The sequence below is a fragment of the Pelophylax lessonae genome, assembly GCF_965119305.1.
Source record: "Pelophylax lessonae genome assembly, chromosome: 2".
Lineage (NCBI taxonomy): Eukaryota > Metazoa > Chordata > Amphibia > Anura > Ranidae > Pelophylax > Pelophylax lessonae.
The window spans coordinates 112,443,490-112,731,847 of NC_138769.1; the positions used below are offsets into that span (position 1 = coordinate 112,443,490).

Consider the following 288,358-nt stretch of genomic DNA (forward strand, 5'->3'; position numbering starts at 1 on the left):
ATTCTATTTCTCAAATTGATCTGCAAAGCTTGGATGATGCAGTAACAGCAAAGACATTTTCTGTGTTTTTCCATCATGTCTGAAGGGTAATTTAATTAGGTAGAAAATGAGATGGCTCATTTTATATAATGGGGAATACGTTTTCACAGCATGCCTCTCCTATAGGTGAAAATGGATATTCTTAAAATGTATTTGCTAATAACACTTGTGAGTTACTGTCGTATTGGGGGCTGTGACATTCTTGAAAGTGAAATGTTATTCCTAGAGAATTATTTTTCAATTTGATAATGTTGTGTTGATAAATGAGATGTAGGCTTCATAAAATATATTTATTAAGATATATGGGTACTTATGAGGGTCACATTGTCAATTTCATTATAGACAGACTCCAATCAACACAGGAAATACAACTGAGAAAAGGATATGGAGAATACAGCTTTTCTGCCCAGGGCTGTGCAAGGGAATTTGCTTCAGAGCCTTATAAAAGAGGTTAATCTCTTCTGACTTTCACCATCCAATCATGTGCTAGATAAAAAAAGCTGTTTTTATATATTTTTTTATTTTGCTTTCATGTGATTGGGTATTCTTTGCAAAGTGAAACTTCATCGCATTCACTAAACTGTGGGACAAATCCCCATGCAAAGTAAGCAGCCTATTGTCCTTAAGTAAATCAACCCCAATGAGCTTTTAGATCCGTATTCGAGAATCTAGTGTTTTGGGGACTTTTTTTGTGTATTTTTTGCTGTACAAAAATAAACGTTTATGCTAAAGTTTAAATATGTATAGTATACAGTGGAAATGCACTCTATTAGAGCTGTCGGCCTCCTAGCGACGAAGGACGCATGGCAGCAGGTGACCCAAGCTGCCTAGCATTCTTTGTTGCTACGAGGCAGACGGCACTATTGGCCACAGCTGCTGCACTGGGCCATAAATAATAATGTGTAATTAGCAGTTTCCACTGATTATACACTATAATATAGTGTTTTATATGTCTGTATATGTCTTTTATAGGGTTTATATGTCTGACCTGAATGAATAAATCATTTATGTTGGGAGCACACATGTGCAAAATGACCAGTCTTCAGTCATTTCTGAAATCATGAATGAGTGAAGGCGGGTCATTCTGTGCACGTGTGGCCACCATTGAATGACTCATTCAATGACAGGTTACAAAGAAAAGATCTTCTCCCATTGCAAAGAAGTTCATAGATCGGCTCATACCAAAAAAAAAAAAAAAAAGTCTGAACTCCGGTGTGCAATACAAAGAAATGACACACTATTTGTAACAAAGTTAAAGGGTTTGTAAAGGCATTTTTTAAAAATATCAAACATGTTATACCTACCTGCTGTGCAATGGTTTTGCACAGAGCAGCCCCAATCCCCCTTTTCTTGGATCTCTTCCCCCCTGCCATTTCCCACAATGCAAGCTGCTTGGTTTGGGGGCATCCATGCGTTGCGCTCCTTACACCCACTCTTTATGTCCATAAGACACAGAGAGCACAGCTCAGCCCTGCCCCCCTTTCTCTCCTCACTGGCAGTGATTTACCGCAGCGGGAGCCAATGGCTCCTACTGCTGCATTTTAGCCAATAAGGAGAGAATGGGGGGCAGGGCTGAGCTGTGCTCTCTGTGCCTTATGGGAGAGAGAGACCCAGGAGAGCCACTGCTCTTATGCACATCACTGGATCGAAATCCGGGTTAAGCAAGTATTAGGGGGGCTGTGGAGGGAGCTTCACACTGAAGGTTTTTACATGCAAAGAATGCATAAAGATAAAAAAAAAAAAAAAAAAAAAAAAAAAAAACTTCAGCCTTTAAAACCACGTTAAGGCAAAGAAATAACTATAAATCATAAGGCCCTATAGCCAAAATTTGATGGACGCCTCTCACTCACCTCTCCCCAGAGTGAGATCTTATTGCATTATCCTGTGTTCCATCCTCAGAAACTGCCCTTGACTGCACGCCTAACCACATTAAATTGGTGGCCACTGGTGCCGTTTATGCCCCTCACATTGGTGGCCAATAGTTTTCTTATTCCTCCCTCTAAAAGTCTCTTTGATTACATTGCTGGTAACAGATCTCCCTATGTGTAAAGTTACCTGTGTACATTTCCCATCAAATAGCATTTTTACTTTAAAGTAGACAATGCTCAGAATGGCCTAATTGAAAAGACTACAGGAACTTTAAATTAATTGTGGGAGATGCAATTTGCAAATTCTTTTCTCTTTGATAAATTACATTATCAAGCAGGTGTGACGCTCAAAACCAATCTTAGTTTAAATGTGGAATGTATAGATTATGGCAGCACTTCAGTGATCTCTAATTGTATAAGCTATTGTATAGTCTTCCCCAGAAGCTATGTTCTATTCCTATAATGAGTAGTCACTGTTCTTTAAGCAGATCTGTTAGTACAACTTCCTCCCTCAGTATTAGCGAGTCCTTGAATCCCTTTGCTGTATGCACAAGAGACTTCCAGTTAGAGAGAGATTTTACAGCATAATACTGCATAAGGGTCAAGGAGACATAATTCTTTGAGAGCACAAAAATATTTTTGCCATACAGAAATGTACACAATTGTAATAAGAGGAGACTTGCTTACAGTGTTTTCTGTTTTTTTTTTTTTTTTTTTAATTGCACACAGAGCAGTTCCAGTTCAGCAGGTTCAATCGGCTGCAACAATCAAACCAAACGTTCTTTTGAGACTTTTAAAGAATATGTAAATCCAACATTTCATATTCCTAATATGTTCCTGCTGTACCATGAACTTGTGTTAAACAGTATCCTGTTCTCTTTGTATTGCTTCCTTTGTGTGAAATCCCTGGTGCTCCTGTCAGTCCCTTGGCTTTCCTATTGAAAACTGACCATGCTAAGCAGAAGAGCACAGCGTGGTCAGTTCTCTAGCTGTGCTGGAACTCAGCTTGCTCACCTCCAATGATCGGACATGTGCTGACACCCCACCCCCCCCCCCCCCCATTTTTACACACAGGCATTTACTTGGAAGGCCAGTGTACAGCTGTTTCTGCTCCCCCTATTCTCTAAAATGCTTATGCTGCTGAGAATAGACATTATGAGATCACTAATAAAAAAGGAAAGGGTGGGGGGGGGGGGGATTTACTAAAGCTGGTCCACACAGAATGATACATAGAAACCAATCAGCTCCCAGGTTTTGATGTCAAAGATTAACCCTTTCGCTGCCAGGTCCTGACAGCGGGGTATTTCACACACAATCTAATGGCTGCAGCTACCTAAAACTGCAAAAACTAAAACTGACAAGCAGACTCCTACCTGTTAGGTGGATGCATTTGGGCGGTTGCTCTGCTGTTGTCCAATTGCCTCCACACACCCCCAGTACCGCCCCCCCCACATGTCTCTGCTTGCTCATCTGCAGGCCCAGGACTGACATAGAGGGTGCTGGCGGGTGGAGGGGAAGGAGAAGAGCAAACACACATTAACTCTACTCCCCTTCTTGCTGTGATCTCCTGGAAAGCGACGTGTATGACGTCACTTCTGGGTCAGGCTCTCACTGTCCCCGGCTAGCATAGCTGGGAGGTGCTGTATTACAATGTAATCTGCATTGCAATACATTCAGTGGAGTACAGAGGAGACATGCAGGGTGTTTTAGACCCTGCATGTCTCATTAAAGATAACCTGCCACCTAAAAATCATCACATAGGGGACTTTTTGTCCCCTATGTGATGCAAAAAAAAAGTTAGGCAAAAAATATATACTGTATATATATATATTTTTTTTTAATTTTGCAAAAAAAAAAAATAAAGTTACACCTAAGCACATAAAATCTCCCCCCAAAATTTTGAGGCCACCCACCCCAACATATACACATTTATGAACATAAGTGCATGTGTTGGGGGCGCCTACGCATGAAAACGCCCGATTGTGATACACTTGTTACATATCACTGCACGCGACGGAGTATGAGCAATAATTCTAGCTCAAGACCTGCTCCATAATACTAAACTGATGACCTATAGGGGGATTTTGAAGCTTTGCCCTATAGAAAATATAAGTTACCAAAGTTTGTCGCTATTTCATGGGCGCACGCAAATTTAGGGTTTGATATGTTGGTAATCTATTTACTTGGTGCAACCTCATCTTTTATATATTACCAAAAATGTGGGTCGGTTATTGCGTTTGTTTGCCCTAAGATTCACTTTAGTGTGTTTCTTTTTTACCTTTGCGGTAGTATCAAGTCACCTAAAAAATTGGAACTACCACTATCTTTTTCTCTAGGGCAGGGGTCTCCAGACTGTGGCCCAAGAGCCAGATGTGTCACTTTGCTAGTCTTTATCTGGCCCTTAGGGCGCTTTTCCTCTCACTTATATGAAGTACTCTTCCTCCCACTGACACCAACAATGGAGCACTATTTCTTCCATTGATAACAATGATGGGATACTATTCCTCCTACTAATAAAGGGCACTGCTCCTCCTCCTATTGACCACCAACCCTGAGGCCATTTTTATTCTCACTGATGCCGGGCCCCAGGACACTTTCTACTCCGCTGGGCCCAATCCGTTCCTCCTAAAATCTGAAGGACAATAAACTTGCCCTTTGTTTTTAAAAGTTTGGAAACTCCAACTCTAGGGTGTCTCCTTTTAGAAAATATATAATAATTTGGGATTTTATGTAATCTTCAGGCCTAAAATAATTTTTTAAGATGTGCAAAAAGTGCAAAAATGGCCTTGGTAGCAAAAAGGATAATTGAACAAGCTGATGTTAGAAGCTGACTGGTTACTATGCACAGATGCACCAGATTATGTGTGCATCAGTTTTAGTAATTCTCCCCGGGTGTTCTTTTGTTCTTTATCAAGCACCGCTTTATGCATTGACATACCTCCTTTAGACCTTGGTCCATCCGGCTGATATGGTAACCTGCTAAATAAGAACCCTCCACTAAATCTCCAGTAAGTGCTTTGTGCTAGGAGAAAAATTATTTTTGGAGGAGTATTTGTGCTAGTAGGGATGATTGGTGGGGCGTCTGTGCTAGGAGGAGAAATTTGTAGGGGGGGGGGGGTGTTGTGCTACGATGGGGGATTGAGGAAGCATAATTTGTTCTGGGAGGGGCATTTTGAGTGGGGGGAGAGAATTTGTGCTCAGAGGGGAAATTTGAGGGGTAGAGAATTTGTGCTTTGAAGATCATTTTTTTTTTGGGGGGGGGGGGGGGATTGTGCTGGGAGCATATGTATCAGAGGGTTTGAGCTTGAAAATGAATGCTCAATATTTTTTGGGGAGGGGGATTTTTGCTATTAGGGATGATTGAGTTGCATTTGTGCTAGGAGGGAAAATTGTGGGGGAGGGGGGGATTTTGCTAGTATGGGGTATTGGGGGAGGGGGATCTGTGCTAGTAGGAATGGTTGGGGGGCATTTGTGCTAGTAGGGGGAAACTTGAGGGGTAGAGGATTTGTGCTAGGAAAAGGAATCATTTTTCTTTATATTTAATTTCTTTTTTTTTTTGAGGGGGGGGGGGTTGTACTGGGAGCATATGTGGAATGAGAAGATTAGAGCTAAGCATGCAGATTAATGCTTGAGTTTTTGGGAGAGGTTTTTGTGCCAGTAGGGATGATTTGGGGGCATTTGTGCTAGGAGGAGAAATTTGTAGGGGGGGGGGTTGTGCTAGGATGGGGGATTGGGGGAAGGTAATTTGTTCTGGGAAGGGGCATTTGAGTGGGGGGGGGGAGAGAATTTGTGCACAGAGGAGAAATTTGAGGGGTAGAGAATTTGTGCTTTGAAGATCATTTTTGTTTGGGGGGGGGGGGGGGATTGTGCTGGGAGCATATGTATCAGAGGGTTTGAGCTCGAAAATGAATGCTCAATATTTTTTTGGGGGGGGGGGATCTGTGCTAGTAGGGATGGTTGGTGGGCATTTGTATGGTAGGGGGAAACTTGAGGGGTAGAGGATTTGTGCTAGGAAGAGGATTTTTTTTTTTTTTATATTTCATTTCTTTTGGGGGGGGGGGGTTGTACTGGGAGCATATGTGGAATGAGAGAATTTGAGCTTAAAAATGAATGCTTAATTTTCTATTGAAGGGGGATTTGTGCTAGTAGGGGTAATTTTGGTGCATTTGTGCTAGGAGGGAAAATGGGGGGGGGGGGTGCTAGGATGATTGGGCAACTGGGGAGGGGGATTTGTGCTAGTGGGGATGATTGGGGGACATTTGTGGGGAATTTGAGGGGTGGAGGATTTGTGCTAGGAAATGGGATTTTTTTTTGTTGGGGGGGGGGGGGGGTTTGCTATGGAATGGGAGAATTTGAGCTAAGCATGCAGATCAAGGAGGGGGATTTGTGCTAGGAGGGGAAATTTTGGGGTAAGGGATCTGTGCTAGGGTGGTGAATTGGGGGAGGGGAATTTGTGCTCAGAGGGGACATTTGAATGATAAATGATTTGTCCTAAGAAGGGGATTTTTCTTTTGGGGGGGGGTAATTGTGCTGGGAGCATATGTGGAATGAGAGGATTTTAGCTAAACATACAGAATAATGCTCAATATTTTTTTGGGGGGAGGGAATTTTTGCTGACACATAATGCTCCTAGATCTTGGGGGGAGGCGCAATTTGGCATGTTCGCCCTGGGCTCTAGGTAACTTTGTCCTGGCACTGATGCCCAGTAATTCCCACAACAGGACACACTCTATTGTGCCTTTTCTGCCAAATTCAGATGGACTGTCAGCGACAGGTCATGGACACTGTAACTGGATTCCTGACATGGATTTGATATATACTCAGGTGGTCTTTTTATCAATGTTTTTACACAAATTTTACTCAACATTTACACATTTTGCATGCAAGATTCAATTAAAAAAGTGTAAATATTGGATGCAAGTTTTGGAAATATCTTGGGTGAAAACACTTTTTTTAGCCTTCCAAGTAAGCAGTTTGGCTAATGCATAGGCATTTAATTTGTAGCATAAGTCTCAGACCTTATTATAGTATTTCTCAAAATGAAAATTATAAAAGAGGCTTAGCTTTGCTGCCCAGTAGCAAAGAATATGGCCTCTGTCTCTTCTGAGAGCATTTTAGCAAATAAAAAGAAAACCCTTATAATAACCACTGCAGACCCACACAGATATCTCCTCAATAGAATCTCTGAAGAATGCAAGAAAATCCTTGATAAAGGTCTGGTATGGATGTAAAAAAAATAAAATGACACAAATACCCCCGAATTCCATAGCAGACCTCTCAGGTCTGGTATGATATTTATTACCAAAGGGGCGAGGTCTCCAAAATGACCTCATGGAATGAATATTTGATCAGTGTCATTGTCCGAATATGGCCAAGTGGCCATATTTGGTTTGTGATGTCATGCTAGCCCTGTCCCTTTATTAACCAATTTGATTTGAATACGCAGTGCTTATTTAAAAGTGTTGGAAGGTTTTGTATGTAAATGTGAAATTTGTTAACTCATATCTATTTTATATGAAGGAGTTTACTATCTGCAGAGTGGATGGGGCAAAGCATAAAAATCAGCACAAGTGACACAACAGGTAGTAGACTGCTTTGTGTCGTCACTTCCAGATTTTCATGATGTCACATCCAGATTGCAACTGAGGCTTAGAACACACGCTGATCCGAGCGAGCCATGCAGGGACTGGATAGGGCCTCTTAAGCTGGTGCCAGTTCTGAGGCACTGTAAAATGTGAGTTGCATTTTTTACTTTGTTATCATTTTATGAGTAAATAAATACTAAACTATGAGCTACTCTGGCATTTTTAATATTATTTTATTAGCTTAAGGACATCATAAGAACTGGGGTGCAGTTATAAGGAGAACCTGCCCTGGATAAACCAAAATTGCAGATTGGCCCACTGTAAGGTAGGGGGGGGGGGTGTAGGGGGGATATGAGTTTGGTGAGTGTGCATTGTAGCCTTACAGAGCACAAGTGGTGAATAAATGTAAAAATGTGGATATAGTTACCAAGGACAAGTTATTCTTTATATCATCTAGTGGTGCTGGGGTCTGCACACCCTTAAGACTATTCCTACTTCTCTATCTTGTTGGGCACAATTCACCATATAATTGCATGATGGAACTTTAGTTCATGTATTTGCAAGTGCCATACCTTTTGTTATATGATGTTTTGAGTAACAAGTATGGGTTTACCCCATTTAAAAGGGGCAGCTGCACTAATTTTAAAATTACCTTCTAAGCTTAACATAAATTCTGTATATTCTTCACTTTGTATCCTTTTAGGATTTCACTTAAGTGTAAGCGCCACATCTTTATCACTTAATGCATAAATTTGGAAGAATGTGTCCCGTGTGCTGATCCTTTGTACTAACCCCCTATAATCAATGCACCTGAAGCAGGAATTTCCTGTAAACAATATCAGTAATTTCTGCTCTCTCTCTGCTTGTCCATTATTCTGTATTTTAATTATTGTGTAATATTATAGTGTATTACAATTATTCTGCATTATTTTTTTTGATCGTGTGTTATTTTAGTGTATTATTATGATTACTTTTGTGCAGTGAAGCTATTGATAGGTTTCTGTAAAATAAAGGTTTTTGTGCTTGGAGTTCTGCCTTTGGGATTGTTTATATATATATATATATATATATATATATATATATATATATATATATATACATATATTGTATTATTGGGTCGTATAAGTATTACTGTTATTGTGTATCAGTATTGTATATTGTAATTATTATTATATTGTGTATTATTAGTTATAATGATTATGTATTATTATTCATATCATTGTCATGCATGTTTTATTATAGTACATTATGACTGTGTATGATAGACTGTGTTGGTCCTCTGACAATTGCTGCATGTGCAGAGTGCAGACCATCCATCCTCCGGAGATCGGGAAGCTCTCCTCGCCTGCAGTGCACACATTGTCCAGTAGGGGTCTTGTGTCTCGTAGTATTGCTCTCCCTCATGTCGGACTCCTGTAGCTGAGCGGAGCGGTAAGGCCGCTGTACTCAGGACTTTGCTGTATCATTGATCAGGTGGGACATGGAAGACCCGGGACTCCGCACACCCGCCCCACTCTCTCCATTATCTGCCTAACACTCGGAGAGAGCGATGAGAAGAGGAGCTGGGCTCTGTGCTCCATACATTGTCTGATGCTGGATTTGGGGGGTCCCCCGGCTGTCCTGGACCGGAGAAGTGGCCGGTATGTGATCAGGAGAGGGGTTACAGTAGGTGACTTCAGGGATCGGTGCTGGGCTTGCTGAGCCCACCATGAGCCCGGACAGCTGTGTGCTGCTGGACTTTGAAGGAGAGAACTTTGCTCTATCCGGCTCCTGCTTCAACCACAGTGCCAACCACTCCACCGAGGACTTCTTCTACCCCGGGGTCACCTATGCCATCGTCCCCATCTATGGACTCATCATCCTCATTGGCCTCATCGGCAATGTCACTCTCATCAAGATCTTCTGTACTGTCAAATCCATGAGGAATGTCCCCAACCTGTTCATCTCCAGCCTGGCCCTGGGGGACCTGCTCCTGCTGGTCACCTGTGCCCCTGTGGATGCCAGCAGGTACCTGGCCGATGACTGGCTCTTTGGTAGGGTGGGCTGCAAGCTGATCCCCTTCATACAACTGACATCAGTGGGGGTCTCTGTGTTCACCCTGACTGCACTGTCTGCTGACAGGTAGGTGCCAGGACACCATGGCCACTTCTACAGCATACACATCACATCATGTGCAAAATCTATCTATCTATCTATCTATCTATCTATCTATCTATCTATCTATCTATCTATCTATCTATCTATCTATCGATCTATCTATCTATCTATCTATCTATCTATCTATCTATCTATCTATCTATCTATCTATCTATCTATCTATCTATCTATCTATCTATCTATCTATCTATCTATCCATCTTTCCCCATGCAGCAACTGAGCAAATGCCAATTTCACTGTCACTTTTACATCATGCTGAAGTTCTTTCTTTCTTTCTTTCTTTTTTTCTTTTCATCTATGTGTCCATGCTGCTGCTGATAAAATATGAATTTCAGCGTGACTTTTTCATGTTGTAGAAGTTGGGCAATAGCATTCTATCTATCTATCTCTTATCTATACAGGTACCCATGCAGCAGCTAAACAAATGTCATATTCAATGTGATTTTTGCATAATGCAAGAGTTGGGTAATATCTATCTATCTATCTATCTATCTATCTATCTATCTATCTATCTATCTATCTGTCTGTCTGTCTGTCTGTCTGTCTGTCTGTCTGTCTGTCTGTCTGTCTGTCTGTCTGTCTGTCTATCTATCTATCTATCTATCTATCTATCTATCTATCTATCTATCATCTTTCTTTCTTTCTTTCTTTCTTTCTTTCTTTCTTTCTTTCTTTCTTTCTTTCTTTCTTTCTTTCTTTCTTTCTTTCTTTCTTTCTATTTATTTATCCATATCTATCTATCTATCTATCTATCTATCTATCTATCTATCTATCTATCTATCTATCTATCTATCTATCTATCTATCTATCTATCATCTATCTGTCTGTCTGTCTATCTATCTAACTATCTATCTATCTATTATCTATCTATTATCTATCTATTTATCTCTCTGTACAGTATATTATCTTTCTAGATAGCCAGTAATCTATCTATCTATCTATCTATCTATCTATCTATCTATCTATCTATCTATCTATCTATCTATCTATCTATCTATCTATCTATCTATCTATCTATCTATCTTATGAGATGTACATACTGTAGTGTTTAATTAATTACAGTCCATTTTAATTCATACATTTTCTCACTAATAACAATGATATTTAAATAAAATTGATAAGTAAATAAATTACTAAATTACTTTATTTCCAGCTAATGGCATAGTATTTATTTATTTATTTATTTATATATTAACAGTAAACATTTTACACATAGAGTACAGAATGAAGTGTTGTAAAGTTCTTCCTCCTGGTAATAAAGCAGATGTTGCCTAATGCATACTGATATGGATATTATAGCGTTGGGATTAGGACATATGGTAATTATAGATGGCCTTTGTGCTATTTAGTATTGAATATTAATGGTGATTTACGAAGAAGACGTAATCTAGTGATTTCTAGTGAGCGCTTTGATTGCTGCATATGTTAAATAGTTTTATGATTGCCCGGTATTAACATGTCACTTTTTATAATGCTGAAGATCTGCTTGGATTGGGGTTATTACACAGTTGCTCCTAAATGACTCTAAATGGGTTTTGATATTTACAGAACTACACGTTTCATGGTCATGTATCATTTTTAATATATTACAGCAGTTACTGTAATTATAGTGAAACATTGGAGAGTAATGAGAATGTTTAAAATGTCAAAAATGTTTTTAGACAGACTTTTGGAAAGTGTTTTACAGAACTACAGATTTTTTTTTGGCATGTGGCTAGTTATTTGTATTGTTATGCATAACTATTTGCTGAGCATACTAAAAGCATCTAGATATGTCTTTTGCCTTTAGGTTGTAATGTTCACTTAATATATAGCATGATTAAATTATGTATACACAGCTTTACATTGGTTGCCTTAAAAATCATCCTTAGAATCTCTCTCTCTCTCTCTCCATATATATATATATATATATATGTGATGCCTTTCTATGTTATAGAGTGAAAGCAAGTTGCTTGTGAGCCAAATGTAGCTTGTAGCTCCTTTTGATATTGCTTACCATGATTTCTCAGCAGGTGCTCAGTATCTGTCTGTCTGCTTAATGCCTAATAATTTGGCTAAAATATATGCCATTAGTATTAGGAAATAACAGGGTTAGACATATTTACTAAGGCACCAAAAATTCTAAAGGCATTCAGTCATAGTTACCACTTAGAATAAATCCCTTATTGACCTGGCTACAAAAAACTGTAATCAGGTTTTATATGTATGCATACAGTGTATATATATATATATATATATATATATATATATATATATATATATATATATATATTTCATGTGATTGAAGACTTTTTATTTATACTGTGTATATAATAAACCAATGACAGTAGTGATTAAAATCTGTTCCTCATCACTGGGACCATTATATTTTGCTTAATCTTCATACCCATTTGAAATGTATTTATGAATGGCAGTGATGTCATATACACCGGTCTATTTACATACATAACTATATAATCCTCCCAGTAGGAGTCCATCATGTAATATACAGTTGTGCTGCAGATCTCTGCACAGCAGGAACTAATTATTCAGGCAGGCTAATGCTCTTTATGGTTCCAAGATTCCTGGTATAGAACGATTTCTTCCAGCAGAGTACCAGTCAAGATATGGTGTTGAGAAATGTAAGAAGTCACTTTCTTTGTTCTTGGTCACAGAGGAAGGTGAAGAGATCACCTGCAGCCAATTCTATCCACCCTCAGCAGTTTCTTGTGATTATATGAAGAGAGATGGGCTTTATTCCAGTTCAGTAAGATGATGTACGAGCTGTATAACATTTAGTGAGAACCTGAGGGATTAGACAAGAGAAATGTTTAGCTTAGGTGCTCATTTTTACATTTGACAGCCAACATAAAACACCCAATTGCACCCTATATTAAATATTAGCCTGTGCAGTAGACTACAGCAGTGATGAAGTACGCTAAACATGGTAGAAATTTGTTTTCCAATGAGAATCCTACCAGTGAAGATAATCAAGAAGAGAAGACAAATTCTGCTGATGTTTTCAAGACACTGTCACTGTAAAGTTTATACAGTTGTTGATACTTCAGATAATGTAGAATTAAATGCTTCAAGTTTCTTGCGTGGCTGCATTCTAACAAACGAGGGGAAACATTCCCCAGTACATTATATAGAGCAGCCTTTCTCAATGTCTATATGCCAGAGGAACCATTGAAATATTTTTCAAGTCTCAGGAAACCCTTGCTAAAATTAAGTTATCGGGAGTCAGTGGAAAAATGCCCCTACATTAGTGGCTAGTGAGAAAAATGTCCCTTAACAGACAGCTAAAAAGAACAATGGTGTCACGATGATGGTTCTGCCAAGTGGTGGCATTGGCCCTGGAACTATGCAGGCACCATCAGATGGAAGGTCTACCAGCCACAGCTTAAGAAACCCCTGGCAACCTCTGGAGGAACCCTAGTTTATACTTCACAACTTTTTGAGATGGGAACTAGGGACACTTAATAACAAAAGTATATAGGCATAGGACACACCCCCGTAAAGGAGAATTATACAAAAAAAATTATTGGTTAAACCCACAAGTGATTTTTTTTTTTTTACTAATATTCCTTTATTCCTTTACACTGGCTTGTGAACTTTTACAAATGCAGCAATTAAGAAACTGTATGAAAGGTTTAGCACTGGGAAGCACTTTTTGAAAGATAAAAAGTGCATTTTATATACAACTATATGATCAGACCAAAATTAAGGACAAATGAGTAGGAAAGAGGGACTTTGTTCCAAATCAGGGACAGTCCCTCCAAATCAGGGACAGTTGGGAGTTTTGCTGGTTGAGAATGGCTGATATAGAGCAAATGTGTTTATAAACACAATTTGTGCTCCCTAAAGGGGTCGTAAAGGCTGAAGGTTTTTTTTTTTTTTATCTTAATGCATTCTATTTATGTAAATGCATTCTATGCATTAAGATAAAAAGCCTTCTGTGTGCACACCCTCTAATACTCACCTGAGGTCCCTCTAGCTCCAGCAATGTCATAGGAATGTCTCAGCTGTCCAGGCCCTCCATTCTCATTGGCTAAGACAGCAGTGCGGCGCCATTGGCACCTGCTGCTGTCGTTTAAAGTCAGTTAGCCAATAGAAAGGGGGGGGGGGACCAGGCTGCATCTCTGAGTCTGAATAGACACAGGGAGCTGTGACTCCCCTCGGGTGCCCCCATAGTGAGCTGCTTGCTGTGGGGCACCCAACAGGAGAGAGAGGCCAGGAGAGACGAAGAAGGACCTGAGAAGAGGAGGATCCAGGCTGCTCTGTGTAAATCCACTGCAACACAACAGAATAGGTAAGTATAACATGTTTGGTATTTTCAATTAAAAAAAAAAAAAACAAGACTTTACAATCACTTTAATGCCTCCGGCTTCAGATACAGGGTGTCGCTTCCCACAAACTTTTGAATCAGGGAATGCTCACTGTAGAGACAGGTGTTCTCATGTACCTAAGCACACATCCTTCCTACAAGGGGACTGGTTATCCCATTATCACTTACACCAGCCCATAAAGTGTAAGGCATGCACAAACCTTTTTAGTCTTGAATGGACTAAAAATTGTGGACACTTCCACCATCTCCCCGCCAGACAGGCTGTGATCTTAAGGATTGTATAAGCACCCTCACAAGCTGGAACTCTGCAATAGGAAGGGAATATATGCAATGAAAGTTCCAGCTGGAACAACTCCATTGCTTTTTGCAACTTTGCAGCGCCTTCTCAGGAGACTCTGTGGTGCCCTTTGTTCTTGCCTTTCTTAACTCCAATGGAATCTCCTGAAGAAGCTGCATAGCGAAACTTACTTGGATATACATGCATCTAAGAACCCTATTGCTTCAGGTACAGGAGGTTGACCATAATTCTGGTCCCTAGATATAGACCCTGTGTATTGTTGGACCACACATGGGTTCTTTTGGTATAGGAGTATATAGTCGTACTGCAGTGTTTTCATCATCACATTACTAATAATTTCGTATGTATTTACATTATCTAAGATTTTACGTTTTTGTGAGATTAATCAGTGGTTGCCAATAAAGTCCTACTATTTTTGGGGGTTATTGTCTCTTCTTCCCCCTTTCTTTTTGTTCAGTCCCGGATGGAAGTACATACTTCAGGGTGGCTTCAGGGAGACAATGCAAGGCAGCAGGGCCACCCTAGAGCAGGATACAGTTGTATTCAAAATTATTCAACCCCCACTGAAATTGATTGTTTTGGCCAGTTTGACATTGATTTTGATCATTCAGTCATCCTGCTTACAATTAAATCAAAGAGGCACGTGTAGGTCAGACAAATATAACATAACATTTATAATGAAATAACCACAAATGTATTTTCTGTGCTCACATCATTATTAGTTTTATTCAACCCCAAGTGACATTCAATCTTAGTACTTAGTACAACATCCTTTTACAGTTATAAAAGATTTTAAACGTGAAGCATAGCTTGACACAAGTGTCTTGCAGCGATCTATGGGTATCTTCGCCCATTCGTCATAGGCAAAAGCCTCCAGTTCAGTCACATTCTTAGGCTTGTGCACTGCAACTGCTTTCTTTAAGTCCCACCAGAGGTTCTCAATCAGATTTAAGTCTGGTGACTGTGATGGCCACTCCAAAATGTTCCAGCCTTTAATCTGCAACCATGCTCTAGTGGACTTGGAGGTATGCTTGGGATCATTGTCCTTTTGAAAGGTCCAACGTCTCCCAAGCCTCAGATTTGTGACGGACTGCATCACATTGTCATCCAATATCTCCTGGTACTGAAGAGAATTCATGGTACCTTGCACACGCTGAAGCTTCCCTGTATCTGCAGAAGCAAAACAGCCCCAAAGCATGATTGACCCCCCGCCATGCTTCACAGTAGGCAAGGTGTTCTTTACTTCATAGGCCTTGTTCTTCCTCCTCCAATCATATCGTTGATTCATGGGCCCAAACAGTTCTAATTTTGTTTCATCAGTCCACAGAACACTATCCCAAAACTTCTGTGGTTTGTCCACATGACTTTTGGCATACTGCAGTCGACTCTTCTTACTCTTTGGAGACAGCAAGGGGGTGCGCCTGGGAGTTCTGGCATGGAGGCCTTCATTACGCAGTTAGCGCTGTATTGTCTGAGCAGAAACTTCAGTACCCACATCTGACAAATCTTTTCTCAGTTCCACAGCAGTCACACGGGGATTTTTCTCCACTCTACGCTTCAGGTAGCGCACAGCAGTCGAAGTCAGCATCTTCTTTCTGCCACAACCAGGTAGCGTTTCAACAGTGCCCTTTGCTTTGAATTTGCGAATGATGCTTCCTATGGTGTCTCTTGGTATGTTTAACATCTTTGCAATCTTCTTATAGCCATTGCCCTTCCTGTGAAGAGTAATCACCTCTTCTCTTGTCTTCCTGGACCATTCTCTTGACTTCACCATGTTTGTAACCACACCAGTAAATGTCTAGAAGGAGCTGAGTATCACAGTCATTTTAAAGCTGCCTAATTGGTGCTTATTATGCTTTATTGCTGCTCCCTGACATCCACAGGTGTTTTCAATACCTGATTGAAAACACTTCAATGAACCTCTGTTCTTCAGAGTGGTAGTCTTTAAGGGGTTGAATAATTGTGTCAACGAAGAATTCACAAAAGAAACATTTACTACTGTATTACAAAACCAATTGATGTCATTTTAGTTGCATATGGTTCTTTAAGATGTCCTTGTAGGATTTCATTCTGAATACAATTACAAATGTACACTAAATTCCCTAAAACCCTTTACAGAATTGGGGGGTTGAATAATTTTGAATACAACTGTATATCAGGGGCACATACTTTGTTTGAAGATTGTGCTGTGGACAAAGCTGACAGCATCAATAGCAGGGCAGGGGGTATATAACTGCATATTAGATTTATTAACAAGGATTTAATAACATTTTAAACATTTAACAGAAATTGTTAACAAAAGCTGCTAACCTAACCAGTCATAAATATACCTGGGATAAGGAAATGCTCCTATTGATTTATTGGGAAGCCATTCTATTTACCAGAATCCCTACTATTGCAACATTTATGAAAAAAAAAAAAAAAAACCACCACAGGTCTACATATTGGCTTCGTCTTTTATAAGAAGAGTGTGTAGAGCAAGTTTCTACAAAGCATTTCAAAAGCTTTTAGCTAACTTTAGGCGGCTTTGTTAAAGCCTTTTAGCAGCCTTTTTTAAGTGGCAGTCAGCACTTCCATTAAAAATGTTTTTAACATCCTCCTACTGGAACTGGAGATTGCTTTAAAGGCTGCAACAAATGATTGTTATGTGCATTGTTCTATAACATACAGAACCCTGTATGTTCAATGTCTTAGTTATGAACACATGACTGGAAAGTGGTTGAAGGCAGTGGTACTTGCCGTTTAGTGTTAGTCATACTCCAAAGACTTTTCCACTTTTTGTTGCTCAAAGAAAAAAAAAAATCCTTTTTAAAGTTCCTAGTAATGGCATACCTGTACATAAATGTGGCGGTATTATGAGCCTGTGTGATCATCTATGCTGCAGTGCAACCTAAAGCTGAACTCCAGGATAGGCAGATAATATCTAAATACAAGAGACCCGTTTATTCCTATTTGAATCTTGGTGTATTTCTTGGTGTGAAATTTCGCTTCTCTGCAGAGATCCTGTTATAAAGAACGCTCACTGCTGCTCTTGCTCCTTATGCAAGGTGACTGGTCTTGTATCCACCCCCTCTTGTAGTTCTCTGCAGGTAGATTATGTAAATGTAGCTTAATGGGTTCCACCCACAGCTCTGTGATGTAGGACCTTATGGGGAAGCATTATAATGCAATGTGGGGGGGGGGGGGTAAGGGTCCTTGAGACTGCTCACCAGCAACTGTGGGGTCTTGCTGGATCCCAAGAGGAGTTTACTAAAGTTTTGAAAGGCTGAGAGTGCCACATCACCTTGCATATTCCTTTAAAAGATTTTTATTTTGCAACAGCCAATGCGTTTTGGGGGCTTAGTACCCCCTCTTTTTCTTCCAGAGAGTGGAATGGAAGAAGCAGCTTTTTCTAATCCAGGCACCTACATTATGAAACGCCTGATGAAGGGGGAGTTCTGAGCTCCCAAAACGCACTGGCTGTTGCAAAATAAAAATATTTTAACCACTTAAGGACCGGAAGGTTTTACCCCCTTAATAACCACTGTGTTATTTTAACTGACAATTGCGCAGTCGTGCGATGCTGTACGCAAATAAAATTGATTTCCTTTTCTTCCCCACAAATAGAGGATTCTTTTGGTGGTATTTGAACACCTCTGCGATTTTTATTTTTTGCGCTATAAACAAAAAAAGCGACAATTCTGAAAAAACCTATAAAACCTTCCTAATAAAAAATAAAAAAATCAAATTTTTTTATAAATTTTAAGTGGGACTGCGACATTGTGTCGGACAGATTGGACACCTAGCTGACACTTTTGACACTTTTAAGGGGACCAGTGACATTACTACAGTAATCAGTGCTAAAAATTTGTACTGTTACTGTACTAATGACACTAGCAGGGAAGGGGTTAACACCAGGGGCAATCTAAGGGTTATTTGTGTGCCTAGGGGAGGCTTTCTAACTGTGTGGGGGATGTACTCACTGGATGAACAGAGACCTGTGTTCCTAACTAGGAGGAACACAGGATCCCTGTGTTTATTACTGACAGAACAGCGGTCTGCCTTGTTTACATTGGCACACCGCCGTTCTGTCTCCATGGGGAGTGATCACGGGTGCCCAGGGGACATTGCATCTGCCTAGCCCACTGATTGGCCCCCCTCTATCCAATCGGCACGTGTGCGCACCTCTGGCAGCGCACAAGCGCCCCCACTAGCTGCTACACGAAGCAACGTACAGGTAGGTTGTTTTGCGTAACAGAGCCGACCTGCCGCAGTAAAACTAGGGCAGCTTGTCGGCAAATGGTTAAAGGACTATACAAGCTGGTGCGGTGCCCCCATTCTTTAAAAACTTTAGTACAACTCTGTATTAGGGTTTGGGGAATGGTTTGACCCGAGCATTAGTTCATTAGTTCAAACATTAGCTGATCGCCGTTCAACGAACACCGGAATTGTCAGGGAGTTCGACCATTTGTTCAGCCCACGGAACGACCACAGTGCACTGCACCGTCGCACAGTTAATCGGAAGCCCTGATTGGCTGAAGCAATGAAAGCTTTGCCCGATCAGGGCAGATAGCACTGTCAGCGCCATTATTGGACGCTGTCATGAGAACTCTATCCAATCATGGCTCATTGCTCCTGGTCCCACCCCACACTATAAAAGTATTCTTTCAATAATAGCGGCTATTTGCAGTGTGATATTGGTGTGGAGAGAAATAGAATAGGGCTCTGTTCAGTGGCGCTAGTGAGTTAGTGTGCTATAGTGTGCTATTGTGCTTCTATTGTCAGTGTAGAATATCATTTTAGTGTGAATCTAATGATAGTTCTGTGTGAGTGTAGCATGACCATTCATTTTTACTTTAGCGTCAGTTTAGTGTGATACTAGTGATAGTTCAGTGTGAGTGTAGTGTGACCATTTATTTTTCCTTTAGTGTCAGTTTATTTTGGCAGGGCAGGTTTACTGTAGTATATTTCAGTGTGTTAGTGCATGTTTAAGTGCCAGTTCACATTCTTGCGGCTGCGGCGATCGCATGTAATATCGGAGCGCACCTCTCCTTCATTACATGCGATTGGCTGTGCGGTGCGAATTCAGTCATACACTTTGTATGGCTAAATTCGCACTGCACCCGCAGCAAAGACGCACAGGACCCTTTTTTTCAGCTGCATCAGGATCGGATCGCACAGTGGTTCACACTTGTGCGATCCGATCCTGTGCGAACTGTAAAGATCGCACTGCGATATGCGATCAAACTGGGGGTGTCATTAACATTTCATTGACACCCCCAGCGTATCACATATGGCAGTGTGAACTGCCAGGGGTGCGTTTGCGATGCGGGAACAGGCTGCGAATTCGCAGCCTTCCCGCATCGCATAAGTGTGACCCGGACCTAACGCAGTATATATTTCAGTGCGTTACTGCGTGTTTAATGCAGTATATTTCAGTGCATTACTGCACGTTTAATGCAGTATATTTCAGTGTGCTACTACACATTTAATTCAGTATATTTCAGTGCGTTAGTGCACGTTTAATGCAGTACAAATCAGTGCATTACTGAAGGTATAATGCAATATATTTCAGTGCGTTACTGCACGTTTAATGCCGTACATTTCAGTGTGTTACTACACGTTTAATGCAATACATTTCAGTGCGTTAGTGCACGTTTAATGCAGTACAAATCAGTGCGTTACTGAAGGTTTAATGCAATATATTTCAGTGCAGTATTGCACGTTTAACGCAGTAAACTTTAGAGAGTTACTGCATGTTTAATGCAGTATATTTCAGTGTAGTATCTTTCAGTGCGTTACTACACATTTAACACACTATAGTTCAGTGCGTTAGTGCACTTTTCTTGAAGTATATTGCAGTGCGTCAGTGCCGTTTTACTGCAGTATATTGTAGTGTGTCAGTGTGGTGTGTCTGTGTAGTAATTACTCAGGTTAAAGTGCACCAAACACCACTTTCCATTGATTCAAGTGCATTCACCTACACATTTCCACATCTTTATTACATTTTGTTAATACGCGGCCCCCCATTATGTCTTGGAGGCCAAAAAGGAGAGGCAGATGTTCCCATGGCACTGTGAGGGGGCCAGCAACATATGTGTCCACAGGCTATAGTAGACATGGTCAGTCCTCATGCAGAGCATCATTTCTTCTTTTTAGTGATGTTGCCCATGCAATCCAGCCACAGCATGCCGAGTAGGTAGTGGACTGGCTTACTAAACCATCCTCATCCTCCTTGACCTCTGTCACCCAAGCAGAGACTAGTGCGCAGTCCACTGCAGCTGCCAGATTGGCTTATTCTGCCTTCTTGTCCACAGCTATTCCTACCATAGCCCCAGCATCAGGCATGAAGGAGTCAGCTGAGTTACTTGAACACAGCGTCAGCTACCTACTCCTTGATGATGCACAGTCATTACCTGATTCATCAAGAGTATCTATAGGGTTACAGTGTGAAGGTACCACGACACCCAAAGTACAATTTTTCTGCACCTGTTTCTTCTTTGCAAAGTCTGCGAAAGAGACACCAGAATTTATGCAATAATCGCTTATCTTGTTCCGAGTGCACTCAATTGTGGCCTCATCATACAGACTGGCTCCCCAAGCTGTTGTTTACAAAATTAAGAAAGCTTGCAGGAAAATGTCATTTTTTTGGCTTTATAAATGTCATTATTTCTGCAGCAGGTTCTATACACGGTACAGATGTGCCACTTTACAGGCAGACTAACGGGACCCCCCAGGCACTATATTTAAAGGAATTTTCATGTTTATTGTTATTTCTTATTTTGATAGTTTCACTTTAAGCATCAGTAAATCACCGCTCATTCAAAAAAAATAATGTTTTTTATAAACTTTTTTTTTTATTGATACATGTCCCTCACCACGACCATTTGCTCAGCCCACAGAACGACCACAGTGCATTGCACTGTCGCACAGTTAATCGGAAGCCCTGATTGGCTGAAGCAATGAAAGCTTTGCCCGATCAGGGCAGATAGCACTGTCAGCGCCATGATTGGACGCTGTCATGTGAACTCTATCCAATCATGGCTCATTGCTCCTGGTCCCACCCCACACTATAAAAGTATTCTTTTAATAATAGTGGCTATTTGCAGTGTGATATTGGTGTGGAGAGAAATGTCACACTGCAGACTGGCTCCCCAAGCTGTTGTTTACAAAATTAAGAAAGCTTTGGCTTTATAAATGTCATTATTTCTGCAGCAGGTTCTATACATGGTACAGATGTGCCACTTTACAGGCAGACTAACGGGACCCCCCAGGCACTATATTTAAAGGAATTTTCATGTTTATTGTTATTTCTTATTTTGATAGTTTCACTTTAAGCATCAGTAAATCACTGCTCATTTAAAAAAAAAATGTTTTTTATAAACATTTTTTTTTTATTGGTACATGTCCCTCAGGGCAGTACCAGGACCCCCATACCCATTGTATGCCCAGTTACTTGCATATAAGCCTTCAAAATGGGCACTTTTGATTTTTCCACTTTGGGTCTCAAAGACTTTATTGGGGTTAGTTATTTGGTTCCGAACTTTTGTGATGTTCAAAAGTCCTGCCTCAAACCTGAACAGGGGGTCATTTGGCCGGTCCCTACTCTGTATACAGAAGAAGAGACTTTCATTTAATTGGAAGTGGAAGATTGCTCCACTTTCACCTGAAAATGACTATATTGAATAGCCCTCTCTCTGCAATTTTTCAAAGATGTCTCCATCCCCTGCTGTAGTTTTCTGAAGGCAGTTTTTAGTGCACAGAGCTCTCTGCACAACCTCTGTACAGCACAGTGATGATGTCTACTTTTACAAGGTAATATCTGCGTTTGTATGCCATTTGGTGCACACAAAGACAAATTATATCCTTTGTGTCTATTGAGGAATATACAGTCAGGTCCATAAATATTGGGACATCAACACAATTCTAATCTTTTTGGCTCTATACACCACCACAATGCATATGAAATTAAACAAACAAGATGTGCTTTAACTGCAGACTTTCAGGTTTAAGTTGAGGGTATTTACATCCAAATCAGGTGAAAGGTGTAGGAATTACAACAGTTTGTATATGTGCCTCCCAATTTTTAAGGGACCAAAAGTAATGGGACAATTGGCTGCTCAGCTGTTCCATGGCCAGGTGTGTGTTATTCCCTCATTATTACATTTACAAGGAGCAGATAAAAGGTCCGGAGTTCATTTCAAGTGTGCTATTTGCATTTGGAATTTGTTGCTGTCAACTCTCAATATGAGATCCAAAGAGCTGTCACTATCAGTGAAGCAAACCATCATTAGGCTGAAAAAACAAAACAAACCCATCAGAGATAGCAAAAACATTAGGTGTGGCCAAATCAACAGTTTGGAACATCATTCAAAAGAAAGAACACACCGGTGAGCTCAGCAACACCAAAGACCTGGAAGACCACAGAAAACAACTGTGGTGGATGACTGAAGAATTCTTTCCCTGGTGAAGAAAACACCCTTCACACCAGTTGACCAGATCAAGGACACTCTCTAGGAGGTAGGTGTATGTGTGTCAAAGTCAACAATCAAGAGAAGACTTCACCAGAGTGAATACAGAGGGTTCACCACAAGATGTAAACCATTGGTGAGTCTCAAAAACAGGAAGGCCAGATTAGAGTTTGCCAAGCAACATCTAAAAAAGCCTTCACAGTTCTGGAACAACATCCTATGGACAAATGAGACCAAGATCAACTTGTACCAGAGTGATGGGAAGAGAAGAGTATGGAGAAGGAAAGGAACTGCTCATGATCCAAAGCATACCACCTCATCAGTGAAGCATGGTGGTGGTAGTGTCATGGTGTGGGCATATATGGCTGCCAATGGAACTGATTCTCTTGTATTTATTGATGATGTGACTGCTGACAAAAGCAGCAGGATGAATTCTTAAGTGTTTTGGGCAATATTATCTGCTCTTATTCAGCCAAATGCTTCAGAACTCATTGGACGACGCTTCACAGTGCAGATGGACAATAACCCGAAGCATACTGCGAAAGCAACCAAATAGTTTTTTAAGGGAAAGAAGTGGAATGTTATGCAATGGCCAAGTCAATCACCTGACCTGAATCCGATTGAGCATGCATTTCACTTGCTGAAGATGAAAATGAAAGGGAAAATGCCCCAAGAACAAGCAGGAACTGAAGACAGTTTCAGTAGAGGCCTGGCAGAGCATCCCCAGGGATGAAACCCAGCGTCTAAAAAACAATAAGGTGTGACCACCCTCCTCCTGCGCTTGGTATCCAGGCCCCTCGACCACACTCCTCCCGGGAATCACAACTGGCTTCTTAGATGGCTTAGGTCTTGCTGCCCATAACGGACTGGGGTAGTCCACCGGTACTGAAAGCAAAGAAACAAAAAAGGGCGCACCGACCTAGCGCATTATCCTCAATAGAAGGCTTTATTAAAGTAACATTAAAAAATGGCTACTCACAGACGTAGATAAAATAAATCATATCAAGCTCAATTGCTCAAACGTCCGGGTGTAGTCCATACAATCGTTCATAACTGATGAGTTGACGGCTGACGCGTTTCGAGGCCCAGCCTCTTCCTCAGAGCCACTGTGTCATGGCTTTCTCCTTGGTTTATGTAGTGATGTACTGATCCAGTCCCTACCCCTAAGTGGGAGTGTCTCTTCCCCCGGGGGAGTGGCTAGAGTACTACAGCTCTTCCTCTCATGACCTCACTTATTAGTGGTATATAGTGACATAAATCAATCATGCTGATACAAAACAATGCTAAACATATATGCTAAAAATGTATATGTATACATATAGTTAAAATCATGTGCATGAAACCCAGCGTCTAGTGATGTCTATGCATTCCCGACTTCAGGCTGTAATTGACTGCAAAGGATTTGCAACCAAGTATTAAAAAATGAAAGTTTGATTTATGATTGTTAATCTGACCCATTACTTTTGGTCCCTTAAAAAGTGGGAGGCACATATACAAACTGTTGTAATTCCTACACCATTCACCTGATTTGAATGTAAATACCCTCAAATTAAAACTGAAAGTCTGCAGTTGAAGCACATCTTGTTTGTTTCATTTCAAATCCAATGTGGTGGTGTATAGAGCCAAAAAGATTAGAATTGAATCAATGTCCCAATATTTATGGACCTGACTGTATAAATTAACATATTTGTGTCTATTGTTCAGCTTTAAAGAGACGACTTTCTACAATGTATACGGATAGACCCAGAGCATGATCCCTCCATAGTTGCCCTTCCCCACTCATCCAACATAGGCTGGTAAGAGGAAGCACAAGTAGTGAGGAGTTAAAAACACCCATTTATTCTTCCACACCAATGATACTGTAAACAATGTACAATGATATATTAGTACTGTATTGTAGATGTTGCTTGTAATAGATCTGTTTAGCTGATTTAGCAAACTGAAGAGAGAGGAAAATGAGACCAAATGGAGTTAAAGCCAAAGGAAAACAGTTTTCAACTATCATGTAATAGGGGACAATATACAAGTATATTGTGTGTCATGGGCAGTAACATGGCATTTTGCTCATTTGTATTTTGAAGGTTTTATTGAATGACCCGGTATCAAATTACCTCTACCAGAGTGCTGCAACATGTGGACTACAAAGTATAGAAATGTTAATTGGAGATCAATCATCTTCATTCCTAATGCAAGTTCAATGACATATTGACATTTATCTGAAAGCAATGAAATGAGGTCACGCGGCACCATTCAGTTATGTGTCATGGAGTAAAGACTTCTCAGTTCACTTTAGGAATAAATTATCAAAGCACTGATTGTTTTTTTGTTTGCAATGGGAGTGGGGAAAAAGTTTTTCTTGCCAAAAAGATTGATGCTTGTAGAATGCCTTCTTTTTGAGGTGAATTGATTCTAATGAAGAATGATTGGTCCCAAAATAAGGGTTGAGTTTATTTACAAAGGGATATACATAGATTCTTATTGCAAATAGGGATAATAATACGCTATAATTACAAATTGGGAAATGGAAACATGGATAAGGTGACATGGAGATGGAGAAGGCCTCTTCACTAGGCCAAACATGGATTCATTCTGTCTCCAGATCTTTCACACCTGGGCTCTGTATCCAGTCTTGGGACACACCCTCAGGAGGGTATCAGTGAATTGCATCCTTGATCCACCATTAAATAAGTCTTGCACCAGAGGTCTTGAATGGTAATTCCTATCCTAGGATCAGAGTTTAATTTTTGAACAGCTGATTACACAGGATGGACATATTTGTTCCACCCCCAGCAAGCATTCTACAACACTGAACATATGTCGGTGGTAAATACCTCCAGGGTCCTACTGCTCAATGAGCTGCTGATCTCAGGCATTTATGCAGTCCTTTCCTTGGTGATGGGTTTTACAATTATTATTTACCTTAATAAAAACCTATTGCAATTTGCTCTTTCAGGAGGCATATTTAAGTTAGCTCCGTGAATATAACTTTTTATTAAGTCTTAACAGTGCTGAAAGGTTCCATTATGCTCCTCACATCACCCTATATAATGCCAAGTACTACAATAAGGGCACTTATTTAAATGTTATATTATGGTACTGCCATTGCCACAATTCTAAAATGGAGGGAGGAGAGGCTTTGCTACTGTGAATCTCAGCCAATTATATATGATTCTGTATTATCTCAGAAGATCATGTAACAATGGATTCAGCTTAAATTTACGGTCTGAACTAATGTATAAAATACTTGTTGCATTTAGGCACTAGTCATGAACAAATATAACAATGAAACCTTCAGGATATTAAAATAATATAGAATGTATCTAACATGCACAAAATAAGGGAGCACTCTGTCCGCTCTGCCTAACAGATAATGCATCCCTGTTTTGACATTAGTACTTACAGTCAATAATGCATGTTCAGAGGCATAAGTTCCAACAGTATGCTGCTAATTAACTTTGCATTACTGATTGCAACCTTAACAGTGAAAGGTTACAGCAAGGTGGTGTGTGGGTATAATTAATTGACTGTGGTTTCTGAACTCTCAGTGGGTGTTAAACCTCAGTGCGGTGGGGTAGTAGTCTACAATGTTGTTGAGAAATCAGTGTACAGTACTTGGAATCTTTTCTGTAGGCATCCTGCGTGTGGTGGAAAGTCATAATTAGGTCTCTAGGTGAACTGAGGAAGTGGAGATAACATGCTCTTCACTGAGATGAAAGGGAATAACATTTAGAGGAATTACCAAGATGAAGAGAGCAGAAAAAAGAGAACAAAGAATTAAATGTAGATGGATGGATTTATGGTGAATGTTATTATATTCATACTCACTGCTCTCACTTAAACAGTCCATGTGACAGAATAAGGAATATATTTAGAAAGGTGCTTCAGGTGTATGCAAGGGCATAATTACAATTTAACCATAGTATGCCTGGTGCTTGTGATGTGGCCCATCAGCACAGGGGCCTGGTGCTGCCTGACTGCATAATTGTGTGTTCAGGCAATGTCCCTACTTGGCAAATACATTTAGATAAAATACACCATTTAGGCACCTCTCTCAAATCACTATAAAATGAATTAGCATGCTGGCGTGTTGTTCATTGTTTCAGAATAGTGCAAGCAACGCTAGACTTATTGAACCCCTATGCCCAACTGTCTTTTGTCTTCCTACTTTAATTGGTTGGCTAGCCTTGGTATCACACAAAGACAATCAGACATCATAGCCATACAAGGCACATCAGGACTAAAATGTTGAGAAAGACAGCTTGACCATTCTGTGTTGTATTTAACAAGCATTCATGCTTAGAAGGTTTTAAAGTGAAGTACCACTCGGTACAGCTCTCAGCCCTTTCCATCTGCAGCTTATTTCAGCCTGCCAAAGACTTTTGGCAAGGCAAGCCTAACAGATAAGAAAGGTAGAATGCCACTCCTCTGGATCATTCAGCTGAGTGTAATTTGAGCTTTAGCTATTTAGGTTTACAACACAAGCTGTTCATAGACTAGCAAAAATGTGATTAGAGAGCTCAAAGTGTTGGCTAAAGGCAACAAAGATTCATATGGTCCAATTAAGAATTGCATTCCTGTAATAATTATTTAGTTCCAGACTGAACAATGTTGAGAAACTAACTTAATTCATAAAACGTAGGGATAGTTAAAATTGTTTTAAAATTGTACACATTTTTAAAGAAAATGTTAACATAATTACATATAGTTACATAGTTGGTAAGATTGAAAAAAGACACTAGTCCATCCAATTCTACCTGTGTAATAAATAAATGACACAAAAAACTATAGAATATCTCTTATGAAATAACTACCTCGCTATCTAGGCAAAGCTTCTCCATTAATTGTATTTATGGCTTCATAGCTGCTGAAATATCTTTTCCGCTGTACATGATGCTTCAAATCCCCCTGCTGGGATTGACCAAATGTGGCCAAATAAAAGGGCATTGCTGGAATGTGACCAAAGAGTGTGACCTTTATTGAAGGAGCTTAGTGAAGTAATGTTCAGGCACAGCCACTATTTGGTTTTGCCTGAATGTCATCCAAAGCCATTCATCAGCGACACATCGTGATCTGGAATTTGTCAATATGACCAGCAATAGATTAAAGCCAGAGCACTATTACCTGCAGAAAGGGTCAATGCTTCTGCCCTTATCCATGTAGTTATATTAAATCCCAACTCTAACCCAAGCCTTTGTCTACTCTTTCATGGAGTGAGGAAAGGATAGAACCTTTGTCATATTTCGGCTGCAGGTTTGTGTTCCCATTGAGGATATTTCCCTTCACTTGTGGTCACAACACAAAATGATGGGAAGTATCTCCAGTGGGAGACACAGATTGCAACAAAGCACCTTTTGTCAGTAAAATGGGGTAAGTTAGAAGATCTGTCAGGTTGCTTTTACTGTTTGTCTTCATGTTCCAGTGAAAATCACTTTACTTATTTCTTGTTCTTTTATCATGTGCTGTGACAAGGAAAGAAAGTGAGGGAAAATCTCCCCAACAGTGTACAAAATATTAAGGAAGAATAGGGGCCTAGGCAGGGAAATAGCTTTGGCCAAACTTTCCCTTTGATTACCAATAATAAGGCTTCCAATAGGCACAGAGCAGCTACTTTATTTATATATTTGTGTCTGGCATGGCCCCGTCACCTCAACTGCCTAAACATACATCCTCCCTTGTGAAGCGCACAATTTTGACCACTAGTTATATCCTCCTGTTTCACTTTAAGAGAATGAAGGATCTAGCTGGGCCCCCTGGGCATCCATGGGCCCAAGGGTTTTGCGTATGTGGTCGTATGGATCAGTCATCTCTACAACAAGGTTACAGACACCAGTAACAGCTTTACAGAAGCATTTACACTTCCCAGGTCTATCCACGCTGGATTCAGGCTTCTTTCATACTAGTGCGATATCAGATGTGACACAAAATCCTATGACAATGGAAATCACATTGTCTTCAATGGTGCCTGTTAACATGAATGCAACTCAGCACAATTCGATTTTGTAAAAGGTTCCTGTACTACAACCCCAATTCCAAAAAAGTTGGAATGCTGGTAATATCCAGATAAATACTGATACAATGATTGGCAAATCTCATAAACCCATATTTTCTTCACAAAAGAAAATAGAATACATATCAAGTATTTAAACTAAGGAACTGTGCCATTAAAAAAAAAAAATATTTGATGGCAGCAACATGTCTCGAAAAAGTTGGGACATGGCAGCAAAAAGATGGAAAAGTACAACCCCAACTCCAAAAAAGTTTGGACAGGGCCATGGTTACCAGGGTTACCATGCTGAAGCATTCCCCTTCTTCTTTTAACAACACTCTGTAAACATTTGGGAACTGAGGAGACCGGTTGCTGGAGGCAGCAACTGATGGCATCAACACGTCTCAAAAAAGTTGGGACAGAGCAACAGAAAGCTGGCAAAGTAAGTGGTACTAAGTCAAGGAAGAGCTTAAAGGACATTTTGCATATAATTTGGTTAATTGGCAACAGGTCAGTAACATGAATGTGTAAAAAATACACATTTAAAAAAATAACATCGGAAGCTAAGTAGGGCAGAGGTTCACTAGTCTGTAAAAATCTGCATCCAAAAATTGTCAAATCATTTCATAATATTGTTTCTCAAAGTAAAATTGCAAAGACTAAACATATCATCTACAGTATATATTCTAAAAAGATTCAGAGAATCTGAATAAATCTCTGTGTGCAAGGGACAAGGCAGAAATGCAACATTGGATGCCCACGATCTTGGGCCCTCAGATGGCACTGCAAGGAAAATAAGCATGATTCTGTGCTGAACATCACTGTATGAGCTCAGAAATACTTCCAAAAATCTGTGAAAACAGTTTGCCGTGTCACCCAAAAATATAAGCTAAAGCTCTATCATGCAAAGAAAAAGCCAAATCTGAACATGATCCAGAAATGCCACCCTCTTCTCTGGGCCAAAGCTAATTTAAAATGGTCTGTGCAAAGTGGAAAACTGTTCTATGGTCAGACTAATCAAAATTTGGCATTCTTTTTGTCAACCATGGGCGACGTGTTCTCTGGACTAAAGAGGAGAGGGACCTTCTGGCTTGTTATCAGTGCTCAGTTCAAAAGCCTGTATCTCTGATGGTATGGGGGTACATTAGTGCATATGGAATTGACACCTTGCATATCTGAAAAGGCACCATCAATGCTGGAAGAGATATCCAGGTTTTAGAGCAGCATATGCTGAGGCAAGAATGGGACAACAATGGTTCCTCTAGAGCCGTCTTTATCTTAGAGGCTGTGTTCAGTTTCATGAGGTTAAAAAAAAGGCCAAAAAGGCACTAAAAAGGATTGTTTTTTTGTATCCAGCTATAAGTGAATGATATTACGATTATTCATTTATTGCTATTTTTCCATAAAATATACATTCTCCTGCAATCTTCCTTAAATTGTAGTTTCAGAAAAGGCAATAGATCCGATTGCAGCAATGTTCACCATCAGCAAGCTCTTGAGTAGGTTAATGAAGCAGGAATAGAGGTACAGACTTTAGTCTGGGAGGATGGTAGAATAATCCATTTACCAGTAAATTAAACCTGCAATTTGGGTAAATGGTCTAATGAATAGAGCCCTTGTTAATAGCTCTAATGGCCTTTGTGGCGTAACTTTATGTGAGCAGCGTTTTCTCAGTGATAATTATTACACCTAATCAGAATGTGTTTATATTATATGTACAGTATATGTATTAAGTATGACAAGAATTCATATGCTGCATATTTGTGAGACTGGAATATCATTATTATTAAAATATATTATTTCCTAATATTTTTTTTATATTATATTTACAAGACTAATGTAAAGCAAATGCCTTTGTTCCCTATAGCAATCAATGTTTGGCAGATGCTCTATACTAAAATAACTGCTAGAATATGATTGATTGTCAAAGGCTTTATCTCAGCCTTACTTTGTTTTTTTCTCCTTTCTGTATGTACAAAAGATTTTAAAAAATGCACAATAGTTTAAAAAACAGAAGATTGTGTACAACTCTAATACAAGTCTGTAAAACTGCAGTGGCTTAGCCTGAAACACATGGGCCCCATTGCAGGAAATATCAAAGACCTCAAACTCTAATCTCCTACCCATTGCTGAAAGCCTAAAGCCCAACTCCTTGTCTACTTTAACCACTTCAATACCCAACACTTTTACCCCCTTCCTGGCCAGGTCAATTTTCAGCTTTGAGAACTGTCATTTTTTGAATGGCAATTGCGCGGTCATGCAACACTGTACTTTTATGAACATTTTTTCCTTTTTTTTTTTTTACACACAAAGAGCTTTCTTTCAGGTGGTATTTATTCACTGCTAAGTTTTTTATTTTTTGCTGAATAAACATAAAAAGACAGACATTTTTGAAAAAAAAAAAATGTTTTTTTTTTCTTTGTTTCTGTTATAACATTTTGCAAATAATCAATCTTTCATTATTAATTTAGAACAAAATGTATACTGCTACATTTGTTTGTAAAAATAACCCAAATCATTGTATATACAGTACTTTAGTCTGTAGGAAAGTTATAGAGTTGTCAAACTATGGTATATACGTAGATATCTGAAAGTTGATCAATCTTGATGTAATGACGGTCTATCTCATTTTTTGAAGCCTGAAAATGCCAGGACAGTACAAATATCCACCAAAATACTTTTTTGGAAAGGAGGCAGTCCACGGTATTTAGTAAAAGGCTTTGTGGGTTTTTTGAAGTTGTAATTTTTTGTCTGGTGTGACGGTGATCAGGGACACTGACTGTTGATAGTATTAAAAAAAAAATGTTTTTTTTCGATTTTTCATAACATTTAGTTCCTTTTTTTTTTACATACCATACCATAGTAACACTGTACTACTCTGGGGAGCGGATCAGGATTTTTCTGAACCTTTTTACACACTATGATTGCTTATAACTGTGAAGTTTACAGTTATAGGCAGCCATTTTTTGGCCACAGCTAATTACATGGTACAGATGGGCTTCAATTGGCCCTGTCTGTACCATGTGATCACTGTGACCAATCAGAGCTCATCATAATAGTACACAATGAAAGGCATGACTCAAAGCCTTTCATTGTGTACAATTGTCATGCGATATTCGTGATTGGCGTGAAAGGGGGGAGATTTTGTCATAGAGGTGGCCAGTAGCAGAATAGAGAAGTAAAGGGTTAAAGTGGCGAAGATTTCTATGCGTAAAAATGTTATGCTTGTAGGGATAGCTGATTGAAGACAAGGACACTGTGAAACTGATGAGGTTGTGATCAAAGAGAAGAAAGGGGGTGTTAATGAGGTTGCCAGGAGTGCAGAGATGGGAGAATACAAGGTCAAGGGTGTTTCCATCAGAGTGAATGGAAGTGTGCGTCCATTGTGATAAGTCAAAAAATGAGGTTATGTCACCAAGAATAATAGTGGGTATTTCAGAGTTGAAATAAATAAATAAAGCTAAATGGCCATCCCATTACATCCTGTACCTTAAACTCTAACCCTCCTCTCCACCTAGCTCCCCATATCCCATATCATACTATCCACGTTCCAACTCCACTTTATCTCAGAGGTTAAATAGAATGAAAAACATAGCACACAAAAACATTGATTAGTAGGTTGAAGATGTTTCCTCCTTACAGCATAGAGAATGTAATTGGTAAAAAAAAAGTTTTCTTTTTGTTTATACTCTGTAAAACTGAAGTGCCAATTATTTGTTGGCCAGAAGGGGAAAATTCAATTTTGAACTGTGAGAAGTGAACAGAAAGTGAAAGGAGTTTTAAAAGAGAATAAAAGGAAGTTAATGGGAAAGGAAATACAAGAAAGAGACAAGAAACACATGAGAAGATGAAGGACATGAAGAAGTCCATGTCATGTAGTTTTCAGTTTTGGTGCAAAATGTAATAGTGAAATGTTGAAAATGAATATAGGTTAAAATAAAAATGATTTATACAGTACTATCAAGCTGCACATAGCACTAGCCCAGCCCAACCCAAATCTGTCCTCAAGTCCCATCATTAGTCTATGCTTTGTGAATATTGTGCAGGTAGTTGATAAGATGCTGGTTGGATGCTGGTTTTCCAGCATGCCCGCTCGAGTTTTGACAGAAGCCAGTTTTAAGACTGGTTTCTATAGAATTAGACAGCTGTATGCACAGGCCAAAAGTCAGCCTGTATCCTGCCGAACCGACCGTCTTCGACCGATTTTCAGCCCGTGAATACCCAGCCCGTGAGTACCCAGATTAATATAGCACAAACATTCTGTCTGCTGTGGGACAAATAGAATTTGTAGTGTAAATGCATAAGAAATCTAGTGTATTTAAAGTACGTTTAACGATAAAACTGTTTTTATATGAATTGGAAATGTTAGATCAGTCTTTTTGTTCCTCCAGAGTTTTCTAGTGTTCCTAAGGCAACAAAGAATTTCTGACTATCAGATACTAACCCCTAGCACTAATTTTGTTTAGCTATCTGTAGGTATGGGGGGCTCTTCCTATTGACCACAAATTTAATTAGTGTTCTTCCCATTGATCATTACACTATCATGAGCTGTAGAAATAATAATTATTAGAAGTTCCCTGAAACCTTTAAGGTATTTCAAGGGTTCCTCCGTGTTAAAAAGGTGGCAAAAGGCTGGTTTAGAAAATCTGTAATTTCTGCGTCTTGTTGAGTAGATTTTGCTTCATTTTCTATACCACAGATGGGGCTTCCTTGTTCTTGTTTTAACAGGGTCACGTAATCCTGCTATGCAATTTTTGAAGCCAATCTAAAAGTACATGGGATTCATTAGTATATAGAAAATAGAACCCAAGTGTACCTTGCTTTTTATTTGTATTTTAAGTAATCTTTACTGCCAGAAATAAGGATTTCATTCATGCAGTAAATTGTCAGCATTTTAGGTTGTTTTTATATACTGTGCAGAAAATTGCAGCTTATTTCCAAGTGACTTATGTTTTGGACATTTCCGGAATTTGCTTCCCATGAGCACCTCAATTGTGTTAATTTATATAGTACAGGTGCAGCACAGCATGTGGGTGAACAGACACCAACTTTGCAAAGACTGCCAAGAGTACCAATGAAAATTATAAAATTGTACTGGATATCTAACCACCTTGGGACAAGATTTTATAATGTGAAACAGATTAAAAAATCAAACAGGACAGATTAAAACATCTGTTATCTGATGTTTCTTGTGGAAGACATGGGAACCTTAACCCATCTCATTGCTAGAGTCCCTGACATAAATACGCTTCCAGATGATTAAACCTGATTTATCACAGAAAAAAACGACTACTTTTCGTGGCTCACTAGGTACCACTTCTTACCGGTCATGCCATATCTCATCAGATGCCACTTCTTACAGGTGATGTCATTTCTTATTAACTACACCTACACAGGGGACATGTGAGCTATGAGCAGCTTCAATATGTTACTCAAGATGTTACGTCTTATTCACTCTCAGTTTGAATAAACCATGTGATTTTTCTTTATTTCTCACTTCTAAGGGGTCATATGATATTTCATAAATGGCTACTCATGCTTAAACATTTTAAAATGGTTTGCTTCATTTCATTACCAAGGGTCCACCATAGTACATTCGGTCATTAAGCTTTCTGTATACTCACCAGTGCCTCCAAGTGGCACCTATCCTGAGCACTAATCATCAGAGGGTAATATTAACAACCCCCAGATCTTAAAGCCCAAATCCAGGAAAAATACCGAAATTTAAATAGTGAATTGTGCATCAATTACTTTGCTTCTAAAAATGTCAAATGAGGTGCTATTAGAATTTAGAAAAAGTACCCTCGTCCTAATTAAAAATACAGAAAGAAAAAATTATTTTGAGGCACATATGGACTTTTATGGTACAGTAAGGACATTGACAATGTGTGTAGATTTTTTTTTTGTTTTTTACATAATTTTATTAAATACAGTTATAGTTTAAAAATACATACACAATTGTATATGCAATTCTAAATGTACAGGCAATTCATACTGACATCATAATATCTTGATTTTTCCAACAATATGAACAACCACCTCAAGCCTTCCCTCAAGTGTTCCAGCTAATAGACTTTCACTGGGAACATACCTGGCATATTACCTCCAATTTGGAAACAAAGTTAATCCAATTTGTGCTTCTCTACAAAACAGAATAGGTTAGTGATCATATGTATTAGATCACTGTTAAACTTGTCGATACCCCCTGTTTTGAGTTCGATAGATGATCTATGAATTATATCTCTATTGACAGTAATTGAACAATGGATAAGGTACACATATATTTGGTTAAACCACATGAATACTTGGCCTAACCTACACCACCACCATCTATGCACTATTAGACTTCTATCTGAGGTATGCATATACAAGTTACCTATGTATATATATATATATATATATATATAATTCTAAACCACCTTTTTTATTGTTGCCATTATAAACAATAGGGACATGTAGTGACATGTGTGTACGATATATCACCCGATTCTATCATTCTACCCTAGCCTGCTGCCCGCACTCGCCTGTAAGACTGCCAAGTGGTAACGCCACAATTCCATCTGACTAGTCTTCGTGCATTACTGTTGCCCTCGTTGCCTCCCTTGGGGTGATTAATCCTGGGTTTTAAGATAATTACACTAGACTCCCCAAATATTGTCTTATGGAGTAATAATGGTCACTATGTTGCAATAAGCATTGCATAATTGAATTAATTGATTAAATATGTATGTTTTCTGTTTCTTATCTATGACAAATTATATTTTTCCATTTTACACTCCTGATGAAGCGGTACTTATCTGCGAAACATGTTGAGTGTGTATGACTTCACCCTCTAAACTTGACCCCTTACTTGGGGAAGGTTTGAGGTGGTTGTCCATATGGTTGGAAAATCAATATATTATGATGTCAGTATGAATTGTCTGTAAATCTTAGAATTGCATATACAATTGTGTATGTATTTTTAAACTAATTGTATTTAATAAAATTATGTAAAAAATGTTTCTACACACATTGTCAATGTCCTTACTGTACCACAAAAGTCCATATGTGCCTCAAAAAAAAAAAAAAAAAAAAAGGTTTCCTTCTGTACTTTTCAGTCTTGATTTCAAACACCTCTTTCTAAGCCATCTCTCAGTGTAATGGATGAAAAGCACGGTTTCTTTTATGAAGAAAGTTAATATCCTGCCCTGGGGACCAGGGACTTTTCCCTGCTCCTTATCCTCCTGGGCACTGGTCCCCTTACCACCCCCATGAGTTCTCCTCCCTCAGAAGCCTGAGAGAACCTGGTAACTGGCATTGATCCTTTCACCAACAGGTAAAACAAAAGTATAAGCAAAAACTTTAACAAAGTTGTGGCTGTGGTGGACATGGTATACCTGAATTTTGCCAAAGTGTTTGACACTGTTCCCCACATGCAGCTAATGTGTAAATGAAAGTCTACAGGCTTAGAAGACTCAGTTTGTAAATACACTGCTCAAAAAAATTAAAAGAACACTTTTTAATCAAAGTATAGCATCAAGTGAATTAAACTCCTGGGATATTGATCTGGTCAGTTTACCTCCCTGGCAGTATGATTCTTTCGGATTTTAGGTGCTGAAAGCGGTTCCATTATTTTGCATGTAATTCTTAAGAATGAGCAGCCCAAACCAACTATTTACATATTATTTTTTTTTTTACTGTGCGTTCTTCTTTATAACATCTCGGGTATGATAAAGTTTGAAACAAAAAATCATAAATTATAATATAATAAAAAACTATAAATAAGTTAACCACTTTACCGCTGCTCACGTTGATACTACTGCGGCAAAGTGGCTCTTGTAGGTCTGACGACGTAGACCCACGTCGGCAGACCCTCCCCCTTCTAGGCAGTAAGTAAGTAGGCATACATTAGTCAGTAAGCACCAGGCATACATTAACCCCTCCCTCTCCAATAAAATTAACCCCTTCACTGCCAGTGTCATTTTTACAGTAACAGTGCATATTTATAGCACTGATTACTGCAGTAATGTCACTGGTACCCCTAAAAGTGTCAAAAATGTCAGTCAGGGGTCCGATCTGTCCGCCGCAATGTCGCACCCCCGCAAAAAAAATCGCAGATCGCCGCCATTACTCGTTAAAAAAAAACACCAAAAATGACAGAAATCTTTCCCTTAGTTAATAAACGCTTATTGTGATTTGTTTTACCAAACATTGGTAGCAGAAAACAAATTGGCCAAAAATGTAAAAAAATTTAGATTTTTACATTTTTTTGGGGGGGAATTTCATATAAAAAAATGTGAAAAATATTGTTACGCTCTTTTTTTGTTTATAGCACAAAAAGTAAAAATCGCACAGGTGATCAAATACCACCAAAAGAAAGCTCTGTTTGTGGGAAAAAAAGGACGTAAATTTCGTTTGGGTACGGCATCGCACGACCGCGCAATTGTCAGTTAAAGTCGCACAGTGCCGAATCGCAAAAAGTGGCCCAGACGTAAGACAGCAAAATCCTCCGGTGGTAAAGTAGTTAAAGTATGTATGTATGTATACATATATATACTGTATATGTATATATATATACTGTATATATATATATATATATATATATATATACACATATATATATAGTATAGATATATGTATAACATATATATATGTACATGTATGTATGTATGTATGTGTATATATATATATATATATATATATACATATACGTACAACGCGTTTCGTCATCAAAAGATGTCGCCTGGGTGTGTCACGCCCAGACGACGTCTTTTGATGACGAAACGCGTTGGTGGCACCAGACGCAACGTCCACACGCCCCCATCCGTGCCAGCCTCTACCTTGCCATTCTGTTGTGAAGACGCGGGACGCCACGGTCGGACCTTCAGCCATGTCTGTCGATGTGCCTGTTTATGTCTGATGTTTTGTAAGTAGCCTTTTAATAAACCTGCTTGGAGTTTTTTTATGGGATTACGCTATGGTCTCTTTGTCATATATTTTCCATATATACCTGTATCCATCTGACCATTTTGGACCTGTTGTGGAGACTGAACCTTCTGGGTGCCTTTTTCTTGATGAGATTGGAGTCTATATACTTTACCCATATGCCTGTGAGGCCATTTCATTAACTTGATTGGCCATATTGTTCTTGTAAGCTGCCTCCCATTATCATTGCACAGTGGTGTCCCCAGCCTGCACTTCCCTGTGGTTGTCACAAGAAGAATTTAACAATTTGCTTTGGATATAAGTTTTGCCTTTTGGGCTTGATCCTTCACTCTCACCTTTTTGGGACTTTATGTGCACATTTCATGTTTTTTTGGACTTTTTTTCAACACTTATTATCTATGTTCAGTATATATGATAATTATTCATTTATGCATTTTATCTTTTTTACTTATACATTTTGGATCACTGTCTGTTGGTCTAGTGTCAGCAGCTTTTTTCTCACTGTTTTCATTGCATTCCACTATTCTTAGCGCCAAAATCCCCCCAATTTTTCTTTATATGGAGGGACGTACAGACCTCTACAGGCTAGACAATGGCACCCTGACTGTTGTTTTCCGAGACCAGACATTTATTTCAAGGGTTCCTCTATGTTGAAAAGGTTGAAAAAGGCTGGGCTAGACAATGGCACCCTGACTGCCATTAGATACCGGGATCTATATAGGATCTATATAAGCCTTTTTGTCAGCCTAAAGCTAATGCCTATCTGTACAAGAATGTCTGTATTTCATGAAGCCACACCCAATTTTGCTATCCTTAACCACTTTAACCAAGCCCATTTTTGACACATTTTGTTCACAAGTTAAAATCAGTATTTTTTGCTAGAAAACTACTTAGAACCCCCAAACATTATATATATTTTTTTAGCAAAGACTCTGGAGAATAAAATTGCAGTCAAAAATATTTTTTGTCACGTGGTATTTGCGCAGTGGTCTTTCAAACGCCATTTTTTTGGAAAAATTACGAAAAATTACATTTCACTGCATTTAAAAAAACTAAACAGTAAAGTTAGCCCATTTTTTTTTTGTATATTGTGAAAGATTATGTCATGCTGAGTAAATAGATACCCTACATGTTACGGTTTAAAATTGCGCACACCCGTGGAATGGTGACAAACTATGGTCAATAAAAATCTCCATAGGCGATGATTTAAACATTTTTTAATGGTTACTAGTTTAGAGTTAGAGTGTAGCTCTTTTTTTTATTGGTCTCGCTCTGGCGATCGCGGTGATACCTCACATGTGTGGTTTGAACAGCGATTTAATTTGTGGAGCGACTTCCGTATACGTTTTCTTTAGGCTCACGGCGACAGGGGCGGCTAAAAAATTTTATTTTTTTCCTATTTATTTTTTTTACATTTTAGCACAGTTTTAAAAAAAAAAAAAATAAATAAATCTGATCACTTTTATTGCTGTTACAAGCAATGTAAACATCCCTTGTGACAGCAATAGGCAGTGACAGGTACTCTTTATGGAGGGATCAGGGGTCTAAAAGACCCTGGATCCCTCCACTACACTTCCATGTATTCAAAACGCCAAAAACTGCATTTTTGAATACAGTCACTTTTTAAATCCGGCCTTTAGTAGCCGAGTAACCCGGATATGACATCATGGACGCCACCTCCGGGTTACGTCTTTGGAAGCCCGATCGAAGCCGCATCTGGCTTTGATCGGGACTCCATCCAGCCAGTGGATGCGCCGGCTGGTTGCTCGGGTCTCCCGGTGGGATGGGAGCAGGGGTCGGCAAGGTGTCCGCTCACGGACACCGGTGTCCGTGATTGGTCCTTGCCGGGTCCGCCACGCTGCCCCGTATCATTGAATTTATTTGCACCCAGATCTGAGATGATCACCATATGCTCTCTGCCTCGCCGGCCGGAGTCGCCGCCCGCCGCTCCCTGCAGACAGTCCCGCCTCCCACTGGCCAGCCATCTGCGTCGCCCAGAAGAAGGAGACACGGCTGCCTGGGTTGCATGGCTGCAAGTAATCCTCCTCCAACCTGCTGCACGTGCCTGCCATGCCCGCCGCCAGTCTAAGCAGCAGTGCACAGCATGTCCCAGCCCCCCCCCCCCCCCCCCCGGGCCCCAGCTTCTCATGAGAGATGTAAGTCAAATCTTCATTAGTTCTGCACTGTATGTGTCCTCCTATAACAGCGAGTCCAGAATTTAAAATCAGATCATTAAAGGAGATCTATGGGGAACCCTGCCTTGTCTGCTCTAAAGGGGGACCTGCTTTAGTAAAGGGGGATCTTTAGGAATGCTGGCCTGATTTAAAAAGGGGGATCTATGGTGACCCTACTCTAAAAGGGGATATATGCCATAGATCCCCCTTTAGAGCAGGGTCCCCATAGATCCCTCTTTAGAGCTCAGTTTCCCTAGATCCCATTTAGTGCAGGCCCAGGGTCCCCATAGATCCCCTTTAGAGCAGGGTCCCCATGGATCCCTTTTTAGAGACGGGTCCCCATATCCCCCTTTAGAGCAGGGTCCCCATAGATACCCCCCTTTAGAGAAGGGTCCCCTTAGATCCCCTTTTTGAGAAGGGTCCCCATAGATTCTATGGGGACCCTTCTCTAAATGAGGATCTATGGGGACCTTGCTCTAAAGGGGGATATATGGGGACCCCTGTCGAAAGGGGGAGCTATAGGGACGCTGGCCTGCTCTAAAGGGGATTTATGGGGGACCCATCTCTAAAGGGGAATTTATGGGGACCCTGCTCTAAAGGGAGATCTATGGGGACCCTGCTCTAAAGGGGGATATATGGGGACCCTGCTTTAAAGTGGGATCAATAGGGACCCTGGCCTGCTCTAAAGGGGGATTTATGGGGACCCTGCTCTAAAGGGGGATCTATGGGGACCCTGCTTTAAAGTGGGATCGATAGGGACCCTGGCCTCCTCTAAAGGGGGATTTATGGGGACCCTGCTCTAAAGGGAGATCTATGGGGACCCTGCTCTAAAGGGGGATATATGAAGACCCTGCTTTAAAGTGGGATCGGTAGGGACCCTGGTCTGCTCTAAAGGGGGATTTATGGGGACCCTGCTCTAAAGGGAGATCTATGGGGATCCTTGCCTGATCTAAAGGGGGATCTATGGGGACCCTGTTTGAATTTTGAAGATCTTTTAAACATTTTATAACAGTATACCACAAGCAGTCTTTATATAAATGTTATTTTAAACTTATTTGTACTTGTAGGACTAGGCCAGAGAGTCGACAGAGTGTTTTTTTGATGGTTTTAATTTGAAATGTACCGTGGTGTCCTTCACTAAGGTCTGTACTTTGGAAAATGTCCGCCACAGCCTTGGTCCGTGCCTATCCCTGGATGGGAGACCCAGGCAGAGGTGTCCCCTCCGGCTCGCTGGGGTAACGATCAAGTTGTTACCGCCAAAAAGCCGACCGCCAGCTCTAAAAAACGGTACTGGGGTAGCTAGAGGCATCACTCCGGTACAACCACTTAAAGTCAGCCGACATAGGTCTACGTGGCTGGTCGTTAAGTGGTTAAAGCAGATCTTCATTGCATCTGAGCACCACAAACCAAAAACAATATTTAATTCATTTTTAATATTCAAAGCAAACTCCCCCATCCACCCATGTCTCCATGCTTTTGTTTGTTGAGAAATCAATTTAAAAAACAACCACTAGCATTTCTGGCCGTAGCCATCTTGAGTAAGGTCAAATAATGTATATAGCATTTACTTCCTGGAATCCATCTGCCCTTAGCTCAAGCAATGCATGCAAAAGAGCGTGCTTAGCTGAGAAAACTCCTCCTCCCCTCCTCCCCTCCCCTCCTTAAGACTCCTGAAATTATTATTATTATTAATATTATACAGGATTTATATAGCGCCAACAGTTTGTTCAGCGCTTTACAACATGAGGGCAGACAGTACAGTTACATTACAATTCATTCCAGGAGGAATCAGAGGGCTTGCTCGTTAGAGCTTACAATCTAGGAGGGATGTATGACATCATTTGCCTAGGCAAGAATCTAGGAAGTAACTGAAGAAATGTAAAAATGCATTTTGTATATGTAGAAAAGCAATGTAAAAACGGGAGGTCACGCTCTGGAGCTCAGTCACAGAAGCCCAGGAGTACCAATCATTTTTATCACTTTATGCTTCTGAAAAACATATGGAGGCTAAGAGCAATTTCACAGAAATGGCAGATTCTGAAGCAATAAAAGAGTTGCAAGCTGTGTGAAAAAACAAACAAAAAAAAACCACTGAAAAATAGAAGACTCAATGACCCAAATAGAATTTGCATTATTTAAAGGATTTTCTAGTTAAATTAACAGATGCATTTTAAAAGCTGTGCAGAGCATTCAAGCTAAATCCACTGTCATTTGAGAGAATTTGCTGCGCTATGAGCACTTCGTGATCATTGACAATAGAGAAGTTTTAATCCTCAGAAAAGAATATTATATTTACTTGTTTTAAACTTTTTATTTTAGTTCTCTTCTGTTTTGTGATTTCAATAGGACCTCAGAATGCATTAACACACAGATGTTATTTTCATTAAAAAAAACCTGAAATTTGAAACAGGAATACACCTAAAGCGGGGTTCCACTCATTTTTGTGTTTATTAAAAAGTGTAGCTACTGACTTTTAATAAACTCACACTCACCTGTCCCACAAGCCAGTGATGCGTCCGCCCGAAGCCTCGATCCTCTCCCTCTCCTCTCGGCGGTGCCGGCTTCACTAGTGTGGGTACCTGGCTGTGAGAGCTTGCGGCTTCACAGCCAGGTGCGCACTGCATATGCGCAGATCGAGCTGCACGTTGTGAATGGCCAAGCAATCTCCTGGGACCTGTGACATGTCCCAGAAGATTGCAGGGAGAGAGGGGGAGTAGAGAACTTCCGCTTGAGCCGCCTAGGCGGCCCGAGCGGAAGTGGGAGCGGGTACCTTTCAAATCTGGGTACCCGCTCCCCCCCCCAAAAAAAATGACATGGCAAATGTGGCATATTAGGGGGCTAGCAATATTTAAAGTGGAAGTTCCACTTTTGGGTGGAAGTCCGCTTTAAATGCAATCTGTGTGTTGAGGCTCTAGCTTAACCGGTTGCCGACCGCCGCAAGTACATATACTTGAGCCAATAGCGGGCGAGCCGATGTCCGCCGGTCACTTGCGATCGTCCCCCGTGAAGGTAGAAAGGCAGGCGGCTAATGTAAACAAGCCACCTGTCATTCCCCCTGTGCAGGAATAGTGATCATACGTTTCTACTATGTAGGACCGTTGATCATTGTTCCTACACCAGTAGCCATGTCCAATCACAGTTAGAAGCACGCCCCTAGGGACACACTTAACCCCTCCTTCCCCAATAAAGTTAACCCCTTCCCTGCCAGTGTCATTTTGCAGTAACAGTGCATATATATAGCACTGATTACTGTAGTAATGTCACTGGTAACCCCAAAAGTGTCAAAAATGTCAGTCAAGGGTCCGATCTGTCCCCTGCAATGTCGCAGTACCGCAAAAAAAAATTGCAGATTGCCGCCATTACGCGTTAAAAAAAACCCACCAAAAATTACAGAAATCTTTCCCTTAGTTAGTAAACGCAATAACATTTGCGCAAACCAATCAAAATGCACTTTTTGCGATTTTTTTTTTACCAAATATATGTAGCATAAAACAAATTGGCCTAAAATGTTAAAAAATTTTGATTTTTAAATTTTTTTGGGGGGAATTTCATATAAAAAAACTTGAAAAATATTGTTATTTTTGCAAAATTGACGCTCTTTCTTTGTTTATAGCGCAAAAAGTAAAAATCGCACAGGTGATCAAATACCAACAAAAGAAAGCTCTGTTTGTGGGAAAAAAAAGGACGTCAAATTCCTTTAGGTACAGCGTCGCACAACCGCGCAATTGTCCATTAAAGTCACGCAGTGCCGAATCGCAAAAAACCCCCTGGTCGGAATGGGGGTAAAATCTTCCGGGGCTTAAGTGGTTAAAATCAAATTAAATGTGAATATAAGAATATTCAAATACCATAGACACTATAAAAACAAGATAATTATAATAAACAAATCCGTGAAACCAAATTAATAGCAAGTTAAAGTCCTGCGATTATAGATATTTAGACAGGAAACAAAACAGTCTTCTATTTAACTTATTTCTGTCACCACGTGTGCATTAGTGATGCGTGCTCTTCTTACTTTATAGTGCTCCACTTTATGAATGTGTTCAACCACCTAATGTATATCACCAGATATCTTTGGGCCACCAGAACCCTCACAGCTTATGTGGTTAATCCTAAGGTTAGTGTATACTTGGTGTCACCCTCCTTTGCTCTTACATCCAATATCACCATCAGGGAAGTCCCAAAATGAAAATACAATAGCACGATAAACTTTTTTTTTGTGTGATTTCTTCAAGGCTTCGAAAGATTTGACCTCTTGTAGGAATGAATGTCATACATTCCATGAAAGTTATTGAAAGACTGGTGAGTTTGGGCTTGGGGGTTAAGGCAGGAGTGCCCCAAAGTGTAAGGAGGGGCATTTGAGGAGATCATTTGTAGAAGTATTCATCATTCCAGATCTTCAGAGCATGTCTGAGAGTGATGGGAATTAAAAAAGGCTGTCTGTAGTGGGGAGGACATTGGCAACATTAATTGGGGCAGTAGAGTAGGTCTTGATGCACACCCAGAGAGGGACATTGAAAAAGGCAAGAAGAAGGGAACGTTGTGCTTTTTTTGGGTGACACAGTACTAACTGTCCAGATGCCCATGCCACCGCTTGGTTTGGTTTTGGTTTTGTAGTAAATCAGGCAAGCAGTCCTAGGTCTGTGGAGCCCCCATATGAATTCAAAGGTTTTGTTTTAAAATATGCATATAGTATGTGAGGAGACTGAGATTAGGAATTTGTAAAAGAGACTTGGGAGCTTGGGTGACATGGCTGGCGTTCCACTTTAGATATACAGTATCTTGCCAGAAATCTTGTGCATGGATAACTTCCTATTGAATACATTGCTTTTGGCTCCCGGTCCTAAATTTGTATCTGCCCTGAACAAATTATGTACAATACACTGGGTACACCGCACATGCTAAAAGGTATACAATGCAGAGCTAAGACATTTTGGACCGCAACATCCGGGAATAAGTGTGAATTTAGGAAAAAATGCTCAGGCATTTAAGTGGTTGAACAGACACTGTCACTTTGCCCTGAACTGACAAGGTGAAAGAGTATTTTTCAAGAGGAAAACACCCCCCCCCCCTTTTTTCTTTTCATATCAACTTAACCTTTTCACTGGGGTTATCCCCTCACATGCCCAACAAATCTGGCAATGTCCTGCTGTAATGTGTTGCTCTGCTAACACACAGTATATTCCACACCAGTCCTTCGTCCTCCGGTAACCAAGCAGGTGGGCTGGAGTATCCATAAAATTAAAAAGATAAGTAAGCTAAAAAAAAAAATTGTCTGTGTAAATTGTGTTGGGGGGGGGGGGGCAAGATGCAAGAAAAACACAAAGCGCATTTTGTGTGTTAAAGTTGATGTTAAAAGCTTGTGTCCCTCTATGTAAATCCATCATCAGTCACGATGAATGCTGACAGTAGGGAGGGGGTGAGTCGCAGTAGTAACACGCATTAAAAAAAAGTATCAAAAATGCAACACGTCATACTGTAGCTGCATTACAGAATCATATTGAAAATCATATCAAAATCGCACTGCACTAGTGTGTGAACCTAGCCTTACATTTGTGTTTGGGGGCAGTGAAAAAATGCAGAGGAACCTCATTAATACCGCCACTAACCGCTCCCCCCTAAACTGCAAAGGAATTGTACTCACCCTGTCGCATTCGGCAGGTGGTAGTGCAACCTATTCAAGTGAATGGGGCTAAGCTGCAACCACCCCACAACAGTGCACATGGTTGATGCACGGTAGTGCGGCATTTAGAGGGTTAAAATATATGTTGCTTTCTCGCCGGCTGTCAAGCGCCTCTGAGAAAAGCGATCTGAGTGATCCTCTTTTTCAGAGGAGTGCCAGTCCTTACTGCTAGTGTAAATGAGCCCTTAGGCTGGCCATACACATCTCAAATTTTGGCTGAATCCTGCTGAATCAGCTGAAAAGTGAACCATGGTTTGCCCTGTTGGTATCACCCAGCTCAACAAAAAATGTGACTTGTTGAAGGAGCCAGATAGTTAGTTGGAATCACTGTTCTGGTTATTTAGTAACAGGGGAGATTCCTCTATTCAGGCTTTATAATCCATGTGTTGAGGCACTAGCTTAAAATCAAAATACAGTATGTGTGAAGATATGAATATTCCAATAACCATAGGCACTATTAAAAAAAAAGTGAAATAAAAAACAACCACGTTCGTGCAACCAAATTGTCCACCACCTACTATAAGGGGGATCAGTCACCAGATATCTTTGGGCCACCAGGACCCTTACAGCCTATGTGGTTAATCCTAAGGTTAGTGGTTACTTGGCGACCACCTCCTTTGCTCTTACATCCAATATCACCAGCAGGGAAGTCCCAGAATTAAAAAAAAAAATAGCGCAATAATTGTGCAATCTGTTTATTTAACATTTCTAATTAAAAACATATGCCAATGCACTTACATTTTCATGTGCTATAAAGTGGACTCACTGTACAATTCCTGAAATAATACAATCCTTGCATCCTGTCTCTGTGAGCCGGCGTGCGTTCCATCTGAGTAGGACATGACGTCAGCAAGATCCAGAAGATCCACCGCCACTAAGACCTCAATGCATTTCACTGGAAAGACATCATCAGGAAGTCAGAATTAACCACATAAGCTGTGAGGGTCCTGGTGGCCCAAAGATATCTAGTGAGTGATCCCCCCTTATAGTAGGTAGTGGAGGACATTTATAAAGCAGAGCACTATGAAATGAGAAGAGCATGCATCACTAATGCACACATTGTGACAGAAAGAAGTTGAATAGAAGATTGTTTTCCTGTTTATATAATCATCACTACAGGACTTAACACAGTAACCCTTTCATGGTCAGACTGTACACAGGCCTTTCATTTTACTGTAGCAAGGGCTAAGAGGGGATGTTCAGGGGGTGGGGGGGATTGAGTTGGGATGTGCTAGAAGGGGGGATTTAGGAAGGGGGGGTTGTAGCTAGTAGGGAGTGATTGTGCTGGGGGGGAGGGTTGTGTCAGGAGGGATGATTTTTCTTGGGGGGTTGTGGTAGCAGGGGGGATATGAGGGTAATTTACAGAATACTGACCACTTAACTCTGCCTTAGAAACTACATTTTAGGTAAGGGATTTTTCACACCAGGTGCATTCCATCTGAGTCAGACGTGACGTCAACAAGGCCCAGAAGTTCTGCCACCACTAAGACCACAATGCATTTCACCAGAAAGGCGTAATCAGGCAGTCAGGATTAACCACATAAGCTGTGAGGGTCCCGGTGGCCAAAAGTTATCTGGTGAGTGACCCCCTTATAGTAGGTGGTGGAGCACATTTATAAAGTAGAGCACTATAAAGAGAGAAGAGCATGCATCACTAATGAACACGGTAACCCTTTCATGGTCAGATTGTACACAGGCCTTTCATTTTACTGTAGCAAGGGCTAAGAGGGGGTATTGGGGGGGGGGGGGTTGAGTGGGGTTGTGCTAGAAGGGGGGATTTACGAAGGGGGGTTTGTGGCTAGTAGGGGGTGATTGTGCTGGGAGGTGGGGTTTGTGGCTTGTAGGGGATATTTGTGGTAGGACGGGGGGTTTGTGTCAGAAGGGGTGATTTTTCTGGAGGGGGGTTTTGGTAGCAGGGGGGATGGGAGGGGGATTTACAAAATACTGACCACTTAACTCTACCTTACAAACTACATTTTAGGTAAGGGATTTTTGACGTGACGTTTTTGACGTGACGTCAGCAAGACCCAGAAGTTCAGCCACCACTAAGACCTCAATGCTTTTCACCGAAAGGCGTCATCAGGAAGTCAGAATTAAGCACATAAGCTGTGAGGGTCCTGGTGGCCCAAAGTTATCTGGTGAGTGACCCCCCCTTAAAGTAGGTGGTGGAGCACATTTATAAAGCAGAGCACTATAAGGTGAGAAGAGCATGCATCACTAATGCACACATGATGACAGAAAGAAGTTGAATAGAAGATTGTTTTCCTGTTTAGATAATTTATCACTACAGGACTTATACTTGCTATCAATTTGGTTGCACGGACCTGGTTGTTTTTTTATTCCATGTTTTTTATTTCACATTTTTTTGCACAATGTCTATGGCTCTTGGAATTTTCGTATCTTCACATTTATTTTGATTTTAAGGTAGTGCCTCAATACATGTATTATGTATATGTTTTTTGGAACACACGAAAAAATTGTTGGCAGCAGTTTATTGATTCGCACCATTAGCAACTGAACACAAAGGGCACCATTTTGTTCTTATCTACCTCTATTCACGCTGTTTAGTATGGATGGAGGAATCTGTTTGATTTCTCTTGTTTAGCCTGCGGACTGAACAAATAAATCTTTGCATGTATAGCTAGCTTTAGGTGGTGTATCTAAATAGATCTATATGAAGCCGGTCTGTGTGGTTATCTGCATGTTTATTTTGATGGAAACAATTGCATGTTATTATTTGATGTCAATTAGGCATTCTAAGGCTGCAAATTCCTGAGAGTGAGATAAGCAGAAGTAGACAATACATTTCATATTAATGAACCTGTACAGAGCACAATTCTGATATTCCACAACAGAAGAAAGATGTGTTTGTTTGCAGCTAAGTTCATATTTTATCCCCTGAGCTTTTAACTTTCCAGCTGGTTAATAGTGATAACAAGGCTCTTCCATTGTTTGTTCCACACTCTCAGCAGCTCAGTGTGCCAAAAAGCTCAGTGCTCTATAATAGTTGTTTGGGGCATTTATCATAGACTGCCTTCTTCATTGACATATACACTGCATGAAAAAATTAAACGAATACTTTAAAAACACATCAGATCTGGATGGGGAAAAATATCATGCTGGATATCTATACTAATATGGGCTGGGTAATATGTTTGGAACGAAAGGTTGTCACATCGTTTAATGGAAATTAAAATTATCAACCTTCAGAGGGCTGAATACAAAGACACCCCAAAAATCTAAGTGAAAAAATGTTGCAGAAGGCTAGTTCATTTTGCTGAAAGTTCATTGCAGCAACTCAGAATGGTACTTAGTAGTTTGTATGGCCCCCACCTGCTTGTATGCATGCCTGACAACGTAATGAGACGACAGGTGGTGTCCTGGGGTGTTTCCTCCAAGATCTGGACCAGGGCATCACTAAGCTCCTGAGCAAACTGAGGTGCAACCTGGAGGCGTCAGATGGACCGAAACATAATGTCCCAGAGGTGTCCTATTAGATTTAGGTCAGGTGAGTGTGAGAGCTGTTCAATGGTATCAATTCCCTCATCCTCCAGAAACTGGCTGCATACTCTCACCACATGAGGCCAGGCATTGTCGTGCACCAGGAGGAACCCAGGACCCACAGCACCAGTGTAGGGTCTGACAATGGGTCCAAGGATTTTATCCCGATACCTAATGGCAGTCAGGGTGCCATTGTCTAGCCCAGCCTTTGTCAACCTTTTCAACATAGAAGAACCCTTGAAATAAATTTCTGGTCTCAGGGAACCACTGCTAAAAATTAAAAATTTACAACTCATGACACATTATTATTATTATTATTATTTCAGGTACTTATATAGCGCTGTCAATTTACGCAGCGCTTTACATATACATTGCACATTCACATCAGTCCCTACCCTCAAGGAGAGTACAATCTAAGGTCCCTAACTCACATTCATACATACACATAGTAAGGCCAATTTTATACAGGATCCAATTAACCTACCAGCATGTCTAGTTTAACAGTCAGTGGAAAGAATGCTCCTCACTCTTGTCATTATTGGGAAGAATTACCCCCTTACAGATAGCTAAAAGGAACAATGGTGTCATTGGGAACTTATCTGAGAGGCAGAAATTGCCCATTTCTCAAGGAACATACATATACATTCTATATATGCATTAATGTCTGTTACACAGTGACAACTATGATGGAGTCTTTTTAGGGCTAGCCACCCCTATTTCTATGTTTTACACTTTTTTGTCTTTTTTGTAGCAATAAATATGTGATCAATTTTACTTTTTGTATTACATATAATTTATTGGGTTATCATTAACCAATAGGATAAAGACCAATAAAATCCCCATTAGGGGGGGTTCCATTCTCCCTTTTCGCATATGACAGTGTGAACTGCCTGCAAGTCGAGTGCGATGCGGGAACCTGTAGTGGATTTGCAGGGTTCCCGCAATGCATATGTGAACCGGCACTAGGAGGGTAAACTGCCCTCACTTACAGAAGGAAGTTCATTCCTTTGATCTAAAAGAAGGAAATAATACATAGTTATCTCAAGCCTAAACATTTGCCGGGGCTTTCTTTTGACAGCTGTGATTGAGCAGGGAACAGCTCTGTAATAATTGAGGACATGCCGTTTTAAGATCATGAGTGGGGGGGTGAATTGAGATCGCAAATTTTTAATGATAAATCATGCAGCTCTAACACATAGGCTAACATGGAGGGAAGTTCACAGACAGCTCATGTACACGGGCGGTTGAAAACCTTTTCTGAACACTGGAAACCTGACAGCTGGAAACCGATAGTGAAAAATGTCAGTTTTACAGCTTTTCCATACCGCATTTCTGTGAGTTTAGCAGCGGTTATGAGTGTTTGAGGGTAGAAGCGTTTTGTAACGATAACCTCAGGAGACCCTCCCTAATACCCACAATGCATGAAAAACAAGTAAATTGTAAACTATTTCAGCCATTCTATGAGAGAAGAGAGCGCAGGAGCAGTAGTGTGTTTGTAGATAGTGATCTTATTTTTTGTGTTTTCACTATGGAACTCATCATGAGCATGTGTGAGGAAATGCTCCTGATGTTGCTGAAGATCTGAAGACATAGAAAATTGCGTAAAAAACCAGAGTTCATCACTACTGGACTCATCCGTTGATGCAGGCAACATCATGTGGTGAAAATGTTTTTACAACATTTTTATATTAACAAAAATGATCAGAAATGTTTTCCCTTTTAAAAATGCTTATAAACGCATAAATGCAGTTTACCGCAGTCACACAAGGTTACACGCTGTAACAGAAGGTTACACACTGTTACACAAGGTTACACGCTGTTACAAGCATTTGGCGATGGAAATGGCAGTAAACTGCTGTCCTGAACGTGATTTTTCTGCTTTCAAAAAATGTCTGTAACCTCAACTGCCTCTAAAGTACCGGTATTACTAAATATACACATAAGATAACATAGAGGAGACTTCAGGGGCTGCTGAAAAAAAACGCCCAACTGCTCCTAAACGTCAGTTTAGCAGCTGTAGTGTACACAAGGCCTTAAAGCGGAGTTCCGGGCACAGAAGTCATTTTTTAACAAACATACCCCCGGGACAGTCAGGGCTAGCACATTCCACAATGGCTAGCCTCTGATCTGTCCCGGTTCGCACTTACCTTTTAGAAGAAATACTTACTTATAAAATTTCTTCCACAGCGTTTCCATCTCTCTTGTGGGCAGCTGAAGCCGGCGCGGTCCTCTTCTGTGTCTTCTTCCGCGTCTTCTTGTCCCAGAATGCGCCTGCACCGGCCCCTCTCGTCACTTCCGGTGCGGCGCCGCATTCCTAAACAGCTTCTGGGCATGCCCAGAAGCTGTTTAGCAGTTGAATGCGGAGTCGCCCGGAAGTGACGTGCGGGGCCGGTGCCGTCGCATTGATTCCTGGGAGCGATGACGTTCAGCTCCCAGGAATCATCGCGAGACAGGAAGTGACAGCGGAGCCGCGGCGCTGAGGGAGGAAGTACCCTGAGGTGAGTATTTACGATCTTCAATTACAAGGTGAGTTTTAAAAAAAAAAAAACCTAACTATCCAATTCCTTTTCAGGTTATGCAGAACTAGCGGACGGGCACAAAAAAAAAATATAGTTTTTGTGCCCGGAACTCCGCTTTAAAGTGATTCTGTTATGAAAAACGAATTGAAAAAAAAAAAAAGAAAGGATGTACTTGTACATAAGAGAGGACTGCAGCCTGTACCACCAAACACTTCTCCAGTGAAATGGAATGAAGTTCCCTCCATAAAGTTTTTTTCGAACTGACAATTTTGAGAGTGTTGATCTCCAGTTTCCCCCACAGTGCTTGGTGGGATCTCCTGTCATACCGACATGACTAATATATCCAGTAGTGATATAGAATTCAGCAAGAGTAGCCACTAAGTGCAGTGGAGGGACACAGGAGATCAAAATTCCAGGAAGTGTCCATTTCAGAAGAAACTCCATGCAATGATTTTGCTCTTTATTTGAACAATGTTTGAAGGTGCAGGCTGCGGAATTGATAAGTATTTATTCTTTTCTTTACAGGTACATGTACTATTTAATGTTTCATTTTTGTGACAGAGATGCTTTAACCGCTTGCCGACCACCGCACGATTATTTACTGCGGCGGTCAGCCCCTCACAGGCAGAGCGACGTAGTACGCCTGTGAGGGTCTCGGGAGCGAGTGCGCGCCGCCGGAGGCGATCACGGGCCCCCCCGCGCGTGTGACCGGCGGACCCGATCGTCCGCCGGTCACTCGCGATCGTCGGTGCAGAGGGAGAAAGGCAGGCGGCTGATGTAAACAAGCCGCCTGTCATTCTCCCCTGTGTATGAATGGTGATCATACGGTTCTACTATGTAGGACCGTTGATCACTGTTCATACAGCTCAAGCCACAGCCAATCACAGTTAGAATCACGCCCTCCCTCTCAAAAAAAAGTTAACCCCTTCACTGCCAGTGTAATTTTACAGTAACAGTGCATATGTATAGCACCGATTACTGTAGAAATGTCACTGGTAACCCCAAAAGTGTCAAAAATGTCAGTTAAGGGTCCGATCTGTCCGCCGCAATGTTGCAGTACCGCAAAAAAAAATCACAGATCGCTGCCATTACGCGCTAAAAAAAAAACAACAAAAAATGACAAAAATCTTTCCCTTTGTTAGTAAACGCGATAACTTTTGCGCAAACCAATAAAAATACGCTTTTTGCGATTTTGTTTACCAAACATATGTAGCATAAAACAAATTGGCCGAAAATGTTAAAAAATTTTGATTTTTACATTTTTTTGGGGGGGAATTTCATATAAAAAAATGTGAAAAATATTGTTATTTTTGCAAAATTGACGCTCTTTTTTTGTTTATAGCGCAAAAAGTAAAAATCGCACAGGTGATCAAATACCGCCAAAAGAAAGCTCTGTTTGTGGGGAAAAAAGAACGTCAAATTAGTTTATGTACAGCGTCGCACAACTGCGCAATTGTCCGTTAAAGTCACCGGGGCTTAAGTGGTTAATGTAAACGTGTTTCTCAAAATTGGTCACTACAGGGCTGGATTACCCAAAAAATAAACAAGGAGGAAGCCTAGCATGGATGAGGACGGCCTGGCAGCTGTTTATTCTTCTTAACCGCCTCCCGCCCGCCGTCATTTGTCTATAAAATGACAAATAAATTATAAATTATAAATTATAAATTGACAAATGACGGCGGGTGGGATCCCCTCTCGTTCTGGGTCAACGTCAAATGACATTGCCCAGTGTCACTGCGATTGCATGCGGAGGCAAGAAGTGCAGCCATCACAGGCTTGCTGTTTCCCTGGGACACAGCGCAATCCAGTTCTCGGGAATGAGCTGATGACGTGGCTCTTTACCCACGTGATCGTTCAATCACAGCCAATCACATGTAAACACATTTATGCGAGTTTAGCAGCGGTTATGAGCATTTGAGGTTAGAAGCATTTTTTAAAGATAACCTCAGGAGACCCTCCCAAATACCCACAATGCATGAAAAACAAGTAAATTATTAACTATTTCAGCTTTCATTCAGTGAAAGAAGAGAGAGCAGCAGCAGAGAGAGTGGTGTGCTTGTAGATAGCGGTCTTATTTTTTGTGTTTTTACTATGAATCCCATCATAAGCATGTGTGGGAAAATGCTCCTGATGTTGCTGTTGCTGAGGATCTGAAGACATAGAAAATTGCATGAAAGAACCAGAGTTCATCAGCTGTTTACTCTTCTTAACCACCTTTGTCTGTATGACGGGCGGGATCCCCTCTCGTTCCGGGCTGACATCATATGACGTCACCCATTGTCACCGTTATTGCACGCGAGCAGTGGCACACATGAGGGGGGCATGCGGCGCTGTGATCACTGGCTTGCTGTTTCCCTGGGACACAGCGCAACCCTGTTCCCAGTAAAGAGCTGATGACGCGGCTCTTTACCCATGTGATCTGCTGTGTCCAATCACAGCCGATCACATGTACACACGGAAGTTCTGGTAATCGGCTCTCCTCACCTCACACTGACAGGGTTTGAGGAGAGGAGAGGAGAGCTGATCAGTGGTATCTCTTCACAGGGTAGACCTGCACAGATAATCAAGGCACTGATTATAAGTTCCCTAATAATCAGTGCAGCCCCAACAGTGCCCCGCAGTGATGCCAACTCTGTGCCCATCAATGATGCCAATCTGTGCAGATCAGAGAGGCCATTCTGTGCCCATCAGTACTGCCTTTCAGTGCCCATCAGTGCCTGCTCATAAATGCGGCCTCATCAGCGCACATTAGTGATTTACAAAATCTTCTGACAGAAACTAGGAAAAACTTTTTTTTTTCAAAACTCTGTCTTTTTTATTTTTGACGGTGATTAAATACCACCAAAAGAAAGCTCTATTTGTGGGGAAAAATATAATGAAAAAATCATTTGGGTACAGCGTTGCATGACCGCGCAATTCTCATTCAAAGTGTGACAGTGCTAAAAGCTAAAAATTGGCCTGAGCAGGAAGGGGGTGAAAGTACCCAATAGGCAAGTGGTTAAAGGACAAGTTCACTTTCAGTGTAAAATACACTGCTCAAAAAAATGAAAGGAACACATTTTAATCAGAGTATAGCATCAAGTCAATTAAACTCCTAGTATATTGATCTGGTCAGTTAAATTGCAGAGGGGGTTGTTAATCAGTTTGAGCTGCTTTGATATTAATGAAATTAGCAGCAGGTGCACTAGATGGGCAACAATGAGACAACCTCAGAAACAGGAATGGTTTTACAGGTGGAGGCAACTTAATTTTTTTCCCTACTCATCTTTTCTGACTTTTTAGAAACAGACTTCATGAGGGTGATATAAGGGCCCGACATCCTCTAGTGGGCCCTGTGCTCACTGCCTGGCACTGTGGAGCTCGATTGGCATTTGCCATTGAACACCAGAATTGGCAGGTTTGCCACTGGCACACTGTGCTTTTCACAGATGAGAGCAGGTTCACCCTGACCACATGTGACAGACATGAAAGGGTCTGGAGAAGCTGTGGAGAATGTTATGCTGCCTGTAACATTGTTCAGCATGACTGATTTGGTGGTGGGTCAGAGATGGTCTGGGGAGACATATGGAGGGACACACAGACTTCTACAGGCTAGACAATAGCACCCTGACTGCCATTAGGTATCGGGATAAATTCCTTGGACTCATTGTCAGATCCTACACTGGTGCAGTGCGTCTTGGGTTCCTCCCGGTGCATGACAATACCCGGCTTCATGTGGCAAGAGTATGCAGCCAGTTGCTGGAGGATGGAGGAATTGATACCATTGAATGGCCCCCAAGCTCGCCTAGGACATTATGTTTCGGTATATCCAATGCTGCCAGGATGCACCTCAGTCTGTTCGGGAGCTCAGTGATTCCTTGGTCTAGACCAGGGAGGAAATACCCCAGGAAACCATCCGTTGCCTCATTAGGAGCATGCCCCGACATTGTCAGGCATCCATACAAGCATGTGGTGGCCATACAAACTACTGAGTACTATTTTGAGTTGCTGCAATTCAATTTCAGCAAAATGGACTAGCCTTCTGCATATTTTATTAACTTTGATTTTCGAGTGTCTTTGAATTTAGCCCTCTGTAGGTTTATAATTTTCATTTCCATCAAACAATATGGTATCCTTTAGTTCCTAAAACATTACCCAGTCCATATCAGTATAGATATCCAGCAATATATTTTTCCCTATTGAGATCTGATGTGTTTTCAAAGTGTTCCTTTAAGGGTCCTTTCAAACGGCCGCTCCGTGTGTCCGCAAATCATCCCATCCGTTTGCGGATGATTTGCGGACATAATGTAAGTGAATGGCACTGCGGATGACATTTCTGTCATCCGCTCCGTGTGCCCGCATATCATCCTATCCGTTTGCGGATGATATGCGGACATAATGTAAGTATATGGCACTGCGGATGTCAGCGGATGACACCACTGACATCCGATTTTCCAATGAGTCCCGCAGCGTACCTTTCATCACGGAGCGGCCGTGTGAAAGGACCCTTATTGTTTTGAGCAGTGTACATTATTCCACACTCCATAGCTCCATAATCAAATTAAACCTGGAACCCCACTATACAGATGCCTTCTAACATTAGCATGACAGGTATGGCCTCCTCTACTGTTTACCTCCTCTGGGCTGTAATTGTCTTTAACACTAGCCAGGTCTGTGCAGTGAACCCTCACATATGTCAATGGGGCTTTAATTTGAACTACCGAAGTTGCTTGAACTGCTTGGACTATCAGCCAAGAAAATGACAGATAAAAATGACTGTCCTGAAAACTGCTTCCATGTTTGTGTGTAGGGAGGTTTGCAAATGTTATGAAGGAATCCAGTCACACCGCTTGACATCAGTGGAATACTGCAGCTTCACAGCCTGAACACTTGGCCGCACGCACAGTGAACCTTGAAAGGCATGCTTCAGCCATCCTGGAACAGGCAAACGATCACTCTGCCATTATGGAATTATATGGTGTCTCATTGTAACTGTCACTCATGCAGCTTATGCGTCTTCTTCTCTGTTGTCGTAGCAGCTTAACTAAATCATTTATGTGCAAGACCCCTTCCTTAAGATCACCCAGTATGAGAGCACAATTTCTCCGGCTCCTGGGAAGTTTTTTGCTCTCACTTCACTCTTCGTAATGGAAAACCCCATCTCATCACCTTAGCAATTCTCAATTTTCCCTATATTGAGCAAGAAAATATCTGTGTATCCATGTGTGGAAAGGTGGATTTTAGAGACCGTTCAAGACTTTATCCAAATCTTTGGCAATTCAATTATTTCAGTTGCAATTACTGCCTTGTTTCTAAAGGTGCAAAAAGTTCAGCAGTTGCCATGGCTGTGGTGTACTTACTGTAAACGTGTGGGAGAAGGATCGATGGTGAGAAATTGAGAAGCCAGGGGAAATAATATGGCTGCAGACCTGGGGATCTTCATTGTGGTGCCATTCACAATACACCAATGCATCCAGTGTGCATTACCGCAGTTCCCTGGTTTGAATGAGACAACCAGTGTCTGAAAAAGGGGGGAGTGGGGTTAATCCACTGACCCAAAATTGCTAAGAAAGGATGGGGGGGGGGGGGTTATCCCACTATCCTTTTAACTTCCACTGATGCAGGTTCTGTAAGAGGGGTTTTTCTTCCCATGAACGTTGACCGCTGACTGCCAAGGCCTTTGCTTTTTTTTTTCTCTCACAGACTGCTCTTGTTGGGGAATTTTGCCTCTCAGTGACCAGCAGGTGGGCCTATGTTACATACTCCTGTAAAACCTTGGATTGAGAGTAACTTGATCTGAGAGTATTTTGCAAGACAAGCAAAATTTTTTTTATAAATTTTGACTAGATAAACAATGGATGTCTTGATATACAAGTAGCGTCATGTCACAACTGATTATAAAAGAGAAGAGAGGCGCCTCTAAGTGTAGCAATATGGTTACATTTAATGAAGGAATAACATTTAGCAAGTCACATGGTTGTTGATTAAAAGAGGCACATCTAACTATGCAGGCAAAGCTGTCCACATAGACCATCCACCGCACTGCCATTGACGTCATCCCTTCCACACTGCACTCCACTAGTGCCTTGCTGTCAGATCGCTCTACTGCAGGGTAGTCTTTCCGGTCACAATTGCAGACTGACTGCGGTGAGAGTCGGCGGTGCAGAGGGCGGTCTATGTGGATAGCTTTATTCTGGATTCCTGCATACTTAGATGGGCCTGTTTTAATCATCAACAATGTTAGTTGCTAAATGCTAAATGTTGTACCCTCATTAATAATAACCATATTTCTACACTTAGAGGCGCCTCTCTTCTCTTTTATACTCTGTAGCTTCTGCTGGATTTTGCTTCTAATCCCCCTGTGGAGGCTGCTATTTGTAGATGGACATTTTATGGTTACACAACCTATAACATTGCTATAATCTTTTTATATGGACTATAAACTGAAGGACTTATGAATAAATGGTTGTGGAATGAATCATTTGAGTTTATATTATTTCTTATGGGAAAATTCGCTTTGATATACTGTATGCTTTGGATTACAAGCATGTTTCCAGAACAAATTATGTTCGCAATCCAAGGTTTTACTGTACTGACCTTTGTTCTTTGTATCTTATGCTGTGTTTTCTACTTCTTTTCTCTGCATTCTATTAGCCTATTTGTTTGCAATCCTAACGTCTGCTCTTTGTAAGCTATGCTGTAAATTACATACTACTGACTATAGTGCTTATTGTTTTAACAGTTATTGGTTGCTATGTAGTCCCCAAATATTTTAATGAAGTTCTTCTTTATGGGAGGATCAGACAGAGCATTGCCTGTGTCTATATTCTGTGCAGAGAAAGGCTTGTGTATTGAAAAATTTCAAATGTAAAAAAAATATAATTTATGCTGAGGTTTATGTTTGTTCCTAAGGCTCCTATTTGTACTGTTTTCATTAACCACTTGCTGACCGCGGCACGACTATTTACTGCGGCGGTCAACCCCTACTGGGCAAAGCGACGTAGTACTACGTCGCTCGCCCACGAGCCTCTAGGGGACGAGCACACGCCGCCGGTGGCACGCTCCCGCCCCCGCTCGGTCACTAACATCCCCGCACGAGTGACTGGTGGCTCTGATGTCCGCTGGCCACTCGCGATCTCCCGCTGGAGAGGGAGAAAGGCAGGCGGCTAATATAAACAAAGCCACCTGTCATTCTCCCTGGTGTAACTGCAGAGACTATATGATCCTGCTATGTAGGATCGTATGTCTCTGTGGTTACATCACAAGCCACGCCCCCCCACAATTATAATCACGTCCCTAGGGATACATTTAACCCACTGATCACCAATAAAGTTAACCCCTTCCCTGCTAGTGTCATTTTTACAGTAACAGTGCATATTTATAGCACTGATTACTGTAGTAATGTCACTGGTACCCCCAAAAGTGTCAAAAATGTCAGTCAAGGTTCCAGATCGCCGCCATTACTCGTTAAAAAAAAAAACAATAAAAATGACATAAATCTTTCCCGTAGTTAGTAAACGCAATAACTTTTGTGAAAACCAATCAAAATACGCCTATTGCGATTTTTTTCACCAAAAATATGTAGCAGAAAACAAATTGGCATAAAATGTTACAAAATTTTGATTTTTAAATTTTTTGGGGGGGAATTTCATATAAAAAATGTGAAAAATATTGTTATTTTTTCAAAATTGTCGCTCTTTTTTTGTTTATAGCGCAAAAAGTAAAATTCACACAGGTGATCAAATACCACCAAAAGAAAGCTCTGTTTGTGGGAAAAAAAGGACGTAAATTTCATTTGAGTACAGCATCGCACAACCGCGCAATTGTCCGTTAAAATCATGCAGTGCCGAATCGCAAAATAGGCCCTGGTCTTTGAGCAGCCAAATCCTCCGGGGCTTAAGTGGTTAAGGAGCACAAGGACTGTAGCATACCCATGTGGTGTATACTCAAGTAGTCCCAGACCCTTTTCAAGAGTAACTTCATTTTGTTTTTTAAAAAAAAAAAGCATTTCCCCTCTGGGTGATCTCTGTACATTGCAAGGATTTTAACAACCTTTGTTTGCAGATTCCTACCTTTTGTTATTCTGAAGATATACAGTAGCTTTTTGTCTGTGTCAATGTACAGAGTGAATCTGTAATTGAGTGATTTCATAATTATCAGTCAGCTGCTGCACCTGCAAGGCTCTAATGGGGAAATTGGCAAGGTCTGCATCCCTTTAGATGTGATTTCCCTTTGAGAGGGAGAATTACATTATTGTTGCAGGAGATGCTTAAAATCTGACTTGTAGCTTATTGCAGACTTTTAAGAAAATCAGAGCGCCAAATCACACAAGCAGGAAATTACATATGTGGGCGGCGTTCTATATACCATCTGTGTATGGAACGCCACCAGGTTGCCATATTGCATTGCATTTTACAGCAAATGACAGCCCTGCAGATTGAAAGGGAAAATTTATTTTAATATTGTTTAACTACAGTATGAATTTTATACGCTATATGATAATTCTTTTTGCTATTTTTTTTTACCACAAAAGTGGAGGTACACTTTAAAGCTTTTGATATACTTTATGTAGTTTGTTTGGGCCACCTTGACTATGTCTCTGACTAACATGCGAGGCTGCTGGATGTGCGGTAAAAACTGTATGTAGATGAGACTAGATAGAACATACCGTACTGTGTTCTGGGTTTGAGCCGAGACTTCCTGTCTCATACCCAGAACAGATTAGCGTTTATCTGATCAGTGCTCAGCCATTCAGAGAAAGTGATGTATTTGAACAATGAATAAAAAGCTTCCTTTGATTGGCTGAGTCAGAGTCAGGCTGAGTCAGAGGTTGTGACATTGTCAGCCTGCCTCTCTGCCAATCAGAGGAAGCTTTGCATTCATTGCTAGAATACATTGCTTTCTCTGAATAGATTAGCTCCGCTGTGATAGCCTCTACTGTTTTCCCGGTATAAGATAGGAAGGAATTTTTTTTTTTCGTTTATAAATCACTTTGAAAAACACCCACCACCAGCATTTCTAGTCGTGGCCATCTAGAATAAGGGCAGATGATTCATGTAGCATTTACTTCCTAGAATTCATCTGCCCCTAGCTCAGGCATGCAGGGATGATGTACTTAACTGAGAGAGCTCCTCCTCCCCTCCTCCAGATAAAACAAAAAATGCCAATGAAGACTTTTGGGATGCATGCAATCATTTTGGCCTAGACCAAAAGCCAAGAAGCAACTAAAGAAGCGTAAAAATTTTGGCCTAGACCAAAAGCCAAGAAGCAACTAAAGAAGCGTAAAAAAAAAAAAAAGTAAAACATGTAAATATAAAGAAATAAAAAGTAAGAGTTATCCCAATTTTTCCGCAAAAGTGGAAATTTTGGGTTCATTCACATGTCCAGAAAAAAAAAATGCTGCGTTTAGATGGACGATACAACGTATCATTTTGTGCACAGCTAAACACAGCAGCATAGCAATCAATGAGCCCATACACACAGCTGTGTCTGCAGGCTCATTCACATGAGTAGAAAAAACGCTGCGTTTGGATGCGTATAGTCAATATTTTTGTACCCATCTATTGCAATTGCAGAACTATAATAAGCAATGAGCCCATACACACAGCTATGTCTACATACCAAAATGCTAAATTTAGTCGCACACAACAAAAGTTGGGTACTGCTGCAGATTTTAGGCTTGTACCCGCATAAACATGTATAAACCCACATAAATGTGAGAACTTGGCACATGATCTTACACAGCCCTAAAACATATCTAAACTCCAAAGCAAAAAGTTTATATATTGCAGTTTACCAGTCTTTAGATGATTGGCTGCATTTTTTCAGGTGTTTTCTGTTCTGGTAATTCTGTGAACAACACACTTCTGTCCCTGGATGGCTAAAGTCACACTTTCACTGTATCTATGGACAGAGCCATGGTTGTCACCCAGGCTAGACCTCAAACATGTCTTCCTCTCTTCATCTCCATTATATGGGGATGGGGAAATACCTAGCTTACAAAAGCAATACAATATTTGTGTGCTTTCAGTTTAGCATACAGGAAGAGACAAGGACACTTTACCATATATTTTATGTACTTGCTGTAATTGTTTATAGCCTAAAAAATTTTAACGAATGCAGCTACGACACTTAGGGACTGGTAAGTTTCACTATATTACCATTTTGTTCTTTGTTGTTTAAAAATGTTCTAACTAAAACAGCCCCATGGAATATGTATAAAATATAGCTTTTGCTTTGAATATGAAAGAATCCTGCTGGGTACTATAAGATACACATTTTATTTCATTTAATTTTTATTTACTTACTAGGAGCTTCATATTTCAGGTTCCTTAATCACCATATGTCGTTGTTTTCTGTGAATTGACTCTGGCACAATAAATACAAAATCAACGTTCAAGGCTAAAAAACAAAACAAACCAAAAAAAATGTCAATTTAATATACACTATATTACCAAAAGTATTGGAATGCCTGCCTTTACACGCACATGAACTTTAATGGCATCCCAGTCTTTGTCTGTAGGGTTCAATATTAAGTTGGCCCACCCTTTGCGGCTATAACAGCTTCAACTCTTTTGAGAACGCTGTCCACAAGGTTTAGGAGTGTGTCCATGGAAATGTTTGACAATTCTTCCAGAAGCGCATGTGAGGTCAGGCACTGGACAATAAGGCCTGGCTCGCAGTCTTCGCTCTAATTCATCCCAAAGGTGTTCCATAGGGTTGAGGTCAGGACTCTCTGTAGGCCAGTCAAGTTCCTCCACCCCAAACTTGCTTATCCATGACTTTATGAACCTTGCTTTGTGCACATCCTCAGACTGTTCCCAAAAAGTTGGGAGCATGAAGTTGTCCAAAATGTCTTGGTATGCTGACGCCTTAAGAGTTCCCTTCCCTCGAACTAAGGGGCCAAGCCCAACCCCTGAAAAACAACCCCACACCATAATTCCCACTCCACCACATGATTTAGACCAGTGCACAAAGCAAGGTCCATAAAGACATAGATGAGCGAGTTTGGGGTGGAGAAACTTCACTGGCCTGCAGTTGAAGCTGTTATAGTTGCAAAGGGTGGGCCAACTCAATATTGAACCCTATGGACTAAAACTGGGATACCATTAACCAGTTCTGGACAGTTAGGATTTGCCCCCTTAATGGGGCCATTTTTTGAGATTCGGCACTGCGTTTCTTTAACTGACAATTGCACGTTCCTGCGAAACTGTACCGAATGAATGAATTGTATGTCCTTTTTTTATACAAATAGAGCTTTCTTTTGGTGGTATTTGATCACCTGTGCGATTTTTATTTTTTGCTCTATAAACAAAAAAAGAGTTACAATTCTGAAAAAAAACCAATATTTTTCACATTCCCAATAAAAAAAAATGTAAAAATCTAAATTTTTCATCCTTTTAGGCTAATTTGTGTTCTGCTGCATGTTTTTGGTTAAAAAAAAAAAAAAAAAATAGGCGTATTTTCATTGGTTTTCGCAAAAGTTAACACGTCTACAAACTAGAGGAAAGATTTATGTCATTTTTATTTATTTTTACTAGTAATGGCAGCAATCTGCATTTTTTAGCAGGACTGCGACATTGCGGCGGACAGATCGGAGCCCTAACTGACATTTCTGACACTTTTGGGGGAGAGCAGTGACATTACTACAGTAATCAGTGCTAAAAACATGCACTGTTACTGTAATAATGACACTGGCAGCCAAGGGGTTAACCTAAGGGTGATCACAAGGGTTAATTGTGAGCCTAGGGTAGTGTTTACTAACCATATGGGGAGGGACTTGTGAAGTGATCATAGAGACCATGACTCTATATAGAAGGATCACATGCGCTCTGTGATAATTTCAGAGAGAAGAACGGTCGGCTGTGTTTACAACAGCTGACTGCCCTTCTCTCTCATTATTTGGGAAGCGTTCGCAGGTTCCCTGCGGCAATCGCGGCTGCCGGTCCTGTAGTTCGGCATCCCTAGTGGGGGCAGGAGCGCGCCGTAGGCGGTGCACGCTTGCCCCCCATCACCACTCCCGCGAATCGACGTACTGGTATACATGCAGCGGGCGGTCGGCAAGTGGTTAAAGTTCATGTGCGTGTAAAGACAGGTGTCCCAATACTTTTGGTGATATAGTGTGTATATATATATATATATATATATATATATATACACTGTATATATGTATATATATGTGAATGTATCGCGTTCAAATCAAACTGGGACTTTTACAGGTAAAAAAAAGGGATGCTAGCGTGGCGGTAGTAAGTGGCAAGTGTGTCCGATTACTGATAGGTGGCACACATGTCACAGGCCAGTCCAGAGACCATCTTCTTTTTTATATACTAAGCCTAGCAACATAAGGATTACTATAGGTAATAATGAGTGAGAGCATAATGGTCCTCTTTAATATAAATCTGAATTCGATTTAATCCTTTCTCACCACCCTAATATGAGCTGGTAAGATTTTTCTGTCTAGTCCTAGTGGTACGAGAGAAAGCGAAGGAAAAACTCCCCAATAGGGACACAGCAATACAAATCTGACAGAGATTTTAACACTTCCCCATTCCCCTTTTTATCCACAGCTAAATAAATACAGATTGGACTCTAGTTCTGAAGTAAAGGATGCCACATCTTTGAGCACAACTTTGGAATTAGGGATCTCTGCACATTGAGTCACATTTATCAGCGAGTGCTACCTAAGAATTGTCTGTGTTTCCTAAGCTACAATTTACATGCATACCTTTTGATTCCTATTAAATAAGTTTAAACTTATCTCTATGGATAACAGAATACAGTAGTTATTTAGCACAAATTAACACACAAAATGTATTATACAAAGACTTGTCATGATTTCCAACGAGCAATTTGCAGTGGCTCTCAGAAGCTTTCCCACACATAGTAACGTATGTAGAAGCTCCACGTCCTTATTAGAAAGGATATTGCTGCGAATGAAGGCGGATGATGAGTTGATGGTGATATGTCCACAATTAGCATGCAGCAACCAAACCCAACTGTGGAGAAAATGCATTCCCGATTCTAGGTCTCTGTAAATGCAGCAACATTCTTGTTTGCATTTACTCTGGTGTGATGTCTTGGCTTGCGCTATTCCCACAGGATCTCTATAGATTCAAATGCAATGTTCCCGTTCCACTGATTATGGGAACATTTGCTGATAAGAAAAAATCTACGTGAAAGATAGAAAGTGTCATTGAATAGACTGAATACAGATGAGGTACTCTACTATGCAATGCCATCAGAATTTACTTTTCTTTTGATTGTCAGTGACATGGGCATTAAATGGAAATCAAACAATTTATTCAACAAATAATTGTAAATTTTCTAATCCACTTTATAAGCTAAAAAGGGGATTTTTAGGATTACATCTTTTGTACCAACACTATAGATCTCAACTGTCTCTAATTTCGAGGGACTGTCCCTGATTTCGAACAAAGTCCCTCTTTCCTCCTCATTTGCCCCTCTTTTTGGTCTGATTTATATAGTTGTATATAAAATGCACTGTTTATCTTTCAAAAAGTGTTTCCCAGGGCTAAATCTTTCATCCAATTTCTAAATTGCTGCATTTGTAAACTTCAATAGCCAGTATAAAGAAGTAGAAGTGGTAAAAAAAAAAAAAGTACTTGTGCGTGTAACCAATCATTTTTTTGTATAATTTTCCTTTAAGGGGGTGTGACAGGGCGTGTGTCCTATGCCTACATACTTTGCTAATAGGTGTCCCTTGTCACCATCTCAAAAATTTGGGAGGTGTGCAACAGTTGAATGTTGGCTGACAGCTTGGCTCAGCCTTTTTCAACCGGGGTGCCTAGAGGTTTTTTCAGGGGTGCCTTGGCCTAATGCCTAAAAATTTACCCCAGATTGTATACAAGCCAGCAGACGGACGAAGACTGCCTTTTAGTTGCACAAAGCCACAGGATTTCATTGTGCACCATTACGACCTGCCCCTCTCTGTCTGCGCTGCGGCCACATTAGCTGAGTGATGGAGAAAAACTGAAGGAGAAGAAAAACATTGGAATACTAGTCAGTACCAGTGTGCAAAAGTGGAAGAATAAATCTCCTCAAATGTTGGGTGTCCTATGTGTGTGGATGTTGATGTATTATATAAAACTATTAGAACAGTTTTTAACATTTTAGAATGGGATGCCTCGGGACTGTATATCATTTTAGAGGGTGCCATGAGATTGTCCATAAATTTAAAGGGAGCCTTGACTGAAAAATGGTTGAAAAACCATGGCTTATGATGAGGTATATGTTTGTCCAACCTCTAAGGAATCCTTACTAAGTATGATCTTGTCTCTCCTACCATAACTAGGTAACTGAAGTCCTGTGTTGTGATTGGGGACTGTCTCAGTCAGATAAAAAATGTCTGTGTTAGGCCATTTAAGATCATTATGCTAAAGATTAACAGTTAACAGAAACCGATCTGTACTACTTGAGAGAAGAGACCTTACCATGTAGCTCAAGAACAAGAGACAGAGAGAAAACAAGAATTTAATGCGCATTACTGTAGTCTAAAGTCATATAAAGATTTTTAAAATGAATCTATTATACCAGTAAAAGAAGACTGAACTAGTTTAACTTCTGCAAATCCTTATATATCTTAAATCTGCATCACTATTCCTTATAATATTCCTCATTTCAACTGATAAAGCCACTTCCCTCTATCTTGGAAATTTGGGTAAATAAAAACTGACATACTGTATATGATAAAGTCTGACACCAGCATTAACACTGCTGTCTCTCCGTAACATAGTTTTATCAACTGCTGATCCTGCCAGTAGATCCCTTCATTTTTTCCACTTCCTTTGACAATGCTGTTCATTCTGCAATGAAATTGCATAGCAGCATTGTCTTCCAGCGTACAAGGTAGGTTTAAGCTGCCCACATGGTTTGAAATTCGACCGATTCAGCAGGGACCAGTGAATTTAAGATCCAATTATGGGCAGCCTTGTGTATAACGACTTGTGTATAACAATGGTATAAGATACAATCAGCACTACCTCTCACTTGTGCCACCCCTACCTCTTTAAATCATATATAACCAAATCCTGTGTCAATGTCTATTATTTACATATGTTTAGTTGCTGTAAACTCCTAGTGATTTCACCACACTATAAATTGCATAAACTTACTCTTACAGTGCAGCACAACCAAATATACCACCACAAGCTCTTATATACTATGTGCTCTTAATCAAGGTCCATTTATATACATAATACAAAAAAATCAATGAAAAAATATCCTAAAACAAAGTCCATAAATGAATGTGATCCACCGCAGTGTTCTTCAATCACCCTTCAATTTATGACATCAGAAAGTGCACACCACCACTGGCTGAAAAACCTGCTCACCTCAAAGATGAGTTCAATCGGCCTTTTGCAAAAATCACTCCTGCAATATCCTGCTGCGATATCCTTTCACCCCTCCAGGAATCCAGCTCTGTAAGCTCATCTTAAAGCTCAGCGAACCTTATGTAATAAAAAAGGCAGACTACATAGTTCTCTCCATTTCAACGATTTTATTATAATCCCCCCAAAAAACACACTTACAAGCAGAGATGTATAGTAACTAAGTAGAACTACTTCACTACTGTACTTAAGTACCGAAAGGCGGTATCTGTTATTTCCTAGAGTTTAATTTTTTTCTCCTACTTCCACTTTTACTTCACTACATTTTTTCGATGATTTCAATACTTCTACTCCGATATTTTTTTTTTGTGCTGCATAGTTACTCGTTACTATTATAAAAATTACCACTGCCAGAACAGTAGATGACAGGTTTCATGAAGCTCAAAACATGTGTATTATCAGCGCATACGAAAATAAATGCTACTGTATGTATAAATAAAAGCTGCATTTAAAATAATAAAAAACAATATGATGTTCAAACTTTTGACTTCTTTCTTTAATAACTACATAACACAGTACTTGTACTTTTACTTTCGGTACTTGAGTAGCAATTTTTTTTTTCAAAACTACTGGTACTTTTACTTTCAGTACTTGAGTAGCAAAATTTAAAAAAAAAAAACTACTTGCAATACTTAAGTACAAAAAATGTTGAATACTTTAGTACTTCTACTCAAGTCACTTTTTGATCAAGCACTTCCACTTCTACTCAAGTCACTTTTTGATCGAGCACTTGTACTTTTACTCAAGTATGGGTTTTGAGTACTTTATACAACTCTGCTTACAAGATATATGATTAAAAAGCCCTTCAAATGTCTATCACGTCTGCCAGCTCACTACCCCACATGGATTGCAGTGGCTGTGTGATGTCGCGGTTCGGCTCCACTCTCCTGTCTTTGGGATCTTTGCCAAATGATCAGTGCCACCGGCTATAGCCGGCAACACTGATTATTGTATTCTGATGGTGGGGAAGGCTTCCCTCTGTCAGAATACAATACCACAGCGGGAGTGATCCCCCCAATTACACATCTGAGGGGGAATCAGCTCATTTTTTTTTTTTTTTCATTCAACATGCTGGCTGAATGAAAAAATGAATCGTGTATGGCCAGCCTTATATGGACATGAAGTTTCAGATGGACTAGGCCTACGATAACCAATCAACTCCAGCTAACACTTTTTAAAGAGGAACTTCGCTCATATCTTAGAAATTACAACAAAGGCACCTCTCAAAATGTTTAGTAATGACCATCTACAAAAAGATGTGTACAGTATAGATAATTGTCTATTTATTCTGTGCATACCTTATCTTTCTTTCGCTCGCATTTCATTCTTCTGATGGTGGCCATTTTCACAAAGGGCTGATGACTCCATCTCTCTTTTATTTCCTGGACCTCTGCCTGCAGCTCCGGGGAGTGTCTCCTGGAACATGTGCCTCAATAAATCAGAGAGTGGAAAAACTGTACCTGTAAGTAAAAGAAAAAAAATAGTTTAACAAATGAATACAGGAAGTATTCATATTAGCATCCAGAACTGAATATTAATATCATTCTTGTAAAAGGGAGAAAAATGCACTTTAAGCAGGTATAGCAGCTGTTTCTTTTTTTCTTGCTTTCTTTTTTACATTTTGGTGTATGTAACCTTTTGTTACACACATTCTGTGCATCTGGAAAGTATTTAAAGCGCTTCACTTTTTCCACATTTTGTTATGTTACAGCCTTATTCCCTAATTGATTAAATTCATTATTTTTCTCAAAATTCTACAAAAAATATCTCATAATGACAAAGTGAAAGAAGATTGTTTGAAATCTTTGTAAATTTATTATAAATAGAAAAAAAAGAAAAAAATCCCATGTTCTTAAGTATTCACAGCCTTTGCTCAATACTTTCTTGAAGCACCTTTGGCACCAATTACAGACTCAAGTCTTTTTGAGTATGATGCTACAAGCATGGCACCCCTTTTTTTTTGGGAGATTCTCCCACTCTTTGCAGGACCTCTCAAGCTCCATCAGGTTGGATGGGGAGCTTCGTTGCACAGCCATTATCAGATGTCTCCAGAGATGTTCAATCGGGTTCAAGCGTGGGTTCTGGCTGGGCCACTCAAGGCCATTCACAAAGTTGTCCCGCAGCCACTCCTTTGTTATCTTGGCTGTGTGCTTAGGGTGGTTGTCTGGTTGGAAGATGAAAAACATTCCCCTCTTGGTGATCTCTGTACATTGCAAGGATTTTAACAAGCGTTGTTGCAGATTCCCACCTTTTGTTATTCTGAAGAAGTCCCTGTTTGTTCCTCCGTGCTGAGTGGGTCAAATGGGAGTGGTCTCATAATTATCTATCAGCTGTGGCAGCTGCAGAGCACTAATGAGGAAAGCTGCTGGACCTGCATCCCTTTAGACGTGTTCCTATTGGGAGTATCAGGGGCGTAACTACAGGGGTTGCAGGGGTTGCAATTGCAACTGGGCTCCATGCTCCAGGGGGCCTGTGCGGCTCCCCTGTACACCTGGATAGGAGGGGCCGTGGGGGCAGCATGTAGAGAAATTACTGTCCTCCTTTCTCCTCCTGTAGCTGCAGGAGGAAAATGGAGGATATTGGTTCCTCTGTATGCTGCCCCCGCCACTCCTCCTATCCAGTTCACTTGTGTTCTGCTGTCTCTGGGCCCCTGTGTGCTCCCCTGGTCACCCCAGGGGTAGAGCCCCAGGCTTGAAGGGAAGGGCCCCGGCCAGGGGACCGGGGGGCCCTTCATGGTTTCTTGCACCGGGGCCCTGAAGGCTCTAGTTACGCCTCTGGGGAGTATCTCACCAAAAATGACATTTTTGCTGCAGGGGATGCCTGAAATCTGATTTGTATCTTAGTGCAGACTTCTGGGAAAATTGGTGAGCCAATCACACAATCAGGAAATTATGTTTCTGGGGTGTGGTCAGTACACATTCTGTGTATAGAACAGCTCCAGGTAGCCATATTGCATTGCATTTTCAGAAAAATGACAACAGCTGCAGATTGAGAGGGAAAGGTATTTTTTATTAACATTCAATTACAATATGATGTGCGTCACAATTGTATACGCTACATTGTTTTTTCTTTATTTGTTGAATTTTTTTTCCCCACTTAAGTGGAGTTACCCTTTAAAAGGTTTTTTTTACCTTAATACGGAGAATGCATTAAGGTAAACGAAAAATCTTTTACCTTTACAACCACTTTAACCTGTCAGTAGTCATAGATTTTTGGCTGATCGATGTATGTGAATCAGGGGTCCTTTAGAGAACATCCAAAGGAAAATGATTCTTCGTTATTAGATTGCTGAGACACAAAAATGAAAATACTTTTCAGAATGAAAAACAAATAAATAAGCAATTTGGCTGATAGCACAGTCTCAGCAGAACATGTTCTCTGGACATTCTCTATAGCAGGGGTCAGCAACCTTTTCCACATTAAGTATCAATTTGCAAGCGCTAGTCAACTATCGTTTCAGTGAACAACAGCGTGCTATAGGTGTATAGTTTGTTTTCCATAGTTCTTCTGCTAATTGAAAGTTAAACTTATTTAGATCAGCCCCGATTCATGCACCTTTACCTCTCGGGTCAACCCCAAATTCTGTAACATCATGCACTGGCTGGACTACATTGGTACTGGGAGAAGGATCACCACCTGAACATCAGTAGCCCCAGAGAGGTGGGTGGGCTGCAGGCACAGAAGTGCAAGCCAAGCTTTTTATTTGACAGGCTTGTGAACTGCAACTTAACCACTTTAGGACCGGAGGATTTTCCTGCTTTACGTCCAGGCCACTTTTTGCAACTTGGCACTGTGCGACTGTAACTGACAATAGCGCAGTCATGCAACGCCGTACCCAAACTAAATTTACGTCCTTTTTTTCCCACAAACAGAGCTTTCTTTTGGTGGTATTTGATCACCTCTGCGCTTTTAATCTTTTGCGATATTAATAAAAAAAGAGCGACAATTTTGAAAAAATAGCAATATTTTTCTACTTTGACAGTTAAAAAATATCCAATATATTAAATTTTTGTCATATATTTAGGCCAAAAGGTATTTAGCTACATGTCTTTGACAAAAAAATTCTCAATGAGCGTATTTTTAACCGCTTTAACCACAGAAGATTTTCCCCTATTCCTGACCAGGCCATATTTTGCGATTCGGCACTGTGTTATTATAACGGACAATTGCTCGGTCGTGCAATGCTGTAAATTTAAATTAAATTTATGTCCTTTTTTTTCCCCAGAAATAGAGCTTCTTTTGGTGGTATTTGATCACCTGTGCGATTTTTACGTTTTGCGCTATAAACAAAACAAGAGCAACAATTTTGAAAAAATAACAATATTTTTCACATTTTTTTATATGAAATTCCCTCCAAAAAAATGTAAAAATCAACATTTTTTAACATTTTAGGCCAATTTGTCTTCTGCTACATATGTTTGGTAAAAAAAATCGCAATAAACATATTTTGATTGGTTTGCGCAAAAGTTATCGCAGCTACTAACTACGGGAAATGTAATCATTTTTATTGTTTTTTTTTTAACTAGTAATGGCGGCGATCTGGCGGTGATCTGCGATTTTTTTTGCGGGAATGCGACATCGCGGCGGACAGATCGGACCCTTGACTGACATTTTTGACACTTTTGGGGGTACCAGTGACATTACTACAGTAATCAGTGCTATAAATATGCACTGTTACTGTAATAATGACACTGGCAGGGAAGGGGTTAACTTTATTGGTGATCAAGGGGTTAAATATATGCCTGGTGCTTACTGACATGTGTGGGGGGAGGGGACTGTGTGACACAGGCACAGATCGCAGGTTCAGCTATGTCTCTGCCTGTCACATTGTAAACAAAGTGGGCGGATCTCCTCACTCGATCCCCGACGATCGGGGAAGAGCGACGCTGAGCCTACGGTGGCGCGCGCGCGCCGCCCATAACGGGAGGAGTCCAGCGACATAGGTCTACGTCGCTGGACGATATCGAGCCACTTTGCTGCAGTACGCTCCATGTGAGCGGTCGGTAAGTGGTTAAAGCCTATAGCAGTAGTGCTTCAGGCACATCACATCATGTGCCTGTCCAGGGAGACATGCTGTAGGCTACTGTCCCCTGCTCTATAGAATGTCCTAAAGTCTGAACAATGATGTGTTGAGTGTTTCTGTTCCTGTATTCAACAAATAAAGGACAGGAAAACAAAAAAAGGGGCTATTTATTAAAACTTGAGCGAGCAAAATGTGGTGCAGCTCTGCGTAGAAACCAATCAGCTCCATAAAATAACCAGGAACATTCAGCTGAGCGCCCGTGTTTATGCCAAAGAAGACAAAGGCATTTGAGGGCCAAAGAACCAAGCTTGTACTTCCATCCACCCACAATTGTTTGTAGGCACCTTTAGGTACGGTCAAAATCTGATAACAGATTCTACTTTTCCATCTCATTCGTCATTTATAATATAGTACGATTGCTTATCGCTTCAGGTGATGTTTAAACACCAACCAAAACAAATATCTTGAAATGAAAGTGCAATCAGTATAAAGAACAGACGATAGGGAAAAGGGCAGTAAATATAAATAGTTAGCACTTCTCTCTCAATGAAAGTTGACCTGCTTTCATGTTTATTTAACATTCAGCAGGGTTATTTGCAATCACACAAAAAAAATAATAATTTGTTTTATCTGCTTTACTGGTTACATTAAACATATAACTAAACAATCATTCTTGGGAAATAGATAATAAAGCTGGATAAATAAAGCATTACAATAGACATCTTTCATACTGAGAATAAGAAAACTATAAAGCACACTTCAGATCTAAAGCTTTAATCTAATTATTTCTAAAAATTCTTTATCCAATAATTTATTCAAACAATGATGTCAAACAATGAGTCAGAATGAAATGTTGACTTTATTATGCACATGCTTGATAAAATATTAAAGGGGATTTCCACCTCTAAATGGGCTTCCATTTTCTGCTTGGGACCACATCCGTTCTAATAGAGAGGTAATAATTGCCTCAGGCCACTTAGGAAAGGTAGCCCATTATATCTACAGCCAGTCAAAAATGAATGAATACATCTGTCAGGGGTGGGTCACACTGGAACATGTGCTTTTCCGCACGTTCATTTAAATTGGCTGCCAAACACACAGGCAGGGCCGCTGATAGGGGGGGGGGGGGGACCACCAGCCCTCTTGTAGGGGGCCCCAGCACACAGGGGGGGCCCACACAGAGAGGGGGATTAGTGATGGACAACAAAAACAGAAATCTTCCCCCAGCACCTGAATCTGATCTGTCCCTCTCCCTGCTATCAGCTTTATCTGTTGAGAAAGAGACAATTGTCCCTCACTAATCCCCCTCCCTTGTGTGGGCCCCCCCCTCCCTCCCAGCACACTTATCTCTGCTCAGGAGTTTATTTGTAAATTGTAACTTTGTTTCTCTCCCTCTGTTTCTCTGATCACTGAGCTCCAACTGCCCAGCCTGTATATTTTTCTCATCTCATCTTCTTTTTTATTTAACCACCTCCCACCCGGGCCATTGTAAATATACGGCCGGGTGGGAGTCTCGTCCTTCTCAATGGACGTTCCGGAACGTCCTTCAGAAGGAGAGAGATCGCGCAGCCGCGGGCACGCGCAGCGGCGCGATCTCGATGTGCCTGTGTCCCTCGGACACAGAGCAACATCATTCGGCAGGAGTGCCCTGTGATTGGCCCTCCTGATCACATGACGGCTGTGTCCAATCACAGCCGTCATGTAATGTCAATAGAGCCGTTGTAACGGCTTCGATCTCTTCTCCTCCTGACAGATCCTGTCAGTGAGGAGAAGAGAAGAGGATCGGTGCTGCTGCTGGGGTGATCAGTGAGTATTTCTAATTACTCACTGATCACAGGGGGGGTCTGTGCTGGTAATCAGATGATTGATTACCAGTACAGCCTTGGGGGGGGGGAGGGGTGCCACTAAGCCACCAGGGATGCCCACCCATGACCACCAGGGATGCCCACCATGGCCACCAGGGATGGCAAGCAGGGCTCAGAGAGCCCCCCAGTGCCCTCCCTATCAGTGTTGCCCACCAATGCCATCTATCAGTGCTGCCCACCAGTGCCGTTATTGCCATCTATCAGTGCCGCCCACCAGTGCCCATTACTGCCCACCAGTTCCGCCTATCAGTGCCCATCAGTGCCCCCCATCAGTGCCGATCAGTGCCCCCCATCAGTGCTGATCAGTGCCGATCATTGCCGCCCAACAGTGCCACCTATCAGTGCCCATCAGTGCCCATCAGTGCTGCCAATCAGTGCCCATCAGTGCTGCCTATCAGTGCCCATCAGCGCTGTCTATCAGTGCCCACCAATGCTGCATATCAGTGCTATCTATCAGTGCCACATATCAGTGCCCATCAGTGCTACATATCAGTGCTACCTATCAGTGCCCATCAGTGCTGCATATCAGTGCCACCCCATCAGTGCCACCCCATCAGTGCCACCCCATCAGTGTCTCCTCATCAGTGCCTGTCAGTGCGGCATCATCAGTGCTCATCAGTGCAGGAAAAAACATATCTATTTACAAAATTTTATAACCTAAACAAAAAAACTTTTTTTTTTTTTTCAAACTTTTCAGTCTTTTTTTATTTGTGCACCAAAAAAGAAAAAACCTGACGGTGATCAAATACCACCAAAAGAAAGCTCTATTTGTGGGGAAAAAATGACACAAATTTGGTTTAGGTACAGTGTTGCATGACCGCGCAATTGTCATTCAAATTGCAACAGCGCTAAAAGCTGAAAATTGGTCTGGGAAGGAAGGGGGTTTAAGTGCCCAGTATTGAGGTAGTTAACATAGTTTTTTTTTTAGATTTAGCAGGAATTATGCAAGTTATGTTATATTTGTGTCTGCTAATAGTGATTTTGTTGTAATTTTAGCTAAATATATCTTTAATATTTTCTTGGGGGGGCCCTGCCAGGTAGTCTGTACGGGGCCCTGCGATTTCTAACAGCAGCCCTGCACACAGGAATGAGCAAAAAGTAGCACTACTTGTCCAAATTGTGTCACTCCAAACTGTATGGTACTGGTGATGCATTTTTTAGTGCCATTAGCAAATAATGGCACCCACAGATGTCTTGCAAGGGCAGCGCATTCATGTTCGGTGCAGGAAACATGCCTTTCTTGCACCGTGTTTCACTGTGAACTGGCCCGCAAAGCACTCATGATTTAGCCCCCTGTGGACCAATGAAGACGAAAATATATCATTATTTAGACTGTAGCCTTTTTTGAGTTTTTTTAATAAACGGATTTGAAGTAAACTATAGCACTTTTAAAAGTAATCAAAAACATGGGATGATTATTGACCAATCCATCAATTAAAAGTAGACTGGTAGGCGATCTTTACTGATACCCCAATGACTACAAGCTGCTTGGGCCCTGAAACAGCAAAGCAACCCCTAGCCATAACACTACCACAACAATGCTTTACAGTTGGTATGAGGTTGGTTTATTTGCTGCCTTTGGTAAGAATCGAACATGCCTACAGTAAGACTACGTTTCCACTAGTGCATTTTGACATCCGACTTTGGACACATAAAGTCACATGACAAGTCACAGCCCATTGATTGTAATAGCACCCGTTCCAATCTAGGCAACTTAAAGTTGCAGTGACTTTGAAAAGGTGCCTCCACTATTTTGATCCAACTTTTGATGTGACTTTGAGTCAGAGTATAATGTCATGTCAAAATTGCACTCAAAGTTGCTTCGAAGTCACACTGCAAAGTTGTACTCTAAATCACGCGACTTTGGCGTCGCACTAGTGGAAACGTAGCCTGACTGTGTCCAAACAACTCAATCTTTGAATCACCAGTCCACAGCATACTCTTTCAAAAGACCTGGTCTTTACTAAATATAAAACTGTAGCCATGTTCTAATGTTCGTTTTTGGACATGACACACCTCCCATGCAGGGTAAATTGGTGCTTTCTCTTCCTGATTGAACATGATTGCACTCTGACCCCAACTGTTGCAAGAGTTACACTAGTCCAATAATGAGGGAATACAGCTCAAGGTGTGAGTCCTGCAAGTCTAGTGTTGCTTCCAAAGCAGAGGTGCCCATCCGACTCGCCTCCAAGATCAACAGGGAAAAATGGATAAATGGCTGCACACTCCGGAAAAATGCCAAAATCTTTATTGTAGTAATCAACAAATAAAAGCATATATAGTAAAGCGAGCACCAAGAGATAAAAATGGTAAACATCATTTTTATCTCCTGATGCTCGCTGAGCTGTTTATGCTTTTATTTGCTTAAATTAACTGGGCCACTTGTAGATTTTTTTTAAAAGCTGCATCACTTGTAGATTGTTTATTCTTACAGTGAAGTGATTGATTTCAATTTATTGTGTGATTTTTTTCTAAATCCCTTGCTAAACTCATCTACAACCTTCTTTCTGAGGATCTTAGAAAGCTCTTTTGACCTTGGCATGATGCCACTACATGCAAAAAGCAAAGATACCACCAGACCCTAGATATTTGAGGTTTAAAGTGTTTACAAACCCTAACATATACCCTCAGGTGATACACAGAGATTAAACATATCTCCTACATACTGTAAGTTGTACCTGTTTTTTTGTATCCATCTCTTCTTTACATCCATTCAAAGCGCAGAATTTACACAGGATTTCTCAGCTCTGAAAAGCAGGGGGTGGGGAGCTGAATTACACTCTGCGGAACTCATTGAGGACAGCTCTGAGCCCCGATTGGATGGAAGGAACACACTGCTCTCTTTACAGTACACAGGAAACATTTAGAGCTATGGATATCACATGGACATCACCTTTTTATATCTTGTGCCTGGAAAACTTGTCAGAAGTGACTCATGCTGACAGCAGAGAAACTAGACAGCACAGAGAAATGACACATGTTGCTTTGGACAAAAACATGTATAGAAAGATATTCTTTGTTTCATGTCTTTTACAACCACTTTAAGGCCTCTTGCACACTGCAGCTTAACCGCTTGCCGACCGCCGCACGAATATTTACTGCGGCGGTCAGCCCTTCAAAGGCAAAGCAACGTTGTACTACGTTGCTTGCCTGTGAGGCTCTAGGGAGCGAGCGCACGCCGCCGGAGGCCCGATCCCGCGCGGTCACGGACCCCCCCCGCGCGTGTGCCCAGCGGACCCAATGTCCACCGGGCACTCGCGATCGTCCATTACACCGGAAGAAAGACAGGCGGCTAATGTAAACAAAGCCACCTGTCATTCTTCCCTGTGTAAGAATGGAGATCACACGGTTCAACTATGTAGGACCGTTGATCTCTGTTCTTACACTAGTAGCCACAGCCAATCACAGTTAGAAACACGCCCCTAGGGACACACTTAACCCCTCCCTCTCCAATAAAGTTAACTCCTTCACTGCCAGTGTCATTTTTACAGTAACAGTGCATATGTATAGCACTGATTACTGCAGTAATGTCACTGGTAACCCCAAAAGTGTCAAAAATGTCAGTCAAGGGTCCGATCTGTCGGCCGCAATGTCGCAGTCCCGCAAAAAAAAACGCAGATCGCCACTATTACTCGTTAAAAAAAAAAACAACAAAAATTACAAAAATCTTTCCCTTAGTTAGTAAACGAAATAACTTTTGCGCAAACCAATCAAAATACGCTTTTTGCTATTTTTTTTACCAAACATAGGTAGTATAAAGCAAATTGGCCTAAAATGTTAAAAAATTTTGATTTTTACATTTTTTTGGGGGGGGAATTTCATATAAAATAATGTGAAAAATATTGTTATTTTTGCAAAATTGACGCTCTTTTTTTGTTTATAGCGCGTGATCAAAAAATCGCACAGGTGATTAAATACCACCAAAAGAAAGCTCTGTTTGTGGGAAAAAAATGACGCCAAATTAGTTTTGGTACAGCGTCGGACGACCGCGCAATTGTCCGTTAAAATCACGCAGTGGCGAATCGCAAAATAGGCCCTGGTCAGGAAGGGGGTAAAATCTTCCGGGGCTTAAGTGGTTAAAAAAGCTCAGTACAGATTTTTTTTTTTCTGAGCTAAAATACAGCCCATTCATTTTAATGTGCCTATGGACACAGGCGTGTAAATGAGCGCCGTGCATTCTTCAGTAAGAACAAAATAGAAAAATCAGCATTTTTGGACAGTAATTTGCGCTTAATGCGTGCAAATGCACGCAAATATGCACAAATGCGAACAAATGAACGCATGCAAACATACTGTTGATCTGAAAAATACGTATTTTCATATTTTACAAGAACGCCAGAATACATTTGCGCGAAAAGACGTGAAAATGCATGCATTTCAATAAGACAAATACGCCTGAAATTTATGGCTGAAAAAGAAGATGCTCAAACAGGAGTATCATGTGTAAGAGGCCTAAATAAGACAGATTCCACTTGCATATTCTCTAAGGAGGTTCTTATCACTGGCACCTAATTAACACCTGATTTCAATTTTATGGATTTGGAAGGGGTTGTAAATGTAGATGTATACTTAGTTTTCCCATGTGATAATTCTGAATTTGTGTTCATTTAGATATGATAATAAATGTACCATGCCACTTTTATGTGTCATTTGTTCAAGTACATCACCTTTATCTGTATGCGCTGTTTGTATGAAGATTTAAAGTTTGCCTGTTCAAACACATTGAAAAAGCCAACAATTTCCAATGATTTACTTTTTCATATGAAGTCTATACAAGCCTACAACTTTGGATTTTCAAATGTAGCCTTTAAAATACACCATTGGTTTTACAAGTCTTTTTCCAGTGCCAATGGGATAATGCATGCAAGGTACATGCTTTGTTTGACTAATTGCTATCTCCACTTGCATTTTTTAATCTCTGGCTAATTTTCCTAGTTTTGTGAAAGACATCCTTGTACTTAGTAAGAATATTAAAATTACTGAAAATGACTAATTTTAAATTCTTCTACAGACAATGTCCAGAGTGCCACAGAGGCCCAATATTAGTGAACCTACACAAACTATGTGTTTGTTGCCATTAAAATATTGCGTTATGCTTGTATCTGTAGCTGAGTTTTTGCTGATATACTTTCAAAGGTATTAATTCCCTTGACATATAACCACCTGTGCACCTGTGTCCATTCTAACTGTATTGGCTTGTCTTTTTTTTTTCTATCACAGTTTCTATAAAGAATTGGTCAGATCAGTAGTTTTTGAAAGGCAGGTTTTTGGCTAGCAGTGGTAACCAATTCAATAATAAGCCATTTGAATCAGCATTAGATATTTTTTTGTACATCTTTGAATGGGCAAATTTTACCCTAGTAGCTGTTTTTTTAACGGTTCCTGCTACTCCTGCAAACTTTTCCAGAATAATTTTGCCAAATTTTGCCATTTGTGGGTTTTTCCACATCTGCAACATTTATGAATAGTTTTTGTTTTGTCTCAGCCTAGTTGTGAATGTCTGTGAGTAGTGTATGCTTTTTTACTTCACGTATTTTATTAGATTTGACCATTACTTTTGTGTGTGTCAGCAACCTCATAGCTTATGGTTGTTGTGAGAGTGCTAGGCCCCGCTTTCCCGGGTTTTGGTATTTCTGAATTGGGTTCCAGGGTTCAGAGCCTTCAAAAAGTCTTGGAAGAAACTAAGCCTCTAACCCCGTGTCTGGATCTTACTGGAGACCAATAGGGTGGGTGTGCAGGTGTGCACAGCCCTTGTATTCTAAGGCCTGACAGCAGTGCCGGCTCCAACCCTCCTAGGAGTCCCTGAGACTACAGGGGAGCAGCCGGAAGTCTACATGTTTGCACAGTACAGAAGTCTGTCGTGGAACAGACAAGATTTCCCTACCCGTGCCAACGAATCGGCCAGATTGGCAGTAAGAGTGTGTAGAGAGATCTGCGAGAGGTGCAGAGGTTGCACATAAGCTCAGGCAGTGCTGGTAGGTGGTCAAAGAGTCCATATCAGGCCCGTGCTGGATGCCTAGTTAGTAGTGCTGTGAAAGCAAGCCAGGAGGCTTGAGGTCATTTTCTTTTATATTTTTTAGTGGTTGGAAACCCCTGTAAGGGCAACTGCTTTGTTAATTTTTTTCTTTCAATTTCAATAAAAGTGAGCTACTAATCCTAGAATATGCATTTCCTGACTGTCATGGACTCATTTATAAGCTCTGCCTTCATCACGGTATCCCTAGTAACATCATATCTGACTGTGGGGTACAGTTCACTCTCAGTTTGTGGAAGGCCTTGTGTGAAGTTTTGGGCATTGAACATGGTCTGTCTTTGGCTTATCATCCACAAGCAGTCAGGCAGAGAGCACAAATCAGACCCTGGAACAATACTTAAGATTTTTTTCTTCCTTTGCACAATATGATTGGGTACCTCTTCTTCCATTGGTGGAGTTTACCTATAATAACTCGGTGCATTCTGCCAATAAACAAATGCCTTGCTTTGTAAATTATGGATTTCATCCTTCTTTTCTGCCAGATGTTCCCAGGGAATCTTCAGTACCAGCTTTTCAGGATCATCTAGAATTCTGGAAGTCCCATAATCAGTCCCTGCAAGGAGCTATAACTAAATTCCAAGCTAGCAATAAGAATTTTTTTGATAAGAAGAGGAGGGGTAACCTGGATCTAAAACCTGGGGATAAGTTATGGCTATCCACTGCAAACTTTGCCTATCCCTCTAAGAAATTGGGGTTTAATTACATTGGACCTTTTCCTGTAAAGAGAAAAATGTTTGCAGTTGTTTATGAGTTAATTCTGCCTAAAGCTTAGGAATCCATTCTGCATTTCATGTGTCCTTACTAAAAATTGACCGTTTCTAACCCGTTTCCTGATCGGGAACCAAAGGCTCAGCTCCACTGTTTGTTGAAGGAAATTAAGAATTTGAGGCTGAAGCCATCCTGGATTGCAGGGAGGGAGGGGGTGGGGGTCAGACTCTGTTCTTCATTAAATGGAATGCCTATGGCTCAGAGGATATTTCTTGAGAACCTTCCTCTAATGTGCATGCTCCACAGTCTCGGATTCTGCTCTTGACTTATTGCCAGTTCTTGACCCAGCTTTCGTTCCTGACTTGGGCTCTGCCGATGATTTTGTACCTCGCTGCCCAATTTTTGATGACCCTGGCTAATGCTGTGACCATGCTTCTGTCTCTGATTTTGGCTTTCTGACCTCTTCAACTGCCTGCCTGGCTCTCTGCTTTTGAAGTTCTGCACAATGTTGAGTTTTCCCGCTTCAAGTATACTGAGCTCTGTCAAGCCACATGTTTTTGGCATGTAGCACAAGTGGAGTGCCCCTTTAACCTCAGCTGGACTACTAAGTACAGCTACTGTACCTGACCTGTTGGCCCACCAGCTTCCTTGGGATTGCATCTGCTGCTGCAGGTTCTCCTATCAACATCTGCTGGCACTCATGTTCCTCCTGTCCCTTGGCACCCTCTGTTCAACTCTCAGTGGGGCCTGGGCTGGAGATACAAGAGAGGCCAACCTCATCATTTCAGTCTCCTCTCAGGTACATGACACTGTCAAATGTTCTGCTTAGATTAAAATGAATCTTGCACCCAAGTACAGTGTCTGCTTATTATAAAATACAGTGTCTGCTTATTATATAATAATTCCCATGTCAAAATTCTGCAATCCAATTTAAAAACACATGTGGAGAAAAGTTTAAAAAAAAGCATACCTTACATCTGGTTTCCTCACATCAGAGGGCGATGTCACAATTTTTCTGTGAGTTCCTGGGAACAATGAGTATTGGAAATCTCATGAAAAGGCACCCCAGCACAGTGCAGAAGTATTTTTAGGGAAATGGGATACTCAGTGCTCCCAGGGTCTTGCCAGAAGTAATATATAGTGGACTGATATTTACTAGACACACCTTGCACCTAAATGCAAGGGTCCATAAGATTAGCACTTTGAATAATTGTCTTCTGTTGTATTTTGGGGTAGTTTCGAAATCAAATTCTATAACAAATAATTTCATTAGCATCAAAGAATGGCCAACCTTTGGTTAAAAGTTTCAGATTTGTCACAAATATAGTGTCTCTATGGCAGGGGTCAAGAACCTTTTTGGCTGAGAGAGCCACAAACACCACATATTTTCAAATGTAATTCCGTGAGAGCCATACACTATATTTCAGGGGTCGGGAACCTTTATTTAAGTAAGTAACGCAGTGACGAATTGCAAAAAATGGCCTGGTCATTAAGGGGGTAAAACCTTCCAGGGCTGAAGTGGTTAAAGGAGCTGAAATATTAAAGTTGACTTCCCCTGTTCACACTAGTGCGAATTGCAGGGCACGACAATGGAAAGATGAAATAACCTTAGCGCAAACAGAAAGTGGATGTGTATCCCATATGTGCCAAAATGTCAATGTCTGGGGAAATGTTATTAAAAAATTCCACTGTATATACGGCTGCAGGCCTGCAGCACTTCTTCAATGAGGGTATTGGGAGCCTCTGTAAAGTGTAAATAAAAGATAAAAAAGAAGGTGCAGGCTAGCCTATAATTTTTTGCTTTCTGTGCTTCCCTTTCTCAACTTAGTAATTGCAAATACTCTTTCTGAAAGAGTATTTGCAATTACTTGAGACAGGGGAAGCACAGAACGCAAAATATTTACACTGACGAGTATGACTGACTGACCTGTCGCTTCAGGACCTCCCTCGGCTCTACGCTGAGCCCACGCTGCCGCCTGGAGAAGAGGGAGGTGGCCGGTAGTGGGTGGAGTAAATTTAGGAGCGGAGGAGGAATTTGACCATTGCCCTCGCTCTCCCGCTGTCACGTGATGACGCTGATGCCCCCGTGACATCACTGGTTGCTAGATGCCAAGCGGCATGCTAGCAACCAGTGTGGCCGCAGCGCGCAGGCATGGACTCGACTCGGGGCTAATAATGATATACTCATAGCAGGAGACCCTATTTGTCTGCGAGCCAGATGCAGCCATCAAAAGAGCCACGTCTGGCTCGCGAGCCATAGGTTCCCTACCCCTGCTCTATGGAATACTTATACAGTGGGGATCGAAAGTTTGGGCACCCCAGGTAAAAATTTGTATTAATGTGCATAAAGAAGCCGAAGAAAGATGCAAAAATCTCCAAAAGGCATCAAATTACAGAGTAGACATTCTTATAATATATCAACAAACGTTAGATTTTATTTCCATCATTGACACTTTCAAAATGACAGAAAACAAAAAAATGGTGTCTGCAAAAGTTTGGGCACCCTGCAGAATTTATAGCATGCACTGCCCCCTTTGCAAGGCTGAGACCTGCCAGTGTCATGGATTGTTCTCAATCATCGTCTGGGAAGACCAGGTGATGTCAATCTCAAAGGTTTTAAATGCCCAGACTCATCTGACCTTGCCCCAACAATCAGCACCATGGGATCTTCTAAGCAGTTGTCTAGAAAACTGAAACTGAAAATAGTTGACACCCACAAAGCTGGAGAAGGCTATAAGACGATAGCAAAGAGTTTTCAGATGTCAATATCCTCTGTTCGGAATGTAATTAAGAAATTGCAGTCATCAGGAACAGTGGAAGTTAAAGCAAGATCTGGAAGACCAAGAAAAATATCAGACAGAACAGCTCGCAGGATTGTGAGAAAAACAATTCAAAACCCACGTTTGACTGCACGATCCCTCCAGAAAGATCTGGCAGACACTGGAGTTGTGGTACACTATTCCACTATAAAGAGATACTTGTACAAATATGGTCTTCATGGAAGAGTCATCAGAAGAAAACCTCTTGTACGTCCTCACCACAAAAATCAGCGTTTGAACTTTGCAAATGAACATATAGACAAGCCTGATGCATTTTGGAAACAAGTTCTGTGGACCGATGAGGTTAAAATTGAACTTTTTGGCCGAAATGAGCAAAGGTACGTTTGGAGAAGAAGGAGCACAGCATTTAATGAAAAGAACCTCTGTCCAACTGTTAAGCATGGGGGTGGATCAATCATGCTTTGGGGTTATATTGCAGCCAGTGGAACAGGGAACATCACACAAGTAGAAGGAAAAATGGATTCAATAAAATGTCAGCAAATTTTGGATGGTAACTTGATGCCATCTGTGAAAAAGCTGAAGTTAAAGAGAGGGTGGCTTCTACAAATGGATAATGATCCTAAACACACCTTGAAATCCACAGGGGCTTACATCAAGAGGCATAAACTGAAGGTTTTGCCACGGCCTTCACAATCTCCTGACCTCAACATAATTGAAAATCTATGGATAGACCTTAAAAGAGCAGTGCGTGACAGACAGCCCAGAAATCTCAAAGAACTGGAAGACTTTTGTAAGGAAGAATGGTCAAAGATACCACAAACAAGAATTGCAAGACTCTTGGCTGGCTACAAAAAGCGTTTACATGCTGTGATACTTGCCAAAGGGGGCAGTACAAGATATTAACTCTGCAGGGTGCCCAAACTTTTGCAGACACCATTGTCTAATCTGTAATTTGATGCCTTTTGGAGATTTTTCCATCTTTCCTTGGCTTCTTTATGCACATTAATACAAATTTTTACCTGGGGTGCCCAAACTTTCAATCCCCACTGTAGAATTTGTATCTGACAAAAACTGGGTTTGCTTTTAAAGTCACATAATTATTAAATTGTGCTATCTTCTGAATATATGTACTGTATATATATATATATATATATATATATATATATATATATTGTGACAGGAAGTCAGGAAAATCTATGGGTGTTGTCACTGACGGGAGATATATTTCTGCTTGGTTTAGACAATTCACTAATTGCTATCAGGTGTCGGCTGCAGAGGTAGGCAGGAAGGTGTACGGAAGTTGAGAACACTTTCAGCTGTTCAGAATGAGGCAATTAGGATCTCTATAACTTGTCCAAAGGGAGTCTATTGATTGCTGTCTCCTGAGGCTGTGTAAGCTGGGGAGAGCAGTCAGATGAGAGACTTCTAAAGGTGAGGTGTTGAATTTTTTTCTGTGTAAAGAAAACACAAATGGACATTTGAGTGTCTGCTGTAGAACCAGCAGGGTCTGCCCAAAGAGTAGGTTGGGAAGACTCCTTAGATAGGTTCCGGTGTGTGAGAAGGTAGACGCCCACAGTGGCCAGGATTTATTTTGTGTTTTGTTTTATTTTGATGTTTTTGCTGCATGCACTGTTTTGAAGAAATTGGACGAATAAACCATAAACTGTTGTTTTCAACCACTCCTCGGCTATCTCCCTGTGTGACGAACCCCCCCAAAAGGGGTTATCCACACCCGCTACCGAGCTAATCCCTCACATATGGTGGAGGATGCGGGCAGTTAAAGTAAACCCAAAAAAAATGGAGGAAATACTGAAACAACTGATTATATCGAATGCAGCCCAACAGCAAGCAAATGCAGCTCAACAGCAGGCAAATGCGGATTTTCAGCGGAGCTTTGCAGCTCAACAACAAGCTCACCGAGAGGCCATTGAAGGCGTGGAACAGAGACACCAGCAGCAAATGGAGGCCATTGTGAAACAGCTTCAGAGACAGCAGACCGAGGTTGGGAGTCAGGCCAGTAACATACCGACTTTTCGGGTAAACCACTTATTGCCAAAGATGACTACAGATGAGGACCCTGAGATGTTTCTGACCACGTTTGAAAGAACAGCGGAGAAAGAGAGTTGGCCTAAAGAACAGTGGGCTGGACTAGTGGCCCCCCTATTAGCTGGAGAAGCCCAAAAGGCATATTTTGACTTGGAACTTGCAGATGCAAAAAACTATGATCGATTAAAAGTGGAAATATTGGCACGTTTTGGGGTAACCTTGGATGTCCGTGCTCAGCGGGTCCACAATTGGAGTTATCAGCTGAAGAAACCACCCCGGTCGCAGATGTATGACCTCATCCATTTGGCTAAGAAATGGCTGCAGCCAGAAATTCTGTCCGGACCAGAAATTTTGGAGCGAGTAGTCATGGACAAATTTCTTAGGTCTCTTCCTAACACCCTGCAGAAATGGGTAAGCCATGGTGGTCCGGAAACCGCAGACAAATTAGTAGACCTGGTCGAAAGGTACCTAACAACTGAGAATTTGACCTCTTTTTCCAGAGATGCACAGACTTTTCACCCCAAGACCAGACCCTCCCCACCTATAAGTAAGACTGCGTCAGGGGATGGGGGTGGAGAGAGGATCCAAAGAGCAACTCGAGGTGTTAGTAGGACTACTACTAATGTTTGGCGAGAGCGACCTGGAAGACCCATCCCACAGGAGAGGACTGGAAGGTTGATTTGTTACCGTTGCCGGGAAGAGGGACATGTAGCAGCAGTTTGCCCAGCGGTTTGCCCAGTGGATGATGAACCCATGCATTGTGACTTTCTGACAGAGAGACGACAGTCCTTTTTTGCAACCACATACACTGCAGTAAAGGGGAATGAGAAACCTTTATATAGAATGTGTTTAGATGGTAAAGATGTTGTGGTATTGTTGGATTCAGGTAGCCTGGTTACCTTAGTGAGAAGTGATCTAGTGGTGAAAAAAAACGTACATCCTAGGAAAATGGCGGTAGTTTGTGTACATGGGGACACTCGAGAATATCCGGTGACTACAGTTTCCTTTGAAACCTCCCTCGGTAACTTGTGTCACCAAGTGGGTTTAGTTCCCAAACTGCCACATGACGCCATTGTGGGAAGGGATTTCCCAAAATTCTGGGAACTCTGGGATTGCCCAGATTCCCCAGTAGGTGGTTCTTCTGAGCCTGAACCATCTACTCCAGAATCCTCTAACTGTGAGGATTATCCTGAGTTTCCGTGCTCAGTCTTAGCCGGGGAAACACCAGTCCCTAGGGAGGAGCCTGCTACCTCAGAAGAGGAACAGCGGCCGTTAGGGTTGGATGACCTTAAAGTGCACCGAGAAAATTTTATCACTGAGCAATTGAGGGACCCCACATTGCTAAGAGCCCGGGAGAATGTAGTGAAGATAGATGGGGAGCTAGTTAACCCTGACGAGAGGATTGCCCTCCCTTACTTCATTATTGAGAGGGACCTCTTATATCGAGTGTCACAGAGGATAGAGGACACTGTTGAGCAACTGGTAGTGCCTAAACCGTACCGCAAGATGGTTTTGGAACTGGCCCATGGGCACATTCTTGGGGGACATTTGGGAGCAGAAAAAACCCGGGAGAGAATCACCCAGAGGTTTTATTGGCCTGGGATCACTAAGGAAGTGGAATTGTACTGCTCTTCCTGTCCAGTGTGTCAGATTAATGCACCCATGCCCCATTTCCGTAGTCCTTTGGTACCCCTGCCCATTATCGAGGTTCCTTTTGAGAGGATCGCCATGGATTTGGTTGGGCCCTTACTGAAGTCCACAAGAGGGCACCAGCACATCTTGGTGATAATGGATTATGCCACCCGTTACCCAGAAGCGATTCCTCTCCGAAATACCTCTGCTAAAACCATAGCCAAGGAGTTATTTCAAGTTGTCACCCGGGTGGGTCTACCTAAGGAAATCCTAACTGACCAGGGCACCCCGTTTATGTCCAGGGTGACAAGAGAACTTTGTAAACTCCTGAAAGTGACCCAGTTACGTACCTCAGTATATCACCCTCAAACAGATGGGTTAGTGGAGAGGTTTAATAAAACGTTAAAACAAATGTTGAGGAAGGTGGTGGATAAAGACGGAAAGAATTGGGATTATCTGCTCCCTTATCTGATGTTTGCCATAAGAGAGGTTCCCCAATCATCCACAGGGTTCTCTCCGTTTGAGTTGCTGTATGGGAGGCACCCCCGGGGCCTACTTGACATTGCCAGGGAAACATGGGAGAGTGAGAGTTCCCCTCATCGAAGTGTGATTGAGCATGTTGCTCAAATGCAAGATAGAATTGCCCAAGTGATGCCGATTGTGAAGGCACATTTAGCCCAAGCCCAGTTGGCTCAACAAAGGATTTACAATCGTGGGGCCCAGGTCCGTTCTTTTGCACCTGGTGATAGGGTGTTGGTGTTGGTCCCCACGGTCGAAAGTAAATTCCTAGCCAAATGGCAGGGGCCCTATGAAGTATTGGAGAAAATAGGGATGGTGAATTATAAAATTAGCCAACCAGGAAGACGAAAACCTGAGCAGCTCTATCACGTGAACTTGTTAAAACCATGGAAGGATAGAGAGTCCTTGGTCGCTGAGACTACCCGAGTTTCTGCTCCAGTTCACCTGGCTGTCCCTGAAGTTGGGATAGCAGAGACTCTGTCCAAACTTCAGAAACAGGAGGTTAAAGAATTTGTGCTCCGTAATAGGGAGAAGTTTTCAGACCTGCCAGGTTGGGTCTCGGGAGTTAAACATGACATTATCACCACCCCAGGGGATAAGGTCAAGTTAAAGCCTTATAGAATTCCAGAAGCCCGGCGAGATGCCATTCGCCAGGAAGTAAAAAAAATGCTTGAGTTGGGGGTGATAGAAGAGTCAAATAGTGATTGGTCCAGTCCCATTGTCTTAGTGCCCAAACCAGATGGAAGTTGGCGGTTTTGTAATGATTTTCGCCGCCTGAATAAAATCACTAAGTTTGACACCTATCCTATGCCCCGCATAGATGAACTAATTGATCGCCTAGGCACTGCCCGGTACATGACCACGTTAGACCTTACCAAGGGTTATTGGCAAATTCCTCTCTCGGGGTCGGCCAGGGAAAAAACAGCATTTGTAACTCCAGACGGATCTTTCCAATATCGGAGGATGCCTTTTGGGTTACAGAATGCTCCTGCCACATTCCAACGCACCATGGATAAGACCCTTCGGCCTCATCTAGCCTATGCTGCTGCATACCTCGATGACGTGGTCATTCACAGTGAGGATTGGGACTCACACTTACCAAAAGTTCAGGCTGTGTTGGATTCCATCTGGAAAGCTGGGTTTACAGCCAATCCAAAAAAATGTACCATTGGGCTAGAAGAGGCGAAGTATCTGGGGTATACCATTGGTAGAGGTTTAATCAAGCCCCAAATAAACAAAGTTGAAGCTATTAAGGATTGGCCACGTCCCACCAGCAAGAAACAGGTTCGTGCATTTTTGGGGATTGCAGGTTATTATCGCCGTTTTATTCCCCATTTTGCCTCACAGGCTGCTTCCCTGACCAATCTGACCAAAGGGAAGGAGTCTGTCATGATCAAATGGACTCCCGAGGCAGAAACAGCTTTTCAGGCTTTAAAACAGGCCTTATGTAGCCAGCCAGTTTTAAAGTCGCCTGATTTTTCACGAGACTTTGTGGTCCAGACAGATGCATCAAATGTGGGTTTAGGAGCTGTACTGTCCCAGATTATCAATGGGGAAGAACACCCTGTTATGTACCTCAGCCGAAAGTTGAAGGCCCATGAAGAGAATTATGCCACCATTGAGAAAGAGTGTTTGGCGGTGAAATGGGCCTTGGATTCTCTCCGATACTACCTCCTGGGTAGACAGTTTGAACTGGTGACGGATCACGCCCCATTGAAGTGGATGGCACAGAACAAGGAGACCAATAGGAGAATAAATAGGTGGTTTCTGGCCCTTCAGGAGTTTAGTTTTGTGGTAACGCATCGCCCCGGTGTTCAAATGGGGAATGCAGATGGTTTGTCCCGTGCACATGCGTGCCTGTCAACCTGTGTCCCAACCCTAGGGTTGAAACAAGAGGGGGGGGTATGTGACAGGAAGTCAGGAAAATCTATGGGTGTTGTCACTGACGGGAGATATATTTCTGCTTGGTTTAGACAATTCACTAATTGCTATCAGGTGTCGGCTGCAGAGGTAGGCAGGAAGGTGTACGGAAGTTGAGAACACTTTCAGCTGTTCAGAATGAGGCAATTAGGATCTCTATAACTTGTCCAAAGGGAGTCTATTGATTGCTGTCTCCTGAGGCTGTGTAAGCTGGGGAGAGCAGTCAGATGAGAGACTTCTAAAGGTGAGGTGTTGAATTTTTTTCTGTGTAAAGAAAACACAAATGGACATTTGAGTGTCTGCTGTAGAACCAGCAGGGTCTGCCCAAAGAGTAGGTTGGGAAGACTCCTTAGATAGGTTCCGGTGTGTGAGAAGGTAGACGCCCACAGTGGCCAGGATTTATTTTGTGTTTTGTTTTATTTTGATGTTTTTGCTGCATGCACTGTTTTGAAGAAATTGGACGAATAAACCATAAACTGTTGTTTTCAACCACTCCTCGGCTATCTCCCTGTGTGACGAACCCCCCCAAAAGGGGTTATCCACACCCGCTACCGAGCTAATCCCTCACAATATATATATATAATATACAGTATACGCTGTGTGTGTGTGTACAGTTTATACTGTATTTTCCAATGCGTTACATTTGTCCCTGCCTTTTTTTCCTACTCATAACAGTAAATCACAATGTTTTTCTTCTTCTTTTTCTTGAAGTCAATCTTTAAAGAAAAGATCACAATGGTTACCAGTAAGACTGAGATGTATGTTCAGAATGTTGTGTTCATACAGCTTGTATAAATGTGAGAACATCAGTGAGAATGGACAGCCATAGAAAATGTCTAACAAAGAGTAACTGGTTAGAAATCATCTCCTCACATTATATTTTCTACAAAGAAAGCAAATTAATCATTTCTTGGTTTTCAAAAGTACTGTAATGTAAAATCATATACTGCACATCTAATTGTGATTTCTTTCATTTTTTTAATGCTTTTGTCAGTCTGTTGGTGCAAGTATAGTAGCTTTTTCTTTAAGGAGGGGGAATACTAGTGAATGTTCAATCTGGATCTGATATGTGGAAATACAATAGAAGCAGCAGTGCCCAGAGTAATTAAATGGAAGAACATTTATCATCCATGTTATAGATTTTTAGATTTGCTGCTACTTTAGTTTGGCAGCACTTGCTAATAGACTTATTGGATGAATCAACTTTTTGTAATTGAGAACAATTCTTACTTTTTGGCAAACATTATGCCCCCATTATAAAATATTTCAAACCTGTTTGATGACTATGATTTTATAATATTGTATTATTGATTATTTATTATTAGTCACTGTATTAGTCAATACACAATATTGTATAAAATATTAAAGAATCCCTTACACGTAGAGTTGAGCGGACACCTGGATGTCCATGTTCAGTGGGTTCGGCCGAACTTGAAAAAAAAGTCCGGGTCCGTGTCCCGGACTTTTTCCGAACTTTACCCGGACACCGAACCCCATTGAAGTCAATGGGGACCTGAACTTTCAGGCACTAAAATGGCTCTAAAACACCAATGGAAAGGGCTAGAGTGCTGCAAATGGCAGCAAAACGTAGTTAAGAGCATGGCAAGTGCTCTGCAAACAAATGTGGATAGGGAAATAACTTAAAACAACAAAAAAAAAACAGAAAAATAAAACAATTTTCTTCATCTGTGAAGGACGAGGCCCATATGGGGTAGGAGGGACGTTGAGGTGGCGGTGGATGTGGCGGTGTAGGTGGAAGCGGCGGTGGAGGAGGACGAGGTAGCCAACACTGCTTTTTTTCATTCATTTTAAATGAGGGTACACCCCAAAAGAGTGAGAAAGATCAAAAATATAACAATGGCTGGGTAAGGTCGTTATCCATCTCTATTCTGCACAAGGTACGGAAAAATCCTGTGGGATCCATGCCTGGATCATTTTAATGAACGTGAGCTTGTCCACATTGTCTCTGGACAGGCGGCTGCGCTTGTCTGTGATAACGCCCCCAGCCGTGCTAAATACACATTCAGATAATACACTGGCTGCAGGGCACGCCAGCACCTCCAAGGCGTAAAGGGCAAGCTCAGGCCATGTGCCCAATTTGGAGACCCAGAAGTTGAAGGGGGCAGACCCGTCATTCACTACATGTAGGCGTGTGCACACATACTGCTCCACCATGTTGGTGAAATGCTGCCTCCTGCTAAGACGTTCCATATGAGCTGCTGGTGCTGCTGTTTGTTGTGGCGTGCTGACAAAGCTTTTCCACATTTCGGCCATGCTAACCCTGCCTTCTGAGGTGCTGGCGATGCCCTGGTTGAGTTGGCGACCTCTTCCTCCTCTGCCTTGGCCTTGTGCTTCCACTGTGGCCCCGCTGTCAGGTGGGAATGCCAGCAGCATCGCGCCTACCAGCGTGTGCTTGTACTCGCGCATCTTGCATTCGCGCTCCAGTGAGTGAATTAAGGATGGTACGTTGTCCTTGTAACGAGGATCCAGCAGCGTGGCCAACCAGTAATCAGCACAAGTTAGAATGTGGGCAACTCGGCGGTTGTTGTGGAGACTAGTGTTGAGCGAACACGGACTGTATTATTCGTGTTCGTACCGAATAATTGGATTTTTTTTACCCGAACACGGACACGGACACTTTACTGTATGTTCGGGTAAAAATCCGTGTTCGGTCGTTTTATTTCCGGGTTTTGCATGCTTTGGCGCTCTTTTCATGGCGGGCTTTCAACAGCCAATCAACAATCGTTTAACTGGTGTGCCTTAAGCCATCCCAGCCATGCCTGCAAATGTCTTAGTAGCTGTGATTGGCCGTCTGAAGCATGTGACCAAGTCTTTATAAGTTCGAGGCAGCCGCCGCAGCAGCATCATTCTGCTGCTTAGCTAAGGGACAGAGCACACATCAATGTGCTGGCTGCTGATTAGGGAAAGATAGGCAGGAAAAAACCATTTGTGTCCGGATAGAATTGAGGGACAGGTCGGAGTGTTTAGGCAGGGCGAGTTGTAGGCATTTTAGGGATAGAGTCTGCTGAATTATAGGGTCAGTGTCTTCTACAAACTACAATCGATATTGCTGTGTGGGGGGTGGGGTGAATCTGCACTCAATCCTGATCTACGATCTCTTCTCAATCCTGTTAGGGACAGAGTCTGCTGAATTTTAGGGAAACTGTGTTCTACAAACTACAATCGATATTGCTGTGTGGTGTGGGATTGGAGATAGGCAGGTGTCAGTGATCCACATCCATTTTTCTGTGTGTGAGCTGCAGTGAACACAATATTTTTGGGCTGCAGTGAACACAATCTTTTTGGGCTGCAGTGAACACAATCTTTTTGGGCTGCAGTGAACACAATCTTTTTGGGCTGCAGTGAACACAATCTTTTTGGGGTGCAGTGAACAAAATCTTTTTGGGGTGCAGTGAACACAATCCTTTTTGGTGTGCAGTGAACACAATCTTTGTGGGGTGCAGTGAACAAAATCCTTTGTGGGGTGCAGTGAACACAATCTTTTTGGGGTGCAGTGAACAAAATCCTTTTTGGGGTGCAGTGAACAACATCCTTTTTGGGGTGCAGTGAACACAATCTTTTTGGGGTGCAGTGAACAAAATCCTTTGTGGGGTGCAGTGAACACAATCTTTTTGGGGTGCAGTGAACACAATCTTTTTGGGGTGGAGTGAACAACATCCTTTTTGGGGTGCAGTGAACAAAATCATTTTTGGGGTGCAGTGAACACAATCTTTTTGGGGTGCAGTGAACACAATCTTTGTGGGGTGCAGTGAACACAATCTTTTTGGGGTGGAGTGAACAACATCCTTTTTGGGGTGCAGTGAACAACATCCTTTTTGGGGTGCAGTGAACACAATCTTTTTGGGGTGCAGTGAACACAATCTTTGTGGGGTACAGTGAACAGAATCTTTGTGGGGTGCAGTGAACACAATCTTTGGGGGGTACAGTGAACACAATCTTTTTGGGGTGCAGTGAACACAATCTTTGTGGGGTGCAGTGAACACAATCTTTTTGGGGTGGAGTGAACAAAATCATTTTTGGGGTGCAGTGAACAACATCCTTTTTGGGGTGCAGTGATCAAAATCCTTTTTGGGGTGCAGTGAACACAATCTTTTTGGGGTGCAGTGAACAAAATCCTTTGTGGGGTGCAGTGAACAGAATCTTTGTGGGGTGCAGTGAACACAATCTTTGGGGGGGTACAGTGAACACAATCTTTTTGGGGTGCAGTGAACACAATCTTTGTGGGGTACAGTGAACAGAATCTTTGTGGGGTGCAGTGAACACAATCTTTGGGGGGTACAGTGAACACAATCTTTTTGGGGTGCAGTGAACACAATCTTTGGGGGGTACAGTGAACACAATCTTTTTGGGGTGCAGTGAACACAATCTTTGTGGGGTGCAGTGAACACAATCTTTGGGGGGGTACAGTGAACACAATCTTTTTGGGGTGCAGTGAACAACATCCTTTTAGGGTGCAGTGAACACAATCTTTGTGGGGTGCAGTGAACAACATCCTTTTAGGGTGCAGTGAACACAATCTTTGTGGGGTACAGTGAACAGAATCTTTGTGGGGTGCAGTGAACACAATCTTTGGGGGGTACAGTGAACACAATCTTTTTGGGGTGCAGTGAACACAATCTTTGTGGGGTGCAGTGAACACAATCTTTTTGGGGTGGAGTGAACAAAATCATTTTTGGGGTGCAGTGAACAACATCCTTTTTGGGGTGCAGTGATCAAAATCCTTTTTGGGGTGCAGTGAACACAATCTTTTTGGGGTGCAGTGAACAAAATCCTTTGTGGGGTGCAGTGAACAGAATCTTTGTGGGGTGCAGTGAACACAATCTTTGGGGGGGTACAGTGAACACAATCTTTTTGGGGTGCAGTGAACACAATCTTTGTGGGGTACAGTGAACAGAATCTTTGTGGGGTGCAGTGAACACAATCTTTGGGGGGTACAGTGAACACAATCTTTTTGGGGTGCAGTGAACACAATCTTTGGGGGGTACAGTGAACACAATCTTTTTGGGGTGCAGTGAACACAATCTTTGTGGGGTGCAGTGAACACAATCTTTGGGGGGGTACAGTGAACACAATCTTTTTGGGGTGCAGTGAACAACATCCTTTTAGGGTGCAGTGAACACAATCTTTGTGGGGTGCAGTGAACAACATCCTTTTAGGGTGCAGTGAACACAATCTTTGTGGGGTACAGTGAACAGAATCTTTGTGGGGTGCAGTGAACACAATCTTTGGGGGGTACAGTGAACACAATCTTTGTGAGGTGCAGTGAACACAATCTTTGTGGGGTGCAGTGAACACAATCATTGTGGGGTGCAGTGAACTCAATCTTTGTGGGGTACAGTGAACACAATCTCATACTTCTGAAGATTTGAGGGTGCTGCCTGTTCCATACTCCCCCTACTCCTCATCTAGCCTTTTAGGGGTACAAACAATAGTAATTGGGGCCTAGTGTGGTTGTGTACGTGTGATATACATACACTTTTTTTGGATCATATTTTCTATTCCGCTATTTAATCAAAAACCTTTGGGGATCAGTTAAATTGGGGGATAGTCTGTGTTGGTACGTGTGAGAGAGATCCACCTTTCCAAGTTGTTGGGGTTCATCTCATACTTCTGAAGGTTTGAGGGTGCTGCCTGTTCCATACTCCCCCTACTCCTAGCCTTTTAGGGGTACAAACAATAGTAATTGGGGCCTAGTGTGGTTGTGTACGTGTGATATACATACACTTTTTTTGGATCATATTTTCTATTCCGCTATTTAATCAAAAACCTTTGGGGATCAGTTAAATTGGGGGATAGTCTGTGTTGGTACGTGTGAGAGAGATCCACCTTTCCAAGTTGTTGGGGTTCATCTCATACTTCTGAAGGTTTGAGGGTGCTGCCTGTTCCATACCCCCCCTACTCCTCATCTAGCCTTTTAGGGGTACAAACAATAGTAATTGGGGCCTAGTGTGGTTGTGTACGTGTGATATACATACACTTTTTTTGGATCATATTTTCTATTCCGCTATTTAATCAAAAACCTTTGGGGATCAGTTAAATTGGGGGATAGTCTGTGTTGGTACGTGTGAGAGAGATCCACCTTTCCAAGTTGTTGGGGTTCATCTCATACTTCTGAAGGTTTGAGGGTGCTGCCTGTTCCATACTCCCCCTACTCCTCATCTAGCCTTTTAGGGGTACAAACAATAGTAATTGGGGCCCAGTGTGGTTGTGTACGTGTGATATACATACACTTTTTTTGGATCATATTTTCTATTCCGCTATTTAATCAAAAACCTTTGGGGATCAGTTAAATTGGGGGATAGTCTGTGTTGGTACGTGTGAGAGAGATCCACCTTTCCAAGTTGTTGGGGTTCATCTCATACTTCTGAAGGTTTGAGGGTGCTGCCTGTTCCATACTCCCCCTACTCCTCATCTAGCCTTTTAGGGGTACAAACAATAGTAATTGGGGCCCAGTGTGGTTGTGTACGTGTGATATACATACACTTTTTTTGGATCATATTTTCTATTCCGCTATTTAATCAAAAACCTTTGGGGATCAGTTAAATTGGGGGATAGTCTGTGTTGGTACGTGTGAGAGAGATCCACCTTTCCAAGTTTTTGGGGTTCATCTCATACTTCTGAAGATTTGAGGGTGCTGCATGTTCCATACTCCTCTTCCTCATCCTCCCTTTAGGGTAGGAAAAAATTTAATCGGGCCTAGTCTGTGTTTGTACGTGTGAGATACACAGTTTTTTATCCTATTCCGCTATTCAATACACACCCTTTTGGTGTAAAAAACATTAAATTGCGGCATAGTTTGCATATTTGACATTTGCATATATTGTGCCTTGTTGCGCTGTTTTGGGTACTCCACCAACATGGCCAGTGGCAATGACGCCATTCTCAGCTTAACTATCCCACTTCTATGCCTCCTTGAAAAAACAATTTGGGCGATGATGGAAGAGGATGTGGCACAGGATGAGGAGGAGGAGGAGGAGGATGAAGAGGTAACATTTCAAAGGCTTTCAGGGCAGTCATTCGCAAGGGGCTCCGAGGGTGGGTTCCTGCACACACAAACGCCAGGGACACAATTGTCCAGCAGGGGCACAGTTCTGGAGGATGAGGAGGATGAGGAGGAGGAGGAGCTGGAGGAGGAGATGGAACCATGTTCACAGCAGGGTGGCACCCAGGCCAGCTCATGGCCATCACTGGTGCGTGGCTGGGGGGATACAGAGGACACGGACGATACACCTCCCACAGAGGACAGCCTTTCGTTGCCTCTGGGCAGCCTGGCACACATGAGCGATTACATGCTGCAGTGTCTCCACAACGACCGCCGAGTTGCCCACATTCTAACTTGTGCTGATTACTGGGTGGCCACGCTGCTGGATCCCCGTTACAAGGACAACGTACCATCCTTAATTCACTCACTGGAGCGCGATCGCAAGATGCGCGAGTACAAGCGCACGCTGGTAGACGCCATGCTGCTGGCATTCCCATCTGACAGCGGGGCCACAGTGGAAGCACAAGGCAGAGGAGGAGGAGGAGGAGGTCGCCAACGCAACCAGGGCACCGCCAGCACCTCAGAAGGCAGGGTTAGCATGGCCGAAATGTGGAAAAGCTTTGTCAGCACGCCACAACAAACAGCAGCACCAGCAGCTCAGATGGAACGTCTTAGCAGGAGGCAGCATTTTACCAACATGGTGGAGCAGTATGTGTGCACACGCCTACATGTAGTGAATGACGGGTCTGCCCCCTTCAACTTCTGGGTCTCCAAATTGGGCACATGGCCTGAGCTTGCCCTTTACGCCTTGGAGGTGCTGGCGTGCCCTGCAGCCAGTGTATTATCTGAACGGGTATTTAGCACGGCTGGGGGCGTTATAACAGACAAGCGCAGCCGCCTGTCCAGAGACAATGTGGACAAGCTCACGTTCATTAAAATGAACCAGGCATGGATCCCACGGGACTTTTCCGTACCTTATGCAGAATAGCAATGGATACCGACCTTACCCACCCATTGTTCCATTTTTGCTCTTTCTCACTCTTTTGGGGTGTACCCTCATTTAAAATTTTTGAAAAGAAGCAGTGTTGGCTACCTCGTCCTCCTCCTCAGGGCCAGATTAATGTAGGGGCTATTGGAGCTGCAGCTCCAGGCCCCTACCTTTTATATAGGCCCCGGGTTGGCCATATTCACTGTTACCGCTCTTCTGTCACTTGTAAACACAGAAGTCTGGCTTCTATGCTCGCTTCCCCAGGCAGCACCCTCAGAACCTCCCCACACAGCGTGAAGGCCGGACAAGGAGGGACAGTTGGCGATGCATGGATGTGTTTATGGGCTTCAGAGACAGCATCCCATGTTGAATTAGGCATGCATGGCTGCACCCTTCCTCCTCTGGGTGCATGGCAAGGCACGGCCCTTAAGGCCCTTCAAAATCCTCAGCACCAAGCCCATGATGCTGTTAATCCGGCCCTGGTCCTCCTCCACCGCCGCTTCCACCTACACCGCCCATAGGTGTGCGCAGCCTATTGCATTAAGGTGTGCACCCCAAAGTTGAAATACACATGCATGTGTTTGCCAGCAGGGAGAGTAATGTATCGGGGCCATGTACCTGTAGGCAAGGAGAAATAGAGCAGAGCAGGTCCCAGGGAGATCTTTCCCATCTCCTCACTGGCAATGCTATGTGCCCTAGGTGATTAGGGTGTGCCCAGGCACACCCAGCACACCCTGTGCGCACGCCTATGTCACCGCCACATCCACCACCACCTCAACCTCCCTCCTACTCCATATGGGCCTCGTCCTTCAGAGATGAAGAAGAACATTGTTTTATTTTTCTGTTTTTTTTTGTTGTTTTAAGTTATTTCCCTATCCACATTTGTTTGCAGAGCACTTGCCATGCTCTTAATTACGTTTTGCTGCCATTTGCAGCACTCTAGCCCTTTCCTTTGGTGTTTTAGAGCCATTTTAGTGCCTTAAAGTTCGGGTCCCCATTGACTTCAATGGGGTTCGGTGTCCGGGAAAAGTTCGGTAAAAGTCCGGGACACGGACCCGGACTTTTTTTTAAAGTTCGGCCGAACCCGTCGAACACGGACATCTAGGTGTCCGCTCAACCCTAGTGGAGACACTGCAGCATGTAATCGCTCATGTGTGCCAGGCTGCCCAGAGGCAACGAAAGGCTGTCCTCTGTGGGAGGTGTATCGTCTGTGTCCTCTGTATCTCCCCAGCCACGCACCAGTGATGGCCATGAGCTGGCCTGGGTGCCACCCTGCTGTGAACATGGTTCCATCTCCTCCTCCATCTCCTTCTCCTCATCCTCCAGAACTGTGCCCCTGCTGGACACTTGCGAATGACTGCCCTGAAAGCCTTGGAAATGTTACCTCTTCATCCTCCTCCTCCTCCTCCTCATCCTGTGCCACATCCTCTTCCATCATCGCCCAAATCGTTTTTTTTTGAAGGAGGCATAGAAGTGGGATAGTTAAGCTGACAACTGGCCATGTTGGTGGAGTACTCAAAACAGTGCAACAAGGCACACAGGTCTTGCATGGAGGCCCAGTTATTGGTGGTGAAGTGGTGCTGTTCCGCAGAGCGACTCACGCGTTCGTGCTGCAGCTGAAACTCCACTATGGCCTGCTGCTGCTCGCACAGTCTTTCCAGTATGTGCAAGGTGGAGTTCCACCTTGTGGGCACGTCACATATGGGGCGGTGAGCGGGAAGGCCGAAGTTACGCTGCAGTGCTGACAGGCGAGCAGCAGCAGGGTGAGAACGCCAAAAGTGCGCACAGACGGCCCGCACTTTCTGCAGCAGCTCTGACATATCGGGGTAGTTTTTAAGGAACCTCTGCACCACCAAATTCAGCACATGCACCAGGCAAGGGATGTGCGTCAAACCGGCTAGGCCCAGAGCTGCTATGAGATTTTGCCCGTTATCGCACACCACCAGGCCAGGCTTGAGGCTCGCTGGCAGCAACCACTCATTTGTCTGCTGTTCCATGCTCCTCCACAACTCCTGCACGGTGTGTGGTTTTTCCCCCAAACAGGCAAGTTTTAAAACTGCCTGCTGTCGTTTACCCCTGGCTGTGGTGAAGGTGTTACGCTGACCGGATGAGGAGGCGGTAGAGGATGAGGAAGCGGAGTAGGAGGAGTTAGGAACAGGAGGCAAACTTAAGCGCCCTGCAATCCTCGGTGGTGGAAGGACATGCGCCAAATTGCTATCCGCCTCAGGCCCATGCGCCACTGCATTTACCCAGTGTGCCGTTAGGGAGATATAACACCCCTGATCATGCTTACTGGTCCACGTATCGGTAGTTAGGTGGACCTTGGCACAGATGGCGTTGCGCAGTGCACACCTGATTTTTTCCCCCACTTGGTTGCCCAGGGAAGGGATGGCTTGCCTGGAAAAGTAGTGGCGGCTTGGCACGACATACTGTGGGACAGCCACCGACATAAGGCTTTTAAAACTGTGCATCTCCACCAGACGGAATGACAGCATTTCAAAGGCCAAGAATTTTGAAATGCTGGCATTCAGGGCCAGGGATCGCGGATGGGTAGGGGGGTACTTCCTCTTCCTCTGAAGTGTTTGGGAGATGGAAAACTGAACGCTTCCACGGGACATTGTGGAGATGGTTGGTGACCCAGGTGGTGGTGTTGCTGACAGATCGTCTGTTTGCGGGGTGGCAGGTGCCGGTATCACTACAGAGGTGGATGAAGAGGCCGAGACTGCAGCAGAAGAGGAAACAGGAGGAGCCAGAGACCTTTCTTGGTTTTGAAGGTGTCTACTCCACTGCAGCTCGTGCTTTGCACTTAGATGCCTGATCATGCAGGTTGTGCTCAGGTTGAGAAGGTTTATGCCTCGCTTCAGGCTCTGATTGCACAGGGTGCAAACCACTCGTGTCCTGTCATCAGCACATTTTCTGACGAACTTCCACGCTAGAGAACTCCTTTGAGCTGGCTTTGGTGCGCTCGGTCCCTTGCTGCGTTGGGCAGTAGCAGGCGTAGTGTCTAGGGCACGGACGCTCCGCTTCTGCACCCTGCTCCCTCTTCTGCTGTGCTGGAGGCTCTGTGCGACCACCGCCTCTTCCTCCAAATTACTCAGGTCACCTGCATGACCTTCATTCCATGTGGGGTCGAGGACCTCATCGTCCTCCACATCATCTTCCACTCAGTCTTCACCCCTGCCCCCCTTGTCGGTCTCCACAATTCTGAGTGTCGCAGCAGTTGGCACCTGCGTTTCGTCATCATCGGAGACGTGCTGCGATGGTCCTTCCATGTACTCATCTTGAGAAATAAGTGGTTGGGCATCGCTGCACTCAATCTCTTTCACTTCTGGGGCAGGGCTAGGTGGATGGCCCTGGGAAACCCTGCTGACAGAGTCCTCAAAAAGAAGAAGAGATTGCTGCATGACTTGGGGCTCAGACTGCTTGCCTGATTTGCAAGGGGGTGAGGTGAAAGACGGTTGGACATCGGCTGCAGGTGCCAACTCTGACCTTTCTGCAGTAGACTAGGTGGGAGACAATATGAAGGAACTGGAGGCACTGTCAGCAGCAATCATCTATCGCCTCTACTTGTTCTGGCCTCATCACTTCTAGAGGCGCATGATGCCCTACCAAATACTGCTGCAGGTTCTGTCGCCTACTCACACTTGAGGAAGGTGTTTCACTTGTGCGTGTAGCCGGCACAGATCGACCACGTCCTCTCCTTGCAACAGGAGCTCTACCAGCAGCACCATGACCCAGGCCACGGCCCCAATTTGACGGTCTCCTCGTATTTCTGTAATTTATGATCTTGCCCTAGAAAGGTGTTTATTGAATAGCGGAACAAAACAACAACAGTATCGCACGGGTGTATCTCACAGTCAAATATGCAAACTATGCCGCAATTTAATTTTTTTTACCCCAAAAGGGTGTTTATTAAATAGCGGAATAGAAAAACAGTATACAAATACAACGGGTGTATCTCACAGTCAAATATTCAAAGTATGCCGCAATTTAATTTTTTTCACCCCAAAAGGGTGTATATTGAATAGCGGAATAGAAAAAAGGATATAAAACGGTGTATCTCACACGCACAAACACAGACTAGGCCCCGATTACAATTTTTTGTACCCTAAAGGGAGGATGAGGAAGAGGAGTAGGAGGAGTTCGGAACAGGAGGCAAACTGAAGCGCCCTGCAATCCTTGGCGGTGGAAGGAGATGCGCCAAACAAATTTAAAAGGTGTATCTCACACGTACCGATACAGACTATGCCATAATTTAATTTTTTACACTCCAAAAGGGTGTATATTGAATAGCGGAATAGAAAAAAATTTATAAAACGGTGTATCTCACACGTACAAACACAGACAAGGCCCCGATTACAATTTTTTGTACCCTAAAGGCAGGATGAGGATGAGGAAGAGGAGTAGGAGGAGTTTGGAACAGGAGGCAAACTGAAGCACCCTGCAATCCTCGGCGGTGGAAGATGCGCCCCAAAAATTTGGAAGGTGTATCTCACACGTACCGATACAGATTATGCCGCAATGTAATTCTTTTTACCCCAAAGGGTGTAGATTGAATAGCGGAATATAAAAATTTTTATAAAACGGTGTATCTCACACGTACAAACACAGACCAGGCCCCGATTACAATTTTTTGTACCCTAAAGGCAGGATGAGGATGAGGAGTAGGAGGAGTTCGGAACAGGCAGGAGGCAAACTGAAGCACCCTGCAATCCTCGGCGGTGGAAGATGCGCCCCAAAAATTGGAAAGGTGTATCTCACACGTACCGATACAGACTATGCCGCAATTTAATTCTTTTTACCCCAAGGATGTAGATTGAATAGCGGAATAGAAAATATGATATCAAAAGGTGTATCTATCTCACACGTACAGACCCAGACTAGGCCCCGATTACTATTTTTTGTACCCTAAAGGCAGGATGGGGAGTAGGAGGAGTTCGGAACAGGCAGGAGGCAAACTGAAACACCCTGCAATCCTCGGCGGTGTAAGATGCGCCCAAAAAATTGGAAAGGTGTATCTCACACGTACCGATACAGACTATGCCGCAATTTAATTCTTTTTACCCCAAGGGTGTAGATTGAATAGCGGAATAGAAAATATGATATCAAAAGGTGTATCTATCTCACACGTACAGACCCAGACTAGGCCCGATTACTATTTTTTGTACCCTAAAGGCAGGATGAGGAGTAGGAGGAGTTCGGAACAGGCAGGAGGCAAACTGAAACACCCTGCAATCTTCGGCGGTGTAAGATGCGCCCAAAAAATTGGAAAGGTGTATCTCACACGTACCGATACAGACTATGCCGCAATTTAATTCTTTTTACCCCAAGGGTGTAGATTGAATAGCGGAATAGAAAATATGATATCAAAAGGTGTATCTATCTCACATGTACAGACCCAGACTAGGCCCCGATTACTATTTTTTGTACCCTAAAGGCAGGATGAGGAGTAGGAGGAGTTCGGAACAGGCAGGAGGAAAACTGAAGCACCCTTCAATCCTCGGCGGTGGAAGATGCGCCCCAAAAATTGGAAAGGTGTATCTCACACGTACCGATACAGACTATGCCGCAATTTAATTCTTTTTACCCCAAGGGTGTAGATTGAATAGCGGAATAGAAAAAATTATATCAAAAGGTGTATCTATCTCACACGTACAGACCCAGACTAGGCCCCGATTACTATTTTTTGTACCCTAAAGGCAGGATGAGGAGTAGGAGGAGTTCGGAACAGGCAGGAGGCAAACTGAAACACCCTGCAATCCTCGGCGGTGGAAGATGCGCCCCAAAAATTGGAAAGGTGTATCTCACACGTACCGATACAGACTATGCCACAATTTAATTCTTTTTACCCCAAGGGTGTAAATTGAATAGCGGAATAGAAAAAATGATATCAAAAGGTGTATCTATCTCACACGTACAGACCCAGACTAGGCCCCGATTACTATTTTTTGTACCCTAAAGGCAGGATGAGGAGTAGGAGGAGTTCGGAACAGGCAGGAGGCAAACTGAAGCACCCTGCAATCCTCGGCGGTGGAAGATGCGCCCCAAAAATTGGAAAGGTGTATCTCACACGTACCGATACAGACTATGCCGCAATTTAATTCTTTTTACCCCAAAGGGTGTAGATTGAATAGCGGAATAGAAAATATGATATAAAATTGGTGATTTTTCAATAGCACATGTGAACACAGCAGTGTCTTATGTCACAGTCAGCTCTGCAGCAGGCTATGAAGGGGAAAAAAAAGAAAATTCCCCTTTAAGTTTGTAATTTTTAAATAGATTAGTACAGACTATGCCACAATTTAATTTTTTTTAACCCCAAAGGGTGTATATTGAATAGTGGAATTGAAAAAAGTGTATAAAATTGAAAATCACTCAATAGCACATGTGAACACAGCAGTGTCTTATGTCACAGTCAGCACTGCAGCAAAAAAGGCTATGAAGGGGGAAAAAAAAAATCACTTTTAACTTGTAGTAAAATAGATGAATGCTGCACACAACTAACTGATAAAAATAGATTTTTTTCTCCCTCCTCCTCCTCCTCAGTGGGCTCAAGTGAGGCCAAAAAGATTGTTCACTGCACCAACCCCCACACAGCAAAATTGATGTATACTGTCCCTGCCTAATCTCCAGCCTGGCCCTAATATGCTCAATAAGATCGTTCACTGCACCACCCCCCACACAGCAAAATCGATGTAGACTGACCCTGCCTAATCTCCAGCCTGGCCCTAAAATGCTCTAATAACTTTCCCTGCCTGCACTCCGACCTGTCCCTGCATTCTTTTCTGACACAATTTTTCACAGAATCACTGTCTGTCCCTAATCAGCAGCCAGCGCGTATGATGTGTGCTCTGTCCCTAAACTACAGCAGAATGAAGCGGCGCGCTGGGGCTCTCGAACTTATAAAGACATGGTCACATGCTTCAGATGGCCAATCACAGCTACTAATACATTAGTAGGCATGGCTGGGATGGCTTAAGGCACACCAGTTAAACGCTTGTTGATTGGCTGTTGAAAGCCCGCCATTAAAAGCGCGCCATTACATACAAAACAGGAAATAAAATGACTGAACACGGATTTTAAACCCGAACATACAGTAAAGTTTTCGGGTCCGTGTTCAGGTAACAAAAATCCAATTATTCGGTACGAACACGAATAATACAGTCTGTGTTCGCTCAACACTACTTACACGTAAAACACTTACAGATATATTGTGCAAGTGTATGTTTGCCTTTAGTATAGAATGACTCTGAAGAAATATCAATTTGTCCCAGAATTCAATCAAGTGCTACAAAAGAGGAAAAAGTAATTAACAAAATAAATCATGATTAAATTAAAAGTGAAAATTAATTGGGGTAGCAAATATCTAGTGAGTCACCAGAGGTCATGATGTACTCAAAGGCGTTGATTTACTTAAGGCAAATAGACTGTTAAGTTTACAAGGGAAGTTGCTCTTTCCAAGGGACTTTGCCAAGAGTTTTGTAAATGAGGTCAAATGCTTTTTTTTGTTATATTCCTTGAACATGATTGGGTATTCTTTGCATAAATAAACTTCACCACGCTCACCGAACTCTGGAGAAAATTTCTTTGTAAGGTAATAGCTTATTACATGGCTCGACAAACTCCGGGTGCCAGGTCGCATTGGCGACTAGAATTAGTGTCCTGGCGCCTGGGGTGCCCTGCAGGAGGTGTCCTGTCCCTTTTGCGCCCCCCCCACCTCCTCCCCGAGTGCATGGACTACCGCGCCGTCCGAAAATTGAGGCCCCCAGCTTTTCGGCCTTCTTCTGTGAGATGAGAGAGGCTTCCAACGGGTAACTGGCGCCCTCTTGTGGTGGCCTGGAGTTTCACAAGCAGTCACTAATTCCACTGCCTGTTCTCAATGCCTGCCCATCTCCTTCCCAAGAGGAGATGAGATGGAAGTTTTTGCAGGCTTCATCTCCCTGTCCACTTACCTTTGCTTAAAGGTAAGTGGACAGGGAGTGTGGTTATTATTATTTATTTATTTTTTTAAATTATTTAAAAAATAATAATAATTTTTCTTTTATTTTTCAGTTATTGAAAAAAAAAATATATATATATATATATATTTCTATCATCTCCCTGCCATGCCACAGCCACACAGCCAAAGGACCCTTTCACACGGGCTGCCTGATCAGGTCCGCCTGTCTCCTCTATGGAGCGGTAATCTGCCACCATCTGATCCTGTCTGCCAAAAACAGACGGATGGTGGTTCTATTTTCTATCCATCACGTGGATCGGATCAGATGGCATCGGATGGAAACAGACAGATGGTCTGTTTACATCCGATTGCCCTATAGAGGAGAGCGGGTTTCTAGCCGTATTTATGTGTAAATTTAGTATCAGTTTTTTTTTTAAATAAAGCTTGGTTGTTAGTTAAAAAAAAAAAAAAAAACTGGCCCCTAACTTTTTTAGCTGGCTCCTAGATTTCAGGCAAATTTGTCAAGCCCTGGCTTATTAGTATAGAGCAGTCATCACTAAATGGCAGCCCACGACCTGCGGTCCGCATCCAGCCCAAGTCACTCTTCCATTCGGACCGGCCGCCGTCCTGCCATTTAGGAGCCTGCTCAGCCATCCTCACTGCTGTCATCCTCATCAAGCTCCTTATAGACGGCGGGAGGCATGAGGCTGAAATCAGAGGCAGTACAGCTCAGGATGGAGGGCGGGACTTCAAGTTAACTAGCAGGTGATTGGTTGATAGCAACCAAACACAAGCTGGTTACCAGGAAAAGTTGTGCAGATCCCGCCCTCCTTCCAGTGCTGTCCTGCTTCCGATGTCAGTCTCATGCCTCCAGCCGTCCATGTGGAGCTGTTCTGCTGCCAGTGTCTGCTCTAGACTAATGTGCTTTCAGCCTTGTGTAGGTAAGACATTAAAGAGAACTGTTACTGCTGTAAATGATGTAGAAGAAGCCGAGGGTGGTGTGAAGGAGGGCTGAGAACAGGAATCTGAAGATAGGGGGAGCTTAGGACGGGGATGTAAAGGGGGAGGGAGTGAGGACAGGAATGTAAAGGGGGGCTGAGGACAGGAATGTAAATGGGGGTGAGGACAGGAATGTAAAGGGGTAGTGGGGGTAAGGACAGGAACGTAAAGGGTTAGTGGGGGTGAGGACAGGAATAAAATGGAGGGCAAGGAGTAAGAGCAGTAATGTAAAGAGGTGGGGGGAGGTGAGGACAGGAATGTAAAGGAGTAGTGGGGGAGGACAAGAATGTAAAGGGGTTGGGGTGTGATGACAGGAATGTGATGGATGGCTAAGGACAGGAATGTGAAGGAGGAGGGGACTGATATAAAGGGGGGCTGAGGACAGGAATGTGAAGGAAGAAGGGACTGATATAAAGGGGGGCTGAGGATAGGAATGTGAAGGAGGTGATATAAAGGGGCTGAGGACAGGAATGTGAAGGAGGAGGGAGGTGATATAAAGGGGGCCTAGGACAAGAATGTGAATGGGGGGGCTGAGGATACAAATGTGAAGGAGGAGGGACGTGATATAAAGGGGCACGAGGATAGGAATGTAAAGGGGGGGGTGACGACAGGGATGTGAGGAGCTGGGGGTAATATGATAGTGCGCTGAGGGCAGTAATGTAAAGGGGGGGTTGTGATGTGCCTCCCTGCACATCACAGGTCGCAATGTTATAAACCTAGCCTCAGATCCTTCACATCACAATCCTGTCATTACAACAGTGCTCTCAGTGCCCCCTGACTGAGAACACTGTTGTAATGACAGGATTGTGATGTGAAGGATCTGAGGCTAGGTTTATAACATTGCTACCTGTGTTCTGCATGTAGGCAGCCCATTCATTTCAATGGGCTGTATTACATGCAGAAACATACAAAGAGTAGTCCCTGACCCTTTTAAATTGCGCTGCACCAAGCTGGTTTGGCGTTCACAAAAATGTGCAGCATTTGCCAATGCTTCAGGGTGCCATTAGGAATCAAACATACGATTCGGACCCCTGCTGGAAGAAAACTTTAGTGACTGGATCTCAGTGAATTTTAAATCAATACCCCTGGTATAAAGTAAATTAACCCCAAAATTTCTATCTCACATAACTTTCTACAACCCAAATTCCAAAAAAAATAGGATACTGTGTAAAATCTACATAAACACACAATGTGATGATTTGAAAATCTCATAAACTCATATTTTATTCACAAAAAAAAAAAAAGAGAAATCATATCAAATCATATCAATTGCTTTAATTGAAAAAAATTTACCATTTTAAGAAAAAAAAAAATTAAATTGATGGCAGCAACAAGTCTCAGAAAAGGTTGGACAGGGCAACAAAAAAGCTGTTTGATACAAACAAGGAAGAGCTCAACCACTTCCCGACTGCCTGCCGCAGTTATACAGCAGGGCGGCCATCCTGCGCGAACCGATGTTAGTATATGTCGGTCGCACGCCTGCAGCTAGGGGGCGAGCACCATCTTCACTAAATAATATCATCAAAAGATTCAGAGAATCTGGAGACATCTCGGTGCGCAATAGACTAGGCCAAAGTGCAATATTGGATGCCCATGACCTTCGGGCCCTCAGGTGACACTGCATTAAAAAAGGCACAATTCTGTGATAGACATCATTGCATGGGCTCAGGAATACTTCCAGAAATCACTGTCTGTGAACAAAGTTTGCCATGCTATCAAAAAATTCAAGAATGCAAAGAAGAAGCCATATTTGAACATGATCAAAAAAAAAAAAAAAAAATCGCCATCTTCTCTGGGTTTAAAGCTCATTAAAAATGTTTTTTTGTAAATGAGAAAACTGTTTCGTGGTCAGATGAAACAAAATTTTTTTCATTCTTTTGACAACCATTGGCGCCGCCCGCTTGTTATCAGCATTCAGTTCAATAGCATCTGATGGTATGGGGGTGCATTATTGCATATAGAATGGGCAGTTTGCACATCTGGAAAGGCACCATCAGTGCTGAAAGATATTTCCAGGTTTTAGAGCAGCATATGCTCTTTTCCAGTCCATGTCTTTTTCAGGTATGGTACTGCATGTTTCAGCAAGACATTGCTAACGGCATACTGCATCTATGACAACAGCTTGGCTTTGTAGTTGAAGATTACAGGTGCTTAACTGGTCTGCCTGCAGTCCAGACCTTTCACCGACTGAAAATATTTGGTGAAACAAAAAACTTGACAATAAAAAGCATTCAGCTTCCAGGTGTTTTTAGCAAAGCTTAATTGAACAAGCTGATGTTAGAAGCTTATTGGTTACCATGCACAGCTGCACCAGATTTTGCACTCTCCAGTTTTGGTAAATCAACCACACAGTGTTTCATATTGCAAAAGTACAAAAGCTGTCTATAGGTAGTAGTAAGGTATTCACTGGGGCTTGGGAGATTGGGATGACACAGATGGTGACCAATGATGTCCCACATTCCCATGACCCCCTCTTTCTTCCATTTTTTTTTTTTTTAACTGAAGCTAAGATCTTCATAAAAGCATACGCCCATCCAGATGTGATCTCATCACTGAGTTTAAGTCAACGTGTTAAAAAACTAACCTGCTTCCTAAAATTACCTGGACATCTTGTGCCAGTCTTTACCATTTGAAGGCCCTGACTAACTCTATTCAAAAAGATGTAATGTGTTTGCTTATTTTTTCTGTTTCTAAAAGAGAGCTCCTCCTGGACACATGATCAAGAACTGTAGTTCTTTGCCTGGGATGTTACTTACATGCTGGGACATGGCCATCCAGACTCAACTTGCCGACATGATTTTCTGAGCTCCCAAAAACCATCTACCCTGGATTACATCCAGGAGAGTAGGGATTCCTGGTTGGGGACTTAGTATAAGCCATGATTGGCCAACAGGAATACCATTATCAGGAGTTTGGCTTTGATGCATAATGGATAACAATGTACTGAGCCCCCTTGGATGTACAGTAAAGTTTAAAGTAAAGATGAACTAACCCTTTTAGTCAGCTAACATGGCAATCGTTGATGCTGTAGATGGAGTGGGGATCAAAAAGGAAGATTACCGCTTCTGGAGTCCAGGAACAATAGATAAAATAGCTATTGAATCCAGCAGGCCTCAAGCTAGTTAATTTCAGCATGAATGGTTTTAGGATATACTAATCTTCATCTGATATTGAAGTTTCTTTTATCTGTAGTATTTGACAGTCTCTGATATTAAAAAAATGATTCTGTCTTCCCTAAAAGTCTGATTTTAAACAAACTACAGTACTTTGAAAAAGTTTTGTCATGGTACAACCAAAACCGTAAATGTATTCTATTGGGATTTTATGTGATAGACCAACAAAAAGTGGCACATACTTTTAGGTGGAAGGAAAATGATAAATGGTTTTCAATTTTTTTACAAATAAATATCTGAAAAGTGTGGCATGCATTTCTATTCAACCCCCTTTACTCTGATACCCCTAACTAAAATCTAGTGGAACCAGTTACCATCAGAAGTCATCTAATTAGTAAATAGAGTCCACCTGTGTGTAATTTAATCTCAGTATAAATACAGCTGTTCTGCAAAACCCTTAGAGAATTGTTAAAGAACCTTAGTGAACAAACAGCATCATGAAGGCCAAGGAACACATCAGACAGGTCAGGTATAAAGTTGTGGAGAAATTCAAAACAGGGTTAGGTTATAAAAAAAATATCCCACTATTTGAACATCTCACGGAGCACTGTTCAATCCATTATCCAAAAATGGAAAGAGTATGGCACAACTGCAAACCTACCAAGACATGGCCCTCCACCTAAACTGACAGGCAAGGAGAGCATTAATCAGGAGGCAGCCAATAGGCTCATGGTAACTCTGGAGGAGCTTCAGTGATCCACAGCTGAGGTGGGAGAATCTGTCCACAGGACAACTATTAACCGTGTACTCCACAAATCTGGCTTTTATGGAAAGAGTGGCAAGAAGAAAGCCATTGTTGAAATAAAGCCATAAGTAGCCCCGTTTACAGTTTACGAGAAGCCCTGTGGGGGACACAGCAAACATGTGGAAGAAAGTGCTCTGGTCAGATGAGACCAAAATTTAACTTTTTTTTTAAAAGCAAAACCCCCTGTGTGGCTGAAAACTAACACTGCACATCACCCTGAGAACACCCTCCCCACGGTGAAACATGGTGGTGGCAGAATCATGTTGTGGGGATTCTTTTCTTTAGCAGGGACAGAGTCAGAGTTGATGGGAATATGGATGGAGCCAAATACAGGGCAATGTTAGAAGAAAACCTGTTTGAGTCTGCAAAAGACTTGAGACTGGGGCGGAGGTTCACCTTCCAGCAGGCCAATGACCCTAAATATACAGCCAGAGCTAAGATGCAACGATTTAGATCAAAGCATATTCATTTGTTAGAATGGCTAAATCCAATTGAGAATCTGTGGCAAGACTTGGAAATTGCTGTTTACAGACGCTCTTCATCCAATCTGACAGAGCCTGAGATATTTTGCAAAGAAGAATGGGCAAAAATGTCACTCTCTAGATGTGCAAAGCTGGCAGAGACATACCCAAAAAGACTTGCAGCTGTAATTGCAGTGAAAGGTTGTTCTGCAAAGTATTGACTTAGGGGACTGAATACAAATTAATGCCACACTTTATCATTTTCCTTCTACTTTACAATTATGTGCCACTTTGTGTTGGTCTATCACATAACATCTCAATAAAATACATTAAGTTTTTGATTGTAACATGACAAAATGTGGAAATTTCAAGGGGTATGAATACTTTTTCCAGGCACTGTATATACTGTACATCTGAAGATACTAAAACACATTTTTATATCTCCCAATATATAACTAAAGACATATTTTGCCAGTAGATCAGCAGTTTTTATAATACTCAGACCAGCCTGTCTGGCACCAACCACCACTTGATGTGCAAAGTCACCTAAATCCTCTTTCTTCGCAATTCTGATGCTTGGTTTGAACTTTAGCAAGTCATCTTCCCCACATCTTGATGCCTAAATGCATTGAGTTGCTGCCATGTGATTGGCTTATTAGCAATTTGTGTTGCCAAGCAATTGGACAGGTGTACCTAATAAAGTGGCCAGTGAGTGTATATTGCAGCTTACCAATTCTTAGATGTGCCACCATCTAGGTGCCATTATAATTTAACGAGTAAACACAGAGATGTATAAAAAAATTTCACTCACATTTATTTGAAGAGGTAAAACCATGTATATTCTAATGGAAAAAAACTTGTAGGGTCGCAGATGGATCTCTAGATTCAGGCTGCGGTAGCTGCTTGAGTGATGTTGCCCGTCTGGTGGTGAAGGTACTGTAAATGGCAGCAAGTCAGCCACAAGGCAGAGACGGCAGGGGTCAGTGATGCTCAGCTGGAGGGATGGATGTCCAATTTGCAGGCTGGGATAACAATGCTGATGGAGGTGCTATGGATGGCGGCAGGTCCGCCATAGGGTGGTGTGGTCAGTGATGCTCAGCTGGAGAGGTGGGTGTCTGGTCAGCAGGCTGAAGTGACACAGCTGGCTGGAGGTGCTTTGAATAAGCGCATGTCAGCCACAAGGCAGAGACGGCAGGGGTCGGTGATGCTCAGCTGGAGGGATGGATGTCCAATTTGCAGGCTGGGATAACAATGCTGATGGAGGTGCTGTGGATGGCGACAGGTCTGCCATAAGGTGGTGGGGTCAGCGATGCTCAGCTGGAGAGTTGGGTGTCTGGTCAGCAGGCTGAAGTGACACAGCTGGCTGGAGGTGCTTTGAATAAGCGCAGGTCAGCCACGAGGCAGGGGTGGCAGGGGTCCGTGGGGATGGGCTGTCGGGATTAGCTCCAGTGTTAGATGGTTTCAGAGTTTACCTGGGTGGATGATGGCACTGCCCAGTGACAGTGTCTCTTAGATACATTAAATTACATCTTCAGGTAACCATTTTCAGTCTGTAAATTGGCTCAGCTTCCATGTTCATTTGTTTTAAGAAAAAAAAGAATTGTTTGAAAATAGAAGCAATATAGAGCTGTTTAAGTGGTGTTGCACTGATTCCACTGCCCTTGTATGTTTGATATGATGCAAATGAATAAATGGACCAACTAGGTATGCATATGTGTTTCCTTGCAGCTGTCAAACATGTACAGTATGCCAGCTAGAATTACAAGTTAAGCACTGAATTGGAGCCAAGGATATACCGACAGGCTTAATAAACATAGCTGTGTGCGTTTCCCTGCTCTTCTCATTTGTGTATAATTTATAAAGCAAATTAATAATCTAATCTGTAAACAGGTTTATCATTTTGGCAACAGTTATTTTACAAATAATGCAAAAATACAAAAAATTTCTTCCAGCAATAAATGAGCACACACCTTTCTGTGGGGTTCTGCTGTTGTAAGTACATTTTTTTAATAGATTTGTCATTTGAGGATTTCTTTGTTTTCTGTGGGGTTTTTGAGGATTAGTTCAGATTTACTTTTACTACAGTCTAATAAATTCCCTATTCCCTTCTTCATGCCTGTCCTATTTTTTGCTATGTAATTCATTTTTGAAGTGTACCTTCATTTTCTTATCTGTTATGGACTGCTATATGTGCAGCCGTGGTGTTTGTTTGTTCCTGTCTTCTGGTGAGTCTGCAGTTTGATAAAATGGATTTGTCTATTTTAATTTTCATTGTGGTCAACATTTGTTTGGCACATGACCATAAGGTTTTGTAGTCTTCTATTTGTATTTTATTTAATACTGTTTTGTTGTAATGGTCTAAATTCTGAAGAATTACTCCTGCAATAGAACAACATATAAAAAAGAATTGAAACACACTGAATAGTGCAGGAAAAAAAAAAAACATTTATTGATAATAAAATAAATAAAAGCATTGCACTCACAATGGCTGTGAAATTCAGGTAAAGAGTACTGTTATCTGCCAGCATATGATGATAAGAGGGAGAGCCCTGCAACTTGGATTTCCTGGCCAGACCCACGTCAGCACACCTGGGTTTGCTCCTCCTGCGAACCCTCAGGACCACCCTTATCCTAGCTTAGCTTATAAGAGAGAGCCCTCCCACTCCTTCTTGTTCTCCTTTTTATGGTCTCCAGGCCACCTGAAACAAACCATAAAAGAACAGAAGGAATGGTATCCCCCCTGCCGAACCTCCCCCCCCCCCCCCCGCCGAACCTTCCCACCCAAGTCCAGCCTCTCCTGAAGTTGGTAGGTCCAGAATGATAGAGGAAAATCCTCTTAACACCCTGGACGTTCTGAGTGCCGGGGCCACAGGCATGGATGGCTTAAAGAGCTGAAAGGTATGGTGGAAAGGCTGTGGTGTGCTAGGCTTATTTCCCCTCACCTGCTTGCAGCTATTAGGGACACACTGGCTTCTCTCCTCGGCTGTTATGTCGGCTGGTGCTGATGTCACGAGGGGCAGAGCATGCGGGCAGGTGGAAGGCGGCAGGCATAGCCTAGCGACAACCCTACATAAGACTGGAAGCCACAATGGCAGCGATGCCAAGTGCCACTACAGAGTCTGTGCACTGTGCAGGTCGGTGCAGTGAGGCGGCTAAGGTTCTGGGTGGCTGTGTAAAAGAATTGCGTCAGTAACAAGCAATCATAGCGGTCCCCCCACAACAGCGGGGAAGAGGCGTTTATTCTCCAATATTTTTGGTTCCCAAGAGGTCGGGAGACCTCAGACCAGTCCTGGACCTGAGATCGCTCAACCTATTTATCGACCCTCAGGGATTAAGGATGGAGCCCATATATACAATTATATCAGTGAAGCAGCCAAAAGATTGGATGATATCAATCATCAATCTGGCAGACCATTAGAGGTATCTGAGGTTCACTTTGGGAGAAGACAACTATGAATACAAATGCTTGCCTTTCGGAGTCAACACGGCTCCCAGAGTCTTCTCCAAGGTCCTGTTAGCCACCATTGCAAATATTTGTCTAAGGAAGATAAGAATCTACCATTACGACTACGACATTCTGGTGGTAGCCCAATCAATCACAGAATTGGCGCGACATTGGGATCAAGTATTACAGATCCTCGCCAAATTTGGTTGGCTGGTGAATGCTCAAAATAGTCAATTAATACCATCTCAGAGAATGGCATACCTTGGGCTCATATTCGATACACCAGAGGGACGGATCTTCCTACCCAATCGCAAAGTGGTCGAGTTGATGACTTGTATCAACAACATAATGAGTGCTCCTGCACTGACTGCATGACACTCTTAGGAATGTTTATGGCAGCAACCCCCGCAGTACCTTGGGCAAAGTTCCATGCAAGAGCTTCTCAGACATCGTTCCTACATCATTGGGATGGCGCATCCCTAGATCAGAGGATCTGGTTGCCAACTCGAATCTGCCAGAACCTGGTATGGTGGAATTCGCCAGACAACCTGTTATGAGGTATGCCCCTCAGCCTGGGGGAGTGAATTTCGATAATTTCAAATGCCAGCCTCTAGGGCTGGGAGGCCCACTGCCTCAACAGGCAGGTTTAGCGCATGTGGCAAGCAATCAAGACAAGACACGCCAATCTCCTGGAGGTGCAGGCAGCCTTCCTGGCCTTGCGAGCCTTCAAAGACTTGATTAGAGGTGCCCAGATTCAACTAAGGTTGGACAATCAGACGGCAGTGTCCTATATAGCCCGACAGGGAGGAACCAGCAGCCTCCCTTTACAACAATTGACAACCAGGATTTTTTTCTGGGTCGAGACACATCTGGAACAGCGGCCTACATTCCAGGCAGACAAAACCACCTTGCGGATCAGCTGAGTCGGAATTTCCCCACCAGCAACGAATGGGCGGTCAATAGACACTACCTGGAACCAATTTTCACAAATGGGGGAACCCTCCGTTGATCTAATGGCAACATCACAGTATGCACAGCTGCCAAAATTTGTAACGAGATTCAAGGACTGCAAAGCGATAGCACAAGATGCATTCTCAATTCCATGGATGTTTGGAAGTATACGTGTAGCACCACCCCCGCAGGAGCTGCTGATTATATTATTGGGTCTACACCCTGCCTAACAACCCAATCAAATTGGCTCGATCCCTCCTCAGGCACAACTGACCCAGAATAGGACTGGACTATCAAATAGATACACAGGTTGGAATACAATACTTCACTATGCAACAATACCTTGTTACCTTCTTGAATAGTAGTCCTTCTGGGTGACACAATGGAACAACGCACAAGATTGTAATTAACCAAACTTAGTTTACTATATATCAAATTGAATAGGGGAGATACAATACAATACAATACAAGTCCATAAAAGGTTATTTAAAACAGCTTTAAAAAGGTAAAAGAATACCCCCACACTCCTCCTGCATTAAGGCTAGACACAGTACCAGGTAGGTGGGCCTATCTGAGTCCCTCCCCCAGAGTTCTCTTCTTTCTTGTTGATCTTCGCTAGCAAAGTTATTGAATAGAGCTCATTTGTAATCCAGATTAGGAATAAAGATCAAGAGAGAGAAAACAACGAGCTGTTAGTTGTCACCGCAGGGTGTCTGCGTAACTGAGCAATAACTTCTGCGAGAGAGATAAGCCTCTGGCGACTCCTTTACAGACCTTATTGTTTGTCTATGAGTCTCCTGAGAGAGTATGGTGATAAACCCCGGGGTTTTATCACCTCCTGCTGCGCTACCGCTATCTGTAGATAAAACTGTCTCTTCAGCAGATAAAGTCAGTTATTGGGCATGTGCCCTCTCACCAACAGAAGTTTCTCCTTCGCGCGCTTCCACTGCGGTCTCAGTCCTTTGGCTATATGCCAGCCGCGCGGGGTCCTTCTGGCGGATGACTTCCGGTCTCGGCAAACAGCAGTATGACCTCCAGGAATGTGCCTCGTGCTTGAGATGGGACGGTTCCACGTCGTCCCTCCAGGCTAAAAGGCTCTGGCCCAATATCCAGTGTCAGTCCTTCACTCTCGCTCGCTGGTTCCTCAGAGTCCAGCGCAGAAAGGCCCCCCCTTCGCGCGCTTCTCTCTTCCTTTAAATAACCTCCCCCATAGTGCCGTGCGGTGCAGCCGTGCACCCTGGATCTTGCAAAGCAGCCTGGGAGATGTAGTTTCTTCATCTTGTGAAAAGGAAGTCACAGCCCGGGAAATTCCATGCAGCTACCACTAGAGGGAGCCTAGTTCCTTCCCACATATCAAACAGTGTCTTTAGGCATGTTTAACCCCGCTACACACTCCCCCCACTTGAGAAACTTTGGTCCCCAAAGAGGTCAACAGTATGTACCCTAGTGCATAGGTTGGCATTATACAACAAAAACATTAACATTTTGCTGAAATAAGTCAATCTGAATACATCCAATTTTGTATTCTAATAGCAGTGCAACAGTAAAACGATAAAGTGCAATTAATAAACAAATAAGTGATTTCTACAGTGTTAATATAGTGCTGATTTCTAGTGCTTTTATATAGTGCTCCTTTAAAAAGCACATGTGCCTTTGCAATTTCTTAAACACTTACATCTTAAAGTTTGTGTTGAAAAAAAAACATCAAAAGGTGAGAAAGAGAAAAAAACATATAGTGAGGTCAGAGCAACAAAATGTGCGCAAACATTAACTCACAAAGTAAACCAAATTGTGAACATCAAAAACTGTGCTTATTATAATGGCCAAACCCAATATCCTTATGTACAAACTTAAATGCAAACGTTTTCTACTTCAATACTTTGTTCTCATGATCTCTCACAGACCCCCCAAAACTTGGGTGGCTTGTACAGTTGTGCCTGGGGGTGAGCTAGGGTTGTCCCCCACCAAATCTACAGTGGAGGAACTAGGCTGGTCAGGAGATCTTTTGGAGGTAAAAACAGCTTCTTCCGAACATTCACCCAATTGATCATAGGTCAGTCTCTTAGGTGGGTGAATGACTCTCCTTTCCCTCTGTTCCCGTGGAGGCATGCTCTCAGAGGTGCTAGGATCAGGCACTTCTGAGGATTCTTCAATGTCCCCCTCCTCATGTTCCAACACAGAGGAACCTGATGGTTCAAGAGAGGTCAGTTCTTCTTCAGAGAAGGGTGCAACCTCCTCCTCAGGATCTTCATCCTCAGCTGCTTCTTCTGGAAGCATATGAAAGGGTATGAATTCAGGGGCTTCTGCCCGAAGGGCTCCTCTATCAGCCAAGTCAGATGAAGACAGGGAGGCAGGTGTGGGTTCTGGCAACTGAGATGACCACAACCAGTCGGGTACCTCCTCTTCATCTTCCAAATCTTCAGATGGAGAACTTCCCTCTCCCTCATCTGGGAGCGTCGTCTGAGATCTGGTAACTGGTCTGGACCGGCGAGAAGTCGAAGGGGCCTCTGACAAGTCTTCCACAGGGGGCATACGAACCGCTTCAGAGAGAGGCAGCAAATGGTTCCGATGCCAAGCCTTCAATGGACCCACACTTCCTTCAGGCCGAATTTGGTACACAGGAAGGTTTGGCAGTTGCTTGCAGATAACATAAGGTTGGGACTTCCAGCGGTCTGCCAACTTGTGTTTTCCCGGGACACCCAAGTTTCTCAACAAAACCCTGTCCCCTGGTTGCAGGTCATGGATCCGAACTTTTAGGTCGAAATTTTTTTTATTCCGCAGTCCACGTTGATCAGATGTGGCCTGAGCCTTGTCATAGGCCGCTTTCAGACTCTTCCGCAGTCGGTCCACATATCCTCTATGCGATGCTGAAGAGGTATGATCAGGCGAAATGCCAAAGGCCAAATCCACTGGCAACCGAGCCTCCCTTCCAAACATCAGCCGATAAGGGGAATATCCAGTAGCATCACTGACAGTGCTGTTGTAGGCATGCACAATGGCAGCTACGTGCTTGCCCCAATGCTGTTTCTTCTCTGAGCTCAAAGTCCCCAACATATCCAAAAGAGTCCTGTTAAATCGTTCAGGCTGGGCATCCCCCTGTGGATGGTAGGGAGTGGTTCTAGTCTTTTGAATGCCTAACATATCTAACAGTCTCTTGATCAGTCTGCTTTCAAAGTCCCTTCCCTGATCAGAATGGAGGCGTTGTGGTAACCCATAATGTACAAAGAACTTCTCTACAAGAACTTTGGCTACCGTTGAGGCCTTCTGATCCCTTGTTGGGAATGCTTGAGCATATCTGGTAAAATGGTCTGTTACCACAAGGACATTCCCCTGGCCACTCAGATCAGGCTCTAAGCAAAGGAAATCAATGCACACCAGCTCCATGGGTCCCTGACTTTGTAGATGGCCCATTGGGGCTGCTTGACGTGGCAGAGTCTTCCTCTGTATACACCGGACACAAGAATGACAGTATCCTTCAACTTCGGCCCTCATACAAGGCCAGTAGAACCTGTCCCTGACAAGCTGAAAGGTTCTTTCGGGCCCCAGATGGCCATGATTATCATGAAGAGCGGCCAGAACTCCCTCTCTGTATTTAGCTGGTAAGAACAGTTGCCACTTCTCCTCCAGATCTTCAGATGGACCTCTCCGGTAGGCCACTCCTTCTCTGATCTGTAACCGGGTCCACTCTCTATGTAACAGACGGGCCCCCTGAGGGGAGTCAGTTAGAAGCAACTCAGGGCTCTGGATCTCCAAGGCTTCCAAAAGAAGTTTTCCCAAAGGGTCTTCCAACTGCTCCTTCCGCAAGTCCCTTTTGGACAGCCGGGGCAAACCCTCCCCTTCAACCTGGGTCACCTGGCAGTAGCATTTGGGTACTCCGATAGCCGAAACCCCAATCTCTTCTGCTCTTGACCCTCCTCGGGATCGAAATTCAGTTCCCTGATATAGGGCACGCACCCCTTCTGGAGCCAAATGAGTCCATTCTTCCGCAGGTTCCTGTGGAACATGCAACCTTCTGGATAGGGCATCTGCATCCCTATTTCCGATTCCTGGCCGATACTTCAGGCCAAAATTGAAGCTAGAGAGGGCAGCCAACCATCGATGTCCTGTTGCATCCAGCTTGGCCGTAGTCAACAGATAGGTGAGGGGATTATTATCTGTCTTGACAATGAATTCAGCTCCGTACAGGTAGTCTTTCAATTTGTCAACCACTGCCCACTTCAAGGCCAAGAATTCAAGTTTGTGAGTAGGATAATTCCTTTCAGCAGGCAGTAGGCTTCTGCTCACATAGGCAACAGGTCGCAGATGACCCTCATGCTCCTGATAAAGTACCCCCCCCAGCCCATCTCGGCTGGCATCAACATGCAGTTCATATGGTTTTGTGGGGTCCGCATAGGCCAACACAGGGGCAGTGGTTAGGGTTTCCTTCAGCTGGACAAAGGCCCCTTCGCATTCCGGGGTCCACTGATCCTGGATGGATTCCTTAGCCTTCCGGGGGCCCATGGTGGACTTCGCCGGCTTTACCAACTCAGGGACATCATCTTCTTCATTCTTCAGGAGCTCATTTAGGGGTCGGGCAATCTGGGCGAACCCCTCCACAAACCTCCTGTAATAGGAGCAAAAGCCCAAGAATGACCGGAGTTCGGTCACATTTGTGGGTCTCGGCCAGGAAGCAACAGCATCCAGCTTGTCCGGGTCAGTGGCCACCCCTTCTTCAGACACGATATGGCCCAGGTAATGGACCGAGGACTGATAGAATTGGCACTTCTCAGGAGAAAGTTTCAGACCTTCTTCATGTAGCCTCTTCAAGACCTTTTCCAACCTCTCCTCATGTTCTTCCAAAGTTCTGCCAAACACGATAACATCATCCAAGTATACCAGTACCTCTATCAAATTCATATCTCCAACGGTCCTCTCCATCAGCCTTTGGAAGGTAGCAGGGGCCCCGGACAACCCCTGAGGCATGCGATTGAACTCAAAGAACCCCACAGGGGTGATGAAGGCTGTTTTCTCCCGATCTTCAGGGTGCATGGGGATCTGATAATACCCACTCTTTAAGTCCATCACACTGAACCACTTCGCCCCTGACAGACTCTGTAGGGCATCTTCGATTCGAGGAGTGGTATACTGGTCTGGGATGGTTCTTCTGTTCAGCGTTCGGTAGTCGATACAAAGCCTCAAAGATCCATTTTTCTTCCGGACTACCACTATCGGGGAAGCATACGGGCTCCTGGATTCTCGGATAATCCCGATCTTTTTGAGCTCTGCCAGCTGTTGACGTAGATCTTCTAAGTCACCTAAGGGGACTCGCCGGACTCTCTCCCTGAAAGGCTTGTCCTCACTCAGGCGGATCTTATGAGTGGCGCTCCTGGCACATCCCACGTCAAACTCGTCCTTAGAGAATATTTCCCTCCATCGAGCAAGTTGTGCCTTGGCCCTCTTCACCCATTCCGGCGGGAGGGCAGCGTTTCCAGAGCAAAGCTCCTCTATAACCGCTTCACCCTGTTCCTTTTCTTTGAAATCAATGGGGGCAACTGGGGTAGCCGGGTTGACTTGGCCCAGGAGCACTCTGGCCGGTACCTTCACTGGTGTAATAGAGGTGTTTCTGACACTCACTAAAACCCTTCCACGGTTTTCCTGTAACACCTTCAAAGGGATCACCTCAGGGATCACTTCTATCCCTCTCTGTCTCTCCTTTTGACCTGATTCAAAGATAATGAAGGGACCCGGCTGTTGCCATGTGAGTTTAACAGAAGCCTTAAAACAGGCCACCTCTCCTGGCTGTAAGACCTTTTCTGCTCTATCCAGCTTCCAGAGTCGTCCAACTCCTTCTGCGGGGGTCTCTTGCTCCAACACTAATCGTTGGTAGGCCTGCCGTAGCATGGGATGGATCCTTGGCGCCTGAGCATCTTGTCCCTGGACCAGTTGTATCAGAAGGCGCCTTACCAGGTCAGTGTTTGTTCCTACGATGAGAGAGCTTTTGTTGGCCCCTGGTGGACGAGGACAGACCACCGCTAAGGTGTCGAAGGTTTCCGCTTCACCAGCCACTGATGGATCAAAGGTCAACTTGATTGGCAGATACCCGTCATAGGGAAAACTTTGGGTCCCAATACCCCATATCTCCAGATCTTCCAACTTCTGCAAAGGTAGATGGGTAAGATATTTATCATAGAAGTCTCTATACAAAAGAGTCACCTGGGCCCCTGTGTCAAGGAGGGCTCTTGTGTAAATTCCTTCCACCTGAACCGAGACCACTGGGGAGGGCCCGACCAAGTTAGTTGGGAATTCTCTTGATGTAGCCTGGTTGTCTGATTCAGTTCTCTGTACCCTGGCCCTCTTCTCCTTTTTCTTCCTTGATCTGGGCCCCCGCTGAACCCGGTGTGCATTGACTCTCCTTCCCTCAGTAACCCGGAGTCTAGAACTGGGGGTGTTATATTGGGGTCTAACCCCCTGACTCGGTTTCCCTGATCCTGCACCACTCCTGGAGTCCCTTAAAACTGGCAGACACCCGGTTGACTCCTTCACCGGTGTCCTCTGAAGTTTCCCGCTGGCTTGCGAGCTTTCGTGGCAACCTTTCCTGAGCTGGGACATACCCTTCTAACATGCCCAACTCCCCCGCAGTTGAAACAAGTTAACAATCTTGCAGGCCGTGGCTCTGGATCTGTGCTGAGACTAACAGGTTCATCTGGCCTCTCCGATATACTCCCCTTGGGTAGAGTGGATACCTGACCAGTCAGGATGGACACCATTTCTATCAACTGAGACACTTGGGTCTTTAGGAGTTCAACTTGAGAGTCACCCTCTTCCACACTTATCACTCCAACCCGGGCAGTTGAGTCAAACTGCCGACTTTTCTTCTTGTTGTCCAACATGACCTCTTCCTCTCTGACCATTCGAATCAGGTCGGGGTATTCTAGAATGCCGCCATCTCGACGAGTTCGTAACAGTATGGCAATGGGATCTAAAGGTTGAGCCCCTTTCAGAACCTGTCGTGCACGAGTCTCATCTATTTTCCGGGGGTCTATTCCTTTCTTTAACAGAATCTGGTGGATAATCCTATCCAGACGTTTAATGAATTCGGACAACTTCTCCCCCTCTTCTTGATAACAGTGGTCCAACTGGTAGAGAAGTTCAGCCGCGTTCTCCGTCCGACCAAACACATCTTGCAGAATGTCCAAATAATCCTGTGCAGTGCAGTTCTTCTTGCTAAGCTTTAGATTACGTACAGCCTCTAATGCAGGTCCCCTTAAACTCTCTGTGATTCTCTGCTTCTTGTGCTGTTCTGGTACCTCCCATTCCTCCAAAGCCTGAGTGGCGGTATCTAACCACTCTTCGAACCCATCTTCTGCTGAAGGCACAGGCTGTTTCCCAGAGAATGTCCGGAGCTTCCTATATCCAGTCATCAAATAGCTCGAGGAGTCCCTACTACATTTTGCCACAATCTCCCCAAGAACAGCACACAGTTCTGAGCTAAAAGTCGACAAAGGTGATGACTCAGGATGCCCTTCTTGGACACCTTTTTCTTGGCTGGATACCCCAGGGGTGGTGGATGAGGGACCCGCAATAGGAACTCCTGGATGTATCAGGAAAAGTTCTGTTTGGTCAGTAGTTTTTACACTGTTTCCGTTGAAATAATCAGGGACCCCCTTCCTCCACTCACACAGTGCATACGTGTGTGGGACAGTGGTGTCAGTTTTCATGTCAATCACCCAGAATTTCCTGTCTGTGGATAGTGCCCTCAAAACAGGGAGGAGCTTTTCTTCAGTCCAGGCTTCTCCCTTGATTTCAACCACCAGGCCATTTTCCACTATGACATTCTCTTCCTTGCACCACTCAGCAGCAGCGACAGGATCCATTTCTGCGTGGGAGGGGATTCTATGGCTGAGAGGGTTGTATTGCAGGACTGTAGAAATCCCGGACGAGCCCCCACGTGTAGCACCACCCCCGCAGGAGCTGCTGATTATATTATTGGGTCTACACCCTGCCTAACAACCCAATCAAATTGGCTCGATCCCTCCTCAGGCACAACTGACCCAGAATAGGACTGGACTATCAAATAGATACACAGGTTGGAATACAATACTTCACTATGCAACAATACCTTGTTACCTTCTTGAATAGTAGTCCTTCTGGGTGACACAATGGAACAACGCACAAGATTGTAATTAACCAAACTTAGTTTACTATATATCAAATTGAATAGGGGAGATACAATACAATACAATACAAGTCCATAAAAGGTTATTTAAAACAGCTTTAAAAAGGTAAAAGAATACCCCCACACTCCTCCTGCATTAAGGCTAGACACAGTACCAGGTAGGTGGGCCTATCTGAGTCCCTCCCCCAGAGTTCTCTTCTTTCTTGTTGATCTTCGCTAGCAAAGTTATTGAATAGAGCTCATTTGTAATCCAGATTAGGAATAAAGATCAAGAGAGAGAAAACAACGAGCTGTTAGTTGTCACCGCAGGGTGTCTGCGTAACTGAGCAATAACTTCTGCGAGAGAGATAAGCCTCTGGCGACTCCTTTACAGACCTTATTGTTTGTCTATGAGTCTCCTGAGAGAGTATGGTGATAAACCCCGGGGTTTTATCACCTCCTGCTGCGCTACCGCTATCTGTAGATAAAACTGTCTCTTCAGCAGATAAAGTCAGTTATTGGGCATGTGCCCTCTCACCAACAGAAGTTTCTCCTTCGCGCGCTTCCACTGCGGTCTCAGTCCTTTGGCTATATGCCAGCCGCGCGGGGTCCTTCTGGCGGATGACTTCCGGTCTCGGCAAACAGCAGTATGACCTCCAGGAATGTGCCTCGTGCTTGAGATGGGACGGTTCCACGTCGTCCCTCCAGGCTAAAAGGCTCTGGCCCAATATCCAGTGTCAGTCCTTCACTCTCGCTCGCTGGTTCCTCAGAGTCCAGCGCAGAAAGGCCCCCCCTTCGCGCGCTTCTCTCTTCCTTTAAATAACCTCCCCCATAGTGCCGTGCGGTGCAGCCGTGCACCCTGGATCTTGCAAAGCAGCCTGGGAGATGTAGTTTCTTCATCTTGTGAAAAGGAAGTCACAGCCCGGGAAATTCCATGCAGCTACCACTAGAGGGAGCCTAGTTCCTGGATCTTGCAAAGCAGCCTGGGAGATGTAGTTTCTTCATCTTGTGAAAAGGAAGTCACAGCCCGGGAAATTCCATGCAGCTACCACTAGAGGGAGCCTAGTTCCTTCCCACATATCAAACAGTGTCTTTAGGCATGTTTAACCCCGCTACATACATCTTCCCTCCGGTTTCACTCATTTTGAAGATGTTATTGAAAATTACAAAGGAGGAGACCCATGCCATTTTTGTTCTACCAGACACGGTTATTCTATGGCCCTCACCAGCCTTAATATCTAAGGTAGTCTCTGAGATCCACATAAATTGGGAGTCAATCCTACCAAGTTTCACACAGGCGCCAGAACAGGCAGATGAGCTAGACCTGAGGCCACTGGATATGGTCAGCTTATTCACGACGTACCTACAATGTACCCAACAAACAAGAAAGTCGAATGGCCTATTTATCCTGCCAGCGGGTCCTAAAAGAGGGGAGGCAGCATCAGCAAGACTCATATCGACTTGGATTACCAGGACAATGAACCTGGCATACAAGCAACAGGGCCCAGCTCCTCCACAGGTATTATGTGCTCACTCAACAAGAGGTGTGGAGACCTCATGGGCAGAACTCGCCAAAGCGTCAGGGGAGGAAATATGCAGAACAGCCAGCTGGAGCTCCTGCGAGACCTTTGCCACTATAACTTGAACGTATTGTCAACCAACACAACAAGGTTTGGAATGGCACAAGTGACAGCACCCTTGCAGAAAAAATAAAGTCTATTCATAAAGCATTAAAACAGATTGTTCTTTTATTGCATATTACATAGCTATGTTAGATCCCAGGTTTGCTGACGTGGGGCTGGCTAGGAAAACAGAAAATTGTTACCTATACTATCCTTTCCTGGCCAGTCCTCACGTCAGCACAACCTTGCTACTCTCCCTAAGTGGCCTGTTACCGCTAAATATAGAACAAGAGGGAATGGGAGGGCTCTCTCTTATATGCTAGGATAAGGGTGGTCCTGAGGGTTTGCAGGAGAAGCAAACCCCAGTGTGCTGACGTGAGGACTGGCCAGGAAAGGAAAATTACGGTAAGTGTTGGTAACAATTTTATGTTATATGTGCGCTGAAGCCAATATTACTCAACAAAACAAATGGCCAATGCCGTTATATTACCTTTACCTCATGAAGAAATGTCACAACATAGATGCCATCACTAGAATGTTTTGAGGCTCTTCCTCAGAGTGCCAGTGATGTCTGATCTGTAATTATTTTCCCCCTCACTCAAAAGCAGGTTCAACCCATACCCATGATTGATCAGGCCAGACTCTTTCAGCCCCAATTCTGAAGATGCTGCTCCTCCAGCCCCGAGACTCATAAGGTGGACCAATAGATCAATTGAAATGCATCCCGCCCACACAATACCATGGGCAGACTGGCAATGTAATGATAGCACAGAGACATTAAACCATACTGCGTTGGCCAGCAGAATTGCAAACTAACACATAAATAATAAAATACAGGGCATAAAAAAATAAGGGGCATGTATTTTAATGTCTGTAGATCATAGATGTAAAGGTAAGGTAGATGTAAAGATCCAGAAATTTTCCATTTCATAAGGTCTCTCTGAATATCTCTTCTATGGGAAAATCCCATAAAATTGTTTCTATACTGTGTCGGACCCTGGTACTCACAAGGAGTATTTCAACCATATAAGCTTCCCTTGCTCGGTAACAGAATCGGGTCAAAAAATGGGGCAAAACATCAACTGTTTATTGAAACACAGGCACAAAGAGATGTACACTCTGGGACAATCCCCCTTCTTTGCATAATGACACAGGGTGGGGTAAACTACACATCAAGTAACATGAGAGACAGGTATATTCAAACTTTTTAACAAATAATTCAATCAGTAACTGGGCACGTAGACAGCCTTATTAGCAGGAAGATCCATTGGAGAAATACCCCTTCCCCCGCCCCCCTTCTAGCAACTAATAACTGACAGTGATTTCATTACCTTGTAAGCTAATCCACATAAACATATAACATCCCACAATAGTTTGCTACCAAGGTGCAGTAGACCTAATACCACTAGACAGACAAAAACAATAGATGACCCAATTACCAATGGGAGAAAGACACAACAATAAACACATAACAAACCCAACCCCACCTAAAACTATCTGGCAAGAAGTCTACAACAGTATATGAGACAAACTCCTACTAAATTCCAGCAGTCTGAAAAGGTGTAATTAATTTATTCTCATAGATTTCTTAAGAGATATTTTTGATATATATTTCTGTCCCAAGTGAAGGAGCCTTGGTGTTGTGCTCCATGCTGCTCTCCATCACCAACACCTGTAACGACACAGAATCTGCTGGCATTGCCTTTCTGTCCTACCGCGGCTTTGTGGACCTAGACTGGCATGGTGTACACCTCACCCATCCGGACACTTCCATTCACAGACGAGCCTTAATTTACTCTCCATCTTTTGAGTTTTGTATTTGCCTTTGCTGTTACCCCTTTTGATAATAAACTGCTACAATTAGAGGCGCATTTCTGTTACCTATGTATCACTTTTACAAAGTTGGCTTCCCCTTTTGAGAAGAGCTTTTTGCCCTAAGTTTCCCAGGCTTTCTAAACTTCATCATTTACCCCTCATATTTATATTTTTTATAGACTTTGCATGGATTCCTCACAAAGCCTTTCATATTGAAAGAACTCCGTGGACTGGCCTTTTATCAGGCAACAGAGATTTATATGTGTTTAACCCCGAGCGTTTGTTGTACATGTTTACCATATTTCCTCTGACCATTAACCTGTACAGGATTAATATTACCTCTTTCCATGCACTCCAGAGGGAAGCTTTATTGTCCTTATTCAGAGAAGTAAACCAAACCACGCTCTCAGCATCCATTAAGTACTTGTCCATCATTGTAGAATGATCTGCTTTCTCCATGGGCCTAATCAGTGGGTAGGAGACTTGCCCTTAGTCTTCTCCAAAAGCCCCTGTCCTGGCTGGATCTAACACATATACCAAATACATGGGATTGGAGTTGTATTGCCCTGCATGACGTGTCTCTTTGTACAGCTGCTGTATATTTATATTAGAAAGTTGTAAGGCTGACACATTTGTGCTGCCAGAGAAAGTAAAGGGAACAGAGCTGGGATTTCAAGGCCTCTGTTGTGAATTTGAAGAATGATTTTTCCACCATGCTTATAGCTACAGAGATCAGTCAGAGCTTGTTTTAAAGTAACTTTACTGCTTGGTTAGAATATGTGAGTACATACTTTAAAGCATATCTATAGTCAAAATTTTAAATCATATATTCAACTCCACATTGTATTTTAATTATTTATAACTTACCAAGTTAGAAAAATTTGATCACTGATTGCGTCACACGTGTCGTTATTGTTTTGCATTAATTCTGCAACAAAATTTGTCTCTCTGGAACTGATATTTACATTACTGTCCCAAGTTCACCAAATAGCTTTTCTGCCTGTAAAATTCCACCACTTCGCAAGAGAAATGCTTCTGACTGTTCTGTCATTCATATGCACCTTACCGCCGCATACATTAATCTGGCACAAGTTCTGGCATTTGTGGCACCACTACAAGACGGGTTTCTAAAGAGTACCATCGACACGTTATGATTTCCAGGAAGTAACTTTTAGGTGAACATGCAGCAAACCTTCAATTAAACTGGGCAGAAATAATTTCTCTCACTATGTCAAAAAAATGAAATATAAAGAGAGAACAGAAAATCTATAGAGCTGTTTAACATACTGCAAATTAATGTTGCATTAAACTCTGCTGAATTATGGAAATTTTAAATTATAGCGAAACAGCAATAAGAAGTACAGAGGAAATGACAAGCAGCAGTAATTCTGAATATTCCACTATAATAATGAGATAATTGTCAGCTTTGTACATTGTCAACACCTTCCCTGAGTCTAGGTCATTTATTTAAATAATGCAATCTGGGTGGTATAATGCGCTAATCTATAATCTGCTGATTAAATAATTAAAGCTGAGCTCCAGGCATATATAAAAGACAATTTAATACAGCTCTGTAATCATTTATACATCAATAAAAGTTTTTTTTTTTTTTTTTAATACAAGCAATGTAAGTACCTGAATTTACCCTGCTGTTAGCCTTTTGCTGTCTGTTAAGCAGAGCTGGAGTGTGACAGGAGGTAACAGCACAAGAATCCAGTCAGGTCACGTGCTGACAAAAAGCATGCTGTTAGGAGGAGAAAGAAGAGTGACAGAGAGATTAGCTCATCACTGTCATTCTTCTCTTCACTGTCCAGTCACTGGCTAGGGGCATTTTCAGTACAACCTGAAGGTCGGCTATCAGACCGAGGACATCTACTGGTAGAAAAAATACTGCAGGAGAAATATCTGAACAGGTGAATATTGCACCAAAAATGGGTTTTGTGATTTTAGTTTTTATTGGGCTATTCGTTGTATGGTAATTTTGTAAGGAGTTCTGCTTTTTGATTACTTATGAACTGAGCATGGACTTGATTAAAATCTATCCTTATTGATTAAAATATAATGAGATTTACAAAGTCTTGGGGCAGATTTATAAATAATTACTCAGCTAAAATCACCCTTTGCAAATCCATATTTGCTAGATATCTACATAAAGTTTAGCATTATGCATAGGCAGTCATTGCATGTTCACATCTGTGTACCTCAGAACACATAGACATATTAGGAAAGTTGAAATTTAAATAAGTAAACTAAACTATTCTGAATTCAATCTGGTTTGAAAAGTATAAGATCATTTATGATTGGTTGCTCTAGGTTTCTGGCTCAGGGATAATAGAAGGATACGTTTACTATTGGGAACATGTTTTCCCAGGGTGGAACATGTAACATGCACCCACTGCTGCAGCCGATTCCCACTGCCCTCTCTCCCTGTGACAGTAGTATGGGGAGAAGTGACCTGTACCAGCTGTCACTTATTGAAAAGAGCCCAGCTGTTCAGGGCTCCGCCCACACAACCCCCTAATTTATTCACAGAGTTATGTTAATGAATGAACAACAAGTACCAACATCCTTGTGGATGTTAGCTTGTAGTTCTCAATGAACTACCATAGCGCTGTTAAGGTAGTTCATTGAGTCTTCCTGTCATTGTGAGCTTGAGATAAGGACTTTGTGCAGGCCAGTCAAGTTCCTCCACCCCAAACTCGCTCATCCTTGTCTTTATGGACCTTGCTTTGTGCACTGGTCCAAATCATTTGGTGGAGGGGAGATTATGGTGTGGGGTTGTTTTTCAGGGGTTGGGCTTGGCGCCTTAGTTCCACTGAAGGGAACTCTTAGGATGTCAGCATACCAAGACATTTTGAACAATTTCCTGCTCCCAACTTTGTGGGAACAGTTTGAGGATGGCCCCTTTCTGTTCCAACATGACTGTGCACCAGTGCACAAAGCAATGTCCATAAAAGACATGGATGAGCGAGTTTGGGGTGGAGGAACTTGACTGGCCTACACAAAGACCTGACCATAACCAGACAGAACACCTTTGGGATGAATTAGAGCGGAGACTGTGAACCAGGCCTTCTTGTCTAACATCAGTACCTGACCTCACAATTGCGCTTCTGGAAGAATGGCCAAACATTCCCATAGACACACTCCTAAACCTTGTGGACAGCTTTTTCAGAAGAGTTGAAGCTGTTATAGCTGCAAAGGGTGGGCCAACTTAATATTGAACCCTACGGACTAAAACCGGGATGCCAATAAAGTTCAAGTGCATGTAAAGGCAGGCATCCCAATACTTTTGATAATATAGTGTATTTTGGATATGCACTACTATTGTTGATCTCTCTGTAATAAGGATCAGTCTACAACAGTTGGATATACAAAGCTGTCTCTTTTCCAACAGAGAAGTGTATTACATGTACTAGGAAGCTGAATATTTTTATTGCACCAAGCATTCAATCAGAATTTGCTTTTCTAGCTGGCTTTGAAAAAGTGACCAGGTGATCATTGGTTAATTTGAACAGCATTTACCTTTTCCTTTCAAACACTGAAAATAACTAAATATAACATGAAAAAATCTCTGCATGTCCCTAATTATAAATCAATAGACCCCTATGGATCCAACTGCCAGGCTTTACAAACTGAAACTGAGATTAACAACACCCAATGAGTCATGTGTAATTGGTGCTGCACTCTGCTGTGTAGCTTAGTCTTTAATCGTTTTATATTTGTGGATCAATCACATAAAATCCCTCAATCAGTCGTTGAAAATCTTCACTTAAAGAGGATTTCCTTATATGGATATTTTATACATAATTACATTGGTCCAACTAGGACATATGTACAGTATATATGTATATATACACAGTGTATTTCTATGGTTATGCCATATATCAGTATATTATTCCATTTTCATGTGAGCTGAATATTATTTATTACTGCTCTTTTTCGTACTGCAGAATTTCTTTTTTTTTTTAAACCTATTTTTTTCTCACCACAGTAAATCATATTTTGTTGCTGCTGAAGCCAAGTTAATAGTAAAAGAAAAAAAAATTAATTCCAAAGGCAATCATGCACACTGGCACCTTATGCTGTTGCTGAGGCTGTCCATAAAAATCATACCGTTTCATACCACCACATACAGCTTTGAGGTATCTCTCAAGCATGTTGTCTCAATGATTTGTGTATTTTCAGCGTTGCCCTAGATGACGAATAAAAACAATACTTTTTCGCATTGGTATATGTTCCCCATGGCAGTGCCCAGCTCTTGATACCTTGACAGTAATTTGCCTAATAGCTCTAAAAATGTCCGGAACATATTAATATGATTTGGGTTGGCCAAGTTTTGGTTGGCCTAGTTACAAACAGGATTCATCGAATCCTCAAGGCAAATTTGCTTGTACCTATTTTAGGCCCAATGTTATGACCCAGGCATGTTCAAAGTCTCTGTACTCTAATCTTTTGTGTGGATGGGGGACCCTATTCATTTATTTTTTTCACTGATTGAAAAAAAATATTTATCCATAGCCAGCCTTAGACGGTGTCTTGCCAAGAATTACACATTTCTTGTTGGGGATGCCTGAAAAGTGTTTTATATCTGAGCTTCGACTGATAATAACATCAGTCAGCCAATCACAAGCAGAAATTTAGATTTCTGGTGGAATTTCAATGCGCAGAATGACTCTTGGTTCCCATATTGTGAGTAAGCTATTAACATTTTTTGATTTACACAATTAGATCATCTGTACACTAAAATATAAACACCATTCTCATAACTCCACAATGTTGTAATAATTAAATATATTTGATCTTTTTTTAGCAGTAATTGAGTTTCCCTTTAAACACTTGCCGACCACCCAGTTTTACTGCGGCAGGCTGGCTTGGCTGCGCAAAACAGCGTAGCCCTACATCGGTCGCATGCATGGTGCTGGGGGGCGAGCGCCCACTGCCGTTGGTGCACTCCTGCCCCCACTAGGCAGCGGGGATGCCGATCACCACTGTGTTATTCCCTTCCCTGCCAGTATCATTATTACAGTAACAGTGCACATTTTTTTAGCACTGATTACTGTAGTAATGTCACTGGTCCCCCCAAAAGTGTTAAAAATGTCAGTTAGGGGTTTGATATGTCCGCCGCAATGTCACAGTTTCCGCTAATGACATAAATCTTTCCCTAGTTTGTAGACGCGATAACTTTTGCGCAAACCAATAAAAATACGCTTATTGCGATTTTTTTTTTACCTAAAATATGTAACAGAATACAAATTGGCCTAAAATGATGAAAATTTTTGATTTTTAATTTTTTTATTTGGGAATGTTGTATAGCAGAATGGTAAACATCTTGCTTTTTTTTTTTCAGAATTAGTCGCTCTTTTTTTGTTTATAGCGCAAAAAATAAAAAAGGTGATCAAATACCACCAAAAGAAAGCTCTATTTGTGGGGAAAAAAAAGAACATCAATTTTATTTCAGTACAGTGTTGCACGACCGTGCAGTTTTCCATTAAAGTAACGCAAAAAATGGCCTGGTCATTAAGGTTGCAAATCCTCCGGTCCAGAACTGGTTAAAGAAACCATGAGAGGTCTGTAAAGGGATACATTTCCGATGGCCCAATTCTCCTAACTCTTCTTTGTTCCAGCACTCCAGAATACTTCTTTGGCATTTGGCAATTAAAGAAATGTCATTTAGACATTAGGGGTGAGGACGCACACATATCTGACACTCACAGAAGTATTGGATGACAAAGCGGCTGCAGCACTGGAGTGGAGGAGGTTGAAGAGGTGAGTACATGCTGTTTTCTATTGCAAAGTAGTGCTAGATTTAACCCTTTAGGGACCTGACAGCACTCCCTTTAAAGTGATATGAAGTTACTTCACTGTTGTAACTTCCAATAAATAAATCTAATCATACACATGGAATTTGTGTCACAGCTTCTCTAAGGTGGAAACAAAACTATAAAAAGGATGAATTGTATCCTTTACTGCTCAACAGATATCTCATATCTTGCTTTGGAGGCAAAAAGAGTTGGAATGAAAAGACTTTTTAGATGTGCTGAGTTCTACGCTCCTTAGAAAGTACAAAAGCCTCTATTAAACGCCTCCATTATTCTGGCTGTCTTACTGTTAGGGCTATAGCAAGGTGAAATGGAATCACGTATTCACTGTAGGAATTGAAAGTATCTCGGTTTTTGCTTCTACAGTGTGCCTGACCTGGCTCCTGTAGTTTCAGAAATGCAATCTTTCTGTTGTCTTATTATGACACCTTTCTTTTGCACAAATCATAATGTATATTTATATATGTTTTATTTGCACAAATCATATGTATGTATATTTATTCTTTTTTTTTTTTTTTTTGCACAAATTATATGTATGTTTATTTATGAGGTTTGTTTTTGCGCAAATCATATGTACCGTATATTTATTTATGTTTTTTTGCACAAATCATATATATATATTTATTTATGTTTTTTTTTTTTTTTTTTTTGCACAAATCATACAAATGTTTATGTTTTTGTTTTTTTTTGCACAAATTATATGTATATTTGTTTATGTTTTTTAAAGTGAATATAAAGCCAAAAGATGTGGTGTCTGCATTCGTTTTTTTTTTTTTTTTTTTTTTTGTTTTTTTCAGATTAAGGCAGCCCATAGTTTATTGGATTTCATTCAACCCAGAACTAGTGGGCTAAAATAAACAATCTGACTTGATTCTCCCATTGACACACTTAATGTGGATTGGGAAATCCTCCCCTCAGTGCTATTGTATTCTGACAGCGGTGAAACTTCCCTGCCATCAGAAGACACTAATCACCGCTGTCGGCTATAGCTGGCGGTGCTGATCGTGCAGATATTTTCCAACAGGCTGGAGCACTCTTGTGCAGCTGTGCAAAGAAACATGCATGCAGTTTTAGTAAATATAGGCAAAAACATAAGTTGCGCTAAATGTAAAATCCAAAAAATATACAAAAATTGCTTAGGACGTGATAAAAATATTAATAATTAAAAAATTAAGATTGAAAGTACAAATAAAGTGAAAAAATAATATTACAGAGTGAACATCCACCACCAAAGATCATGTCCTCCACCACAAGAAAAACATGCTTACCAGAGAGAAGGCACCCCAAGGGTCAACAACACTGGGGTTATAATGATATTGTGGTGTCAGACGGACCTCTCCTCCGTGATCCTCCAGATGGTAATGGCTTATAACTGGACATTGATCTTCTCCAAAGGCACTTGGGATCACTAAGTACACAATTATTAAGCATTTCATCCACCATCATTGAAGAATGACATGGTGACTCTTCCCTTTTGCTGCTGTAGGTCTGCTGGCACCTGTGGTTCCACAAGCTTGTGCTCTGCCCTTGCTGCACTGACTTAGCAGCTATGACGTACCAAATTGCCAGTGTTGAAACTTAAGGATCTGGCTGTATTACAGCAATAGTGGTGGGTTGCTCACTCTCCACCCACCTTTTCACAGAACACAAGGCATTCTGTGAATAAATGAGGAGATATCATGATATTCATCTGTGCCTCTGTTCCCAGAATGCCTTGTATCTATAAAGAAAATTCAGGACCTTATGTAAATGCATGTGGTGGAGAGCCATGGTTGCTACCTAAGCTGGACTACAAAATACATTTGCCTTTTTCTTCTCCATTACATTGAGAACTGGGAGATAAATAGCTTACTAGAGGTGCACGGAATTTACATTTTGGTGCCAAAACTGAAAATGCAGGATGCACCTGGCTGAAAACCGAAATTGAAAATTAAAAAAAATATATATATTTTTTTATAAATAATTGTATTATCTGATGTAACCGACCCACACTGTGCTTGAGTGCTTCTGTCAGTATACCGCTTCCTCCAGTCTGAACATAGATATCAGATATTATAGCCGCCTATTGCAACCAAGAACTAGGCAGAACTTGTTTTAGCTGCAAATCTGGAAATTTTTTTTTACAAACTCACACAGAATATATACCACACAGGAGGACATCCCCCCTCATGATCATATTACCCTAACAATACAAACTAACCAGAAACATAATTAACATGCGCTAATTAACTAGTCACATAACCCAGCCTGGATGACTAGCCTATTCGGCCCCTACAACAGTGAATACAAAGGACACATTATTACAAGTATAAACACATCCCACAAGGGTTTGCTAGCAAGGACAATAGGTGTTCCAATTAACTATTGACCATGGCATCCACATCTAAACAATGCTTTGATTATTTAGGAATATCAGACAGCATGACAACGGTCTACAACAGGCTATATGGTAAAGCCCATATAATGTTCCATCATTCTGATACAATGGAATTAATGTATCATAGATTTCTTCAGGGATATTGTGGATAAGTATTACTGTCCCATTTGAAGTAATTCAAGTCACATTTTCAGTGTCCATTAAATAGTTGTCCATCATTTTTTCGGTCACCCTGTGTCTCTAAGAGACACAGGGTGATTTACACATAAGAGGGACCTGGGGAGCTGAGACAGGGATTTCCCAACCTCTCTAAGGTAAACTGGGTTCCACGGGCCCACCAACCAAAGTGACTCCCGTTACATCTTATTTTCGTCTTTTTATTTAATATCATGAATTTAAATGGATATGAATTTATTGTCGGCCATTATTGGCACCTTTAGCACAGGAAAAGCTCAAGAAAATTATATCTCTTTAAATTCTATGTATGTCTTCACACTGGTTGGTTGCACTTCTGTTATGTGGTAAAAATCCTGCTTACTGCTTTTTTGGTCAGTTAAACAAAAATGCACCAAAAGCGCACCACCTCCTTTAAATGCAATGAAAATGCAGCAAAAATGCATCAATAACGAACCCGTGTTACATTTTTGATGCGGTTTTGAGTCACCTGACCTAAGAAAAACAAACCATAAGCACAGTAAAATTGCCACAAATCGCATGCATTTTCAGCGCCATTATCAGCACTTTTTTTGCCATAACACCATTTTCACCCAATGTATTTTGGTGGCTTTAATTTCGGTGCATCTCTATAGTTTACACAAGAAAGGTAACATTGCTTTTGCTTTCAGCTCATTTAATAGGAAGGGGCAAGGACGCTATACTGTGGCAACATCAACAAGTATTTTCTGTACTTACTGAAAATGTCATCCCTCTCTCATCGCATTTGCGCGCCAGCATGGTGAAAAGCAGTGCTCTCTGTCCCTGACACACAGCTTATCACCGATCCCGATAAGGAGCCTATGACAAGGCTCTTTACCCATGTGTTTAGCTGTGTCCAGTCACAGTTGATCATACGTAAACAAGGAAATGCCCTTTATCAGCATTCCTCTTCTCACACTGACAGAGTGTAAGTAGAGGAGAGCCGATCAACAGCATTTCCTCACAGGGGAGATCTGCGCAGATAATCAGGGCACTGATAATCAGTGCAGCCCCAACAGTGCACAGCAGTGATACCAATCAGTGCCCACCAGTGATGCCAGTCAGTGCTGGCCAATCATTTCCTATCAGTGCTGTCTATCTGTTCCCATAATTTAAATAAAACCAATACCACAGCGCAAAAACAGTGAAATAAACAAATACATGTACTACTACGCATATATATGTATCTTTGAGACACACCAGGCTGTGTGTGATATATATACGTATTTATGTAATATTTATGTGTACTATTAAACACACATATCAAAATTGAGTGAAAAAAATTAAAAAAAATCAATCTGTGAAATATGGCTAATAATTCTTATCACCTAACAAAGTGAGTCCATATTCCCATACATCTAATATGGGCAAAAAAATGGTTGTAATGAATTCCCAAAACAAGAAACAAAATAGTCCAAAAAAAAAATCAACAAGCATGTATCCAGTGAAAGTCTGTGAAAAGTGCCCATAATTCAGGAAATCCGTGCCAACCCGGGACTTTCATGCAATGTGGTCGTATTCCACACCCCAATGCGAATCCACTTCCCAGACAATGTGGACCCCTTAGCAATACTGCATAGAGGTCTTACGAACTTGGGCTGGTAAGAATGGGGTTGATGCTTCCTGTATTCTCCCAATGACCATCACTCAGAATATGTAAAATAGAAAGACTCTATTAGTGTAGTACGTTCTTAGTTTTATTTAAAATATAAGAAGAATTCCACTTACAATATAGCAGATAATATAAACTTTTTTCGTAATGCTGGTTAGAGATGAAGGCACCCTGCAACCTTTGTTAACCCAGGGCCGTCTTTTCCATTGGGCACGCTCGGCGGTTGCCCGGGGGCCCCACTTGCCAAGGGGCCCCACACACAGGGTGGCAATTACACTGTCCCCCCAGGCCAGTCTCCAGATTAGTTTACCTGGTGGTCTAGGGCCCCTCCGTTGTCCGCCGGGCCCCCCCGCTGTCCGCCGGTGGCTCTAAGTCTCCCTGCACACTGGTTGCTAGGAAGGCCAGCCGATTGGCATTTAGCAACCAGTGACGTTCTGAGAGGACCCATCATGCACAGTGGAGGAGGATCCTCCTCGTCGGCTCGTCTTCCTCTCTCCGCGCCTAGAAGATGGGCTCCACCCACCTCCTCCCTTCATGTGCTCTGCAGCCGTTGTGGAAGGTAAGCAGACTGCCGCAGCTACTTGATTTCTTTTTTCTCACTCTCTCTCCATCGACTGTCTGCGGCATCCTTTTCCTGCCCTATATATCCTCTGTGTGTGCCATCCTATTCTCTCTCTCTCTCTCTTTCTCTCTCCCCCTCTCCCCCCCCTCTCTCTCTCTCTCTCTCTCCCCCTTCCCTCCCCCCTCTCTCTCTCCCTCTTCCCCCCCCTCTCTCTCTCTCTTTCTCTCTCTCTCTCTCTCTCTCTCTCTCTCCCTCTCTCCCTCTCTCTCTCCCTCTCTCTCCCTCTCTCTCCCTCCCTCTCTCTTTCCCTCTCTCTCTCCCTCTCTTTCTCCCCCCCTCTCTCTCTCTCTCCTCTCTCTCTTCCTCTCTCTCCCTCTCTCTCTCTCTCTCTCTTTCTCTCTCTCTCTCTCTCTCTCTCTCTCTCTCTCTCTCTCTCTCGGGGCCCCAGTTCACTGCATTGCCCAGGGGCCTATAAGGCTCTTAAGATGGCACTGTGTGAACCGTACCGGTATTCAGCACAGCGGCGTGCGTTCCAAATCACTTCCGAGTGCGTTCTACTTAGACCAGAAGTGACGTTTACTGAAGGGCCGGAATCTCTGTCGATTACGTTTCGCCCCTCCCAGTGGGCGTTATCAAAGACGATTTGTTCCGATAAGTGCTGCCTATCAGTGCCCTTTAGTGCCACCTTTTAGTGCCGCCTATCAGTGCTGCATATTAGTGCTACCTATCAGTGCCCATCAGTGCTGCATATTAGTGCTACCTATCAGTGCCCATCAGTGCTGCATATTAGTGCTACTTATCAGTGCCCATCAGTGCTGCATATTAGTGCTACTTATCAGTGCCCATTAGTGCTGCATATTAGTTCCTCCTCATCAGTGCCGCCTCATCAGTGCCTATCAGTCCAGTCTCATGAGCACACATTAGTCAAGGTGAAACATTTCTTTTTTACAAAATTTTATAGCAGAAACTAAGAAAAAAATGTTTTTCAAAAATGTTGGTCTTTTTTTTTCTCGTTTAAAAAAAAAAAATTCAGTGGTGATTAAACACCACCAAAAGAAAGCTCTACCCATCTAAAAAAAATGATAAAATTGTTGTTTGGGTACAGCATTGCATGACTGCGCAATTGTCATTGAAAGTGCAACAGCGGTGAAAGCTGAAAAATTGGCCTGGGCAGGAAGGGGGTGAAAGTGGCCAGTATTGAAGTGGTTAATAACTGTTTACTTCTCCTACCATTCCTTGAAGTATTATGTTCCCACTTAACTAAAGAGTGCACTTAAACGGGCCTGTCATTAAAAATTACACTTCAAGTGATTCTGCAGAGCACATGTAAACATTGCCAAATTACATTACTATTTTAGGTAAAGTACCTTGCCCCGAATTAAAAAAAAATGAAGTATTAAGTCTAGACAGACTAGATCACATGACCTCTGACTACCAGGAGCAATGTGGGTTGCTGACTTTATTTGACAGAAGAGCTTCAGCAAGGCACAACCATGAAGCAGAGTTTGATATATATAGAGTTTGATATATATAATATATCATTTTATATATTTATATTTATATATATATATATATACAGTGGGTACGGAAAGTATTCAGACCCCCTTAAATTTTTCACTCTTTGTTATATTGCAGCCATTTGCTAAAATCATTTAGGTTCATTCTTCTTCCTCATGAATGTACACATAGCACCCCATACTGACAGAAAAACTCAGAATTGTTGACATTGTTGCAGATTTATTAAAAAAGAAAAACTGAAATATCACATGGTCCTAAGTATTCAGACCTCAATATTTAGTAGAAGCCCCCTTTTGATCTAATACAGCCAGGAGTCTTTTTGGGAAAGATGCAACAAGTCTTTCACACCTGGATTTGGGGATCCTCTGCCATACCTCCTTGCAGATCCTCTCCAGTTCTGTCAGGTTGGATGGTAAACGTTGGTGGACAGCCATTTTTAGGTCTCTCCAGAGAACTCAATTGGGTTTAAGTCAGGGCTCTGGCTGGGCCATTCAAGAACAGTCACGGAGTTGTTGTGAAGCCACTCCTTCGTTATTTTAGCTGTGTGCTTAGGGTCATTGTCTTGTTGGAAGGTAAACCTTCGGCCCAGTCTGAGGTCCAGAGCACTCTGGAGAAGGTTTTTGTCCAGAATATCCCTGTACTTGGCCGCATTCATCTTTCCCTCGATTGCAACCAGTCGTCCTGTCCCTGCAGCTGAAAAACACCCCCACAGCATGATGCTGCCACCACCATGCTTCACTGTTGGGACTGTATTGGACAGGTGATGAGCAGTGCCTGGTTTTCTCCACACATACCGCTTAGAATTAAGGCCAAAAAGTTCTATTTTGGTCTCATCAGACCAGAGAATCTTATTTCTCACCATCTTGGAGTCCTTCAGGTGTTTTTTAGCAAACTCCATGCGGGCTTTCATGTGTCTTACACTGAGGAGAGGCTTCCGTCGGGCCACTCTGCCATAAAGCCCCGATTGGTGGAGGGCTGCAGTGATGGTTGACTTTCTACAACTTTCTCCCATCTCCTGACTGCATCTCTGGAGCTCAGCCACAGTGATCTTTGGGTTCTTCTTTACCTCTCTCACCAAGGCTCTTCTCCCCCGATAGCTCAGTTTGGCCGGACGGCCAGCTCTAGGAAGGGTTCTGGTCGTCCCAAACGTCTTCCATTTGGGATTATGGAGGCCACTGTGCTCTTAGGAACCTTAAGTGCAGCAGAAATCTTTTTGTAACCTTGGCCAGATCTGTGCCTTGCCACAATTCTGTCTCTGAGCTCTTCAGGCAGTTCCTTTGACCTCATGATTCTCATTTGCTCTGACATGCATTGTGATCTGGAAGGTCTTATATAGACAGGTGTGTGGCTTTCCTAATCAAGTCCAATCAGTATAATCAAACACAGCTGGACTCAAATGAAGGTGTAGAACCATCTCAAGGATGATCAGAAGAAATGGAAAGCACCTGAGTTAAATATATGAGTGTCACAGCAAAGGGTCTGAATACTTAGGACCATGTGATATTTCAGTTTTTCTTTTTTAATAAATCTGCAACAATGTCAACAATTCTGTGTTTTTCTGTCAGTATGGGGTGCTATGTGTACATTCATGAGAAAGAAGAATGAACTTAAATGATTTTAGCAAATGGCTGCAATATAACAAAGAGTGAAAAATTTAAGGGGGTCTGAATACTTTCCGTACCCACTGTATATATATATATATATATATATATATATATATATCATTTTTTATTAGAAAAAATGTTTAAATATGTTAACACATATTATGAATCAGTTATCTTGGCATTTAGCAAGCATTCACTGCAGGTGAATTTTCCAGTATCACTAATAAATGCTAGGGGCAAATTATAAAATCAGTGAATGTGATTTTCACCAAAGTACAGTACATACTGTAGTTGCATTTGCAAGGAATGATTATTTTTTTAAGCTGAACTCCAGACTAGAAAAAAAAATGTTGGAATAGGGTCCCCAACATTTTAGGGGTTAAATGTTCGTTATGTCTAGGTGTCATGGTCAGGGGTCAGGCTCAGGGAGCTACAGGTATAGCCATAGAGAGGCTCCCACTGACCAGCTGGATAAATGTTTAAGCAGGTCACCCTGCAGGATGACATGGGCACCCCGAGCTGGGGGGTCTAAGTACTAACCGGTATTCACCAGATCTCCGGATGATTGAGGTATATTTTGCAGCATGTTAGTACCAGGTTGTGAGCAAGCCGTGGAGCCGGGATCCAATAGCAGATATAGTAGGAAGGAAGGAAGGGATCAAGCAGAAGCATAGTCAGTAAACAAGCCAAAGGTCGGTAATGAGCAGTAGTGTTAAGGACAGCTGCAGGTACACAAAGGAGCAAGATTTCGGTTGGAGGGAGCATAGTCATTTGCAGTGGCGTAGCGAAGGACAGCTGCAGGTACACAAAGGAGCAAGATTTCGGTTGGAGGGAGCATAGTCATTTGCAGTGGCGTAGCGTGGGGGGTGCAGGGGGGGCCAGCCGCACCGGGCGCAACATCTGGGGGGGGGCGCATCCGCAGTGTCACTCTGACTCGGACATACACAGTTCACACACTGTCTGCGGCTGCCTCCATCTTTAGGTTGGGAAATGTCCAGCGTGGCCGTTCTATGGCTGAAAATGGCGGGTCAGAGCGGGGCTGGACTGTGCCTCACCTGTCCATTGGTGTAGAGTGGGGTGGCGTTGCAAGCCAAGCCCCGCCTGTGCCGCCTCACCTCACTGCTCAGTCAGTTTAGCAGCGAGTGAGTCAGCAGCCTGGCGCTGTCACAGAGTGGGTTTTTTTTTTAATCACCTGATTAGAGCCAGAGGCTCTAATAGGCTTCAAAAAAGGGTGGACCAGGGGCGCAGAGCAGTGCGCCCCAAGCCCACCCATTGTGTGACAATAGCGAATGAAAATACACTATTGTTACATGGATCCTCTTCCTGGCCAATCAGGAAGCGGGTCCGAGATGCGAACGCATGCCATTGGCCGTGGAGGAGGCGGGAGGACTCGAGGAGATGCGGGGAACTGAGGAGAAGCCGCCGCTGCAGGTAAGTCTCTATGCATTGAAAGGGGGCACGCTGGTCATTCTGCATTGAAAGGGGGCACGCTGGTCACTCTGCATTGAAAGGGGGCACGCTGGTCACTCTGCATTGAAAGGGGGCACGCTGGTCGTTCTGCATTGAAAGGGGGCACGCTGGTCATTCTGCATTGAAAGGGGGCACGCTGGTCATTCTGCATTGAAAGGGGGCACGCTGGTCACTGTACATTGAAAGGGGGCACGCTGGTAATTCTGCATTTAAAGGGGGCACGCTGGTCTCTCTGCATTGAAAGGGGGCACGCTGGTCATTCTGCATTAAAAGGGGGCACGCTGGTAATTCTGCAATTAAAGGGGGCACGCTGGTCTCTCTGCATTGAAAGGGGGCACGCTGGTCATTCTAAATTAAAAGGGGGCACGCTGGTAATTCTGCATTGAAAGGGGGCACGCTGGTCTCTCTGCATTGAAAGGGGGCATGCTGATCTCTCTGCATTGAAAGGGGGCACGCTGGTCATTCAAACTTGTATTTAGATGCATTTTACTTTAATTACATCAGTATTTTCATAACAAACAATACTTGTGCTTAGGGGGTAAGGGTATCTTTAACTAATCTAGTGGAAGAGACTCGAGTGCTAAAATCCTGCGGGTTAGGGGGCACAAATTACTTGCCTTGCCCCGGGTGCTGACAACCCACGCTACGCCACTGGTCATTTGGCAAACAGGAAGTGCACAGGCATGGTTTAAATAGGAAGTTCAGGGTAGGAGCAAGAAAATTCAAGGTTCATAAGAAACAAGTTACAAGGCAAAAATATCCAAAAGGTTCAGGCAGGATGCTATCCAGCATTTCAGGTGGCTCAGCAAGGAGAGCTATTGCCAGACACGGGTCATGGGTTCAGATCCTGGGCCTGACACTAGAGGGACAGGAATAAGGAGTTATATTTACCTGATTCCTGGCTCCAGCAGACTTCCTATGAGGAGGAGAGCATGCAGTCATGGCTGTGAGTGCCTTAGAATGGTGGCAGTGCTGAATGGGTTGCATGCTCTCCTCATCTAACTACAATACAGTGTTAATATCCCTGCTGTATTGTACATGATAATGTCATGGGACCACCACAGACCAGAATGCCAGGGAGAAGTTAAAGTCGGCCAGAGCACCAGAGCATGGAATATGGTAAGTGATACGGTAGTTGATTTACTAAAACTGTAGAATGCAAAATCTGGTGCAGGTGTGCATGGTAGCCAATCAGCTACTAATTTCAGCTTGTTCAGTCATGCTTTGACAAAAAACATGGAAGCTGATTCGTTTCTATACAGAGCTGCGCCAGATTTCACACTTGCCAGTTTTAGTAAATCACCCCACCGTCTCTTCTGATACCCCTAGAAATAACAAGCATTTAAAGTGTTACTAAACCTACAACGGTAAAATCAGTCTGTAGATGCAGTAAAGCATGCTGGTTGGAACCTAAGGGGTTAATTCTTTGCATTGTGTAAAAAGTTTGTTTGTCTTCTCTGATCTTCCTCTTCTTCCACAGTCCCCAATCCATCTCCTGATAGTACAGAGCCATGGGGGCACTCTGCACATGCCCAGTTCAGTGTGTATTGCTAGAGAGTTTTTTTTTTTTTTCTTTTTTGTGAGGGTGCAAGTGATCAGCACAGGGCCAACCAGCACTGCCCAGCCAGAAGGTCAGAGGTCCTGCAGTCTCATAGGACAGTCAGAGGAGAATGCAAACTCCTCCTACAATCTTTAACCAGTGCTCGGCCGTACACTGATAAAAGTTACAATACTGCTGATGAGAAAAAGTATTTAGCAGTTTATATTTACTAAAGTACTAGCATGTTCTGTGCACTGTGGGAGACCAGATATAGTGAATGCAGGGTGCTGGCTTTAGTAACACTTAAACTCTTGCAGTGCGTGGGAACCGAGGGGACCCCACTGCAAATATATTGTTTTGCAATCCTGGGTTTAGCTTTATGTGCAAGATCAATTTTATATTCTTTATACCTGTAGTAAATTTGTCTGTTTTCCTATGTTTAAATTGAATTACCTTTCATTCCTTCTTCATTATATGCTGTACTTTGTTGTGGGCTTTTAGACCTGTACACTCTTCCAGATTTAGCAGGTTGCTCTGTCTAAGGCCCCTTGCATACTGAGGTTTAGCATACTGTAAGTGCATAAGACTCCAGCGTTTATGCGCAGGTGTAAAACTTCGGTGCACTGTCCAGCCCTGCTGCCAGCACCCTCTAAAACTCATTGATAGGCTGAAAGCTGCTGGGGCTAAACTGTGCACTCAGTGCTACTCACGTTTAGGGCAGTATGCACCCAGGGAGGAATGCCCAAAATGCAAGCATTCTGGGTGCCGAGCATTTTTCCTGGGGGGCATACTGCCCTAAACATCAGTAGCACTCAGTGCAGCACCAACCCAGGTCCAGCCACAACAGCCAACAGCCTCTCATGAGAGCTGGATGGTGCGCCATTGCCTTCTGTCCACACAAAAATGCCAAAGTCTCTTTTCTGACCTCTCAATATGTGTATAAAAACTGTCTGTTGGCTTCACCATGATCTTATTGTAACTACCAAAAAAAGGTAATTACAGCACAGCGCTGCTAAAAAAAGACTGAGAGAAGCAGTGCATGCAAGAAAGCATTTTAAAATATATGTAAACCGATTCACTAAAATCTTACATAAGCTTTAACAGAATCCAGTTCCCAAATGGAATTTATATATATATTTTTTACACAAATAGAGCTTTCTTTTGGTGGTATTTGATCACCACTGGGTTTTTATTTTATTTTTTTTATTATTTAACCACTTTAGAACCGCTCACAGTAATACTACTGCGGCAGAGTGGTTCGTTATCGTCCAGCGACGTAGTATTAACGTCGTTGGACACTCCCCCTTCTGGGCGGCGCTTGCGCGCCGCCGGAGGCTCGCTCCCGCTGTTTTCATTCACAGCGGGAGTCAGGCCAGGGGAGGAGCAGCGGCGATCGCCGCTGCTCTTACCCGATCGTCGGGGATCGAGTCTGGAGATCCGCCCGCTGTGTGTAAACACAGCGGGCGGATCTCCATAGTGACAGGGAGTGACAGATCGGACTGTTCAGCATAGCTGGACATCCGATCTGTCCATGACTCACACAGTCACCTCCCCCCCCTACACGTCAGTAAGCACCAGGCATACATTAACCCCCTCCCTCTCCAATAAAATTAACCCCTTCCCTGCCAGTGTCATTTTTACAGTAACAGTGCATATATATAGCACTGATTACTGCAGTAATGTCACTGGTACCCCCAAAAGTGTCAAAAATGTCAGTCAAGGGTCCGATCTGTCCGCCGCAATGTCGCAGTCCCACAAAAAAAATCGCAGATCGCCGCCATTACTCGTTAAAAAAAAAAAACACCAAAAATGACAGAAATCTTTCCCTTTGTTAGTAAACGCAATAACTTTTGCGCAAACCAATCAAAATACGCTTATTGCGATTTTTTTTACCAAACATATGTAGCATAAAACAAATTGGCCAAAAATGTTTTAAAAAATTGGTTTTTACATCTTTTTTGGGGGGAATTTCATATAAAAAAATGTTAAAAATATTGTTATTTTTTCAAAATAAACGCTCTTTTTTTGTTTATAGCGCAAAAAGTAAAAATCGCACAGGTGATCAAATACCACCAAAAGAAAGCTCTGTTTGTGGGAAAAAAAGGACGTAAATTTCGTTTGGGTACGGCGTCGCACGACCGCGCAATTGTCAGTTGAAGTCGCACAGCGCCGAATCGCAAAAAGTGGCCTGGAAGGAAGACAGCAAAATCCTCCGGTGGTAAAGTGGTTAAAAGAAAAAAGACTGTCATTTTTGAAAAATATACATTTTTTACTTTCTGCTATAAAACATATCCAGTGGAAAAATGATTAAAAATTTAAATCTCTTAATAGATTTTGGCCAAAATGCATTCTGCTACCTGTCTTTGGTTAAAAAAAATAAAAAATCCCTATAAGTGTATATTGATAAATTTGTGTGAATATTATACCGTCTACAAATTATGGGATATATACTGGAAGTTTATTTTATTTTTAATTTGTTATACTAGTAATGGAGGCAATCAGCGACTTTTAATGGGATTTCAGTGGTCAATCTGACACTAACTAACTAACTGTCCATGACATAACCAGTGCCATTATTACAATGATCAGTGCTAATAATATGCACTGTCACTGTACTAATGACACTGGGCATGAAGGGGTTAACATCTAGGGTGATCAAGAGGTAAATATGTACCTAACGTGTGTACTGTGTGCTGCTTTCACTGGGGATCTAGTTGCTTTTATTTCCTGCATGGGATGAAAAAAAACAACTATATACCCTGTCACTGAACACAGCTCTGTGCTGTTTACACTTTTTGTGAGACTCAGAGCTGATCACCAGGTGCCTCGGTCAATCATTGGTCAGCACTTGGTGATCGGCATGTTCTGTGATGAATCACAGCACAGCCGAGCGGGCACACACGCCCCCTACCAAGAAATGCTAAATAATGTATATATACGTGATTCTGCACAGGGTTGCGTCACACTGTAGCCGTAAGGCTATAATGGGGCGGTCGCTAAGTGTTCGTTTTTCCTGATTGAGATGTGTTTTTTTTTTTTTTTTTTTTTACTTTGGATAGGTATTTCATCATCTATACAGTATATTATTTATGTTTGCATCTGAAAATTTTTTAAGGGGGGTTAAATCGGGATGATTAGCTGCGGTGTGTTTAAGCACTTTAGGAGTGTTTAAACTTTTTCCCCTCTGGCAGGTGCTATCCCTACGACTAAGTCCTGTGACGGGTGAAACGCATGGCTTTGGGGCTTTGGACAGGTGTCTTAGTATATGCTGTCAGTGGAATAAACAAAGCTGGAACAAGGCTTCAATTGGTGTGTGGCACATTTTATTTGGTTAATAATATTGGCTATCAGTATGTATGTATGTAGTAGGTTGGCTACAGCTGCAGTTGCCTGGCAAAGCTTTAGAAAGGAGAAACCCAGTCTTTAGTAATGTCCATGGGTTCCAGACTTCAGACAGTCATTGCCAGTAAAGAATTCTCAAAAAAATATTAACCACTTAAGCCCCGGAAGATTTTACCCCCTTCCTGACCAGGGCCTATTATGCGATTCGGCACTGCGTGACTTTAACGGACAATTGCGAGGTTGAAAGCTGTTGTATCTCCAACAGTACCCAAATGAAATTGACGTCCTTATTTTTTTCCCACAAACAGAGCTTTCTTTTGGGGGTATTTGATCACCTGTGCGATTTTTTGATCATGCGTTATAAACAAAAAAAGAGCAACAATTTTGCAAAAATAACAATATTTTTTTATATGAAATTCCCCAAAAAAAATGTAAAAATCAAAATTCTTTAACATTTTAGGCCAATTTGTTTTTTGCTACATATTTTTTGTAAAAAAAAATCGCAAAAAAGCGTATTTTGATTAGTTTGCGCAAAAGTTATTGCGTTTACTGACTAAGGGAAAGATTTTTGTCATTTTTATTGTTTTTTTTTAACGAATAATGGCAGCGGTCTGCGATTTTTTTTGTGGGACTGTGACATTGCGGCAGACAGATCGGACCCTTGACTGACATTTTTGACACTTTTCGGGGTACCAGTGACATTACTACAGTAATCAGTGCTATACATATGCACTGTTACTGTAAAAATGACACTGGCAGGGAAGGGGTTAACTTTATTGGAGAAGGAGGGGTTAATAGTGTCCCTAGGGGCGTGCTTCTAACTGTGATTGGATGTGGCTGTGTGTGTAACAGCAGAGATCTATGGTCCTACATAGCAGGACCGTATGATCTCTGCTGTTACACAGGGGAGAAAGACAGGCGGCTTTGTTTACATTAGCCGCCTGTCTTTCTCCCGGTGTAACCAACGATCGTGAGTGACCGGCGGACATTGGGTCCGCCGCTCACACGCGCAAGAGGGGCCATGAGCGAGCGGGAGTGGGAGCACCCCTCCAGCGGCGCGCGCTCGCTCGCTCCCTAGAGCCTCACAGGCTAGCGACGTAGTACTACGTCACTTTGCCTATGAGGGGCTGACTGCCGACGTAAATCGTCGTTAGGCAGTCGGCAAGTGGTTAAAAGTGAACATTTTTTTATGATTGAATTAATTTTGTCCAATTACATTTGAGACCTGAAAATGGGGGGACTGTGTATAAAAATGGTTGCAGTTCCTAAAATTTGTACTTAATATTTATGTTCAGCCCCTTGAATTAAAGCTGAAAGTCTGCATTTCAAATTCATTTGGATTGTTTATCGTTTTAATTTTAATCTGGTGGCATACAGAGCCAAAAGTATGAACATTGTGTCTGTGTCCAAATATATATGGACCTAACTGTGCATCCCAAGGTTTATATTCCTATTGCCCATGTGTCCACAGGCTATGCTGTAATTACAAGAATAAAAATCTCTAGGACACGCCGTAGTACTTTGATATGACATGCTGTAGTACTTTGATACTGTGATGACTAGCAGTACATCCCATTTGTAAATATTTGCACAGGGCTGTAACTCTGATTGTATTTTACTTTTGCTCCAGTAATTATTGCAAACAGAAATGACATAGACAAACACTTGGACATAACACTGAACAATGCAAATGAATACAAGATCTTCTAACAGCTGAAGGCCATTAAAACAATTTGTTGTTGGACAGTGTCAAGTGCCTGGGCTACAGAAGGATTACTTGCTGGTTTTACAAATACAGTAAATAATAAACTAAGACACATGTCTAGCTACGTGAGTAACTGCAGCTCACAGTAATAATAATATTGGCTTTAGTTACACATTTTTTTGTGTTCTTTTTTTTTTTTTTTTTTTTTACTTTTTTGAGAGATTTAGAGCGTCCCTGTACTTTTCTATGCTGGGGAAATTAACAGGCTTGCTGGATAACCAGCCGATTTGATTATGGTTCTTATTTACCCCACCACCCATTTGCTTGCTGGAACCTCATTAAATTGCCGGTATATCTTGCTGTGGGGGAGGATACTGGCTCCTTTTCCTCCCAAGAATCCGCAATGGCCAACTGAGTGGGCAGTCACCAAATTACAGGAACCTATAATATTGCAAACTTGTGTCTGAAATCAGCAAAGAGTTTTTTAGAGTGGATCTAAAGCCTAAACATTTTGTACCCTAATGCATTCCTTGCACTAGGGTAAAAAAAAATGTTTAGACATCAGCATCCCCTGTCACCCTCTCCCCCTTTTTACTTACCTAAGTCCCCATTTGATCCAGTAATGTGCACGTCTGCAGCTCTTCTCTCCCCTAATTTCCAGGTCCTGCTGGCTTTGCTTGGGCACACCTGAAGTACTACCGGCCTATCTCATTTTTTGAGACACTAACAAGCCAGGAAAGTACAAATACCCCCCAAATGACCCCTTTTTTGGAAAGTAGACATTCCAAGGTATTTAGTAAGAGGCAATGTGAGTTATTTGAAGTTGTAATTTTTTTCCCACAATTCTTTCCCAAATTAAGATATTTTTTTTCCCCTAAAATTGTCATATTACCAAGTTATTACACCCCAAAATTCATTCTGCTACTCCTTCTGAGAATGGTGATACCACATGTGTGAGACTTTTACACAGAGGCCCAACATCTAGGAGCATAAATACACATATAATTTATAATTTATAATATAATTACCCTTTCCCCAGCACAAATCATCCCTCCAAATCCCCTGTCCCAGCCCACCAATGACCAGTTCATGACCCTGGCAGGGTTAACAGTGATTGTATCATCACTATAGGACAGGGCATCGGGGTGATGGTCCTACCACAAGTGGCAAATCTGTGTCCTCCTAACAGGGCGGACAGCAATTGTATTGTTGCTACTGGACAGGGCAGGAGAGGGTGGTCTGGACAGCCAAAGGGAGGCAAATCGGAGTAATAACAAAAGCAATGAGAGTGACAGAGGGTGCTGCTGAGAATTCTTGGTGGATTTGGTAGGAGGAGTCAGTGTTCTCAATCCATTGCTGGACATCCTCTTTATACAGGGCTGCATGTCAGCTTGCACGCACAGCTCATGGGCTCTACCGAAGGGCACTGGTGCCCTTCCACTCCACATTAAAACAGTGCGCCCGGGGCACGTACCACTTCGGCTCCCCTTGATCTGGCACTGGTTTTATGTGGGTCTTATTGCAAGCAGAAATAAATTATTTCTTATTTGGGTGTACGGAATCCTGGTTGTTTTATGCCTCTGATTATTTACTTTAAAAAAAAAAGGATTCTATAATTTATAACATTGTAGTCCTAATAGACACTCATGAAATTAATGTTCAAAAAATAAAACATTAATAAACCACTTTAATTTGCTGAGAATAATGGTTGACAGATGAAACAGATCCTTACAGTGCAAAGGTTGCTACCATGTAATATCAATTTGAATATTTGACCATGGCTGATCAATTGCATTTCTGTGGAAGAGGATTATTTGCCTCAAGTCATTTCTTTTATAGTGCTAGTAATTCACTTAAGATGACAGAATCTTAAAAGGAAGGAACACTAGGGAGAACAATTAATTCATATAAGCTATTAGATGTATTTTTTAGAATACTTGATTTAACCAAAAAAATGATTCGCACTGTATAATAAACAAGTTTTTCTAATTAGTCAATTCACTTTTACAGACATATTATTTAATATGATCAAAAGGATTGCACTAAAACCCGAAGGCATAAAAATTAAGTATGCTTTGCATACTATTAATATTAATATATACGTTGTATTATAAATGTTATTTCCATGACTCTAAACAATGTACACTAATTTCCATATAGTGTGCAGTTATTCTTAGAATTACAATATAATACAAAACAAGCAAGATATATAGCCCCTGTGCTCAGATTATGGACTTGAAGACTGGACTGTTTTACCCCCTTCCTGCCTAGGCCATTTTTCAGATTTCATTGCTGTGACACTTTGAATGACAATTACTTAGGCATGCAACACTGTACCCAAATAATATGTATATTTTTTTTTCAAACTGAGGTGATGCTTACAGAACTGTATTTAACATATTATTATTTTTTTTTTGCTTTTAAGTGTAAGTGTGAGATCTGGTGTCTTTTTGACCTCAGATCCCACCTTAAAGAGGACCTAACATGCTTATTTATATTACAAGGGATGTTTACATTCCTTGTAATAGGAATAAAAGTGATCTTTTTTTTTTTTTTTTTAAAGGGACAGTGTAAAAATAAAAATAAATAAATAAATAGGAAAAAAAAAAGTTTAAAGCACCCCCTCCTTGTGAGCTTGCGCTCAGAAACACAAGTCATGTCCTTATATGTAAATGCTGTTCAAACCACACATGTGAAGTATTGCCGTGATCATTAGAGTGAGAGCGAGAGCAATAATTCCAGCCCTAGACCTACTCTGTAACTCTAAGCTGGTAACCTGTAGAAATTTTTATAGTGATGCCTATGGAGATTTTAAAGTTCCAAAGTTTGTTGCCATTCAATGAGTGTGCGCAATTTTGAAGCAAGACATGTTAGGTATCAATTTACTCAGCGTAACATTATCTTTCACATTAGAAAATTGAGCTAACTTAACTGTTTTTTTTTTTTTTTTTATTATTCACATAAGTGTATTTTTTTCAAAACAATTGTTTGTAAGACTGCTGTGCAAGTACAGTGTGACATAAAGTATTGAAACAATCTCCATTTTATTTTCTAGGGTCTCTGCTAAAAAAAAAAATATATATTGTTTTGGGGTTCTAAGTAATTTTCTAGCAAAAAATAATGATTTTAACTTGTAAACAAGTGTCAGAAATAGACCTGGTCCTTAAGTGGTTAAAATTGAACTAGACAATAATTTTTTTTTCCAGAAAATAATGGCATCCATACCTGACTGTATTCTGTGATTTATACATTTATTATTGTACTCACTTTTATAGGTAATACTGGTGCTTTGGTGGGGGGAGGAGCTCCCATGGAAGAGCAATACTGGTGCTTTGGTGGGGGGAGGAGCTCCCGTGGAAGAGCAATAGAGAGGATGAAGGCTCAGATCTGAATGCTGATCGCTTTCCTCCTCCTTGGCCATCGTGACGTCACTGATTGCTAGATGCCAGGCGGCGAGAGCAACCAGTGCAGGGGAAAGTATAGGCCAGCGGCGCAGTAGGACTAGAACAACAGAGGCTCTCTCGGTGCCGCTGCCTCTGCTGGCCTACTGCCAGGGGGGCAATAGCCCCGTTGCCCTCCCCTGGATCCGCCCCTGAGATAGAGCTGTCTTTTGTCGATACCACATGTGTGAAACTGTTTCACAGCCTAGCCAGATGAGGAGACCCAAAATCCAAGGAGCACCTTCAGATATTCTAGGGGCATGACGTCATCATGCTTGCTGGCAGACAATATTTGGCTGATACATGCTGTATTTTATTTTTTCTCTTGTGAATACCAATTGATGCCTTTTATAATAAAACTGTATGGCAGTATTGCACTATGAGTCTGTCCTTTTCCACTCTCCATGGTCTATTTATGATGTTTTAAAGAAGTTGTGGTGCTTGCAAGCCCGGACAGAGGTTGGGACCACCCAACCCCCCCCAAGCTCACAAGTCGGTGACTTACCATCAGGACACAGAACAGTCCTAGCAACCAATCCCCCGCCCACCAACAGGAAAAGCTGGGCAGTCCCACCCACATCACTTCCCCACCCACCAACCACTGTGCATGGTGGATTTGGAAAGTTGAAGAGAGGCTATGAATGAAAGGGAGACATTGAATTGAATTGAGGGGGCTTTTATATAAAGGGGACTGGGGAATGTAAAGGAGGGCTGTAAAAGGAACTGGGAAACAAGAAAGGGGGGCTGTGAAGGAGACTGGTATACAAGAAGGGGGGGGGGGTTTGAAGAGTCTGGTATTCAATAAAGGGTTGAGGGGCTTTGAAGGGGACTAGTATATAAGAAAAGGGGGAGCTGTGAAGTGCACTGGTATACAAGAAAAAGAAAGGGGGGCTGTGAAGAGGACTGGACACATGAAAGGGTGGAGGCTGTGAAGGGGACTGGGGTGCAAGGAAAGGGGGGGGGGGGTTTGAAGGGGACTGGGATACAAGAAGGGGGAGGCTGGGATGTAAGATTAAGGCTGTTATGTAAAGGGAATTGAGAAATAAAGTGGGGGCTGTGATGTGAAGAGGTGACAGAAGACACGGATGTGAAGGTGAGGGGAACTTTGATGTGAGGTGGAGACTGAGGACACTGATGTAAAGGGGAAGGGTGATGCAGGGAGGGGAGGGGGCAGTGATGTGAAGGGGGACTGGTGACACTGAAGGAAAGGAGACACTGTGACCTAAAATAAGGCTGTGATGTATAGGGGGGCTGTGATGTAAAGGGATGCTGTATTGCAAAGGGGAGTGCTTTAAAGGGGGGGGGGGGCTGTATTGTAAAGGGAAGTGATGTTATATAAAGGAGGCTGTTTTGTAAAGGGGATTGCTGTGATGTAAAGAGGATGGATAGAATGCATGAATGTAAAAATCCTTATGCCTTTACAACCACTTTAAGCCCCAGTGTCCTCCTTTGTCACAACAGAACTGTCCTGATGACAAGCAGAATTTTTTGCAGGTAACATTTAGGTAGATGAATAGTTCTTATCAAAGATACTGTGTCTACTTCACAATAAAACAAGGTTTGGTTACCGAGGAATATATTCACTCAAGCTATCAATTTTCTTTTTCAAAAGTTTTAATGACGTGATCAGATTTTACATCTCTGATGCACTGTCTAACAAAGACACCTTTCCCCATGATCAAGTAGCCTTGATATGACATGTGATTGTATCAACTAAAACTAATTTTAATCATTCCTGGAAATCTTCTGAGATTAATTATGATTTGGGGAAGTTGGAACAGGTTTATGATAAACAACAAACTTTTCAGTATTTTAAATGGTAAACTAAATTTGTGGTTCCCTTGGATCCACCATAATTCAGACACACCTTCTGGGAATGGATTGCTGTCACTACTTATCACTTTCCTGTTTTATTTTTTTGATTATGAGAGTCATTTTAATTCCTTGCCCCCTCCTCTTTATCCTCTTTATGAAACGATTTTCTCAGGCTTAAATTCTTTGCTTCTTGCATTGTAAAGGAATGTATTTAGTTGATGTTAAATACCACAGATCCCCTTGATATTTACCACGTAATACCGTTATCTGTTGCTGTATCTTAATTATTAGTTCTGCAGGGAATCTCTTCTCGCAGAATAATGTTGTATAACATTTTGTTACATGTGGAATGGTATTAATTATTAATTATTCTGTAAAAAAATTGAAACAATTAAAAGATACAGTAGAAACAAACTCTGAATAACTACAAATAATCCTTTTTAAGGGCTTGTAGACATAAGCATCCAAGACCTTACCTGGTGAATATATCATTATTGCCAGTACTGCAGCTTGAGAGCACCAGAAGCTCAACTACAATAGAGGTCCTTGGTTATGTAACAACACTAATGGTAACGCCTTTCAAGTGATATTAGGCTTTGTTTTTTTGTTTGTTTTTTAAATAACAAACTTGTTATATTTACCTACTGTGCAGTGGTTTTGCACAGAGCAGCTCCGATCTTCTTTTTGGGTCCTCCACTGGTGCTCCTTCCTCTCAAGCAGTGCCCCAAGAGAAAGCCATTTGCCCCGGGGGCACAACTGCTTGCTCGCTCTGAACCACTGCTCTATGCATTTATAAGACACATGGAGCTGCTGCTTGGCCCCTTCCCCCCGCTCTGTCCTCATTGGCTCACTGGCTTTGATTAACAGCAGTGGGAGCTAATGGGCTTCTGTTGCTGTCTCAGTCAATGAGAAGGGAGATTCCCCATACAGCCAGGGATATCGTGAACATCACTAGATCAGAGGGAGCTGCACACAGAAGGTTTTTTTCACCTTCATGCATAGAATGCCTGAACGTAAAAATGCTTCAGCCTTTAGAACCACTTTAAGGGCTCATTCACGCCATCAGCCACATCCTATGTGCAGCTACTGGTGTGTGCTCTGAAGTAAATGTCCTTCCACAGCTGCTGGTGTGCCATGTGTCCTATTTGTTCAGGTCACACCACTGCAGAGCAGTGTTGTGAGCTGAACATGGAGGAAACAAAGCAATTTGTCTTGACTGTGCATTAGGACTGCATTGGACAAGGCTGCCCAATACAGCCCAATGTCTATAGCAATGGAGACCGGTGCATTCGGGGAGCAGGGGCGCCGCCCCCCCCCCCCCCTCATCCATGCGTCCATCCCTCTAATCTACATGCAGAACGCTGGACGCATGGAGTTCAATGGGGCTTTTTTTTTTTAACATGTGATAAGAGCCAGAGGCTCTAATAGGCTAAAAAAAAAGGGTGGGCTTGGGGCGCCCACCCAGTTGTGTGACAATAGCGAATTAATATTTGCTATTGTCACACAGATCCTTCTCCTGACCAGTCAGGAAGCGGGTCCTGACACCCGTTTCCCGATTGGCCGAAAGGAGAAGCCATGCCATTGGCCATTGAGGAAGAGGGAGGAGACGTAGTAGACTGAGGGGGAAGAAGCCCTGCCGCCATTTGCTACTGCTGCCTGCCCTCCCACCACATGTCTAGGCAGGGTGAATAAGCCGGCGCCGGGGGGGTATGGTGTGCGGACTAGTGTGGTCTGGGGGGGGGGGTGGTATGGTGCAGTATGGTGCGGTCTGCCACCCCGCCCCCAGCCCATGGAACACCAGCCGCCACTAGTCTATAGTGTGAGCAAGACCTAAAGACAAATTGAACTTTTGATTTGATTTTTTGGGTCACTAGCCTGAGTAGAAAAGCATGTCTTCTGCCTGCATGCTGCAGAGAAAGACCCTTTCTCTCTATGTTGAAGCAGTAGTCTCTCTGTAGAAGCCCTACATTCCCCCTGCTTAGTTAAAGCTAGAGCTCTCCAATCAGCAAAGTTCATCCCTCCTGCTGATTGCAGAGCTATAGGTTTGACATAGCAGGGAGTGTGTCAGACTTCTGCAAAGAGTTGAGGAAGGTTTAAAACTAGCGCAGGACCCATAAGGTTATCTTTTGGCAATCGTATCTTAAAGTGTTGATATTGATATAAATAATCTGGCTACCAGGAAGGTGCCTTCTACACCCTAGAGGATCTCCATGGTTTTCCTGGCTTTTAGTGTAATACAACAAAAATAAAAATTGAAGCAACACACTTTGCTAAGAGGTCCACATACAACTTATTCTAATAAATTTCAGGTGGACAATCCAAAAAGTATCCAACACATTTTGGGGGTCAAAAATGCCCTCTGCATCAGGACTTGATTGAAAACAATGTGAACAAACTTGAAATGAACTGGACCTGTAATGGGTATACCTTTCAGTGAGATTAGAAGCACAAGCATTGTCAGCAGCTGTTTTGGATGCCAGGACTTCTGCAAAGAGTCTACTGCTTCTACACAGAGCGCAAGGTTCTTTCTTTACTGCATGCTGGAAGGAGATAGACGTTTATATCATGCTGTGTTTGCTTTGTAAAGAAAACCAGTATTAAGACTTTGTATACCTTTCACCGTTCAATTATGCTTTAAAGCAGTAGTAAACTTCATTAAAAAAAAAAAGCACTGGGCAGTTTAGGCCATAATGTGCTAGTATGCATCGCATACTAGCACATTACGACAGACTTACCTAAAAAACGAAGCCCTCCAGCGGCGCACTGTCACCGCTGAAGGCGCTTCCATCTTCACCCGGTCTTCCTTCCGGGTTCATGGGCTTCTGCAATATGAATTGCTGAGCTGGCGATGACGTCACTGTGTGGGAGATGCTGTTTACAGCATGGCTCTAAAGGAACAGGGTATGCTGTTCCTTCAGAGTGCATGCCCCAGTGAGATCACTGGCATCTTAAGTCAATATCTCCTAAACGGAGCACATTTAGGAGATGTTTACTCTACCTATAGGTAAAAATAATACAAGGGAGTTTACAACCACTTTAAGATACTTGCTTTTACTCTTCCCAGTTGTGTAGATGGATGGTAGAATTACAGTTTATAAACTCCCTGGCACTTCCTCTGGGTTACACCAGGTACGTTGCTGTTACATTTCTATAGGTACATACTCTGTTAGGTGACGCACATGCAGAAGCAACAGCCATCAGGACATCCTAAAACATTTAGTGTGAAAATGGCTTAATGTAGCTTAACGTGTAATAAAGTGCCTAAACCTTAATCAATTGCCTTGAAACTTTGCACAGCCTAAGTTTTTAACTTTCCTAATCTATCCTAGAAGTTTCATGCATTTTGGTTTTCCACTAGGCAAATTAGGTACATTAAGCTTGTTTTTTGTGGGGGAGCTTAATGTGGCTTACCGTACAGAAAAGAGCTTAGATGTTAATCAATTTTTCCCAAACTTCACACAATAGAAGAATCAATCTATCCCAACATATTCTAAAAGTTTCAGCTCATTTGGTAAATCACACCAAAATGTATTCACATTAAACTATTTTTTAATAATCCTAAAACATTAAATGTTAACAGCCTAATGTAAAAGGAGCTTAATGTGCCAAAATGTGCCTAAACCTCAACCAATTGTCTTGAAACTTTGCACAGGCTAAGTTCTACACTTCCCAAACCTATCTGAAAAATGTTTCATAGATTTTGGTCTCCCACAAGGCAAACTAGGGACATTAAGCTTGTTTTTGAGGAGCTTAATGTGGCTTAATGTACAAAAAAGAGCTTAGGTGTTAACCTATTTTCCCCAAACTTCAAACAATAGAAGACATTGTATATGCCAACATATTCTAAAAATGTCAGATCATTTGGTAAATCACACCAAAAGGTATTCACATTAAGCTATACTTTACAATGATAAAACATTTAATGTGAAAAATGTAATGTAAAAAGAACTTAACGTACCATAATGTGCCTAAACCTCAATCAATTGTCTTTGCACAGCCTTTGCACCCTTTCCAAACCTATCCTAGAAGTTTCATCGATTTTGGTCTCCTACAAGGAAAACTAGGGACATTAAGCTTGTTTTTTGGGGAGCCTAATGTGGCTTAACATACAAAAAAGAGCTTAGATGTTAACCAATTTCCCCAAAACTTCACACAATAGAAGACTCTACCTATGCCAATATATTCTGAAAATGTCAGATCATTTAGTAAATCACACTAAACGTTATTCACTTTGAGCTATTTTTTGCAATCCTAAAACATTTAATATGAACAGCTTAATGTAAAAAGAGCTTAACGTACTATAATGTACCTAAACCTCAATCAAATGTCTTAAAATGTTTGCACAGTCTGAGTTCTACACTGCTCAAACCTATAATAAAGTTTCATGGATTTTGGTCTCCCACAAGAAAAATTAGGGACATTAAAGAGGAAGTAAACCCTCCTCTGACACTTTTACCTATAGGTGATCCTATGATAAGGCTTACCTATAGGTACTGTAAATATCTCCTAAACATGTACCGTTTAGGAGATATTTACCTTACATGCAGCCAGTGACATCACTGGCACATGCACTCTGAAGGAACGGCCACTGGTGCCGTTTCTTCAGAGACCCATGCCATGACTGTCAGCTCCCGCGCACACGGCAGATGGCCGGATGCCGCGATCCCGGAAGACGGGCGACTGGACATGTCACCCATCATAGAGGTGAGCGGACGGCACGGCGGGGGCTCGTTCTAAGGTAAGTATTTCATAATGAGCTAGTATGCGATGCATACTAGCTCATTATGTGTTTATCTTTCAGGGTGTAAAAAAAAAAAAAAAATTTTAGCGGACTTTACAACCTCTTTAAGCTCTTTTTTTGGGGAGCCTAATGTGGCTTAATGTACAAAAAAGAGCTTAGATGTTAACCAATTTCCCACAAACTTCACACAATAGAAGACTCTGTCTATGCCAACATTTTCATAATTTGGTAAATCACACCAAAAGTTATTTACATTATGTTTTTATTAATAATTAAACAGGGAGGCAGAGAGAGAGGGAGGGGAGGGAGGGGGAGGAAGAGAGAGAGAAAGAGAGAGGGAGGGGGAGGGAAAAGGGGAGATAGTAAGGAAAAGAAGGGAAGAGAGAGGGGGGAGGGAGAGAGAGTGGGGAGAGATAGATGGGTAGAGGGAGAGAAGAGGAAGAGGGAGAGAGGGGGAGAGGGGGGAGAAGGAGAGAGAGTGGGGAGATATAGATGGGGAGAGAGAGAGGGGGGAGAGAGGGAGGTTGATTGAGAGAGGGGGGAGAGGGAGAGAGAGGGGGGACAGGAAGAGAGAGGGAAAGAGAGAGAGGGTGTGGGAGAGGGAGAGGGAGAGAGAGATAGAGAGGGAGAAAGAGAGGGGGAGAGGGAGAGAGAATGTAGAGAGATAGGTGGGGAGAGGGAAAGAGAGAGGGGGGAGGGAGTAAGAGAGGGAGAGAGATGGAGAGAAAGGGAGAGGAGGGAGAGGGAGAGAGGGGAGAGGGAGTGAGGGGGAAGGGAGAGAGAGAGAGAGGGCAAGAGAAGGAAAGGGGGGAGAAAGAGAATGGGGAGAGGGAGAGAGAGTGGGGAGAGATAAATGGGGAGAGGGAGAGAGAGAGGGGGAGAAAGAGAATGGGGAGAGGGAGAGAGAGTGGGGAGAGATAAATGGGGAGAGGGAGAGAGAGAGAGAGGGGGGAGGAGAGAAGGGAAGAAAGAGTGAGAGAGGAGGGAGAGCTCACAGTACAAGGAGACATCCAGCAAAGCAGTCACTAAAGCCTGTCAGCCTTTCCCGTATTCTCAGTTGTCAGTGAAGGCAGAGAAGGGCTGTTGGTGCAAGGGAGCAGAAGAGACAGAATTTTCACAGAGGATATTGCAGGTTTGTCAGCGTAGGATAATCAGCTGCTTCCTCCAGCTGCTTGTTCTGTTCAGGGTGACCCCCCCCCCCCATCTCTGGTTACACTGTCTTGTTCCTCCAGCACAGAATGCCCTCCTCTGTCTCTCTCTTCCTGGCTCCCCTACTCATTTACAGCTCTCAGACTCTTCTGTAGCCACTGTGAGCAGGGCAGAAGATGGAGGAGGTGGAGCAGCTCAGTAGAAAAAAGTTGGAGCTGTGAATTCTCGGGCTTTGCATATACATCACTGGGCGGTCCTAGCAACCAGTGATTTGACTGGGGGACATTGGGTAGCAGGCACCAGAACTGGAAAGCTGGTCTTCGGATGGTACAGCAAACAGAGGATTCCGAGCCAGCTGTGATGCGCCCCCAATTGGCAGGCAGCATGGGTTACAGACTCCCTTGGATGCAGCCTTTCAGAGCAGTTCAGGGGGGCTTTCATTCCTTTGACACCACCTCCATAGGCAGTACAGCAGTCTGTGAATCCTGGTTGGCCCACTGCAGCAAGCAAGGATAGAAATACATTCCTGCTTGCTGGAGAACAGAACTATAGATTGGACGTACCAGGATCGGTGGCTGGGGAAATAGGAGGCATAGCAAAGACTGGTCTTATAAGCAGGAAACCACTGAGAATTATGGGTTTGATTTGAAAATTATCAGCCTATTTTAGAGCAACTACTCTGTTAGCAAGAATATGGATTCATTATTCAAACCTTTACTCAAACCTTTCCTGCACATAAGCATTCCCACTGCCAGGCCAAGCCTGGAGGTAGATTATACTAAAACTGAGCACACAGCAATTCTTATGAACATATATGCACTTCCCCAGCATGCACCACAAGCCAAGAATCACCCAGTGATTGTCTAGTGAGCCACATACACACCCATAATATTCCCCCATTGGCTGTCCCACATTACGGCCACTACACAAAAGGTGATAGGGGCTACACAAGCTTAATGTCACTCACTTGCTTTGTGAGAAACAAAAATCCATAAAACATCTAGGATAGGTTTTGGGAAGCTGAAAACTTGGGTTTTGCAAAGCTTAAAGGCAATTGATTGAGGTTCAGACACAATATGGCACAAGATATGACAAACAATAGTTACATCTGAATAACTTTTGGTATGATTTATCAAACGACCTGCCTTGAAATGTGTAAAGTTTGGGGGAAATTGGATATAATCCACGTTCTTTTTTGTACTATAGGCCACAGTAAGCTCCCTAAAAACCAAGCTTATTGTCCACAGTTTGCCTTGTAGGGGACCAAAATCCATGAAACTTCTAGGACGTGGGAAGTTGAGAACTTAGGTTGTGCAAAGTTGCAAGACAATTGATTGAGGTTTAGGCACATTATGGCACATGAGGCTCTTTTTTCATTAAGCCAGGTGTTTTGTTATTGTAAAATATAGCTTAATGTGAATAACTTTTGGTGTGATTTACCAAATTATCTAAAATTTCCAGAATTTGCTGACATAGACAGTATCTTCTAGTGTGAGAAGTTTGGGTGAAATTGGTTATTATCTAAGCTTTTTTTGTACATTAAGCCACTTTAAGCTCTTCAAAAAACAAGCTTAACCCCTTCAGCTCCGGAAGGTTTTACACCCTAATCACCAAGCCATTTTTGGGATTCGGCACTGTGTTACTTTAACTAACAATTGCACCGTCCTGGGACGCTGTACACAAATACAATTGATGTCCTTTTTTTCCCACAAATAGAGCTTTCTTTTGGTGGTATTTGATCACCTCTGCGGTTTTTAGAGTTTGCGCTATAAACAAAAAAAGAGCAACAATTTTGAAAAAAAAAAACCTCAATATTTTTTACTTTCTGCTATAAAACATTCCCAATAAAAAAATGTTATAAATCTAATTTTTTTTATCAGTTTAGGCCAATTGGTATTCTGCTACATATTTTTGGTAAACAAATTCCCAAAAAGCGTACTTTATCTGGTTTGCGCAAAAGTTATAGCGTTTACAAACTATGGGATCGATTTTTGGACTTTTTCTTTCTTTATTTATTTTATTAGTAATGGCGGCGATCTGTGATTTTAAGCTGGACTGCAACATTCCGGCGGACAGATCGGACCCCTAACTGACATTTTTGACACTTTTTGGGGACCAGTGACATTAATAAAGTAATCAGTGCTAAATAATATGCACTGTTACTGTATAAATTACACTGGCTGGGAATGGGTTAATACTTGGGGTGATTAAGGGGCTAAATGTATGCCTAAATGTGCTTGCTAACTGTGGAGAGGGAGGGCTCTGTGACAGTCACACAGAGATTAGTGTTTCAGCTAAGCTGAAACACATGCTCTCTGTGTGCCTGTGTGACAGAAGAGCCGCCTGCTTTGTTTACATAGGCGAGCGGCTCTCCTGTCAGTTTCTCTGTGGATCGCAGGAGGCCGGCTGCGATCGAGCCCGCTCCTCCAACAGTCTGGCTCCCGCTGCGTCTAATCACAGCGGGAGCGCGGCTCTGGCTGTGCACCCGGCCGAGACCACGTGCACATAATCAGGTACATGTATGTGATTGTGCGCAGCCGAGCTGCCCTGCCACAGTAAATCTGCGTGGGACGGTCGGCAAGTGATTAATGTACCCAGTTTGCTTTGTGGAAAACCAAAATCCATGAAACTTCTAGGATAGGTTTGGGAAGTGTAGAACTTAGGCTGTACAACGTTTCAAGACAATGGATTGATGTTTAGGCACATTATGGTATGTTAGACTCTTTTTACATCAAGCTGTTCACATTAAATATTGTAGGATTGCAAAAAAAATAGCTTAATGTTAATAACTTTTGGTGTGATTTACCAAATGATCTGACATTTTCAGAATATGTTGGCATAGATAGAGTCTTCTATTATGTGAAGTGTTGGGGAAATTGGTTAACATCTAAGATCTTTTTTGTATGTTAAGCCACATTAAGCTCCCCCAAAAAACAAGCTTAATGTCCCTAGTTTGCTTTGTGGGAGACCAAAATGCATGAAACGTCTAGGATAGATTAGGAAATTTAAAAAATTAGGCTGCTCAAAGTTTTAGGGCAATTGATTAAGTGATTAAGGTTTAGGCACTCTTTTACACATTAAGCTACATTAAGCCATTTTCACAATAAATGGTCCCACAGCCATCTTATTTTCGGTTTAAAGTTTAACTGAAGGTACAACTTTTTTTTAGTTTTGGATAGAGTGGAGCAGTAATAGAACACATGTCTGGTATTCTTTGCTGTCTGTGCCCTGTTAGGAAGATTCACCATCTCTGTTTGTCTTGTTTACCATTACCATGATCAAGTGAAAGTAAAAGAAAATCCCAAATGTAGGGCTGACGTCAGAAAAGTTATAGAGGAGAAATCTTCTAATGAAGACACTAGTTCTAGTGACATACTGGAATTCCCTCACTTTGGAGGGATTTGCTCTCCCTTCCTGTTTTGGCTATGGGACAAGAAGTGTAGGAAAACCTTCCCAGTGGTACACAGATGGCAAAATAAAATCTGGCAAGGGTTATAACCCTCCCTTACTTCATCCAGAAAAAAAATGTGCCTTTAGTTACATTTTAACTTGCCACATGCATTGATAACATTCATCTTATTGATTTGCTGTTGTGTTTACTGAGAATAATTGACCACTGGTATTTTTTTTTTATTTCTTTGTACCTTACAAAACACACATATGGCTTTGTCTGAAATGATGGTTGTGAATGAACAGAAATTAGGTTCCAAGTAGTTCATTTTCTAAGACACAAAAAAACATGGCTTTTAAATTGCTTTGTCACTCCTGTGCTTTCACTATTTCTTAGTAATTCAGAGGCAAGACAATGGAAATAGCTGTATGAGTGGAAATTTCCTTACAGTTACAGAAAAAAATAAACTTGTCATTGTTTTGTTTCCTCGCCGTTGCAGGTCACAATGGTAAACCCATTTTTTTTCAGTCTATTTTGTTTGGTGAATACCAAAAATTCTCTCCCTTACAGACATATTTGATGCTGCAGTAATTATAAAGGCCAGACTCTGTTAAAGTGTATCTATTTTCAAAATTCAAAACCATGTGTTCATTTCCACATTGTATTTCAAATATTTCTAACCTACATCAATTCATCTAAATGATCCTTAAGTTTGTAAACCTACTATGTGAAGATCCCTACACATTTACTTGATTTCTCTAACACAGATTCACTATGCCCTGTGAGTAGGCACTACTTTGTCACACATTTCACAGAGCCTGTCTTCTGATCTACAGAGGTGCTGAGAGGAGGAGTTTCAGAAGACAGGGTCAGTACAGGAATCACTGCTTGCAGGAAGCAAGTTACTATGGGATATGTAGTCCTTAGAAATTAAAACAGAATTATGGGTTGTCTTTACTTACGTAAAGAGTCATACTTACATAGGTGGCTGCAGCATTGGTCTTATGCTGCATCTGTCCCTAGGTGCCTCTAACACTGAGAACCGAGTGATCAAACACCGTTGATCGCTCGGTTCTCACAGCTTGGTGAGCAGAGAGCTGCTAAAATTCAGTCAGCAGCTCTCTGCTCTGCCCCCCTCCCCACTCTCTGTGGAGTGCTGGGCTGTGGAGAGGGTGAGAGCAGCCAGGCCAGGCTCTCGGCGGCTTGCTGAGAGGCTGAGCTGGGTGTCGGTCCAGGCATGGCGGCAGATCCTGACTCCATTGCAATCTTGCCCATAGCTGGCTCTGTGACATCAGTCAACAGTGGGCTTCAGCCCTCTGTCTGCTGAAAATGGGTCACATGAGTGCAGAAGGAACTGCACTCCTGTGACCCACAAGAGAAGTACAGCCAAACGAGCTTTGGCTGTACTTTCCTTTAAAGTTAAACAGCAAAGAGGAAGCTCCAACATATAAATGGAATCCAGGAAGTTGTGGAAAGAGATGGCCAACAGACAAGCAGCACTCACAACATTAAAGAAGATTTTCAAGAAAGCTTAAATTACAAAATATAACTATTGTTTGTATTGCTATTACAATGCTGATGTTTTAAAATGAAAGTGTATGCTGTGACCATAGAACTCCTTTAAGCGTACTTTTTAAAAACTCTGTACAAATGTAGCAAATTAAAAGTCTCCTAATCTCTGAAGTCAGGATTGTACCCAGGGCTTTTTTTTTTCAGCTGGTATGTGTCGGAACAGAGTTCCACCACCTCAAGGGCTAGACCCTTGCCCGTTGCTCACAACTGTCATTTTCACACACAGAAAATTAGGTTCTGTGTGTACAGGTGACGGGCTCCTCTCCTGGCAGTTGACAAGCTCCTTTTCTGGTGTAGTGCACCTCTTCCGGCAATGTACACACAGCCTTCCCTGCCTTGCACTATCCCTATGAGAGCAGAGGAGGAAGGGACTGAATAAGTGCACAGTCGCTCTAGTGTCTTGACGGCAGGTCCTCCAAAGTCTGCGCATGCAGCCTGTACAATCTCTGCCACTGTAAGTTGTAGCTGCCTTTCGATACCAGCCCTTCTCTCCACTCTATGTTACTCTCTAGGTGAAGGAGAAAGGATTTAGGTGAGAAAAAACAGTTTTGTACTGGAAAGGTGGATTTGGAGGATGAGCTCTGTCTGTACTGGTGGTGGGGGGGTTTCTGAGATTTTGGGGGTAAACTGGCCTGTGAAATATGCACTTATTAACTTGGCACTGTGTTAGTAGCACACACCTAAGCCTTGCACCCTGTACATAGTGCAGTCTGAACCATGCATTCTGTACAGAGGGCACTTCTGAGCCTTTCACCCTGTACATATCACATTCTGAACCCTGAATCCTGTACATAGGGCACTCCTGAGCCATGCACCCTATGTATAGAGCCCTCTTGAGTCCTGCACCCTGTTCGTAGCGTACTCCTATGCTCTCCTGTACTATGTCCTGTACATAGTGCACACCTGGGTCCTGCACCCTGTATGTAGTGCTCCTTAATCCTGCACCCTGTGCATAGCATACTCCTGAACCGTGCACCCTGTACACGGCGCACTCCTGAGCCCTCCACTCTGTATGCATCACATGTCTGAGTCCCGCACCCTGTAAATAAAAGCACTCCCCTGTTTGTGATGTGGTCATACTTTAATAGAAAATACATTTGGACTCAATTTAAGGATCTGTGGTTTGCTGGCAAATAACTACATTGTACACAGTGCACTCCTGAACCCTGTACGCTGTACGTAGCACACTTCTGAGCATTGCGCCCTGATTATGGCACTCTTTACATAACGCACTTCTGAGCCTTGTTCCCTGAATCTCAGATGTAGCCCTGTTGCTACACTACTGCTCTTAGTCGCAACACAAAGGTTCTGGTAGCATCAGACTAATGATCCAAGCTCCAAAAAGTCTTGTCACGCAGTCCCTGCAACAGTGATGGTACTAATAAACACAATTGGACAGGTTCACCACAGGACTGGAGGGTCTTCCGGTGGACCTTCATAACCCAGCCCCTAATGCTTTCTGTTGTTCCCCTAGGGGCATTATTGTTTAGTTAGTAGATCTCTGAAGGCGGGGGGGGGGGGGGGATTTGTTCTGGGGAGAGGGGGTTAATTTATGTTTGCTAATTGTTGCAGGTTTTTTAAAATGGTGCTGAGGGAAGGGCATGACAATCTAGGTGGGGAAAAGTAAGGCTGGTTAGCGAAACAAATGGATAATGGGCAGGCTACCTAATATAGGGGTGCTGTATGCCGAGCCATCCAGTGAACTCCTATTCCTTTTGACAGAGTAAATATTTTGCAATACATAATTTTTGTTGTGATGTGGAATAGACAAGGAAATGTGCAGTTTTGGTCAGTTTGTTAGCTTGGAAAAGGGAGTGGGAGGAGAAGGAAGTAGCAGCGAAATGCCTTGCTATCATTGGGTATGGGGCTGTATGTATCTATTGATGTACACAGTTTAGGGAGATGCAACTCTAGGTTCCTATATGCAAGGCGTGGCTCCATAGGATTCTGCAAGAGAGGGAGGTGCCTTGAATAAGGAAACCTGGGGCAGGGATCATGGCATCAGCTTAAACAAGTGCTGGTTCACGCTAGGAATCCCACAGGAATGCAGTCTACATTCTTGTGAGATTCAGTGGGATGTAATTTCAACCCATTCTTTCAATTAGGCCAACAATTCCCTGGATCACACCAAAAGTTGCAAATACACTACTTTTAAAAATGCATAGCAAAAAGATCTCATGGTATGCTCTGTGTTTGAGATCTGCATTTGGGGTGTGGTTAGGAAACTATTGACACCTGCAGCAGATCACACACCAAGTGAGTTTGGAATGTGGTGCGGGAAACGCAGTAAATCAGCTGCAGAAAGTGCTCAATATGTCGCTTTAAGCTGCCATTATTCACCACAGCAAGCAGACTGGGTGGCGGAGTCAATAAAGATGCCCACACACAATTTAATCTGATTGCACAATTCCCTTTAGGTTTACCCATAACTATGTAGTGAGACGACCCATCTAAACAGTATGGATCATTTATATCCAGCAACTAAGCCTTTGCATTACATAGTCGTTAGTAAATCTAAGGAGGATCATGAAATTTGTTTGTAGTATTTTATCAAGAAGATGTACAGTACTTGGCACTGCCCTGCATATAATAGATAGCGTGGTGTCGACGTCTTCTGGGGTTAGCTCTTTATGTAATAAAGGGCAAGCATAGTACTACAGCAGAAAGACAAGATTGGAGTCTGTGTTGGGAAGGCTTGTGTTGAATAATCTCAGCAACATTGTGTGTTGTCCTCCTCCTACAATTAAATATTGGCCTCTGTTCTTGTACCAAAGGTTGTATATTTGGTGGGCTGGGCAAAAGGAAAGGCACCCAACTATGATAAGTGTGCCAGCAGATCATCTTCCATGGTTATACATCAGTAATGGCATGTATGAAAATCGGGCAAACATTTTGGTCCGCGGAACGATCGTACAATTTTCTGATAGTGTGTATACAACTTTGACAGCCGATTCTGACCTTCCAAATGAAAATTTCTGTAGGGACAAACTCCCAAATATTTCTCCTATGTTAATAGAATGAACGATTTTCACTTAATGTGTACCATTTTCATACGATTTTCGTACAATAAATATCAGATACGAAAGGCTGCGCATGTTTAGAAACAACAAATAACAAAATAGAAAAACAAAAAAAAGCCTTTGTCATACAAGAATTTTCGTACATTATTTCTATCCTCGGTTCTGACTTGCTGTGAAACATCGAGGGAAACTGGCCAATAATGTGTGTAAAGGCCTTAAGGCCACCCATACATGGGTCGAATTTCGAAAAAAAATTTCTTTTGAAAATCTTAACTAAGAATTTTCATTCTAATTTGGCACCATTAGTGGGCTGTAGCAATGGCTGATTTTCGTGCCGCCATCAAATTTGAGTGATCGAGCATGTTGGAAATTTTTTGAAAAATTAACACATTTTCTAATCAATAATGAGAGAATCGTGCGAGAAATATATTTGAACACTAAATGCACATGAGTACAAGAAAAGAAAATTCCCGGAACGAAAAGAAGATTCCAAGCCATGCAAATTCTTTTCTGTAGCAATATGAGGGGCAATCGAAGGCTTGGCTGGTCAAATTTCCTAATCAGTGGTGACACCATCAGATCACAAAGCACACGAAAGTTCTGATTTTCAAAAGAAAAATCATTCAGGATTTGATCCAGTTTTACTGCGGCAGGCTGGCTCGACTGTTCAAAATGATGTAGTACTTACATCGGTCACGAGTGTGGTGCTGGGGCAGCAGGGATGCCGATGCACGGGGCCGGTGGCCGCGATTGCTGCCGAGCACCCGGGATCACTCCCCGCTGAGAGAGAAGGACAGTCAGCTGTTGTAAACACAGCCGACCATTCTTCTCTCTGAAATGATCACAGAGCGCATATGATCCTTCTATATAGGATCACAGGTCTCCCCTTCACGCTCAACCCCCCCTCCACAGTTAGAAAACACTCCCCTAGGCTCACACTTAACCCTTCTATCACCCACTAGGTCAACCCCTTCCCTGACAGTGTCATTATTACAGTACCAGTGCATATTTTTAGCACTGATTACTGTAGTAATGTCACTGGTCCCCCCAAAAGTGTCAAAAAGATCAGTTAGGGGTCAGATCTGTCCGCTGCAATTTCGCAGTCTCGCTAAAAATCGCAGATCGCCGTCATTACTAGTAAAAAATAAATAAATAAAAATGACATAAATATTTCCCCTAGTTTGTAGACGCAATAACTTTTGTGCAAACCAATCAAAATACGCTTATTGCATTTTTTTTTTTTACCAGAAATATGAAGCAGAATACAAATTGGACTAAAAGGATGAAAAAATTAGATTTTTAAATTTCTTTTGTTGGGAATTTTGTAAAGCAGAAAGTGAAAAATATATGTTTTTTTTTCTCAGAATTGTCGCTCTTTTTTTGTTTAAAGCGCAAAAAATAAAAATCGCAGAGGTGATCAAATACCACCAAAAGAAAGCTCTATGTGTGGGGAAAAAAAGGACATCAATTTTATTTCAGTACAGCATCGCACGACCGCGCAATTTTTCGTTGAAACGCAGTGTTGAATTCGCAGAAAAATGGCCTGGTCAGTAAGGGGCAAATCCTTCCGGTCCAAAAGTGATTAAATAGCTGGTATTAGTAGAACATTATGCAGAATATTCCAATTTAAATGATCCCTATTTCCTCACTATTTCTGAATAAAATGTTTCAAATGAAGGGAATCAAACCCAAATTGTAAATTTCCTGACTGTAACAAGTGGCAAAGATTTGTTGAAAATTAACTTTAGTTTGTTTCTCTGTAGACAAGTTATCCCTTTAACAGTAACAAACATGTTGTGGGTACAAATATAAATGATCCTTGTTAAAATGTTATCAAGTCTGAAAGCTGAGCCATGTATTGTAACAGAGGATGGCTAAACACTGCTAATGTGTATATAAACAGAGTGGAAGAATGTCATAATATGTTCCATTTGTCATTGTATTTGCAGGGAGATAGTTACTTAAAGGAACCCAAGTACTTTATATTTTCTTCTCCTGGTTATTTGATACAACAGTAGATAACCGAGGGGGGCTCCTTGGCCACAGAACCAGGAATACATCCCTAGAAACATGCCAAAGAAGCTTAGTCTATGCCTCCTTTTGTATATTTTAACTGCTTTTCACTGTTTCTGCTTTTGAATGTTATATTTTCCAGGGCAGTAGCAATGCAATAAAGATTTATCTCCAGTTTAATATTGCACTTCTGTCAGTTTCGTACCCTGGGTAACTAACTGCCCCTGCTGCCTACCCTGAGTGGTGCCCCTTTGGCCACATTTAAAGTCGAACCCCAGAACGCTCTAAATTTTTCTCTTAAACATCTCTTCCTTATGCACGGCAAATACATGCAGAACTTTATTTTAATACTTACTTCTGTTTTGAGAAATCACCGTTAGAGGTGAATAAATGGGGTCATAGCCTCTACTGATGCTGCAGCTATAAGGATAGAGCACCAAGGTGCCCAAGGCTGCAACCTAAGGGACCTTTCACACGGGCTGTGTTCGGTCTGTTTAGCATGGGATCCATGAACAGATTTCCTAGTTAATTGGAGCAGAATAGGAAGGATGTCCCTTTTATGATATCCATGCCAATTCAATTCTTAAAGTGTATGTTACCTCAACAAGGATATTCCTTATATGTGTATATGTGTCAGACAGTCCTTTAACACCTTCCGGACTGCCTGACGCACATTTACTGCGGCAGACTGGTCCTCCTGCGGGAACCGATGTAATCCTACGTCGGTCGTGCTCTTGCTGCTCCTAGGCCACTAGGCAGCAGGATGTCGATGCATGGGGCCGGCAGCCGCAATTGCCGCAGGGCACCCGCGATCGCTGCCCGCTGAAAGAGAAGACTGTTTGTCTCTCTGAAATGATCACAGAGCGCCTGTGATCCTTCTATTTAGGATCACAGGCCTCTATGGTCATTTCACAAGCCCCTCCCCCCCACAGTTAGTAAACATTCCCCTAGGGACACATTTAAGCCTTTGATCACCCACTAGGTTAACCCCTACCCTGCCAATGTTATTATTACAGTAACAGTGCATATTTCTAGCACTGATTACTGTAGTAATGTCACTGGTCCCCCCAAAAGTGTCAAAAGTGTCAGGGGGCCGATCTGTCTGCTGCAATATTGCAGACCCGCTAAAAAGCAAGATTGCCGGCATTACTAGTAAAAAAAATAAAAATAAATAAAAATAACATAAATCTTTCCCCTAGTTTGTAGACGCGGTAACTTTTGCGCAAACCAATCAAAATACGCCTATTGCGATTTTTTTTTACCAAAAATATGTAGCAGAATACAAATTGGCCTAAAAGGATGAAATATTTTGATTTTTAATTTTTTTTGGGGAATGTTATATAGCAGTATGTGAATTTTTTTTTCAGAATTGTCGCTCTTTTTTCGCTTATAGTGCAAAAAAATAAAAATCGCACAGGTGATCAAATACCACCAAAAGAAAGCTCTATTTGTGGGAAAAAAAGGACATCAATTTTATTTCAGTACAGTGTCGCACGTCTGCGCAATTTTCCTTTAAAGTAACGCAATGCAATATGACCTGGTCATTAAGGGGGTAAATCCTTCTGGTCCAGAAGTAGTTAAAAATGTAGCCTGCATATATTTTAGATCATCCATTCCTGCAAAATAACTGGTGATCCTACCAGTTTCCCTGGGGTCCTTTTAAAACCCGACAATGCCAGGTATGGGAGCAGATCCATTCTGGCATGCTGCGCCCATTGGATCACTGTTAGGAGAAGCAGAATGCTGTGCGCATGCACGCCGTGGCCGTTTCTCCTGTAGTCAGGTTTCGAGCTACGCCCCCTGCCCAGCCCTGTTGTGTTGCAGGTGCAGCCTGTGGAACACAGCACACAGACAAAGACTGTATATCACTTCTCTATGTTATGTCACTTTATACCCACCCCTTGCTGCAGAGGCAAACCCCCCATTATGGGGAAGGAGGAAACAAACTACATTGGACTGTCACAAGATTGTGGAATAAATTAATAAAAAAGATACATAGTAGAGCTGCATGATTAATTGTTAACAAATTGCAATCTCGATTTAACCCCCCTCACGATCTTAATACAGCATCTCCACGATTCATACAGAGCAGAGCCATTCTCTGCTCACTCACAGATGTCTAAAAAAGAGCCTTCACAAATGTTTATCAACATTGGTCAGTGCTGGGAGATAACTATAAACAGGTTTGACAATGTATCATTTCGTTCTTTTACATCAAACAGTTGAACTTCAGTCTGTAAATTAGGTCAGTTTACCCACGTAAAGCGGGGTTCCACTCATTTTTGTATTTATTAAAAGTCAGCAGCTACAAAAAGTGTAGCTGCTGACTTTTAATAAACACACACACCTGTCCCACGATCCAGCGATACGGCCGCCCGAAGCCTCGATCCTCTCCCTCTCTTCTCGGCGGCACCGACATCTCTAGTGTGGACACCCGGCTGTGACAGCTTGCTGTGAATGGCCGGGCAATCTTCTAGGACCTCTGACGTGTCCCAGAAGATTGCAAGGTGGGAGGGGGAGAGGAGAACTGCCGCTCGAGCTGCCTAGGCGGCCCAAGCGGAAGTGGGAGAGGGTACCTGTCAAATCTAGGTACCCGTTCCCCCCCAAATAAATAAATGCAAAATGTGACATGTCAGGGGGTCAGCAGTATTTAAAGCGGAAGTTCCACTTTTTGGTGGAACTCCACTTTAAAGACTAAGCCTTTTTCTGACACTTCTTGCTTACAAGTTAAAATTAGTATTTTTTAATAGAAAATATTTAAATCCCCCCCAAACATTATGTATATTTTTTTAGCAGAGACCCTAGAGAAAATAAAATGGCAGTCGTTGCAATACTTTATGTCACACTGTATTTGCGCACCAGTCTTTCAAATGCAATTTTTTGGGAAAAATACACTTTAATGAATTTAAAAAAACTAAACGGTAAAGTTAGCCCAATTTTTTTGTATAATGTGAAAGATGATGTTACGCAGAGAGTCTTGAGAGAATCGTGATCTTTATTCTAAGCAAAAAAGAACGTGATTCTCATTTTATCCAGAATTGTGCAGCTCTAGTACATAGCTATTATTTTTGGCAATTTCATTTAGGAAATGTGGATTTCTATTTATTGCAGACATTTAATAAACTGTGTTCACATACTTTAATCTGCATTTTGACAGAAGACCTTTTTGGATCCATGTTCAGTTTATTAGCAGCTGGATCAAAATTAACTTGCATCTGTTTACATCATCCTACCTCTGATCCCTCATGATTAGGTCTGAAAAAACAGAAAAGGATGCAGTCCTTTTCCTTATGGACCTGGGTGGACTCAGAGATAAGCGGACACACCTCTGTTTACATCTACCTGCTCGTAGACTTATTTGGAGCCTAAGATAAGGTCTGCCTGAACAACTCATAGATAACCCAGATTGGAAAGTCCATGTGAAAGGACCCTAAGCACGTTAAGCTTTCCCTAGACATGGCTTGTTAATAACGCATTGTGGTGAACGGGTCCTTACAGGCCCAGGGTCTTCTCACTGCACCATGAATGAACTACACAGTGGTCAGGCCAGACTAGGACTCCCAGGTCTTCCCACTACACTATGAATGAACTACACAGTGGCCAGATCAGACTTGGACTCCCAGGTCTTCCCACTACACTGTGAATGAACTACACAGTGGCCAGGTCAGAGTAGGACTCCCAGGTCTTCCCTCTACACTGTAAATTAACTACACAGTGGCCAGGCCAGACTAGGACTCTCGGGTCCTCCCTCTAGACTATGAATGAAGTACACAGTAGTGAGGCCAGACAAGGACTTCCAGGTCTTCCCACTACACTATGAATAAACTACACAATGGCCAGGTCAGACTAGGACTCCTGGGTCTTCCCACTACACTATGAATGAACTACTCAGTGGCTAGGCCAGACTAGGACTCCTGGGTCCTCCCACTATAAGAATGAACTACACAGTGGCCAGGTAAGACTGGGAATCATGGGTCCTTCCACTACACTATAAATGAACTACACAATGGTCCGGTGAAACTTGGACTCCTAGGTCCTACCACAGGGGTGTTCCTTGACCAGTGGCCAGTTAAAGAGCAGGGATAGAAGCCAACAGCCTTTATGAATTGAAATAGAGGGAAATGACTGCTTATTAATGTTGGGTTCTCACTGTTGAGAATTGGATGCAGGTTTCCCCGCATCAAATTCGCATGACAGGAGACTGTGCCCAGCTCTTTAAGGACCTGGTTCACACATCTCCATGTCAGCTCAAAAAAAAGTCCTGCGCGTCTTCTGGTTCATTTCAGGTCTGAATTCAGTCACAAATTTGGACCTGAAACGGTGCACAAGGACGTACCGGACCCCTGCTGTGAGCTGCTCCGAATTCAGTGTGAACCCATCCTAAAGAACAAATATGTGATTTCTCAGTGGGTAGATGACTGCATTGGAAGACATATTTTAATTGCTTAAAGCAGTTGTATCCCCCCCAAATAAAATCTCTGCAGGGCAATGGCATAATGTGCTAGTATGCATCGCATACTAGCATATTATGAAATACTTACCTTAGAACAAAGGCCTGACATGGTCGCCTGGACACTGCTGAGGCAGCTGACATGTTCCCTCTGCATCTCTTCCGGGTTCGGCGGCTCCGGCGCTGTGAGTGGGATTTGCGCATGCGCGGGAGTTCACTTTATGGCAAGGAGCCAGCAAGGAGCTCTGAAGGTCCGACAAAAAATGCAAGATCTTCAGAGCATATGCACCGATGGTGTCAGCGGCTGCATGCAGGGTGAATATCTCCTAAACCGTGCAGGTTTAGGAGATATTAATTTTACCTACAGGTAAGCTTTATTAAAGGCTTACCTGTAGGTAAAAGTTAAAAATCAGAGTATACTACCTATACTTTAAAGGTAAGAAATCACCTTTAAAAAGATGTAAACATTTCTGCCCAGAATTTGGTGTTAACCTTGTTCTACTTTTGCTCAGTAAAATTGGATAAATTATTAAACATGACCTGTCATTAAAATAAATACTTCTCAAATAATATTGCCAGTCAGCATTACCCTATCACAACTGCAATACAAAACTATTTGGAGTTTTTTGGCAGAAGCGTGAAACGCCTCTTTTGCCCAAAATAAATACTTTTCTCCTGACTCCTGTCAATTTCTGTTTTCTATTTATACTGCATGGTGCATAAAGACAGGGGTTAAGGGCGATATAACTGCTGTGCGCATGTACAGGAGTTACATCAACTTTGGCTGTATAGTGACTAAAGAGGAGCAATGCAGAACCCCAAGATATCAGTGGATGGAGTGGCAAGGATGTAAGTGTGCTCTGATGTCAAAGTATGCTGTACACAATTGCACAGTTGGAAAAAAGCCTTCCCGTATCCAGCAGACGTTACACTTAACATAAAAATAATACCTAACATATGTCATGAATGAAAAAAATCTGCCCACAAGCTCCCTTGTGTAACCTCAAACCGGGGCAAAAATAATACGGCTGTTTGTGTTATTAGAGTTTACAATGAGTGGACTGTTTTCAGTTAGACCAGGGGTCAGGAACATTTTTGGCCGAGAGAGCCACAAATACCACATATTTTCAAATGTAATTCCGTGAGAGCCATACACTATATTTCAGGGGTCGGGAACCTTTATTTAAGTAAGTAACGCAGTGACGAATTGCAAAAAATAGCCTGGTCAAGGGGGTATTGTTGTACCATGCAATAAAATGTGCATACCGCCACCCAATACCACAACGTGTAAATGCAGCCTAAGTGAGTGTAATAAGTTGCCTTTGAGCAACAGTAATCCACGTTACATGTTCTGTTTATCCTACTAATAAAAAATAACAGCCCGAAACAACGTGAGCTTTTCATTTCTTGGAATCAAATAAATTATCCATGCTTGTTTCAAAATGATGAGAAGCAATTAAAATAATGAAAGTTTAAGTTAACATCAGAGGTAGCATTGATTACAGCATTGTGTTTTCAAGGCAGTGATTGCAAATGCTTTAAATGTAATTATTTTTAGAAAATAATACAAAGTACACAGTAATAAATTAGAAATGAAAGTTGTTAAATTGGAGAAGTTGGTGGCTTTTCTTTGTTGTTCACCTGTAGTCATACTGTGCAATTCATTCAGTGTTTCTAAACCCAAAAACACAATTGTAATATGTTGCCAATTAACAGCCCTTAGATGCGGTGGCTACTTTTAGTTTTAACTTTTTAGACATACTTTTATTATTTTCATTTAGTAATCTGGTGAAATAATGCACTTCCAGGTGGTTACACTCAGTTTTACGCCTCATGCACACAGGGTGTTAGAAAAAATGCTCCAAAACAATACGGTGATAACACCCTTCTCCTGCGCTTAGAATCCAAGCTCCCCGGCCACACTTCCCACGGGACTTACATAAGGCATCTCGGATGGCTAGAGTCTTGCTGCCCACAAAAGGACTGGGGTAGTCCAATGGTACTATAGGCAAAAAGAAACAAAAAAAGGGCGCACCGACCTAGCGCATTATCCTCAATAAGGCTTTATTTGTATAACATATAAAAAATGGCTGCTCACAAACAAAGGTAGAAAATAGTCATATCAAGCTCAGTCGCTCCAGTGTCAGGAGTAGTTCATGTGTTAGTACATATTCCTGTCAAGATGACGGCTGACGCGTTTCGAGGCTCTGCCTCTTCCTCAGAGCCACTCGAAACACGTCAGCCGTCATCTTAACAGGAATATTGACTAACACATGAACTACTCCTGACACTGGAGCGACTGAGCTTGATATGACTATTTTCTACCTTTGTTTGTGAGTAGCCATTTTTTATATGTTATACAAATAAAGCCTTATTGAGGATAATGCGCTAGGTCGGTGCGCCCTTTTTTTGTTTCTTTTAGCCTGTTGGAAAAAATGAGCTGCAAAGCCACTACCAGCACCATGAAAAAACAGCTGTAAAAAGGCACTTTTAGAAGCTTTTCCATAGGCATTAATGCACATCTAAACGAGTTAGCTTTTAGCAGCGTTTCTTTGCCTCTATTCAAAATTTCAACCCATTGGTGTGGGTTCCTCCCCAAGTTCCATACCAGGCCCTTTGGGTCTGGTATGGATCTTGAACCCCCCCCCCCCACACCAAAATAAAAAAGGGAGAAGTTTGGAGGAAGATTTTTAATAAAGGAATTCTCAAAATTGTCTCGTCAATATTTACACTACACTGCCTTTTTTGGGGCGAATAGGTAGGGGTACAGTTTACCCCATACTTATTCCCGTGGGAGCAGGATCTGGGGCCAGATTCCAATAAGCTGCCTGCCCACTGACCCTCACAACCACCACCCAGGGTTGTCGGGAAGAGGCCCTTGTCCCCATCAACATGGGGACAGGGTGCTTTGGGGAGGGGGGTGCAGAGCCCCCCTTCGCCCCAAAATACCTACCCCCCATGTTAAGGGTGTGTGGCCTGTAATGGTACAGGAGGGGGCGTTCGCTTGTCCCCTCCCCTTTCCTGACCTGCTGGGCTGCATGCTCGGATAAGAGTCTGGTATGGATTCTGGGGGGGTTTTTCATTTTGGCGTGGGGTTACCTTTCAAGATCCATACCAGGCTCAAAGGGCCTGGTATGGTACCGGGGGGGGGGGGGTGAAGAACCCCACGCCGTTTTTTCATTTTGGCATGTAGTTCTCCTTCAAGATCCTCAGAGCACAAGTCGTACCACAAGTCGGATAAGTATGACCCAACTTGGATGAGACTTATATTCAAATCGATGGGCTCTCAAAGGAAACCATTCATTTTGACATGTCAAAAAAAAGAAAACGCTTGACACGGCTTTATGCTATATGCGGCGTTAAGCTGCTTTAGCAGCCTTTAGCAGCGTCAGAAGTTTTTACAGCTGTAACACCGGTCCTCAGAATGCGCTGGCCCTGGGTTTTTTTTGCAGTTTGAAAACGCCTATGCCATTTAAAGCTTCAAAATGCCTGTGTGTGCATGAGGCCACAGAATAACATGGAGGGGCATTTTTATAAATGCAAAAAAAAAATGCCTGACGCTCCAAAAGTGGTTGTAAAAACACCCTGTGTGCATGAGGCCTTATACTGTATCTTTGGAGGCAGCTATAGTTGTTGTCCAGGCAGGACTTTTCAACATCCCTGCCTTTGTGTATCCACTGTTACCTGGGTTGGGTGGCCGATAGGATTAGTAGTTTACACAAGAAAGGCAAGATTGCATTAAAAGTCATTATGCAGGCTTTCTTGTAAATCAGTTGAATCTGCTCTTGTATATGCCAGGTTAGTACAGCTCCTGATTTACTTTCAGGCCATTTGGATACTTGGATGTGAGTGCAGGTCTCATTATAGACCCCAGAGCTGTGGTCAATTCTCAGCCTCCCTTTCATACAAGCTATTCACAACCAACACCCCCCAGGCTTTGTACTGAGAATGGCTATGAGAAGAGGGAGGGTAGAGACAAGATTGCAGTACTAGGGTATGAGAATTGCAGAACTAACTCCCGGGCAGCCTGAAAGTACAGGGGGAGGTTGATTTGATGGATTTAAAATAAAGGTGGGGTTGCCTTTGATGCAAATGAAGATATAACTGCTATCTTCCTGCTAAGACTACTGAGGCCAAAGTTAGGCTTTTTGGCTTATCTGAACCCAGGCATATTGGTATCTATTTATGTTTTGTGCTTTTAGGAACATGTTCATCTATTTTATGAAGCAATCTTGGAGCTTGGTAGAATCAAATCCTAGGGAATTTTTTTCCACATTTTCCTAGCATTTATAGTACAAAATAACTCAACTTCCTTTCTTCCAATGTCTGAGTGTTTTCATATTTGTGTATGTGTTCTTTTGCATTTACGCATGTGTTAATATATTTTCCTTCCTTTTTTCCCAGCAAAAAGTGTCAGTTATATTTCAGCTGTTACTGGGAAAAGTATTCTATATTTTTCGAGCTTCAACTGTAAAAAAAAAAAAAAATCTGCCCATATGTACAAAGTAAACCAATCATCTGTAGAGTTCAATATTGAGTTGGCGCACCCTTTGCAGCTATAACAGCTTCATCTCTTTTAGGAAGGCTGTCCACAAGGTTTAGGAGTGTGTCTATGGGAATGTTTGATCATTCTTCCAGAAGCGCATTTGTGAGGTCAGGTACTGATGTCTGGCTCTCAGTCTACACACTAATTCATCCCAAAGGTGTTCTATCGGGTTAAGGTCATGACTCTGTGCAGGCCAGTCAAGTTCCTCCATCCCAAACTCGCACATCCATGTCTTTATAGAACTTGCTTTGTGCAGTAGTCTAAATCATTTGGTGGAGAGGGGAATTATGGTGTGGGGTAGTTTTTCAGGGGTTGGGCTTGGCCCCTTAGTTCCAGTGAAGGGAACTCTTAGGGCGTCAGCATACCAAAACATTTTAGACAATTTCATGGTCCCAACTATGTGGGAACAGTTTGGGGATGGCCCTTTCCTGTTCCAACATGACTGCACACCAGTGCACAAAGCAAGGTCCAAAAATACAAAGATGAGCGAGTTTGGGGTGGAGAAACTTGACTAGCCTGCACAGAGTACTGACCTCAACCTGATAGAACACCATTGGGATTGATTAGAGTGGAGATTGTGAGCGAGGCCTTCTTGTCCACATCAGCACCTAACCTCACAAATGCGCTACTGGAAGAATGGTCAAACATTCCCAAAGACACACTCCTAACCCTTGTGGACAGCTATATATATATATATATATATATATATATATATATATATATATATAAATATATATATATATATATATGTGTGTGTGTGTGTATATATATATATATATATATATATATATATATATATATATATACACAGTATATATATATAGCAGAATTCCCAGCCATTGTGCTGGATGTGGGTTACTGTTCACAACAACAGCACATTTAAGCATGTTCTCCAAGTATGAGCACTGAGACAATGACCAGTCCAGTATCTTTGGGTTTTTATATTTATTGAGAACTTGGATGGGAGAAGGGATTAGTAGGATACTCCTTTGGCTCAACTATGCACAATTTGCTGGGGACAACTAAAAACGCTGGTTAACGCTGGCCTGCTGCCTGTTAACACTGAACTGACTTCTGATCACCTCCTTGTGACTCACAGTCCTCTTGAAGCTCCCTTTGGCACTCTTTGCTGAGGTAGCTACTTTTTCAGTGCTACACTGCTGAACACTTGTACGCTTCAGGGCCCGCACCGGCACCCTCTCTCACACACTTATCTTCAGGGCTTAAACACTGGCACCCCCTTTTTTTAAGCCTTCTCTACTGGTTAGCTGGCTCCCGGATCCTTCTGACCTTCTGGAGTGGTCCCCTATCCTAGGCAGACCCCAGGGCAGTTTACAGTACTCACGACACTGCTTTCCTGGAAACCTCTGCCCAGCAGTTCCACTCGGTCCACAGCACACCGGATCCTTCTCCGCAGCTTAGCTCAACCTTCTGTCCTCTAGGCACACTTCCCAGGACACTTTCCTCACACTGAAAGAAGGAGATACAGCGTCACCCTCCTCCTGGGACTCTGCTTCCCGCCAAAGACGCTCTGTAATGTGCCCCCCTCAGACTTATACCCAATCCCAGGATGCATTGTGGCAGATTCTGCCCTCTGGGATAGATACAAGCCCTGGGGTGCTATTGGCCAGGTTTCCTCCACTTTCCAATAGTGGACATAGTGGGGAGACTCCCCAAGCTCAACAGGCACACCTAGAAACACATGACAGCCTAACTGAACAATCAGGCCCCCCTGATAAGTAGACAGGGCCTCCCTTATGGTTTTCCTAGCACCTACCAAGGAGGGTGCTATATATACATATTTATATATTTATATATACACTGCTCAACAAAAACTAAAGGAACACTTTTTAATCAGAGTATAACATCAAGTCAATTAAACTTTGGGGATATTGATCTGGTCAGTTAAGTAGTAGAGGGGGTTGTTAATCAGTTTAAGCTGCTTTGGTGTTATTAAAATTACCAACAGGTGCACTAGATGTGCAACAATGAGACAACCTCCAAAACAGGAATGGTTTTACAGGTGGAAGCCACTGACATTTTTTTCCCTACTCATCTTTTCTGACTTTTTTTCACTAATTTTGCATTAGGCTAGGGTCAGTGTCACTACTGGCAGCATGAGGCAATATCTGGATCCTATTGAGGTTGCACAGGCAGTCAAACTCCTCCAGGGTGGCACATCAATACGTGCTACTGCTGGAAGGTTTGCTGTGTCTCCCAGCACAGTCTCAAGAGCATGGAGGAGATTCCAAGAGACAGACAGTTACTATAGGAGAGCTGGAAAGGGACGTAGACAGTCCTTAACCCATCAGCAGGACCTGTATCTGCTCCTTTGTGCAAGGAGGAACAGGATGAGCACGGCCAGAGCCCTACAAAATGACCTCTAGCAGGCCACTGGTGTGAATGTCTCTGACCAAACAATCAGAAACAGACTTCATGAGGGTGGCCTGAGGGCCCGATGTCCCCTAGTGGTCCCTGTGTTCACTGCCCGGCACCATGAAGCTCGATTGGCATTTGCCCTTGACCACCAGAATCAGCAGGTCTGCCACTGGTACCCTGTTCTTTTCAGAGATGAGAGCAGGTTCACCATGAGCACATGTGACAGACATAAAAGGGTCTGGAGAAGCCGTAGAGAACATTATGCTGCCTGTAAAATAGGTCAGCTTATTTTGGTGGTGGATCAGTGATGGTCTGGGGAGGCATATCCATGGAGGGATGCACAGACCTCTACAGGCAAGACCATGGCACCCTGACTGCCATTAGGTATCGGGATGAAATCCTTGGACTCATTGTCAGACCCTAAGCTGATGCAGTGGGTACTGGGTTCCTCCTGGTGCACGACAATGCCCAGCCAAATGTGGCGAGAGCTACACGTGAGTCCTTGTAACACTAATGAGTCACATGACACCGGGGAGGGAAAATGACTAATTGGGCCCAATTTGGACATTTTCACTTAGGAGTGTAGTCACTTTTGTTGCCAGCGGTTTAGACATTAATGGCTGTGTGTTGGGTTATTTTGAGGGGACAGCAAATTTACACTGTTATACAAGCTGTACACTCACTACATTACATTGTAACGTGTCATTTCTACAGTGTTGTCACATGAAAAGATATAATAAAATATTTACAAAAATGTGAGGGGTGTACTTACTTTGGTGAGATACTGTATATAAATATATATATATATATATATATATATATATATATAGTATATATACATGTAGCGGTAGCCACTACACTCTTTGTATGAGATAAATACCCAGGTGCTCATCCACAAAGGAATCCATACAAATCCAGAAGAGGTATTGAGGCATTCACAGGTCTTTCAGGGGAGATAGATCAAAGCATTTTATAAACATTTCGATAGAGCTCATTCCATCTTTCTAAAGAAGTATGGACTGAGCTCCATCAAAACATTGACAATAAAATGCTGCTGCTTTGATCTTTCTCCTCTGCAAGACCTGTGAGTGCCTCTATACCTCTTTTGGATTTGTACGGATTCCTTTGTGGGTGAACACCAAGGTATTTATCTCACACATATCTCATCCAAGGACAAAAATGCAATATATTGCAGCTTACAGCGCTTACATGTAGTGGCTGCATTCATTTTCTTTTTTTTTTCAAGCTAAGAACATGTTCAGCAAATACATGAAACACCTGTTGATCCTGCCAGAAATGCTTGTCACTTGCTGTGAGCTGCAGCGAAGAATATATTTTTTCCTAGCTATCTTCTGTAAACTACCCTGCCCTAATATAATGGAGATGAAGTGATACGGACACGTTTGTAGTCCACATTAGGAGAGCAGCCTGTGGGAACAACTATGAATCCTTCCAGAGATGCAGTGGTGGAGTGACATAACCAACCAGAGACAGTGTTAGCTGCAGGATTACATATGAAAAAAAAAAAAAAAGCTTTTAAAAAAAACTAATGCAGACACCACACCAAGGACTAGTGAACTGCAATATATTACATTTTTGGTTTTATGTTCAGATTCACTTTAATACAAAAGGATAACTACTATTTTTCTTTTCATGTCTCTAAACTGATTTCCTAGCCTTCTTCCCCAGCAGAAGGTTCAGTTTTATTTCAGATTTGAAACAGATGCAATCGGCGACTCAGATCCTTCACAGCATTAAATCAATTTATTTAATATGGTCAGAGGTAAAAAAAAATCAGAAAACAAGTAGCTTCCATGTTTCAGCCCTCAGGGGGTCTTAATCATAGCTAAAAGCACAAATAAGACATTTCACTTTATAACCACACTCTGATTCTCCATGTGGGGGGTAATCAACAATTACATTTTATTTCAGCTATTATTGTTGTATTTTTTGCGTAACTGTGAGAGATAGCAAACAATGGACAAAATGCAGCTTATGAAATGCCCAAAATGTTTATCCCAATGGCATCAACTGTGGCTGTAATAAAACATGCTCCTGGGTATTGGCTCCTAATTTTCTTCTTAATGGCAAAATAAATCATAATAATAGGCAGGATAGCAATGAGACAATCCAACAATAATGCTTTAAAACCAAATTTTAGAAAGTTCTATTAAATCAGTTTTAGCATTAGTAAAACAAAATCTAAATCATTTTTGGATGGTGGTTTCATCGGTCTGGTAAAAACTAAATTATGGTACATTAATCTTTTGTACTGTAGAAAAGAAATTGGTCATTACATTGTTTTAAACATTCACCATACTTTTTGTAATAGTTTCAATAATTAAAGTGTTTTATGTACCTTATAAGTCTTCCTATAATGTTACATTTCTGCGTGGAAAACAAATAGGCACCCGTTTTGAAATTCCAAGTGTCACAAATATTGTTTTAAAATTTGCAAATTTGAGTTTTCAGGTTTTTTTGCATGATTGGACATTTATAGTCTGCAGGGTAGTGAAGTGCACAGGTAAAGAGGTCTTTCGGACTTCTTACCTGTTCTTTAGAATACTCTAAAAGGTGACTTGCGGGTATCCGTCCCATTCACTCTTGGACTTGAACAATGGAACGAGTGTGAATCCCATTTATTAGACTGATGGGTGGTGCTTGGCTCAACTGCATTAGCATGCCACATCATTTACCTAAGAAAATGCAGTAGTTCTTTATTAAGCAAATTAGGTAATGTGTATATGTTATTATCGCATTGGCACAATTATTTTTCTTCAAACCTGTCTCTGTAAATAGGGCATCCTTACTAGGTTTCTTCCTCATTAATTAAAGGTCTCAGGGAAAGGGTCTAGGAATTTGAGGGAAGCTTGGAAAGCACACCGTTAAAAAAAAATATATACAGTGTGTATATATATATGTATATATATATGTATATATATATATATACAGTATCTCACAATAGTAAGTACACCCCTCAAATTTTTGTAAATATTTTATTATATCTTTACATGTAACAATACTGAAGGAATTACACATTGCTTCAATGTAAAGTAGTGAGTGTACAGCTTGTACAAGCTGCTGTAAATTTGCTGTCCCCTCAACATAACTCAACACACAGCCATTAATGTCTAAACCGCTGGCAACAAAACTGAGTACACCCCTAAGTTAAAATGTCCAAATTGGGCCCAAAGTGTCAATAGTTTGTGTGGCCACCATTATTTTGCAGCACTGCCTTAACCCTCTTGGGCATAGAGTTTACCAGAGATTCACAGGTTGATACTGGAGTCCTGTTCTACTCCTCCATGATGACATCACGGAGCTGGTAGATGTTAGAGACCTTGAGCTCCTCCACCTTTCATTTGAGGATGCCCTACAGATGCTTAATAGGGTTTAGGTCTGGAGACATGCTTGGCCAGTCCATCTCCTTTACCCTCAGCTTCTTTAACAAGGCAGTGGTTGTCTTGGAGGTGTGATTGGGGTCGTTATCATGTTGGAATACTTCCCTGTTGCCCAGTCTCTGAAGGGAGGGGATCATGCTCTGCTTCAGTATGTCACAGTACATGTTGGCATTCATGATTCCCTCAAAGTACTGTAGCTCCCCAGTGCTGGCAGCACTCATGCAGCACAAGACCATGACACTCCCACCGCCATGCTTGACTGTAGGCAAGACACACTTGTCTTTGTAGTCCTCACCTGGTTGCCACCACACACGCTTGACACCATCAGAACCAAATACGTTTATCTTGGTCTCATCAGACCACAGGACATCGTTCCAGTAATCCATGTCCTTAGTCTGCTTGTCTTCAGCAAACTGTTTGCGGGCTTTCTTGCGCATCATCTATAGAAGAGGCTATCCTTCTGGGACAACTGCCATGCAGACCAATTTGATGCAGTGTGACCCCCCCCCCCAAGCCTCTGCAACAATGCTGGCAGCACTTATACATCTATTTCCCAAAGACAACCTCTGGATATGACACTGAACACGTGCACTCAACTGCTTTGGTCGACCATTGTGCAGCTTGTTCTGAGTGGAACCTGTCCTGTTAAACCACTGTATGATCTTGGCCACTGTGCTGCAGCTCAGATTCAGGGTCTTGGCAATCTTTTTATAGCCTAGGCCATCTTTACGTAGAGCAACAATTCTTTTTTTCAGATCCTCAGAGAGTTCCTTGCCATGAGGTGCCATGTTGACATTCCAGTGACCAGTATGAGAGATGAGAGAGTGAGAGCGATGACACTTAAACACAACTGCTCCCCATTAAAACCTGAGACCTTGTAACACTAACGAGTCACATGACAACGGGAGTGAAAATGGCTAATAGGGCCCAATTTGGATATTTTCACTTAGGGGTTTACTCACTTTTGTTGCCAGCGGTTTAGACATAAATGGCTGCATGTTGAGTTATTTTGAGAGGACAGAAAATTTACACTGTTATACAAGCTGTACACTCACTACTTTACATTGTAGCAAAGTGTCTTTTCTTCAGTGTTGTCACTTGAAAAGATATAAAAAAAATATTTACAAAAATGTGAGGGGTGTACTCACTTTTGTGAGATACTGTATATTATATTTGGGCTATTAATTGGTATCTGAGATTTGGCTTGAAATTATTCTGACAAGATGTTTTTTTCTTTTCCTAGGTACACAGCTATTGTAAAACCCATGGACATCCAAGCCAATAATGCTTTGACTAAGATCTGCATTAAAGCCGCACTTATCTGGATATTATCCATGACGTTGGCCATTCCAGAAGCTGTTTTCTCAGATTTGCTCCCATTTTATGACAAAGAAATCAACAAAACATTTGTCACCTGTGCCCCCTACCCACATTCCAATGGACTGCACCCAAGAATCCATTCGATGACTTCCTTCTTAATCTTCTATATCATCCCTCTGTCCATTATTTCAGTATATTACTATTTTATTGCTCGAAATCTGATTCGGAGTGCATACAACATGCCAGTGGAAGGAAATGTGCATGTTAGAAGACAGGTATGTTTTACAAAAAACAAAAGTGTTGGCAGATAACATGTTTTATAAACAGATTGGCCTGATATCTTTGATGAGATCAAAATGAATTTATTAATTTTTAATTCAGGACATGGTTTATAGAACCATGACACAATGTAAAATAAGCAGTATGCCTATTTACTATATAAATCCTGTAATAATAATAAATTAAATGAATACAGAAATTGTTTTGGACATTTTATAGATAGGCGACTTTTATCCTCAAATTATTAGCTACTGCAGTAGGGAACAGACACAAAAAGATATACTCCACATCTTTCCCAAAATAACTGTTCTGTTTTATTTGATGCAATTAAAGGCTTTTATACACAATATTACGTAGGTATCACATTAATATTACAATTGTACTTTTATGGTAACAAAGGTGTAACATAGGCAGGCTAATTCTAGCCAGGACTCGAAAGAATGCAAACATGTAATAAAAAAATTATTAGTGCCGTGTGCACAATGAGTGCAGTGTGCAAAACATACAAAATACAATACAATAGGATGTACAAATTTCCATTACAATCTCCTCTCTTTTGGTCAATATTTTGATCACTAATCACACTTGCTATCACCTTTAACCTGGAACCTCCACACGCTTAGATGGAGGTAGTCCCAGCCAAAGAGGCAAACTCCATTGTGAAGAATATAATAGCTGGGAGCAGCTTTTGCATTACAAAATGATTTTCATTGTTAAAGAAAATTGATAAAAAATATTTACAGAGTAATTGGATGTACACCTGTTCTGTGGCCAGAATAAGGGATGATCGAACGGTTCGGGTCCACCATCGGTTCGGCCCGAACATTGGGTGTTCGAGGTTCGGCCGAATTTAGAACTTTTTGCCCAAAAAGTTCGGAATTCGGCAACCAGAACCGCCCAAAATGCAATGCTTCAGGAAATGGGCTTTAAAAGCCTGTGATTGGACCAGAACCATTAGCAAAAGCCAATTGAGGGGGCAGGAGAATGCTAGGAATGTGATTGGAGTGACTAGGGGGTCCCTAGACCAATCATTCGTGAATACGCCCCCCAGTATATAAGATCGTCCCCGCCATATTCCTAGCATTGTTATACTGGACATGGAAGAGAGTGGAAGCAGTTCTGTTAATTTTACTTTAAAAGTGTCATTTAGCATTTATTAGTGTGAGGAAAGGGATATCTAGTGTAGTTAGAGTGCTCCTTTACACTTTAGTTAGCTTCAAAAATTTAGTTTCTGTAGGGAAAGTGTTAAGTGTCAGGGGACCGTAGTGTAGTTTAGGGTTAACTGGCAGTGACTGCTATGGCAGGGTGACAAAACCCCTCCATAGCAGGGTGACCGCTATAGAGAAATAATCATTTCTCTGAATAGCTTCGGCACAGGCATATGGCTTCTCACCAGCCAAGCATTTTTTATGCTGCAGGGGCTGCCACTGCCAGTGCTTTTTTGAGGACATGTTTGATGTCAGACATGACATCTGAACATGTGTATAGGGGGTATATATAGACATATATGTCTGAATATATACCCCTAGACATATATAGGTGTGATAGTAGCAGAAATAAATGCTTGCGCTAATGAAATCATTTACAGTAATATATTTCAGCTACTGCAGTTCAGATACTTCAGTTCAGATGTTTTGCCTGCCTCAAAAGAACCCAAAAAAATGCTAGCGTCAAAATAAAAATGCCCAGGTGTGTTTTTGCTGGCATTTTTTGGGGGGTTTTGGAGGCAGGCAAAACATCTGAACTTGTGCACATTACCACTATACACAAGTTCAGATGTTTTTCCTGACTGCAAAGAACCCAAAAAAATGCCTGCTTTGAAACCGGCGAGGTGTTACAGGAGCGGAGCCAACCCCCTGTCAGAAAGTTTTCTAATACAAACAATCCTTTTTTTTATGGTTCTGGACATGTTCTTAAAAATTGTCATTTTTGATAAAAAAGCCAATTATTGAAAAAAAAAAAGAGATTTTTTGGATTTCAGATCTGGGGGGTCTAAAAAGTGTACATGTGAAGTTTCAGCTCTGTAGCATGTCCAGAACCAGAAAAAAAAGATTGTTTGCATCAGAAAACTTTCTGACAGGGGGTTGGCTCAGCTCCTGTAACACCTTGCCGGTTTAATAGAAGGCATTTGCAGTCAGGAAAAACATCTGAACTTGTGTATAGTGGTACTGTGCACAAGTTCAGATGTTTTGCCTGCCTCCAAAACCCCCAAAAAATGCCAGCAAAAACACACCTGGGCATTTTTTTTTTTGACGCTAGCGTTTTTTTGGGCATTTTTTGGGGTTCTTTTGAGGCAGGCAAAACATCTGAACTTGTGTATAGTGGTGTATATACACACATCCATATATTTATATACACACCTAGACATATATAGGTGTGATAGTAGCAGAAATATATGCTTGCGCTAATGAAATCATTTACAGTAATATATTTCTGCTACTATCACACCTATATATGTCCAGGTGTGTATATAAATATATGGATGTGTGTATATATATACCACTATACACAAGTTCAGTAGCTCCTGTTGGAATGCTGAAAAGCGATTGCCTTAAAGAAAAAGTGTGAGTGCAATTCCAATGTACTGTGTTATTGTCCTTTATTAAAGCTTTATTGCCCGAGGTTTGCGTGCGCTTCTCTTTACAGATTTGAAATATTATTCCCAGCTCTACTAGGCCTGAACTAGGGTGAAATCTTTGAGTTTCACAGACCCAGCAAGTGTTCGGGGCTGTAATGCCCCATCCTTAGTCCCCTGGTCTGCTTTCATGTGTGAGTTTTAATGTTAGCTACCTCAGCAATAGGCTGAAAGGCTGAAGACAGTCAATCAATTAAGTTAGCATGTTTGATTGGTTTACCTGCCAAAGTAAAAACAAACTTCTGGCCCTTAAAATGGAACCAAAATCTCTCTAAATCTCTACTATCTATATAAATGTATACTCTTTTGATAGCTCACCGGCATTGCTAAAGCATGGATCTCTGCTTCTTTAACTGGGGAAGAGGATCCAATGACTCTGAATACAGAGCGTCCTTCTGGGTGATAATTGCAAACTCAGTATGGGTATTGCCATCCTCGATATAAAACTGGGATCAAATCTACAAAAAAATAAAATATCTGGATCTTCAGGGAGTGTGTCCTGCACTGGACTCCCAACAGCTGCCTTCTACATCATTAGTTTAACACATGTAGTTTTTCTTTGTCTCAACCCTCTCTCCAATACAGGCAATAAGGTTGCTGGATTTCAATGTACACACTTTTTATTGTTAGATTTGTACATAAACAACAATACAAATTCATATTTTGTATACCTTTCATTAAACAAATATTTAGTTTGACTGTTTGCAATATTTGCTGCACAAAATGTGGGACCATTAAAAGTAATTGTCCAAAATAATGTCTGTAAATTTGACCTTTAGCACCTTCTACTACTAGTCTGATTTAGCCGGGTAAACTCTTCATTACTGGGTCCAGCTGAGATATATTACAATGGCTTGTTTTTTCTATCATGCTGTTTGTGTAAAAACTCCAGTTTCATGTTTCAAAAATACAACCTTTTCCTGGCAATATTGTAATTTCTCATTGCTTGTGCTGTTGTTAGTTTTAGCAAGATAATATAAGTCTTTGGTTTCCATCTGACAATATAATATATTATATAACATAATAAATGATAACAATACCATGCAGTAATGAAGCAGTTTCCCACTGCACTTACAAGGAAAAGGAACTCATCATTTCACAATCCACACATTCTGCTTTAGAATTGAAAATAAATAAAAACAAAAATTATATGAAAGAACAGAAAAATCATCAGCCGGATCAAAAACTATAAAACAGCTTGGCTGCAGGTGGCATCTTTCCTAACAGGGTGTGTGGACTTGATGTGATGGGTCTGTTATATTTTAAATGTTTTTTATTACTTTCACATCATGGACATCAAGTTATTATCAGACCTTTAGATTTCATCTTTTTGTAGAAAATTTCAATGGATCCCATCCATTTTGGCTTTATTCAGTAGTATGGCAGCTGTATTATAATTATCAACCTCATCTTAATCTAAACTAACCCCATATTACAAGTTTTCCCAATAACCTGTATTTTTTTTTTCAAACCAAAAGGTTGTCTAAATCAATTAAAACATGTTTATATCATTAATAAAATTCTTAACATCACATCTGAAAGTAATACCCGAGTGATCATCTCAATATCACACCCTATTTCCAATATATTTCCACAGATATATCTCCTTACGTTTTACCTAATGTCCCTCTTTTTTTTTTTTTTTTTTTTAAATGCACTGTTTCCACTTACAAAGGATATTTTTTTTTGTGATTTTCTATATTTTCAATTTATTTCAATTTCAATTTATTCAATTCAACCCCCATTTTACTATTCTGTTTGGGAAACATTTAAAATAATTGTGACCATTTTTGTTTATCATTAGATTAATTAAACCCGCACATATTGTTATGATATACGTGTAGTCATCATATCATCAGTGACCTTGCCAGATATCACTAATGTCTCATCCTAGTACATTCCTTTTATGAGAAAGAGAAAAGGGGGGGGGGGGAGAGGGCAAGGGAGAGGGTCTCATCTGCACAGAGCTAACATGACACACACGAGATGTAGAACTAAGAGTTCCAGCATTCACACATATACACAATTTTCTCTCTAAAATCGCTTACATTTTTCCCAGTTGTACACAACACATGCATATCGTTCTCTCACTTTCTTTTAACCTAATTTACCTGCTTAAGTTAGTTTTACCTCCCTAAATCTGCTTTCCTTATTTTGTTCTGTTATCCCTTTCATCCCATGTACTGTAATCCTGTACTTAACTTACTCTAGCTCCTATGATCAGACAGAATGCTCATTCCATGTTCCCTCTCTGACAACATATAAAGTATTTTGTTTTGAGCCATGGCCAAAAATGATGTTATTCCTATACAGTTTGACTCTCATTTGTCTGTTTTGGCTTTTTCCCATTTATTAGAATTTGCTAGTTGTAGTTCCTAACCATAAATTCATCACACAACTCAACATCAAAATTTCTCTTTATGTCTGGTGTTAATTTGTCACCCTTCATCCATCCTGATCAGATAGATAGCTGTTCCTCTAGCGGTTTAATCTGTATGATTCTTAGTCCCCCATGGACTTTTTGGTAACCCTGTTATCCATTGTGGATCCCTGTCCACTTTAACGTTTTATCTAGGGCTAAGTATAGGCAGAACCGCACCTTCAGTTCATATATTTTCTAGCGCTCTTCTTGCACTGGGAATTTTTGAGGGTCTCTTACCCTTCATTCCCTTACTTAATTTAATGCTCATAATGACTGGCCAGTCTTTTTCTCTTCTCTACATGTGCCTATACCCTCTTACCTCTAAACTACTATTACAGCAGATGTGTGCTTCATGTAACCTGTTAAAAGCACTATTCTTCCCTTTCCTAGCTATAACACTCCGACGGTCAGTAGACAGTGACGACATAACATATATACACCATTCCATACAGTTTGATTCAGGGGAGTAAAATAGGTACCCTTTGTCCCGAAAATGCCCTATCGATCAAGGATACCAAATGTAAGCAAATGGCTTACCTCAGCCGGCTGATTTTTAGAAATTCCCAAATCGTCTCAAGCTCCTCATTCTGGATTCTCAGGGTTACCTGTTAACTCCCTCCTGGCTGACTCGCCATCTGTTCTGGACATTTTATAGATAGGCAACTCCTATCCTCATTTTGGTTAGTGGTTCCAAATTATTAGCTACTGCAGTAGGGAACAGACACAAAAAGATACACTCCGCATCTTTCCCAAAATAACTGTTCTGTTTTATTTGACGCAATGGAAGGAACTTTTATACACATGATTACGTAGGTATCACATTAGTATTACAATTGTACTTTCATGGTAGCAAGGGGCATAGTCAGGCTAATTCTAATCAGGACTCAAAAGAATGCAAACATGTAATGTTAGTGCTGTGTGCACAATGAGTGCAGTATTCAATACATACAAAATAAAATACAATAATATACAGGATGTACAAATTTCCTTTACAGAAATTATTCTCTAAATTGTGTAATTTTTAAAAAATTTGTGATGCAAAGCTGAATTTCATACTATTGCACTCATGTGTGATAGTATCTGCATCCTGTGAGCAAACTTCCTAATATAGCCAGCTAGTTAAAAAACATCAGTTTACCATATTTGTTCAACACTCGCTGTATGCACTGACTACCCTCCTTCATTGTATTCCAACATGCCACCATCTGTATATATTAATGCCTGTGTTGCAGTACAACCTATAACTCTGCTATGATAATACAAAATGGTCTTTGCAAAACCCTGGTGTATTGCTTAGCCTGGTCACCTAAGCATAGTTGTTGGCCTTCATTAATGCCCTCCTTCTAAAATGCTATTTGTTATACCAGTTTTCTGATTTTAGAACTTTGTGACTAAGTTGAAACATGTTTTTTTTTATCTTAATGCAGTCTATACATTAAGATAAAAAGCATTCTGTATGCAGCATCCCCCCTCAGACCCCCTGAGTTGGCCACGGGTCCCTCGGCATTCCCGGACTCTCCCTCCTGATTGGCTGAGACACAGCAGCCACGCCATTGGCTCCCACTGCTGTCAATCAAAGTCAGTTAGCCAATCGGGAGATAAGGGGGGGGGGGGTGACCCGAATGGTAACTCCCTGTCTGAATGGACACAGGGAGCTGCAGCTCGGCCCGAGTGCCCCCATACCAAGCTCGACAGGAGGGAGGGGCCAGGAACAGCAAATAGGGACCTGAGAAGAGGAGGATCTAGGCTGCTCTGTGCAAAACCAACTGCACAGAGGGGGTAGGTATATTATATTTGTTATTTAAAAAAAAAAAAACACGAGACTTTACAATGACTTTAAGTATGCTGTATGGAAAATAGATGTAAAAACATCTTACTGATTTACTTCTGTCTTTTGCTGCTCCTCCTAAATTGGCAAACTATTTATTTGTAATTTCTCCTTTGCATTGACATAAGTTCAAGGTTTAAGGTTAGAAGGAGTATTGAATCACTTTATATTCTCCTTTGCTTTGACATAAGTTCAAGGTTCAAAGGTACAAAGGAGTATTGAATCACTTTATAGGTCAGAATTGTCACTAATCCTTATGTGATATGAGAAAGAGACTTTGATAACTTAGTTAGTTACCTTGGACAAGATATTGTTCCCAGAGTGTGCTATTCAAATGGTTTTTCTCTATCAACAGTATGATAAAAACTGTGACTCAGTGTTCTTACAATGCACTACGGAGAAGCAGAGAGTATAAAAAAAGTGTTTGTATTCGTACACATTTATATGCAAGCATAATTGCTTTGAAATGCTCTAAAGTGTAAACACCGTCCAAAATATATCAGTGATGTCCTCCCCTGTTTAGGTGGATGAGATAAGAGGGTAGGCGGGTAGTCGCCACCCATACAGCAGAGTGGGCAATGTCCATGTCTGCTCCGCAGAAACTGACCGGGCATGGATGTGTCACCTGCCAACTCTGGTCCGATCAGTAGGGGATCTGTCAGCTGATCCAATGCTGATCAGAACAGAATCTACCCCACGTATAGGCGGCCTCACCCTTCTGTATCAGGACAACAGTTAGAAGATAGGGCAACAGTAACAAGCTAGGGCGGCCAATCCCCAACCTCTCCCAACCATAGAGAGCCATGGCTATATAGTCCTCAAAGATAGCTAAGAACAATGTAATTAATAACAGTCACGATAGGCAGAGAGCACAGGAAATTATCACCAAACAAGACAAGGCAAGATCAGCTTTTCAAACAGATATACCAAAACACTTTTAATGTTATATTTAATAGATCAAAAGGGACTATATAAAAGAAGTTCATTGTAAGGATTTTCATACACTTTAGGAAGGCTAACTGAGCACACAGGCTTTGACAATTTTAGGGTCTTCTGAAAATAACCCAATGATGTCCCCAGGCACTACAGCTTTGGAAAAAGAAATCCCAGAAAATTCCCTTTAAGGTAGATGACAGCCTGGAGAGGAGAGTGATTGTTAGTATCACATACTAAAAAACTATTAAAGTAGGACTATAGGCAAAACTTTTTTATTTTGAATAGTGTAAGGGAGGGTTATAGCCTTTCTCAGATTTTTTTTATCATCTGTGTCCCATTTAATTTCACTTCCTGTCTTATAGTCAAAGAGTAGGTGAGAGGAAATCCCTGCAAATTAAGGAAATCCCTTTAGGCCCGCAGGTTACCAGAACCAGTGTCCTCTTTAGAAGACTTCCCCTCTACTATTATTTTGGGGACAACCAAAAAATTGGGGTTTTTCTATTACTTTCACTTTGGTTGATAATGGTAAAAAGAACAAATAGAGTAAATCTTCCTAAAAGTGACACAGACAGAAATAAAATATTATATTATAATCCCTCTCCACTCTGTCTAAAACATGAAAAAAAAAAAGGTTTTGCCATTAGTTACGCTTTAAACAGGAAAAAATAAAGTCATGATTACATGGCGCTCTCTGATGCTGGTGGGTGGCACACCATGAGGGAAAAAGGTCAAAATATAGAAAGTAAAAATGGGTAGAAAAATATATAAAAGGATGAGGTGGAAGGGGGGGGGGGCACGAAGAGCAGCTGCCAGCTGGAGCAAGGAGAGGCTCTGAGGAGAATAAACAGAAAGAAAGCAGCGCCAGTTTAGTGAAGCATAAGGATTAATAATACAAAAAACACAAAGTGACTTACTCTTAGGTAAGTAAAGGCCGGTATGGTAGGTGAATGGGATCATCCATTAGGCTCCTAATGAAGGAGCACGGATGCTCCGAAAGCCAGCAACGCCCATCTTTTCCTCCGCCTCACCGGAAGTGATGTCAGGCTGACCAGGAGTAGGAAGTAGAGCCCCACTGAGAGTCCTTCACCATCACAGCACCATCAGACAGGCTGCCAGACAACAGCCTCCACGCACCATCGGCACCCCCCACCCCTCCTTTCCACAACCGTATCCAGGAGAAGAAGATGGATGATCCCATTCACCTACCGTACCTGCCTTTACTTACATAAAGAGTAAGGAAGTTGTGTAGAGAATATGGACTTTAATGGCACATAAAAGAGACTTATATAAAATCAGTATAAATTTATTTAAAAAAATGTTAAAATTGGAAAAATACAAAATAAAGGCAGGTACATATTTTTGTGCTTAACATGCAAGGAATATAGACCCATGTTAGAAGCAGTATTAACAGACTAAGATGACTGATACCATCTACCATTTCTACAACATAACAAAATAGCAAGATAATGTCTTCCCTTCATGAAGGTTTGCGAACTTGATATTTCGACGTGAAGGGTATTGTTTGTTGAAGTAGTAGGCTTTTCTGGTAGTGGGCCAAGTCTGGAGATGTCTGTTTAAACCGCTATCAGCTCCAGGCTCAACATGTTTCTTGCTTGCACGCTTCTTCAGGGGCCCATTAGGGAGCACTCTAAATAGTAACATATAGCCATAGTTAGATACAGACAAAAATGTTCAAAGTATTATTAACAATATACGCTATTCCACCACATAGTGGTATTTGTTAGGATTTAGAAAGCATGAGAAAGGCCATATAGGTGTTGTGGTGGAAAATACCACCACCTACTGGTCAATACATGCGTAACAGTAGAACATTTGAAGAGTTAGATGCAACCGTCAAGTACAACACACAGCGCAGCAACATACCAGAATCCAGATATGAATAGAGAGTGGGGACACATTCAAGGACACAAGATATCCTTATATGCAGGTAACCTATAATATAACACCGAAGACTTAGCCACAAAAATATTAAATTCTTCCTTAATATTTAAATCTCAGTCTTAGATAATATATGAGGGACTGACTTATACTTATGTGGGCCTAGTTATAACATGATGTTGTCATTTCCAGAGGGATATATAACATTATAAGAGAAATATATATCTGTAATGGCGGTCAAAAGATATGCCTATCTATGCTATATCCAGAATACATAGTATAATATCCCTATCAGTATAAATAGCAAGTCTAAAGTGTATTAAAGAGAGGAAAAAGAAGGGATTAGGAGGTATATATAGGTGTATATGGTTAGATATACCACCTCAAGAGACACTTATAACCAAGGTATCATTAATGTATTATGTACTAGTAAATGGAGCCTATTAATGCCCCATGTATTGAATTAGCATGTATTTAAGTATAGGCAAAAGTGTATGGTATGGACACATTCCCCATATAGTTATGTAGGTGGGAACATAACTAAGGAGAAAGAAATAGATATATTTAAATGCTATTTTATTAATGTTATAATACCCCATGTGCTAATGAGCTTGGCATCTGTTACCAGGAGGCAGGAATATCAAGTGTTAAAAAATATATATACCCCATATAGTTATATGGATGAAAACATCAAAAGAGAGATATATGGAGACAAAAGCTACCAGAATTATAGTGCCGCTTACCTGCGGTAGCACACTCTCAAAGTTACCAGCGTCTCAGGGGTCTTATCCAAATACATGGTAGAAGGTCATAATGGCAAGAGAAATCTCGCTCTGCCTCCCGCACGTCCACCAAGCCTTCAGACTGAAGGCTTGGCTTAAATGCGTCCCAATCAGGTGTAGCATATTCTCTACACAACTTCCTATCCATTTAACAGGACGAGGCACAGTTTATTTGGTTTAATGTCCCTGTTTTTTTTCCGTCCTAGTGAGACATTAAAAATCCTTTGATATACATAAAGAGTAAGTCACTACGTGTTTTTCGGAGTTTTAAATTCCATAGCAACATGCAGTGGTCTAGATAAATAGACTGTGCTGGGCAAAGTAACAAGTTCTCCTATAAGAACAACTCCTACCCTCTGATACTCACCTACCCCATGCTCTCCCTCTATTTGTATTCTTTGTTGGAGCTAAGAATCCCAACCCCTAAGCTCTATGTTGAAGAGTGTCAGAGCTTACACAGGTTTTGTTTTTGCAGTAAAACCTTTTGAAAGTTTCCAAAAATAACATTTACATGGAAATCACTACATATTAGGTACAGCATGGATAAGTATAATAAAAGAGCTGCATGCAGAGTCCTCAAAGGGTGGGATACAGTAGTGGTTTTGACAAAAGTGGTCATTGGCAATGCCAGATGTCTGACAATAGAGCTCCATAACATAAAACACAAGGAAAGGAAGGGTAAATAGGCAAAAGGTGTATGTACAAATGTGTCTTGCTGTGGGAGCATTGTGCAGGTTCTGGGGATGATAAGGGGACAGAAAGAAAAGAAAAAGGAATATGTAAGGGTTAGGTAAAGGGGCGCGGAAAGGGGGGGAGGGGGGTAAGGAAGCTTACACATGGTTTATGTGTCTATCACTTCACCGACACCCTTCAACAGTAGTCTAGGCACTACTTCCTGAGAAGAGATTACATGCTCCTCCACTCATGGCATGGCAACAAACCATGGTACTTAAAAATCTCCATAGGCAACACTTTAAACATTTTTAATGGTTACCAGTTTAGAGTTACAGTGTAGTTCTTTTTTAGAATTATTGCTCGTGCTCTGGCAAGCGTGATACCTCACATGTGTGGTTTGAACACCTTTTTCATTTGTTGGCACGACCTACGTATGCGTTTTCTTTGTACGCGAGTTTACGGCGACAGGGGTGCTTTAAAAAAAAAATTTCCTATTTATTTTATTACATTTTTTATTTTTGGCAATGTTTTTTAAAAAAAAAAAATCTGCTATCTTGCTATCACAAGGAATGTAAACATCCCTTGTGACAGTAATAGGCAGTGACAGGTTCTCTTTATGGAGGGATTGGACCCCAGACCCCTCCACTGCACTTTAAAGTATTTAAAATGCTGAAATCTGCATTTTTGAATACTGATAGTTTTTTAAATTCGGCGCTGTTAGCCTGCTGAGTAAACCGGAAGTGGCGTCATGATGTGCCGGCTGGTTGCTCGGGTCTCCCGCATCGGCTGTTATCTTCTGAAAGCCAACCGCCTGCTCTAAAGAATGGTACTGGGTTAATGCCTGCAGCCGCAGGCATCATCCTGGTACAACCACTTCTCCTAGCCGACGTACAGGTTCAATTCGATTCACAGGAAGTGGTTCAAGACATTTATTGAGGATAATGTGCTAGGCCTATGCTCCCCTTGTTTATTCTATGCTTTCAATTTTTAAAGCTGTCTGTGCCCCCATTAAAGTGGAGCTCGACCCAAAATTAGAAGCTCCACTTGTTCGCACCCCCCACTGCCACATTTGGCACATTTTTGGGGGTTCCTAGTTTTGACAGGTACCCACTTCTGGGTAAAATTGCTGATGGGCGATCTACAACATGTCCGGCCCCTCCTACTTCCCCCCGCTGCCTTCTGAGACCTGTGTGTGCTCTAGAAGAAGGCAGGACCATTCACAAAGCGCAGCACAACTCGCGCATGCGCAGTAGAAAACCAGCTGTGAGGCCTGAAGGCTTCACTGCCGGTTTCCCTTACTTACAATGCTGGTGCCTTCATTCGAAGCCGACTGACGAATCCGCTTAGGGTGTCGACATTGCAGGATCCCTGGACAGGTAGTATATTAAAAGTCAGACTGGAGATCTGCTTTAACCAGTTCTGGACCGATAGATTTTCCCCCTTAATGACCAGGCAATATTTTGCGATTCAACACAAATTCGACAAATATTTTAACGGACAATTGCACGGTCATTCGACGCTGTACCCAAATAAAATTGATGTCCCTTTTTCCCACAAATAGAGCTTTCTTTTGGTGGTATTTGATCACCTGTGCGATTTTTATTTTATGCGCTATAAACACAAAAAAGAGGGACAATTCTGAAAAAAAAAAACAATATTTTTCACATTCTGCTATATAACATTCTAAAAAAAAAAAAAATTTAAAATCTAATTTTTTTTAACATTTTAGGTCAATTTGTTTTCTGCTACATTTTTTTGGTAAAAAAAATTGCAATAAGCGTATTTTGATTGGTTTGCACAAAAGTTATTGTGTCTACAAACTACGGGAAAGATTTATATCATTTTTATTAAGAAGAAATTTAAAATCAGCGCTAAACTCTGAGTGAGGGGGACCACTCTCTCTGTCTTCAATAGACAATATTAGATATTCTCACACAATTTATTGTGTGAGAATATCCAATATTGTCTATTAAAGACAGAGAGAGTGGTCCCCCTCACTCAGAGTTTAGCGCTGATTTTAAATTTCTTCTTAATATATTTGATACGTGGGGACACTATCAAAATCAGCTGCTGACTTTGGAGGAGTTCCATATCTTCTTCGCAGTCCTCTTCTTTGCATTGGTCACCAGGTCGCTAACCTCAATATAGCGCATAAGTTTATTTTGTTATATCATTTTTATTGTGTTTTTTTTTTTTACTAGTAATGGCGGCGATTTTTAGCCGGACTGCGACATTGCAGCGGACAGATCGGACCCCTAACTGACATTTTGACAGTTTTGGGGAGACCAGGGACATTACTACAGTAATCAGTGCTAAAAAATATGCACTGTTACTGTAATAATGACACTGGCAAGGAAAGGGATAAACATTGTGGGTTATCAAGGGGTTAAATGTGAGCCTAGGGGAGTGATTCTAACTGTGGGGGGGGGCGTGGCTTATGAAATGATCATAGAGACCTGTGACCTGTGATATAGAAGGATCACAGGGGCTCTATGATCATTCCAGGGAGAAGAACGGTCAGCTGTGTTTACAACAGCTAACCGTTCTTCTCTCTCAGCTGGGAGCGATTGTGGGTGTCAGGCGGCGATCGGAGCCACCTGCCCCGTGCATCGGCTTTCCCACTGCCAAGTGCCCCCTAGCTGCAGGTGCGCGACCAATGTAGGACTACGTCGGTTTGCGCAGGAGGGCCGCTCTGCCCCAGTAAAAAGGCGGCGGGCGGTCCGGAAGAGGTTAAAGAGATTCACCCTTTCTATGTTCTGTTTACCATTATCACTGAAAGTGAAAATAAAAGAAAATCCAAAAATTTTTGGTTGTCCCCAGAAAAGTAGAAGGTAAATTTTTTAGTGGAGACATTAGTTTTGGTGACCTAAGGGTCTCCAAGAAATTTCCTTAATTTGCAGGTATTTCCTCTCATTTCTTTTTTGGCTATGGAATAGGAAGTGAATGGAAATCTCCGCAATGGCACACAGATGGCAGAAAAAAAATCTGATAGCGAGGAGTGGGTGGGATGTTAAACACACTCCAAGAGTGTCTGTATATCTGTCAGGTCAAATACTGACTATCAGATGGAACTGGTCCAGTGGCCCGGCAGCCACCCAATCACTTCCAAAACCCCACAATAACAGGGACCCACCCACGTGCATGCCCCCGCCATGTATCCTGGGTTCCACTTGCCCATCTCCAGGTCCGGGACTGGCATGGCAAGGGCCGCTGGGTAGAGGGGAGGGAAGCGAGTTGATTTGCGCCTGGTAAGAATCGAATGCAGTGGGATTTGCACTGCATTTGATTCATTATAGGGCAGGTGAGACATCAGGGCTCTTTTAGAGCCTGGATGTATCTTTAAAGAGAACTTGTCACCAAAGAATCATCACATTGGGGACTTTTTGTTCCCTTCGTGATGGGAGAAAAGCCAGGTGAAAAATTGTTTTAAATTGAAAAAAACTAAATTTACACCCAAACCCATTAAATGTCTTCAGTCCCCAATTTTTTGACCCCCCCCCTCCCCCGCATACACAGGCACATGATGGTGAATGCACGCATCGGAGACGCCTATGCACAAAACTATCAATTGCGATACACATACCACATTTTTCTGTGCACACCGCAGCAAGAGAAATTAATTTAGCACCAAAGCATCTGCGTAGCTCAAAACTGATTACCTGAAGGGGCTTTTATAGCAAAATATAGGGTACAGGCTTGTCCCTATTTTTGCACCCAATTTTAAGGTTTGACATGTTGGGTACCTATCTACTTGACGCAACCTCATTTTTTATATTTTACCAAAAAAATAAGGTGACTTATTGTACTTGTGTGCCCTAAAATGTATTTTTTACTGAAATGTTGTGTTTCCTAGACCTTTGTGCCAATATCGTGTACCATAAAAAATTTGAACTACCACTATTTTATTCCCTAGGGTGTCTGCTTTCAGAAAATATATGTTTTGCAGGTTTTGTGCAATCTTCATGGCTAAAATTATTTTTTAAACGTGTGTGCAAAAAAATGCAAAAACAGCTCTGGCAGCGAAAGGGTTAGGCCTTTTGAGACCATAAACTTTATAGAGTGAATGCTATTATAATTTTCTGTTACTTTACAAAGACAGAGCTTTGAACTGATATCATAGTAATGCATCTAATTGCGTATTTTACGAAAAGGTTAAAAAAATGTTGGGGAATAACTCACATAATAAAAATTCACTAAAATATAAAATCTCCTTAAATTCAAAACCATCCCTACTGCATCTTGCAATATGACCCGTGCATCTTTGAAATCTGGAATGGTTATTATCTGGTAAGGGACGCTGAACAAACAGAAGGAGATGGCAGTAAGGAAGTTATTAATCCTTTAATGAAAAACTCAAAGTGTGATATGGGCCAGATCAGGTCATGTCTGGTGCCCTCTGCAGGTCTGGGCTCAGAATTAAATCAGTCTTTTGATCCACAGAACATCTCTATTACATTATGCTGCTCTGCTCTGGCACGTCTTACTTGTTCTATCTGTCTTTCAGACATAGAATAGAGTGCCAATGAAATGTGAAGCAAAAAAATAAAAACATTAAAGTGTATTAAATAGCTTCTGGTATTGAAAGACCCTAATGCCTTTACAGACCAGTCCTCTTAAAACAGATTTTACAGTTTCTGACAGATGCAAGGGAATTGAGCCACCACTTCCAGTTCAGGGCTATACTAGGATGGGGTGTCTGATCATTTTATAGTTAACGGCTCTAAAGGGTATTATCATATGTATCTATATCTATATATATCTATATAGATATATATAGATATATATATCTATATAGAAATATATATACACTAGAACACCTTTGGGATGAATTAGAGCAAGGTGTTGTGAAGCCATGCACTTCTGGAAGAATGGTTAAACATTTCCATAGACACTCCTAAACCTTGTGGACAGCCTTCCCAGAAGAGTTGAAGCTGTTATAGCTGCAAAGAGTGGGTCAACTCAATATTGAACCCTACGAACTAAGACTGGGCTGCCATTAACGTTTATGTGCATGTAAAGGCAGGCGTCCCAATACTTTTAGTAATATTTATATATACAGTATATACGCAGGTGCATCTCATAAAATTAGAATATCATCAAAAAGTTAATTTATTTCAGTATTTCAATTCAAAAAGTGAAACTCATATATTTTATATGGATGCATTACACACAGAGTTATATACTTCGAGCATTTCTCTCTTTTAATTTTGATGATTATGTCTTACAGCTAGTGACAACCCAAATTTCAGTATCTCTAAAAATTAGAATTTTACATAAGACCAATAAAAAAAAGGATTTTTAAAACAGAAAAGTTGGCTTACTGAAAAGTATATCCATGTACAGTATAGTATGCACTCAATACTTGGTCAGGGCTGCTTTTGCATGATCAGTGCCTGTGGCACTGCTGAGGTGTTATGAAAGTCCAGGTTTCTTTAAAAGTGTCCTTCAGCTCGTCAGCATTGTTGGGTCTGGTGTCTCTCTTCCCCTTGACAATACCCCACAGATTCTCTATGGGGTTTAGGTCAGGTGAGTTTGCTGGCCAATCAAGCACATTGATACCATGATTATTAAACAGGTATTGGTACTTTTGGCAATGTGGGCGAAATTAAATCAGCATCTCCATAAAGCTGGTCAGCAGAGCATTAAATGCTCTAGAATTTCCTTGTAGGGGGCTGTGCTTACTTTGGACTTGATAAACATGGCTCCTCAAATCATCACAGGCTGTGGAAAATTTTGCGTTTTATTTGGAAATCAAGGTCCCAGAGTCTGGAGGAAGAGTGGAGAGGCACAGAATCCAAGTTGCATGAGATCTAGTGTGAAGTTTCCAGAGTCAGTGATGATTTGGAGAGCCTTTTCATTGGTTGGTGTTGGTCCACTGTGTTTTATCATGTCCAAACTCAGCTCAGCCCTCTACCAGGAAATTCTAGAACACTTCATGTTCCCCTCTGCTGTCCAACTTTATGGAGATGCTGACTTCATTTTCCAACCATTTCCAACACTGTTGCATACCCATTTCACTGGATTGATTGGTCCACACGTTTCATGCTGTTTTTGTATCCCCTCTTTATAGTGTATAGAGGTAAGATATATATTAATATTTTGTTGATATAATTTTGAATAGGCTTTTCTCTTCCAACTTTTCTTATGTTTCACATATAAGGTGGATTTGATTTGTTATGGACTTTTTTGTAATGTACATTTTCTTTTGTTTTGTGAGTGTGTTTTTTCCTGAACTTTGTGCAAATCCTTTGTCTTAAAACAATGATTATTGGTCCTGATGAATCGGGGAATCCCACAAAATGTGTAGACCTATCAATCTACTGAAAAGGACATGTGACAGAATTGGAAATGGTTCACTTGTTATTGTAATCTATACCGTTTGAATCCTACAATGGTCATATGTTTAACGTTTAAAGGTTATACTTCTAAATAAAAATTACATTTTAACCATATATTGCATATTAGATTTGTTGTGACCCCCAGCGGTATATTTAAAGTCCCAATTTTGTATTTTACCAGTTTCTGAATCGAACCGCCAGACATTTCTTTCCATGGACACTGATGGCGAGATTGTTGTACTCAGCTCCTAGTCATAGACACTTGCCACAATCATTGTGTTTATCTTTGTCCTACATAAGGCAAAGCTTTGTTCAATATTCTGTACTACACTCCATATCAATGGAGTAGCCAATAGCCACCCTAGGCAACTTGTTCCTTATTTAGACTACATTGCCAAAATATGGGGTAGGGGGTGTTCTGTAGTCCTTAGAAGGGCACTGGGCAGCGAGATAGCACTGTTTATAATATTAGTGCAGCACAGAGTACAAAGGAGGTTGGGAGATTAAAGGATTTCTAGCCGGACCAACAGATATTTTTTTCAAACTTGCAGTAAAAACAAAACATGGAAAAATGTGTGTGTATTGGAACAATGTACTTGAATGGTAAGCTGCAATATATTACATTTTTGTTTTTGGTCTTAATATCACTTTAAATTACAGTATGGCTTTTAGAACAATTTCATACGCTATTTTTTATTCTATTTTATTTTCTATATTTTTTCCCACAAAAGTGGAGTTACCCTTTAAGTTGGTAAATATAGCAGAGTGAGTGCATAATTTTAACCTGCATATTTTTTTTAAATGGTGGGGAGGTTTGATACATGTCTGTTCCAATTGGCATGAAGTGAAACCTCTCTGTCTGTCTGTTGAATAGCAGGAAATATCAGCGTCTTGACTTTGAGTTGGTGGAAGTCTGCATCAGTATAGGAAAATAATACAAACAGTACAATTTGGCAAATCACAGACATCTGGTGACTGGTTCCAAATCTAGCCTGTACTGAGTCATAGAACATTTATAAACAGAGAAGAATGGAGAAGGCACAAAAAATAACACATAGACAAGGGTGCAGCATTTATTATTGTAGGTTCAGTAGGTTTTGCACCAGTCATATGAAATTGAATGAACAAACTCTTATTTTAAACTATTAAAAAACAAAACAAAAAAAACAACACCAATCCCCTCAAGGTAAACCATGTAAAGTCAGGGGGGGAAGAAGGGCATTTGAATTTTGGACCAGTCCCAATTAAGACATATTGGGCTGGTGGTTCCAACTGGAGACACTGGCATGTTTTCCAGAAATAACTTAATTAGCCGCTCTGATGTGTTCAAATGTGAGAATCTGCAAAGAAAGCTGTTGTAGGAACATGTGCAAAGGTGTATCACAATAAACATGCTTTAGGAACACCTAACTAATAGAAGTTTCTATTTGAGAACCCAAATTCCTCTTTCAACTTCTGAAATGTCCAAAGTGCCCCTGCTGTATATAGTTGCGATAGTTTTACCACTCCCTTTTTTTTTCCAGTTACTAAAATTCTCAAATCTCGCAAGCTCAGTTAGATTTATATTATTCCAAATAGGCATATATGCTGTAAATCCTGATTACTGAACTATTGATCTTATTGTATTCAATACCTTCAGAAATAACCTTCCCGAAGGGCACTGGCCTACCCCGCCAAAGATTATGTTTCCAGTGCCTCTATCAAAGATGTACAGTATCTCACAAAAGTGAGTACACCCCTCACATTTTTGTAAATATTTTATTATATCTTTTCATATGACAACACTGAAGAAATGACACTTTGCTACAATGTAAAGTAGTGAGTGTACAGCTTGTATAACAGTGTACATTTTCTGTCCCCTAAAAACAACTCAACACACAGCCATTAATGTTTAAACTGATTTTTTTTTTTTATTCATGAAAGTATATTTTGATCCGAAACAATTGCATTTGAAAGACCGCTGCGCAAATACACTGTGACATAAAATAGTCTCTGATAAAATATATATATATATATATATATTTGTGTGTATATAATGTTTGGGGGTTCTAAGTAATTTTTTAGCAAACATACTGATTTTAACTTGTAAGCAACAAGTGTCAGAGAAAGGCTTAGGCATGAAGGGGTTAAAAAGCATAGCTGATTGCAGATTGCAATATAAAACTATTCCTAATATCATCAAATAAAAAAAAGGAATTGTATAGAATATGTTAGAAATGTTATATCTTTTGAAGTCCTAGCGGAGTTTTCTGTATTGGTGTGGGACTTATTCTAGATTTCTGCACTGATGTAATCCTAAAGCAAAAGGTGCCATAATTGCTAAAACTGTAATGTAAGGTGGAAGGGGGAGGTGATATTTCGATGGCGGATACTGTAATAAGCGAAAATATAAATAGTTGCCAAGTGTCCTAAATATGGTGGTAAAACCCTGTGATGTTCTGCAGTGTTTTTGCGCTTCACCAGTTAGGACTCTCCCTCCAGTTCCAATATGTATCTAATCATAGGTGGGCTCTGCTCACCCATCCCCAGAACAGATTGCCTTGCCCCCCATAAACTAAGCTGCTTTAGACGAACCAATGAGATTGTGGAAGTGACATCACTTCCTCACTCTTGGTAAAGGGTACCGGGGTGACTTTTCTGAGAGGCTTCTGGTGTGAGTAGTACTTAGTGCTTACTATTTCTGACATTTATCTTGTTTACAGAGCGCAACAGAATCTCATGTTGTTCCAGTGTATTTGAAAAGCTGACAGCATTATTTATTATATTTGATAATGTCAGAATGATATTTTCTTGCTAAATCTGTGAATATATCTTTTGTTTAGCAATGTTCAGCACCTCATTCACATGAAGTGTTTTCATGCTTTGGTAGAAAATTCTGTTTGTGTACTTTATGAGAGTTGATATGGTGTCATTTTCTAAAGAAGATATAGGTACATGTTTGCTTAGCATACTAAAGAATGCATTTAGACACTATAATCTTTATTATGTTTTACAATACAGATACTAAAGTGTCAGCTATTACAGGATAAAGAAAGGCATTATGTGAAAACATCACAAAACAGGAAAGATGTGGTGGTCATTTTAATCGCACGTAAACAAGAGTGTCAGGCAGAGAGTCAGACCTTCTGTGGTATGTCCCTTAATTCTGGTACTCTACAGGTAGGGTAGTCTGTTAGGGGTCTCCAAAAGAAGAAGGATGCTTTGATGGCCACCTGGCTTCATCATGAGAAAAGAAGCGTGAGAAGAAAATAGCTCAGAAGATCCAATATAGAAATAAAAAAACGTAGGATAAAAGGGAGGGGGGGTGAGGGTGATGGGGGAAGGGGTCACCTGGTCAGGTGAAGGGAAGTCCCTCTTTTCATTGTGGTTTAAGCACTTCAGCTCCAGAAGGCTTAACCCCCTTCATGACCATGCCATTTTTTTGCTATACGGCACTGCGTTACTTTGAAAATTGTGTTGTCATACAAAGCTGTACCCAAATAAAATTTATGTCTTTTTTCCACAAATAGAGCTTTCTTTTGGTCACGTTCGGTCACCTCTGCAGTTTTTATTTTTTGCGCTATATACAAAATAAGACTGACAATTTTGAAAAAAATACAATATTTTTTTTATTTTTTGCTATCAAACATTCCCAATAAAAAAAAAAATTTAAAAAATTTAATTTCTTCATCAGTTTAGGCTACATATTTTTGGTAAAAAAAATTTTGGTATGTGTATATTGATTGGTTTGCGCAAAAGTTATACCATATACTATGGTATATTTTTATTAATTTATTATTTTATTTTTTTACTAGTAATGGCAGCGATCAACGACTTATAGTGGGACTGCGATATTGCGGCGGACAAATCGGACACCTAACTGACACTTTTGATACTTTTTGGAGTGACACTAATACAGTGATCAGTGCTAAAATAAATATGCACTGTTACTGTACTAATGACACTGGCAGGTAGGAGGTTAACATCAGGGACGATAAAGGGTTAAATGTGTTTAACAGGAGTGATAACTAACTGTGGGTGATGTGCTTTGACTGGGGTATGTAAAGATCCATGTTCCTGCTTAGAAGGAACACAGGATCAGCACATTCCCCTCTCACAAAACGGCGGTCTGCCTTGTTTACGTAGGCAGACCGCTGTTCTGCCTTTCTCCCGAACAATCAGCGGGTCCTGGTGGACATTGTGCCTGCTGGACCCGCTGATTGGCTCCCGCTGTAATTAGACCCAGAAGTGTCAGATCACGTACTAAGTACATGATCTGGATCAGAGCGGTCGCCCTGCTGCAGGATATTTATGGTGGGCGGTCATTAAGCGGTTAAAGTAGAAATATAGGCAACGTTTTTTGTTTTTTTTTTCATTTTGGATTGAAATCACCAGAACTAGTGCTCCTACTGGAAGATTTCCCTTCTATTACTGTTCTGGGGACAACCCAGAATGTGGGATTTTCTTTTACTTTTACTTTTAATGATAATGGTTATCAGGACAAATTAGAGAGGGTGAATCTACTTCATGGGGGCACAGACAGCAATAAAAACCTAATAGGTGTTCTAATCCCTCTGCACTCTATCCAAAACTAAGAAAAAAAAAACGTTTGCCTTTCGTTTCACTTTAAAGCTTGCTTATGCACAAGACATGTTTGATACCTTCGGCAATGCTTCTGGATAATCTGTTTCCTGTTTTTTTTCTCTTTATTACAAATGTTCATGCAGAAACCCATTCCACTACAAGCTTTAAGCTGTGAAGCTATGTCCACTTTTTGAACACTCCCACATTTGGCTATGCCCCAACAGATTCAGCACTCTGCGCATTTCACATGCCACATTTCAGCAAAAACCTTTCAAAGTGCCACCTTTTAAAGTTGACAACTTTGAACCTGAAAAAAAAAAAAAAAAAGAAAAAAGGATCTGTTTTTAACTATAGTGGCTTCTTTTCCTAATAAACATCTCACAGATGGGTCCCAATACATATCTTGGCACCTCTGAAGAAGAGATTTTAAATTCTACCTCTAAATGCGTCAGTGGTCCTTTTGATCTATTTTCAGCAAACTTTGGGATCCCTGTTTGCATATACAATTGTGGGATGTCTCATCTGTTACATGTTTAGCCGCTGTTTATGTATTGTATTTTCTTTTAATGAATTTTTTGTATCGGTAAAGCTTTTCATTACTTTTATCTAAGAAACCGTCTTTCCAGCCTATGCCTCCATAGTTCAATTTCAAGAGGGTTTCTATATAAAAACATTTTTGAAAGAGTGATTGTGCTGAGGTTTATACATGTCTGTGAGACTTTTACTTGTGACTCACCAAGTTAAGAATATTTTCTGGGTACAAGAAGGCTTTTGTTTTATTTTACCATGCCCCTTTAAGCCCCTCCCACTGTTAACACTATATAAGTGCACAATTATCTGTGGCACATGTAGCACGCCGCAATACTGTCCTACTAGGGGTGCCTAAATGTGTCTCAGGTTTTTTATAATCCTAGTGACAACTGTGGCACAATGAAAACCACGCCACTCTTCGCCACAGCACACTAAGCACACCACTTTTATTATCAAGCATTGGGGCCCAACTTATGACCTTGCACACAGGCCCACTGATTTCATAAAACACCCCTGATTGCACCCCCACACTGACCACCACTCCACTTCATAGACCATCAGCAACTTAACCAAACGCTTCTCTAACTACTACTCATGACACAAAATACCATGTTTTACCAACTGCTGTACTATGTATGCCATACTGTTCATTCCATTTTCACTTTGCTGTGCTTTGCATGCTGCATTATGTGCACTGTGATTTTTTATTTTTTTTTATTTTGGAATTTGGTATTTCATTCTTTTTAACAAACCACACACATTTTTGTTTCCAACAAACACATACAGTTTACTGTTTTTTTTTTTTTTATCAAGACAGAGTAATGCAGCACTAATCACAGAAAATAAAACTTAAAATGGTAAAAATATAGCCACATAGGAAGTCCATATATAAAACCTAAAGTCCACATGGGCATAGCAGATGACACCAGAGTTCCCAAAGGAGAATCGCACACAGGTGGAAGTGTGGTTAGAAATCTCAGAGGAGGGAAAAATACACCCGATGTGATTGAGTTATCTCCTTACCGGATCCCAATAACCACCAGATTATAAGTGGTTAAGAGCATCAATATAGTATTCAGATGATCCAGGGCTAAATAATGTATCCAAAAAACTGGACCCTTCAGTAGGACCTGACCACACAATCAGTAATAGGGCAACAACTCCTTGATTCTCATCCCCCTCAGTGTGCATGGGAAATAAACAGAAATGCTCCCATAGTGCATTAAACATTTCAACTTTATTAAATTAAAGAAAGTAAAACACTCACATCTTAAATGATCAAAGCCAGTGTTAAATGAGCAGCATAAGACGCTTGCTGCGGCGTTCCTGCCAGGTCACTTGTCCAGAAACTCCCGGTTTCTGGGGGGAGCGTGATGTCTTTCACCATGAGGAGACCACGCCCTACATGTTTCGTCATACGTGACGTCTTCTGGGGGTTGGTCCTGCGATTCTCCTTTGGAAACTCTGGTGTCATCCGCTATTCCCTCTGGACTTTATGTGTTATATATGGACTTCCTATGTGGTTATATTTTTACCATTTTAAGTTTTATTTTCTGTGATTAGCGCTGCACTACTCTGTGTTGATATTTATTTGGAAAAGTGTACCATTGTTCCAAGTGCTAGCAGCTTCCCTCATAAGCACAGTGTTTATTTTGTTTACTGTTTTTTTTTTAACCAATGCTCCTTGGGGCTAGGGTCTTAGTAGTTGCACGCTGGTGCCAATATTTGTTAATGGCACATAATTTGCTAATGCGTGTGGTTCCCTGCACCTTCAAACCACATGGTGCCGCAGCACCATGTAGTTTGGTTAGGTGCATTTTTGGAAAATGGTGAGGGACTACTTTTCCACGTTTCTCTCACAAAGGGCAGTCCATTGGAATTATTGGGTTGCCCTACACATTAAGTATAGAAGAAAACACGCAGAAATGCATATACGCTTTGTCGCATCTGTAGGAACCCAACTTGAGTTTGTCTCCATAGAAGAAAAGCTGTCACCTCATACAGCAAGATCAGAACAAGAATGCAAGGTTCAATTCAAGCTTGTAGTAAGGTACATGCAGTTATAAATCTAAATGAAAACAGCAGAAAATCACCCAGAAGGTCTACTTTACCAAAATGAGGACCCATACTAAAGCAGTTTTTATTTCTCAACTAAAGGATGCAAATCAAATGAGATGATCTGTATTTCATGGCAACCAGTTTTCTTGTTTCAACTAAAAAATGAAAGATTATTTTAAATTGTGAGCGGCTGCTTCAGTTTGGGTCCTTAATTAGTAAATCAAACTGATTTTCTTTTACTTTATTTTCAGAATTATAATTTATGTATCTTACTTCAGGCTGAGTTCATACTCAGGGGTCTTATCTACTTTGAGAGACAACAGTCTTCCTTTAAGGCTACAGATATAAGCGTGTGCAGCTTAAAAGAAAGTCTTGAAGTTAAATTGCATATCCTCATTAAAAAATTGATAAGCTTTCTTTTGTAATCCCCCATTATAATTCTTCCAATTTAATGCAATGGTAAAAGCTCTTCTCTGTATTATAGAAGTTGTGGGTTTCCCACCAATGTCTATGACCAGGCAAATTAAGTTTGTACTAGATCAAAGCTCATTCAGTCTTTCCACTAAAAAACATTCCTGGTGCATCAAAACAAAAGCTGATCATATTTTTGTAGTTCATTTACTTAAAAAAGTAGCCATATCTTGAGTAGAAAAGTCTGTCACTTGCCAGCATACTAAAGAGAAGGGCCCCTGCTTTCTCTGGGCAAGCGGAGGTCTCCCTGCAAAGGTCTGACACACCCGGTGCCTGACTTATAAAGCTCTGCAGTCAGCAAATTCATGCTCCCAGGACCAACTCAGCGGTGGACATTTTGAACCCCTAAAGAGAGACCACTGCTTTCACACACAGAGCAAGCATCCTCCTCTGCAGCTTGCTGGCAAAGGGTATATTTTTTTTTTATTCAGCCTTTCTGAAGACAATGAATGTTAAGGCTTCAAAGAGTAACTCCGCTTTATTGGAAAAAAATTTAAAATAAAAACAATACTATAGAAAAAACACATGCTACACAAGTCATATCGTAATTGGATTATATTAAAAACTATCTTTTCTTTTCAGTCTGCAGTGCTGTATATTTCTGTACAATGCATTGCAATGTGGCATCCCAGAGGTGTTCTGTACACAGATGGTACCTCAGAAATGTCAATTCCAGCTTGTGTAATTAGCTTACTGATTTCCCCAAAGTCTACACTAAGATATAAGTCAGATTTTGGTCATCCCCTGCAAAATGTAATTTTTGGTGAGATACTCCCAAAGAGAAATCACATCTAAAGGGAATCAGACTCTGCTACTTTCCTAATTAGAACCTATAATGGTATCAGTGATTTAACTCCATGATGTGCCACATCCCTGGAATTCAAATACAGAAATTGGAATTCCTCTATTGTGGGACTTTTTAGGCACTTCAATCATATTACAAGTATAATTCATAAAAGCAAATTTTATTAGTAAGTCACTGAATAAAAAAAGACAAAAAACACAAAGTGTACATGTTAGGAATGACTACAAATACACCAACTGAGATATAAGACAATGATACAATCGTTTCCTCCATCCGACGCTTTTTAGAGGCTATGCATCTCCTTCATCAGGGATGAAAGAGGTATCATTTGTGAGAAAATAAATGGTGTACAAATGAACATTCCATGAAATTTCTGCTTTTCTACCCAACCTTTGAGATAGTGTATATTGTCCTAAATGAAAAAAGCCATTAGAGAAGAGGAACGCCAAATAAAGCACTCCATCCAACCCAGGGGAACCAGGTGGCACTGAGGCATCACAGACATGATCCTGCACATAGAAACCCATTTTTGTATTTGTGTATCTCAGTATAAAAGTGGTAAGAAATAGGCTTTAGATTAGTGATGGTGTAGTTGTAAGCTGGCTTTAGACAGAGAAGTGTTTTGTCCTCTAGTGGGAGCTGCAGCAAGACTGGCAGCAAGGCCTCAGTGCCCCCTTGTTCCCCTGGTTTGGGTGAAGCGCTTTCTTTGGCACTCCTCTCCTCTACTGGCTTTTTTTCCATTTAGGACAATATACGCTATCTCAACGGTTGGGCGGAAAAGCAGAAATTTCCTACACTCCACATGCACACTCTAAAGTTTTAAAACCAAACATGGAATGTTCCTCTGTACACCATTTGTTTTCTCACAAATGACACCTCTTACAGCCCTGATGAAGGAGATGCATAGTCTCTAAAACACATCGGGTGGAAGAAACCAGATTGTATCATCTTCTTATATCTCAGTTGATGTATTTTTGGTTGTACATACCATGTACATTCTGTGTTTTTTGTCTTTTTCTATTCAATGACTTACTAATAACATTTGCTTTTAAGAAATTTAACTTGTTATATAATTGAAGTGCCTAAAAAGTCCGACAATAGGGGCATTCCCATTTCTGTATTCCTAATTGGAGCCTAGCAAGTGCAGCAGTTGATTGATAATATTAAAGTTACTCCCGTTCTCATTCACTTTGCACTTGGGCACAGACAAACAGCTATTAACAGAATAATAAAAGGTAGGAATCTGCAACAACATTTTTAAATCCTTGCAATGTACATTGATCACCCAGAGAGGATTGTTTTTTTTCTCAACAAAAGTGAAGTCTTTAACCACTTGCCGACCGACGCAATTACATATACTGCGGCAGTCAGCCCCTCACAGGCAAAGTGACGTATAGGTACGTCACTAGCCTGTGAGGCTATGGGGAGCGAGTGCGCGCCGTCGGCTCACGGACCCCCTCCCGTGCGTGTGCCCGGCGGACCCAATGTCCGCCGGGTACTCACGATCATCCGTTAGAGCGGGAGAAAGGCAGGCGGCTGATGTAAACAAGCCGCCTGTCATTCTCCCCTGTGTAAGAACAGTGATCATATGGTTCTACTATGTAGGACCGTTGATCATTGTTCCTACACCTCAAGCGACAGCCAATCACAGTTAGAATCACGCCCATAGGGACACACACAACCCCTCCCTCTCAAATAAAGTTAACCCCTTCACTGCCAGTGTCATTTTACAGTAACAGTGCATATGTATAGCACTGATTACTGTAGTAATGTCACTGGTAACCCCAAAAGTGTCAAAAATGTCAGTCAAGGGTCCAATCTGTCCGCCGCAATGTCGCAGTCCCGCAAAAATGAAAAAATCTTTCCCTTAGTTAGTAAACGCAATAACTTTTGCGCAAACCAATCAATGTGATTTTTTTTTACCAAAAATATGTAGCATAAAACAAATTGGCCTAAAATGTTAAAAAAAAATTAGATTTTTACATTTTTGGGGGGAATTATATATAAAAAAAATGTGAAAAATATTGTTATTTTTTCAAAATCGAGGCTCTTTTTTTGTTTATAGCGCATGATCAAAAAATCGCACAGGTGATCAAATCCCACCAAAAGAAAGCTCTGTTTGTGGGAAAAAAAGGACGCCAAATTAGTTTAGGTACAGCGTCCCACGACCGCGCAATTGTCCGTTAAAGTCACACAGTGCCGAATCGCAAAATACCCCCTGGTCAGGAAGGGGGTAAAATCTTCCGGGGCTTAAGTGGTTAACCCTCTTTTTTGCTTCACCAGCAATGTACAGTATTTAGCAGATTTTACCCAAACAAACAATTCAGCCAAGCGCTCACTCCATAGGGGAAGACTGGCATGCTGCTCTCCTCAGGCAGGGAAATCCAAAATGGGAACATAAAAGAAAAGAAAAAGGAGGCACAAACACCTAGTGCATTACCCGTGGTCACTGTTTATAACATTTTTAATAAAATGCCAAATGCATACTCACAGACATGAAGATATTTAAAATCGTGTTACAAATTTCCGTCACACATGAACTGGAACATGTCCTTGAAGATAGGACCGCTAACGCGTTTCGGGAGTCAAGCTCCCTTTCTCAGAGCTCTGACAGAAATTTGTAACACAATTTTAAATATCTTCATGTCTGTGAGTATGCATTTGGCATTTTATTAAAAATTTTATAAACAGTGACCACGGGTAATGCACTAGGTGTTTGCGCCTCCTTTTTCTTTTCTTTTATTTAGCAGATTTAAGTTGAAAGTTTATTTTGGTAGTTAATGTGAAAAAATAGTAACACTAAGAAAAATACTGCTACAGTTATAGAGCTCTAAGCAGTTTCTGTTTTGTTTTGTATCATTTAGGTTACTTTGCAGTAAAGCAAGGAAGCAGAATATCCACAGTATATTAATCTGCTTTATCCAAGAAGAATGCTGTATATATCAACAATGTACAATTGTAGGAAAGCATTAGGCGACATACAGAGTTTTGAAAATATGCATACAATATACACATGAACAAACTATCTATCCTTCCTTGAAAATAAGAATTGATAATGTATGTGATAGGGAAACACTAAAAAGGCATTTAGCTTGGGTTATGGTATAGATTTAGTGTCATCCCCAGGTGAAGTTCCTTTTTTGGTTTTGTGAAGCCCCCTTTAGCACGGACCTTCCTTCTACTCAGTTCTTCCTGATGTTATGAAGTCATCTTCCTTCTACCCAGGTCTTCTTCCAGAACTCTTCTCTTTACATTAACACATGGCTATGTTATCTCCTTTTTTGCCTTCCTCCATTTCCTACCAATATCACTTCCTGTTTTACTAGCCTGCATGAACAAGTCAAACAAGTTAATTTGCGTTTGAATAGAGGAAGCCCAGCTTCTGTGCTACACTGTATTATACCATATATTTATGCTTTAAAAATCACTAAAATAGGTATGGCAATACATTTCTAACTTAAGCAAATTGCAATAATATCTATATAAAAAGATAAGAACGGTACTCCAGGGTATTCACTAGTGTAATTATCAAAGGATTCAGAAGGACAATGCATCCTTTGGAAATCGTATAGGGGGCAGCAGTGAGCTGCTCTAGGATGAAAGTGTTTGCAGCCTTTTTATTAGCGTTGATAAGGGATACAGTATTAGCTTTTCCAAGTAAACACAGATTTACCTTTTTTTTACAAAGCTAAGAGGATTTTCTATGCTAGTTTGGTAACTTAACTCAATTGTGCTTAGACTTTGAGCATAGTTATTCATCATTCTCTGTTACATATACAGATAGAAAATAAAATAGTAAAAAATGATATTTTAACTCTGAAAGGTCTCCCGTGTACTGACTGCTCACTCTTGTCAAAAGCTATCAAAAGATATATTTAACGTGCCACAAAAAACTTTAGTGTTTTTTTCTTTAATGTAAGATTAGTGAATAAGGGGAAGATGTTTTCACTCCAATCATGCAAGTAAAGAATGTGAAAATCCTGCTATTCCCCCCCCCCCCCCCGCCATTAGAGCTGCACAATTCTGGCAAGAATGAGAATCACAATTTTTTGCTTAGAATGAAGATCATGATTCTCTCAGGATTCTTAAAATCTTTTTTTTTTAAAGATATATATACAGTCAGGTCCATAAATATTGGGAAATCGACACAATTCTAATATATATATATTGTGGGATTGATTAGCTCGGTGGCGGGTGTGGATGACCCCTTGGGGGGGTTAGTTACACAGGGAGATAGCCGAGAAGTGGTTGCAAACAACAGTTTGGCTTATTCATGCAATTTTCTTCACCAGACTGCAAGCGTCAAAAACATCCAAAATAAAATAAAACACAAAATAAATCCTTGCCACTGTGGGCGGCTACCTTCTCACACACAGGAACCTATCTAAGGAAGTCTGTCCCCAACCTACTGTTGGACCGACTTGGCTGATCATACAGCAGACTCTCAATAGTCCATGTTTTATCTCTTCACACAACAAATGTCCATTAAACATGTCCCTTTTCTCTTCACATTGAACATGTCCCTTTTCTCTTCACATTGAACATGTCCCTTTTCTCTTCACATTGAACATGTCCCTTTTCTCTTCACACAGCACATTTTCATTGGACTTTCCTTTGGTTTTTCTCTTCACACTCTTCACATAGAAATAGTTCATTTTCTCACCTTGAGAAGTCTTCACACTTTTTACCCTCCTCAGCGCACATCGATTCTGGAGGTCTTCACACTTTTTACCCTCCTCAGCGCACATCGCTCCAGGAGGTCTTCCCCATGCTCACACAGCTTCAGGGGGCATTCATCTGACTGTCCTCCTCTCCCAAGCTCACACAGCGTCAGGAGGCAGCAATCCTTCTCCCAAGCTCACACAGCGTCGGGAGGCACACATCTGACTGTCCTCCTCTCCCCAGCTCACACAGCGTCAGGAGGCATCAATACTTCTCCCATGCTCACACAGCGTCGGGAGGCACACATCTGACTGTCCTCCTCTCCCCAGCTCAGACAGCGTCAGGAGGCAGCAATCCTTAGACTTCCTTTGGACAAAATTATAGAAGCCTTAATTTCCTCATTCTGAACAGCTAAAGTCTGTTCAACGTCCTTAGACAGTTCTGGCTACCTTTGCAGCCGACACACTATAGTAATTGGTGAATTTTCTAAACCAGGTGGAAATGTATCTCCTGTCTGTGACTACATCCACAGATTTACCAGACTTCCTGTCACATACCCCCCCCCCCTTTTGTTTCAACCCTAGGGTTGGGACACAGTTTTCCAGGCACGCATGTGTCAGGCACTTCTTTTGACTCCCACTGATAAGCCTCCTAGTATCTTCAAGCTTCAGGATGAAACTGTTTCTGTCATCTTCATTGACAGATTTCTCATAAATGCCACACAGTTTGTCTCTCATCTCATATACACATTCCTCAACTACATTTTTAGCATCATTTCGCTCCTTCTCAAGTTTGTCCTGCATAACCGTCTGTTCTATCCACCAAGGAGGACCGTGATCCATAGGCAACTCAATTGTGCTAGTCTTAAAGTCTTCAACATTCTTGAGCCGCCTCTCTCTGCAATCAATAAATGATTTCCACAAAACTTTGAGAACCTCTGCTTCACTTGGCTTTGTTCCAAGAAATGCCTTCTTGAGCTTGGCTTGCTCTAAGATGCTGTGCAAAAGGCCTTCCATTTGCGACAACAGGCTGTCACACATTTCTTCAAAGTGACCCCTGTTCATTTTTCCAGCGACATCATCAACTTTCCTTCCACCAACATATGGGTCAAAAACAACAACACAGTCTATTACAGGTTTCTTCAATGCACTTTCTGCTATTGCACTACTTTTCCCTTGTAGCTCCTTTAGTATTTCCTTGATTTGCATATCTGCTGAACTATTTGACCGCTCAAGGTCACCTAGTTCCTTTTCTTTATCTGAACTCCACATGGAATGTATCTCAAGATCACGATCAAACTTCTGCCACCTGTCTTTCACCAGTTCCATTTTGGAAATCTTCCCTGAAAGGCACTTGAAATTCATTTGCTTCACGTTTTCACCAATAGCCTTAGTTTTCTCCACTAGGTGGTGTTTGCTTTTTTCTCCAAGCTTTATATCACTTGCTTTAGTTTTCTCCACTAGGTTTTCAGCCTGAACTGAGAAATCATCCCATTTCTTACACAGCTCCTTTGTTTGCTGAAGTTCTAATGATACATCTTCCAGTGCTTGAAGTTTTTGAAGGAACTGTTTATTCCAGAGGGGTGATTCAAACAACGTCATCAAATTTCTGATGCTCACTCAGGACAGACCCCAAAACAATGATCCTTTTATAAACTGCATCAGGCACACTATCCCCTCTTTGGGACAGATCCTCTGTTGCCTGTAATTCTTCTTCAAGTTCCTGCAACGGAATTTTCATCTCTTCTACTTGCTGTTCTAAGGCTCGCTTAGACTTTTCTAGCTCCTGAACGCTTTTTTCAACATCAACCTTGGAGCTGACCAAATCTTCCATTTCTGTACACAGCTGTTTGTTAACTCTTTCTAGCTCAACCTTACACTCTAGAGCTTCCTCCAAGGAGCGAGCCAAGAACAGGGCTTTGCTCTCTTTATCACGCGCCTCCGCTTCTGCACGGTCGCGTTCTTCTGCATATTTTGCAGACACAGTCTTCTCCTCACCAAGCATCTGATCAAACTTCTTGTTCACATCTTCAACATTCTCTAATGAACCAACGCTTTCTTCCATGCGTTTTTTCATATCCGCTATCTGAGCTTGCAATGTTGCGACTTGCTCTGATAGGTTTTTCTTTGCTTCCTCTTCCTCTTTGCATTGTTCAGGACACCATTTTTCTCATCTTCCATTTGTTTGAGTTTTGTGCTAAAACTCAGCCTTTGACACCTCTCTTCCTGTAAGAGTTCCTGAGTGTCTTGCAGCTGCAATTCCAAGATAGAGAAATCTTTGGCAATTTCTCTAGATTTGCTGTCTGCTTGAGAAAGCTGATTTGTGACATTGTCCAACTCAACCTGCAGTTGGTTTGCCTTCTCTGACAGCTTAGCACACAATCGGTCACCTTCTGACACCTTGACTTGCGATTCCTGCAGCTGTGCCTCTACTTTTTTTCTCTTATGTTCACAATCTCCTTTTCCCTGAATAAGAGCCTTCACCTCATTGGCTAGTTTCTGGGAATGAGACTGTAATTCTGCCACACAGGCTTCTTTCTCCTTTAACTGCTGCTGGACACGTTGGGCTTCATCTTTCCAACTTTCACAGTCCGTACGCAATTCATCTACCACATTGCTCAAAGTGGTGAGCTCACACACAGCACACAGTAATTTAGCCTCTCTCTCATTTTTCTCCTTGTAGCTGAGAGACAATGTCGTTTTCAGAGCGACATTCTGTTCCTGCACACCCTGCAAGTCTATTTTGGTAGCTTCCAAAGGCTAAAGACTTTTTGCCAGTTGATTACGCAACTCCAACATATCACCCTTACTTTGCTCCTTCAAAGTCTGAATTTCACTTTCCTTTTCCATGAGGATGGTATCTTTCTCCATTATAGTCTCTCTACATTTTTGTAACTCGGAAAAAAGAAGAGCAGTGGATTCTTCCCACTGTAACACCTGAGCCTGCAAGTTTCTATGCTCCATCCTAAGCAACTGCAGGGCGTGTTCCTTTTCTTCCATTTTCCGTTGCAAGGCATCCAGCTCAGCCCTGCACACATACTCGGTTTCCTCCAAACTGATGACCTCCATTGGCTGCTGGCGTCTCTGTTTCCAGCCTGCCATGCTCTCTTGGTGAGCCTTTTGTTGAGCAGCAAAGCTCCGCTGAAAATCTGCATTTGCCTCAGTGTTGCTAGGGACAACAACCTTCCTCTTTAGTAGACTCTCTTTAGGCATGGATGGGGCTCGTTCAGACGGTAACATCCCCTCCATCCATAGAATCCGGTCTCTCATTTCAGCTATCTTTGCATCTTTCAGGCGTTTTGACCGCCCCATCTTCAATAACTCCACAATAAACTACTTGTTTTAAAGAGACCACTGTCTCTTTAAAACAAGTAGTTTTTCTCTCTCTTGCAGGATCTCCTTTCCTGCAGACACAGTTTGTGCAGTCTCATACACCAGACACAACAAAGTCCATCAAAAATTTTGAGACCACTGTCTCTTTAAAACAAGTAGTTTTCTTTCTTTCAGGATCTCCTCTCCTGCACACATAGATTGTGCAATCTCATGCACCAGACAAAGTTCATAGAACATATGCACTTCTTTGCAGGGATCTCTGCTTCTGCCCAATGCATACCTCCACCATCTGTGGGATTGATTAGCTCGGTGGCGGGTGTGGATGACCCCTTGGGGGGGTTAGTTACACAGGGAGATAGCTGAGAAGTGGTTGCAAACAACAGTTTGGTTTATTCATGCAATTTTCTTCACCAGACTGCAAGCATCAAAAACATCCAAAATAAAATAAAACACAAAATAAATCCTTGCCACTGTGGGCGGCTACCTTCTCACACACAGGAACCTATCTAAGGAAGTCTGTCCCCAACCTACTGTTGGACCGACTTGGCTGATCATACAGCAGACTCTCAATAGTCCATGTTTTATCTCTTCACACAACAAATGTCCATTGAACATGTCCCTTTTCTCTTCACATTGAACATGTCCCTTTTCTCTTCACATTGAACATGTCCCTTTTCTCTTCACACAGCACATGTTCATTGGACTTTCCTTTCACATAGACAACATCCATTGGTTTTTCTTTTCACACCTTGAGAAGTGTGAGAAGTCTTCACACTTTTTACCCTCCTCAGCGCACATCGCTTCAGGAGGTCTTCACACTTTTTACCCTCCTCAGCGCACATCGCTCCAGGAGGTCTTCCCCATGCTCACACAGCTTCAGGGGACATTCATCTGACTGTCCTCCTCTCCCAAGCTCACACAGCGTCAGGAGGCAGCAATCCTTCTCCCAAGCTCACACAGCGTCAGGAGGCACACATCTGACTGTCCTCCTCTCCCCAGCTCACACAGCGTCAGGAGGCAGCAATCCTTCTCCCATGCTCACACAGCGTCGGAAGGCACACATCTGACTGTCCTCCTCTCCCCAGCTCAGACAGCGTCAGGAGGCAGCAATCCTTAGACTTCCTTTGGACAAATTATAGAGGCCTTAATTTCCTCATTCTGAACAGCTGAAGTCTGTTCAACGTCCTTAGACAGTTCTGGCTACCTTTGCAGCCGACACCCTATAGTAATTGGTGAATTTTCTAAACCAGGTGGAAATGTATCTCCTGTCTGTGACTACATCCACAGATTTACCTGACTTCCTGTCACAATATATAAATATATATATATATATATATATGTGTGTATATATATATATGAATTCTGAAGTGTTTCGGGCAATATTATCTGCTCATATTCAGCCAAATGCTTCAGAACTCATTGGACGGCACTTCACAATGCAGATGGACAATGACCTGAAGCATACTGTGAAAGCAACCAAAGAGTTTTTTAAGGGAAAGAAGTGGAATGTTATGCAATGGCCAAGTCAATCACCTGACCTGAATCCGATTAAGCATGCATTTTACTTGCTGAAGACAAAACCGAAGGGAAAATGCCCGAAGAACAAGCAGGAACTGAAGACAGTTGCAGTAGAGGCCTGGCAGAGCATCACCAGGGATTAAACCCAGTGTCTGGTGATGTCTATTCATTCCAGACTTGACTGCAAAGGATTTGCAACCAAGTATTAAAAAGTGAAAGTTTGATTTATGATTGTTAATCTGTCCCATTACTTTTAGTCCCTTAAAAAGTGGGATGCACATATACAAACTGTTGTAATTCCTACACCGTTCACCTGATTTGGATGTAAATACCCTCAAATTAAAGCTGAAAGTCTGCAGTTAACGCACATCTTGTGTGTTTCATTTCAAATCCATTGTGGTGGTGTACAGAGCCAAACATTTCAGAATTGTGTTGATGTCCCAATATTTATGGACCTGACTGTATATATATATATATATATATATATATATATATATATAATTTATTAAACATTTAAAATAATGTTATGGCTAGGATTCCCCCCCCCCTTTCTCTGTCATGGATTACCCCCTCCTCTGTCATGATAATAATGGATTAAATAAAGACAGCTCAAATTTGAAAAAGCATGGGATGAATGTACACTTCATGAAGAGGGGTGAAGGGTGCATTGTCCCCGGGGCCTATGCCTGAAGAAAAAACACGGTACCCCCCATCCACCGCATCATGTTGTCTCTCAGCTGACGTCAGTTCCTGTATCGGTGCCATTTGCGCTCCACGCTGGCTCCGCTGTGGCCGATGGCTTCCCCTCCGGTCCCGGCTACCTTAGCAATCCCGCCACAATACCGATGGCAGCATCTCGGGGACACCCTTGATTTCAGCATCTACACAAATTTGAGCTGATCATTTTTACTATGTAGACATCCAAACCTGCAAAAACGAATTTCAGGTGGAGGAACGCAAGGTCTCTAAAAGCCTTCAGCTCCATGATGTCGTCATGGAGGTGTGGAAGAGGACTCCAGGGGCAACCTGTAAAGCTCTGGTGAATTCCATGCCCAAGAGGGTTAACAGTGCTGGAAAATATCAGTGGCCACACAAAATATTGACATTTTGGGCCCAATTTGGACATTTTCACTTAGGGGTGTACTCAATTTTGTTGCCAGCGGTTTAGACATTAATGCTGTGTGTTGAGTTATTTTGAGGGGACAGAAAATTTACACTGTTATACAAGCTGTACACTCACTACTTTACAGTAGTAAAGTGTAATTTCTTCAGTGTTGTCACATGAAAAGATATAATAAAATATTTACAAAATGTTAGGGGTGTACTTACTTTTGTGAGATACTGTAATTACATTTGTATACTGCACAGTTTTCAGGTAACAAAATGCTGCACATTGGCATTGTTCTTTGTTTTAGCATATTTTAACATTGAAGTCTAAATTGTGCTTAAGTCCTGTTTAACTTCACCCCCAAGCTGTTTACATACAATGAAAGAATTAGGATAATTGATTGTGTGGGGGTTAGGCAGGCCCATCAAAAAGCTTGTGAATGATTTATCAAAGAATTACACTTTACTGTTCGCACACAGACCTGAACTGAACCTGAAGGATAAAGTTTTATAATGTACAGTTAACATATTAAGAAAAATAAAAATTAAATACATAACAGTTGGTGTGGCTTAAAAATTACAAAATACACTAAGGGGTTAATTTATAATGGAGAGCAGGCATTGCTATTCATTGTCAGCTGGATATCACTCAACAACACGGTCTGCAATTTTTTTGATCCATTCAGGCTGTCGTGTGTCATAGTAAATGTGTGGTGCTTTTTGTTGTTTTATTTAAGCAGATGTAAGGCTGTGGTAGCCACTTTACTGCTTTTTAAATGGACCTAAATCATGATCTAATGCACATTGTTGTAAGCCAGTCCGTTTATTTTGAATGGGCTGCCAACACATGACAATGGACATTTTAACACATCTGTAGCTTTCTTGTAATTTATCTGTGGCGCAGTACATTATTAAGATTATTTATATCCTATATATGTTGTGGTGCTCTGGTAGGGCCTATTTGAACCGTTGCATTGCAGTAACACATGTTACATGCATCGGTGCACTGTGTGTGCCATTGAATGTTAATCTCTCCAACACACCTTCCCAGCACACTGCAACATGCAGTAATGCACTAAAATGTGCTGAGGTACACTGTGCTAGTGTAACTTGCTGAAGGAGATATTTTTGGTTCATTGTGGTGCATTAGGTAGCCCTTTTAAAATAATGGACTGCCATAATGCAAAGCATGTTAACATGAGATATAATGTACTATAATGGACTTCCATTGTGTGAATGGGCTCTAAGGTATGTTGGTACTGTTAGAAATAAAATTTATTTTATCCTACATTACGAAGTGCGTAAATATGCATCCGGTTGCCCTCTGCCCTAAATGGAGCCTACTGTCTGATACAGTGAAAGTGATGAAAATGACCGGTATATTGCATTCCCCGTTGAATCACTAACACCATTATTTAGTGGTTTATAGTGATGTGGACAACATGAAGAATTGTCTCTGCACTGGTTAGTTGCCACATTTGCTAGATACATGCTTTGTCAATTAAGGCGAGGAATAATGTTTTGTAGTCCCAATTACTGATTTTATGCCACAGGTAAAAAATGGTCTCATTTAATTTTTCTGTGATTTATACAACAGATAGTCAGCCTCCTCCAATCTTTGCGCAATTATCTTTGTTTTATTGGGTGAACACATTTCTTCAGCTCACATTGAATACACTTAGGTGTAATAGAATACATCGCTAGCTACTAACCTAATTTCCTCTGCTAACAAAGGCTGGTATGCTTTGATAAATCGTAAAACAGATTGTTAAGAAATAAAAATCATTATAACAGTACAGATTTTTAACTTAGCGTATGCTAAGCCTTTTTTCTTATAAATAATTCAGACATTGAAAACATATGAACCAATACGTTATTTGTGGCATCTGCTTTCAGGCCTCTGTTGAGCTATGTGTGCTGGGTGGCCTTCATTTTTGTTTTTCTTTTTTTTTTTTCTTTTTTGTTCTGGTAATTTTTTTATCTGACATTTACACAAGACCTTTATTATAAATGTTCACTTTAATGTAGTCTATGCATCCTTCTTCCTAAATAAATATATAAACAATGGGGCAGCCAGTAGAGGTCCATAATATAAGAGTCTGATAAACAAGACCTTTGATATCAATTCTAACATTATTGTAGGCTCTGCATTTTCTTCATAAATAAATATATAATCAACAAGACTGCCTATAAAAGTCCATAATACAAGTATAATAGTAAAATAGAGTCAGCCCACTCTGTTTTTTATTATGCGTCTGCTTCTGTCGATAACTTGGTAATAAAAGGTTGCATTGCTTTAAGTGACAGTAATTCTGGTGTGACGCACTTGAAGATACGTGAGATTCATGGGAATATACAATTATATGAGAATAAACAGTTATTCAATTTAACAGAAACAACCAAAAAAAACCTTAACAACTTCCCTGAAAAAAAATGATGCTTCGTTATTCCAATACTTCAGAAAGTCAGCCCTTTGAACCCCTTGTAATGTATTATTATTGAGGCAACATAATTGATGGCTTCGCAGATGAGCAGTAATACTTCCATAATATGGTACACAGGGTTTGGGGACTCCGCAATGCTCTAAGACCTTATTGATCACTTCCTAACCCGGTGATCACTGCCACTAAAACAGGTTGTTGGTGTAAATCTCAATGGGGACATATCAATAAAAAACGAACTCAGATTCTAATCCCTGCCTACTCTATTAAAAAAATAAAATGTTTTGGCTGGAGATCCACTTTACAGAACAACTGCACACTGTGTGGTAAAAATCAATATTGTAATGAGCCTATGACACTTGTTAAAGAGGTACTAAAGACCCACTTTAAAAATTGGGAGAAGACATGCAATGTCTATTCTGCAATAAATAAAACATACCTGCCTGCTCACAGACTTTTTTTTAAATATACACTTACATTCCAGTACAGTGTCTCAGAATAATTACACAGTAGTGACGTCATTACGTCCCAGCCATTGAAGCACCATTTAGGGAGAGGTACAGTAAATATCATGAAGTTTAGCACTGCTATCGTCTGTCTAACTCAATTATGTTGCTAAAATCAGTCAAAATAGTCCCCACCTACATCATCACTAACTGACCATCTAGCCTCCTATGGGGGAACAAGTACACAGGAAGTACTCCCCTGTCCTCTGAAAGCTGCGGCAATAAGTGTACCTGGGGAAGCTTGCTCCGGCCCTCTCCCCATCTGTTCATCTCACCACCTGTTAGCAGACATGTTTCTATGGGATAGAGTAACTCCTGTGCACATGCGCAGGAGTTATATTTACTGGGAACGGCTAATTATATCATCCAAAGATTCAGAATCCAGAAGACTGGGAGAAGACAGGAAGTGATGGAGGGGAGCATTAATAATGTAGCACTTAAAGGTGATTGCTTTAGTGGGTAAGTCTGCCATAATGTGCTAATATGTTACACCCGAGGGTCCAAATTTTTTTTAGTTGCAGATTTGCTTCCACTTTAAGTTAGGCACAGCATGGCAAAACCTTAGTTTTTGTGGGAAAAATTGTATTGCATTTAAAAGGTTGATTAAAAGCATTTTATACTTCCAGATGTTTTTGTTCTTTTAACTAGGTATTAGGGTAATTATTATCCCTGGGTTGTATGTTTTTACTTTATCTTGTAATAATGGGCTCGCATGTTGTGGCTGAAGTTTGCAGTGTCATGGCTGATTTGTTCCCCTGTGTCCATGCATTCATTCACATAGCTTATCCCTATCCACTAAAGGGACGAGCAACATCTAGTTCTGGGCAGAGATGTATAGTAACGAAGTAGAACTACTTAAGTACTGTACTTAAGTACCGAAATGCAGTATCTGTACTTTCCTAGAGTAGAATTTTTTTCTCCTACTTCTACTTTTACTTCACTACATTTTTTCGATGATTTCGATACTTCTACTCAAGTATTTTTTTTTTGTGCTGCATAGTTACTCGTTACTTTTAAAAAAATTACCACTGCCAGAACAGTAGATGGCAGGTTGCATAAAGCTCAAAAAAATGTGTATAATGTCATTTGTAAATCAGCGCATACGAAAATAAAGGCTGTGTATAATAAAAGCTGCTATACCAAATCTTTCCAATAAAAAGAAAATATGAAACAAACAAATAAATGGTGCTACAGCGCTTAAAGTGCATCAAGAAACTACTAACAAACACAGGTTAATCATTTGAATAAATCATTTGAAATAATAAAAACAATATGATGTTCATACTTTTGACTTCTTTCTTTAATAACTACATAACACAGTACTTGTACTTCTACTTTCAGTACTTGAGTAGAAATTTTTTTTCAAAACTACTGGTACTTTTTACTTTTAGTACTTAAGTAGCAAATTTTTTGAAAAAACTACTTGCAATACTTAAGTAAAAAAAATGTTGAATACTTTAGTACTTCTACTTAAGTAACTTTTTCTGCGAGCACTTCCACTTCTACTCAAGTAATTTTTTGATCGAGCACTTGTACTTTTACTCAAGTAGAAATTTCGAGTACTTTATACAAGTCTGGTTCTGGGTCACACAGCATCCAATCCATGCCTCACTGTTTCCTCTGTGTTGCAACACAAATGTGGGAGTGTTAGGCCCCTTTCACACAGGTGGATCGTTCAGATCATCCTGTCTGTTTTGTTGGTGGATCTGAACGATGCCCCATGCATCTCTATGGGGCATCGGATGTCAGCGGAGACATATCCGCTGACATTCTATCCAATCCGATCCGTTAAATCTGGACAGATGGAAACTCTATTTTCCATCCGTCCAGCGGATCAGATGGGATTGGATGAGAACTGACAGACGATCCATTCTCATCCGATTCCTCCATAAAGAACAGTGGGGTCCTGACAGCTCTGTCTCCACACACAGTGCAGAGACAGAGCTGCCATCTGCCTGCTCAGCGGCGGATCAATCCCCCGCTGAGATAAACGGAGTCCGCTGACGGACCGCCAGGTGTGAAAGGGGCCTTAATGTGATGAAAACACATCTCTTCAAGCATGATGATCTCTCTGTTAATTCCTATGCCTGTTGGGGGCTGTGTCAGATCTAATCACTATTTAGCTCTCACCTCTACCAGTGCTAGACTGAGGGATTGTGGGATATGCAGTTTCTTTCTGCAGTTTTCAGATTCCAGATAGAGGTCATGCATTAACCTGTGCAGGTCTGCGCTGCAGGCCTTATGTTTGAATGCAAACAGAAACTTCTGACACCAGAATGTAAAGATTTACAATAATTAATTAAATTAATTAAAATCATTAAATTACATCATTAAACTACATGATTAATGCACATATTATGCAGGTAAGAAACACACGGTGCAGGTGGGAATGTTTATAATTCCTTTAACTGCTTGCCAACCGCCCACAATAATATTACTTCGGGAGAGTGGCTCGGCTGCGTCCAGTCACATAGTACTACGTGACTGGAGTGCATATGGTTTTGGCGGCAAGTTTAGACACAGTGGGAGGTGGGCCGCGGGAGGAGAGGCGGCCCACGTTCGTCTGGGAAACGGAGAGAAGACCCGCCTACTTATATAAACAAAGCAGGCTGATCTTCTGTGGGACAGGCAGGGACAGATCAGCAGTTTCAGCTAAGCTGGAACTGCGATCTGTCTGTGTCTGTCACAGAAACCACCCCCCCACACACACACACAGTTAGTAAGCATATAGGCATACCTTTGACCCCTCACAGGGTTAACCCCTTCCCTGCCAATGGCATTATTACAGTAACAGTGCATATTTTTAGCACTGATTATTGTAGTAATGTCACTGGTACCCGCAAAAGTGTCAAAAATATCAGTTAGGGTTCCGATCTGTCCACCGCAATGTCACAGTCCCACTAAAAATCGCAGATCGCCACCATTACTAGTAAAAAAGAAAAAAAACAATAAAAACAAAATATATGTAGCAGAAAACAAATTGGCCTAAAATGTTAAAAATTTAGATTTTTTTTTGGGAATGTCCTATAGCAGAATGTGAAATATATATATTTTTTTTCACAATTGTCGCTCTTTTTTTGTTTATAGTGCAAAAAATAAAAATCACACAGGTGATCAAATACCACCAAAAGAAAGTTATATTTGTGATAAAAAATGGACATAAATTTCGTTTTGGTACAGCGTCTCACGACTGTGTAAATGTCCGTTAAAGTAACGCAGTGCCGAATCTCAAAATAGTGCCTGGTCAGGAAGGGGGTAAAACCTTCCGAGGCTGAAGTGGTTAAATACATTTCCTGGGCTCATTATAATATTGATTTTAAGGTCTGGATGCACTTGTCCTTCAAAGTGATTGCAAACGATCACCTTGCCGTTTGGTAGCCAACGGAACCCTTTGCTACTTGAGCTGCTGACCGGACCCGCTGTACCTACAGAAGCCACTCTGAGGTGGCCCCAAGTCATCTGGAGCCGTGAGGTATTTTTTTTTTCTCTTTCTGCTAGCTGCTGGCCCAAAGAGCCATGATTACTACTTTTTATCGGGCTGGTCCTGGCTATCTCACAGACATTAAAGTGCCGGGGTGAGGAGACTAGGGGATGCCGTTGTAGCTGCTCTGCTGTCCAGATTCATAAAAGCTGATTTTTGTATGTGCAGTGCTTACAACTTGATCTAAAGCAAGCGAATTGCAGTTAAACACTGGGTGTATTGTGGTGGCCCCTGGTCTGCATTAAATGTGGCTATTAATAATCTGCTGTATGAAATTCAACATTTCCTGAAATCATACCAGCTATTTAGGTAAAATTGCCCCTGGTCTGCACATTTGTGTGGAAGAACTGTGAGTGTCTGGTCTGCTTAAACTATTCATTTTAATTAATTTGCTGCTTGGCTCATCAAGCCCTGCCTGACCTGCTCCACCACTGGTGGTTACAGCGTTGATTGCTGGTTGGTATAATTGTCACTGACCACTTGTTTGTAACACTGCAACTGCTAGTTGGGATACTATAACCTGGTGTAACAGCAGCAAAAAGCAGCAAGAGGAATCCCCTGAAAAACTACTCTGCCGGAAACCACCTGATGAAAGGGCAGACAAAGGAGCCTGTTTTCATAGTACCTCTCATAGGTCCTCACACATGGAGTCTGGTAGGAATCCTCGAAGTGGACATGGGGCTCAGTCACAATAACACTCCATTCATAGCTCCAATAATGCCCTCCAGGCACCAGAGACGGCTCTGATTCAGGCAGTGAATATGAACAATACGCCACCGACGATCGCTTAGAGAACTACCTAAGCTTATTGCCCACTAAGACTCTTAGGCTCATAGACCATAAGCTCTATGGTCTCACATAGATGAGATGGAAGACATGATATCCCTGAAGAGATAGGCCAAGAGGAGCTCACTGCATTGGTCAAAGAGGTCTTTAATACCCTGTTAGGTAAACCACCTACGGATCACATTGAACTCAATCAAATCCACCGTATACCAGGTCATGCCAACACCGCTGCTGCTTACCTTAGAGATGTGCTGTGTAGGGTGCCATTTTATAAATGTAAGGAGGAAATATAACATAAAGCATGCGGTCGTGGACCGGTGGACTCTAAAGGAGCGCAAAATATGCTGTATTCTGATCTTTCATTTTGAACTCTTGCGAAATGGAGATCTCTACGACTACTAAGTAGGCAGGTATAACCTACAATTGGAGATACACCTTCCACCTTCTTGCTCATAAAAATGGGCATACCTATATACTTTGATCACCAGTGGATCTTCCAAAAGAATGTAGTGCTAAAGATACCAATGGCCATATATGATGGCTAAGCTGTATAACCCCCCCCCCCCCCACACACCTTTTTTTTTTTTTCTTCTGCAGAACCTATTGAATCCAGATTTATTCTTCAATATCCCGTTGGACACTGTAATTTAAATATGAGAGAGTAACTGGATACCAATGGCTCTAATGGCAAAACTGGTCTTTCCTTGCAATAGGGGCTGGGAGGGGTTTTTTTTACTTTTTTTTTCTCTCCCTGCTTTATAAAGGTGAATAACGGTCTATGGGATACACTTTGTGCTCTATTCTTCTTTGCTCTAGCGAAAGGGTGTTGCAAACTTAGTATATCCTGGCTCATAATAGACAGGGGGAAGATTTCTGAATCTTGGCGCTAAACCACTTGACTAACTAGATATCCCAGTGGCCATTGATTCTCATTTCCTTTTTTTTTTTCCTCTCTTCTTATATACTCCTAATTTATGCGGCCTATGGATATAGTTAGTTTGATAAAGATGAATATGACTGGAGACAGCCAGAGCCTCGAAGGCTGTGCACTTTTTTTTTTTGTAGTAGTTTTTGTTTTGTTTTTTCCTATTGGGTGCACCCCCAATACTGTAGTTGGGAGGTGCGTAATATTCAGGTTAAACCCTGTATTTTTAAATTCTTTCCTTTTCTTTTTCTCATCTGTTTTGTTTTCTCTCTCTTTTTTTTTTCTCCTTCTTCCCAACTCCCTTTTCTAGATCTTTACAGGGGGAGGGAAGGAGAAGGAGAGGGAAAGGATAGGGAAAATCCCAATGGGTTTGATTGTATATTGCAGGGATACAGACCTTCCTGGACAAACCGTAGCCTAGGTCCTCGGTGCTATCTATGGTTTCTATGCTTCTGATGGGAGTGCAATGTTTTTTTTTTTTCTCTCTTTTTCTTCTTTTTTTCTGTTTTTGTTTTTCTTTTTTTATTAATTGTTTCTGTTTATGTATTTTTATCTCTTTGATATGTGAATCTATCTGGGGAGCTGTCAATTTGACCAGAAATTGTTTACCGGATTGAATAAGTTCCAGCCACCATAAAGACTCTTAAATTTGGATCCTTGAATGTCAGAGGCCTAAATATGCCACAAAAGAGATCACAAATAATATATGATATACATAAGCAAATAGTAAATATTCTTTTTCTACAGGAAACCCATTTTAAATCAACATCACTTCCACGAATGCCCATAAGGTACTATTCCCCCTGGTTTATGAGCAATAATCCTAGGGGTAAATCAAAAGCTGTGGTGATTTTAAATCAACATCACTTCCACGAATGCCCATAAGGTACTATTCCTCTAGGTTTATGAGCAAGGGTAGGTACATCTTTGTGGAACTTAAAAAGCTTTTCCCAGCCATTTACGCTGGCAAACCAAGGACAAGCTATCATGTTAACTTCAATATTATATAGGCTTAGGGAATTTCAGGAGGGATCGCTGATTGTAGGTGATAAAACTCTGCATCCTTTAATGGATAATTCAACAGGTAAAGCACAGTTTTCTTATCTCTGTTTAAAAAGGTTGAAGCGTTTGCTCCACTCACTTCAGTTAATAGATGTCTGGTGCACCTTGCATACTTTGGATTAATATTATACATGCCACTCAGCAGCATAGACTACTTCTTAATTTCCTATCATTTGTTAGATTGAAAACCATGGTCTGTGATAGCTGTACAAATGTGGTCGGATCACTTCCCACTATATTTTTCAGTGAAACTTCCTAATACCTGTAAATCGAAACCGACTTGGAGGCTAAATGAGAACTTAGTAAATGATCCATTGACAAGGCAATCTATAGCAGAGCAGCTTTTTTATCTGATCGTAAGGATGCTACAACGGCATCTACTATAAAGTGGGAGGCATTAAAATTGTTTTATCTCCCACGACACCAGATTGAAGAGAGAAAGGGCCTCTACAGTAGCTTCCCAACTTAAGGAAATTCATTAATTAGAACTAAAACATAAAATAAACATTCAACATGTCCAACGCCTTCAATAAAAGCGAGCTGAACTGCGTTCTTTGCTTGACCAAGCTTTTCTGAAATACACAGAATGTGCACAACAAGTTCTTTATGAACATGGCAATAAAGATAGCAAAGCTCTAGCACGCTCGATCTCTAAAAAACAATGCAGACTTTATATTTGAAAAGTCCAATGTCCACAGCGAGGTCTTGTATACGCTTCTGAACAAATCTCTTCCACAATTCACGATTATTACTCCTCCCTTTATAACATAAGAGTTACAAATACACCTATATCAGAAAGTTTAAACCATTCACAACTCTGACTCTTTTCAAAGTACCATTCTACCATGTATAACAGAAGAGAAAGCGAAGAGCCTCTTAACCCCTATTTCAACAGAAGAAGTTAATTAGGTCCTAAAATCTTTAAAATAAGGTAAATGCCCTGGTCCAGATGGGCTATCAGGGGCTTTTTGTAAGAAGTTTGGTGATGTCTTCAGTCCTCTATAACAAAACAAAGTCAAAGTGATCATTTGCCAAGCAAACACAGGAGGCACAAATCAGGTGGAGTTTGTCCCAAACAGGGAAGTTTGTGATAATATCTTAAAGACAAGCTTCCTGATAGGGTACACCCGGAAAACCAAGAACCCACTTTGTCTTCTTTCATTAGATGAGGAGAAGGCCTTCAATCGCTTGGAATGAAACAAGCAGGTCTCCCGATAGAATTCATAGAAATAATAATGGCTCTATACACCGCCCCATCCGCAAGGAAAAGTGTTAACTGAATATTGTCACGACCCATTAATATTTTTAATGGGACATGTCAGGGCTGTCTGCATTTTGGCTGTGGAACATCTGGCAGTGGCTCTACGGTCTAATCCAGGGGTCTTCAAACTACGGCCCTCCAGCTGTTCAGGAACTACAATTCCCATCATGCCTAGTCATGTCTGTGAATGTCACAGTTTTACAATGCCTCATGGGATGTGTAGTTCTGCAACAGCTGGAGGGCCGTAGTTTGAGGATCCCTGGTCTAATCCCTCTATCCATCGAGTTCAGGTGGGCAATACCTCTTATAAACTGAGCATTTTCACAGGTGACCTACTAGCCTACTATGGTATATCTGGCCGAATTCCCTGGCCAGACTTTGCTATGACATTTTAGTAAAGTGAAAGACAGAGGGGAGAGCAGGTCTACTGCATATGGAATTCTATCATATAGCATCTGTATTGAAAATAATGATGGATTGGTTTTATCATGGTAATTCAAAACAGTGGGTAGCTATTGAGCAACAAATAACACCTGTACCCTTGACCTCTCTCCCGTGGACTATGTCTAAATTTCGTCCTCCTAGACAAACACTCTCACCTCTGACATTTTAATTACTAACTCAAATATCCAAAAGCTAGGTATCTCTTCAATCCCTGGCCAACTTACTCCAATTATAGGCAATCCAGAATTTCCGTCGGGTTTATTGTCGGCTAGGTTCTTCTTACAACGGAAAACTTTGGCCCCTTCACTGATTAAACAAACACTTACAACTAAGAGATTTCAAATAATTCATATAATAGCAACCGTAGATTGTAACTACCCGGGTCGTTGACTACATTATTTTCAGCTCCAGCACTTTTATACACAATAGGGATCTAACTCAATTTGATTCTCTTTGTACTGGGCTTTTAGAGTGTTCCCACATTATTTCTATATATAAATATATGGTATATTTCTATCCCATGCATTTCCTAACTATCCATTCTACACCAGAGAGTGGGAGAGGGAATTAGGCCAAAAGATCACTGTAGAAGAAGTAGTTCTTCCTAATCTTTAAATCAAGTCTTTTAACATACATACTGTACATAGAGAGAACATATATACACAAGAGAAGAACTACAAAATACTAACCAGGTGGTATAGATGCCCTGTGAGGCTCCATAGAATGTCATCAAACTATCCTGAAAGTGTTTTTGACGCTGTATGAGAAATAAAGCTACAATGATCCTTATTTTGTGGACCTGTCCCTGAATTATAACATTTTGGGAATCTGTGTTCCAAATTTGCTCTTTTGTCACTGGCATAGCATAACGAAAATAGATGGAAATGGCCCTATTGTCTATTTATCCTGGCTCTAAGGGAAAGACTAAAAAGGGACTGCTTTGCTTTCTCCTCCCCTCATCACTAATACTTATACCTAGACACTGCAACACTAATGTTGCTCCTACTATTAAAGAGTGGATAGTCGAGTTGAATCATTTAAGGAGAATGGGGGAACTAACAGCAAGTATACAAGAGTGTTATCCTAAGTACATGGCTGTATAGTCTCCATGGATGAGTTCTTGGGCTTGGATGCTTTAGGATCCTTCTTATAAATAACTTGTACTTTACAGTATGGCTCTGAAATGGTGCCATGGATACAGTTTTTTTTCTTTTTTTTCCAGCCGTTGAGGATTTTTCCAGATAGATTGTAAAATAAATAGATAGATATGCTTTACAATTTTCCTTTCCTTTTCTTTTTTTTTTTTTTTTTGTTCTCATTTATTTGGGCAGACTTTTTGTGTCCAAGCGAAATAAGGGTTACCTAAGTATAGATGTTTTTAGAGAATAGGTGGTAAGAAATATTTATATTGTTTGTTAAAGTTTTAGGAAGGAATGTCTTGTTCATGTTCCACTAATGTTCTGGTATATTGGCTCAACATGTCCCAGACTATGGGCTATGGGCTTTCCGAATGTAACCTTACAAAATATTTAATAAAAATTAATATTAAAAAATAAATAAAAAATGAAAGGCAAAACATTTGTGTATAGATACATAAATACCTTTTTTTCCTTTCTTCCCCCCTTTTTTAAGTGATCACATTCTCTGTTCTCAGCTACATAAGGAGAAGCAACAGCACCCTTATCGTCCCTGTGAATGGCTGTGCATGGAGGGAGAGTGTCAGAAACAAGTCTAATCTTTGGAGGAGAGCAGGCTAAGTCCCCAGCACAGCTAGAGAACTGACGGTGTGTTCTCTTGATTAGTGTAGTAAGCTTTTAATAGGAAAGCAGAGGGACCAGCAGGTACAACAGCGATTTTACACAAAGGAAGCAATATAAAAAGAACAGGCACATATCAGGAAAAATAAATGTTGGGTTTACATACACTTTAAGTTTTACTGGTATAAAATATTTCCATAATTTGAATATTGAAAGACTGCTTTCAATGCCAGGGGTCAAACATCTTTCGAGTGACATCTGTAACAGTGGGAATTGAAGCTTAAATTATAATTAAAGGCACAAGTTTTTTTTTTAGTTTTAGATAGAGTGGAGAGGGATTATAATGCTTTTCAATTTTTATTGCTGTCTGTGTCCCCATTAGGAGAGATTAATCCTCTCTATTTGTCCTGTTTATCATTTACAAAATTTCGGGTTGTCCCCAGAAAAGTAATAGAGGGGAAATCTTCCAATGGGGATACAAGTTCTGGTGACCTGGGGGTCCCCAAAGAATTCCCTTAGCTTGCAGGGGTTTCCTCTAACTTCCTGTTTGGCTATGGGACAGGAAGTAAAGGGAAATCTCCGCAAAGGGACACAGATGGCAGAAAAAAAAAAATCTGACAGGGGTTATAACCCTCCTTTTCTCTATACAAAATGGAAAAAAAAGTTTTGCCTATAGTTCTACTTTAAGTGAGAATTTGAGTTAACAGAAGCTTGATCTTCCATAGCAGTTGTAAGTCCAAGCCTTTCACCCAAGTTTCATAGTCAGACTAATAAAAAATGTTACTCACAAATTTGTTTAATTATTATGCTGACCTTACTTACTATATAATGATTCATGTTGCTATTCACTCTCTCTTTTTCTTTTTTTTTTTAGATTGAATCCCGAAAGCGGCTTGCAAAAACAGTCTTGGTGTTTGTTGGACTATTTGCATTCTGCTGGCTGCCAATACATGTCATCTATATATACCGCTCCTACCATTATTCAGAAGTGGACACTTCCGTCCTGCACTACATCACCAGCATCTGTGCTCGGGTGTTAGCTTTTACTAATTCCTGTGTAAATCCTTTTGCCCTTTACTTGCTCAGCAAGAGTTTCAGGAAACAGTTCAACAACCAATTGTTCTGCTGTAGGCCCCGGCTCATTGTCAGATCACAGAGCATGGGAAGGAGCACCACCAGAATGACCTCTCTGAAGAGTACCAACCACTCAGTGGCCAGCTTCAGTCTGATTAATGGCAAACATATCTGTCACGAAGGCTGTGTATAAGATCCATATGCTGTCCTTTCCTGGACATTTGTACACTTCCACCTCCTTACTTTGTTTTTCTGTATGTTTAAATAAGAGAAGTATTATGAATATTCACACAGGGTTTTTGTGTGTTACAGGGAATTTTAGCAGATGTTGACAGTCGGTAACTCTCCAGCAATGTAGTTTTACAACTGGTCACTTAATTAATATTATCTAAGTGACAGGAGAACCTTAAAGCTCATATACCTAATTTTATCTTTCAGACCATTCCATTAAGCTCCCAGACAGATTTCAAACATCCGTCACTCTCCTTTGTGCCTCTACCACCAGTAGGGAGGCCCATGTTGTGGGGTGTGGCACAGCTTCAACACTCAAGCAGGGGTATTTTTATGCACAATGCGTGACAGATGAAATGGATTATGCTAAGATTGCTGTTTTTATGTTTTGTCATTTTGTTGTCCTTCAAGAGACATTGAACTTTAAAGGGACAATCAATTCAAGACACAAACGATGTTTATACCATTCACAAATTAATAAGTAGATTATTCAATGTCTTGACATAACCTCAAATAATTCATGTTGTGTTAAGGGGAGAGATTACCCGAAATGGGAATACGCTAGAAAATAAAAATAATTCATCCCTAACTTGGAAGGAGAATAACATTTGGTAAAAAAGATAGAGATCCGTAAAGTCTGGGGCGTGCAACAGAGAATGAAAGGAAAGCTGTCAAAAGAACAATAAAGAGGCATGTTATCCTTCTGGAAATGACAGCTATCTGACTTTGCTGAATCACTGACCTAAAGCAAGTATACAGTTCAGATGTTCTCAGTTGAATTACAGCATGATTGCACATTGTTTTGGGTTAGCAACTCGGAAAGTGGTAAGAATTTGAGACAGCAAGGCAACTAACTTTTTCAAAATAAAGCTAGCATTGACAGCCCATGTAATTCACTATTTTTTGCAACGTTCGTGTCGGAACAAATTCTCTCCTTATGGAAATGCAAAAGTAGCTTGAAGCAGGGTAACTGCAAATGCCTTGCATTTTGATTGATCTTAGAAGCATCTCAAACAGATGTCAAATGGAAGCTCTTTTTTGGAGCCCAAACCTCAATGGCAGACCTTAATACAACACTGAAGCCCCCTGTATGCATCAACTTTGACTGGAGGAAGATGCCTTTTTAAATGGCTTAACATTCATTGAATGTGGTGTTACAGCTCACATTAGGAAAAAAAAAACATCAAGTACAAATAAGCTGACACTATTTTTAGAGACCATCAAGCAGCAGATGGGTGACATAATTGCTTGATATCACTACTTATGTCTATATGGATACCTTATGACCAATATATGTATGGTGGTAAGTTGGGGGGGGGGGGGTCAACTCTTCTCTGTTACACCTAAGACCTTTGAGAAGGCAGAAACTGGTGCTTTGGGCTTACTCTATAATATTTACTGTATAGTTTATGTCCTGTTGTTATGTAGGCATTTAATAGTGGGTCCAGCAGCAGGAGTTTTAAATATATTGGCATAAAAATAAGTCAGTTGGCCAACTCCCTTCTGAGATTAGCAATGTTGTCAGGCCTTCCTGCACTATTCTCCTTCTCATCATCCCTTTTCCAGTGGCCTAAACAAAAAGTACATTGAGCTCCGTGTTTACTATACTGGAGCATTACATATTGTAGTAAAGCCATATGAAGGTTGAACCGCCCAATAAGGTTTAGGCACTTACAATAATTTCACAATTGCTAGCACTGTCCACAATATCAGCAAGGGTTCTCTATCTTTAAATACCGGGGAGCACTGATAAACTCTTAAGGCTGTTTGAGATGTGTCTGTAAAAGTTATGAATTGCTTTTTTAGTCATTATTTCAAAGCCGGTGAACCTTAATGAAATGTAATCAATCAATGCATACAGGATTATTCATTTAAGCAAATATCTATTCTCTGAGTACATCAGATTCAGCTAGATACAATTCATCTTCCACTCATCTAATTTTAGTAGAATTTATTTTGATTGGCTGCAATGACTAATAATGACTAAATCAGATAAATCACTTATTTATACTCATGTTTGATTGGTCTGAATGTTTTCATGTAGATCTGCCTGGTCTATGGAGACTCATGCACATTTGGAATGCAATCATGTGTCCTGATTTGCATGATTCTCTGTATATAAACATACTGTACATGTATCTAGGTCAATCATAAACTTCACAGGTTTCCCAGATCATAAAGGGATTTGCTCATCACTTTACAAAATAGTTTACTTTGCATATATTAATTGCTTTTTGCACTGCATTAATAAATAAGCATAACACATGCTTATTTAAAGCTGAATTCCAGGAACTTAGTTTCTTTGTAAAAATGATGGCACACTATGAGTTAGGCCTAGTGAGGTGCATGACACCTCCTGGGCTTAACTCTATTATTTATATCTAACAGCTTTATGATACTTCCAGAAGACAGCTATTGCTGTAGATCTGGAAAGCAGAAGCTGATCCTTCTGAGCTATAAATCTTGAACAGGAGAGTTTGTGCAGCTGCTGTGCCCACCCTCCCCTGCCTTTACCCTGCCCATTTACAGAAGCCCTGGTATTTTGTGAACACATTCACAATACAAAGGCTTCTGTGAATAAGCAGCAGAGGGGAGGGGTGGGCGTAGCTGCTCTATGTGCTTCTCTCCTCTCAGATCCCGGAGTGTCTCTCTGGCAAAGTCAAATACCTGTGAAATGCAACTAATTGAGATAAGCTCAGGAGATTTCATACAGCTCCTTGGACTTAACTTATAGCGTGCCTTCACTTTTAACAAAGTAACTGAATTCCTGGAATTAAAATTTAAGACATTAGATCTGTGGTCTGCTAGAATGGTGGCAATTGTAGTTGAACATTAGTTGGAGAGTCACTGATTGCCAACTTCTCTATCATGCAATCAAGTTCTAGGATATTTGCTGCTATTAAGATGGAAGATGATTAAATTAATAAGGTGGTTACAGGAACAGTAAAACTAAAAACAATTTGTCCATGTGAAAAAGCGATAAATGCACAATGTTTCCATGCAGGACTTGAAAGACTGAACACTGCAATCCACATTAGTGGGTCTGTTGTGTTTAGGAAAATAAGCTTTCTCAGGATCAGGATTGTATACCAAATAAGTTCTGTCCTTATACGTTTTAGTATATTCAGCTTAAATAAGCTTTTTTTGACATGCTGGTCCCTTAGACCTTAGATATAGATATAGACCACCAGCAAATGTTTCCGTCACACCTCTAAACTGAACTCATTCACTCATCTGCAATCCTTTTTACCTCCACATGCTGGCTTGTTCTGCAGTATATTGCCTGGGGCAGTGACCAAGATTATTTAAATGATTAGTAAATGCAATCTGATTCAGTACTTATGCACTTTGCATGAAAGGCCAACTTCACTTGAACCTAAAGTTTCAGTGTAGTATTGTTTTTGAAAAGTAAGATTGGATAATGACTTCTAGTATTTTTAAAAGATTCAAAATTGGGAAAACATCCATCGGGATTTCCAGATCCAGCCAACTCCTCTTCTATTATAAAGCCACATAATGGTAATTTTCTCTCACAATGGATTTTCCTTAATGTACATAAAATAAATAGTTGTGGTTACAGCTTCAAGAGAGTAGTACCTTCGTCTTGACTACTTAATAGAAAGAAGCACAAACTAAAACCATTGCAATTAAATCAAGCTATTGTAGTGTTCAAAATATGCAAAAAAAAAAAAAAACAGTAGGTGATTTAATGCACTGGTCCTCTCCTAAAACTAAAATATCAATTTTGAGTAGAGTTAGTCTTTTAACAAAAAAATCTTTATTCAAATACATGGTGCTTTCATCTGCACCAAGATAGAGATGTCATAGTTCAACCCTCCCAAAGATCACTCACTGCATCAGATGTCCTTTGAAGCAGTATGTACATTTTTGATACTGGCAACCCAATACAGTAGTTCTTTTGGTGCCAAAAATTAGCAGAAATAAATCAGTACCCCTAAGTGTTCTTATGATACCTTCTATGACCTATCAATATCTAACTAACTGATAAAACCTTTTCTTAGTTTTGGACACAGTGTGGAAAGGTTGTCATTTCTGTGATTTTATATTGTTGCCTTGGGACATGTTGAGAAGATTTACCCTTGCTTCCTTTGATTGTGGCAATATTCTCACTAGACAAAAGTGAGTGAAAATCTGTATTGGGCACATAGATAGTAATAAAAAAAAAGTTGACAGGAATTCTTGCCTTCCCCTACTCTACTCTACTATGTGTCCCTGCCGGAGATTTCCTCAGACATCAGTAAAAATCCAACCCTTCCCCAATTATTCCAAAATTTAAAAAGGTTTGGCTGGACTTATACTTTAAAGTTTCCACAACATTATTACTTCTGTACTACTCAGCTACTCAGCTTGCACTCAAACACTAAGGGTTCTTTGTGTAAAAATGTTGCTGTATGAATGTGACAAGAAATTTGAACAGCTCCCCAAAACTTGCTGTATTTTGTGTATTATAATTATCTCCTTTAGATGGCAAGCACCATCTAAAGGCCTAAATACCATTTTCCTGATTGAGGCATTTAAAAAGAATGCATTGTGGCCAGTAGATGGTGCTTATCATCATAGGAGATTACAGCAAGTTATATTGGGGCTGTGCAAATGATTGTCACATTCTTGGATCAAAGTTTTTTTATGTGTTTATATATATTGCTAACCCTTACTCTAACCTTTAAATATAATCTCTAACAATAAAGTGGACCTATTAGTATCTTTACAGGTCACAAGACAAAATGACCATGACAGGGAGAATGATGTCATCAGTCAACTGTTAAAGTAATTACTTTGAGGGTAACACTCATTCACACTTGTAGAGGCGCTATGTCACCTCTTCAACATCTTTTTAAACCCCTAAAAGCCCCTACCACCATGGCTGCAGGGGGGTTGCAGCACTGCCCCGTTCACTGAAAGTTGCAGTACCGCCCACCGAACGCATTAGCAGGGACAATTTTTGCAAAGAATTGCAGCCTGACTTCCCAGGATGTGAATTTAACCTGAAATGTAGATCCCAAACAAAGATAACATCAACCTTATGAAGAGAAGCATGCTGTTAAGTTGTGTATTTTTATAAGGCATGAAGAAGACGTGTAATACCAGTATTAAATAACTTTGTGAGAACAATATTGTAGATTACAAGAGCACATTTCTTTAGGGGAAAAGAAAACAGAATTGGTTTTCATCTTTTGCAAAACCATATATTACAAGACAGAGAATTGCATGTAACGTTATATAAGAAAAGGCAATGAAATGATGATCTTTGTCAAGCTCATTCATTTCCTCATGTTTGAGCATATGGGTTTAGAAAGTACACATTTTCGCTCAATGGCAAGAGTTCCAGGATAGCAGCACTTTTACTATAAATGCCTCCTTGTCACTTCTCCCTGCAGACGAAGGAACTTAAACACAATACTGACAAGCTGTTCAGAACTAGGGTGATCATCTGTCTCTAAAGGTAACCCATAATGTTGAGGTTTTTGTTTGATTTTTTTCATAAAGACTGCAGAAAAAAGAGTAAATAGGTAATTTATAGTAAAAATGCAGCTCTCTTTAAAAAAAATGTACCTATTGTAATGGACAGCCTTGTCTACAGAATGCCGTCTAAATTAACCTATGTTGCAGTGACACATACTCCAATCAGCCACAACATTATGAGCGCCCACCTTATATTAAGTCCACCTTTTGTCACCAAAACAGCCCTGACCCATGAAGGGGGGCATGAACTTCTGAAGGTATGCTGTGGTATATGGCACCAAGCCATCCTTTAAACACTGTAAGTTGGGAGGTTTGGTCTCCATGGATCAGACTTGTTTTTCCAGCACATCCCACAGATGCTCAATTGAATTGAGATCTGGAGAATTTGGAGGCCAAGTCAAAACCATGAACTCTGGTTGTGTGGTGTTCCTCAAACCATTCTTTCATTGTGGCACGGCACATTATCCTGCTGAAGGAGGCCACTGCCATCAGGGAATACAGTTTCCATGAAGGAGTGTACTTGGTGAGCAACAATGTTTAGGTAGGTGGTTCATGCCATGTAACATCCACATGAAGGACAGGACCAAAAGTTCCCAGCAGAACATTGCCCAAACAATCACGCTGCCTCTTCCGGCTTGCCTCCTTCCCATACCGTATCTTAGTGCCATCTCTCCTGCAGCTAAGCGATGCACCTAGCCATCCACATCATGTAGAAGAAAACATAAGGCATCAGACCAGGTCACCTTCTTCTATTGCTCTATGGTCTAGTTCTGATGCTCACATGCCCATTGTAGGCAATTTTAACTGTGGACACGTATCAGCATGGGAACTCTAACTGATCTGCAGCTACGCAGCCCCATATGCGACAAACTGCGATGTCCGTTTTTTCTGATTTAAGCACATCAACTTCAGGGACAACATGTTTACTTGCTGCCTAATATATCCAGCTCACTTTCAGATGCCATTGTAATGATATAATCAATGATATTCACTTAACCTGTCAATGGTCATAAAGTTTTGGCTGATTGCTGTATATTATACTATATCCTGCTCCTGGTTCCTCCTGCAAGTCTTATCCTCTCTTTTCCAGTAAAATTTCACTCATGCAGCCACCCAGCCACTTGGTAAATACTTCAGAGCTGAGACCACACATGTGCAGTACACTCTGGGTTCAATTCTGTGTTGAAGCATGGAGTAGGGATTCTCTATAGGATTGAATGGAGAGTTACAGTGCATATGTGGGCCTCGCTCAGAAGATTTTGACAAGTAGCTTGGCAGATTCACAGACAATAGGTATAGGTGAAAGATGAGTTTAAGGGATGGACCAGTTTTACTTTAAAGGACAACTGGAGGGTAGAAAGATTAAATCACATTTTTTGCCAAAGGTCCTTTAAAGATACAGTCACCCTTTTAAGATAAAGCATGATGTCTATGACTGCAGATTTGTCAATTTTTAAAAAAAATATTTATAGGGAAAACTTGCTGCTTACTAAGGGTATTTAAAGCCCAACTGAAGTCAGAGAAATAGACATCCAGTCATGTACTAACAACCTCCATTTTCCTTGTCTAACTCCACTTTTCTGTTACAGTAGTTGTATAGTATATTGTATGACTGTGCAGTTAGTTAGACCTAGTAAACTTAGAAATAAGCACTTAAAGTGTAATACCAGTCAAATTGTATCGGCTCTGTTAATGTAAAGATGCCTATACTTACCTATTCTAAAGCTGCTCTGGCCCAGTCATATAATTGAGTCCTAGTGACAGCTTCAGTGTAGAGGAGGTACAGTTGACAAAGGCTGCCTATAGTAAGCCTAGGGGTGACATCAGCACACAGATTCTGCAGCTGTTGTCTCTGCCTGTCCTCTACACTGAACCTGGCGCTTAGACCCAAAAATGTGACCGGACCGGAGGTAACTATAGACTTCCTTTTTTTACAGGATAGATAGAATAGGCTTAGAATGGGGTGGGAGTAGGTTTAAACTGGCTATAGATGGTTTGAATCTCAACCGGTTGAGCAGTGACTGGACGAGATTTGAACCATGTATGGGCAGGCTGAATGTACCCAAGTTGATTGTTCAATGAACTTGGGTACAACCATTGGATTTTTATTGCAAATATTGTTAGCGGGTTGCAGGAAAGAAAATTTCTCAATTACTCCATCAGCACAGTCAGTGTTGATGGGGGAATTGCTTCTGAGCGGCTATTGTGTTCTTCGGGTGCGGGAAGTCGCCCCGAAAATCACTCCACAAATCACAAAAAGCAGGACACAAGCCTGAAAAACAAAAAAAAAGATGTACTGAGCTTTAAACCTGTTTATCGTTAAAAGAAAAGTGCAGGATAGTAAAATGTACAAAAGGCAAATAGACTGTGTACTTTACAAAGTGCAATTGCACTCTTCAAGGGCATTTGCTCCAGAGCTTATTAAATGGTGAAAGCTTCACTTTGTAAAGAATACCCAATTACGTGTAAGGAAAATAAAAAAACAGCTTGTTTTCTTGAATGTAATTGGATGATGGAAGTCAGCAGAGCTTCTTCTTATTTAGTAAGCTCTGGAGCAACTGCACTTTGCAAAGCACACAGTCTATTTGACTTTAGTAAATCAACACCACATACTCATCTAGATGGCTGCATCACCTATCCAAGCTGCAGCTGTTTTCCCCACTGGCTCTACACAAAGACTACTTATCACTCAGTTCTCTGGTTCTCGCTGAGCACAAAACAGTGGCTGTCAGTCACCGCTCTGTGCTCTGCCCCTCCAGTGCTCACTGGTATGCTGGACTGTGGAGGGGGTGGGAGCAGCTGGTTCAGACTCTCAATGAAGCTGAATCTGTGTCACAGGAGTGTAGCTTTGGCCACACTTCTCCTTTAAATATCATCATACTCCCATTATGGATTACTTATTAAACAGAATGTTAGTAAACTTTTTCATTTTTAAATAATTTTCTATTAAAATAAAATACTTAAAAAAAAACGGAAGTATGTTGTAAGAAACCTGGGCAGTGCTGACACCACTTCTTTCAGTCAACAAAAATGTGTGTGATATCAGTCCACAACAAAAAAAAATAGGAACTGAGTGCTTTTTTGGCAGATCAACAGGTTTTTCAGAGATGTACTATTTTTTTATTCTTAATTATTATTTTGTCCAGACTTATGCTTTAAAATGCTTAAAATCAGGGACACATCCTTGAATTTGATGGTGTCTTTGTAAATGAGGGGCAGTTAAACTACTACTGTAGTTAGCTAAATAGCTAATATATTCTTCTCTATAATTGAAAATTCAAATCAAGGTCTGTATATAGTCTAGGGAAATTATTTATTGTAAATATTATTTACAAAATTGATTTTTTTCCACTGCCTTCTCTTACCAGAAATGCAAAGTGACTTTGTAATCTCTAAAAAAAAAAAACATTAAAGTAAAAATGTGCATATTCTGCCAGAATACATTGCCTCTACTTCAAATAAAACTTTTCATAAACTACAAACAGAGCCATTTTTGTCAGAAACATCTGAGGGTTTATTAAATATATTTAATGATGTGGGTAAATATTCTTTCTTTCTATGTTTACTGTATAAAGAGCATACAGAATGAACTTTGAATGATTTACTTGTATAAAATATATGCTTCTTTAATATGAAACTAAGAGATGTAAATGTTATTGTTGTCAATTTGTAAATGGATTTATTTTTACCCAACATGTGAATGGACAATAAAGCCAAACTCATGTGGCCATTGACTGTATCCCCCATGCCTGCATGCTGAGGGGGTTGGTAAACATTGTTGAATGCTTTTTCCATTAAATTTATATATATGTTTTTTGTTGTTCATTGACACTGGCTACAAATGTTCTCAACTGTTATATAAAAATCAAAATTGCTATGTGAAAGTATCTTGTGAGTCAATATTTTAATACAGGATATGTTCATGTAGTTGGTCATAACATCAATATACACCTTCATAGACCTGTTAAACTCTGGACAGGTAAAATGACAAGCAATGCAGCTGTGTATTCCTTTAAAAAAATGATCAGTTGTGTTTAGAAGTGCAGCTAGTGTAAGTACCTGAATTTGCTTTATTTTCCTCCTTCTGTATTCATGTATTCCCTAATTAATCCTAACTCTGAACTTTCATTTTTTCTAAGTAAGTCTCATCTCCCCTTTCACCTGGAGCAGTTCCCCACAGTATCCCTTCTTGGTCACAAGAAGTTTTGAGTATTTTAGGTTGAATGTTGCCCAGTATTACTCAACCCAAAGAATTGTGACCCCATTTGCTAAAGGGGTGTAACCATGGCCCTTTTCTTTCACAGTGTATTGGTGCTGAGAATTGAATTGACTTCAATATATTAGTTCTGCACTCTGTAACAGTAAAAACAGCCCAGCCCAGAGACCAAGATATAAAAACAGCTTAAAATACAGGCAGGAAAGTAGAATATGGGTGCCTTGCTTGACACAGAATGGGTGGAGTTGGGGGGGGGGGGGGGTGGATAACGTGGCTCTCCCTGATTCTTCCCCCACAATCACTACAATAAGTCTACACATTTTTTTCTGTTTGATTTTTTGTTTCGTTTTTTTTTGGGGAACCATTTGGATTAGGGAATTAATCACTGAATTAGGCTGCCCACATAAGGCTCAACTAGGTAAATAGGTGGCAGGGAGGGTGGGTAGGGAGGATGGATATGGGAGCACTGTGTGGTATGAGAAGGGTAGTGTGACAGGAGTCACTTTGGTTGGGGGGCCCATGGAACCCAGATTACCTTTGAGAGCTCTGGAGGCCCATTTTCCAGCTCCCCGGGACCTCTTATGTGTAAGTCAACATGTGTCTTTTAGGGGCACAGGGTGACCAAGAAAATGACGGACAGCTACTTAATGAACAACATCTCTCAAGAAATATATGAAGATTATTCCTGGTTTGTTTGATTCTGAACATGTTCATTAAAAGCTCAAAATACTGCGCTAGAACATATTGGAAGGTAATGATAAATCAAGCTCCAATGAAAAAATATTTCTGAGCTGCTAGCACAACATCCTATTGGTAAGGAACAGTACAATATTTTCAGATAAAAAAGCAGCGCTCAAGACTAGGGCCTACCTGGCCCCCCTGCCCAAACCCCTGCTCTCCATGTCCCCACACCGCTTTCCCCCTGACCACCCACTGTTTCCTGGCGGAGGAACCAGGAGGGACTACATGTAGTTGTCCACCTGATTCTACCTGTAACAGAACCAAGACCACACAATGTGCTTGTGTGCTTCTGTCAGAATACCGCTTCCTTCAGTCTTGAACATATATATCAAATATTCTAGCCGCCCCCATACTAGCCGAGAATAGCTTGTATAAGATCTGGAACATTTATTGAACAAACTCACACCAAATATATACCATACCATGTCAGGTGCCTGATCACATTATCCTATGAAGATGAAATTGTGTACAGAAATAGAATTAACATATTTAAGGAACAACCAACACAAACAGTATTCTACTTTCCCACTAGCAACTAATAGATGACAGTGATTTAATTAACTTGAGATAATTAACTAGCAGACTTGCCGTTATCAAGCTCATGAAGTACAATACGCATTATTATAAGTGTAAACACATCACACCTTAAAACACAGACAATAGCAGGAGACTAACAGACTGTCCGTCTCCTACATTGAAGAACATGGAACAGAGGCTAATGTGACCAGCTCTTTTAATGAACATTGTATTCAGATAAAATAGCAGCGCTCAAGATGTATAAGTTCAAAAAGAAGTCCTCCAGTGAGATGCAACAGACACTGTGGGAACAGATCAAAAGGTCCACCACCAAGGGAAGCCAAACATACAGCCTCTTACCAGATACAAATGGTTAAACGGCCATCAAAACAGATATGTTGCTATTGCCTGGTCAGTGGATCCGATGATAAAAACCACACCAGCACAGATCTCCCAGCATATTCCAAAAGAAACGCGAAGGCAATCATTGCGCAAACATATTTCACAAGTTTATTAAAACAATAAAAAGCTGCAAACAGGGTACTCACACTTTCTCTTGTGTAATGAGCATAAGAAATGGCCGAAATGTGGTATAGACTTGTTTCCAATAGAGAAAATGGCTGACCACTAATAGTGTAAGGCACCAGCGTCATGTGGTTAAACTCCGCCACACAACGTATACCCACTCTATATATTGGTAGAGAACTGGAAATGGGCAGAGGTCAGAAGACGGAGCTATTTCGCTAGAAATGTAAATTGTGGCAAAAAGATGTTCTAGATATAAATATATATTCATATGTATTTGTCCCACATATTTTATTGTAAAAATGAGGTGGCACTATGATGAAAGTGGTGTAACAAACAACCGCTGTGTTTGCGATTCTGGGCCGGAAGTGACGTGGCCCCGGAAACCGGAAGTCATCATCATCCAAGCCAAGGGACCGGAAGTAGCGTCATGGCGTTCCAGGACCCATCACAGATGAACGCCACATGCGTTCCACCACACACAGGAGGCGGAGCGGGCATCCCGGGAACTCTGGAAGCCAAACAAACATCCTGCCTGCACTAAAAACTATTTAAACCACCAAGAAAAAGCCGCTGTTCCATGTTCTTCAATGTAGGGGGTATGATGTGTTTACACTTATAATAATGGCTATTGTACTTCATGAGCTTGATAACGGCAAGTCTGCTAGTTAATAAGCTCAAGTTAATTAACCACCTCAATACTGGGCACTTAAACCCCCTTCCTTCCCAGACCAATTTTCAGCTTTTAGCGCTGTTGCAATTTGAATGACAATTGCGCGGTCATGCAACACTGTACCTAAACCAAATTTGTGTCATTTTTTCCCCACAAATAGAGCTTTCTTTTGGTGGTATTTGATCACCGTCAGTTTTTTTCTTTTTTTGGTGCACAAATAAAAAAAGACTGAAAAGTTTGAAAAAAAAAAAAAAAAAGTTTTTTTGTTTAGGTTATAAAATTTTGTAAATAGATATGTTTTTTCCTGCACTGATGAGCACTGATGATGCCACACTGACAGGCACTGATGAGGAGACACTGATGGGGTGGCACTGATATGCAGCACTGATGGGCACTGATAGGTAGCACTGATATGCAGCACTGATGGGCACTGATATGTGGCACTGATAGATAGCACTGATATGCAGCATTGGTGGGCACTGATAGGCAGCGCTGATGGGCACTGATAGGCAGCACTGATGGGCACTGATTGGCGGCACTGATGGGCACTGATAGGTGGCACTGTTGGGCGGCAATGATCGTCACTGATCAGCACTGATGGGTGGCACTGATCGGCACTGATGGGGGGCACTGATGGGCACTGGTGGGCAATAATGGGCACTGGTGGGCGGCACTGATAGATGGCAATAATGGCACTGGTGGGCAGCACTGATAGATGGCATTGGTGGGCAACACTGATAGGGAGAGCACTGGGGGGCTCTCTGAGCCCTGCTTGCCATCCCTGGTGGCCATGGTGGGCATCCCTGGTGGTCATGGGTGGGCATCCCTGGTGGCTTAGTGGCACCCCCCCCCAGGGCTGCACTGGTAATCAATGTTCTGATTACCAGCACAGACCCCCCCTGTGATCAGTGAGTAATTAGAAATACTCACTGATCCCCCCCCGCAGCAGCACCGATCATCCCTCTTCTCCTCACTGACAGGATCTGTCAGGAGGAGAAGAGATCGAAGCCGTTACAACGGCTCTATTTACATTACATGACGGCTGTGATTGGACACAGCCGTCATGTGATCAGGAGGGCCAATCACAGGGCCCTCCTGCCGAATGATGTTGCTCTGTGTCAGAGGGACACAGGCACATCGAGATCGCGCCGCTGCGCGTGCCCGCGGCGGCGCGATCTCTCTCCTTCTGAAGGACATTCCGGAACGTCCATTCAGAAGGACGAGACTCCCGCCCGGCCATATATGTACTATGGCCGGGTGGGAGGTAGTTAAATCACTGTCATCTATTAGTGCTAGTGGGAAAGTAGAATACTGTTTGTGTTGGTTGTTCCCTAGATATGTTAATGTTATTTCTGTACACAATTTCATCTTCATCGGATAATGTAATCAGGCACCTGACCTGGTGTGGTATATATTCGGTGTGAGTTTGTTCAATAAATGTTCCAGATCTTATACAAGCTATTCTCGGCTAGTATAGGAGCGGCTAGAATATCTGATATATATGTTCAAGACTGAAGCAAGCGGTATTGTGAAGGAAGCACACAAGCACATTGTGTGGTCTCGGTTCCGTTACAGGTAGAATCTGGGGGACAACTGCATGTAGTCCCTCCTGGTTCCTCCGCCAGGAAACAGTGGGTGGTCGGGGGAAGCGGTGTGGGGACATGGAGAGCAGGGGTTTTGGCAGTTGGACCAGGTAGGCCCTAGCCTATAGTTGGGAGGAAGACCAAAAAGGGCATCTGTGCTTCGAAGCGGGTTTTTCCCATACTCACCCTCCCCACGCCTTATATTATCAGAAAAGCTGTATATATGAATGTAAGGATATTCTTCTAGGAGATGCACCTTGTATTTTATATTTATTATAGGTTTGTAAATATATATAAATTGGGATGTATATGAAACCTTATTGATTTCTTAAGGTTGCTTTTTTCATTTTTGTTGATTTCAGGAATACTACATGAGTTTTTGATTGTCTTGTATTGTTGTTATGTCCTTTTTTATTGAATATTATTGAAATACAACATATAAAATACAGGCAACAGGGGCCATAAGGTTGGGAGGGTGGCTGATTAGGTGGGAGAGCATGGAGCCCAAAGTTGGACATTTAAAGCAGACCTTCTCCCTTCTGAGGAAGATCCCACCTCTCCACCCCTTCTCCCTTCCTCTGGCGGAATCAGGCAACTTTTTTTCTTGTCATGTCTTTTTTTTCCTAATGAAATTCCACCCCGCCTCTCCATGCACGTCACTCGCCTTAGGCAAATTATGCGCACACTGCATACATCACCTATGCAATGGGGAATGGGGAGATCATTCAGAGTTCAACCACAACAATTATTCCTTTTTTTTTTTAATTGATTTTTCATAGCGTAGGAAGGTTTAGCACCCCTGTAGAGTTTTTGCTGTTATCTGGGACTCCATTAGGGAGATACTGGTTTTATCAGAGAAGAAGTGAGAGATATTTGTAACAGAGACAACAATAAAAAGCTGTACTCAACTAGACCACAGATTTATCACCCTTCATTAATGTCTCCTATGCAAACAGCTGTCACCCATTTCTCTTGATAGGGAAGAGCTACTGAAAACCACTGCAAAGCCACCTCGGTTCCCCCCCCCGGGTTCTCTGAGTCCAGCTGGCTATTCTGTGGTCTTGAAGGACTCTGCATTCTGGACTTCTTTATAGCCAGTGACACCCACCCCCTGACGTACTCACATTATCTTCAGATAAGTGCCCTCCAATTGAGCATAAGAAGTGCTTGGAGTCCACACATAACTGTAGTTAACTTTGATAACTTGTTACTGGAAGGTTCTTTCTCAACAGCATGAACATCAGTCAATTTCAACTTCACCATGCAGGTAACATTATTAGCAGCACTGACAAAAGGATGACTTTCTCTCTATGTTGCTTTATCCACCAGAATCTGTCCCTTCTCTTCTCAGCTCCATAGAGGAAGCATACTTAAAGACCCCCGGGGAGTATGGTCAGCAGTGCCATACTCCTCCCTATCTCTCTTCACAGCTTCACAGAAGGAGTGCTAAGAAAGAAAAGGCAACTAAATTTAAATAAAAAGAGGCTTACAATGTGCAGAAAACAGCCTTGTATGCCATTTCAGTACAGTACTGACTTATAAATAGATCCATTGTGTTCTAAGAACTTTATATTCTGAATTAGAAAAATGTAGAGCTACTAATACAACAAAACTGCCTGCCTTGCTGTCAGAAACCACAATTTAACTTAATTTGTGGATTTTTTGATAGTATGCTATTTGTTGCTGCAACTGAATGAGTTGAAATGATGTGAGATACTGGGAAATGTATGAATTCAAAGATGGGAAACGTATAAGGATAGTAACAGCAAACACTGGATGTTGGTTCCCATGTGGACTCCTCCATATTCTGCAGATTAAGTGATGTTTTGAAAAATTAAAACAGAGCATTGCAAGACCTGGCTGTAGTAAACAATTGCATTTTTTATGTATAGAAAATGTAAAACACAAACATTACCAGGAACACAATTGGAGATCAATTGTAAAGTCCACACAGCCACCATTATAGACAAAAGTCATGACCATTAGTGTTGTCTTAACAGAACATAATGTGGTTTTCCAGGGTCCAAGCCGCATGAGAAAAGGAGTCCGGTGTGACCAAAGGAGGTGCTATCTGCTCCAGATTTTAAGAGGAGAAAGGAAGATGTGTAACATTTACCCCGGAGAAGTCACTAATTAAATAGGTCCTCCTCTTCCTCTCTGTGATGACCCGTCTTAGCTGTACCCGGTCTCACTGACACACCTGTAGATGTACAATTAGCTTTATGGAAAGGGTAAAGGCCCTGTAGGAAAACAAAGAAGCAAGTAACAGTAGTATAACACAGTAAAGTGGTGGATGCAGTACACAATTGCAACAAACTAAATATGTACAACAATGGTACAGAACAGCAGAATAGGGTTGAGCGGACACCTAGATGTCCGTGTTCGACGGGTTCGGCCGAACTTTAAAAAAAAGTCCGGGTCCGTGTCCCGGACTTTTACCGAACTTTTCCCGGACACCGAACCCCATTGAAGTCAATGGGGACCCGAACTTTAAGGCACTAAAATGGCTCTAAAACACCAAAGGAAAGGGCTAGAGTGCTGCAAATGGCAGCAAAACGTAATTAAGAGCATGGCAAGTGCTCTGCAAACAAATGTGGATAGGGAAATAACTTAAAACAACAAAAAAAAACAGAAAAATAAAACAATGTTCTTCTTCATCTCTGAAGGACGAGGCCCATATGGAGTAGGAGGGAGGTTGAGGTGGTGGTGGATGTGGCGGTGACATAGGCGTGCGCACAGGGTGTGCTGGGTGTGCCTGGGCACACCCTAATCACCTAGGGCACATAGCATTGCCAGTGAGGAGATGGGAAAGATCTCCCTGGGACCTGCTCTGCTCTATTTCTCCTTGCCTACAGGTACATGGCCCCGATACATTACTCTCCCTGCTGGCAAACACATGCATGTGTATTTCAACTTTGGGGTGCACACCTTAATGCAATAGGCTGCGCACACCTATGGGCGGTGTAGGTGGAAGCGGCGGTGGAGGAGGACCAGGGCCGGATTAACAGCATCATGGGCTTGGTGCTGAGGATTTTGAAGGGCCTTAAGGGCCGTGCCTTGCCATGCACCCAGAGGAGGAAGGGTGCAGCCATGCATGCCTAATTCAACATGGGATGCTGTCTCTGAAGCCCATAAACACATCCATGCATCGCCAACTGTCCCTCCTTGTCCGGCCTTCACGCTGTGTGGGGAGGTTCTGAGGGTGCTACCTGGGGAAGCGAGCATAGAAGCCAGACTTCTGTGTTTACAAGTGACAGAAGAGCGGTAACAGTGAATATGGCCAACCCGGGGCCTATATAAAAGGTAGGGGCCTGGAGCTGCAGCTCCAATAGCCCCTACATTAATCTGGCCCTGAGGAGGAGGACGAGGTAGCCAACACTGCTTCTTTTCAAAAATTTTAAATGAGGGTACACCCCAAAAGAGTGAGAAAGAGCAAAAATGGAACAATGGGTGGGTAAGGTCGGTATCCATTGCTATTCTGCATAAGGTACGGAAAAGTCCCGTGGGATCCATGCCTGGTTCATTTTAATGAACGTGAGCTTGTCCACATTGTCTCTGGACAGGCGGCTGCGCTTGTCTGTTATAACGCCCCCAGCCGTGCTAAATACCCGTTCAGATAATACACTGGCTGCAGGGCACGCCAGCACCTCCAAGGCGTAAAGGGCAAGCTCAGGCCATGTGCCCAATTTGGAGACCCAGAAGTTGAAGGGGGCAGACCCGTCATTCACTACATGTAGGCGTGTGCACACATACTGCTCCACCATGTTGGTAAAATGCTGCCTCCTGCTAAGACGTTCCATCTGAGCTGCTGGTGCTGCTGTTTGTTGTGGCGTGCTGACAAAGCTTTTCCACATTTCGGCCATGCTAACCCTGCCTTCTGAGGTGCTGGCGGTGCCCTGGTTGCGTTGGCGACCTCCTCCTCCTCCTCCTCTGCCTTGTGCTTCCACTGTGGCCCCGCTGTCAGATGGGAATGCCAGCAGCATGGCGTCTACCAGCGTGCGCTTGTACTCGCGCATCTTGCGATCGCGCTCCAGTGAGTGAATTAAGGACGGTACGTTGTCCTTGTAACGGGGATCCAGCAGCGTGGCCACCCAGTAATCAGCACAAGTTAGAATGTGGGCAACTCGGCGGTCGTTGTGGAGACACTGCAGCATGTAATCGCTCATGTGTGCCAGGCTGCCCAGAGGCAACGAAAGGCTGTCCTCTGTGGGAGGTGTATCGTCCGTGTCCTCTGTATCCCCCCAGCCACGCACCAGTGATGGCCATGAGCTGGCCTGGGTGCCACCCTGCTGTGAACATGGTTCCATCTCCTCCTCCAGCTCCTCCTCCTCCTCATCCTCCTCATCCTCCAGAACTGTGCCCCTGCTGGACAATTGCGTCCCTGGCGTTTGCGTGTGCAGGAACCCACCCTCGGAGCCCCTTGCGAATGACTGCCCTGAAAGCCTTGGAAATGTTACCTCTTCATCCTCCTCCTCCTCCTCATCCTGTGCCACATCCTCTTCCATCATCGCCCGAATTGTTTTTTCAAGGAGGCATAGAAGTGGGATAGTTAAGCTGAGAACGGCGTCATTGCCACTGGCCATGTTGGTGGAGTACTCAAAACAGCGCAACAAGGCACACAGGTCTCGCATGGAGGCCCAGTTATTGGTGGTGAAGTGGTGCTGTTCCGCAGAGCGACTCACGCGTGCGTGCTGCAGCTGAAACTCCACTATGGCCTGCTGCTGCTCGCACAGTCTTTCCAGCATGTGCAAGGTGGAGTTCCACCTTGTGGGCACGTCACATATGAGGCGGTGAGCGGGAAGGCCGAAGTTACGCTGCAGCGCTGCCAGGCGAGCAGCAGCAGGGTGAGAACGCCGAAAGTGCGCACAAACGGCCCGCACTTTCTGCAGCAGCTCTGACATATCGGGGTAGTTTTTAAGGAACCTCTGCACCACCAAATTCAGCACATGCGCCAGGCAAGGGATGTGCGTCAAACCGGCTAGGCCCAGAGCTGCTATGAGATTTCGCCCGTTATCGCACACCACCAGGCCGGGCTTGAGGCTCGCTGGCAGCAACCACTCATTTGTCTGCTGTTCCATGCTCCTCCACAACTCCTGGGCGGTGTGTGGTTTGTCCCCCAAACAGGCAAGTTGTAAAACTGCCTGCTGTCGTTTACCCCTGGCTGTGCTGAAGTTGGTGGTGAAGGTGTTACGCTGTCCGGATGAGGAGGCGGTAGAGGATGAGGAAGCGGAGTAGGAGGAGTTAGGAACAGGAGGCAAACTGAAGCGCCCTGCAATCCTCGGTGGTGGAAGGACATGCGCCAAATTGCTATCCGCCTCAGGCCCATCCGCCACTGCATTTACCCAGTGTGCCGTTAGGGAGATATAACGCCCCTGACCGTGCTTACTGGTCCACGTATCCGTAGTTAGGTGGACCTTGGCACAGATGGCGTTGCGCAGTGCACACCTGATATTTTCCCCCACTTGGTTGTGCAGGGAAGGGATGGCTTGCCTGGAAAAGTAGTGGCGGCTGGGCACGACGTACTGTGGGACAGCCACCGACATAAGGTTTTTAAAACTGTGCGTCTCCACCAGACGGAATGACAGCATTTCAAAGGCCAATAATTTTGAAATGCTGGCATTCAGGGCCAGGGATCGCGGGTGGGTAGGGGGGTACTTCCTCTTCCTCTCAAGTGTTTGGGAGATGGAAAGCTGAACGCTTCCACGGGACATTGTGGAGATGGTTGTTGGTGACCCAGGTGGTGGTGTTGCTGACAGATCGTCTGTTTGCGGGGTGGCAGGTGCCGGTATCACTACAGATGTGGCTGGAGCGGCCGAGACTGCAGCAGAAGAGGAAGCAGGATGAGCCAGAGACGTTTCTTGGTTTTGAAGGTGTGTACTCCACTGCAGCTCGTGCTTTGCACTTAGATGCCTGATCATGCAGGTTGTGCTCAGGTTGAGAAGGTTTATGCCTCGCTTCAAGCTCTGATTGCACAGGGTGCAAACCACTCGTGTCCTGTCATCAGCACATTTTCTAAAGAACTTCCACGCTAGAGAACTCCTTTGAGCTGACTTTGGTGCGCTCGTTCCCTTGCTGCGTTGGGCAGTAGCGGGCGTAGTGTCTAGGGCACGGCCGCTCCGCTTCTGCACCCTGCTCCCTCTTCTGCTGTGCTGGTGGCTCTGTGCGACCACCGCCTCTTCCTCCAAACTACTCAGGTCACCTGCATGACGTTCATTCCATGTGGGGTCGAGGACCTCATCGTCCTCCACATCATCTTCCACCCAGTCTTCACCCCTGCCCTCCTTGTCGGTCTCCACAATGCTGAACGCCGCAGCAGTTGGCACCTGCGTTTCGTCATCATCGGAGACGTGCTGCGATGATCCTTGCATGTACTCATCTTGAGAAATAAGTGGTTGGGCATCGCTGCACTCAATCTCTTCCACTTCTGGGGCAGGGCTAGGTGGATGGCCCTGGGAAACCCTGCTGACAGAGTCCTCAAAAAGAATAAGAGACTGCTGTATGGCTTGGGGCTCAGACTGCTGGCCTGATTTGCAAGGGGGTGAGGTGAAAGACGGTTGGACATTGGCTGCAGGTGCCAACTCTGACCTTTCTGCAGTAGACTGGGTGGGAGACAATGTGAAGGAACTGGAGGCACTGTCAGCAGCAAACCAATCTACTATCGCCTCAACTTGTTCTGGCCTCATCACTTCTAGGGGCGTTTGATGCCCTACCAAATACTGATGCAGGTTCTGTCGCCTACTCACACTTGAGGAAGGTGTTTCACTTGTGCGTGTAGCTGGCACAGATCGACCACGTCCTCTCCTTGCAACAGGAGCTCTACCAGCAGCACCACGACCCAGGCCACGGCCCTTATTTGACGGTCTCCTCATATTTCTGTAATTTAAGATCTTGCCCTAGAAATTTATTGAATTGAATAGCGGAATAGGAAATATGATCCAAAAAAGTGTATGTATCTCGCACGTACAAAACCACACTAGGCCCCAATTACTATTGTTTCTACCCCTAAAAGGATGGATGAGGAGTAGGAGGAGTATGGAACAGACAGCACCCTCAAATCTTCAGAAGTATGAGATGAACCCCAAAAACTTGGAAAGGTGGATCTCACACGTACCGACACAGACTATCCCGCAATTCAATTGATCCTCAAAGGTTTTTATTGAATAGCGGAATAGGAAATATGATCAAAAAAAGTGTATGTATCTCGCACGTACACAACCACACTAGGCCCCAATTACTATTGTTTGTACCCCTAAAAGGATGGATGAGGAGTAGGAGGAGGAGTATGGAACAGGCAGCACCCTCAAATCTTCAGAAGTATGAGATGAACCCCAAAAACTTGGAAAGGTGGATCTCACACGTACCGACACAGACTATCCCGCAATTCAATTGATCCTCAAAGGTTTTTATTGAATAGCGGAATAGGAAATATGATCAAAAAAAGTGTATGTATCTCGCACGTACACAACCACACTAGGCCCCAATTACTATTGTTTGTACCCCTAAAAGGATGGTTGAGCAGTAGGAGCAGGAGTATGGAACAGGCAGCACCCTCAAATCTTCAGAAGTATGAGATGAACCCCAACAACTTGGAAAGGTGGATCTCACACGTACCGACACAGACTATCTCGCAATTGAATTGATCCCCAAAGGTTTTAATTGAATAGCGGAATAGAAAATATGATCAAAAAGAAAGTGTATGTATCTCGCACGTACACCACCACACTAGGCCCCAACTACTATTGTTTGTACCCCTAAAAGGATGGTTGAGCAGTAGGAGGAGGAGTATGGAACAGGCAGCACCCTCAAATCTTCAGAAGTATGAGATGAACCCCAAAAACTTGGAAAGGTGGATCTCTCTCACACGTACCAACACAGACTATCCCCCAATTTAACTGATCCCCAAAAGTTTTTGATTAAATAGCGGAATAGAAAATATGATCCAAAAAAAGTGTATGTATATCACACGTACACAACCACACTAGGCCCCGATTACTATTGTTTGTACCCCTAAAAGGCTAGATGAGGAGTAGGGGGGGTATGGAACAGGCAGCACCCTCAAACCTTCAAAAGTATGAGATGAACCCCAACAACTTGGAAAGGTGGATCTCTCTCACACGTACCAACACAGACTATCCCCCAATTTAACTGATCCCCAAAGGTTTTTGATTAAATAGCGGAATAGAAAATATGATCCAAAAAAAGTGTATGTATATCACACGTACACAACCACACTAGGCCCCAATTACTATTGTTTGTACCCCTAAAAGGCTAGATGAGGAGTAGGGGGAGTATGGAACAGGCAGCACCCTCAAACCTTCAGAAGTATGAGATGAACCCCAACAACTTGGAAAGGTGGATCTCTCTCACACGTACCAACACAGACTATCCCCCAATTTAACTGATCCCCAAAGGTTTTTGATTAAATAGCGGAATAGAAAATATGATCCAAAAAAAGTGTATGTATATCACACGTACACAACCACACTAGGCCCCAATTACTATTGTTTGTACCCCTAAAAGGCTAGATGAGGAGTAGGGGGAGTATGGAACAGGCAGCACCCTCAAACCTTCAGAAGTATGAGATGAACCCCAACAACTTGGAAAGGTGGATCTCTCTCACACGTACCAACACAGACTATCCCCCAATTTAACTGATCCCCAAAGGTTTTTGATTAAATAGCGGAATAGAAAATATGATCCAAAAAAAGTGTATGTATATCACACGTACACAACCACACTAGGCCCCAATTACTATTGTTTGTACCCCTAAAAGGCTAGGAGTAGGGGGAGTATGGAACAGGCAGCACCCTCAAACCTTCAGAAGTATGAGATGAACCCCAACAACTTGGAAAGGTGGATCTCTCTCACACGTACCAACACAGACTATCCCCCAATTTAACTGATCCCCAAAGGTTTTTGATTAAATAGCGGAATAGAAAATATGATCCAAAAAAAGTGTATGTATATCACACGTACACAACCACACTAGGCCCCAATTACTATTGTTTGTACCCCTAAAAGGCTAGATGAGGAGTAGGGGGGGTATGGAACAGGCAGCACCCTCAAACCTTCAGAAGTATGAGATGAACCCCAACAACTTGGAAAGGTGGATCTCTCTCACACGTACCAACACAGACTATCCCCCAATTTAACTGATCCCCAAAGGTTTTTGATTAAATAGCGGAATAGAAAATATGATCCAAAAAAAGTGTATGTATATCACACGTACACAACCACACTGGGCCCCAATTACTATTGTTTGTACCCCTAAAAGGCTAGATGAGGAGTAGGGGGAGTATGGAACAGGCAGCACCCTCAAACCTTCAGAAGTATGAGATGAACCCCAACAACTTGGAAAGGTGGATCTCTCTCACACGTACCAACACAGACTATCCCCCAATTTAACTGATCCCCAAAGGTTTTTGATTAAATAGCGGAATAGAAAATATGATCCAAAAAAAGTGTATGTATATCACACGTACACAACCACACTGGGCCCCAATTACTATTGTTTGTACCCCTAAAAGGCTAGATGAGGAGTAGGGGGAGTATGGAACAGGCAGCACCCTCAAACCTTCAGAAGTATGAGATGAACCCCAACAACTTGGAAAGGTGGATCTCTCTCACACGTACCAACACAGACTATCCCCCAATTTAACTGATCCCCAAAGGTTTTTGATTAAATAGCGGAATAGAAAATATGATCCAAAAAAAGTGTATGTATATCACACGTACACAACCACACTAGGCCCCAATTACTATTGTTTGTACCCCTAAAAGGCTAGATGAGGAGTAGGGGGGGTATGGAACAGGCAGCACCCTCAAACCTTCAGAAGTATGAGATGAACCCCAACAACTTGGAAAGGTGGATCTCTCTCACACGTACCAACACAGACTATCCCCCAATTTAACTGATCCCCAAAGGTTTTTGATTAAATAGCGGAATAGAAAATATGATCCAAAAAAAGTGTATGTATATCACACGTACACAACCACACTAGGCCCCAATTACTATTGTTTGTACCCCTAAAAGGCTAGGAGTAGGGGGAGTATGGAACAGGCAGCACCCTCAAACCTTCAGAAGTATGAGATGAACCCCAACAACTTGGAAAGGTGGATCTCTCTCACACGTACCAACACAGACTATCCCCCAATTTAACTGATCCCCAAAGGTTTTTGATTAAATAGCGGAATAGAAAATATGATCCAAAAAAAGTGTATGTATATCACACGTACACAACCACACTGGGCCCCAATTACTATTGTTTGTACCCCTAAAAGGCTAGATGAGGAGTAGGGGGAGTATGGAACAGGCAGCACCCTCAAACCTTCAGAAGTATGAGATGAACCCCAACAACTTGGAAAGGTGGATCTCTCTCACACGTACCAACACAGACTATCCCCCAATTTAACTGATCCCCAAAGGTTTTTGATTAAATAGCGGAATAGAAAATATGATCCAAAAAAAGTGTATGTATATCACACGTACACAACCACACTGGGCCCCAATTACTATTGTTTGTACCCCTAAAAGGCTAGATGAGGAGTAGGGGGAGTATGGAACAGGCAGCACCCTCAAACCTTCAGAAGTATGAGATGAACCCCAACAACTTGGAAAGGTGGATCTCTCTCACACGTACCAACACAGACTATCCCCCAATTTAACTGATCCCCAAAGGTTTTTGATTAAATAGCGGAATAGAAAATATGATCCAAAAAAAGTGTATGTATATCACACGTACACAACCACACTAGGCCCCAATTACTATTGTTTGTACCCCTAAAAGGCTAGATGAGGAGTAGGGGGGGTATGGAACAGGCAGCACCCTCAAACCTTCAGAAGTATGAGATGAACCCCAACAACTTGGAAAGGTGGATCTCTCTCACACGTACCAACACAGACTATCCCCCAATTTAACTGATCCCCAAAGGTTTTTGATTAAATAGCGGAATAGAAAATATGATCCAAAAAAAGTGTATGTATATCACACGTACACAACCACACTGGGCCCCAATTACTATTGTTTGTACCCCTAAAAGGCTAGGAGTAGGGGGAGTATGGAACAGGCAGAACCCTCAAACCTTCAGAAGTATGAGATGAACCCCAACAACTTGGAAAGGTGGATCTCTCTCACACGTACCAACACAGACTATCCCCCAATTTAACTGATCCCCAAAGGTTTTTGATTAAATAGCGGAATAGAAAATATGATCCAAAAAAAGTGTATGTATATCACACGTACACAACCACACTAGGCCCCAATTACTATTGTTTGTACCCCTAAAAGGCTAGATGAGGAGTAGGGGGAGTATGGAACAGGCAGCACCCTCAAACCTTCAGAAGTATGAGATGAACCCCAACAACTTGGAAAGGTGGATCTCTCTCACACGTACCAACACAGACTATCCCCCAATTTAACTGATCCCCAAAGGTTTTTGATTAAATAGCGGAATAGAAAATATGATCCAAAAAAAGTGTATGTATATCACACGTACACAACCACACTAGGCCCCAATTACTATTGTTTGTACCCCTAAAAGGCTAGATGAGGAGTAGGGGGAGTATGGAACAGGCAGCACCCTCAAACCTTCAGAAGTATGAGATGAACCCCAACAACTTGGAAAGGTGGATCTCTCTCACACGTACCAACACAGACTATCCCCCAATTTAACTGATCCCCAAAGGTTTTTGATTAAATAGCGGAATAGAAAATATGATCCAAAAAAAGTGTATGTATATCACACGTACACAACCACACTAGGCCCCAATTACTATTGTTTGTACCCCTAAAAGGCTAGATGAGGAGTAGGGGGGGTATGGAACAGGCAGCACCCTCAAACCTTCAGAAGTATGAGATGAACCCCAACAACTTGGAAAGGTGGATCTCTCTCACACGTACCAACACAGACTATCCCCCAATTTAACTGATCCCCAAAGGTTTTTGATTAAATAGCGGAATAGAAAATATGATCCAAAAAAAGTGTATGTATATCACACGTACACAACCACACTAGGCCCCAATTACTATTGTTTGTACCCCTAAAAGGCTAGATGAGGAGTAGGGGGGGTATGGAACAGGCAGCACCCTCAAATCTTCAGAAGTATGAGATGAACCCCAAAAACTTGGAAAGGTGGATCTCTCTCACACGTACCAACACAGACTATCCCCCAATTTAACTGATCCCCAAAGGTTTTTGATTAAATAGCGGAATAGAAAATATGATCCAAAAAAAGTGTATGTATATCACACGTACACAACCACACTAGGCCCCAATTACTATTGTTTGTACCCCTAAAAGGCTAGGAGTAGGGGGAGTATGGAACAGGCAGCACCCTCAAACCTTCAGAAGTATGAGATGAACCCCAACAACTTGGAAAGGTGGATCTCTCTCACACGTACCCACACAGACTATCCCCCAATTTAACTGATCCCCAAAGGTTTTTGATTAAATAGCGGAATAGAAAATATGATCCAAAAAAAGTGTATGTATATCACACGTACACAACCACACTGGGCCCCAATTACTATTGTTTGTACCCCTAAAAGGCTAGATGAGGAGTAGGGGGAGTATGGAACAGGCAGCACCCTCAAACCTTCAGAAGTATGAGATGAACCCCAACAACTTGGAAAGGTGGATCTCTCTCACACGTACCAACACAGACTATCCCCCAATTTAACTGATCCCCAAAGGTTTTTGATTAAATAGCGGAATAGAAAATATGATCCAAAAAAAGTGTATGTATATCACACGTACACAACCACACTAGGCCCCAATTACTATTGTTTGTACCCCTAAAAGGCTAGATGAGGAGTAGGGGGGGTATGGAACAGGCAGCACCCTCAAACCTTCAGAAGTATGAGATGAACCCCAACAACTTGGAAAGGTGGATCTCTCTCACACGTACCAACACAGACTATCCCCCAATTTAACTGATCCCCAAAGGTTTTTGATTAAATAGCGGAATACAAAATATGATCCAAAAAAAGTGTATGTATATCACACGTACACAACCACACTAGGCCCCAATTACTATTGTTTGTACCCCTAAAAGGCTAGGAGTAGGGGGAGTATGGAACAGGCAGCACCCTCAAACCTTCAGAAGTATGAGATGAACCCCAACAACTTGGAAAGGTGGATCTCTCTCACACGTACCAACACAGACTATCCCCCAATTTAACTGATCCCCAAAGGTTTTTGATTAAATAGCGGAATAGAAAATATGATCCAAAAAAAGTGTATGTATATCACACGTACACAACCACACTGGGCCCCAATTACTATTGTTTGTACCCCTAAAAGGCTAGATGAGGAGTAGGGGGAGTATGGAACAGGCAGCACCCTCAAACCTTCAGAAGTATGAGATGAACCCCAACAACTTGGAAAGGTGGATCTCTCTCACACGTACCAACACAGACTATCCCCCAATTTAACTGATCCCCAAAGGTTTTTGATTAAATAGCGGAATAGAAAATATGATCCAAAAAAAGTGTATGTATATCACACGTACACAACCACACTAGGCCCCAATTACTATTGTTTGTACCCCTAAAAGGCTAGATGAGGAGTAGGGGGGGTATGGAACAGGCAGCACCCTCAAACCTTCAGAAGTATGAGATGAACCCCAACAACTTGGAAAGGTGGATCTCTCTCACACGTACCAACACAGACTATCCCCCAATTTAACTGATCCCCAAAGGTTTTTGATTAAATAGCGGAATAGAAAATATGATCCAAAAAAAGTGTATGTATATCACACGTACACAACCACACTGGGCCCCAATTACTATTGTTTGTACCCCTAAAAGGCTAGGAGTAGGGGGAGTATGGAACAGGCAGCACCCTCAAACCTTCAGAAGTATGAGATGAACCCCAACAACTTGGAAAGGTGGATCTCTCTCACACGTACCAACACAGACTATCCCCCAATTTAACTGATCCCCAAAGGTTTTTGATTAAATAGCGGAATAGAAAATATGATCCAAAAAAAGTGTATGTATATCACACGTACACAACCACACTAGGCCCCAATTACTATTGTTTGTACCCCTAAAAGGCTAGATGAGGAGTAGGGGGAGTATGGAACAGGCAGCACCCTCAAACCTTCAGAAGTATGAGATGAACCCCAACAACTTGGAAAGGTGGATCTCTCTCACACGTACCAACACAGACTATCCCCCAATTTAACTGATCCCCAAAGGTTTTTGATTAAATAGCGGAATAGAAAATATGATCCAAAAAAAGTGTATGTATATCACACGTACACAACCACACTAGGCCCCAATTACTATTGTTTGTACCCCTAAAAGGCTAGATGAGGAGTAGGGGGAGTATGGAACAGGCAGCACCCTCAAACCTTCAGAAGTATGAGATGAACCCCAACAACTTGGAAAGGTGGATCTCTCTCACACGTACCAACACAGACTATCCCCCAATTTAACTGATCCCCAAAGGTTTTTGATTAAATAGCGGAATAGAAAATATGATCCAAAAAAAGTGTATGTATATCACACGTACACAACCACACTAGGCCCCAATTACTATTGTTTGTACCCCTAAAAGGCTAGATGAGGAGTAGGGGGGGTATGGAACAGGCAGCACCCTCAAACCTTCAGAAGTATGAGATGAACCCCAACAACTTGGAAAGGTGGATCTCTCTCACACGTACCAACACAGACTATCCCCCAATTTAACTGATCCCCAAAGGTTTTTGATTAAATAGCGGAATAGAAAATATGATCCAAAAAAAGTGTATGTATATCACACGTACACAACCACACTAGGCCCCAATTACTATTGTTTGTACCCCTAAAAGGCTAGATGAGGAGTAGGGGGGGTATGGAACAGGCAGCACCCTCAAATCTTCAGAAGTATGAGATGAACCCCAAAAACTTGGAAAGGTGGATCTCTCTCACACGTACCAACACAGACTATCCCCCAATTTAACTGATCCCCAAAGGTTTTTGATTAAATAGCGGAATAGAAAATATGATCCAAAAAAAGTGTATGTATATCACACGTACACAACCACACTAGGCCCCAATTACTATTGTTTGTACCCCTAAAAGGCTAGGAGTAGGGGGAGTATGGAACAGGCAGCACCCTCAAACCTTCAGAAGTATGAGATGAACCCCAACAACTTGGAAAGGTGGATCTCTCTCACACGTACCAACACAGACTATCCCCCAATTTAACTGATCCCCAAAGGTTTTTGATTAAATAGCGGAATAGAAAATATGATCCAAAAAAAGTGTATGTATATCACACGTACACAACCACACTAGGCCCCAATTACTATTGTTTGTACCCCTAAAAGGCTAGATGAGGAGTAGGGGGAGTATGGAACAGGCAGCACCCTCAAATCTTCAGAAGTATGAGATTGTGTTCACTGTACCCCACAAAGATTGAGTTCACTGCACCCCACAATGATTGTGTTCACTGCACCCCACAAAGATTGTGTTCACTGCACCTCACAAAGATTGTGTTCACTGTACCCCCCAAAGATTGTGTTCACTGCACCCCACAAAGATTCTGTTCACTGTACCCCACAAAGATTGTGTTCACTGCACCCTAAAAGGATGTTGTTCACTGCACCCCACAAAGATTGTGTTCACTGCACCCTAAAAGGATGTTGTTCACTGCACCCCAAAAAGATTGTGTTCACTGTACCCCCCCAAAGATTGTGTTCACTGCACCCCACAAAGATTGTGTTCACTGCACCCCAAAAAGATTGTGTTCACTGTACCCCCCAAAGATTGTGTTCACTGCACCCCAAAAAGATTGTGTTCACTGTACCCCCCAAAGATTGTGTTCACTGCACCCCACAAAGATTCTGTTCACTGTACCCCACAAAGATTGTGTTCACTGCACCCCAAAAAGATTGTGTTCACTGTACCCCCCCAAAGATTGTGTTCACTGCACCCCACAAAGATTCTGTTCACTGCACCCCTCAAAGGATTTTGTTCACTGCACCCCAAAAAGATTGTGTTCACTGCACCCCAAAAAGGATTTTGATCACTGCACCCCAAAAAGGATGTTGTTCACTGCACCCCAAAAATGATTTTGTTCACTCCACCCCAAAAAGATTGTGTTCACTGCACCCCACAAAGATTGTGTTCACTGCACCCCAAAAAGATTGTGTTCACTGTACCCCCCAAAGATTGTGTTCACTGCACCCCACAAAGATTCTGTTCACTGTACCCCACAAAGATTGTGTTCACTGCACCCAAAAAGATTGTGTTCACTGCACCCCAAAAAGGATGTTGTTCACTGCACCCCAAAAAGGATGTTGTTCACTCCACCCCAAAAAGATTGTGTTCACTGCACCCCACAAAGATTGTGTTCACTGCACCCCAAAAAGATTGTGTTCACTGCACCCCAAAAATGATTTTGTTCACTGCACCCCAAAAAGGATTTTGTTCACTGCACCCCAAAAAGGATGTTGTTCACTCCACCCCAAAAAGATTGTGTTCACTGCACCCCAAAAAGATTGTGTTCACTGCACCCCACAAAGGATTTTGTTCACTGCACCCCAAAAAGATTGTGTTCACTGCACCCCAAAAAGGATGTTGTTCACTGCACCCCAAAAAGGATTTTGTTCACTGCACCCCAAAAAGATTGTGTTCACTGCACCCCACAAAGGATTTTGTTCACTGCACCCCACAAAGATTGTGTTCACTGCACACCAAAAAGGATTGTGTTCACTGCACCCCAAAAAGATTTTGTTCACTGCACCCCAAAAAGATTGTGTTCACTGCAGCCCAAAAAGATTGTGTTCACTGCAGCCCAAAAAGATTGTGTTCACTGCAGCCCAAAAAGATTGTGTTCACTGCAGCCCAAAAAGATTGTGTTCACTGCAGCTCACACACAGAAAAATGGATGTGGATCACTGACACCTGCCTATCTCCAATCCCACACCACACAGCAATATCGATTGTAGTTTGTAGAACACAGTTTCCCTAAAATTCAGCAGACTCTGTCCCTAACAGGATTGAGAAGAGATCGTAGATCAGGATTGAGTGCAGATTCACCCCACCCCCCACACAGCAATATCGATTGTAGTTTGTAGAAGACACTGACCCTATAATTCAGCAGACTCTATCCCTAAAATGCCTACAACTCGCCCTGCCTAAACACTCCGACCTGTCCCTCAATTCTATCCGGACACAAATGGTTTTTTCCTGCCTATCTTTCCCTAATCAGCAGCCAGCACATTGATGTGTGCTCTGTCCCTTAGCTAAGCAGCAGAATGACGCTGCTGCGGCGGCTGCCTCGAACTTATAAAGACTTGGTCACATGCTTCAGACGGCCAATCACAGCTACTAAGACATTTGCAGGCATGGCTGGGATGGCTTAAGGCACACCAGTTAAACGATTGTTGATTGGCTGTTGAAAGCCCGCCATGAAAAGAGCGCCAAAGCATGCAAAACCCGGAAATAAAACGACCGAACACGGATTTTTACCCGAACATACAGTAAAGTGTCCGTGTCCGTGTTCGGGTAAAAAAATCCAATTATTCGGTACGAACACGAATAATACAGTCCGTGTTCGCTCAACACTACAGCAGAATTATGCAGAATTAAGCAGAACTATGCAGCCTTACTATGGCCCTGTCTAAACCACTGACTAGTGGACTCTGAGTACAGTTAATTGGCATTAAGGTGCTGGATTTTCCATTGGAGCACTTACTTATAACTTGAAGTAATTAAGTGTATACATTTACATCTGCTTTCCATAGATACTACTTTCCACAGCATAAAATAATCAAATCAATGCAGCTCTGTAATAATTAATACATAATTAAATGTCATTTCAAAGGCAAGCAGTGCACCCTTCAAACTCTGACACCCAAAGACATGGGCCTACCATGCCTAATAATAAATCCAGGCTCAGAGCCTTATCTAGGTGTGTGCTGCAGATGTACCTTTATTTTTGTATACCTTTTATGGAAGAAATAAAAACACACATTTTTTCATGGCTACAACACCGTCTAGCTATTTTTTTCCTTTGTTTTTTTTTCTTGATATGCTGCTATTTGTTGTTTTCAATGCACAAAGATCATAAGAATTTTCGGAGGAATAATTCCACAACCTGTGACCAGTATATCATAAAATAAAACATGTCAATGCCTGGAATCAGACAGCATGGTATTATCCCACAACTTAAAAAAACAATTATGAGAAAGATTTGGCTTTTGGTAAAAAAAATAGAATATCATTTTTGGCAAGCTAGCAACAACAACATTGATATCCATAAGGGTAAACTAATCTTTTAAAACAACCCCACAAATGAAATGAATAGGAATTATATGTTTCAGTAACAAAATATCTGCAGTGTGCAAAGAGGTGAAGTTTATTTGTTCACAATTTCAAGATCAGAGCATTTAAGGACAAAGTTTTTTGTACGTTTCATGCCACAGATTGCAATTTTAAATTAAACAGGAATTCACACCATCTCACTTCTCACTACGGTACATTAGGCCCTGGTTCACAGAAAATATTTTCTATAGAATATATTTATTTTCATTTTTGTATATATATATATATATATATATATATATATATATATATATATATATATCTGTTCAAGATTGCAAGAACAGATGTCATTTACAATGTGGGATTGCAGAGAAACAAAACTTTTTAGGTGAACAGAAAGTTGTGGGCACATAATTTAAAATCCAACAAGATTTTATTTAGGCACATTATAGTCTGATCATAAAAAAATATTTTTTTTTGTTTGTGCTGTGAAGGTTTGAGGATCCCTCTACTGCCTGAACCTATAAATGCCTATATGTACTTCCTGCCCCTGGCTGTTAGCTTGGAAGCCCCAGAAGGATGAACTGGAGTGAGAGAGAAAGTCTCAGCTACATGTTTTTATGCTGCTAATCCCTGTAGCAGAAGAGACTTTTATGCAAGTATTTCTATAGTCAAATATTTTAAGCACTGAATGTAAATCAAAATCCTTTTGTAACAGAATATCTCTGCCCTGTCTTTGTTATTATTCACATGCACAGTGCCAGATAGCTAGTAGGGATGATCGAACGGTTCGGGTCGACCATCGGTTCGACCCGAACATTGACTGTTCGAGGTTCGGCCAAATTTAGAAATTTTTGCTGAAAAAGTTCGGAATTCGGCAACCAGAACCAACCAAAATGCAATGGGCCAGAAAATGGGCTTTAAAAGCCTGTGATTGGACCAGAACCATTAGTAAAAGCCAATTGAGGGGGCAGGAGAATGCTAGGAATGTGATTGGAGTGACTAGGGGGTTTCCTAGGCCAATCGTTAGTGAATACGCTCCCCAGTATATAAGATAGCCCTGCCAAATTCCTAGCATTGTAATACAGGGACATGGAAGAGAGTGGAAGCAGTTCTGTTAATTTTGCTTCAAAAGTGTCATTTAGCATTTATTAGTGTGAGGAAAGGGATATCTAGTGTAGTTAGGGTGCTATTTTCCACTTTAGTTAGATGCAAACATTTAGTTTCTGTAGGGAAAGTGTTAAGTGCCAGGGTGACCGTAATGTAGTGTAGGGTGAACTAACTCTGACTGCTATGGCAGGGTGACCAAACCCTTCCATATCAGGGTGACCGCTATAGAGAAAAACTGAATTTTTGTAAAATCTTACCTGTAAAATTCCTTTCTCTGAGTCCTCCGACAGTCGCCGCCTCTTCATATTCGTCACATATGGGTATTAGACTTTGCTCCGAAGGAGTAGCTAGGCAACAGAATATGTTAACATTAAAGCTTTTAACATATCCCACCCTCAAGGGGTGGTCCCCTCAGTCAATACCCTCCTACTTCCTGCAACCATATCTCAGTTTCAGTGGAATAGCAGTAGAGTATATAACCAAAACCCCAAAAGATGGGCGGGGGCGGCGACTGTCGGAGGACTCAGAGAAAGGAATTTTACAGGTAAGATTTTACAAAAATTCAGTTTTCTCTTACGTCCTCCGACAGTCGCCGCCTCTTCATATTCGTCACATATGGGGACGTCCCAAAGCAGTGCAAACATGAGGGGTGGGAAACGCATCCGCGCCGAAAGGCAACGCAGTCTCCGCATCAAAGAAAGGAACCTTACCAAAGGAAGGAAACCAGCTGGGCTACAGGAAAAACAAGTGCTCAACAGGAGCAACAACCCAGGAAAAGACAAATAACCAGGGGACAAAAAACTTATCCCAACAGCCAGAGGTCCCCAACAAGGGACCCTAGGGAATTGCCGCACTAAGAACCTTGCGGCCAAAGGAAGCATCCGCCGATGCCTGAACATCTACTTTGTAGAATTTCGTGAAAGTGTGCACGGTCGACCAAGTCGCCGCCTTACACACCTGGGCTACAGAAGCCCCATGACGACAGGCCCAAGACGTACTCAGAGATCTAGTAGAGTGCGCCTTCACAGGCACAGGGGGAACCTTCCCCTGCAAAGCATAGGCCTGTTCAATGGTCTGCCTGATCCATTTGGCGATGGTAGAGGCCGACGCCGCCATGCCCTTCCGAGGTTCCTCTGGAAGAACAAACAAGGAGTCCGTCTTTCGAAAAGACTCAGTCGATTTAAGGTAAACCCTTATCGCCCAAACAACATCCAAAGAATGTAATCGCACCTCCTTTGGATGTTTAGGCTTCGCGCACAGCGAAGGCAAGACAATATCCTCATTAAGATGGAATTCCGAAACTCGCTTCGGAAGAAAAGAAGGATTAGGTCGCAAGACCACCTTATCCAAATGAACAACCAGATACGGAGACTTGCAGGACAAAGCCGCCAGCTCCGACACTCTGCGAGCCGAAGTGATTGCAACCAAAAAGGCGACCTTTTTGGACAACATAGACAACGAGATCTCCCTGATCTGTTCAAAAGGAGCACGTTGTAACACAGACAGAACGAGATTCAAGTCCCAAGGGGCAGAGGATCCCTCCTAGGAGGAACCAGATGCCGCACTCCCTGAACAAAAGTGCCAACCAAGGAGTTGGAAGCCACGGGACGTTGAAACAGAACGGCCAGCGCAGACACCTGACCCTTTATCGTAGCCAGCGCCAAACGCTGATCGACACCCGTTTGAAGGAAGGACAGCACTCGGGAAACCGAGTACGTGCGGGGTGAAAACCCCCTGGACTCACACCAGGCAAAATAGGCCTTCCAAGTACGGTAATAAACCTTCCCCGAGGAAGACTTCCTCGCGTTGATCAAGGTATGAACGACCTCTGGGGAGAGACCCTTCTCCTTCAGGACCTCGGTCTCAACAGCCAGGCCGTCAAAGCCAGCGACTGTGAAGCAGGATGGTATATCGGTCCTTGAGACAGGAGATCGTCTCGAAGAGGCAGACGCCACGGGGCGTCGACCGCCAGATTCACGAGGTCTGCGTACCAGGACCGGCGAGGCCAGTCCGGTGCCACAAGAATCACCGTGCTGCGTTCCGAGTGTAACCTGCGAAGGAACCTGGACAGCAACTGAAGCGGTGGAAACGCGTACATCAGCCTGTACTGATGCCACGGGGCCACTAACGCGTCCGACGCGTCTGCCCGAGGGTCGCGCGTCCTTGCCACGAACCTTCTCACCTTGTTGTTGAGACGAGACGCGAACAGGTCCACATCTGGAAGACCCCACTTCGCGCACAACGTCTGGAAGACAGCCGGGTGGAGAGACCATTCCCCCTGATCCAGGGTCTGGCGACTCAGATAGTCCACCTGCCAGTTCTCCACCCCTGGAATGTGAACCGCCGTTATCGCCGGGACATGAGTCTCGGCCCAAGACAGAATGTCGGCCACTTCTCGAGCCGCTCGGGCACTCCTGGTGCCCCCTTGGTGGTTGATGTAGGCCACCGCCGTGGCATTGTCTGTCTGCACCCGAACCGGGCAGCCCTGCAGCCGGTCCGTCCAGCGATGAAGACAGAGATTTATCGCACGCAATTCCAGAATGTTGATCGGAAGGGAGGACTCCCCCTCCGACCAAGTACCCTGGGCGGACAGAACGCCCAGAACACCACCCCAGCCCGACAGGCTGGCATCCGTGGTGATTACCGTCCACGAGATAGGACGAAACGACTTGCCCCCGGACACCAACGGGGACTGGAGCCACCACAGAAGGTTTCTTCTGGTGCGATGACTCAACGAGATTTGAAGATCCAGAGATTGAGGTCGCCCATCCCACATGGACAGGATCTCCGCTTGGAGACCCCGCGTGTGAAACTGGGCGAAGGGAATCGCCTCGAAGGCCGAGACCATCAATCCCAGACATCTCATGCACGTCCGCAGAGACGAGTGCGGAACGTCCCTGAGGGACCTGACTTCCTCCTGAAGAGTTCTGAGTTTGTCTTCCGGCAGGAAGACCTTCGTCTGCACCGAGTCCAGAATCATTCCCAGGTAGGGAAGACGAACCTACGGACTCAGTGTCGACTTTGGAAAATTTATCGTCCAACCAAACTATTGCAGAGTTTGCATCGTGACAGACAGGTCCTTCTCCAGACCCTGGCTGGTCGCAGACCGAACCAGAATGTCGTCCAGATACCCCAGGACAGAAATGCCCTGGGCCCTCAATAATGCCAGAACCGGTGCAAGCACCTTGGTGAAGACCCGCGGAGCCGAGGCGAGACCAAAAGGCAACGCCACGAACTGGTAGTGATCCTCCGCAATGGCAAATCGAAGGTACCTCTGGTGACCCTCGAAAATAGGGATGTGAAGATACGCATCCTTCAAATCGATGGAGGCCATGAATTCCCCCGGAACCAGGGCAGCCACCACCGACCGCAGGGATTCCATGCGGAACTTGCGAACCCGCACAGAGCGGTTCAGAGCCTTCAAGTCCAGAATTGGACGAACCTTGCCCTCCTTTCTGGGCACGGTGAACAGATTGGAATAAAACCCCCGAAATATGTCCCGATGAGGCACCGGAACTACCACTCCCTGAGCCCTCAGGTCTCGCACCGCCAGGTGCAGGTCCCGTAAACGCTCCGGAGACAGTTGAAGATTTGAGGGAAAAAATCTGCTCTCCGGCCGAGAGAGAAACTCGATCTTGTAACCAGATCGAACGATCTCCTGAACCCATCTGTCCCGCACGTGGGCCAACCAGGGCTGAAGAAAACCGAGCAAGCGTCCCCCCATCCCAAAACTGGGTGAGGGCGCCCCTTCAGGCCGCACTGTTATGGGCTGTGGATCCGGAATGACCGGACTTCTGTTTTCCAGACCAGGGCTTCTTCTGAGAGCCTTGACCTTTGAACGGTTTGCCCTTGTAGTGCGACCGAAAGGCACGAAAGGACCCCTGAGGGGGCCGAAAATTAGCATGCTTCTTCCCAGAAGCACCCTTAGCCTTGGGGAAATGGGGCAAGAGAGTGCTCTTACCTCCGGTGATCCCCTTAATCAACACATCCAAGGACTCCCCAAAAAGGCGAGACCCATCATAAGGCAGATTGGCTAAGGTCTTACGTGAAGACTGGGCCACCGACCAACATTTCAACCAAACCAGGCGGCGAGACAACACCGCCACGCTGTGCACACGTGCAGCCAACGGGACTAGGTCCAAGTCCTCATCACACAGATACATGACACCCTGGTGGATTTGATCCACCATATCCAGGGTCGCCGGCGAGGCCGAATCGGCCACTAGGACGCGCCTAAGCATCTGCGTCCAACTTGCAACCGCCTGGGCCGCCATGAGAGAGGCAAACAGAGCCTTAAGCATAAAACCCGTAACAGAATAAGTATGACGGGCAAGAGACTCCAATCTCCTATCCGTGGCATCACGGAACACAGGGGAATCCTCTGCAGGAATCGCAGTGGATTTGTTTAAAACCGCAATTGCGTGATCCACTGGGGGTGGCACACACCACCGTTCATCAGTGGAAGGCGAGAAAGGATAACGCAGCTTGAACCTACTTGGTACAGCAAAAGGTTTGCGCAGATTGCGCCATTGTTCCTTAACAGCGCGCTGAAAATCATCATTGCAGGGAAAAACCTGCGGCGTCCTGCGTTTTCTCTGCGTCCCATAAGCCGCCAAGGCAGCGGGGGGACACACTTCATCTTGCAAACGCAGCGTTTGCTTTATGGAAGCAATCAAATCATCCATGATTGCAAGCTCTTCAGGCGAGCCAGGGGGAGAATTATCAACCCCTTCAACTTCAGCCTCCACCTCGGACCCCACTAGATCCAGGGAGGAGCGGGACCCCGATAAGGAGGCCCCCGCCATAACAGCCCCATCACCTTCACCCTCAGAATCAGAGGAAAGAGAAACTCTGGGTCTTTTAGTAGATTGAGCAGCCACCAGCATCTGCACCTGAGCAGCAAGGCCAGCCACAATAGTGTCTAAATCCCCCCCTGGGGGGGAAACAGCGGTCCCCTGGCTTTCCACCAAGGCGGTAGGAAATTTGCCCTCCTGAGAATCCATTGCCCCTATAACAAATGCCGGATAATAAAGGGTTAACTGCCCCTTTAACAAGCGCGGCGAGCGCAGCCCACCGCACCACACACAAGCACAATGAGACCCCCACAGGGACAATAAAACTGACACAGGCAATGGATAGGAAGGATATAACCTGAGGAGACCCTCGCCGCTGCTGCTGCCTCGATCTGTGTTCCTGGAGAAGAGGAAGTGATGCTGCCAGGGCGCTCTATGAAAGCCTATGGGAGGCTACAAGAAAATGGCCGCCATGCATGTAGAACATGCGGCCGGAGCGAGTGTAGACAAAATGGCGCCGTTTGGCGCCGAAACCGCCGCTCCACAGTACAGTAATGCACACATGTCATCCATGTATAAAAAAACATGTTAGATCGCCGCAGCGATCGCTGTATAGTGCCCAAACATGCCACAAAACATGCCCCACAGCACACAGCTTCTCACACTGACAAGGCTGACACACACAGTGTCACACAGCTCCCCCCCCCCTTGCAGCCCACAGCATGCAGCCGAGTGATAGGGAGACAAACAGTGTGAACAGAGGCAGGTTACACAGTCCCAGACTGACACCCCCCCAGACAGACAGGTCCCCACATAGATACACTTACCTCACAGTGGCGTGGGGGACCTGCACAGGCGAACAAGCCGCTGCACATGAGGCAGGGAGAGTCGCATACAAGACGCACAGAATGGGGGTTAAGAAACCGCACAGCGTCCAGTGAGGTAGCCACCTCACCAATCATCCCTGCACCGAACAGGGATGGGTCGTTCACTGTGCCAGGAGCGTTACCTGGCTGAACGCTCGATGGCAGGCTGGGAAGCCACTGACCCACGACCTGCGACCAGGGGGATCAGCCCGAGACCCAGCCCGCATGATCCTCTTCATCCGAAGAACTAACTAACGCTGACAAAAAGAACAGCTAAGTAAAGGTAGAGAGAAAACTCAAACAAAAAATCAAAAAAGAAGAAAGAGTCTGGGGCACAAAGCCCCAGCACAGAGAGAGCCAGCCACTCCTGACAAGCTAGACATTGAAACTGAGATATGGTTGCAGGAAGTAGGAGGGTATTGACTGAGGGGACCACCCCTTGAGGGTGGGATATGTTAAAAGCTTTAATGTTAACATATTCTGTTGCCTAGCTACTCCTTCGGAGCAAAGTCTAATACCCATATGTGACGAATATGAAGAGGCGGCGACTGTCGGAGGACGTAAGAGAAACATTGTTTCTCTTAGGTCACTTTCAGAGCAGCGATATGGCTTCTCGCCTGTTAGCCTGCTTTTTGGCTGCAGGCGTTTATAGGGATTTTTTGAGGACACGTTTGGAGTCAGGCATGACATCTAAACTTGTGTAGAGGGGTATATATATACACACACATGTCTGTATATATACACCTGCACATATATAGGTGTGAAAGGAGCAGAACACTATACTTGCGCTAATTAAATAATTAACACCAATATGTCTCCGCTCCTATCACACCTATATATATGTATGTGTAAAATACATATAAGTGTGTGTGTGTATATATATACCCCTATACAGAAGTTCAGATGTTTTGCCTGCCTCCAAAGAACCCAAAAAAATGCCCAAATTTTAAGAACTTTTTTTTTGTGTGATTAATTGTCCCTGGGGCATGACCCAGAACCCTAGGCACTTTTTAGGGGCATTTATTGGGTTTTAGGGCTTCAAAATGGTGTTTTTTGATTACCGAAGTTCGGGTCCCATTGATTTCAATGGGGTTCTGAAATCCGGGCCGTACTTTTGGGAAGTTCGGGTGCTCTGGTCGAACCGAACTTTTCAAAAGTTCGATCATCCCTAATAGCTAGGTCCCTGTTACTGTATGTATGTAGTGGTCACCTTGCTGCATTGTGGTAAGTAACCCTGTTAATTGCAATAGCGTTAATATACCGCTCTTGTTAGTTTAAAATTTAACAATTTTTTCTTTAAAGATCATTCAAGAGCATTAACAGAGTATAATAGACATACTCAGAGAACAAAAACAAAACTTTCACAGGGTTAGTAATACATTTAACAGATGTGCAGACCTATAAAATATCTTGAACAAGTACAAGTAGTTAGTGAGAATGTGCATTAGACATATGAGTAGTAATGGGATTAATATTGTAGGACTCCCTAGAGAGCCAAATTGGTATTGCAGTAGTCAACACAGAAAAACGAGAAAGTAACTAAAAGAAAACTAAAGGACAAAAACTTACACCAACAAATAACAATTTAACATTAAAAGAAAACAAAGATAATAGTTTGCATGCAATTGCTCTTTCATACACATAGTGCGTATTCACTTTGTGTATTCAATATATCCACGATACTGTACGCTCCTAGAGAAAAATGGATAAACAATACCTATAACCATAGTGTGTATTACCTCTGAGATGTCAGGAGCTACATTCGTTTTCCAACATTTAGTAATTACTAGGTGAGAGGCTATTAAAATATGGGACACAATAGAAGAATATTGATAAGAATAGAGTTTCCTATTTGTATTGATAAATGTCAGTTGAGAGGTAGGATTAGTTAATATGCTCGTAGTATTGGAGATCACAGCAAATACCACATTCAAAAGACTGCATATATTGAGACAATCCCATAGTACAATCCTGTTATTTTGAACACTGCTAGGGAGGGACTAAAGTGCAGAGTAGATAGGCTGACTCTGAGTTCCTGCGCCACATCACAGTTCTAGCCAGTAAGAAGTCCCATTCTAGGCTGGTTGGAAAACAGTTGGAGGATACCCCTGTGACCACTGATCTTGTCTTCAGGTCTCTGATGCAAAGACAGACGGTGCATCATCCTCAGGGACCCCTGCAACTGGACTTTGCTGCAACATTCATCTGGAGGTATCACTATTACTAACTATATATATACCCAGGTATAGGTGTACAATTTCATGAGAACTCCTGTCAGGCATTTTTGCTGGTAATACCTGTTAGTACATTGGATGTATGTACTGTTAATCATCTCTTCTTATATAAAGCCTGTATCATGTATTTACTTGTGTGCATCTATGTACTTATGGTTAATTTTATATGCTGGTTGCATTGGTTCTCCTCCTCCCAATTATTTTATTTAGATTACTGATTATTTACCCAGGAAGGGAATCCCTGCTGTTTACAGAGGCCCTGTCCTGGGTGGAGGCACTGCCAACTTTTTTTATCAAACCCATCCTTCCACTTAGCAAAGGTTCTGGTTCTTTTATTTACCTACAGGCTTTGTGCAATATCCTTTTTGGGGAGGGCCATTTATCATAACCCCCCAGAAGAGGGTTGCAAAATAACACATAGGTTTTAACTAGTGATGGGGAAATTTGCTTTGGTTTGAATCATGGGCACATTCGGTGAACACAGGCAAATATTTTCAAATTGTGAATGCCCTTTATTGCAAACCTTTATTGCAATGCCCTTCATTGCAAAATAAAAGTCAGTGGGAGGTGATTCTTGAAAATCACGTCTCTCAATCTTCAAGGCTAATAGGCAAGAGATTGTCAAAGAAAGGGCATGAGGATGGGCACTACTAGGGGGGACTTGTACCAATGCAACATTTAAAAAAACAAATGCTATTAGTTAAGGAGAAACTACTTTAAAAAGGTTTAAAGTGAAACATTAAAAATGCATAATTCCAGCAATTACTAAATTGTACCCCATAGCCCAGAATATGTTAATCTAATGTATGCCTACTAAATACTCCTTATGTCTCTCAAATATTTAAGACAGAGGATAAAAAATACATGCTAATGCTGATGTTTGGGACTGCTCTTTACTTCAACACCATTCATGAAGATGTGAATAAAGGTTCAGTGGTGACAGCCAAAATTTCTACCCCACAACAGATTCCTACCTGAAAATTACTTTACTGTGTTACTGTTTCTGTTTTGTGTTTAGAGGTTCATTGCACCAGTTTTTAAGGCCCTGAAGAGTTTGAAAAAATGTGGGCCCCTTTCCTCCACATCTGGTGGGAGTGCCCCCTACTGCAGCCCTTCTGGGACGCTGTCCATCATTGGGTGTCCAAGTTGTCGCTTACTCCTCCTTCTCGCACTCCCTTTCAGTACCTGTTCCATGATACCCGCTCCTCACTCAAACGCTACAAACGTAGTATAGTTCCTTTCCTGCTGAACGCCGCCAAGTGCCTCATACCGAGGCATTGGCGAAGTTCCACCTGCCCCACGCTTTCCGAGTGGAAACGGGAGGTCAATCTGGTGATGGAAGCGGAAAGGCGAGTTCTCACATCACAGGGCAGAGGGGAACGCTTTAAAGACACTTGGATGGGGTGGATGTTTTACTCTGATGAAATCCCAGATGTGTGCACAACTACTGCTAGCAGCTAAACACTGAGACTCCTGACTGATCTTCTCCTGCCTGGGGCCCACGCCCTCCAACCCGGACCTCCTCCTCCCTACCTGTTTTCTCTCTTCTATTTGCCTCTTCCCCTATGCTGTTTTTCTGTTTTTCTAGACCTTATCCCGCTCTCACTGTCTTTTCTCCAAGGCCAGTGGCTAACTCTTCTGTTGGATACACTGTAATATGGATACTAATGTGTTCTGTTGTCTGAAATATGCGTGATGTCTGTCGGGCTCTCCGGCTCCCTTTGCGGAGACCCTTTTTTGGGAGGCACCGACAGACTCGGCGCATCCTGGGGGTCCTCGAATGTACTTGCTATTTGGCCGATATTGGCACACGCCTTCACAATGCCTGACTGATTGACCCCTATGGACGTTCCTGTTGCATTAACGGTGTCCGGACTGCTTATGATGCCGATTGTGCCTTTTCTATGTCCTTTCTGAATGCACTTGTATACTCTTTTACTGTTCTGTGTCTTTGTATGTTATTTTGAATTTGTTAAATAAAGATTATTTAAAAAAAAAAGAAAAAATGTGGGCCCCTCCCAAATTCTTTAGCAGGCACTTATCTGAGCATGATGCAACCTGACATTCACAAAAATTAACCAATACATAAACACTCAATGCATTTGTCAAAGTCCTTTATTAACCACTTGCCGACTGCCTAACGCCGATCTACGTCGGCAGTCAGCCCCTCACAGGCAAAATGACGTAGGGCTACGTCACTAGCTTGTGAGGGTCTAGGGAGCGAGCGCGCGCCCCCGGAGGCGCGCTCCCGCGTGGTCACGGACCCCCCCCCGCGTGTGACCGGCGGACCCGATGTCCGCCGGTCACTCTGCGATCGGCGGGGGAGAGGGAGAAAGTCAGGCGGCTTGTGTAAACAAGCTGCCTGTCATTCTCCCCTGTGTATGAAGGATGATCATACGGTTCTACTATGTAGAACCGTTGATCACTCTTCATACATCTGAGGCCACAGCCAATCACAGTAGAAAGCACGCCCCTAGGGACACACATAGCCCCTCCCTTTCAAAAAAAGTTAATCCCTTCACTGCCAGTGTATTTTTACAGTAACAGTGCATATGTATAGCACTGATTACTGTAGAAATGTCACTGGTAACCCCAAAAGTGTCAAAAATGTCAGTCAAGGGTCCGATCTGTCCGCCGCAATGTCGCAGTACCGCAAAAAAATCGCAGATCGCCGCCATTACGCGTTAAAAAAAAAAAAACAACAAAAATTACAAAAATCTTTCCCTTTGTTAGTAAACGCGATAACTTTCGCGCAAACCAATCAAAATACGCTTTTTGCGATTTTTTTTTACCAAACATAGGTAGCATAAAACAAATTGGCCGAAAATGTTAAAAAATTTTGATTTTTACATTTTTTTGGGGGGGAATTTCATATTAAAAAATGGGAAAAATTTTGCAAAATTTACGCTCTTTTTTTGTTTATAGCGCATGATCAAAAAATCGCACAGGTGATCAAATACCACCAAAAGAAAGCTCTGTTTGTGGGAAAAAAAGGACGCCAAATTCGTTTAGATACAGCGTCACACGACCGCGCAATTGTCCATTAAAGTCACGCAGTGCCGAATCGCAAAATACCCCCTGGTCAGGAAGGGGGTAAAATCTTCCGGGGCTTAAGTGGTTAAAGAAAGTAAAAGTCCCATGGTGTAAATCCATTGCCAGTCACATTGTCCAGTGATGTAGATCCACATCAATTATGATGAATGACCCCCACCGACCCAATGAAACAAAATATACTGCCCATTGACACGATATTGTCCAAATAGATTCTCAACATGAATGACATTTAGTGGCCTGGCAGCTTGATGCAAGCAAAGTGGTGTGGCCACTGACCAAATATGACCATGGCCATGCACAGATAAGGTTCTAGTATGAATTTTTTTGGAAACCCCTTTTGAAGTTGTCTAGCCAAAGAGACAATGAAGTCACAGCTACTGTCATCACAATACAGAAGCATAGGGGAAACTTGGTTTTTGAACAGGAGGGCATGGTTATAACATTTTCTAGTGAGTACACCCATCACATTTTTGTAAATATTGTATTATATCTTGTTATGTGACAACACTGAAGAAATGACACTTTGCTGCAATGTAAAGTAGTGAGTGTACAGCTTGTATAACAGTGTAAATGTTCGGTCCCCTGAAAATAACTCAACCCACAGCTATTAATGTCTTAACCGCTGGCAGCAAAAGTAAGTACCCCTCTAAATTAAAATATCCAAATCGGGCCAAATTAGCCATTTTCCCTCCCCAGTGTCATGTGACTCCTTAGTGTTACAAGGTCTCAGGTGTGACTGGGGAGCAGGTGTGTTAAATTTGGTGTTATCACTCTCACTCTCACTCTCCTCTCTTATACTGGTCACTGGAAGTTCAACATGGCACCTCATGGCAAAGAACTCTGAGGATCTGAAAAAAAAAATTGTTATGTCCGACTCTGGGAACCTCTGACGTGACCTACCTCTCACTCCTTTCTTACCCTCTTTTTCCCTCTGATCTCTTTCCACTGCAGAAGTATTCTCCTCTTCTCCTCTACTTTTCACCCCTTTTATCTGAATTTTCTTTGTTTTGACTTTTTTTGGGACCTCTCTGGTCACATGCCACACCTTTCTGATTGATGATTTTATGTTAACATTTTATACCCAAACATCTCGGGTCTACATGTGACCTCTGTTGTTGCTGCAGACTTAATTGTATCTCAACGCTAGTTATGTCCCATGTTTCCTATCTTATGATGCTTGTTTAAACCTCTGTGTTGTATCTCTATACCTTTATTAAAAATGTATTTCAAGTTAAAAAAGAATTGTTGCTCTACATAAAGATTGCCTAGGCTTTAAGAAGATTGCCAAGACCCTGAAACTGAGCTGCAGCATGGAGGCCAAGACCATACAGCTGTTTAACAGGACAGGACAGGCCTCGTAATGGTTGACCAAAGAGGTTGAGTACACATGCTCAGCATCATATCCAGAGCTTGTCTTTAGAAAATAGATGTATGAATGCTGCCAGCATTGCTGCAAAGGTGGAAGGGGTGGGGGATCAGCCTGTCAGTGCTCAGACCTTATACCGCACACTGCATCAAGTTGGTCTGCATGGCTGTCGTTCCCAGAAGGAAGCCTCTTCTAAAGATGATGTACAAGAAAGCCTGCAAACAGTTTGCTGAAGACAAGCAGACTAAGGACATGGATTACTGGAGCCATGTCCTGTGGTCTGATGAGACAAAGATAAACCTATTTGGTTCAGATGGTGTCAAGCATGTGTGGCGGCAACCAGGTGGGGAGTGCAAAGACAAGTGTGTCTTGCCTACAGTCAAGCATGTTGGTGGGAGTGTCATGGTCTGGGGCTGCATGAGTGCTGCTGGCACTGGGGAGCTACAGTTCATTGAGGAACCATGAATGCCATCATGTACTGTGACATACTAAAGTGGAGCATGATCCCCTCCCTTCGGAGACTGGGCTGTAGGGCAGTATTCCAATATGATAACGACCCCAAACACACCTCCAAGATGACCACTGCCTTGCTAAGAAAGCTAAGGGTAAAGGTGATGGACTGGCCAAGCATATCTCCAGACCTAAACCCTATTGAGCATCTGTGGGGCATCTTCAAATGGAAGGTGGAGGAGTGCAAGGTCTCTAACATCCACCATTTCCGTAATGTCATTGTGGAGGAGTGGAAGAGGACTCCAGTGGCAACCTGTGAAGCTCTGGTAAACTCCATGCCCAAGAGGGTAAGGCAGTGCTGGAAAATAATGGTGGCCACACAAAATATTGACACTTTGGGCCCAATTTGGACATTTTATTGTAGGGGTGTACTCACTTTTGTTGCCAGCGGTTTAGACATTAATTGTTGTTGTTGTTGAGTTATTTTGTGGGGACAGCAAATTTACACTGTTATACAAGCTGTACACTCACTCCTTTACATTTGTAGCAAAGTGTCATTTCTTCAGTGTTGTCACATTAAAAGATATAATAAAATATTTACAAAAATGTAAAGGGGTGTACGCACTTTTGTGAGATACTGTATGTTGCACCCTCCTAGATAGATGCTAGTGTAATTGTATATTGTTTTTGGTTTCTCTGCTTAACAGGGAGACAGCCAGGTAAATCTAGAAGCTGTCTGCTTAACAGTGAGCTGTGATTGTTGGATTGAACCTGCCCAGTGTGTTCTGATGCTGCTCATCCTGGCTTGATGAGAGCAGGGGATATCTGTACAGCCCTGGCCAATAGGCACAGAAGGTGCCCCGGGGCATGCTGGGTGACTTTACTTATATCTGAGGTGCACATCTGGCTCCTGGTTTTTGGCTGGAGAGTGGAGTCCAGGTGGGGAGGAGGCTGTTGCTTCTCCCCAGCACAGGCTGCCATGCAGCGTCAGGTGGACAACCCGGAGGCCAGAAACAGAGATGCTTAAACCCAGGGACACTTTTGAGGGCTGACTGATGGAGGATGTCCATGGATCTCATCTGGTATCACAGGGGAAGGTGACCTGTGATCAGGACCTTGTGAGTAGAGATTTCCCATGCGGATCCTAGAGACTGTTGCTGTTAGAATACCCCTCTTGGTGCAGGCTGGGTGTAAGCTAAAGTGGATACTTGATAGTGACCTGAAGATACAGAGTTCATTGAATCTGCTGCTAAGACAAGCAAAGGACTTATTCTTCCCATGCAAGTGCTGTATGGTTCAGCAGAAGATCTGCTATTCAGTTCTACTAAGTGAGGTCAAGTGAGAGTTGTCCTCACCTGTATAAAGTTGAATTTGAAGTATCCCACTAATCCCTTCTCTTATACAAGTGCTCCAAATAAAACACCAAAACCAAATCCCCTGGTCTGGTCATTGGAAATAACTAGTGTGTGTGCACCTGGCAGTGTGTGAAAATACCCAGTATTTAGCAACAAAGGGAGATCCAAGTTAGATCCATATTCAGCAGCCTCTACGGGGGTAGTGCTACAGATAGATAGACAGACATACCTCCCAACTTTTTGAGATGGGAACGAGAGATACCTTTTAGCAAAAGTATGTAGCCACAGGATACACCCCCTGCTACGTCCCCTAAAACAGAATTATACAAAAAAAAAATGATTAGGTAAACCCACAAGTGTTTTTTTTTTACCACTACTATCCCTTTATATTGGCTTTGACATTTACAAATGCATCAATTTATACATTGGATGAAAGGTTTAGCACTGAGAAACACTTTTTGAAAGATAAAAAGTGCATTTTATAAACAACTATAGAGATCAGACCAAAATGAAGGACAAATGAGGAGAACAGAGGGACTTTGTTCCAAATCAGGGACAGTCCCTTGAAATCAGGGACAGGTGGGAGCTATGGATAGCTACTACTAAGGTAACAAGTACTTACACTTTTCATGCTACTGTGGGCGTACAGGTCAACTGGAAAATACACAGTTTCAAGTTCCTCCCATAATTTCATAGTCATATTCCACTCCATGTACAATGAATGTCATTAAATTCTGAGCCATGTTGTCCACCCTGATGATGATGGTAAGATTTGTGCCTGTATAAGGCTGCACAAGCCACAATCCCATGCACAGGTTAACAAAACATTTCCTTCAACAAAAATTCCCTATACAGTGTATAATATTTTTAATGTCTGTACAGTATAAAGTATTAGTATTGGTTATTAATTCCTTTACAGTGTAAAGAATGGAATCACATTTTTGCATTAATTGCTTGCAATAAAACTGAGCAGCCAAGAGGAGTTCATGAACATTCTTAAACTGACCAAACATCCAGGTAAATGGTTGCATTTTTGGGCTAAGCCTAGTATTGGCTTTTGTAATTCTTCTGGCTCCTGGTCATAAACTTTAACCAATAGACAGTGGATAGTATTTCTCAGTACAAAATTCAGCACATTTAGTTTGCATCGTTAACTATATTGTAATGAACAGAAAGGGAAAATCTTTATAATATTATTTTTAGATTTCATTTTGATAAAAGCCACTTGTCTGTTGCAGGATTGTTTTATATGGTATGGTTTATACAACTGTATGAAAAATGGTAATCCATTAAAGAAAAAGATTAGTAATATGAGAAGAAAAATTAAACATGTGTGTGATTTCTTCTTTTAATAGTGTTTTAATCTCCCTTTATAAATAGTCCAGAGACCAAAGCATTAATATTTTTGTAGGCTAATGCTGTAAAAGATCATTTGCGGGCAATAGCTGTAGGAAAGAGAAAGCAAATTAATTACTGTCTCTGTGAACTATAAATAAATAATGAGCTATTCATTGAGAAGGCAATACGTGTTTTTGTGAAGTGAAGATCTCCAAGCAAATCCCTCTGTACGGACTCCTTTAGAACTATGTAAACTGTTCACTGTTTAGGACATCTAAAATTGTCTTCTAGTTGAGCTCGCTATTGTCTTTCTGTGTCATATGTCTTTATGCCAGTTTTAATTAAAGAATTCAGAAAATTATTTTTTTTGAAAGCCAATGTTACACATTTAAACCAAACCATTTGCATAGGAAAGAAAAACATGACATAACAGTCTAAATAAAATATACATTTTATATCTCTAATCATTTAAAATAAACATAAAACAAAATATTCATATGCAGCATTTGATATTGACCTGAATTTTACTTGTCAATCCTGACCGCAATAAAGTATTTTCACAAGCCCAGGACCTAATGAATTAAAATAGAACTATAGGCAAAGCTTTTTTTTTTTTTTTTTTTCATTTTTGATAGAGCAAGGAAGGGTTATAAAAGATTATTTTTTTGCCATCTGTGTTCCATTTTCGAGACTTCCTTTTACTTCCAATCCCAAAGCCAAACAGGAAGTGAGAGGAAATCCCTGCAAATTAGGAGAATCCCTTGGGGACCCCCAGGTCTCCAGAACTAGTGTCCCCATTGGAAAATGTCCTCTATATTTTATATTTGGGAACAGCTCGAGATTTGGGATTTTCTTTTACTTCCACATTCAATGATAATGATAAACAGTACAAATAGAGATAGTAAATCTGCTGGGTGGGGAGGGGGGTGTCACAGACAGCAATAAAGACTGATAAGGGTCCTAATCCCCCTCAACTTTGCCTTTAGTTATACTTTAACTGCGGAGAACTGTCCCATAGCACATTTACTACTACAGGGTGGTCCTCCTGTGCGGAATCACGTCAGGCAGAGGCACAGAATGGAGATCTGCCTAGGTAAACAAGGCAGATCTCTGTTTTGATGAGAGGAAGGGATGGATTTTGTGTCCCTGCAGAATAAAATCCATCACTTCCCTCACTAAACGCAGCTCACAAAGTACAGCAAAACACTGGCTAGGCACACAGTTAACCCTTTGATCACCATAGATGTTTAACCCTTTCCGAGCCAGTGTCATTAGTACAGTGTCACTGGCTCGGAAATATTTTTATATTTTTAGCACTGTTCATTGTATTAGTGTCACTGGTTCCCACAAAGTGTAAAAAGTGTCAGTGTCAGAATGTCTGCCACAATATCCCAGTCCTTCTATAGGTTGCTGATCGCCCCCATTACTGGTATAAAAAATAAAATAAACATTTCAGTATATATCTCAGAGATGGAAGACATGATAACTTTTGCGCAAACCAATTAATATACACTTATTGGGATTTTGTTTACCAAAAATATGTAACATAATACATATTAGCCTAAATTTATAAAGAAATGTGATTTTTTTAAAAATAATTTTTTGGATATGTTTTATAGCAGAAATTTTTCTTTTTTTTTTTTTTGTTTATAAAGCAAAAAATTAAAAAAACGCAGTGGTGAACAAATACCACCAAAAGAAATCTGGTAAGCGTGCCATTTCCCATAAGAGGAAGCAAAGAGGTGTGAACCTGCAAATTGTAAGGCAATATAAAATGTAGTTACTAATTTAGCAATATCAAGATCTGCCATAAGATGTTCTAATGGAGATGCAGTCAAGTCCATGCCCAGCAATCCAAATTGGGCTTGCACGGCATGGCGTTGTAAGAGGTGCTTGAAAAAGAATTTGACACACCAGCCCGTTCTTTTAGAACATCAAAGGGGATGAAGGTGCCTTTCCGCATACTTATCTTAAAAACAGAAAGAAAATGTTCGCTAAATATAAAGAATAAAAACAAAAGCAAAAAGTGTGAGCAGCAACTTATCTGTGAGATATCAGCACAGTTCCAATACAAAATACTTATTTAAGTTGCGCTAACATAAACATGAGAAAAATACACAAGTGTAAAGTGATAATCCAATGGGTGTTACTAACATAAAAAGACCACAGGTGTAGTATAATAGTCCAGATAAGTGTCGCTACCATCCACCACCTTAGAAAATGATCCTGCATGTGAACACCGCTACCAAATAGTTGAAAAACTCCCTTACCCAATTCATAGGGACCTCTCATTACAGAACGTCATAAATGCTTGTGGCTCCATACCCAGCTAGGGCCTTTGGTACATCAATCGAGGTCTTCCAAAATGACTCATCACCCTTCTCCACACAGTATTATGGATGTTACCCAAAATACAGAAAGCTCCACATAGTGTAAACTTGTAAAACTTTATTATTGAGCTAAAATATATTGCATTTACAGTGTAGATGTAAAAAAAACTGTCCTAAATTGTGTGCGTACACCATCACACACACAAACAACCCTTCCTTCGGGGACCCCAGGGTATCAGTTATGTCAGCCCGTCGCTCCGCTCTACGTGTTTCATCATGCGTTGAGGTTGTCCAGGGGCACGGGCGATGCACTGAATCACCGCCTTATATAGTCCTATGTCAGGCTAGATCATAACCAGGCCTCACTTCCAATTGCTGGAAGAATATTATAAATACTATACCCCTCTAGACGTTCAAATGGAGCCCCTCTAGTTGCGGACAACACCGCAAATTAGACCAATAAAGCTTCATAATACATCTTTTCAAAATAAAAACTAAAAAATGGGATATGTATAATATGCCCAAAGGAAATAGGAAAATGTTCATATTAGTGTCACAAAATTGGACCGCAAACAGTAACATCTAGTGGGCTAAAACCATATATCTCATAATTAGAGAATTCATATCACGGTCAAAAACATACCACATACACCTGAGATAAGTAAATAATCCCTTTAGCTTTCCACCGGGACGTATCTCGATAAAATAATGATTAAAATATTAGTACCGAGTAAAGAATTATGTATACTTTGGTGGCCAAGATCCATGACATAATTCCGCTGATTAATATGTGTAGAAAGTACTGAAAGTCTCTGAAAAGAAGGCATCTGGATCAGGGCTATGCTTTTGTACTTCTAAGGCCAAGATCCATAACGAAATGGCATCAACTGAATAGAGGTAATTGAGGGCTCCAAAAAGATGGCGCCTGGAGCAGGGCTATGAGGAGCATTAAAGTCACCCAATCATGATCCACC

At 42.0% G+C, this 288,358-nt stretch overlaps 1 protein-coding gene across 1 annotated transcript; it reads left to right on the forward strand.

The window, feature by feature from the left end:
* Positions 1–8,939: 8,939 nt before the first annotated feature.
* On the forward strand, positions 8,940–236,716 carry GRPR (gastrin releasing peptide receptor). The gene is made up of 3 exons (XM_082247122.1): positions 8,940–9,613; positions 185,608–185,959; positions 236,063–236,716. The coding sequence occupies exons 1-3, from the start codon at positions 9,201–9,203 to the stop codon at positions 236,453–236,455; spliced, it is 1,158 nt and encodes a 385-aa protein (XP_082103248.1). The 5' UTR covers positions 8,940–9,200; the 3' UTR covers positions 236,456–236,716.
* The last annotated feature ends 51,642 nt before the right edge of the window (positions 236,717–288,358 follow it).

Bases quoted from the DNA above. Each gene is read 5' to 3' on its own strand.
- GRPR (XM_082247122.1), top strand. From the start codon at position 9,201: ATGAGCCCGGACAGCTGTGTGCTGCTGGACTTTGAAGGAGAGAACTTT. The intron at 9,614-185,607 runs GTAGGTGCCAGG...TTCTTTTCCTAG, and splicing joins ACTGCACTGTCTGCTGACAG to GTACACAGCTATTGTAAAAC. The intron at 185,960-236,062 runs GTATGTTTTACA...TTTTTTTTTTAG, and splicing joins ATGTGCATGTTAGAAGACAG to ATTGAATCCCGAAAGCGGCT.